The 271,733-nt window shown below is 34.6% G+C and overlaps 20 protein-coding genes, 1 long non-coding RNA gene and 1 pseudogene across 44 annotated transcripts in view; 19 read left to right on the forward strand and 3 right to left on the reverse strand.

The window, feature by feature from the left end:
- Window positions 1-830, forward strand: part of LOC129895273 (F-box/LRR-repeat protein At3g48880-like) — a 6,395-nt gene extending 5,565 nt beyond the window's left edge. For all 4 annotated transcript variants that reach the window (XM_055970960.1, XM_055970963.1, XM_055970962.1 and 1 more), the window contains exon 3: window positions 1-830. This exon is cut by the window's left edge and continues 35 nt beyond it. In XM_055970960.1, coding sequence (XP_055826935.1) covers window positions 1-521 — 521 coding nt within the window. In that variant the 3' untranslated portion in view covers window positions 522-830.
- Window positions 831-3,436: 2,606 nt separating this feature from the next.
- On the forward strand, window positions 3,437-21,597 carry LOC129895253 (F-box/LRR-repeat protein At3g48880-like). 2 transcript variants are annotated; one of them, XM_055970937.1, is made up of 5 exons: window positions 3,437-3,613; window positions 6,281-6,409; window positions 13,442-13,840; window positions 20,195-20,595; window positions 20,786-21,597. In XM_055970937.1, exons 4-5 carry the CDS (start codon window positions 20,237-20,239, stop codon window positions 21,339-21,341), a joined length of 915 nt encoding a protein of 304 aa, XP_055826912.1. In that variant the 5' UTR covers window positions 3,437-3,613; window positions 6,281-6,409; window positions 13,442-13,840; window positions 20,195-20,236; the 3' UTR covers window positions 21,342-21,597. The 2 variants fall into 2 exon arrangements, with proteins under 2 accessions (XP_055826912.1, XP_055826911.1); XM_055970936.1 differs by lacking the exon at window positions 13,442-13,840.
- Window positions 14,866-15,435, forward strand: LOC129894581 (uncharacterized). Its single transcript, XM_055970278.1, has one exon. It carries the CDS (start codon window positions 14,866-14,868, stop codon window positions 15,433-15,435), a length of 570 nt encoding a protein of 189 aa, XP_055826253.1.
- A 738-nt stretch (window positions 21,598-22,335) lies between the features above and the next one.
- Window positions 22,336-37,652, forward strand: LOC129895324 (F-box/LRR-repeat protein At3g48880-like). Of its 2 annotated transcripts, XM_055971027.1 has the most exons (4): window positions 22,336-22,463; window positions 29,497-29,895; window positions 36,250-36,650; window positions 36,841-37,652. In XM_055971027.1, exons 3-4 carry the CDS (start codon window positions 36,292-36,294, stop codon window positions 37,394-37,396), a joined length of 915 nt encoding a protein of 304 aa, XP_055827002.1. In that variant the 5' UTR covers window positions 22,336-22,463; window positions 29,497-29,895; window positions 36,250-36,291; the 3' UTR covers window positions 37,397-37,652. The 2 variants fall into 2 exon arrangements, with proteins under 2 accessions (XP_055827002.1, XP_055827001.1); XM_055971026.1 differs by lacking the exon at window positions 29,497-29,895.
- Window positions 30,921-31,490, forward strand: LOC129894582 (uncharacterized). The gene has a single exon (XM_055970279.1). It carries the CDS (start codon window positions 30,921-30,923, stop codon window positions 31,488-31,490), a length of 570 nt encoding a protein of 189 aa, XP_055826254.1.
- A 738-nt stretch (window positions 37,653-38,390) lies between the features above and the next one.
- On the forward strand, window positions 38,391-53,661 carry LOC129895189 (F-box/LRR-repeat protein At3g48880-like). Of its 2 annotated transcripts, XM_055970868.1 has the most exons (4): window positions 38,391-38,518; window positions 45,552-45,950; window positions 52,206-52,606; window positions 52,797-53,661. In XM_055970868.1, exons 3-4 carry the CDS (start codon window positions 52,248-52,250, stop codon window positions 53,350-53,352), a joined length of 915 nt encoding a protein of 304 aa, XP_055826843.1. In that variant the 5' UTR covers window positions 38,391-38,518; window positions 45,552-45,950; window positions 52,206-52,247; the 3' UTR covers window positions 53,353-53,661. The 2 variants fall into 2 exon arrangements, with proteins under 2 accessions (XP_055826843.1, XP_055826842.1); XM_055970867.1 differs by lacking the exon at window positions 45,552-45,950.
- On the forward strand, window positions 46,976-47,545 carry LOC129894583 (uncharacterized). The gene has a single exon (XM_055970280.1). The coding sequence runs from the start codon at window positions 46,976-46,978 to the stop codon at window positions 47,543-47,545; it is 570 nt and encodes a 189-aa protein (XP_055826255.1).
- Window positions 53,662-54,346: 685 nt separating the features above from the next.
- Window positions 54,347-67,959, forward strand: LOC129896555 (uncharacterized). 4 transcript variants are annotated; one of them, XR_008767992.1, is made up of 5 exons: window positions 54,347-54,474; window positions 62,631-62,682; window positions 62,763-62,987; window positions 63,469-63,869; window positions 67,687-67,959. It is a non-coding gene; the product is annotated as an uncharacterized LOC129896555 (long non-coding RNA). The 4 variants fall into 4 exon arrangements; XR_008767994.1 differs by having other exon boundaries at window positions 67,693-67,959; XR_008767995.1 differs by having other exon boundaries at window positions 67,699-67,959.
- A 3,193-nt stretch (window positions 67,960-71,152) lies between these two features.
- On the forward strand, window positions 71,153-101,849 carry LOC129895309 (F-box/LRR-repeat protein At3g48880-like). Of its 11 annotated transcripts, XR_008767755.1 has the most exons (8): window positions 71,158-71,433; window positions 84,421-84,805; window positions 84,998-85,532; window positions 97,874-97,960; window positions 98,234-98,300; window positions 99,168-99,295; window positions 101,017-101,070; window positions 101,152-101,330. XR_008767755.1 is itself a non-coding variant. In XM_055971008.1 (2 exons), exons 1-2 carry the CDS (start codon window positions 84,447-84,449, stop codon window positions 85,551-85,553), a joined length of 915 nt encoding a protein of 304 aa, XP_055826983.1. In that variant the 5' UTR covers window positions 84,434-84,446; the 3' UTR covers window positions 85,554-85,680. The 11 variants fall into 11 exon arrangements, 1 of the variants encoding a protein (XP_055826983.1); XR_008767757.1 differs by lacking the exons at window positions 101,017-101,070; window positions 101,152-101,330 and adding an exon at window positions 75,832-75,971 and having other exon boundaries at window positions 71,156-71,433; window positions 99,168-99,927; XR_008767758.1 differs by lacking the exons at window positions 101,017-101,070; window positions 101,152-101,330 and adding an exon at window positions 75,837-75,971 and having other exon boundaries at window positions 71,156-71,433; window positions 99,168-99,927.
- Window positions 82,219-83,455, forward strand: LOC129895312 (heat shock cognate 70 kDa protein 2-like; annotated as a pseudogene).
- Window positions 99,882-102,256, forward strand: LOC129894584 (F-box/LRR-repeat protein At3g48880-like). The gene is made up of 4 exons (XM_055970281.1): window positions 99,882-99,903; window positions 101,017-101,070; window positions 101,277-101,331; window positions 101,713-102,256. Exons 1-4 carry the CDS (start codon window positions 99,882-99,884, stop codon window positions 102,254-102,256), a joined length of 675 nt encoding a protein of 224 aa, XP_055826256.1.
- On the forward strand, window positions 102,206-103,703 carry LOC129895310 (F-box/LRR-repeat protein At3g48880-like). The gene is made up of 2 exons (XM_055971009.1): window positions 102,206-102,704; window positions 102,897-103,703. Exons 1-2 carry the CDS (start codon window positions 102,346-102,348, stop codon window positions 103,366-103,368), a joined length of 831 nt encoding a protein of 276 aa, XP_055826984.1. The 5' UTR covers window positions 102,206-102,345; the 3' UTR covers window positions 103,369-103,703.
- A 15,254-nt stretch (window positions 103,704-118,957) lies between these two features.
- Window positions 118,958-121,834, forward strand: LOC129895052 (membrane steroid-binding protein 2-like). Its single transcript, XM_055970684.1, has 2 exons — window positions 118,958-119,429; window positions 121,108-121,834. The coding sequence occupies exons 1-2, from the start codon at window positions 119,119-119,121 to the stop codon at window positions 121,550-121,552; spliced, it is 756 nt and encodes a 251-aa protein (XP_055826659.1). The 5' UTR covers window positions 118,958-119,118; the 3' UTR covers window positions 121,553-121,834.
- Window positions 121,835-140,874: 19,040 nt separating this feature from the next.
- On the forward strand, window positions 140,875-148,333 carry LOC129895340 (methyl-CpG-binding domain-containing protein 13). Its single transcript, XM_055971051.1, has 6 exons — window positions 140,875-141,569; window positions 145,076-145,207; window positions 145,344-145,439; window positions 145,606-145,752; window positions 146,476-146,617; window positions 146,940-148,333. The coding sequence occupies exons 1-6, from the start codon at window positions 141,483-141,485 to the stop codon at window positions 148,127-148,129; spliced, it is 1,794 nt and encodes a 597-aa protein (XP_055827026.1). The 5' UTR covers window positions 140,875-141,482; the 3' UTR covers window positions 148,130-148,333.
- A 922-nt stretch (window positions 148,334-149,255) lies between these two features.
- LOC129896242 (protein phosphatase inhibitor 2) lies at window positions 149,256-155,538 on the forward strand. 2 transcript variants are annotated; one of them, XM_055972099.1, is made up of 5 exons: window positions 149,256-149,410; window positions 150,191-150,245; window positions 150,692-150,807; window positions 154,164-154,337; window positions 155,006-155,538. In XM_055972099.1, exons 2-5 carry the CDS (start codon window positions 150,241-150,243, stop codon window positions 155,227-155,229), a joined length of 519 nt encoding a protein of 172 aa, XP_055828074.1. In that variant the 5' UTR covers window positions 149,256-149,410; window positions 150,191-150,240; the 3' UTR covers window positions 155,230-155,538. The 2 variants fall into 2 exon arrangements, with proteins under 2 accessions (XP_055828074.1, XP_055828075.1); XM_055972100.1 differs by lacking the exon at window positions 149,256-149,410 and adding an exon at window positions 149,489-149,597.
- A 1,234-nt stretch (window positions 155,539-156,772) lies between these two features.
- On the forward strand, window positions 156,773-157,525 carry LOC129895260 (uncharacterized). Its single transcript, XM_055970942.1, has one exon. The coding sequence runs from the start codon at window positions 156,844-156,846 to the stop codon at window positions 157,444-157,446; it is 603 nt and encodes a 200-aa protein (XP_055826917.1). The 5' UTR covers window positions 156,773-156,843; the 3' UTR covers window positions 157,447-157,525.
- A 29,734-nt stretch (window positions 157,526-187,259) lies between these two features.
- LOC129895987 (uncharacterized) lies at window positions 187,260-191,484 on the reverse strand. Its single transcript, XM_055971792.1, has 3 exons — window positions 191,055-191,484; window positions 188,752-188,834; window positions 187,260-187,504 (listed from the first exon to the last, which is right to left on the reverse strand). Exons 1-3 carry the CDS (start codon window positions 191,290-191,292, stop codon window positions 187,433-187,435), a joined length of 393 nt encoding a protein of 130 aa, XP_055827767.1. The 5' UTR covers window positions 191,293-191,484; the 3' UTR covers window positions 187,260-187,432.
- Window positions 191,485-202,184: 10,700 nt separating this feature from the next.
- LOC129894585 (uncharacterized) lies at window positions 202,185-203,731 on the forward strand. Its single transcript, XM_055970282.1, has 3 exons — window positions 202,185-202,298; window positions 203,189-203,401; window positions 203,489-203,731. Exons 1-3 carry the CDS (start codon window positions 202,185-202,187, stop codon window positions 203,729-203,731), a joined length of 570 nt encoding a protein of 189 aa, XP_055826257.1.
- Window positions 203,732-211,252: 7,521 nt separating this feature from the next.
- On the forward strand, window positions 211,253-216,269 carry LOC129896295 (uncharacterized). Its single transcript, XM_055972154.1, has 2 exons — window positions 211,253-215,834; window positions 216,044-216,269. Exon 1 carries the CDS (start codon window positions 211,372-211,374, stop codon window positions 212,761-212,763), a length of 1,392 nt encoding a protein of 463 aa, XP_055828129.1. The 5' UTR covers window positions 211,253-211,371; the 3' UTR covers window positions 212,764-215,834; window positions 216,044-216,269.
- A 7,972-nt stretch (window positions 216,270-224,241) lies between these two features.
- On the forward strand, window positions 224,242-226,147 carry LOC129894325 (heat stress transcription factor B-2b). 4 transcript variants are annotated; one of them, XM_055969963.1, is made up of 3 exons: window positions 224,242-224,574; window positions 224,667-224,934; window positions 225,097-226,147. In XM_055969963.1, exons 2-3 carry the CDS (start codon window positions 224,683-224,685, stop codon window positions 225,826-225,828), a joined length of 984 nt encoding a protein of 327 aa, XP_055825938.1. In that variant the 5' UTR covers window positions 224,242-224,574; window positions 224,667-224,682; the 3' UTR covers window positions 225,829-226,147. The 4 variants fall into 4 exon arrangements, with proteins under 4 accessions (XP_055825938.1, XP_055825935.1, XP_055825937.1 ...); XM_055969962.1 differs by having other exon boundaries at window positions 224,244-224,574; window positions 224,648-224,934; XM_055969961.1 differs by having other exon boundaries at window positions 224,244-224,574; window positions 224,659-224,934.
- A 2,618-nt stretch (window positions 226,148-228,765) lies between these two features.
- LOC129893870 (probable methyltransferase At1g29790) lies at window positions 228,766-230,151 on the reverse strand. Its single transcript, XM_055969291.1, has one exon. The coding sequence runs from the start codon at window positions 230,149-230,151 to the stop codon at window positions 228,766-228,768; it is 1,386 nt and encodes a 461-aa protein (XP_055825266.1).
- A 6,465-nt stretch (window positions 230,152-236,616) lies between these two features.
- LOC129896943 (leucine-rich repeat receptor protein kinase EMS1) lies at window positions 236,617-240,935 on the reverse strand. The gene has a single exon (XM_055972944.1). It carries the CDS (start codon window positions 240,596-240,598, stop codon window positions 236,771-236,773), a length of 3,828 nt encoding a protein of 1,275 aa, XP_055828919.1. The 5' UTR covers window positions 240,599-240,935; the 3' UTR covers window positions 236,617-236,770.
- Between the last annotated feature and the right edge of the window lie 30,798 nt (window positions 240,936-271,733).

Raw genomic sequence — 271,733 nt, forward strand, 5'->3', positions numbered from 1 at the left:
GGAACAGAATAAAAAAGACAGGAATATGCAGGGCTATTCATATGTGGGAAGATCTTGAATCACTGACGATGCCTAGTATAGCAAATCCTCCGTATGTCATGGAGGAAATTGCAAGGAGTTGCAAAAATTTCGCTGAGCTCAAGATTATGGGGCCCTGTGATATGCTCTTTGCATCTACACTGGTTTCATTTCTTCCAAACTTGAAAGTGTTGAGTGTGAGGTGCACAGTGTTATCTAAAAGTGCCTTGTTTATTATCTTGGATGGGTTAAAAAAGTTGGAAGTGCTCAACATATCTCATTGCGTAATTACTGAAGACCCTCCACCTGCACCAAAGAAAATTCTGGCCAAGCTTGATGAATCAATTATCAAAAAAGCGTCTAGGTTACACAAATTCCTAACCTGCATGAGTGACTCGTGCATCATGTGTCAGCGCACTCGAAATGATGAAGGGCTGATGAGGTGGTATAAGTATGAAGAAGACCTCTGGAAAGTGGACGAGGTGAGATCTCTTGCAATTTGACAACTTTAAGAATGTATTGCTTCATGAGTTAAAGGTCCAGTAAAATATGTAAACTTGTGTATATGAAACACAATAAAACCTTGTCATTTTGAATGGACGCCAATCAGCATCCAGTTTGCTAGCAGCACGTATTATCCTTTTGGTGGTAAAAGGGAGAGTAGCTTTGTAGCATAGGGAGACATATAAACAGTACTTCCATGTAGCGTAATGCTACTTCTGTGTTGTAATTTTATAAGTTTTAAGTCTTTCTCTTTGACAGTCTTGTATCCATTTACATATGTATTGCCAAGCGTTGTAAGCTCTCCTCTATCACTGTTTTGCGAGTTTCATATCTAATTATTGGGTATTTATAGAACACCTCTCAATTACCATAAACACATAATTAGAGGAATATGACATGCTATGTGAACATCACGGTTCTAAAGTTCCTCTGTAGAGTTTTAAGGGCAGTACACACATAGAAATTTTTTCGAGTGAATAGTTTAAAACTCTCTTATACTATTATTGTTTTGTGAGTTTCATATCTAAATCATGAGATATCCACAGAATCTCATGAACTACTATGAACTCTTTGTTAGGTAGATTCATTTTCAAGACTTCTTTCATATCCTACTCATCTCTCAAAAAGGTATTCTAAATATTTTGCCATATATTCAATCGGAGAGTTTTTAATGTAAAGAAGTTATAGTCCAAGAGGTCACAAGATCATTAATAATTTAAGTATGAAACTCATAAAATAATAATACTTTAGAATTTTTTTAAAACATATTTAGTAACCGATGATAATATAGTGTTGAAGTTCACTAAAGGAGCAAAACATTTTAGGTACATCTAAAAAAATACAAACGACATATTCAACTTATTTTATCTTATCATTTTTAGGGTTTCGTAAAAAATAAGTTCAAAACCTATGATGTAAAATCTTAATTGATTGACCTATTGAAGCTGCAAATTACACAAATTAATAAAAAAAAATCAATTTTTAAAATCTTTATTTGAAAATCAATGTTTGATCATGACACAATTTCAGGTTATATTTGGGATTGGGAGGATAATGCATAAGTACCCCCTGAACTATTACTGAAATTTCAACGACACACCTTAACTTAACTAGGGTCCTATTACCCCCGAATTCTTTTTTTTTCCCCGTATGTTCATGCACCTTTTGTGGTGATGTGACACCTTCAACTAAGTAAGTTGATTGTGTTTGTACACACGCATCGCCATATCAGCATATATATATATATTTTAACTTTTTTAAAATTTATTTTTTAAAAAATAATTTTTTATTTTAAAAAATTTTTAAATTCTTTTTAAATCTTTTTATTTTCTTTATCTTGTATTTAAATTAAGTTAATACACATTATTTTTAAAAAAAAAAGAAATTTCCATATATTTAAACTTTTTTAAAATTTTTTTAACCTTCATTCATTGTCTTTTCTCTTTTATTTTTCTATTGATTTTATTTAGTCTTTTTATTTTTTTGTCTTTCCATTTGATTTAATTTCAAATTTAATGTCAAATACCTTGTATTTAATTAAGTTAATTTCGAATGAATATCAAAATAAGTGAAAAAAATCAAATCAAACAAAAAAATTAAAACTTTAAAATGAAAGAATACTTTTTAATTATTTCTTAAAAAGTGAGGAAGAAATTAAAATAAATATTTTACGTAGAAAGAAATAAAAAATAATTATATATATATAAGTTTTAATATCAATAATTATGTGTACTAACTAATTATAAAGTTACCAACTAAAAAATGACATATATCCAATTATTTCACCCATCACTTGCCTTCAAAAGAGTGTGCATTCAATGTGCCATGTCAGCATTTATTGTGTATTTATTCCATTTTTAAATAGTTTAGAAGGTAATAAGACTTTAGTTAAGTTAAGGTGTGACGCTGAAATTTCGGTCATACTTCAGAGATACCGAAATTTGAAAAACATCTCAAAACTTTTTTTTTTTTTACCTTTTTTCCATGAGAAAATAGCCAAATACTCCCCCTCCAATTAACGTATTATCAGATTTCCAACTACATACTTAGAGCCCATTTAGATTGGCTTATAAATTGCTTATAAACTCTTTTCAGCTTTTTTGAATGTTTGACTGGTCAACTTAAAGTCATTTTGTGCTTAAAATAAGTCTCAATAAATAATTGAGTTTGTTTAGATAGATTTATTTTAAGCAGCTTATAAACTGAAAACGGCTTATAAGTCAAAAATAAATAAATTGGGCTGCACCTACTTTTTTCTTAAAAAAAAACTTACAAGCAACTTTCAACTTATAAGTTATTTAAAATAAGTTCATCCAAACATGCTATTATACTTTAGGGGTCCTATTAACTACTTTAAAATGAATAAATAATATTCTAAAACTAAATACCCACGTTCTTAACATGCAGTGAATTCACATACACGACCAATTGTCAGGTACATGTCATAATTTTTATCTTTTGTATTTACTTTTATTTTTCTTTAATCTGTATTTTATTTTATTTCTTTTCTTTGTCTTCTAAATTTCTTTTAGTTAGTTTAAAAAAATCGACACACTTCTATATTTAGTTTTTAAAATATTAATTTCTTCCTTACTAAAATGATTTATAACTATATAAATATTTATAATTTATTTTAAATCATAAATTTTAAAATCTCTCTCCTTCTTAAATTTTTCCGTGCCAATGTAAATTATATTTTTATATAAATAAGACACAGAAAGTAGGATATTTAAACATACCTCAGTCCTCACAACACAATACAATAGTTTAATAATCATATAAACAATAGTTTAATAATCATATAAACAAGGTATAAAAAAATACTCAAATAATTAGTACTAATATTTTAGTGTACGTTAATTTTCAAATTTATTCTATTGTGGGAGGAAGCTATTGTGGTCTCCTCCTCTTCATCTTCTCCAAGTACAACTATGGCCGTAGAGCTATGGGAAACACTGAAAGATTCCATCACAGGTCACGCTTTCTACTATGTTGTCTCGGAAGAGATGCCACCCACAGTTGAGCAGTATGTTGGGTTTGATTCTAAGAAGTTGGCAATCAAGGGTCAGATCTATCATATTTCTCAGAAAAGGTAATTTTCATAGTGTTCTAAGCTATTATGTCTTCTGGGTAGGTTTTCTTTCGCCAGAATCTTCATTTTTTCATCTTTTTTTCGTACTTTCTATGTTAAGCTTTGAATTTGAATTTTTACATTTTTGTCGTGGAAAGTTCTAAGCTTTATGCGAAAGTTGGCCACTTTTGGTAGAGGAAAAAAAAGGGAAAAGAGAGTTACTGATCGTAGAATATTTAATTTTCTGCTAAATCAGTCATACTATATCCATGTGTGGAGATTTTATCACAGCCAACTCAATTTACAGCTTTTGACTTGTACTAACTATTACCTAGTCGATTGTATCTATAACCATTTAATAACAGCAAGGCACAACAGCTAGCAAGCCTTGCTGGTATAATGAACTTCCAATCATTCAGCCAGAAATATATTTACATTCTAAGTAATTAACTTGAAGTTATTATAGGTGAGAAACTAATAGTTGTTATTGAAGACTAGGAAACACCCTGTTAAACATTCAAAAGACCAAGGACCATCAAAGCATAATATTGTCAAAAAATCTCTGGGCAATTTAATTTTTTTTTCCTAGAGGTGGTCTAAGTCAAGAGGGAAGAGAAGAATGAAGGTTGGAGATTAGGATTAGAAACACGTGAGAAGCATATGGATTTTAGTCTCTGTTAAAACTTTCACTATACTAAGTGTTATGATTGCAAGTGCACCACTTTTTCAAAGAATAGGGACTATTAGTGTTCCATGCGAAAGAAATAGGATCAGTTTGAGCCTAAGAGCCTGTTTGGATTGGCTTTTGTCTTATGACATATAAGCCAAAAGCCATAAGTTAGAAATTCTAACTTATGACTAGCGCCTTACTTTTGTTATTTTGACTTAAAAACACGTGCTTATAAGCACTTTTTCATTTTATCCAAACACTACAAAATTGCTTAAAAGTTGTTTTGGCTTAAAAACACCTAAAATAAGTCAATCCAAACGGGCTCTAAGTCCAAATAATAGTGGTCTGTTGTGAGCCTTTTCTCCTTTCCAATACGTTAGGACATTTTTGACACTTTTTTCGCATAGAGTATGACTTTAAAAACTCTCATGTAGCTCATTTATCATCTTCTCTAAAGAAGAAGAAGAAGAAATCCCATTTTTCACACAAGAATTGGATATTTCATTATCAAATTTAAATGCTCATAAGAACTCTTGGATACCATTTGGGAGATTCTTTGTTCTGTTTTCTCTTTTCCTTTTATTAATGCAAATAGTACAACTGCTTGTAGACACATCATTAGATTTGTGTGAATTTCATTTGGATTACTTGAATCTTGATGTAAACATCAAACTAGAGGGTTTGAAATGTTCCAAAATAATGCGATAGACATATTTCAAACGGCTAAATCTCTTTCTGATTATGAATGCATGTTCATTAAAATTATTTTTATCACAAGTTCGATATAGCTGAATGATTTCCATTTATATCAATTTTACTGGGAACTACAAGGTAAATGGCTTGAACATGCAAGGTAAATGGCTTGAATTCAAAATAAAAAATCTATAGATTCTTGTTCTTTTTTAAATAACAAGTACTACATAATCTTTCAATGTTACTTTAGTGTTTTATCATAAATAACAGTAAGAGTCTCTTGTTTTTGAATTCATAGACTTGCGGGCCCAACGACTAAAACATTATCAAATGTTTACCACTTTACTGATTAGACTCTTATTACAGATTGTATAATCTGAGAATTATGAGAGTGATTAGTTTAAGGAATATGACAGTCAAGTAATTTAGAGAATCTACGTCTCTTAAGTCTTTCAAAGAAGAGGGCGTCGATCATTACTAAAATCCTCTCTGAAATTAGAGAAATATTAAATATAATTCTAAATTGGATAGAATTTACAAGCCAATTTTAACTTTGATTTTTAGAAAGAAGATTATAGTAAGTAATCAATTTGCATAAGCTTCCATTCAAGTAATGGAAATGCACTAAACGAGGTGAATCGGAGAAAATGTCGGACCTCACAGAGTGTACTAGCTCCACATGAATGCTCTTTTTGACTGTCACTCTCCATATCACCTGGTCTACAGTTCAGAGGTTAACCACAATACCCCATAATTTAAATGTTAAGTTGATAAAATGTGAATAGTTTAGGGAGTTTAGAGGTATTATCTCAAAAGAAAATCTCACTTAGATGTTTTTTTGTCATTTATCAAAAAAAAAAAAAAACAGGTAGGATTATCTCCTAAGCAAAAAAGGAAAAAATGTTAAAGACTGGTGACCATAATCAAGTTACAGGTGTGAAAATCTCCCGATCCATCTCCTTTGTTAAAAAAAAAGAAGAAGTTACAGGCGTGAAAGATATGATGACACTTCCATTTGGCAGTGGAGAGTTGTTGGTAGTCTTTATTACTATTACAGTTTAACAGCCAACACCTGCCAATGCGTGGGTGGGTGGGTGGGTGTTATGGTCATTTCCTCATATCAGAATCTCACTCCTCATCAAAGCTACACTATCATCCCACAATTTTCACCCAATTTTTTTACACACTGAAGTGAACCAACAATCTAAAGGCATATCCTAAATCTCTCTGTGTCTTTTTTTCTTCTTACATTCTTTAAGGTTGTTTTCAGATTAATTTTTGACTCATGTTGGATCTTGATTCCAAAATTGTTGTTGTTGTTACAGGAATTCGGTGTACACCTTGTGGAACCCTCTTTTCCTTTTTCTGGCTATTTGATTTTTGCCCATACAGATCTGAATTGAAGGTTGCCTGAGTTGTATATCTTGGTTTCCTGCATTTCAACTATTAATGTGGTATGATAAAATGCGTATTTTCTTGTTATTAACGTTTAAATCTTTGTCGAGGTTGGATTTGATTTGCTGAATTTTCATTTTTTTAACATAACGATTCAATTGGAGTTCTCCTATCAAGAACGTAGTCTCTTTTGATGTTTTTACTGCATTCTCATCGTTATCCAAAAAATTTATAACATCATTTTTTGACCTGCATAGGTTAAATGCAAATGGTGCTTTGGTTATTCTGTCTTTTCTTTTCTCAAAAAGAAAGTTAGATTTTGGGGCATCTAACCTCTATGCTCCATAGAGAGGGTCTTATGATTTTCAAAAACATTTTCAGACTTTCCTTCCAGGCACTCTTCTCTAGACAACTCTTAGAAGTCTTTTCTGGGCTTCTAAAATCCTCTGCGGTGGTTTTTCACCATCGGATATTCCTCCTAAACTTTCTATTTTCTAAATCTTCCTTTTTCTTTCTGTTTCCATTATGGAAAATCACCTATTTTTCAGAATGGAAACCAAGTCTTTTGACATCACAGCCTCTTTCTCAGACACAAGGATATGGTTCGACTGAGTGGAGAGCACAAAACTCTCAATGAGAAGAATGACAGTTAGTGGGGAAGCTCTTTTATGGCTGTGCTGAAGCTTCTGGAAACAAGGGGAAGAGCTTTAAATCTTGGAGATGTAAGGACATGTCAACACACATTTATTGCAATCAAAAGTTCAATAGATTTGGTTGATTCATCTCAATAATAGTTGTTAAGGGTCAGAGCAGAACAGTTATTATACTACCAGAAAATAAAATTAATGAGAGATGGGAAAGAGTGGTGCACAAAATTGAAGAGTTCATTAATAGACTATCAAGTACACAAGGCACATTTTTTTACACAAGGGGGGAAATAATTGAGGGGAGGGCAAACTACAAAGAAGCTATTACAAGAATCAAATGGGAGCAGAGAAAGAATGCAGAAAGAAACGAGCCCATAAATGCAGCAAAGACTGCTAGCTTGAAGGACAATTCTCTGCTTCGAAGGTGTCTGATAGGATGATTTACTGGTGGTGAAGAAGCCCCAACATGAAATGATGTTAGAAGATGGGCAATCGAAACCTGGAAAGGAGTCCCCAATATTCAGGTCTACGACATGAACATATTCAATTTTCTCTTTGAGTTCCCATCTAGAAAAGCAGCAGAACACATTCTGAAGGGTGAATGGAAGATACAAGGCCAAAAACCTAGAGATTGATTGGTGGAGCTCGATGAAAACAACATTTCCAAACACAACGAGATTCGACTGGTTCTGGATTAGGGTCCTAGGCCTTCCTCTGCAATTGTGGAACTCTGAAACTATGAGAAAAATAGGAGATAGGTGTGGGGGATGGCTGGAGAATGAAGAAGAGACAGAACTCAAAAATCACCTAAGATGGGCTAGAATCTTAGTTATAAGGTCTAGGGAAAAAACCCTGCCGCCATAGATCCTTAATGTTTATATCACTCCATTTAAACTTCTTGTTAAATAGTATTAAAAGTTTGAACCCTAGAGTGGAATGGTTAGAAAGGAATCGTACATTTGAGATTAAGTCATAGTTATTGTTGTACCCTTACTAGTATTGTTTATATATCTTTGACAAGTTTTCGGAATTCATTCAACGAATGGTAGTCAAACTTTGACATGGTGTTTTTTCCTTTCACCTAATTTTATAACTACTGCAACTACTTCAGTATCTTTTAACTACTCTTTGCTAAAATACACCAATCAAGTTAGCTAATTTATTTTCATCACCATTCACGTAAAATAGAAGGGATGGAGTATTAAGTTTTTTTTGCATTCCCTTCTATTTGATTCCTGGAAACTATATGCATCTTTTTCAGCAGACACTTCTCCCATTCCCCAGTTCTCTTTGTTTTTGTCTTGTTCTTCATAATATATAGCAAGTCTTCAGCTTTTTCATCCTAATGCAAAGGACACTGAGTTTTCCTCTTTAGGGAATTTTATGTGAGAATCAATGTTCCGTCCTCCTTTTGGTATCATTTTGCTTTCGGTAGTGGCTATGGCAGCAAGAACTTAGTTCTCTGTTGTTTTCTATGACCAACTTAAGTTCCAGGTCAGATTTACCTAATTTCTTCACTTTTGGGAATCCCAGTAGTCCTCAGACATATTTGTACATTCTTCTATGCTTCTTCGAATTGCAAGGCTTAACTTTTCTGCTTCATGGTCTGAGTATATTAACAAGAATACAAAATGGCAATCAACAACATTAATTTGGCGTCAGGAATTCAAATATTCTTCATGGATCTAGAGAAGTAATAACCTTTCTTGTTTCTACAGGAGTTTAGGAGATTGAAGTTTTTGTGATGGAGGAAGGAAATTTTCCTGTAAGGAGATGGGAGGACCTTGATAATGATATCTTGTTGAAGATACTCGAGTCTTTTGACCTTTTTGAGCTATCTGCTGGACTTGCTCATATTTGTAGTGTGTGGCGATTGGCTTGTTGTGATCAACTTCTCTGGAAGACGCTGGACTTTTCGGTACTATTTTCCAGAGAAGTTGATCACAATAAGCCAATCGCCACACACTACAAATATGAGCAGGTCCAGCAGATAGCTCAAAAAGGTCAAAAGACTGGAGTATCTTCAACAAGATATCATTATCAAGGTCCTCCCATCTCCTTACAGGAAAATTTCCTTCCTCCATCACAAAAACTTCAATCTCCTAAACTCCTGTAGAAACAAGAAAGGTTATTACTTCTCTAGATCCATGAAGAATATTTGAATACCTGACCTCAAATTAATGTTGCTGATTGCCATTTTGTATTCTTGCGAATATACTCAGACCATGAAAAAGAAAAGTTAAGCCCTGCAATATGTAGAAGAATGTACAAATACGTCTGAGGAGTACTGGGATTCCCAAAAGTGAAGAAACTAGGAAAATCTGACTTGGAACTTAAGTTGGTCATAGAAAACGGCAGAGAAGTAAGTTCTTGCTGCCATAACTGTCGGTAATCACATTTTGGATAAAAATAGTCATTACCAAAAGCAAACTGATACAAAAAGGAGGATATTACATTGATTTGCACATAAAATTCCCTAAAGAGGAAAATTCAATATCCTTAGCATTAGGATGGAAAAGCTGAAGACTTGTTATATGTTTTTAAGAACTAGACAAGTACAAATTAAACTGGGGAATGGGACAAGTATCTGCTGAAAAAGATGCATATAGTTTCTAGGAATCAAATAAAAAGGAACGCAAAAACTTAATACTCCATCCCTTCTATTTTACGTGAATGAGAATGAAAATAAATTAGCTAACTTGATTGGTGTATTTTAGCAAACGGTAGTTTTTTGTAGTAGTATTTGAAAAGTTAGGTGAAAGGGAAAAGCACCATGTCAAAGTTTGACTACCTTTCGTTGAACGAATTCTTAAAACTTGTCAAAGATATGTAAACAATACTAGTAAAGGTATAACAATAACTATGCCTTAATCTCAAATGTACTGTATCTTAGTAATCGTTCCACTCTTCCTGGGTTCAACTTTTCAATACTACTTTACAACAGCTACGCTTCAAACCTAAACTAGTTGAGGTCGGCTATAGGAACACTTAATATCCATACCGCTCCATTTGGATCAGTTTCATTCCAATACTAAGATAATTATTAAGGATTCTCTATTACTAAAGGTTTTCTACTGAAGTACAAATCAATTATGAACTTAAAGGACTCCGAGAAAACATCATACTTCATATAAGTGTAGCAACATAAAATAAACCTTAATCCTAACCATTGGAATTACTGTGAAACATTTGCTTCATTTATATTTTGTTTTTTGCTGATTCAACAAGAATCTCAAGAACTCGTAAGTCCTTTGGACAACTTTGTCCATGTGATTGAATTTTTTACCTCGTCCATTTTAAAACATTCAAACATCATAGTGTCACACCGGTGCATTTGAACTTCTAACGTAGACATTTCCAAACTATAATTTAGGGCCGTCTTTCCTTTTATCTTCTACATGTGCTATTTGTACCTTATCATAATCATCACTTATTTTGTCTAGTTTTGTATGACCACACACCATCATGCCATTCTCATTTGTGCAACACTCATTTTTTTAATATTTCGAACCTCAGATACCCAACATTCACACCACACACCATCATTGGTCTCAAAACTGTCTTATAAAACCTATCTTTCACTCTGGTATGTATCTCCTTATCGCATGCCACTCCTCCATTTCAACTATAGGGCTTAAACTTATGTATTACATCTTCATCTATTGACTATCGCAAAGTTGTAAATTGAATGATATTATTTTATAATAGTATAGATTATAGTTTGCTTATCGCAAAGTTTTATGGAATCAAACCAAACAATAGTACAATGCACCCATGCTCTTAAAATCCAGGATACACCTCTGGTAACCTGGAAGCCAAAGCCAACCCACACCTCTGAGGTGTGTGGGGGAGGGCGGAGGGGGAAGGTCCACATCTACTAAAGCCATATCTCATTAAAGGTAAGATAATGAATATTCTACCTTATACAGTGTATCCCTCCAACCCAATATCCATACATTTTTCAATTGCCTTCCAAATAAGGTGAGGGAATTTAATTATGAGATTTTTTTTGACTGTTCTCTTAACTTTCTTTACATTTGTAAGCTCAAATGTACTTGTCGTTTGCATCTTCTGGATGCTTTTAATGAAACTTTTTACTTCGTCAAAATAAAAAATAAAAAAACTTTCCCATCAATCTCTCATACTACTAATCATGTATCTAGAGTTTATAGGTTAGATGTCCCGAAACCCAATTTTCTCTTGGTAAAAAAGAAGACAGAATAATCAAAGCACCATTTGCATTTAACATACGTTTGTAAAAAAAGCTGTAACGATTTTCCAAAAGAAGCTATGTTCTCGATTGGAGTACAATGAGAAATGAATCATCACGATAACAAAATGATAAATCACAAGTAAATTAAAACCTAGCTCGACAAAGATTTAAACTTTAAGAACAAAAAATATGCATATGATCATACCACACTAATAACTGAAATGCTGAAAACCAACAACAACAACATACCCAGTGAAATCCCACAAGTGGGGTCTAGAGAGGGTAAAGTATACGCAGATCTTACCATTACCTCATGGAGGTAGAGAGGCTGTTTTCGAAAGACCCTCGGCTTAAAAGTACCTATCCCAAGAAAGAGAGAGCAACAATATATATACCATATTGGCTAAAACAAGAAGCGCTACAAATTCTACAAGACAAGAACAATACTAATAGCAAGAAAATGGTAGTCAGATGGCAGTAACAACACAACTAACTGGCACGCCTAGGCCTAAGACTATCACAGGGCAATCCACAATCTACCCCTGCTAGCCTTCTACCCTAATACGCGACCTCCACTCCTTTCTATGTAAGGTCATGTCCTCGGTGAAATAATGAAAACCAAGAAACAAAGTTTAGAAAAGCATGAATTCAGACCAGTATGGACAAAACTCAACTATTTCTGCAGTTAAACTCCTTCATGTGCCAAAAAAGGGGGAAAGTTTTCCACAAGGTGTACACCGAATTCTATTAACACACCACAACAACTTTCGGGAAAATTCAGCGTACATCTTGTGGAAAATTTATCCCCTTTTTTGGCACATGAAGGAGTTTAACTGCAGAAATAGTTGAGTTTTCCCCATACAAATTTGAGTTTATGCTTGTCTGGATTTTGTTTCTTGGTTTTCAACATTTCAATTATTAGTGGGTATGATCAAATGCATCTTTTTTTGTTCTTAAAGTTTAAATCTTTGTCGAGATAGGTTTTAATTTACGTGTGATTTATCATTTTGTTATCGTGACGATTCATTTCTCGTTGTACTCCAATCGAGAATGTAGCTTATTTTGGAAAATCGTTACAGCTTTGTTTTACAAACGTACATTAAATGCAAATGATGCTTTGGTTATTCCATCTTTTCTTTTTACAAAGAGAAATTTGAGTTTCGGGTTATCTAACCTATAAATTCTAGATACATAATTAGTAGTTTGAGAGACTGATAGGAAAGATTTTCTTGTTTTTATTTTGACGAAGTGAAAAATTTCATTGAAAGCATCCAGATGATGCAAAAGAGAAGTACATTTGAGCTTACAAATTTATGAAAAGAAAGTTTGGAGAACCGCCTAACAAAATCTCATGATTAAATTTCCTTAGTTTATTTGGAAGACAATTGAAAAATGTATGAATATTGGGTTATACACTTATACTGTATAAGGTAGGATATTCATGATCTTACCTTTAATGAGAAATCACTGGCAAAGTTGAGTAAGAGATGTCTTTAGCAGACATGGACCCTCCCCCGCACACACACAGAAAGAAAGAGAGGTGTGGGGTCGGCATTGTCTTCTAGGATATCAGAGGTGTATCCTGGTCTTTAAGAGGATGGGTGCATTGTAGTATTGTTTGGTTTTATTCCATAAAATTTTACGATTAGCACACTATAATCTATACTATTATAAAATAATATCATTTTATAACTTTTATTAATAAGTCTCATATCTTGCCATAAACCATAAAAAACCACCAAGCTCTCGTCTTCCATGGCCATGTGATAGAAACAGATTCATGGCGCGAAGGGTAGTGGGTGGCTATCATACCCTTTGTACAACTTAGGGCGAATCACACCCTAAAAGCTAGCTATTGAAGTAGGAGAGCCCAAGGTTATAGAAGCCTTTAGGTGTGGGACTCAAACCCCGTGCATATTTTTGTGCTTTTAAGTGGTAAGCTTTAATCTAAAATTACTTGTGTTTTTCAGCTTTTGTTGGGAGAGGATTGACGATCCATCAGGTTCTTAGCTTTCAATTTACAATTTAGTTATATACAACTCCTGCTACTAACTATCATTGGTTCTGTTGTTGAGGACTTGTTATCAACACTTTATTTCTCCCAATTTATATGACACTTTATTTCGGGACATTACAAAATATTTGATACCATTTCTCTTATTAATTCCTTAGCGCAAGGATATCCTAAAATTATGTTGATCGTTAATTTACAACAACACTTCTTTATCCAGGTATGAGATCATCAATGGTGTGATAGTCTGATAGAAGAAGACGCAACACATAAGTTAAAGCCCTATAGTTGAAATGTGGGAGTGGTATGCGATAAGGAGATACATACCAGAGGAAAGATAGGTTTTATAAGACGTACAATTGTGAGATCAATGATGGCGAATGTTGGGCATCCGAGGTCCGACATATCAAAAAATGAGTGTTGTAAAAATGTGAATGGTATGATGGTGTGTGGTCATACAAAACTAGCCAAAATAAGTGATGATTATGACAAGGGACAAATAGCACATGTAGAAGATAAAAGGAAAGAGGCCTTGCATTATAGTTTTGAAATGTCTATGTTAGAAGTTCAACTGCACCGGTGTGACAAGATGATGGTTGAAAGTTTTGAAATGGATAAGGTAAACAATTCAATCACATGGACAAAGTTGTCTTAAAGGACTTACAAGCTCTTGAGATTCTTGTTGAATTAGCAAAAAACAAAATATGAATCAAGCACAATGGTTAGGATTAAGCTTTATTTTATGTGGCTGCACTTATTTTAAGTATGTTGTTTGCCAAGAGTTCTTTTAGTTCATTACTAATCTATATTTCGGTAGAAAATATAAGGAAACCTTTAGTAATAGAGAATCCTTAATAATTATCATAGTATTGGAATGAAACTGCTCCAAATAGAGCAGAATAGATACTGAGTGTTCCTATAGCCGACCTTAACTAGGTTAGGTATGAAGCATAGCTGTTGTAAAGTACAACTCCACCTAAATACAAACAAGTCGGGGTCGGCTATATAGATCCTTAACGTCCATTTAAGCTGCTGTAAAGTAGTATTGAAAATTTGAACCCGGGTAGAGTGGAATAGTTACAAAGGAACCGTACATTTGAGATTAAGGCATAGTTATTATTGTTGCTCTCTCTTTCTTGGGATAGTTACAAAGTTGTCTCATAGGACTTACAATTTCTCGATATTCTTGTGAAATTAGCATAAAACAAAATATTAATGAAGCACAAGATCCATAGTAATTTCAATGGCTATGATTAAGGTTTATTTTTTGTTTTTACATTTATATTAAGTATGATGTTTTTGTTAGAAAATGAGATTTTCTAGATAGTTTTTTAGTCTAATAGTGTCCTCTATTAAATATTATGTTTGGTTTGTAAAGGAAAGGTAATCCTTGTTTTATGGAATTTGTTTTGTAAGTGCTTGACTAGGTACTCTACTTACTTTTTTTTTCAAAAGGCTTATATAGCTATGTGTCTAAGCCTTATGTAATATGCCATTTTGAATGAAAATGTAAAAACCTTATTTCTCTTATAAGTTTAAGAGTCTAACAGTGGTATCAAGAGCCCTTCTTCTTGAGGGATTTGTGAAGGCAAGAAACTAAGGTTTTTTCCAGTTCTTCTAGGGTGATAGCTGAGCAGCAGTAACATGGCATCCAACAACTTCTTGGGTGCAGGCCATCCTATGTTTACAGGAGAAAATTATCACATATGGGTGATAAAGATGAAGGCTTATCTCAAAGATCTTAGTCTATGGGAAACAATAGAAAGTGAAGATGATCCTCCTCCACTTGGACCAAATCCAACAGTTGCACAAATGAAGATTTATGAAGATTCAAAGTCAAGGAAACCAAAGGCTCTCACATGTCTTCATTCAGCACTTTCAGATGTGATTTTCACAAGAATAATGACTTGTGAAACACCTAAAGAAGCATGGGAGAAGCTAAAAGAGGAGTTCGATGGAAGTGATAGAGTGAAGGCTGTCAAACTCTTAACTCTCAAAAGAGAATTTGAGATGTTAAGGATGAAAGAAGGAGATACTGTGAAAGAGTATTCTGCCAAACTTATGGAAATTGTAAACCAAATAAGGTTGTTTGGTGAAACCTTTCCAGATTCAAAAGTGGTGGAGAAGATGATGATAAGCTTACCAGGAAGGTTCGAGTCCAAGATTTCAGCAATAGAGGAATCTTGTGATTTGAAGACTTTATTAGTTGCATAACTGATCAGCAAGTTACAAGCCCAAGAGCAAAGATCAAGTATAAGAGATGGAGAAGTAGCAGAAGTGGCATTTCAGGTACAACATAAAGGCAAGCAGCCTATGAAGGATGGATGGAGATAAAGTAGCAAAGGGAAAACCATGGAAGGAATCTTCAAAGAAAGGGAAGTTTCCACCTTGCAGCCACTGTAAAAGAACCAATCATCAAGAAAAAGACTGTTGGTTCAAAGGAAAGCCATCCATTCAATGTAGATTCTGTAAAAAGATGGGTCATATTGAGAAAAATTGCAGGGCCAAGCAGAATCAACCACAACAACATCATGTGCAGCAGGCAAATTTTGTTGAAGAGTCGGAAAAGGAAGAAGAAAGCTTGTTTATGGCTTCTCACGAAGAAAACACAAGCAAAAAATCCTCATGGTTCATAGACAGTGGATGTACGAGTCATATGTCGCACAATGAGCTCTTGTTTCACACACTTGACAAGTCGTTCAAAGCTAAAGTTAGGATGGGAAATGGTGAAACAGTCGATGCACATGGAAAGGGTTCAGTTGCCTTTCAAACTATACAAGGTACAGAGTTTATACATGATGTGTTGTATGTTCCTTGTTTAGCATATAACTTGTTAAGTGCGGCTCAAATGATGTCGAAAGGTTGTTCCTTAATTTTTAAGGGCAAACATTGTTTGGTTTTTGACTCAAAAGATAATTTGATTGTTAAAGTACAAATGGTGGATAAATCTTTTCCTTTAGTTGGGAAGTTTGATAATGCAAATTTTGCAAGTATGGATGAGTCATGGTTGTGGCACAAAAGATATGGGCATTTTAACTATGCTACTTTAAAGTCTATGTATGAGAAAGGCTTGACTAAAGAGTTACCTGAGATCTCACTATCTAAAGAAGTTTGTGAGGCATGTCAGATGGGTAAGGTACATAGGAAATCATTTCCTAAAAGTGCTACCTGGAGGGCAACTGAAAAATTTGAATTAGTTCACACTGATGTGTGTGGACCTATGCAGACATCATCTTTAGGACAAAATAAATATTTTGTTCTCTTTATTGATGACTTAACAAGGATTACTTGGGTGTAATTTTTGAGTAACAACTCCCAAGTATTTTCAATTTTTAAGAAATTTAAAGCTTTTGTTGAAAGACAAAGTGGTTGTAAGCTGAAGTCTTTGAGATCGGACAATGGTGGTGAATACACTTCAAATGAGTTCAATAATTATTGTGAAGATATGGGGATTGATCACAAGTTGACAGTAAGTTATTCACCCGAACAAAATGGAGTCTCGGAGAGGAAGAACAGGACTGCTGTTGAAATGGCTAGATGTTTGTTGCTTGAAAAGAAACTACAGCAAAGGTTTTGGGCAGAAGCTGTTTATACTTCAGTATATCTATTAAATAGGCTGCCAACTAAAGCTGTGGATAAAAAAACTCCTATTGAGGCTTGGAGTGGAACAAAACCATCTGCCAAGCACTTAAAAGTCTTTGGTTCGATTTGCTATTCTCATGTTCCTTCAGTCAAAAGAAGCAAACTTGAACCAAAAGGTGAATTGGGGATCTTTATTGGTTATTCATCGCAAGCCAAAGGTTATAGAGTTTTCAGCTTGCAAACAAAAAGTATTTCCATCATAAGAGATGTTGTAGTAGATGAGCATGCTTATTGGAACTGGGATAAGGAGCAAATTGAGAAAGATAATGCAGATTTTCAGAACTTGCGTCCGCTGCCTGAAATCCAATCATTTGGCTCTAAAAATTTGGAAAAAGATGAAGAATCAGATGGGGAATCCTCACTTGATTCGCCCATTTTGAAAACAAAGTCCCTTTCTGAGATATATGAAAGATGTAATGTTGCAATCTCAGAACCAAATAGCTATCAAGAAGCATCAAGACATGAAGTTTGGATTGAAGCTATGAAGGAGGAGATTGGTATGATAGAGAAGAATGATACTTGGAAGCTGGTTGATAAACCCAAAGACAGAAATGTAATAGGGGTGAAATGGGTTTATCGAACCAAACTTAATCCAGATGGTTCAGTTTATAAATACAAGGCAAGGCTTATTGTGAAAGGTTATGCGCAAGTTGCAGGTTTGGATTATGGAGACACATTTGCACCAGTTGCACGACATGATACAATAAGACTTCTATTTGCTTTGGCAGCTCAATCAAATTGGAAGTTGTATCATTTGGATGTGAAGTCAGCATTCTTAAATGGACAGCTGCAGGAGGAGATTTATATCGACCAACCAGAAGGATTTCAAGTTGCAGGAATGGAGGATAAAATCTACAAGCTACATAAGGCATTGTATGGATTAAAGCAAGCTCCTCGAGCCTGGTACAGTAAGATTGATTCTCATCTTATTTATTGTGGCTTCAAGAGAAGTGAAAATGAAGCCACTTTATATGTGAAGAAGGCTAAAGGAGGAGATGTGCTTTTGGTGTCACTCTATGTTGATGATCTTCTGTTAACAGGAAGCAATGAAGCTATGGTGAATCAATTCAAGCAAGAAATGGAGACCAAGTTTGAAATGTCAGATTTGGGTGAAATGAATTACTTTCTGGGAATGGAGATTCATCAAGCTACAGATGGAATCTTCATTTCACAAAGAAAATATGCATGGGATATTCTTAAAAGATTCAAGATGGAGAGATGCAAGCATGTATCGACCCCACTAGTGCACAATGCAAAGATTTCGAAATTTGAAGGAGGTGATAGGGCTGATCCTACAGTTTATAGAAGTCTAATAGGTAGTTTGTTGTATTTTGACAGCAGCAAGACCTGATCTCATGTTTGCAGCAAGTCTTTTGTCGAGATTTATGCATACTCCAAGTCAAGTTCATCTTGGTGTCGCTAAGCGAACGTTGAGGTATATCAAGGGAACTGTTGATTTTGGTATTTGGTTTAAAAAGGAAGAGCAAGGGAAATTGATGGGTTATTCAGATAGTGATTGGGCAGGAAGCATTGATGATATGAAAAGCACTTCTGGATATGCTTTTACACTTGGTTCAGGCATGTTCTCATGGAATTTAAAGAAGCAAGATGTGGTAGCTCAATCTTCTGCAGAAGTTGAATACATCGCCGTTGCTGGTGCAACTAATCAAGCTCTATGATTAAGAAAGATTCTATGTGATCTGGAGCAAAATGACATTGAAGCTACTGTCATTAAGGTTGACAACAAGTCAGCAATATCTATGGCCAAAAATCCAGTGCAACATGGTCGTAGCAAGCATATAAATGTGAAGTTTCACGCTATCAGGCAAGTAGAGAAGGATGACGAAGTTAAACTTGTTCATTGCAGCTCAGATCAGCAGATTGCAGACATCATGACCAAGACTCTTCCTAAGGGAAAATTTGAAGTTCTAAGGGCTAAGCTAGGAGTATCCAAGAAAAATCTCAAGGAGGAGTGTTAGAAAATGAGATTTTCTAGATAGTTTTTTAGTCTAATAGTGTCCTCTATTAAATATTATGTTTGGTTTGTAAAGGAAAGGTAATCCTTGTTTTATGGAATTTGTTTTGTAAGTGCTTGACTAGGTACTCTACTTACTTTTTTTTTTTCAAAAGGCTTATATAGCTATGTGTCTAAGCCTTATGTAATATGCCATTTTGAATGAAAAGAAGTTCTGTAAAAACCTTATTTCTCTTATAAGTTTAAGAGTCTAACAGTTTTCCAGGAGTCTTTTTAGTTCATTACTGATTTGTATTTCGGTAGAAAATATAGAAAACCTTTAGTAATAGAGAATCCTTAATAAGTATCTGATTATTGGAATGAAACTGCTCCAAATGGAGCGGAATGTATATTGATTGTTTATATAGCCGACCTCAACTAGTTTAGGCATGAAGCATAGCTGTTGTAAAGTACAGTCCAGCTCAACCCCAAACAAGTCGGGGCCGGCTATATAGATCCTTAATGTCCATATCACTCCATATAAGCTGTTGTAAAGTAGTATTGAAAATTTGAACCAGGGTAGAGGGGAATTGTTACATAGGAACCATACATTTGAGATTAAGGCATACTTATTGTTGTACCTTACTAGTATTGTTTATATATCTTTGACAAGTTTTAGGAATTCATTTAACGAATGGTAGTCAAACTTTTGGCATGGTGTTTTTTCCTTTCACCTAACTTTTTTACTACTACTACTACTTTTGTATCGTTTAACTACTCTTTTCTAAATTCACAAATCATGCTAACTAAGTTATTTCGTTCCCATTCACGTAAAATAGAAGGGATTGAGTATTAAGTTTTTGCATTCCCTTCTATTTGATTCCTGGAAACCAGATGCATCTTTTTCAGCAGACACTTGTCACATTCCCCAGTTCTCTTTGTTCTTGTCTTGTGTTCTTCAAAATATATAACGTCTTCAGCTTTTCCATCCTAATGCTAAGTACACTGAATTTTCCTCTTTAGGGAATTTTATGTGCAAATCAATGTTCCATCCTCCTTTTGTATCATTTTGCTTTCGGTAATTACTATTTCTCTCCAAAATGATGCAAGAACTTAGTTCTCTGTCGTTTTCTATGACCAACTTAAGTTCTAGGTCAGATTTTCCTAGTTTTTTCACTTTTGGAAATCCCAATACTCCTCGGACATATTTGTACATTCTTCTATGCTTCTTCATATTGCAGTGCTTAACTTTTCTGCTTCATGGTCTGAGTATATTCACAAGAATACAAAATGACAGTCAGCAATATTAATTTGACGTCAAGAATTCAAATATTCTTTATGGATCTAGAGAAGTAATAACCTTTCTTGTTTCTACAGGACCTTTTATGCCCAAACACTTGAGAGATTGAAGCTTTTGTGATGGAAGAGGGAGATTCTTCTGTAAGGAGATGGGAGGACCTTGATATTGATATCTTGGTGAAGATACTCCAGTCTTTTGACCTTTTTGAGTTGACTGCTGGACTTGCTCATGTTTGTAGTTCATGGCGATTGGCTTGTTCTGATCAACTTCTCTGGATGACACTGGACTTGTCGGTATTAAAATCAAATTTCATCAAAATCCCGTTAGAGCCGTACGTATATGTGGATTGTCAGTCTGATAAAACATTGACCAGCCTCCTGAAGATTTGTTTGAACCTCAGTAGTGGAAACATACGAACATTAATCTTCCATTATAATTTGTATGTCAGCGACGATCAGTTGACTTATACTGCCGAGAGGTATTCCCCCAATAAACCTTCATCTTTCTATAGTACTTCTACTTGAATCAAGAAACCGACAACAAGCATCATTCGAGTTCAGGCATCTGACATCTCAGATACCCTATGATTTTCCATTATTCTAATTCAGGTGAAGCAAAGTTTACCGTGAGAATGAAGAAGACAGCTAATTTAATCTCTTCTTTTTCAGGTGTCCACATCTAAAACGTCTTGTTATGCCTGCTTGGAACAGAATAAAAAAGACAGGAATATGCAGGGCTATTCATATGTGGGAAGATCTTGAATCACTGACGATGCCTAGTATAGCAAATCCTCCGTATGTCATGGAGGAAATTGCAAGGAGTTGCAAAAATTTCGCTGAGCTCAAGATTATGGGGCCCTGTGATATGCTCTTTGCATCTACACTGGTTTCATTTCTTCCAAACTTGAAAGTGTTGAGTGTGAGGTGCACAGTGTTATCTAAAAGTGCCTTGTTTATTATCTTGGATGGGTTAAAAAAGTTGGAAGTGCTCAACATATCTCATTGCGTAATTACTGAAGACCCTCCACCTGCACCAAAGAAAATTCTGGCCAAGCTTGATGAATCAATTATCAAAAAAGCGTCTAGGTTACACAAATTCCTAACCTGCATGAGTGACTCGTGCATCATGTGTCAGCGCACTCGAAATGATGAAGGGCTGATGAGGTGGTATAAGTATGAAGAAGACCTCTGGAAAGTGGACGAGGTGAGATCTCTTGCAATTTGACAACTTTAAGAATGTATTGCTTCATGAGTTAAAGGTCCAGTAAAATATGTAAACTTGTGTATATGAAACACAATAAAACCTTGTCATTTTGAATGGACGCCAATCAGCATCCAGTTTGCTAGCAGCACGTATTATCCTTTTGGTGGTAAAAGGGAGAGTAGCTTTGTAGCATAGGGAGACATATAAACAGTACTTCCATGTAGCGTAATGCTACTTCTGTGTTGTAATTTTATAAGTTTTAAGTCTTTCTCTTTGACAGTCTTGTATCCATTTACATATGTAATGCCAAGCGTTGTAAGCTCTCCTCTATCACTGTTTTGCGAGTTTCATATCTAATTATTGGGTATTTATAGAACACCTCTCAATTACCATAAACACATAATTAGAGGAATATGACATGCTATGTGAACATCACGGTTCTAAAGTTCCTCTGTAGAGTTTTAAGGGCAGTACACACATAGAAATTTTTTCGAGTGAATAGTTTAAAACTCTCTTATACTATTATTGTTTTGTGAGTTTCATATCTAAATCATGAGATATCCACAGAATCTCATGAACTACTATGAACTCTGTGTTAGGTAGATTCATTTTCAAGACTTCTTTCATATCCTACTCATCTCTCAAAAAGGTATTCTAAATATTTTGCCATATATTCAATCGGAGAGTTTTTAATGTAAAGAAGTTATAGTCCAAGAGGTCACAAGATCATTAATAATTTAAGTATGATACTCATAAAATAATAATACTTTAGAATTTTTTTAAAACATATTTAGTAACCGATGATAATATAGTGTTGAAGTTCACTAAAGGAGCTACACTATCATCCCACAATTTTCACCCAATTTTTTTACACACTGAAGTGAACCAACAATCTAAAGGCATATCCTAAATCTCTCTGTGTCTTTTTTTCTTCTTACATTCTTTAAGGTTGTTTTCAGATTAATTTTTGACTCATGTTGGATCTTGATTCCAAAATTGTTGTTGTTGTTACAGGAATTCGGTGTACACCTTGTGGAACCCTCTTTTCCTTTTTCTGGCTATTTGATTTTTGCCCATACAGATCTGAATTGAAGGTTGCCTGAGTTGTATATCTTGGTTTCCTGCATTTCAACTATTAATGTGGTATGATAAAATGCATATTTTCTTGTTATTAGCGTTTAAATCTTTGTCGAGGTTGGATTTGATTTGCTGAATTTTCATTTTTTTTACATAACGATTCAATTGGAGTTCTCCTATCAAGAACGTAGTCTCTTTTGATGTTTTTACTGCATTCTCATCGTTATCCAAAAAATTTATAACATCATTTTTTGACCTGCATAGGTTAAATGCAAATGGTGCTTTGGTTATTCTGTCTTTTCTTTTCTCAAAAAGAAAGTTAGATTTTGGGGCATCTAACCTCTATGCTCCATAGAGAGGGTCTTATGATTTTCAAAAACATTTTCAGACTTTCCTTCCAGGCACTCTTCTCTAGACAACTCTTAGAAGTCTTTTCTGGGCTTCTAAAATCCTCTGCGGTGGTTTTTCACCATCGGATATTCCTCCTAAACTTTCTATTTTCTAAATCTTCCTTTTTCTTTCTGTTTCCATTATGGAAAATCACCTATTTTTCAGAATGGAAACCAAGTCTTTTGACATCACAGCCTCTTTCTCAGACACAAGGATATGGTTCGACTGAGTGGAGAGCACAAAACTCTCAATGAGAAGAATGACAGTTAGTGGGGAAGCTCTTTTATGGCTGTGCTGAAGCTTCTGGAAACAAGGGGAAGAGCTTTAAATCTTGGAGATGTAAGGACATGTCAACACACATTTATTGCAATCAAAAGTTCAATAGATTTGGTTGATTCATCTCAATAATAGTTGTTAAGGGTCAGAGCAGAACAGTTATTATACTACCAGAAAATAAAATTAATGAGAGATGGGAAAGAGTGGTGCACAAAATTGAAGAGTTCATTAATAGACTATCAAGTACACAAGGCACATTTTTTTACACAAGGGGGGAAATAATTGAGGGGAGGGCAAACTACAAAGAAGCTATTACAAGAATCAAATGGGAGCAGAGAAAGAATGCAGAAAGAAACGAGCCCATAAATGCAGCAAAAACTGCTAGCTTGAAGGACAATTCTCTGCTTCGAAGGTGTCTGATAGGATGATTTACTGGTGGTGAAGAAGCCCCAACATGAAATGATGTTAGAAGATGGGCAATCGAAACCTGGAAAGGAGTCCCCAATATTCAGGTCTACGACATGAACATATTCAATTTTCTCTTTGAGTTCCCATCTAGAAAAGCAGCAGAACACATTCTGAAGGGTGAATGGAAGATACAAGGCCCAAAACCTAGAGATTGATTGGTGGAGCTCGATGAAAACAACATTTCCAAACACAACGAGATTCGACTGGTTCTGGATTAGGGTCCTAGGCCTTCCTCTGCAATTGTGGAACTCTGAAACTATGAGAAAAATAGGAGATAGGTGTGGGGGATGGCTGGAGAATGAAGAAGAGACAGAACTCAAAAATCACCTAAGATGGGCTAGAATCTTAGTTATAAGGTCTAGGGAAAAAACCCTGCCGCCATAGATCCTTAATGTTTATATCACTCCATTTAAACTTCTTGTTAAATAGTATTAAAAGTTTGAACCCTAGAGTGGAATGGTTAGAAAGGAATCGTACATTTGAGATTAAGTCATAGTTATTGTTGTACCCTTACTAGTATTGTTTATATATCTTTGACAAGTTTTCGGAATTCATTCAACGAATGGTAGTCAAACTTTGACATGGTGTTTTTTCCTTTCACCTAATTTTATAACTACTGCAACTACTTCAGTATCTTTTAACTACTCTTTGCTAAAATACACCAATCAAGTTAGCTAATTTATTTTCATCACCATTCACGTAAAATAGAAGGGATGGAGTATTAAGTTTTTTTTGCATTCCCTTCTATTTGATTCCTGGAAACTATATGCATCTTTTTCAGCAGACACTTCTCCCATTCCCCAGTTCTCTTTGTTTTTGTCTTGTTCTTCATAATATATAGCAAGTCTTCAGCTTTTTCATCCTAATGCAAAGGACACTGAGTTTTCCTCTTTAGGGAATTTTATGTGAGAATCAATGTTCCGTCCTCCTTTTGGTATCATTTTGCTTTCGGTAGTGGCTATGGCAGCAAGAACTTAGTTCTCTGTTGTTTTCTATGACCAACTTAAGTTCCAGGTCAGATTTACCTAATTTCTTCACTTTTGGGAATCCCAGTAGTCCTCAGACATATTTGTACATTCTTCTATGCTTCTTCGAATTGCAAGGCTTAACTTTTCTGCTTCATGGTCTGAGTATATTAACAAGAATACAAAATGGCAATCAACAACATTAATTTGGCGTCAGGAATTCAAATATTCTTCATGGATCTAGAGAAGTAATAACCTTTCTTGTTTCTACAGGAGTTTAGGAGATTGAAGTTTTTGTGATGGAGGAAGGAAATTTTCCTGTAAGGAGATGGGAGGACCTTGATAATGATATCTTGTTGAAGATACTCGAGTCTTTTGACCTTTTTGAGCTATCTGCTGGACTTGCTCATATTTGTAGTGTGTGGCGATTGGCTTGTTGTGATCAACTTCTCTGGAAGACGCTGGACTTTTCGGTACTATTTTCCAGAGAAGTTGATCACAATAAGCCAATCGCCACACACTACAAATATGAGCAGGTCCAGCAGATAGCTCAAAAAGGTCAAAAGACTGGAGTATCTTCAACAAGATATCATTATCAAGGTCCTCCCATCTCCTTACAGGAAAATTTCCTTCCTCCATCACAAAAACTTCAATCTCCTAAACTCCTGTAGAAACAAGAAAGGTTATTACTTCTCTAGATCCATGAAGAATATTTGAATACCTGACCTCAAATTAATGTTGCTGATTGCCATTTTGTATTCTTGCGAATATACTCAGACCATGAAAAAGAAAAGTTAAGCCCTGCAATATGTAGAAGAATGTACAAATACGTCTGAGGAGTACTGGGATTCCCAAAAGTGAAGAAACTAGGAAAATCTGACTTGGAACTTAAGTTGGTCATAGAAAACGGCAGAGAAGTAAGTTCTTGCTGCCATAACTGTCGGTAATCACATTTTGGATAAAAATAGTCATTACCAAAAGCAAACTGATACAAAAAGGAGGATATTACATTGATTTGCACATAAAATTCCCTAAAGAGGAAAATTCAATATCCTTAGCATTAGGATGGAAAAGCTGAAGACTTGTTATATGTTTTTAAGAACTAGACAAGTACAAATTAAACTGGGGAATGGGACAAGTATCTGCTGAAAAAGATGCATATAGTTTCTAGGAATCAAATAAAAAGGAACGCAAAAACTTAATACTCCATCCCTTCTATTTTACGTGAATGAGAATGAAAATAAATTAGCTAACTTGATTGGTGTATTTTAGCAAACGGTAGTTTTTTGTAGTAGTATTTGAAAAGTTAGGTGAAAGGGAAAAGCACCATGTCAAAGTTTGACTACCTTTCGTTGAACGAATTCTTAAAACTTGTCAAAGATATGTAAACAATACTAGTAAAGGTATAACAATAACTATGCCTTAATCTCAAATGTACTGTATCTTAGTAATCGTTCCACTCTTCCTGGGTTCAACTTTTCAATACTACTTTACAACAGCTACGCTTCAAACCTAAACTAGTTGAGGTCGGCTATAGGAACACTTAATATCCATACCGCTCCATTTGGATCAGTTTCATTCCAATACTAAGATAATTATTAAGGATTCTCTATTACTAAAGGTTTTCTACTGAAGTACAAATCAATTATGAACTTAAAGGACTCCGAGAAAACATCATACTTCATATAAGTGTAGCAACATAAAATAAACCTTAATCCTAACCATTGGAATTACTGTGAAACATTTGCTTCATTTATATTTTGTTTTTTGCTGATTCAACAAGAATCTCAAGAACTCGTAAGTCCTTTGGACAACTTTGTCCATGTGATTGAATTTTTTACCTCGTCCATTTTAAAACATTCAAACATCATAGTGTCACACCGGTGCATTTGAACTTCTAACGTAGACATTTCCAAACTATAATTTAGGGCCGTCTTTCCTTTTATCTTCTACATGTGCTATTTGTACCTTATCATAATCATCACTTATTTTGTCTAGTTTTGTATGACCACACACCATCATGCCATTCTCATTTGTGCAACACTCATTTTTTTAATATTTCGAACCTCAGATACCCAACATTCACACCACACACCATCATTGGTCTCAAAACTGTCTTATAAAACCTATCTTTCACTCTGGTATGTATCTCCTTATCGCATGCCACTCCTCCATTTCAACTATAGGGCTTAAACTTATGTATTACATCTTCATCTATTGACTATCGCAAAGTTGTAAATTGAATGATATTATTTTATAATAGTATAGATTATAGTTTGCTTATCGCAAAGTTTTATGGAATCAAACCAAACAATAGTACAATGCACCCATGCTCTTAAAATCCAGGATACACCTCTGGTAACCTGGAAGCCAAAGCCAACCCACACCTCTGAGGTGTGTGGGGGAGGGCGGAGGGGGAAGGTCCACATCTACTAAAGCCATATCTCATTAAAGGTAAGATAATGAATATTCTACCTTATACAGTGTATCCCTCCAACCCAATATCCATACATTTTTCAATTGCCTTCCAAATAAGGTGAGGGAATTTAATTATGAGATTTTTTTTGACTGTTCTCTTAACTTTCTTTACATTTGTAAGCTCAAATGTACTTGTCGTTTGCATCTTCTGGATGCTTTTAATGAAACTTTTTACTTCGTCAAAATAAAAAATAAAAAAACTTTCCCATCAATCTCTCATACTACTAATCATGTATCTAGAGTTTATAGGTTAGATGTCCCGAAACCCAATTTTCTCTTGGTAAAAAAGAAGACAGAATAATCAAAGCACCATTTGCATTTAACATACGTTTGTAAAAAAAGCTGTAACGATTTTCCAAAAGAAGCTATGTTCTCGATTGGAGTACAATGAGAAATGAATCATCACGATAACAAAATGATAAATCACAAGTAAATTAAAACCTAGCTCGACAAAGATTTAAACTTTAAGAACAAAAAATATGCATATGATCATACCACACTAATAACTGAAATGCTGAAAACCAACAACAACAACATACCCAGTGAAATCCCACAAGTGGGGTCTAGAGAGGGTAAAGTATACGCAGATCTTACCATTACCTCATGGAGGTAGAGAGGCTGTTTTCGAAAGACCCTCGGCTTAAAAGTACCTATCCCAAGAAAGAGAGAGCAACAATATATATACCATATTGGCTAAAACAAGAAGCGCTACAAATTCTACAAGACAAGAACAATACTAATAGCAAGAAAATGGTAGTCAGATGGCAGTAACAACACAACTAACTGGCACGCCTAGGCCTAAGACTATCACAGGGCAATCCACAATCTACCCCTGCTAGCCTTCTACCCTAATACGCGACCTCCACTCCTTTCTATGTAAGGTCATGTCCTCGGTGAAATAATGAAAACCAAGAAACAAAGTTTAGAAAAGCATGAATTCAGACCAGTATGGACAAAACTCAACTATTTCTGCAGTTAAACTCCTTCATGTGCCAAAAAAGGGGGAAAGTTTTCCACAAGGTGTACACCGAATTCTATTAACACACCACAACAACTTTCGGGAAAATTCAGCGTACATCTTGTGGAAAATTTATCCCCTTTTTTGGCACATGAAGGAGTTTAACTGCAGAAATAGTTGAGTTTTCCCCATACAAATTTGAGTTTATGCTTGTCTGGATTTTGTTTCTTGGTTTTCAACATTTCAATTATTAGTGGGTATGATCAAATGCATCTTTTTTTGTTCTTAAAGTTTAAATCTTTGTCGAGATAGGTTTTAATTTACGTGTGATTTATCATTTTGTTATCGTGACGATTCATTTCTCGTTGTACTCCAATCGAGAATGTAGCTTATTTTGGAAAATCGTTACAGCTTTGTTTTACAAACGTACATTAAATGCAAATGATGCTTTGGTTATTCCATCTTTTCTTTTTACAAAGAGAAATTTGAGTTTCGGGTTATCTAACCTATAAATTCTAGATACATAATTAGTAGTTTGAGAGACTGATAGGAAAGATTTTCTTGTTTTTATTTTGACGAAGTGAAAAATTTCATTGAAAGCATCCAGATGATGCAAAAGAGAAGTACATTTGAGCTTACAAATTTATGAAAAGAAAGTTTGGAGAACCGCCTAACAAAATCTCATGATTAAATTTCCTTAGTTTATTTGGAAGACAATTGAAAAATGTATGAATATTGGGTTATACACTTATACTGTATAAGGTAGGATATTCATGATCTTACCTTTAATGAGAAATCACTGGCAAAGTTGAGTAAGAGATGTCTTTAGCAGACATGGACCCTCCCCCGCACACACACAGAAAGAAAGAGAGGTGTGGGGTCGGCATTGTCTTCTAGGATATCAGAGGTGTATCCTGGTCTTTAAGAGGATGGGTGCATTGTAGTATTGTTTGGTTTTATTCCATAAAATTTTACGATTAGCACACTATAATCTATACTATTATAAAATAATATCATTTTATAACTTTTATTAATAAGTCTCATATCTTGCCATAAACCATAAAAAACCACCAAGCTCTCGTCTTCCATGGCCATGCGATAGAAACAGATTCATGGCGCGAAGGGTAGTGGGTGGCTATCATACCCTTTGTACAACTTAGGGCGAATCACACCCTAAAAGCTAGCTATTGAAGTAGGAGAGCCCAAGGTTATAGAAGCCTTTAGGTGTGGGACTCAAACCCCGTGCATATTTTTGTGCTTTTAAGTGGTAAGCTTTAATCTAAAATTACTTGTGTTTTTCAGCTTTTGTTGGGAGAGGATTGACGATCCATCAGGTTCTTAGCTTTCAATTTACAATTTAGTTATATACAACTCCTGCTACTAACTATCATTGGTTCTGTTGTTGAGGACTTGTTATCAACACTTTATTTCTCCCAATTTATATGACACTTTATTTCGGGACATTACAAAATATTTGATACCATTTCTCTTATTAATTCCTTAGCGCAAGGATATCCTAAAAATTATGTTGATCGTTAATTTACAACAACACTTCTTTATCCAGGTATGAGATCATCAATGGTGTGATAGTCTGATAGAAGAAGACGCAACACATAAGTTAAAGCCCTATAGTTGAAATGTGGGAGTGGTATGCGATAAGGAGATACATACCAGAGGAAAGATAGGTTTTATAAGACGTACAATTGTGAGATCAATGATGGCGAATGTTGGGCATCCGAGGTCCGACATATCAAAAAATGAGTGTTGTAAAAATGTGAATGGTATGATGGTGTGTGGTCATACAAAACTAGCCAAAATAAGTGATGATTATGACAAGGGACAAATAGCACATGTAGAAGATAAAAGGAAAGAGGCCTTGCATTATAGTTTTGAAATGTCTATGTTAGAAGTTCAACTGCACCGGTGTGACAAGATGATGGTTGAAAGTTTTGAAATGGATAAGGTAAACAATTCAATCACATGGACAAAGTTGTCTCAAAGGACTTACAAGCTCTTGAGATTCTTGTTGAATTAGCAAAAAACAAAATATGAATCAAGCACAATGGTTAGGATTAAGCTTTATTTTATGTGGCTGCACTTATTTTAAGTATGTTGTTTGCCAAGAGTTCTTTTAGTTCATTACTAATCTATATTTCGGTAGAAAATATAAGGAAACCTTTAGTAATAGAGAATCCTTAATAATTATCATAGTATTGGAATGAAACTGCTCCAAATAGAGCAGAATAGATACTGAGTGTTCCTATAGCCGACCTTAACTAGGTTAGGTATGAAGCATAGCTGTTGTAAAGTACAACTCCACCTAAATACAAACAAGTCGGGGTCGGCTATATAGATCCTTAACGTCCATTTAAGCTGCTGTAAAGTAGTATTGAAAATTTGAACCCGGGTAGAGTGGAATAGTTACAAAGGAACCGTACATTTGAGATTAAGGCATAGTTATTATTGTTGCTCTCTCTTTCTTGGGATAGTTACAAAGTTGTCTCATAGGACTTACAATTTCTCGATATTCTTGTGAAATTAGCATAAAACAAAATATTAATGAAGCACAAGATCCATAGTAATTTCAATGGCTATGATTAAGGTTTATTTTTTGTTTTTACATTTATATTAAGTATGATGTTTTTGTTAGAAAATGAGATTTTCTAGATAGTTTTTTAGTCTAATAGTGTCCTCTATTAAATATTATGTTTGGTTTGTAAAGGAAAGGTAATCCTTGTTTTATGGAATTTGTTTTGTAAGTGCTTGACTAGGTACTCTACTTACTTTTTTTTTCAAAAGGCTTATATAGCTATGTGTCTAAGCCTTATGTAATATGCCATTTTGAATGAAAATGTAAAAACCTTATTTCTCTTATAAGTTTAAGAGTCTAACAGTGGTATCAAGAGCCCTTCTTCTTGAGGGATTTGTGAAGGCAAGAAACTAAGGTTTTTTCCAGTTCTTCTAGGGTGATAGCTGAGCAGCAGTAACATGGCATCCAACAACTTCTTGGGTGCAGGCCATCCTATGTTTACAGGAGAAAATTATCACATATGGGTGATAAAGATGAAGGCTTATCTCAAAGATCTTAGTCTATGGGAAACAATAGAAAGTGAAGATGATCCTCCTCCACTTGGACCAAATCCAACAGTTGCACAAATGAAGATTTATGAAGATTCAAAGTCAAGGAAACCAAAGGCTCTCACATGTCTTCATTCAGCACTTTCAGATGTGATTTTCACAAGAATAATGACTTGTGAAACACCTAAAGAAGCATGGGAGAAGCTAAAAGAGGAGTTCGATGGAAGTGATAGAGTGAAGGCTGTCAAACTCTTAACTCTCAAAAGAGAATTTGAGATGTTAAGGATGAAAGAAGGAGATACTGTGAAAGAGTATTCTGCCAAACTTATGGAAATTGTAAACCAAATAAGGTTGTTTGGTGAAACCTTTCCAGATTCAAAAGTGGTGGAGAAGATGATGATAAGCTTACCAGGAAGGTTCGAGTCCAAGATTTCAGCAATAGAGGAATCTTGTGATTTGAAGACTTTATTAGTTGCATAACTGATCAGCAAGTTACAAGCCCAAGAGCAAAGATCAAGTATAAGAGATGGAGAAGTAGCAGAAGTGGCATTTCAGGTACAACATAAAGGCAAGCAGCCTATGAAGGATGGATGGAGATAAAGTAGCAAAGGGAAAACCATGGAAGGAATCTTCAAAGAAAGGGAAGTTTCCACCTTGCAGCCACTGTAAAAGAACCAATCATCAAGAAAAAGACTGTTGGTTCAAAGGAAAGCCATCCATTCAATGTAGATTCTGTAAAAAGATGGGTCATATTGAGAAAAATTGCAGGGCCAAGCAGAATCAACCACAACAACATCATGTGCAGCAGGCAAATTTTGTTGAAGAGTCGGAAAAGGAAGAAGAAAGCTTGTTTATGGCTTCTCACGAAGAAAACACAAGCAAAAAATCCTCATGGTTCATAGACAGTGGATGTACGAGTCATATGTCGCACAATGAGCTCTTGTTTCACACACTTGACAAGTCGTTCAAAGCTAAAGTTAGGATGGGAAATGGTGAAACAGTCGATGCACATGGAAAGGGTTCAGTTGCCTTTCAAACTATACAAGGTACAGAGTTTATACATGATGTGTTGTATGTTCCTTGTTTAGCATATAACTTGTTAAGTGCGGCTCAAATGATGTCGAAAGGTTGTTCCTTAATTTTTAAGGGCAAACATTGTTTGGTTTTTGACTCAAAAGATAATTTGATTGTTAAAGTACAAATGGTGGATAAATCTTTTCCTTTAGTTGGGAAGTTTGATAATGCAAATTTTGCAAGTATGGATGAGTCATGGTTGTGGCACAAAAGATATGGGCATTTTAACTATGCTACTTTAAAGTCTATGTATGAGAAAGGCTTGACTAAAGAGTTACCTGAGATCTCACTATCTAAAGAAGTTTGTGAGGCATGTCAGATGGGTAAGGTACATAGGAAATCATTTCCTAAAAGTGCTACCTGGAGGGCAACTGAAAAATTTGAATTAGTTCACACTGATGTGTGTGGACCTATGCAGACATCATCTTTAGGACAAAATAAATATTTTGTTCTCTTTATTGATGACTTAACAAGGATTACTTGGGTGTAATTTTTGAGTAACAACTCCCAAGTATTTTCAATTTTTAAGAAATTTAAAGCTTTTGTTGAAAGACAAAGTGGTTGTAAGCTGAAGTCTTTGAGATCGGACAATGGTGGTGAATACACTTCAAATGAGTTCAATAATTATTGTGAAGATATGGGGATTGATCACAAGTTGACAGTAAGTTATTCACCCGAACAAAATGGAGTCTCGGAGAGGAAGAACAGGACTGCTGTTGAAATGGCTAGATGTTTGTTGCTTGAAAAGAAACTACAGCAAAGGTTTTGGGCAGAAGCTGTTTATACTTCAGTATATCTATTAAATAGGCTGCCAACTAAAGCTGTGGATAAAAAAACTCCTATTGAGGCTTGGAGTGGAACAAAACCATCTGCCAAGCACTTAAAAGTCTTTGGTTCGATTTGCTATTCTCATGTTCCTTCAGTCAAAAGAAGCAAACTTGAACCAAAAGGTGAATTGGGGATCTTTATTGGTTATTCATCGCAAGCCAAAGGTTATAGAGTTTTCAGCTTGCAAACAAAAAGTATTTCCATCATAAGAGATGTTGTAGTAGATGAGCATGCTTATTGGAACTGGGATAAGGAGCAAATTGAGAAAGATAATGCAGATTTTCAGAACTTGCGTCCGCTGCCTGAAATCCAATCATTTGGCTCTAAAAATTTGGAAAAAGATGAAGAATCAGATGGGGAATCCTCACTTGATTCGCCCATTTTGAAAACAAAGTCCCTTTCTGAGATATATGAAAGATGTAATGTTGCAATCTCAGAACCAAATAGCTATCAAGAAGCATCAAGACATGAAGTTTGGATTGAAGCTATGAAGGAGGAGATTGGTATGATAGAGAAGAATGATACTTGGAAGCTGGTTGATAAACCCAAAGACAGAAATGTAATAGGGGTGAAATGGGTTTATCGAACCAAACTTAATCCAGATGGTTCAGTTTATAAATACAAGGCAAGGCTTATTGTGAAAGGTTATGCGCAAGTTGCAGGTTTGGATTATGGAGACACATTTGCACCAGTTGCACGACATGATACAATAAGACTTCTATTTGCTTTGGCAGCTCAATCAAATTGGAAGTTGTATCATTTGGATGTGAAGTCAGCATTCTTAAATGGACAGCTGCAGGAGGAGATTTATATCGACCAACCAGAAGGATTTCAAGTTGCAGGAATGGAGGATAAAATCTACAAGCTACATAAGGCATTGTATGGATTAAAGCAAGCTCCTCGAGCCTGGTACAGTAAGATTGATTCTCATCTTATTTATTGTGGCTTCAAGAGAAGTGAAAATGAAGCCACTTTATATGTGAAGAAGGCTAAAGGAGGAGATGTGCTTTTGGTGTCACTCTATGTTGATGATCTTCTGTTAACAGGAAGCAATGAAGCTATGGTGAATCAATTCAAGCAAGAAATGGAGACCAAGTTTGAAATGTCAGATTTGGGTGAAATGAATTACTTTCTGGGAATGGAGATTCATCAAGCTACAGATGGAATCTTCATTTCACAAAGAAAATATGCATGGGATATTCTTAAAAGATTCAAGATGGAGAGATGCAAGCATGTATCGACCCCACTAGTGCACAATGCAAAGATTTCGAAATTTGAAGGAGGTGATAGGGCTGATCCTACAGTTTATAGAAGTCTAATAGGTAGTTTGTTGTATTTTGACAGCAGCAAGACCTGATCTCATGTTTGCAGCAAGTCTTTTGTCGAGATTTATGCATACTCCAAGTCAAGTTCATCTTGGTGTCGCTAAGCGAACGTTGAGGTATATCAAGGGAACTGTTGATTTTGGTATTTGGTTTAAAAAGGAAGAGCAAGGGAAATTGATGGGTTATTCAGATAGTGATTGGGCAGGAAGCATTGATGATATGAAAAGCACTTCTGGATATGCTTTTACACTTGGTTCAGGCATGTTCTCATGGAATTTAAAGAAGCAAGATGTGGTAGCTCAATCTTCTGCAGAAGTTGAATACATCGCCGTTGCTGGTGCAACTAATCAAGCTCTATGATTAAGAAAGATTCTATGTGATCTGGAGCAAAATGACATTGAAGCTACTGTCATTAAGGTTGACAACAAGTCAGCAATATCTATGGCCAAAAATCCAGTGCAACATGGTCGTAGCAAGCATATAAATGTGAAGTTTCACGCTATCAGGCAAGTAGAGAAGGATGACGAAGTTAAACTTGTTCATTGCAGCTCAGATCAGCAGATTGCAGACATCATGACCAAGACTCTTCCTAAGGGAAAATTTGAAGTTCTAAGGGCTAAGCTAGGAGTATCCAAGAAAAATCTCAAGGAGGAGTGTTAGAAAATGAGATTTTCTAGATAGTTTTTTAGTCTAATAGTGTCCTCTATTAAATATTATGTTTGGTTTGTAAAGGAAAGGTAATCCTTGTTTTATGGAATTTGTTTTGTAAGTGCTTGACTAGGTACTCTACTTACTTTTTTTTTTTCAAAAGGCTTATATAGCTATGTGTCTAAGCCTTATGTAATATGCCATTTTGAATGAAAAGAAGTTCTGTAAAAACCTTATTTCTCTTATAAGTTTAAGAGTCTAACAGTTTTCCAGGAGTCTTTTTAGTTCATTACTGATTTGTATTTCGGTAGAAAATATAGAAAACCTTTAGTAATAGAGAATCCTTAATAAGTATCTGATTATTGGAATGAAACTGCTCCAAATGGAGCGGAATGTATATTGATTGTTTATATAGCCGACCTCAACTAGTTTAGGCATGAAGCATAGCTGTTGTAAAGTACAGTCCAGCTCAACCCCAAACAAGTCGGGGCCGGCTATATAGATCCTTAATGTCCATATCACTCCATATAAGCTGTTGTAAAGTAGTATTGAAAATTTGAACCAGGGTAGAGGGGAATTGTTACATAGGAACCATACATTTGAGATTAAGGCATACTTATTGTTGTACCTTACTAGTATTGTTTATATATCTTTGACAAGTTTTAGGAATTCATTTAACGAATGGTAGTCAAACTTTTGGCATGGTGTTTTTTCCTTTCACCTAACTTTTTTACTACTACTACTACTTTTGTATCGTTTAACTACTCTTTTCTAAATTCACAAATCATGCTAACTAAGTTATTTCGTTCCCATTCACGTAAAATAGAAGGGATTGAGTATTAAGTTTTTGCATTCCCTTCTATTTGATTCCTGGAAACCAGATGCATCTTTTTCAGCAGACACTTGTCACATTCCCCAGTTCTCTTTGTTCTTGTCTTGTGTTCTTCAAAATATATAACGTCTTCAGCTTTTCCATCCTAATGCTAAGTACACTGAATTTTCCTCTTTAGGGAATTTTATGTGCAAATCAATGTTCCATCCTCCTTTTGTATCATTTTGCTTTCGGTAATTACTATTTCTCTCCAAAATGATGCAAGAACTTAGTTCTCTGTCGTTTTCTATGACCAACTTAAGTTCTAGGTCAGATTTTCCTAGTTTTTTCACTTTTGGAAATCCCAATACTCCTCGGACATATTTGTACATTCTTCTATGCTTCTTCATATTGCAGTGCTTAACTTTTCTGCTTCATGGTCTGAGTATATTCACAAGAATACAAAATGACAGTCAGCAATATTAATTTGACGTCAAGAATTCAAATATTCTTTATGGATCTAGAGAAGTAATAACCTTTCTTGTTTCTACAGGACCTTTTATGCCCAAACACTTGAGAGATTGAAGCTTTTGTGATGGAAGAGGGAGATTCTTCTGTAAGGAGATGGGAGGACCTTGATATTGATATCTTGGTGAAGATACTCCAGTCTTTTGACCTTTTTGAGTTGACTGCTGGACTTGCTCATGTTTGTAGTTCATGGCGATTGGCTTGTTCTGATCAACTTCTCTGGATGACACTGGACTTGTCGGTATTAAAATCAAATTTCATCAAAATCCCGTTAGAGCCGTACGTATATGTGGATTGTCAGTCTGATAAAACATTGACCAGCCTCCTGAAGATTTGTTTGAACCTCAGTAGTGGAAACATACGAACATTAATCTTCCATTATAATTTGTATGTCAGCGACGATCAGTTGACTTATACTGCCGAGAGGTATTCCCCCAATAAACCTTCATCTTTCTATAGTACTTCTACTTGAATCAAGAAACCGACAACAAGCATCATTCGAGTTCAGGCATCTGACATCTCAGATACCCTATGATTTTCCATTATTCTAATTCAGGTGAAGCAAAGTTTACCGTGAGAATGAAGAAGACAGCTAATTTAATCTCTTCTTTTTCAGGTGTCCACATCTAAAACGTCTTGTTATGCCTGCTTGGAACAGAATAAAAAAGACAGGAATATGCAGGGCTATTCATATGTGGGAAGATCTTGAATCACTGACGATGCCTAGTATAGCAAATCCTCCGTATGTCATGGAGGAAATTGCAAGGAGTTGCAAAAATTTCGCTGAGCTCAAGATTATGGGGCCCTGTGATATGCTCTTTGCATCTACACTGGTTTCATTTCTTCCAAACTTGAAAGTGTTGAGTGTGAGGTGCACAGTGTTATCTAAAAGTGCCTTGTTTATTATCTTGGATGGGTTAAAAAAGTTGGAAGTGCTCAACATATCTCATTGCGTAATTACTGAAGACCCTCCACCTGCACCAAAGAAAATTCTGGCCAAGCTTGATGAATCAATTATCAAAAAAGCGTCTAGGTTACACAAATTCCTAACCTGCATGAGTGACTCGTGCATCATGTGTCAGCGCACTCGAAATGATGAAGGGCTGATGAGGTGGTATAAGTATGAAGAAGACCTCTGGAAAGTGGACGAGGTGAGATCTCTTGCAATTTGACAACTTTAAGAATGTATTGCTTCATGAGTTAAAGGTCCAGTAAAATATGTAAACTTGTGTATATGAAACACAATAAAACCTTGTCATTTTGAATGGACGCCAATCAGCATCCAGTTTGCTAGCAGCACGTATTATCCTTTTGGTGGTAAAAGGGAGAGTAGCTTTGTAGCATAGGGAGACATATAAACAGTACTTCCATGTAGCGTAATGCTACTTCTGTGTTGTAATTTTATAAGTTTTAAGTCTTTCTCTTTGACAGTCTTGTATCCATTTACATATGTAATGCCAAGCGTTGTAAGCTCTCCTCTATCACTGTTTTGCGAGTTTCATATCTAATTATTGGGTATTTATAGAACACCTCTCAATTACCATAAACACATAATTAGAGGAATATGACATGCTATGTGAACATCACGGTTCTAAAGTTCCTCTGTAGAGTTTTAAGGGCAGTACACACATAGAAATTTTTTCGAGTGAATAGTTTAAAACTCTCTTATACTATTATTGTTTTGTGAGTTTCATATCTAAATCATGAGATATCCACAGAATCTCATGAACTACTATGAACTCTGTGTTAGGTAGATTCATTTTCAAGACTTCTTTCATATCCTACTCATCTCTCAAAAAGGTATTCTAAATATTTTGCCATATATTCAATCGGAGAGTTTTTAATGTAAAGAAGTTATAGTCCAAGAGGTCACAAGATCATTAATAATTTAAGTATGATACTCATAAAATAATAATACTTTAGAATTTTTTTAAAACATATTTAGTAACCGATGATAATATAGTGTTGAAGTTCACTAAAGGAGCTACACTATCATCCCACAATTTTCACCCAATTTTTTTACACACTGAAGTGAACCAACAATCTAAAGGCATATCCTAAATCTCTCTGTGTCTTTTTTTCTTCTTACATTCTTTAAGGTTGTTTTCAGATTAATTTTTGACTCATGTTGGATCTTGATTCCAAAATTGTTGTTGTTGTTACAGGAATTCGGTGTACACCTTGTGGAACCCTCTTTTCCTTTTTCTGGCTATTTGATTTTTGCCCATACAGATCTGAATTGAAGGTTGCCTGAGTTGTATATCTTGGTTTCCTGCATTTCAACTATTAATGTGGTATGATAAAATGCATATTTTCTTGTTATTAGCGTTTAAATCTTTGTCGAGGTTGGATTTGATTTGCTGAATTTTCATTTTTTTTACATAACGATTCAATTGGAGTTCTCCTATCAAGAACGTAGTCTCTTTTGATGTTTTTACTGCATTCTCATCGTTATCCAAAAAATTTATAACATCATTTTTTGACCTGCATAGGTTAAATGCAAATGGTGCTTTGGTTATTCTGTCTTTTCTTTTCTCAAAAAGAAAGTTAGATTTTGGGGCATCTAACCTCTATGCTCCATAGAGAGGGTCTTATGATTTTCAAAAACATTTTCAGACTTTCCTTCCAGGCACTCTTCTCTAGACAACTCTTAGAAGTCTTTTCTGGGCTTCTAAAATCCTCTGCGGTGGTTTTTCACCATCGGATATTCCTCCTAAACTTTCTATTTTCTAAATCTTCCTTTTTCTTTCTGTTTCCATTATGGAAAATCACCTATTTTTCAGAATGGAAACCAAGTCTTTTGACATCACAGCCTCTTTCTCAGACACAAGGATATGGTTCGACTGAGTGGAGAGCACAAAACTCTCAATGAGAAGAATGACAGTTAGTGGGGAAGCTCTTTTATGGCTGTGCTGAAGCTTCTGGAAACAAGGGGAAGAGCTTTAAATCTTGGAGATGTAAGGACATGTCAACACACATTTATTGCAATCAAAAGTTCAATAGATTTGGTTGATTCATCTCAATAATAGTTGTTAAGGGTCAGAGCAGAACAGTTATTATACTACCAGAAAATAAAATTAATGAGAGATGGGAAAGAGTGGTGCACAAAATTGAAGAGTTCATTAATAGACTATCAAGTACACAAGGCACATTTTTTTACACAAGGGGGGAAATAATTGAGGGGAGGGCAAACTACAAAGAAGCTATTACAAGAATCAAATGGGAGCAGAGAAAGAATGCAGAAAGAAACGAGCCCATAAATGCAGCAAAAACTGCTAGCTTGAAGGACAATTCTCTGCTTCGAAGGTGTCTGATAGGATGATTTACTGGTGGTGAAGAAGCCCCAACATGAAATGATGTTAGAAGATGGGCAATCGAAACCTGGAAAGGAGTCCCCAATATTCAGGTCTACGACATGAACATATTCAATTTTCTCTTTGAGTTCCCATCTAGAAAAGCAGCAGAACACATTCTGAAGGGTGAATGGAAGATACAAGGCCCAAAACCTAGAGATTGATTGGTGGAGCTCGATGAAAACAACATTTCCAAACACAACGAGATTCGACTGGTTCTGGATTAGGGTCCTAGGCCTTCCTCTGCAATTGTGGAACTCTGAAACTATGAGAAAAATAGGAGATAGGTGTGGGGGATGGCTGGAGAATGAAGAAGAGACAGAACTCAAAAATCACCTAAGATGGGCTAGAATCTTAGTTATAAGGTCTAGGGAAAAAACCCTGCCGCCATAGATCCTTAATGTTTATATCACTCCATTTAAACTTCTTGTTAAATAGTATTAAAAGTTTGAACCCTAGAGTGGAATGGTTAGAAAGGAATCGTACATTTGAGATTAAGTCATAGTTATTGTTGTACCCTTACTAGTATTGTTTATATATCTTTGACAAGTTTTCGGAATTCATTCAACGAATGGTAGTCAAACTTTGACATGGTGTTTTTTCCTTTCACCTAATTTTATAACTACTGCAACTACTTCAGTATCTTTTAACTACTCTTTGCTAAAATACACCAATCAAGTTAGCTAATTTATTTTCATCACCATTCACGTAAAATAGAAGGGATGGAGTATTAAGTTTTTTTTGCATTCCCTTCTATTTGATTCCTGGAAACTATATGCATCTTTTTCAGCAGACACTTCTCCCATTCCCCAGTTCTCTTTGTTTTTGTCTTGTTCTTCATAATATATAGCAAGTCTTCAGCTTTTTCATCCTAATGCAAAGGACACTGAGTTTTCCTCTTTAGGGAATTTTATGTGAGAATCAATGTTCCGTCCTCCTTTTGGTATCATTTTGCTTTCGGTAGTGGCTATGGCAGCAAGAACTTAGTTCTCTGTTGTTTTCTATGACCAACTTAAGTTCCAGGTCAGATTTACCTAATTTCTTCACTTTTGGGAATCCCAGTAGTCCTCAGACATATTTGTACATTCTTCTATGCTTCTTCGAATTGCAAGGCTTAACTTTTCTGCTTCATGGTCTGAGTATATTAACAAGAATACAAAATGGCAATCAACAACATTAATTTGGCGTCAGGAATTCAAATATTCTTCATGGATCTAGAGAAGTAATAACCTTTCTTGTTTCTACAGGAGTTTAGGAGATTGAAGTTTTTGTGATGGAGGAAGGAAATTTTCCTGTAAGGAGATGGGAGGACCTTGATAATGATATCTTGTTGAAGATACTCGAGTCTTTTGACCTTTTTGAGCTATCTGCTGGACTTGCTCATATTTGTAGTGTGTGGCGATTGGCTTGTTGTGATCAACTTCTCTGGAAGACGCTGGACTTTTCGGTACTATTTTCCAGAGAAGTTGATCACAATAAGCCAATCGCCACACACTACAAATATGAGCAGGTCCAGCAGATAGCTCAAAAAGGTCAAAAGACTGGAGTATCTTCAACAAGATATCATTATCAAGGTCCTCCCATCTCCTTACAGGAAAATTTCCTTCCTCCATCACAAAAACTTCAATCTCCTAAACTCCTGTAGAAACAAGAAAGGTTATTACTTCTCTAGATCCATGAAGAATATTTGAATACCTGACCTCAAATTAATGTTGCTGATTGCCATTTTGTATTCTTGCGAATATACTCAGACCATGAAAAAGAAAAGTTAAGCCCTGCAATATGTAGAAGAATGTACAAATACGTCTGAGGAGTACTGGGATTCCCAAAAGTGAAGAAACTAGGAAAATCTGACTTGGAACTTAAGTTGGTCATAGAAAACGGCAGAGAAGTAAGTTCTTGCTGCCATAACTGTCGGTAATCACATTTTGGATAAAAATAGTCATTACCAAAAGCAAACTGATACAAAAAGGAGGATATTACATTGATTTGCACATAAAATTCCCTAAAGAGGAAAATTCAATATCCTTAGCATTAGGATGGAAAAGCTGAAGACTTGTTATATGTTTTTAAGAACTAGACAAGTACAAATTAAACTGGGGAATGGGACAAGTATCTGCTGAAAAAGATGCATATAGTTTCTAGGAATCAAATAAAAAGGAACGCAAAAACTTAATACTCCATCCCTTCTATTTTACGTGAATGAGAATGAAAATAAATTAGCTAACTTGATTGGTGTATTTTAGCAAACGGTAGTTTTTTGTAGTAGTATTTGAAAAGTTAGGTGAAAGGGAAAAGCACCATGTCAAAGTTTGACTACCTTTCGTTGAACGAATTCTTAAAACTTGTCAAAGATATGTAAACAATACTAGTAAAGGTATAACAATAACTATGCCTTAATCTCAAATGTACTGTATCTTAGTAATCGTTCCACTCTTCCTGGGTTCAACTTTTCAATACTACTTTACAACAGCTACGCTTCAAACCTAAACTAGTTGAGGTCGGCTATAGGAACACTTAATATCCATACCGCTCCATTTGGATCAGTTTCATTCCAATACTAAGATAATTATTAAGGATTCTCTATTACTAAAGGTTTTCTACTGAAGTACAAATCAATTATGAACTTAAAGGACTCCGAGAAAACATCATACTTCATATAAGTGTAGCAACATAAAATAAACCTTAATCCTAACCATTGGAATTACTGTGAAACATTTGCTTCATTTATATTTTGTTTTTTGCTGATTCAACAAGAATCTCAAGAACTCGTAAGTCCTTTGGACAACTTTGTCCATGTGATTGAATTTTTTACCTCGTCCATTTTAAAACATTCAAACATCATAGTGTCACACCGGTGCATTTGAACTTCTAACGTAGACATTTCCAAACTATAATTTAGGGCCGTCTTTCCTTTTATCTTCTACATGTGCTATTTGTACCTTATCATAATCATCACTTATTTTGTCTAGTTTTGTATGACCACACACCATCATGCCATTCTCATTTGTGCAACACTCATTTTTTTAATATTTCGAACCTCAGATACCCAACATTCACACCACACACCATCATTGGTCTCAAAACTGTCTTATAAAACCTATCTTTCACTCTGGTATGTATCTCCTTATCGCATGCCACTCCTCCATTTCAACTATAGGGCTTAAACTTATGTATTACATCTTCATCTATTGACTATCGCAAAGTTGTAAATTGAATGATATTATTTTATAATAGTATAGATTATAGTTTGCTTATCGCAAAGTTTTATGGAATCAAACCAAACAATAGTACAATGCACCCATGCTCTTAAAATCCAGGATACACCTCTGGTAACCTGGAAGCCAAAGCCAACCCACACCTCTGAGGTGTGTGGGGGAGGGCGGAGGGGGAAGGTCCACATCTACTAAAGCCATATCTCATTAAAGGTAAGATAATGAATATTCTACCTTATACAGTGTATCCCTCCAACCCAATATCCATACATTTTTCAATTGCCTTCCAAATAAGGTGAGGGAATTTAATTATGAGATTTTTTTTGACTGTTCTCTTAACTTTCTTTACATTTGTAAGCTCAAATGTACTTGTCGTTTGCATCTTCTGGATGCTTTTAATGAAACTTTTTACTTCGTCAAAATAAAAAATAAAAAAACTTTCCCATCAATCTCTCATACTACTAATCATGTATCTAGAGTTTATAGGTTAGATGTCCCGAAACCCAATTTTCTCTTGGTAAAAAAGAAGACAGAATAATCAAAGCACCATTTGCATTTAACATACGTTTGTAAAAAAAGCTGTAACGATTTTCCAAAAGAAGCTATGTTCTCGATTGGAGTACAATGAGAAATGAATCATCACGATAACAAAATGATAAATCACAAGTAAATTAAAACCTAGCTCGACAAAGATTTAAACTTTAAGAACAAAAAATATGCATATGATCATACCACACTAATAACTGAAATGCTGAAAACCAACAACAACAACATACCCAGTGAAATCCCACAAGTGGGGTCTAGAGAGGGTAAAGTATACGCAGATCTTACCATTACCTCATGGAGGTAGAGAGGCTGTTTTCGAAAGACCCTCGGCTTAAAAGTACCTATCCCAAGAAAGAGAGAGCAACAATATATATACCATATTGGCTAAAACAAGAAGCGCTACAAATTCTACAAGACAAGAACAATACTAATAGCAAGAAAATGGTAGTCAGATGGCAGTAACAACACAACTAACTGGCACGCCTAGGCCTAAGACTATCACAGGGCAATCCACAATCTACCCCTGCTAGCCTTCTACCCTAATACGCGACCTCCACTCCTTTCTATGTAAGGTCATGTCCTCGGTGAAATAATGAAAACCAAGAAACAAAGTTTAGAAAAGCATGAATTCAGACCAGTATGGACAAAACTCAACTATTTCTGCAGTTAAACTCCTTCATGTGCCAAAAAAGGGGGAAAGTTTTCCACAAGGTGTACACCGAATTCTATTAACACACCACAACAACTTTCGGGAAAATTCAGCGTACATCTTGTGGAAAATTTATCCCCTTTTTTGGCACATGAAGGAGTTTAACTGCAGAAATAGTTGAGTTTTCCCCATACAAATTTGAGTTTATGCTTGTCTGGATTTTGTTTCTTGGTTTTCAACATTTCAATTATTAGTGGGTATGATCAAATGCATCTTTTTTTGTTCTTAAAGTTTAAATCTTTGTCGAGATAGGTTTTAATTTACGTGTGATTTATCATTTTGTTATCGTGACGATTCATTTCTCGTTGTACTCCAATCGAGAATGTAGCTTATTTTGGAAAATCGTTACAGCTTTGTTTTACAAACGTACATTAAATGCAAATGATGCTTTGGTTATTCCATCTTTTCTTTTTACAAAGAGAAATTTGAGTTTCGGGTTATCTAACCTATAAATTCTAGATACATAATTAGTAGTTTGAGAGACTGATAGGAAAGATTTTCTTGTTTTTATTTTGACGAAGTGAAAAATTTCATTGAAAGCATCCAGATGATGCAAAAGAGAAGTACATTTGAGCTTACAAATTTATGAAAAGAAAGTTTGGAGAACCGCCTAACAAAATCTCATGATTAAATTTCCTTAGTTTATTTGGAAGACAATTGAAAAATGTATGAATATTGGGTTATACACTTATACTGTATAAGGTAGGATATTCATGATCTTACCTTTAATGAGAAATCACTGGCAAAGTTGAGTAAGAGATGTCTTTAGCAGACATGGACCCTCCCCCGCACACACACAGAAAGAAAGAGAGGTGTGGGGTCGGCATTGTCTTCTAGGATATCAGAGGTGTATCCTGGTCTTTAAGAGGATGGGTGCATTGTAGTATTGTTTGGTTTTATTCCATAAAATTTTACGATTAGCACACTATAATCTATACTATTATAAAATAATATCATTTTATAACTTTTATTAATAAGTCTCATATCTTGCCATAAACCATAAAAAACCACCAAGCTCTCGTCTTCCATGGCCATGCGATAGAAACAGATTCATGGCGCGAAGGGTAGTGGGTGGCTATCATACCCTTTGTACAACTTAGGGCGAATCACACCCTAAAAGCTAGCTATTGAAGTAGGAGAGCCCAAGGTTATAGAAGCCTTTAGGTGTGGGACTCAAACCCCGTGCATATTTTTGTGCTTTTAAGTGGTAAGCTTTAATCTAAAATTACTTGTGTTTTTCAGCTTTTGTTGGGAGAGGATTGACGATCCATCAGGTTCTTAGCTTTCAATTTACAATTTAGTTATATACAACTCCTGCTACTAACTATCATTGGTTCTGTTGTTGAGGACTTGTTATCAACACTTTATTTCTCCCAATTTATATGACACTTTATTTCGGGACATTACAAAATATTTGATACCATTTCTCTTATTAATTCCTTAGCGCAAGGATATCCTAAAAATTATGTTGATCGTTAATTTACAACAACACTTCTTTATCCAGGTATGAGATCATCAATGGTGTGATAGTCTGATAGAAGAAGACGCAACACATAAGTTAAAGCCCTATAGTTGAAATGTGGGAGTGGTATGCGATAAGGAGATACATACCAGAGGAAAGATAGGTTTTATAAGACGTACAATTGTGAGATCAATGATGGCGAATGTTGGGCATCCGAGGTCCGACATATCAAAAAATGAGTGTTGTAAAAATGTGAATGGTATGATGGTGTGTGGTCATACAAAACTAGCCAAAATAAGTGATGATTATGACAAGGGACAAATAGCACATGTAGAAGATAAAAGGAAAGAGGCCTTGCATTATAGTTTTGAAATGTCTATGTTAGAAGTTCAACTGCACCGGTGTGACAAGATGATGGTTGAAAGTTTTGAAATGGATAAGGTAAACAATTCAATCACATGGACAAAGTTGTCTCAAAGGACTTACAAGCTCTTGAGATTCTTGTTGAATTAGCAAAAAACAAAATATGAATCAAGCACAATGGTTAGGATTAAGCTTTATTTTATGTGGCTGCACTTATTTTAAGTATGTTGTTTGCCAAGAGTTCTTTTAGTTCATTACTAATCTATATTTCGGTAGAAAATATAAGGAAACCTTTAGTAATAGAGAATCCTTAATAATTATCATAGTATTGGAATGAAACTGCTCCAAATAGAGCAGAATAGATACTGAGTGTTCCTATAGCCGACCTTAACTAGGTTAGGTATGAAGCATAGCTGTTGTAAAGTACAACTCCACCTAAATACAAACAAGTCGGGGTCGGCTATATAGATCCTTAACGTCCATTTAAGCTGCTGTAAAGTAGTATTGAAAATTTGAACCCGGGTAGAGTGGAATAGTTACAAAGGAACCGTACATTTGAGATTAAGGCATAGTTATTATTGTTGCTCTCTCTTTCTTGGGATAGTTACAAAGTTGTCTCATAGGACTTACAATTTCTCGATATTCTTGTGAAATTAGCATAAAACAAAATATTAATGAAGCACAAGATCCATAGTAATTTCAATGGCTATGATTAAGGTTTATTTTTTGTTTTTACATTTATATTAAGTATGATGTTTTTGTTAGAAAATGAGATTTTCTAGATAGTTTTTTAGTCTAATAGTGTCCTCTATTAAATATTATGTTTGGTTTGTAAAGGAAAGGTAATCCTTGTTTTATGGAATTTGTTTTGTAAGTGCTTGACTAGGTACTCTACTTACTTTTTTTTTCAAAAGGCTTATATAGCTATGTGTCTAAGCCTTATGTAATATGCCATTTTGAATGAAAATGTAAAAACCTTATTTCTCTTATAAGTTTAAGAGTCTAACAGTGGTATCAAGAGCCCTTCTTCTTGAGGGATTTGTGAAGGCAAGAAACTAAGGTTTTTTCCAGTTCTTCTAGGGTGATAGCTGAGCAGCAGTAACATGGCATCCAACAACTTCTTGGGTGCAGGCCATCCTATGTTTACAGGAGAAAATTATCACATATGGGTGATAAAGATGAAGGCTTATCTCAAAGATCTTAGTCTATGGGAAACAATAGAAAGTGAAGATGATCCTCCTCCACTTGGACCAAATCCAACAGTTGCACAAATGAAGATTTATGAAGATTCAAAGTCAAGGAAACCAAAGGCTCTCACATGTCTTCATTCAGCACTTTCAGATGTGATTTTCACAAGAATAATGACTTGTGAAACACCTAAAGAAGCATGGGAGAAGCTAAAAGAGGAGTTCGATGGAAGTGATAGAGTGAAGGCTGTCAAACTCTTAACTCTCAAAAGAGAATTTGAGATGTTAAGGATGAAAGAAGGAGATACTGTGAAAGAGTATTCTGCCAAACTTATGGAAATTGTAAACCAAATAAGGTTGTTTGGTGAAACCTTTCCAGATTCAAAAGTGGTGGAGAAGATGATGATAAGCTTACCAGGAAGGTTCGAGTCCAAGATTTCAGCAATAGAGGAATCTTGTGATTTGAAGACTTTATTAGTTGCATAACTGATCAGCAAGTTACAAGCCCAAGAGCAAAGATCAAGTATAAGAGATGGAGAAGTAGCAGAAGTGGCATTTCAGGTACAACATAAAGGCAAGCAGCCTATGAAGGATGGATGGAGATAAAGTAGCAAAGGGAAAACCATGGAAGGAATCTTCAAAGAAAGGGAAGTTTCCACCTTGCAGCCACTGTAAAAGAACCAATCATCAAGAAAAAGACTGTTGGTTCAAAGGAAAGCCATCCATTCAATGTAGATTCTGTAAAAAGATGGGTCATATTGAGAAAAATTGCAGGGCCAAGCAGAATCAACCACAACAACATCATGTGCAGCAGGCAAATTTTGTTGAAGAGTCGGAAAAGGAAGAAGAAAGCTTGTTTATGGCTTCTCACGAAGAAAACACAAGCAAAAAATCCTCATGGTTCATAGACAGTGGATGTACGAGTCATATGTCGCACAATGAGCTCTTGTTTCACACACTTGACAAGTCGTTCAAAGCTAAAGTTAGGATGGGAAATGGTGAAACAGTCGATGCACATGGAAAGGGTTCAGTTGCCTTTCAAACTATACAAGGTACAGAGTTTATACATGATGTGTTGTATGTTCCTTGTTTAGCATATAACTTGTTAAGTGCGGCTCAAATGATGTCGAAAGGTTGTTCCTTAATTTTTAAGGGCAAACATTGTTTGGTTTTTGACTCAAAAGATAATTTGATTGTTAAAGTACAAATGGTGGATAAATCTTTTCCTTTAGTTGGGAAGTTTGATAATGCAAATTTTGCAAGTATGGATGAGTCATGGTTGTGGCACAAAAGATATGGGCATTTTAACTATGCTACTTTAAAGTCTATGTATGAGAAAGGCTTGACTAAAGAGTTACCTGAGATCTCACTATCTAAAGAAGTTTGTGAGGCATGTCAGATGGGTAAGGTACATAGGAAATCATTTCCTAAAAGTGCTACCTGGAGGGCAACTGAAAAATTTGAATTAGTTCACACTGATGTGTGTGGACCTATGCAGACATCATCTTTAGGACAAAATAAATATTTTGTTCTCTTTATTGATGACTTAACAAGGATTACTTGGGTGTAATTTTTGAGTAACAACTCCCAAGTATTTTCAATTTTTAAGAAATTTAAAGCTTTTGTTGAAAGACAAAGTGGTTGTAAGCTGAAGTCTTTGAGATCGGACAATGGTGGTGAATACACTTCAAATGAGTTCAATAATTATTGTGAAGATATGGGGATTGATCACAAGTTGACAGTAAGTTATTCACCCGAACAAAATGGAGTCTCGGAGAGGAAGAACAGGACTGCTGTTGAAATGGCTAGATGTTTGTTGCTTGAAAAGAAACTACAGCAAAGGTTTTGGGCAGAAGCTGTTTATACTTCAGTATATCTATTAAATAGGCTGCCAACTAAAGCTGTGGATAAAAAAACTCCTATTGAGGCTTGGAGTGGAACAAAACCATCTGCCAAGCACTTAAAAGTCTTTGGTTCGATTTGCTATTCTCATGTTCCTTCAGTCAAAAGAAGCAAACTTGAACCAAAAGGTGAATTGGGGATCTTTATTGGTTATTCATCGCAAGCCAAAGGTTATAGAGTTTTCAGCTTGCAAACAAAAAGTATTTCCATCATAAGAGATGTTGTAGTAGATGAGCATGCTTATTGGAACTGGGATAAGGAGCAAATTGAGAAAGATAATGCAGATTTTCAGAACTTGCGTCCGCTGCCTGAAATCCAATCATTTGGCTCTAAAAATTTGGAAAAAGATGAAGAATCAGATGGGGAATCCTCACTTGATTCGCCCATTTTGAAAACAAAGTCCCTTTCTGAGATATATGAAAGATGTAATGTTGCAATCTCAGAACCAAATAGCTATCAAGAAGCATCAAGACATGAAGTTTGGATTGAAGCTATGAAGGAGGAGATTGGTATGATAGAGAAGAATGATACTTGGAAGCTGGTTGATAAACCCAAAGACAGAAATGTAATAGGGGTGAAATGGGTTTATCGAACCAAACTTAATCCAGATGGTTCAGTTTATAAATACAAGGCAAGGCTTATTGTGAAAGGTTATGCGCAAGTTGCAGGTTTGGATTATGGAGACACATTTGCACCAGTTGCACGACATGATACAATAAGACTTCTATTTGCTTTGGCAGCTCAATCAAATTGGAAGTTGTATCATTTGGATGTGAAGTCAGCATTCTTAAATGGACAGCTGCAGGAGGAGATTTATATCGACCAACCAGAAGGATTTCAAGTTGCAGGAATGGAGGATAAAATCTACAAGCTACATAAGGCATTGTATGGATTAAAGCAAGCTCCTCGAGCCTGGTACAGTAAGATTGATTCTCATCTTATTTATTGTGGCTTCAAGAGAAGTGAAAATGAAGCCACTTTATATGTGAAGAAGGCTAAAGGAGGAGATGTGCTTTTGGTGTCACTCTATGTTGATGATCTTCTGTTAACAGGAAGCAATGAAGCTATGGTGAATCAATTCAAGCAAGAAATGGAGACCAAGTTTGAAATGTCAGATTTGGGTGAAATGAATTACTTTCTGGGAATGGAGATTCATCAAGCTACAGATGGAATCTTCATTTCACAAAGAAAATATGCATGGGATATTCTTAAAAGATTCAAGATGGAGAGATGCAAGCATGTATCGACCCCACTAGTGCACAATGCAAAGATTTCGAAATTTGAAGGAGGTGATAGGGCTGATCCTACAGTTTATAGAAGTCTAATAGGTAGTTTGTTGTATTTTGACAGCAGCAAGACCTGATCTCATGTTTGCAGCAAGTCTTTTGTCGAGATTTATGCATACTCCAAGTCAAGTTCATCTTGGTGTCGCTAAGCGAACGTTGAGGTATATCAAGGGAACTGTTGATTTTGGTATTTGGTTTAAAAAGGAAGAGCAAGGGAAATTGATGGGTTATTCAGATAGTGATTGGGCAGGAAGCATTGATGATATGAAAAGCACTTCTGGATATGCTTTTACACTTGGTTCAGGCATGTTCTCATGGAATTTAAAGAAGCAAGATGTGGTAGCTCAATCTTCTGCAGAAGTTGAATACATCGCCGTTGCTGGTGCAACTAATCAAGCTCTATGATTAAGAAAGATTCTATGTGATCTGGAGCAAAATGACATTGAAGCTACTGTCATTAAGGTTGACAACAAGTCAGCAATATCTATGGCCAAAAATCCAGTGCAACATGGTCGTAGCAAGCATATAAATGTGAAGTTTCACGCTATCAGGCAAGTAGAGAAGGATGACGAAGTTAAACTTGTTCATTGCAGCTCAGATCAGCAGATTGCAGACATCATGACCAAGACTCTTCCTAAGGGAAAATTTGAAGTTCTAAGGGCTAAGCTGGGAGTATCCAAGAAAAATCTCAAGGAGGAGTGTTAGAAAATGAGATTTTCTAGATAGTTTTTTAGTCTAATAGTGTCCTCTATTAAATATTATGTTTGGTTTGTAAAGGAAAGGTAATCCTTGTTTTATGGAATTTGTTTTGTAAGTGCTTGACTAGGTACTCTACTTACTTTTTTTTTTTCAAAAGGCTTATATAGCTATGTGTCTAAGCCTTATGTAATATGCCATTTTGAATGAAAAGAAGTTCTGTAAAAACCTTATTTCTCTTATAAGTTTAAGAGTCTAACAGTTTTCCAGGAGTCTTTTTAGTTCATTACTGATTTGTATTTCGGTAGAAAATATAGAAAACCTTTAGTAATAGAGAATCCTTAATAAGTATCTGATTATTGGAATGAAACTGCTCCAAATGGAGCGGAATGTATATTGATTGTTTATATAGCCGACCTCAACTAGTTTAGGCATGAAGCATAGCTGTTGTAAAGTACAGTCCAGCTCAACCCCAAACAAGTCGGGGCCGGCTATATAGATCCTTAATGTCCATATCACTCCATATAAGCTGTTGTAAAGTAGTATATCTTTGACAAGTTTTAGGAATTCATTTAACGAATGGTAGTCAAACTTTTGGCATGGTGTTTTTTCCTTTCACCTAACTTTTTTACTACTACTACTACTTTTGTATCGTTTAACTACTCTTTTCTAAATTCACAAATCATGCTAACTAAGTTATTTCGTTCCCATTCACGTAAAATAGAAGGGATTGAGTATTAAGTTTTTGCATTCCCTTCTATTTGATTCCTGGAAACCAGATGCATCTTTTTCAGCAGACACTTGTCACATTCCCCAGTTCTCTTTGTTCTTGTCTTGTGTTCTTCAAAATATATAACGTCTTCAGCTTTTCCATCCTAATGCTAAGTACACTGAATTTTCCTCTTTAGGGAATTTTATGTGCAAATCAATGTTCCATCCTCCTTTTGTATCATTTTGCTTTCGGTAATTACTATTTCTCTCCAAAATGATGCAAGAACTTAGTTCTCTGTCGTTTTCTATGACCAACTTAAGTTCTAGGTCAGATTTTCCTAGTTTTTTCACTTTTGGAAATCCCAATACTCCTCGGACATATTTGTACATTCTTCTATGCTTCTTCATATTGCAGTGCTTAACTTTTCTGCTTCATGGTCTGAGTATATTCACAAGAATACAAAATGACAGTCAGCAATATTAATTTGACGTCAAGAATTCAAATATTCTTTATGGATCTAGAGAAGTAATAACCTTTCTTGTTTCTACAGGACCTTTTATGCCCAAACACTTGAGAGATTGAAGCTTTTGTGATGGAAGAGGGAGATTCTTCTGTAAGGAGATGGGAGGACCTTGATATTGATATCTTGGTGAAGATACTCCAGTCTTTTGACCTTTTTGAGTTGACTGCTGGACTTGCTCATGTTTGTAGTTCATGGCGATTGGCTTGTTCTGATCAACTTCTCTGGATGACACTGGACTTGTCGGTATTAAAATCAAATTTCATCAAAATCCCGTTAGAGCCGTACGTATATGTGGATTGTCAGTCTGATAAAACATTGACCAGCCTCCTGAAGATTTGTTTGAACCTCAGTAGTGGAAACATACGAACATTAATCTTCCATTATAATTTGTATGTCAGCGACGATCAGTTGACTTATACTGCCGAGAGGTATTCCCCCAATAAACCTTCATCTTTCTATAGTACTTCTACTTGAATCAAGAAACCGACAACAAGCATCATTCGAGTTCAGGCATCTGACATCTCAGATACCCTATGATTTTCCATTATTCTAATTCAGGTGAAGCAAAGTTTACCGTGAGAATGAAGAAGACAGCTAATTTAATCTCTTCTTTTTCAGGTGTCCACATCTAAAACGTCTTGTTATGCCTGCTTGGAACAGAATAAAAAAGACAGGAATATGCAGGGCTATTCATATGTGGGAAGATCTTGAATCACTGACGATGCCTAGTATAGCAAATCCTCCGTATGTCATGGAGGAAATTGCAAGGAGTTGCAAAAATTTCGCTGAGCTCAAGATTATGGGGCCCTGTGATATGCTCTTTGCATCTACACTGGTTTCATTTCTTCCAAACTTGAAAGTGTTGAGTGTGAGGTGCACAGTGTTATCTAAAAGTGCCTTGTTTATTATCTTGGATGGGTTAAAAAAGTTGGAAGTGCTCAACATATCTCATTGCGTAATTACTGAAGACCCTCCACCTGCACCAAAGAAAATTCTGGCCAAGCTTGATGAATCAATTATCAAAAAAGCGTCTAGGTTACACAAATTCCTAACCTGCATGAGTGACTCGTGCATCATGTGTCAGCGCACTCGAAATGATGAAGGGCTGATGAGGTGGTATAAGTATGAAGAAGACCTCTGGAAAGTGGACGAGGTGAGATCTCTTGCAATTTGACAACTTTAAGAATGTATTGCTTCATGAGTTAAAGGTCCAGTAAAATATGTAAACTTGTGTATATGAAACACAATAAAACCTTGTCATTTTGAATGGACGCCAATCAGCATCCAGTTTGCTAGCAGCACGTATTATCCTTTTGGTGGTAAAAGGGAGAGTAGCTTTGTAGCATAGGGAGACATATAAACAGTACTTCCATGTAGCGTAATGCTACTTCTGTGTTGTAATTTTATAAGTTTTAAGTCTTTCTCTTTGACAGTCTTGTATCCATTTACATATGTATTGCCAAGCGTTGTAAGCTCTCCTCTATCACTGTTTTGCGAGTTTCATATCTAATTATTGGGTATTTATAGAACACCTCTCAATTACCATAAACACATAATTAGAGGAATATGACATGCTATGTGAACATCACGGTTCTAAAGTTCCTCTGTAGAGTTTTAAGGGCAGTACACACATAGAAATTTTTTCGAGTGAATAGTTTAAAACTCTCTTATACTATTATTGTTTTGTGAGTTTCATATCTAAATCATGAGATATCCACAGAATCTCATGAACTACTATGAACTCTGTGTTAGGTAGATTCATTTTCAAGACTTCTTTCATATCCTACTCATCTCTCAAAAAGGTATTCTAAATATTTTGCCATATATTCAATCGGAGAGTTTTTAATGTAAAGAAGTTATAGTCCAAGAGGTCACAAGATCATTAATAATTTAAGTATGATACTCATAAAATAATAATACTTTAGAATTTTTTTAAAACATATTTAGTAACCGATGATAATATAGTGTTGAAGTTCACTAAAGGAGCTACACTATCATCCCACAATTTTCACCCAATTTTTTTACACACTGAAGTGAACCAACAATCTAAAGGCATATCCTAAATCTCTCTGTGTCTTTTTTTCTTCTTACATTCTTTAAGGTTGTTTTCAGATTAATTTTTGACTCATGTTGGATCTTGATTCCAAAATTGTTGTTGTTGTTACAGGAATTCGGTGTACACCTTGTGGAACCCTCTTTTCCTTTTTCTGGCTATTTGATTTTTGCCCATACAGATCTGAATTGAAGGTTGCCTGAGTTGTATATCTTGGTTTCCTGCATTTCAACTATTAATGTGGTATGATAAAATGCATATTTTCTTGTTATTAGCGTTTAAATCTTTGTCGAGGTTGGATTTGATTTGCTGAATTTTCATTTTTTTTACATAACGATTCAATTGGAGTTCTCCTATCAAGAACGTAGTCTCTTTTGATGTTTTTACTGCATTCTCATCGTTATCCAAAAAATTTATAACATCATTTTTTGACCTGCATAGGTTAAATGCAAATGGTGCTTTGGTTATTCTGTCTTTTCTTTTCTCAAAAAGAAAGTTAGATTTTGGGGCATCTAACCTCTATGCTCCATAGAGAGGGTCTTATGATTTTCAAAAACATTTTCAGACTTTCCTTCCAGGCACTCTTCTCTAGACAACTCTTAGAAGTCTTTTCTGGGCTTCTAAAATCCTCTGCGGTGGTTTTTCACCATCGGATATTCCTCCTAAACTTTCTATTTTCTAAATCTTCCTTTTTCTTTCTGTTTCCATTATGGAAAATCACCTATTTTTCAGAATGGAAACCAAGTCTTTTGACATCACAGCCTCTTTCTCAGACACAAGGATATGGTTCGACTGAGTGGAGAGCACAAAACTCTCAATGAGAAGAATGACAGTTAGTGGGGAAGCTCTTTTATGGCTGTGCTGAAGCTTCTGGAAACAAGGGGAAGAGCTTTAAATCTTGGAGATGTAAGGACATGTCAACACACATTTATTGCAATCAAAAGTTCAATAGATTTGGTTGATTCATCTCAATAATAGTTGTTAAGGGTCAGAGCAGAACAGTTATTATACTACCAGAAAATAAAATTAATGAGAGATGGGAAAGAGTGGTGCACAAAATTGAAGAGTTCATTAATAGACTATCAAGTACACAAGGCACATTTTTTTACACAAGGGGGGAAATAATTGAGGGGAGGGCAAACTACAAAGAAGCTATTACAAGAATCAAATGGGAGCAGAGAAAGAATGCAGAAAGAAACGAGCCCATAAATGCAGCAAAAACTGCTAGCTTGAAGGACAATTCTCTGCTTCGAAGGTGTCTGATAGGATGATTTACTGGTGGTGAAGAAGCCCCAACATGAAATGATGTTAGAAGATGGGCAATCGAAACCTGGAAAGGAGTCCCCAATATTCAGGTCTACGACATGAACATATTCAATTTTCTCTTTGAGTTCCCATCTAGAAAAGCAGTAGAACACATTCTGAAGGGTGAATGGAAGATACAAGGCCCAAAACCTAGAGATTGATTGGTGGAGCTCGATGAAAACAACATTTCCAAACACAACGAGATTCGACTGGTTCTGGATTAGGGTCCTAGGCCTTCCTCTGCAATTGTGGAACTCTGAAACTATGAGAAAAATAGGAGATAGGTGTGGGGGATGGCTGGAGAATGAAGAAGAGACAGAACTCAAAAATCACCTAAGATGGGCTAGAATCTTAGTTATAAGGTCTAGGGAAAAAACCCTGCCGCCATAGATCCTTAATGTTTATATCACTCCATTTAAACTTCTTGTTAAATAGTATTAAAAGTTTGAACCCTAGAGTGGAATGGTTAGAAAGGAATCGTACATTTGAGATTAAGTCATAGTTATTGTTGTACCCTTACTAGTATTGTTTATATATCTTTGACAAGTTTTCGGAATTCATTCAACGAATGGTAGTCAAACTTTGACATGGTGTTTTTTCCTTTCACCTAATTTTATAACTACTGCAACTACTTCAGTATCTTTTAACTACTCTTTGCTAAAATACACCAATCAAGTTAGCTAATTTATTTTCATCACCATTCACGTAAAATAGAAGGGATGGAGTATTAAGTTTTTTTTGCATTCCCTTCTATTTGATTCCTGGAAACTATATGCATCTTTTTCAGCAGACACTTCTCCCATTCCCCAGTTCTCTTTGTTTTTGTCTTGTTCTTCATAATATATAGCAAGTCTTCAGCTTTTTCATCCTAATGCAAAGGACACTGAGTTTTCCTCTTTAGGGAATTTTATGTGAGAATCAATGTTCCGTCCTCCTTTTGGTATCATTTTGCTTTCGGTAGTGGCTATGGCAGCAAGAACTTAGTTCTCTGTTGTTTTCTATGACCAACTTAAGTTCCAGGTCAGATTTACCTAATTTCTTCACTTTTGGGAATCCCAGTAGTCCTCAGACATATTTGTACATTCTTCTATGCTTCTTCGAATTGCAAGGCTTAACTTTTCTGCTTCATGGTCTGAGTATATTAACAAGAATACAAAATGGCAATCAACAACATTAATTTGGCGTCAGGAATTCAAATATTCTTCATGGATCTAGAGAAGTAATAACCTTTCTTGTTTCTACAGGAGTTTAGGAGATTGAAGTTTTTGTGATGGAGGAAGGAAATTTTCCTGTAAGGAGATGGGAGGACCTTGATAATGATATCTTGTTGAAGATACTCGAGTCTTTTGACCTTTTTGAGCTATCTGCTGGACTTGCTCATATTTGTAGTGTGTGGCGATTGGCTTGTTGTGATCAACTTCTCTGGAAGACGCTGGACTTTTCGGTACTATTTTCCAGAGAAGTTGATCACAATAAGCCAATCGCCACACACTACAAATATGAGCAGGTCCAGCAGATAGCTCAAAAAGGTCAAAAGACTGGAGTATCTTCAACAAGATATCATTATCAAGGTCCTCCCATCTCCTTACAGGAAAATTTCCTTCCTCCATCACAAAAACTTCAATCTCCTAAACTCCTGTAGAAACAAGAAAGGTTATTACTTCTCTAGATCCATGAAGAATATTTGAATACCTGACCTCAAATTAATGTTGCTGATTGCCATTTTGTATTCTTGCGAATATACTCAGACCATGAAAAAGAAAAGTTAAGCCCTGCAATATGTAGAAGAATGTACAAATACGTCTGAGGAGTACTGGGATTCCCAAAAGTGAAGAAACTAGGAAAATCTGACTTGGAACTTAAGTTGGTCATAGAAAACGGCAGAGAAGTAAGTTCTTGCTGCCATAACTGTCGGTAATCACATTTTGGATAAAAATAGTCATTACCAAAAGCAAACTGATACAAAAAGGAGGATATTACATTGATTTGCACATAAAATTCCCTAAAGAGGAAAATTCAATATCCTTAGCATTAGGATGGAAAAGCTGAAGACTTGTTATATGTTTTTAAGAACTAGACAAGTACAAATTAAACTGGGGAATGGGACAAGTATCTGCTGAAAAAGATGCATATAGTTTCTAGGAATCAAATAAAAAGGAACGCAAAAACTTAATACTCCATCCCTTCTATTTTACGTGAATGAGAATGAAAATAAATTAGCTAACTTGATTGGTGTATTTTAGCAAACGGTAGTTTTTTGTAGTAGTATTTGAAAAGTTAGGTGAAAGGGAAAAGCACCATGTCAAAGTTTGACTACCTTTCGTTGAACGAATTCTTAAAACTTGTCAAAGATATGTAAACAATACTAGTAAAGGTATAACAATAACTATGCCTTAATCTCAAATGTACTGTATCTTAGTAATCGTTCCACTCTTCCTGGGTTCAACTTTTCAATACTACTTTACAACAGCTACGCTTCAAACCTAAACTAGTTGAGGTCGGCTATAGGAACACTTAATATCCATACCGCTCCATTTGGATCAGTTTCATTCCAATACTAAGATAATTATTAAGGATTCTCTATTACTAAAGGTTTTCTACTGAAGTACAAATCAATTATGAACTTAAAGGACTCCGAGAAAACATCATACTTCATATAAGTGTAGCAACATAAAATAAACCTTAATCCTAACCATTGGAATTACTGTGAAACATTTGCTTCATTTATATTTTGTTTTTTGCTGATTCAACAAGAATCTCAAGAACTCGTAAGTCCTTTGGACAACTTTGTCCATGTGATTGAATTTTTTACCTCGTCTATTTTAAAACATTCAAACATCATAGTGTCACACCGGTGCATTTGAACTTCTAACGTAGACATTTCCAAACTATAATTTAGGGCCGTCTTTCCTTTTATCTTCTACATGTGCTATTTGTACCTTATCATAATCATCACTTATTTTGTCTAGTTTTGTATGACCACACACCATCATGCCATTCTCATTTGTGCAACACTCATTTTTTTAATATTTCGAACCTCAGATACCCAACATTCACACCACACACCATCATTGGTCTCAAAACTGTCTTATAAAACCTATCTTTCACTCTGGTATGTATCTCCTTATCGCATGCCACTCCTCCATTTCAACTATAGGGCTTAAACTTATGTATTACATCTTCATCTATTGACTATCGCAAAGTTGTAAATTGAATGATATTATTTTATAATAGTATAGATTATAGTTTGCTTATCGCAAAGTTTTATGGAATCAAACCAAACAATAGTACAATGCACCCATGCTCTTAAAATCCAGGATACACCTCTGGTAACCTGGAAGCCAAAGCCAACCCACACCTCTGAGGTGTGTGGGGGAGGGCGGAGGGGGAAGGTCCACATCTACTAAAGCCATATCTCATTAAAGGTAAGATAATGAATATTCTACCTTATACAGTGTATCCCTCCAACCCAATATCCATACATTTTTCAATTGCCTTCCAAATAAGGTGAGGGAATTTAATTATGAGATTTTTTTTGACTGTTCTCTTAACTTTCTTTACATTTGTAAGCTCAAATGTACTTGTCGTTTGCATCTTCTGGATGCTTTTAATGAAACTTTTTACTTCGTCAAAATAAAAAATAAAAAAACTTTCCCATCAATCTCTCATACTACTAATCATGTATCTAGAGTTTATAGGTTAGATGTCCCGAAACCCAATTTTCTCTTGGTAAAAAAGAAGACAGAATAATCAAAGCACCATTTGCATTTAACATACGTTTGTAAAAAAAGCTGTAACGATTTTCCAAAAGAAGCTATGTTCTCGATTGGAGTACAATGAGAAATGAATCATCACGATAACAAAATGATAAATCACAAGTAAATTAAAACCTAGCTCGACAAAGATTTAAACTTTAAGAACAAAAAATATGCATATGATCATACCACACTAATAACTGAAATGCTGAAAACCAACAACAACAACATACCCAGTGAAATCCCACAAGTGGGGTCTAGAGAGGGTAAAGTATACGCAGATCTTACCATTACCTCATGGAGGTAGAGAGGCTGTTTTCGAAAGACCCTCGGCTTAAAAGTACCTATCCCAAGAAAGAGAGAGCAACAATATATATACCATATTGGCTAAAACAAGAAGCGCTACAAATTCTACAAGACAAGAACAATACTAATAGCAAGAAAATGGTAGTCAGATGGCAGTAACAACACAACTAACTGGCACGCCTAGGCCTAAGACTATCACAGGGCAATCCACAATCTACCCCTGCTAGCCTTCTACCCTAATACGCGACCTCCACTCCTTTCTATGTAAGGTCATGTCCTCGGTGAAATAATGAAAACCAAGAAACAAAGTTTAGAAAAGCATGAATTCAGACCAGTATGGACAAAACTCAACTATTTCTGCAGTTAAACTCCTTCATGTGCCAAAAAAGGGGGAAAGTTTTCCACAAGGTGTACACCGAATTCTATTAACACACCACAACAACTTTCGGGAAAATTCAGCGTACATCTTGTGGAAAATTTATCCCCTTTTTTGGCACATGAAGGAGTTTAACTGCAGAAATAGTTGAGTTTTCCCCATACAAATTTGAGTTTATGCTTGTCTGGATTTTGTTTCTTGGTTTTCAACATTTCAATTATTAGTGGGTATGATCAAATGCATCTTTTTTTGTTCTTAAAGTTTAAATCTTTGTCGAGATAGGTTTTAATTTACGTGTGATTTATCATTTTGTTATCGTGACGATTCATTTCTCGTTGTACTCCAATCGAGAATGTAGCTTATTTTGGAAAATCGTTACAGCTTTGTTTTACAAACGTACATTAAATGCAAATGATGCTTTGGTTATTCCATCTTTTCTTTTTACAAAGAGAAATTTGAGTTTCGGGTTATCTAACCTATAAATTCTAGATACATAATTAGTAGTTTGAGAGACTGATAGGAAAGATTTTCTTGTTTTTATTTTGACGAAGTGAAAAATTTCATTGAAAGCATCCAGATGATGCAAAAGAGAAGTACATTTGAGCTTACAAATTTATGAAAAGAAAGTTTGGAGAACCGCCTAACAAAATCTCATGATTAAATTTCCTTAGTTTATTTGGAAGACAATTGAAAAATGTATGAATATTGGGTTATACACTTATACTGTATAAGGTAGGATATTCATGATCTTACCTTTAATGAGAAATCACTGGCAAAGTTGAGTAAGAGATGTCTTTAGCAGACATGGACCCTCCCCCGCACACACACAGAAAGAAAGAGAGGTGTGGGGTCGGCATTGTCTTCTAGGATATCAGAGGTGTATCCTGGTCTTTAAGAGGATGGGTGCATTGTAGTATTGTTTGGTTTTATTCCATAAAATTTTACGATTAGCACACTATAATCTATACTATTATAAAATAATATCATTTTATAACTTTTATTAATAAGTCTCATATCTTGCCATAAACCATAAAAAACCACCAAGCTCTCGTCTTCCATGGCCATGCGATAGAAACAGATTCATGGCGCGAAGGGTAGTGGGTGGCTATCATACCCTTTGTACAACTTAGGGCGAATCACACCCTAAAAGCTAGCTATTGAAGTAGGAGAGCCCAAGGTTATAGAAGCCTTTAGGTGTGGGACTCAAACCCCGTGCATATTTTTGTGCTTTTAAGTGGTAAGCTTTAATCTAAAATTACTTGTGTTTTTCAGCTTTTGTTGGGAGAGGATTGACGATCCATCAGGTTCTTAGCTTTCAATTTACAATTTAGTTATATACAACTCCTGCTACTAACTATCATTGGTTCTGTTGTTGAGGACTTGTTATCAACACTTTATTTCTCCCAATTTATATGACACTTTATTTCGGGACATTACAAAATATTTGATACCATTTCTCTTATTAATTCCTTAGCGCAAGGATATCCTAAAATTATGTTGATCGTTAATTTACAACAACACTTCTTTATCCAGGTATGAGATCATCAATGGTGTGATAGTCTGATAGAAGAAGACGCAACACATAAGTTAAAGCCCTATAGTTGAAATGTGGGAGTGGTATGCGATAAGGAGATACATACCAGAGGAAAGATAGGTTTTATAAGACGTACAATTGTGAGATCAATGATGGCGAATGTTGGGCATCCGAGGTCCGACATATCAAAAAATGAGTGTTGTAAAAATGTGAATGGTATGATGGTGTGTGGTCATACAAAACTAGCCAAAATAAGTGATGATTATGACAAGGGACAAATAGCACATGTAGAAGATAAAAGGAAAGAGGCCTTGCATTATAGTTTTGAAATGTCTATGTTAGAAGTTCAACTGCACCGGTGTGACAAGATGATGGTTGAAAGTTTTGAAATGGATAAGGTAAACAATTCAATCACATGGACAAAGTTGTCTCAAAGGACTTACAAGCTCTTGAGATTCTTGTTGAATTAGCAAAAAACAAAATATGAATCAAGCACAATGGTTAGGATTAAGCTTTATTTTATGTGGCTGCACTTATTTTAAGTATGTTGTTTGCCAAGAGTTCTTTTAGTTCATTACTAATCTATATTTCGGTAGAAAATATAAGGAAACCTTTAGTAATAGAGAATCCTTAATAATTATCATAGTATTGGAATGAAACTGCTCCAAATAGAGCAGAATAGATACTGAGTGTTCCTATAGCCGACCTTAACTAGGTTAGGTATGAAGCATAGCTGTTGTAAAGTACAACTCCACCTAAATACAAACAAGTCGGGGTCGGCTATATAGATCCTTAACGTCCATTTAAGCTGCTGTAAAGTAGTATTGAAAATTTGAACCCGGGTAGAGTGGAATAGTTACAAAGGAACCGTACATTTGAGATTAAGGCATAGTTATTATTGTACCCTTACTAGTATTGTTAATAAATCTTTCACAAATTTTAGGAATTCATTTAACGAATAGTAGTCAAACTTTGACGTGTTGTTTTTTCCTTTTACCTAACTTTTTACATACTACTACTTTAGTATCTCTTAACTACTCTTTGCTAAAATACACCAATCAAGTTGGCTAAAAATTTTCAATCCCATATTTGTACATTCTTCGATGTTTCTTTGTATTGCAAGACTATAACTTTTTTGCTTCATGGTCTGAGTATTTTCAAAAGAATACAAAATGGTAATCAGCAACATTAATTTGATGTCAGGAAAATATTCTTCATGGATCTAGAGAAGTAATAACCTTTCTTATTTCTACAGGAGTTTAGGAGATTGTAGTTTTTGTGATGGAGGAAGGAGATTCTCCTGTAAGATGCTCAAATATGTAATTGCATAATAACTGAAGACACTCCACTCGCACCAATGAAAATTATGACAAAGCTTAATTGAATCAATTCTCGAAAAAGCGTCTAGGTTACACAAATTCCTAATCTGCATGAATGACTCATGCATCACGTGTCAGCGCACCTCTGGAAAGTGGATGAGGTGAGATCTCTTGCAACTTGAAAACTTTAATAATGTTTCGCTTCATGAGTTGAAGGTCCAGTAAAATGTGTATACTTGTGTGTGTGAAACACAATAGAACCTTGTAATGCTACTTCTGTGTTGCAAGTCTATTCTCTTTGACAGGGTGGTTTTCATGTTCTGCGTGTTTCTATGGTCTTATGCTTTTTGTTTCTGCATTTTTGTAGCACACTGTAGATTCTTTATCCATTTACATATGTATTGGCAAGCATTGAAATCTTACAACATGTTCGACCAAGCTTTTGGGTGACCAAAAGTGCTTATTTCTCAACAAAAAAGGGGGAGGTGTTCGGAAAAACTTGAGAGAAAATAAGTATCTTTGGGGAGTAGCAAAGTTGTTCTTCATAAGCTGAAAAAAGTAATTTTTACTCGAAAACACATTCTTTTCCTATGACAGCTAATTAAATGAATATGACAGCTAATTAAATCTCCTCTTTTTCAGGTGTCCACGGCTTAAGCACCTTGTTATGCCTGCTTGGGAAAAACTAAAAAAGCCAGCAATATGCAGGGCTATTCGTACATGGGAAGATCTTGAATCACTGATGATGCCTAGTATAGAAACATCTGCATATGTCATCAAGAAAATTGCAAGATTATGGGGCACTGTGATATTCTTTTTGCATCTACACTGGTATCATTTCTTCCTAACTTGAAAGTGGTGAGTGTGAGGTGCACAATGTTATCTAAAAGTGCCTTGTTTACATTCTTGGACGGGTTAAAAAATTTGGAAGTGCTCAACATATCTCATTGTGACCTAGACGCTTTTTCGAGAATTGATTCATCAAGCTTGGCCAGAATTTTCTTTGGTGCAAGTATGAAGAAGACCTCTGGAAAGTGGATGAGGTGAGATCTCTTGCAATTTGACAGCTTTAACTGAATGTATTGCTTTATGAGTTAAAGGTCATTAAAATGTGTAAACTTGTGTATATGAAACATATTCCCTTTATTTCAATTTATTTGGCCTATCAAAAAGAATGACTCTTTCCTTTTTAAGCAACTACTCTCTCTGGTCCCTTTTACTTGTCAAATTTGACAAATCAAGAAAGTACAATCTTTTTTACCTATTATACCCTCAATTTATTGAGAGAGTTAATATCTTTGGTATCAAAATGTTTTGAAATTTGGAATCAATAATTGATTTCTTAATAGGTGTGTCAAGTCAAAAATTGACAAGTAAAAGGGAACGGAGGGAGTATCCAATTTCAACTAGTTAAGACAACAAAATTAAAAGGCATCTTAATATATTTGACATATTTTTAATTTAAGATCACAAGATTTAAATTAATTTTAAATTAAAATAGGCCAACAAATTGAAAAGAAGGGAGCAATAAGAACCTTGTCATTTTGAATGGACGCGAATCAGCGTCCAGTTTGTAATTTTTCAAGTTTCAAGTCTATTCTCTTTGACAGACTTGTATCCATTTACATATGTATTGCCAACCATAGTAAGCTCGCTTTTCTTTCACTGTTTTATGAATTTCATATCTAAATTATTTGGTATTGACAGAATACCCCTTAATTACCATAAAGTCACAATAAAATATTCGCCCGAGGAATATGACGTAATTACCATAAAGTTGTAATCGAATATTGGCCGGAGGAATATGACATGTTTCGTGAACATCACGGTTCAAAAGCTTCTCCAAAGAATTTCATGTCACGATCTAAAAATTGAGGTCATGATGGCACACATCCCAAATCTCATCTCGATGTGTAAGTCGGAAAGTACAACCATATGAGACTCCTGAAGGGAAGTCAGACCATAAATAAACGCAAAATAAAGGACAACAACGAGATTCTCCCAAAACCTGGTATCATAAGCTTAAGAACATCTAAATACAAATATGAGTTTGAATACACAGTTTAAGTCTCCGAATATAGAAAAGACTGTAAATGAAAGATGGACTAGCGGCGATCTGGATTCTAAGATTTCACCACTGATTCGATGATGATGTATCTGCGAGAATCAACTACCGCGCTGGACACTCTGCCTAGTATCTGCATCAAAAGGGACACAGAAGCAGGGGTGAGTACAATCCACATGTACTCAGTAGGTTTAACCAGCTGAGTATAGAGAATTAATCAAAAACTATGAACTAAACATTTTCACCTGCACGCAGAAAAGTTCCACTCCAGCTACGCTGCTGTCAATTTATGTAGAACGGCGCAAATATGGTAAACACATAAATACAGTTCAATATCACAATTAAACGCATAAAAGCATTCGGGGTTCGAAAAGAAATAATCCGGATATGCTACTACACTGAATTCGACATTTCGGACTCAATGGAATCGTCAGATTTCCAAAAAGAGGTTGTTTTGACCAAAATACCCTCACAGACCCTTTATTGGCCTAAAACTCAACTTTTGGCCTAAAAACTCAAAACGGCGATTAAGATCCTGAAGCTCTAAGTCAATGTTCAACTAGACCTAACTCGACGTTTCGGACGCAACGAAATAGACGAAATTCTCATCCGACGCTCGGATCTCAAAACGTTGACCGAAGTCAAACCAACTCATTTAAAAGCTCTCCTTTCAACTTAAGACCTCAAATTCACATATCAACCCCAAATCTGTTTCCGACAACTCTTCTAGACCAATTTTCATATTTCGGAGCTGATGGAACTGACGGAATTCCGTTTCCAGACCCATAGCTTCGTTTGGTACTGAAAACCATTTTTTTAACATCTTAACTCTACAAAACTCAAGAATTTGCCCACTTCACCAACTATTAAGACTTTGACACATTTAACCACACAAACTGAACGAATAACACTCAGGGGCACTAACGATAGAGGTAAAATGGTAATTTTGCTAAAATTTTCGAAAATGGCCCTCAGGGTCATTACATTTCAAGTGGCAGTACACGAGTGAAAATTTTGCTGAGTGAATAGTTTAGAACTCTTTCAAACTTTTACTATTTTGTGAGTTTCATACCTAAATTATTAGATATTCACAAAAATTGTTAAATTATTAGATATCTCCCTTGCATCTCTCAACAAAGTATTCCAAATATTTTGTTACATATTCAATTGAGGAGTTTTCAATCTAAAAGAAGTTACAGTACAAGAGGTAATAGGAACACTCAATAATTTATTTATGAAACTCGCAAAATGATTATAGTTTAGAATATGTTTTTGTAACAAATTCAGTCTATTGACAATGATATAGTGTTGAAGTGCACTAAAGATGCAAGCATTTTAGGTACATCTAAAAAAACTACAGACGATATATTCAATTTATTTTGTCTTATTATTTTTTGGGTATTGTAAAGAATTAATTCAGAAATATCTGATGTAAAACCTTAATTAATTGACCTGTTGAAGCTGCAAATTACACGAATTAGTCACAATAATTATTTTTTAAAAACTTTATTTGAAAATGGGCATTTGACAATGATACAATTTCATTTTCAAGCTATATTTGGGAATTGAAAAACACCTCAAAACTTGTTTTCACTTTTTCCATCTCACGTTTTGATTGTTACATTTATTTATTTATTTTCAAATTTGCCCTAAATTTTTTTTTATTATAAAACGACCTCATGTTTTCCTTAACGGTTTGTTATGATCATGGATTAATCTTAGAGCAAGAGTTTTAAGCGCGATAAGTGATCACTTTTCAAGGAATTTAAAACAGAAAAATTACATGATCCAGTGAATATTAATACATATTTAAATTAAATAATTATAATTTACCGTTTTAAAATTATATGGATACACTTATAATATAAGTAGCAAAATCAATTAATATTTCATAATAACTATTTATTTTAATTTTATATATTTGTAATCAACTATTAAAACAAAAAATTAATCCTACACGCCTAATAATTATGGATCCCTTTTCTACGCGCTTATTCCTTCTTCTGCAATTGTGCAGTTTAAGAGCCCGTTTGGATGAATTTAAAAAAATAACTTTTATATATGAAGTGTTTTTAAAACTTTGAAGTGCTAAAAGTTATTTTTATAAATAAGCAGTTGAGTGTTTGGATAAAAGTGCTTATGCCGAAGAAATGAGGAAAATGATGTGAATTTTAGGGTTAAAAAGAACAAAAAGGGTAGTTTGGAATTTAGTTAAAATATAAGGGATATAAATATAATTTTCATGGTCAAAGAAAATGGTTTTAAGCACTTAAAAAAAAGTCAGATATCCTAACTTTTCATTTTTGGTTTAAGAACTTTATGGTTTAAAGTTAGCATTAGACAAACACCACAATAAGCTAAAAAAGACTTATAAGTTGATTTGACCAACTTATAAGTCCATCCAAACGGGTTCTAAAGCTGTCCTATATTTTTCCCCTATCTTTTTCTCCGACAATCTTTTCTCTTCTTCCCTTTTCGGTATTGCCGACGGCGATCCTTTTTCTCGTCGAATCTCCGACCTATCCACCTTCCCTCTCCTTTTTTATCATTTATATCCCAGAAAAAAATTGAAAAAAGAGAAAAAGAAAATCTACCAGAAAAAGATCAAAATTTCTAGGGTTTCAGTATCTTCTACTTGTATCAATTTCAAGTTTGATAGAAGTCGATTTTTTTATTTATAATATGAGATTTTGTATCTGCGAATAAAACGAGTAGAGGGAAGTTAGAAAAAATCACAAAAAAAGGAAAATTATTGTTATATTTTTTGGGTTTTGTGTTGAATTCTGATGGCGCAGGTTCAGTTGCAGCCACAGGGTGCGAATGTTGGTGGTGTGAACCAGTTCAGGCTTCTTGTTCCATTGGAGAATGAATCGACAAAATCCGCAAAGAGGAAAGAAATTCAAATCCTTTACACATGTAAAATATATACATACATTCAGGTACTTTTAGATAGAAAGTGTAGCTATTATTACTAAATATGATACTTGTAGCTATTCAATTCCAATAACTCTTTAAATGTAGCTATTTATGTAAGTTCCTTATTTAAAAAAAGTGCAGAATTTCATCTATCCCCACAGGGTATGGATAAAGTCATAATTTTTTAAAAATTGTGTACTCAATGATATGAGTTACATACGTAATAATTTGTTCAATTTTTATAAATTAGTGCGATACACACATGCAAAATATGTATACTAAATTATAGTGTGTGTGTGTATTGTATTGTATTGTATTGTATTGATGAATACATTATTTTCATAAATTGTATGGCTTCCCATCATTACATACGTCGCACATTATCAATTTGAAGAATATACCTACGAGAAAATTAAGGTTAGAGATACAATTTCTACAAAAAGGTAGGCTGAAAAATAAAAGGGAAAACTACACAAAATAGATCAAGGGAGTAAACTATTTACTTAAATTGGACCTACCCCAACTTATTTATCCTAATTGGACCAAAGGCCTAAAGTAATTACAACACTGCCCTGTCCCTTCTTTGCTCATGGTTGTTTTCGTGTGACCTTCATGATACTGTTAGAGTATATATATATACTCTAATTGTATCAAGAAATAATTGAGCAGTGTTTTTACTGCAGTGTTTTTTCTTTATGATATTATCAGAGTATATACACACTCATATATATATTCTGATGGTATCAAGACGTAATTGGACAGTGTATTCAGTGATTAGTTGTTGTTTGCTCCTTGATAACAACACTATATATATATATATAAAGGTATCAAGGACAGTTTAACATTTTCACTGCAGTGTTATTCAGATCTTGATACCTTCATGTAGGGGTGGCAAAATCAAATCTAACCCAATCCACCCCGTTTAAATTTGGGTTGGTTATTGACCCGCCCATGCATTAGCTTAACACATTTCAACCCATAAAAAATTAATTTGATATATAACCCGAATTGACTCATGAAAATTTTATTAAAATATTTTTAATTTTTTTTTTCAATTTGATATGTTATATATAGCCATAGTAAAAAAAATTTATTAGGTACTAAAAAATAATTAAGTTTAGTAAAAATTGGGTTGGGTTAGGTCTTGACCCTTTAATAACCCATTACCCAACCCATTTTGACCCAATCTATTTTGACCCAAATTAATTTGGGTTGAGTTTGGTCTTGACCCAATTATTATTTTAACCCATTATGACCCGTCCAAACTGACCCAACCCGCTCAATTGCCACCCCTACCTTCATGATACTTTCAGAATATATATATATATATATATATATATATATATATATATATATATATATACTATGATAGTATCAATAAATAATTAAGCAGTATTTTTTCCTTCATGATACTATCAAAGTATATATATACTCTAATGGTATCAAGACACGAGCGAACTCCTTTTCGGGGCATGAAAGTAATGGAGTATCCTATGGTAAATAATTTTCCTTTTTTGGGTATAACAATAACTATCCCAAAATAAAATATAATTATTAGATAATATAAATAAAGATAAAATGAGAAAAAAAAACGCAATTACAACAAATTCCTGCTACACAAAATGGTTTGTCATTAATACAACTGTAATTAACAGCACAATACAATAAGATTTGAGTAACAATAGAAACATTGTATTTAAACTAAAATGATAATACAATATAATAAAATTTGAGTGAAAATAAATATGATATTTAAATTAATATCATAAAATTTGAGTACCAATCAAAATAAGTATGATACTTAAGGTCCCATTTGGACTTTTGAGATGAAATCATAATATAAATTATATGAGATAAAATTGAAGTTTTGTTTGAATATGCAATTTGAATTTTTAAGTTGTATTTTTTGCTCATAAACATAAAACCTCATAAATTGTGAAAACTATCAAATTGCCTTAACTTTTAGTACAATCTTACTAAATAAACAAAAATTCATAACAAAAATATAATACGCTATCACAAAACTATTCTTAAAAAAATATAATATTTATTGATCAAATTTTAGTTTAATATAAAAATATAATTAAACTTGAGTTCTTGTGTACTGCTCTATATAACCAATAACATTAGTAGCTATATCATCATGATCATATTTCGTAAATATTTTATCAATAATGTCTCACAAAATATGAAATTCCAAAATAAATTTTTCGAAGAATTTAAGATTTGATCTCATAACTTTATGTTTGTTTGGAAAGTCACCTGATAACTGTAATTGGTAAAATTACTAAGGTAGTGATTAGTAACCTAGTAATTACACAACCTAATAATTACGATGACCTATTTGTTTGTCATAGTGTAATTACAATGTTATTAAAATTGTACTGTTTTGTTGCAAAAGTGTAATTACCTGGTTATATTAAATTTTAAAAATAAAAGTTAATCATCTAAACTTAAAATTTATATTAGACAAATAAGGACCTTTATAAATGATATTAAATTAAATATTAATTAATAAACATATGCTCTTAACTAATATTATAAAAAATAATTTATTTATATTTTTTAAAATTAGTATATTTCAATTAATTTAATCAAAAAAATTAATAGTATAAGATTTTTATGAATATCATGAAATGTATGTTTGACAAAAATGTTAATATTATAAATATAATGTCAAAAAATTATTAAAACATTCGACAAAAAATAATCTATTAAGTTTAACTAAAAAAATAAATGATTTGCAATGTGAAATATCAAATCAATACTATTAAAAAAATTAAATTGAAAATATGACATAAATTCTAAATTCAAAACAAAAAATTTAACATAATACTCTTTTAACAAATTTTAACACAATATACATAAATATGATTTTAAAAATTAAAATACTAACAAAATTATGCAAATAAAAAAATAGAATAATAAATAAATAAAATAATATAAAAAATTACATAGAATCACGTGAAAAAGTAAAAGTTGAGATGATAAGGAAATGAAATATAAATTGTAAAAAAATAAAAAATATATATTTTTAGAAACTATTAGAATAATAAAATATTTTATAAAAAATAATAGAAATAAAAAATAAATTAAAATGAAAAATATAAATATAAATAAAAGAAAATTTTGAAAAAGTTTCTGTAATTACATGGTATAATTACACCAATTTCTTACCCTAAATTAAATAATGTAATTAATTTTTTTAATTACACCAATTCCTCTCTTACCAAATAATTAATTGATATATCAAACATGCCAAAAAATATAATTACGGTCAATTACACCAAATTACGCCAAATATGATTGCAACTCGTAATTTCAAAATCAGGATATTATAATATTTTAGTGTGGATTAATTTTCAATTACATTCAATTGTTGGGACTTGGGAGAGAGCTATTGTGGTCTTCTCCACTTCCATCTTCTCCAAGTAAGTAGAGCTATGGGAAACACTGAAATTACTTTCTACTATGTTGTCTGGGAGATTTCTGGTTCACTCAGTCATGGTCACCATCAGAGATTTCGAGGAAGAGATGCCACCCACAGTTCAACTTGGAGAGATTTCGGAAGAGGAATTGATGGGTCTGATTCAAAGAAGATGGCAATCAACGGTCAGATCTATCAGGTAATTATTATTTTTTTGTTTTACAAGTGTTGTAAGCTATTATGTTTTCTGGGTAGTTTTTCTTTCGCCAGAGTCTTCAGTTTTTTCATCTTTTTTACTTTCAATGTGAAGCTTTAACTTTGAATTTTAGAATTATTAGTTTTTTTTTTGTGGAAAGTTTGGGAACTTTTGATAGAAAAAAAGAGAGTTACTGATTTTAGAATACTTAATTTTCTACCAAATTAGTCATCCTATATCCATGCGTGGGGATTTTATTGAATCTCTACCCATTTAACAACAGCCAGTCACAACAGCTAGCAAGCCATGCTGGTATAATGAACTTCCAATCAGTCAGCCAGAAACATATTTACATAGGTAATTAACTTGAAGTGCTTATAGGTGAGAAACTAATATTTGTTATTGAAGACTAGGAAGACCCTGTTAAACACCTAAAAGTCCAAGGGATGTCAAAACATAATCCTGTCAAAAAATCTCTAGGCAATTTAAGCAAATTTTCCTTCGTAAGATTATTATTTTTTGAACCGGTTAACATCTATTATAAACAAGAAATACACCAATAGTGTATTTCATTAGTAATTACAACAGTAGTATAAATGAAACAAAACCTACTACCTAACCCCTCATAAACTGTCTGAAACATGGGTAATGTCCTCTATCTCCTTAGGAAATTCATGGATGCACCAAAAATAGAAAATCTGGAAAGGGATGCTCTTATCTTCAAAACACCTCTGATTTCTCTCCTTCCATGTTGTCCACCAGATGGACAATCTAGTACTTCTTGGCATAGACCACCTGATACCCCTCAATTTGATGAAGATCTGCCAAAGTTGTTCCGTCACTTAACAATGTAAGAAAAGATGGTTTATTGTCTCTGCTTCAGTTTCACAAAAAAAACACCTAGAACATAACTGACTGCCCCTTTTCATTAGATTAGCCTGAGTTAGAACAGCTTGCCTAGCCACTAACCAGGTGAACCATGCCACCTTTTGAGGTATCTTGACTTTCCAGATCATCTTCCGAAGCCATGATTCAGATACTGGTACTGAATTGTCAACATATTTGTAGGCTGATTTCACAATAAATTTCCCTTTCTTGTCCTTCAACCAAAGAAGACTGTCCTCATTTATAGAGAAGTTCTTGGCTTGTTCAATGATGTTATAGAATTCTGTAATCTGTCTACCTCCCAGTCATTAAGAAGTCTTCTGAAAGTAAGATTCCAACCTTGATTGTTCCAAGCTTCTAAAACTGTTGCCAACCTCTGTTGGTTCAGGTTGTAGATGTCAGGGAACAACAACTTCAAAGTGAGTTGACCAACCCACACATCATTCCAAGAAGATGTCTTACCTCCATTACTTACTTTGATTTTGGAATTACCCCAAAGGTTGGGCCACTGGTTTATATCTCCATAATCCCATCCCATAGGGATTCTTCACTTTCTTGGTAATCCATTGTTCATCCATTCCATTTATAGACACAATTTGTTTTTTGATAAGGTAAATGTATTTCATTCATAAACATGACCGAGCTGGCCATATACAAGGGAAATATCAAAAGGTAAAAAATCTACAAAATTTGATTCTCTACAAAATCCACCCATTCTTTTATACAAAAAGGAACTTTATGAGTGCACCAAAAGGAAATAAGTGAGCGGAGGCTATTCCTCACCTGGGAAAAACTCGACTCTACCCTCTCAAAAGCTCTCCAATTTCTCTCTTTCCAAATAACCCACATCAATGCAAGAGGGACCGAATTCCATGCCCTACGTCTTCTCCTCCTCTAACAAAACATCAAATCTTTCAAAATTTTTGGCATTGCCCGAGAAGTTCTGAACCATCGAAGCATGTCCCACCATAATCTCATGGTAAAGGCACAATGAATGAGAAGATGATCCACTTCTTAACCTACCTCCTTGTACATGTAACACTAGCTGACACATACAACCTTCCGCTTCTTATAATATTTCACTGTCAAATCCACTCCTCTAGCAGCTAGCCAAGAGAAAAAGACACTCCTCGGCACCTGTAGTATCCATATTGCAACACATGGAAACACATCCTCCTCTCTGATGAGAAGTTTCTCATTTGTTTTAGATGAAGTAAGAATATTATTAACAAGAGCATTACCTAGCCCATATACAAAATGTATACCAAAAAGTAGAAAATCTTATAAAAATACACGATTTTCTACGAAAGCCACCCAATCATCTATACAAAAAGTAACTTCATGTGTGCACAAAAAAGAAATAAGGGAAAAAAGGCTATTTCTCAAAAGTTCTTCTAAACACCCTTACAACCCATAGTAATTTTTTGTTGGTGGAGCAAACAAACCAAGTTTTGAAATTCTCTAACTTTCCAGTCTTGTAAATTTCTTCTAAACCTCAAATCCCAAAGCACTTCTCTCCCTTGTAAATTCCATAATTGTATAATCGATATCCTTTTTTGGCAAGAAATTTTATACATGTTAGGGAAAGAGAGAGAGACTCAAAGTATTGTTTCCACACCACCTATGATCCCCAAAACTCACCCCACTCCCTTCCCCACTGAAAAAGAAGTATTCTCATTGAACTCCTCCCACCCCTTTGAAATATTCCTCCATAGACCAAACCATAGGGGAGCGCTGCAATTTTTGTCCTCTAACACCCCTCCATAACCCCGTACTTCCTTGCGATCACCCCTCTCCAGAAAACATTAACCTCTACCCCAAATCTCCATAACCACTTTCATAAAAGTGCCTTATTAGAGACCCTAAGATCTTTTATTCCAAGGCCACCCAACATTTTGGTGTGGTAACAAGCTTCCAGTTTACCAAATGAAACTTCTTTTCCCCTCTTGGGTCATTCCATACAAAATCTCTCTGCACTTTTTCCAACTTCTCTATTAGTGACACTAACACTTGTAGCAAGGACAAGAAGTATGTTGGAATGCTTGACAACATGCTCTTAATTAACAATTCCTTTCCCCCTTTGGATAAGTACCTCTTCTCCTAGCCTGCAAGCCTTTCTTCTACCCTTTCTATCACCGGATTCCCTACTGCGCTCTTTATTAGATGCTCCGACTGGAAGCCCCAATATGTATTTGGTACAACCCAACCTTGAAATTCAAAACATGCGCTAAGCCTCAACATTCTCCACCTTGCCAATTGGTATGATCTCACATTTTTTAAGATTGATTTTTAGTTTTGACACCACCTTGAACCATGCAACACCTGACTCAAATAGGATCTGGGCTCCGTCAGCATCATAAAACACTAGTGTCATTGCAAACAAAAGATGGGACACCCTCACTGCACTATGGCCACCAGTCGCCGCAACAAAACCCCTCAAATATCCCTCTGTCACAACTCTATCCATCATTTTACTTAAAGCTTCCATAACTAAAATGAACAACACAAGAGATAAAGGGTCTCCCTGTCTCACTCCTCTCGAGCTGCCGAAAAAACCATGCAGGTTTCCTTTCACCTAAATAGAGAGATTTTATAGAGAAAACTCCATGATTCCCCAAAACCTACCACAGAGCATCAGGTTTATCCACCGAATTGTCTTGCCTATGAAGGTGGGTTATCAACCTATAGAGCTCAGTCACCTCCCAATTATAGAAATTCCTTCTAAATCTTAAGTCCCAAAGAACCTCTCTACCATTTGTCTCCCTAATTTGCTGGACCTTTAATTTTCCTTGACATGACATTCTATAAAAATTAAAAAAATCATCTTTTAGTAAGTTCCTTGGCCAGTCTTTCCTCGAGCTTTTAGACCCAGGCCTCCAACTTAACCACTTCCTCAGTCTATGCCGTGAAGGGTTCCTTCAATGTCAGTGATCTTCTTCGAGCTTGGATTCTCTTTGGACACTGACATCTAGGGCTTCTGCTTGCTCGACCCGCTTCTTTTTGAGTTCGGCCATCTCTGAACTTGAACAACCAACCTCTAAACTGTAGGCATCTTTCTTTTGTTCCACCTTAACAAGTTTGCTTTGTATGGCCTTAACTTCAGAGAGTAAGTTCTAAGGCCTCCACTTATACAAGCTTGGCAGCCCATGTCAACAATTTCTCCTTTAGCTTTTCATGATCTCGAGTTAGCTCAAAATAGTTCTTGTAACATCCTTCAAATCCGTTTTTGAGATCAAAACATTACCTTGATAAGAAAACTCAAATGTTAGTGTACGATAAAAGTGAAGGAATGAGATGAATGAAAAACAGTTGGGAAATGTATTTACTTGTGTGCAAGCTTGAGCAACTACATTGAACAAGCATGTAGGGGAAACCTCGTCCATCTTTCCTTTGATATTTTTTCAGTAATAAGAGGTTATAAATAATTGGCCACCGCGATCGGTTTTAAAAGAATCTGAGCCTTTTCATAAATCGACAAGAGGTGACAACTTGTTTTTTGTTTGGATGTCGCATCAGTGCAGGGAAGGTTTTTGCTAGCCTGACTTTAGAAATGGAGGGCTTGGAAGTTCAATAAGGTTTCACGGTCGGAGGTGGGACTCGAGCTGCTGTAACAAAAATGGATGAGTTCAGTTTTTGAGGAGCAGCGCAAGACGATGGTGAGGCATTTATCTCATTTGCTCCAAATTTAGCATCAGTTGGAGCAAAAGGTGTCCGAAAATGATATTCAACCAGTTCAATATTATTTGTTTCCTTAAACAAACAACCAACTACTCCTAGTATTGTGACTCGAGTGACCAATGACCTTGAAGAGGCAAATTGTCAGCACCCGATTTTTTCACTATCGATGTCCACCCGCGTGAATTTTTGGGTTCCCTCCTCTAAGGTAGAAAGGAGCGATTCTTTACCATGATTAAGAGTGAGGCATTATTGGTTTTGCTTTTCTTTTGCGGTGGATAGTCGGAGGCCACCGCAGGCTCCTCGACTATGGTAGCCAATTTTTAAAAAGTCGCTTGTGTCCGAGAATCTGTTGAACTTGCTAACGGACTTTTGCTAGGGTAATAGATTCCCTTTTGGTGTGCATTTCGGAAGAACCCCTCGGAAGACCGGTATTGATAGGCTAATGTTAAAAAAGAGAGATGAATGAGCTTTCTAGGTACCTCAAAAATTATCATAAGTTACCATGATTTTTGGCTCTCCAGCCCTTTGTGGCGTAAATGGACTTCTCTGTTCGCTCGTCGGATCAAGAAACATCTAAAATACTCTGAACCCATTCCTTGATCAGGATGTCCTTTGATGACAGACAAGTATGTTCTAATTATTAACTTCCAAACAAAGTCAAAACAAGTTGCCAGGAATTGGAAAAAGGGAAATCATTCTAGGTAATGGGGACTTACCGGAGTTATTCCACGATTCTGGAATTTTGGAACTATATCTTCTCTCGTGACGATCACAAACCTTTCCATCTAGCCTCAGTCAAAATTGTCGTATATACTAGAAAGGATGGCGTTCTTCTCCTGATGGGTAAAATTTATGATCCTCCCTTGAAAGAAGCAAAAGGAGTGTAAGATCAGGTGATTGATTGAGAAAGACTTGCCGACTTTAGTGGACAACTACCGAAGACAAGCCATGACCCTCCAAATGGACAGACCGATCTAAGCTAAACATACCTGATAGATCTAGCCAAATAGGATGATGACTTCATCAATTGCCAGATCTTGGAACCAAGCATGAATTAGTAAGTGTAAATGTAAGAAAATCCCGGTTTGGTGAAGTTCACACATTCAATCACACTGAGGGTGGATACTCGGACTTTGCCATTTGTAGTCCGTCTGGATGGTGGGGAGGTTGGTTTCAGAGATTGAAGAAGCATATTCACGAGTCAGTTTGCCCCGATGACTAGTTTGTAGGGTGAAATTGCTCAAGCGTTGAAATCATTTAGAAAGTTTAATGCCTTCAGAACTACTAGATCGATAGTCGATTTCGAGACCTCGAGTTTTACACCTTTGTTTTTCTTTGGGTCACTGTCGGAGAGAAGGTTTGAAGACAATCGTTGGAAGTTCGAAGATGAAGACAAGATGAGTAATTGATGAAGAAGAGGATCTGGAGAAATTTTGAAAATTTGAAGACATGAAGCAAAGGAGGAATTCTAAGAAGATAGAGAAATCCCTGGAATCAAAAAGATCGAAAAGATAGTGCAAGTGCGATATTTATAGACATTTGAGGAAGGGTTCTATCATTACCTCGATCGACACGTCGCTTCCGAACCAATGTTTAGTCGACGTGTGACAATAACATTAAGTGTGAAAACATTTCCTCTTCCCGAAAACAATTTGGCAAAGTATCCGGAAGGGTAAGGGGGACTATATGTATGGGGGAAAATCACCATGAACATTTGGCTGCGCCGGATGAAGGCTTGTGCTATTAGAACAATACTGAAAGATGAGCTGAATGAAGTCTTCGAAGGTAAGCCATCTTCGAAGGATCACCGGCAGGAGCAATCAAAATTATTGCATATTCGGTACCGACCACTTCCATCATAACATCATGCCAATCAGAGTTTCTGTTAATAAGGGTAGGAACTTGTGGCCCAAAATCATGTTAGAAAAAAGAAGAGACAACCACGTTAGCTAGTCCATACAGAATCCTGCTAATTACGACAGGATTACAACTGGTGCACGTGACAGTATAATGCCCAAATGGAGCGTTGCTATTGGACGTGTACTTTGAGGCCAAGCAGAGCAATTTCATTGGTTGATATACTCTACTCGTTGCCTATAAATAGCTGAACTATTCACTTGTAAATGGGTTGAAATTCTTCTAGTACAAGACATTATATTGATATTTTCTCAACTCTAGCTTTCTTTCACCATTTTCTCGTTTATGGCAAACTCAAAGAAAACATTCTAACTGGAACCTCTGATTCCAGAATCAACACTCAAAGCTGCCACCAGAACTACAGTTAAAGCAACAATATTTTGATTTACTGATTTGTTCGCTTATTTAATTATATTGTCGTTCTTTATAAGCTTGCCAAACTATATATTTACTCTATTTTGCAAGTCAATCAATCTGCGTGACCTTAACCTCGTAACAAATTCAACTGTTTTTCGAGTAAACAAAAGCGTGTACATTTTTGCCAATAACCTAAATAATGAAGTGAAGTGTGATTATGAAAATGTATACTAAGAATTATTTTCTCTCTCTTCAAAATTCCAATAAGAATTAAGGAAAAAAATAATCTATAACATTAGTTCACCTTCTTAAAAAGAAATTTTAATAAAATAATTTTCTATATATGAAGAAAAATAAACTCTTTTCAGTTGTCAAAAACATGTAGAAAAGATTGTACTTATAACTATTCTTAGAATAAGCTAAAAGAAGTTAGAACTGTTGACCGGAATCAAGTTACAATAGATGTAGATATGATGGCACTTACATTTTGATTCTCTCAATCAGATTACAATTTGACAGCCAGGCACATGCCAATGTATGGGGGTATTATCGTCATTTTCCTCGTATCCAAATCTCACCCACCATCACAGCTACACTATATCATCCCACATTTTTCACCCATTTTTTTTACACACTCTGAAGTGAACCAACTATCCAACCTTTGTATGCCAATCGCAACAGTTTACCTATGTTCTAAAGGCATGTTCAAAATCTCTCTTTTTTTCCCCATTATTTAAGGTTTTTTTATGGTTTAATTGTTTATTCGATTTGAATTTTGATTCCAAAAGTTGTTGTGGGTATTAAAAGAATTCGGTGTACACCTTGTGGAACGAACATTCCCCTCCTCCCTTTTTCTTGCACTTGATGGAATTTAACTGCAAAAACAATTGAGTTTTGCCCATACAGGTTTGAGTTTATGCTTCTCTGAATTTTGTTTCTTGGTTTTCAGCATTTCAATTATTAGTGAGGTATAATCAAATGACCATTTTTTGTTCTTAAAGTTTAAATTTTCGTGGAGATTGGTTTTAATTTACTTGTGATTTATCATTTTGTTATCTTGATGATTCATTTCCCGTTGTACTCTAATTGAGAATGTAGCTTCTTTTGGAAAATTATGACAGCTTTTTTTGCCTGCGTATGTTAAATGCAAATGGCGCTTTGTTTATTCCGTCTTTTTTTTACAAAGAGAAAATTAGGTTTTGGGGATTTGACCTATAAACTCTAGATACATGATTAGTAGTTTGAGAGATTGATGGAAAAGTTTTTTTATTGTTATTTTGACGAAGTAAAAAGTTTCATCGAAAGCATCTAGAAGATGAAAAAGAGAAGTACATTTGAGCTTACAAATTTATGAAAAGAAAGTTAGGAGAACAGCCCATCTCATAATTAAATTTCCTCACTTTATTTGGAAGGCAATTGAAAAATGTATGGCTATTGGGTTGGAGGATATATTGTATAAGGTAGGATATTTATGATCTTACCTTTAATGAGAAATAGCAGACATCGCTGGCAAAGTTGAGTAAGAGATGGATTTAGTAGACATGGACCTTCCCCTTCCCCTGAACATAGACAAAAAGAGTGAGAGAGAGAGGTGTGGGGTCAGCGTTGGCTTCCAGGTTATCAAAGGTGTATCCTGGATTTTAAGAGGATGGGTGCACTATACTATCGTTTGGTTTGATTACATAAATTTTGCGATAAACTAACTATAATCCATACTATAATAAAATATTAACATTCAATTTACAACTGTCTTTAATAAGTCTCATGCCTTGCAATGAACCATAACAAACCACCAAGCTCTCGTCCTCCACGGCCGTGCGATAGAAACTAGTCCTGGGCGAACAATGCAATACCTGCATCACCATTCATGGCACGTTGAGTACGAAGGGTAGTGGATGGCTGTCATACCCTTTGTATAACTCAGGGAGAATCACACCTCAAAAGCTAGCTATTGAAGTGGGGGAGTCCAAGGTTATATAAGCTCCACATCAACACATTTTTGTACCGATGTGGGACTCAAGTCGCATGCATATTGTTGTGCTTTTAGGTGCTAAGTTTTAATCTAAAATTACTTCTGTCGTTCAGGTTTTGTTGGAATAGGATTGACGATCCATCAGTTTTACTTGCTAGTTTAGCTTTCAATTTAGAATTTAGTCATATACAGACCCTACTACTAACTGTCATTGGCTATGTTGTTGAAGACTTGTTATCAACCCTCTATTTCTCCCAATTTATATGACACTATATTTCGGGACATTACAAAATATTTGATACCATTTCTCTTATTAATTCCTTATTGTGAGGATAAACTAGTATTACGTTAATCATTAATTTACAACAACACTTCTTTATTCAGGTGTGAGATCATCAAAGTGAGTTCACATAGATCATTCATATGTAGGCTCTCTATCCACGTCAGTGATATGATAGTTTGTTAGACGAACACGCAACACCCTATAATTGAATTGGAAGAGTAGTATGCGATAAAGAGGTACACACCTACATGAAAGATACGTTTTTAAGACAGTTGTGAGAACAATGATGGTGTGGTGTGAATGTTGGGTATCTGAGATCCGACATATCGAAAAAATGAGTGTTGTAAAAATGTGAATGGTATGATGGTGGGTGGTCATACAAAACTAGACAAAGTGTTGATTATGACAAGATACAAAAAGCACATGTAGAAGATAAAAGGAAAGAAGGCCCTGAATTATAGTTTGGAAATGTCTACATTAGAAGTTCAAATGCACCGGTGTGACACTTTGATGGTTGAATGTTAATGGACGAGGTAAACAATTCAATCACATAGACAAAGTTGTCTCAAAGGACTTACAAGTTCTTGAGATTCTTGTTGAATTAGCAAAAAACAAAATACAAATGAAGCACAAGATCCATAGTAATTTCAATGGTTAGGATTAAGGTTTATTTTATGTTGCTACACTTTTATTAAGTATGTTGTTTGCTAGGAGTCCGTTTAGTTCATTACTAATATGAATAACCTTTAGTAATAGAAACTCCTTAATAATTATCTTAGTATTGCTAATGAAACTGCTCCAAATGGAGCTGAATGGATATTGAGTGTTCCTAAAGCCAACATCAACTAGTTTAGGTTTGAAGCATAGCTGTTGTAAAGTACAACTCCACCTCAATCCCAAACAAGTCGGGGTTGGCTATCCATATCGCTCCATTTAATCTTATTGTTAAGTAGTATTGAGAATTTGAACCCAGGTAGGGTGGAATGGTTACAAAGGAAGCACACATTTGTGATTAAGGCATAGTTACTCTTGTACCCTTACTAGTATTGTTTATGTATCTTTGACAAGTTTTAGGAATTCATTCAACGAATGGTAGTCAAACTTTGACATGGTGTTTTTTCCTTTCACCTAACTTTATAGCTACTACTACTTTAGTATCTTTTAACTACTCTGCGCTAAAATACACAAATCAAGTTAGCTAATTTATTTTCATTCCCATTCACGTAAAATAGAAGGGATGGTGTATTAATTTTTTGCATTCCCTTCTATTTAATTCCTGGAAGCTATATGCATCTTTTTTAGCAGACATTTGTCCATTCCCCATTTCTCTTTGTACTTGTCTTGTTCTTTAAAATATATAACAAGTCTCCAGCTTTTCCATCCTAATGCTAAGGACACTGAAGTTTCCTCTTTAGGGAATTTTATGTGTAAATTGTGAGAAATATAGGAGAAAAATATTATTGAATTGTCTCTACATATTACACAGCGACCCTATTCATATTTATTATTACGGGTTCAAGCCTTGGAAACAACTTCTGGCAGAAATGCAAGGTAAGGCTGCGTACAGTAGACCCTTGTGATCGGACCCTTCTCCAGACCCTGCGCATAGCGGGAGCTTTAGTGCATCGAGCTGTTAATAATACTATTCATATTCCTATTTTTATTCCTATTCCTATTCCTATTCTAAGTAGGATTGTATATACATATTCCTATTCTAACACTCCCCTTCAAGCTAGTGTATACAAGTCATATGTACCTAGCTTGTTACAAATGTAATTAATACAAGGACCCTTTCATCCACTGCGCAGACCACAATTGAGATTGATTCTCTCTATGAGGGTATTGATTTCTATTCCAACATTACCCGTGCTCGATTTGAAGAGCTTAACATGGATCTGTTCAGGAAGTGTATGGAACTAGTTGAGAAGTGTTTGAGAGATGCTAAGATAGACAAGAACTCTATCAATGATGTTGTACTTGTTGGTGGCTCCACCAGGATTCCCAAGGTTCAGCAGCTCCTGCAAGACTTTTAGCTCTGCAAGAGCATTAACCCTGATGAAGCTGCTGCTTATGGAGTTGCTGTACAAGCTGCAATTTTGAGTGGTGAAGGTAGTGAGAAGGTGAAAGACCTGTTGCTGTTGGATGTCACACCTCTCTCCCTTGGACTTGAAACTGCTAGTGGTGTCTTGACTGTGTTGATTCCCAGATTCACCACTATCTCAACCAAGAAAGAGCAGGTCTTCTCAACCTACTCAGACAATCAACTTGGTGTGTTGATCCAAGTCTATGAAGTTGAGAGAACTAGGACCAGGGATAATAACTTGATTGGCAAATTTGAGCTCTCTGGTATTCCTCCTGCTCCCAAGGGAGTTATGCAGATCACAGTGTGTTTTGACATTGATGCCTATAGTATCTTGAATGTTTTTGCTGAGGACAAGACTATCGGACAAAAGAACAAGATCACCATCACCAACGACAGGGCAGACTCTCCAAGGAGGAGATTGAGAAGATTGTTTCGGATCATAGAATGACTTACACAATCGACATACAAGGCTACCAGACTCCTCCTGAGAAACAAACCTAGGTGGTTGCTCCATCTAGGTTTTTTTCACAATGCAGCGATCGCCGAAAAGTGCTCAAAATCTGGTATAAAATATACGGTTCGTTTGAATCAATAGATGAGTAGATCTTAAACAAGAAAGTCACCTTAAAACTGGCCGGAACATGCTCATGCGTTGGACTATTATATTTAATGGCTGAAAGTAGTCACAATCTGAGAAATAAAATTATATGGGTACGGTTAGAATGAAGGCATGGCCCTACTGAGAAAGAGAATGATATCAATAGGGTCGGAATGATAGCATGACTCTATTGGAAAATTATCTAGGTAAGGTCGGAATGATGGTACGACCCTATACAAATAAGAAAGTAGTCACCGGAAAGATGGCACAATGCTACGCAAATCGGATATGAAAAAGTAGTCACTGGTAAGATGGCACGGTGCTACACAAATCGGATATGAGAAAATAGTCACCAGAATGATGCATGGTGCTACACAAATAGATATGAGAAAATAGTATGAAAAAATGCACGGTACTACACAAATTAAATATGAAAAAGTAGTCACGGAAAGATGCATAGTGCTACGCAAATTAAATATGAGAAAATAGTCACCGAAAAGATATACGGTGACCCAGACTTTTGCTAACATAATCATTGGCCAGAAGGGCGACATATATGAGTAATAGCTGCCCGTCGGCAGCAGAAGCTCTTTGATTCTCTACCAAGATCGTAGAGGCTCTGATACCATATGAGAAATATAGGAGAAAAATATTATTGAATTGTGTCTCTACATTATTACACAGAGATCTTATTTATAGACACTACAATACAGTCCTTTACCAACTAGGATACTATTTCTATTCCTATTCCTATTCACATTCTAAGTAGAATTGTATATACCTATTCCTATTCCTATTCATATTCCTATTCACATTCTAAGTAGAATTGTATATACCTATTCCTATTCTAATACAAATCAATATTACGTTCTCCTTTTTATATCATTTTACTTTTGGTAATGACTATTTTTATAAAAAATGTGATACTTCCGATAGATATGGAAGCAAGATCTTAGTTCTTTGTCATTTTTTTATGACCAACTTAAGTTCCAGATTTTCCTAGTTTCTACTTTCTTCACTTTTGGGAATCCCAGTACTCCTCAGATGTATTTGTACATTCTTGTATGCTTCTTCGTATTGCAGGGTTTGACTTTTCTGCTTGTGGTCTGAGTATATTCACAAGAATACAAAATGGCAATCAGCAATATTAATTTGACGTCCGGAATTCAAATATTCTTCATGGATCTGGAGAAGTAATATCTTTCTTGTTTCTACAGGAGTTTAGGAGATTGAAGTTGTTTTGATGGAGGAAGGAGATTCTCTTGTAAGGAGATGGGAGGACCTTGATACTGATCTCTTGTTGAAGATACTCCAGTTTTTTGACCTTTTTGAGTTGTCTGCTGGAGTTGCACATGTTTGTAGTACATGGAGATTGGCTTGTTGCGATCAACTTCTCTGGAAGACGCTGGACTTGTCGGTACTAAAATCAAATTTCATCAAAATCCCGTTAGTGCCGTACGTATATGTTGACTCAGAGTCTGATAAAACATTGACCCGCCTCCTAAAGATTTGCTTGAATCTCAGTCGTGGCAACATACTAACATTGATCTTCCATTACAATTTGTACGTCTGCAACGACCAGTTGACTTATACTGCTGAGAGGTATTCCCCTAATAAACACTCATCTTTCTATAGTACTATAACTTAAATCAAGAAACCGACAGCAAGCATCATTCCAGAGTTCAGGCATCTGACATGTCAGATGCCCTATGATTTTCCATTATTCTAATTCAGGTGAAGCAAAGTTTACTGTGAGAATGAAGAAGACAGCTAAATAAATCTCCTCTTTCTCAGGTGTCCACGTCTTAAGCGTCTTGTTATGCCTGCTTGGAACAGAATACAAAAGACAGGGATATGCAGGGCTATTCGTATCTGGGAAGATCTTGAATCACTGACAATGCCTAGTATAGCAAACCCTCCATTTGTCATGGAGGAAATTGCAAGGAGTTGCAAAAATTTCGCTGAGCTCAAGATTATGGGGCCCTGTGATATGTTGTTTGCATCTGCACTGGTATCTTTTCTTCCAAACTTGAAAGTGTTGAGTGTGAGGTGCACAGTGTTATCTAAAACTGTCTTGGTTACTATCTTGGATGGGTTAAAAAAGTTGGAAGTGCTCAACATATCTCATTGCGTAATTACTGAAGATCCTCCACCTGCACCAAAGAAAATTCTGGCCAAGCTTGATGAATCAGTTCTCGAAAAAGTGTCTAGGTTACACAAATTCCTAACCTGCATGAGTGACTCATGCATCATGTGTCAGCGCACTCGAAATGATGAAGGGCTGATGAGGTGGTATAAGTATGAAGAAGACATCTGGAAAATGGATGAGGTGAGATCTCTTGCAATTTGACAACTTTAAGAATGTTGTATTGCTTCATGAGTTAAAGGTCCGGTAAAAGAAAAAATTACTTGGGTGAGTACTTTTTAATATATCAATTTTAGCGATACTTTTTATTTATTACCATCTATAGCAATACATAGCAATTTTATGATAAATCTATTATGTATTAAAAGTGAATTATGTATGCAATATAATTGTATTATAAGTGTTTTCAAATATATTGTGTTTGTTTGGTAAGAAATTGACACATTGTACTATAAGGGGTCGTTTGGTAGAGTGTGTTATCAAAAATAATGCATGCATTAATTAAGTGTATTAGTAGTACCTTGTTTCGTACATTTTTTCATGGCATGTATAACTAATGCTTGCATTACACTCTATTGTGTATTAAGGCTTGCATTACTAATACCATGGATTTCTAGGTATTAGTAATGCAAGAGGATTTAATGCTTGCATTATTATGATTAAAAACCCAATTACCTCTCAAAACCTCTTTTACATCTTTTCCGTCATAATTGTTGAGGATATTTTTGTAAATAAATATTTTTATCCAATGCATGTTAGTTTTTAATACACTAAATCAAACAGTGCATAAGAAATATTCTATGTATAACTAATGCAAGCATAACTAATACAAGCATTACTAGTATTATTTTAATACACTCTATCTATCGACCCCTAAGTGTATTAAAGTGTGTGATAAATGTATTCAATGAATAAAACTTGTATTATATGTGTTTTATTGTTCTCTGTAATATGTATTAAAATTGTATTATAAGTGTCCAAAGAAAAAAATGTTATTGCTATAGATGATAAATATTTTCTTAATATAGCATATCTATGTAAGTTTTCCCTAGTAAAATGTGTAAACTTATGTATATGACATCAATTAAAGAACTGAGTAATAAAATGGAAGAAAATTCTTATTTGATCTCGTGGAAAAGGAATGAAAATTGCTTGATGAATGTACCTTGAGCAATTGTCAGATCGTCGAGAACATTAGAGTGTAATATTGTATTTAAACAAAAGATTAGATGGGGTACAACTAAGGGATTCAAATAAATATAGGATTGACTCATCTAGCCAACGTCCCTAACCCTACACATGTCTCTGTTGTTATTGGTGTGGAGATCGTGGACTCTTTATGGGATTAGGTATAATCCCTCGAAACTCAGGGTATCGTCATTATGAATGCTTCCTTCCCTTCATACCCTGCCAAACAAATCATCTTGATGCATACTATACCGGAGGCGGAAGGACATATCCGGTGAAAAGCTTCATAGCATTTGTTGGGACTCGAACGGAAAGTGTGTGAACACTAAGGCAAGCTTTACCCATCCACCATGTGTTTAGCTAGCTAGTCTTTTCCCTTGACATTTGTTCACCAATACTAAAAAATGAAATAATCCCAATAGCATTCATATGTAATTTAGCAAAATAATATGGGACGGGGATAGGGGTGGCTTAGGTGGGATGGTGAATGGATAGGGGTTGGGTGTTGGGTGGGTAAGGAGGGGACATTGAACTTGGAGTGTCACTTATAAAACTTGTTTTCCTTGCTTCCGTTAGGGAAGTTATCAAACATGGAAAAATTGGAAACATTTTCTGAAAAATAATTTCCTCCATACCAAATACACTCTTTAGTGTCACGCCCCGAAATCCACATGATCGGCACTCGATGCTCTACCTGACCTGAACGAACCAACCCATACAAGAAAGCTCATCTATATGCTCAATAGATACATGCAAAAGCCTTTAGAAATTTAAAAACATCGCCATTTGAACAGTTTAAAACCAAAGCATGAATAAAAAGTTATCAGTTTCAAAAAAAAAAGAAAAGAAGCATGAATACACTTCTTAAACCAACAACTGTTTCATTTAAACGAAAATCCATTAGGCGGAGAGTTTCATTCATGTATGCCAAATGAGTAACCATAGAAATACAACCCCAAAATAATAACTACTTTGTCTATGGAATTTCTATGACATGGAATGAAATAGTCAACAGAGGCATGTCCTGGTGACTCAAAAGAATAGTATAATAGTTCTCCACCAGTGCAAATGCGGAGCCTTACCAAAAGTACCTGAAGGAGGTGTGGAGTTTTCCTATCCACAAGGCCATGCTGCATAGTTCCAGTTCCTCAAAACAGAAATGGAAATTTGGCCAACGGGCCTAAGCTCCACTTGCCCAATATATATAGTAAGTCGTTTCCCGGAGAAGTGAGACAAGAGTCAAAAGAGAATATGATACATGCATAAAATTGATATAAAAAGGAACATTATATCAATTAATGATTGATTCGAAGAGATAATACAATAAGTAAAACATGTTCCCAACCAATCTTTAAGCACCTAGCCTTATGAAATCAAGAAAATTTATTTATTTACCGGGAGTGCCACTCTATCATAGACAATTGGAAAGCAACTAGGTTATGTGTTTATTATCATATACCCTACTTGCTCAGGTCGTCTCATCTTGGTGCTGCACGAATCTACTCAGACATGCTAACGAGGTAGCGCAATAATACCCTTTCATGGGGCGCACTCTGTCATAGTTCCAAACCTAGGGTTGGTTCTAACGCCTACACTGGCACGTGTAGTTTCATGATGTAATAAGTAAAATATCCAAGGTCAATCTTGGTGATCTCGAGTAATTCCCATAGTTAAAAGTTTGCTATTACAATATATTTTTTTTCAAAATCATTTACACCCCCAACTTTGCTTTAAAAATCAAACTATTCCCTCAACTTTGAACGATAGACATTCTCCCCAAATATCAATTGATATTTTGAAATGTCTATTTTACCGTTACATTATCAACCTTTATCATTTTTTTACTTCTTTAAAATCATAATATATTTTCTTAAAATCTGTGTAACAAATTACCTATAGAAAATAAATTTTATTTTCAAGATAAAAAAGAGTGAGAAGTACTAATTGATTATACAAGTTAATGATGTTTTATTATAAATTAACGAGCAGAATAAGAAATATATTAATGATAATTAAAACTTTAATATCTAGTGAAAATAACAGAGAGTCGTAACCTTATAAAAATATTTCAACATAGGTAATATAAAAAAATAATTAATAAAAATAGAGATACATTCTCTAGGTGAGGAATTGGGGAATCTACCCACCATCCATCTAGGAATGCCACTGGGAGCAAAATTACAATCAACTGAAATATGAAATAGTGTAATTGAAAGGTGTGAAAAAAAATTGGCAAGATGGAAGACTCAGTATCTCTCTAGGGGAGGCAAACTAACTCTCATCAACTCTGTCCTTGATTCACTCCCAACCTATATGATTGTTTTCCCCATTCTAGCATAGGTTATTAAGAGATTGGACAAGGTGAGGAGGAAGTTTCTCTGACAAGAAAACAATGAAAGGAAGGATTATAATGTGGTCATATGGGAAGAAGTGATAACTAAGAAAAGACAAAGGGGATTAGGAATCAAGAACTTGAAATTCCAAAGCAGGGCTCTTAGAATGAAGTGGTTATGGAAGTATAGCAATGAGAACAGACTCTATGGAGGAATGTTATTAATGCTAAGTATGATGAGGAAGACCATTGGATGACCAAAGAAATAATGAAACCCTATGGAGTTAGTTTATGGAGGTCTATTAGAACACTATGGAATGAATTCAAAACCAACATTAAGATTAAAGTGGTAAACGGGGCTGAAACTGATTTTTGGAAAGATGAATGGCATGAGGCAGGAAGACTGAAACATCTGTTCCCATATATTTATGCATTAGTTTCTCATCGACCAAAGACAATTGTAGAATTCTGGACACCCCATGGATGGAGCTTCAACTTTAGAAGGCATTTAAATGATTGGGAAATCCAAAGAATTACAGATTTCTTCAATACCATCGAACAGTTCAATGGACTAGAGATAGGTCAAGATACCTTATGGTGGAAAGGTAATAGGAAGGGTCAGTTCAAAGTAAGTAATGCTTATAGGTGGATGAATCAAACACCTCAGTGCATAAACAACTGGCCATGGAGAGGCATCTAGAAAAACAAAATTCCACACAAAGTGGCCTGCTTTATCTGGTTGCTAGCCAAGGAAGCAGTTTTCACCCAAGATAATTTGATGAGGAGAGGGATACCACTTTGTCCTAGGTGTTCTTTTGTGGGGAAAATGCTGAGACAGTTAACCATCTATTTCTTCATTGCAAAGTCATTGGACAACTATTGAGGATTTTCTTAAAGGCAGAATACATAAATATGACCCTTAACTTGGCTTCAGCTGACAACTATGACCTCTAACTTTACTAGTGCACAAGTAGGCACTTTAACTATCCAAAACTTGAACAAATAGACACATTCGTCTTATATGACATCCTACATGGCAATTGTGTCCTACGTGTATTGTGCCACGTAGGACACGTGTGTCTACTTGGTGCACACCAAAAGTTGGAGTTCATAAATGTGAAATGAGGCCAAGTTAAAAGGGCATATTTATGTATTATGTCTTTCTTAAATTTCAAAGGCATCTCATGGACTATGTGTAAAAAGATTACTGAACCAATCCAAAGCTGGGAAGAAGCTGGTGTGTAGGCAAAAAATATAGATAGATGGAGAATTGTCCATGCTTGTATCCGGAGGACAATTTGTGAAGGGAAGGAATGCTAGATGTTTTGGTAGCAGTGGCAGAGCCACCTTGTGCCGAGGGGGTTCATCCGAATCCTCTTTCGGCGAAAAATTATACTATTTATACATGGTTAAAATAATTTTTTAAGTATATAAAGTAGATGTCGAACCCCTTCGACTAACTCGTGTGTCTACTTATTCAAATTTTGAACCCTCTTATTTAAAATCCTGGCTCCGCCACTGTTTGGTAGCATAGAAAACAGTATGCAAAAGATTAAGCTAAACTGTTTTTTGTTACTATGTTTTTGGTGTAATCAAATATATTCCAATGACACTATCTCCATAATTGATGTTCTTGATTCAATTTAGGTAGGAGTTAGCAAGATTTTGCAGTAAATTTTGTAAATATGGTTTTCAGTACATAGGTACTGTTTGTGAAATATACTAAGTTACCAGTTCCAAAAAAAATAGAGATACATTTTATAATGATTAAATTCCTAAAAGATTACCTATTTATATTCTAAATAAATTTTATATTATAATTTTGAAAATATTTGTTTAATGACAATCAAAATTTATTTATCTATATAGAAAAATAAAATAAGAGAGAGTAAATACACATAAACTCATGCACACATAAATATTTAATGCATGTAATATTAAAACAACAATTATAAAAAAAAAAGCGTGAAATTTCGTAAAAAGACTTTCTTACTTATAATAATAATGAATTTAAATAGAAGTCTATAATAAGGTATAAAATTATTTAAACTATCGGTAAAATACCAAGGCTAAAAAGAAATATATTAGAAATATATAATATAAAAAGGTATTAAATAGATGAATAATTGAAAATGTTGAGGGAAATAGACATTGCATAGGATAAAGAGGGAAGAATGTCTATTGTTCAAAATTGAGCGAAAGTTTGATTTTAAAGCAAAGTTGAGGGGTGTAAATGATTTTCATCCATTAAAAAGAGCATCAAGTAGATGCACAATTACAGGGGCATAATTACAAATTTACAAAAATAAAAGAGAATTTTAAGCCCCTATACATTGCTCCCTCTAAAACTAGAGTGCTAATGAAATCCAGAAACTGTTCAGTATTAGATACTAGGACTATATTGTCCAGCAAAAAAGGTTGACTAGGCACTTGGCTTTAAGAGCATGAGTGGGAATTGAGGAACCATCAAAACGTCTTCTATTCCTCTCGGTCCAGATACACCAAATTATTATAGCAGGAATCAAATTCCAGATCTTTCTGACGGTCTTATCAACGTTCTGTAGACTCCAAGAAATCTGAGCATCTCTTAATCTTTGTGGCATCACCCAACTTAAATTTTTTTTAAAAAACACAGGAACATATTTCAAAGATCATATGCTACTGAGCATACTTGTGTATAACATTCTTTCACTGTGAATATACCTTTGCTTCCCCACCTTAGCCTATCTAGTTTACTTTCATCCAAACTGTGAGCTTCTACCTTTGCTGACATTTCCATCAAACTCCCAAGTTCCTAGTCCTGCAAAAGCCTTTTGAAATGCACATCCCACGTGTTGTTGGTCCTGTTTGAGCAATTGAGGAGTCCTTATCCATAGCAATATTGAAGATATTGGGATATTCTCCTGTGAGAGTTGTATTGTTGAGCCATATATCCTTCTAAAACTTGATATAGATACCATGAAGTGAATTCCATGAGAATTTAGAGACTATATTTCCAAGGCCCAGCTCCATAAGGCAGATTTACGGCGTTAGAACTCCAGTTGTCCTTCCTACTATGTTTAGCAATGATCACATCCTTCATGAGGCTACCATCACTAGAGCCAAATCTCTAAAGCCATTTCATAACTAAGGATTTTTTATGAATTGCCAGTTCTTTAACCCCAAGGCCCCTATTGCATTTTGGAATCAAAACTTTGTCCCATTTTATCAGATGGAACTTGTGAGTGCTGCTATTGCCTTCCCATAGGAAATTTCTCCTGATACTGTCTAGCACCTTCTTTGGGATGGGAATCAGGGACATAAAATAGGTTGGTATACTATCTAGAATGCTACTGATAAGTGTGAGTCTTCCACCCAAAGAGAGATATTGAAGTTTCCAAGTAGATAATCTTTTCTCAAATTTCTCCATCACCCCATTCCAAATATCACAACACTTTAATTTGGCACCCAAGGGAATGCCTAAATAAGTGCTAGGAAGTGAACCAATGTTGCACCACAGGATTTCTTCAAGCTCCTCTGTGTTATTGACATCATTAACTGGATAAATAATATTTTTCAACATGTTGATGTGTAAACCTGATGAAGTTTCAAAAAGCATCAGTATAAAATTTGGGTAGAGGACTTGGGACTTCTTTGCATCACCAAAAAAAAAAAAGAGTGTCATCAGCATATAGTAAGTGAGAAATGGTCAAAGTGTTTCCTGAGTTTGAACCCACGCTATACCCATGTATCCGTTGCGACTGTCTAGCCTTTTCCAACATCTTGCTTAGTCCTTCCATAGCCAAGATGAACAAAAATAGGGAGAGAGGCTCTCCTTGTCTGATTCCTTTCTGTGGAGATAAAACGCCCACTGGCCCTCTGTTTATCAAGATTGAATATTTGGCTGTGGAGATAAAATATCTGATCCATTTAAGCCATTTGGCGCCAAAGCCCATTTTCTTCAAAATAGAGATCAGTTAAGATCGATTTAACTTGTCAAAAGCCTTTTCTTAATCAAGCTTGCACATGATTCCAGGGACTCCTGATTTAATCCTCCAATCCATGACATCATTAGCAATTAAGGATGCATCAGTATCTGTCATCCCTTGATAAATGCATTTGGTGACTGGAAACCAATTTCTCAATTACCTTCTTCAACCTTTCTGCTAAAAGTTTATTTTATTGACACTGCCAATGTGACTTATACGTGTAAATCCTCTCATTTCCATAGCCCCAATCTTCTTAGGGATCAAGGAGGTGAAAGTAGCATTACAAGATCTCACCATATAGCAGTGTTAGTGGAAGTGATTGATTGCCCCCAAAATATCTGGTTTTATGAACTCCCACCACTTCGTGAAGAAATCCATTGTGGTGGGGAAGGGAGCTAAAGAGATTTTTTGGGAGGAATTAGGGGAAGGTTTGGGGAGAAGGGATATTATAAGATTCCCGGAGAAGAAAAGGGGTAGTCAGCTGATTTCTAGTGCCATGGAAGAGCTCTCGACATTTATTGATAACCATTTTCTTATTGATTTACCTTTGACATAAGCTAATTTCACTTGGTCTAGATTGGATGATTCATCTTCCAAATCTAGATTAGACAAATTCTTAGTGTCTACTTCTTGAGAGGAGTTAAACGCTTCTTTCATTGTCATTATCCCTAAATGGGAGGGGACTGGGAGTATTGGGGATTATAGACCTATTAGTCTAGTGGGAAGCATCTACAAGATTTTATCTAAGGTGCTTCCTAACAGACTTGAGAAAGTTTTGAATGAGACGATTTCATCACAAAATGCTTTTGTGGAGGTAGATAAATTTCAGATGCAGCTTTGGTGGCAAATTGAGTGAAAGATTCGAGAATAAAGCATGGTTTATTGGGAGTGTTGCACAAACTCGAACTTGAAAAGGCTTATGACCATGTTAACCTAAAGTTCCTTGACTTCATCACGATGAAGATGGATTTTTGAGAAATATGGAGAAAGTGGATCGACTTTTGCATATCCTATGTGCGTTACTCAATTTTGTTGACTTGGTTTCAGTGGTGTCGGGACTTGGAATTAATCTCAAAAAAATAGAGTTCGCTCGCTCAAGTTTTGCATTGTCGGGTATAGGCTCTCCCTACTATTTATTTGGGATTACCTTTGGGAGCCTCAAATTAGGACCTTTCTTATGGAATCTGGTGCTTTAGAGTGTCATGAAGAGGCTTGCAGGTTGGCAGGAAAAAATATTTCTCCAAAGGCGGGATACACACTTTATCGAGCACCCCCACTAATTTTATGTTTTTGTTTCATGTACCTATCAGTGTTATGGAAAAATTGGCAAGGCTTCAAAAGAACTTCCTTTGGGATTTAGCGCACGGAGCAAGGAAGTATCTTGGTCCATTGGGAGACAGTGACAACTCCTAAAAGTTGGGGTTGCCTGGGGGTTAAAGATTTGAAGGTCTTCAACAAAGCTTTGTTGGGGAAATGGTTGTGGAGATTCGGCATGGAGGTTTAATCGTTATGGAGAGAGGTGATAGTAGATAAATATGGGGTAATGAAAGTGGGTTGGAGAACTAATGATATCACGTTGCCTTTCGGGTGTGGTGTGAGGAGGAATATCCTGAAGGGTGTTGGGTAGATATTTATGATAATCTCTCTTTCAGGTTAGGGGATGGGAGTAGAGTTGTTTTTAGGGAGATTTATGGAGTGGAGGTACTTTGTTAAAAGATAAGTTTCCAAGCATTTATATGTTATCTTGTCAAAAGAGGCGGTAGTCCAACATATTGAAGGGACACAAAGTGAAGGTACGTTTTGGGATTTGAAGTAGTCCAACCTTTGTATGCCATTAACAAAGTAGTCCAACCTTCTGTATGCCATTCACAATAGCTTACCTATGTTCTAAAGGCATGTCCTAAATCTCTCTCTCTTTCTTTAAGGGTTTTTTCCGATTTAATTTTTTATTTGAGTTGGATCTTGATTAGAAAAGTTGTTGTGGATACTAAAAGAATTCAGTTTACAATTGTGGAACTTCCCCCCCCCCCCCCCCCCTTTTTGTCACTTGATGGGATTACGCAGAAATAATTGAGTTTTACCCATACATGTTTGTATTTATGCATGTCTGAATTTTGTTTCTTGGTTTTCAACATTTCAATTATTAGTTTGGTATGATCAAATGCAGATTTTTTTGTTCTTAAAGTTTAAATCTTTGTTGAGATTGGTTTTAATTTACTTGTGATTTATCATTTTGTTATCGTGACAATTCATTTCTCGTTGTACTCGAAACGAGTCTTTTGAAAAATTATTACAGCTTTTAACATCTTTTTTTAACCTGCATATGTTAAATGCAAATGGTGCTTTGTTTATTCCGCCTTTTCTTTTTACAAAGAGAAAATTGTGTTTGGGGGCATCTAACCTACAAACACTAGCGACATGATTAGTAGTTTGAGAGATTGATCAGAAAGATTTTTTAATATTTATTTTGATGAAGTAAAAAGTTTCACTCAAAGCATCCAGGAGATGTAAAAGAGTAGTACATTTGAGCTTACAAATTTATGAAAAGGAAGTTAGGAGCACAGACTAACAAAATTTCATAATTAAATTTCCTCACTTTATTTAGAAGGCAATTGAAAAATATATGGATATTGGGTTGGAGGGATATATTGTATAAGGTAAGATATTCATGATCTTACCTTTAATGAGAAATCATAGACATCAGTGTTGTCAAAGGCGCGCTTAAGCCCTGAAGCGAGTCTCAAAACGTGTTGAGCGCTTCGCCTCGCTTTATGTGCGCTTCAGTGTAATCATCAAGGTTCTAAGGGTAACTTTTCCTTGCCAATGAGCCTCTTTTGAAGAAGTGACACTAAACAATTGATATTTCACTTTATCATACTTTTCAAGAAGTGACACTAAACAATTGATATTTCACTTTATCATACTTTTTTTTCAATTTCTTAGTCATATATTTGTCATTCATGTTTATAATGATTGGTGTTGGACTAAACATATATATTTGTATCTATTTCTCCCTTTGCACCTTTTTTCATTAAAGGCCACACTTTATTTGTGCTCTGCTCTTAAAGCCCCAATCGACCTTAGAGATTTTTTGCGCTTTTCGCCTTTGATAACACTGATAGACATCAGTGGCAAAGTTGAGTAAGAGATAGCTTTAGTAGAGGTGGACCTTCCCCTTCCCCCCGTACACACACAGAAAAGGAGGGGGGGGGAGGGGGGATTCCATAAAATTTTGCGATAAGCAAACTATAATCTATACTATTATAAAATAATATCATTCAATTTATAACAATTATTAATAAGTCTCATACCTTGCAATGAACCATAACAAACCACCAAGCTCTCGTCCTCCACGGCCATGTGGGCGAACACGGCAATACCTGCATCACCATTCATGGCACATGAGTACGAAGGATAGTGGATGGGTACCATACCCTTTGTATAATTCAAAGAGAATCACACTCCAAAAGCTAGCTATTGAATTGGGAGAGCCCAAGGTTATGTAAGCCCTACATCAACACATTTCAGTACCGATGTGGGACTCAAGTCCCATGCCTATTTTTGTGCTTTTAGGTGCTATTTTTAATCTAAAATTACTTGTGTTTTTCAGCTTCTGTTGTAAAGGGTAAATCTGTAAATGAACTTTTCGTGTGCTATGTGTATCCACTTTTTGCTTCTTCATTGTTTACATCGATAGTCTCTAGAATCTACCATATGCTCCAGATCTATTCTATCACTCGATCTTTGCTCTTCGCTCCTCTTTGCCAGATACTCATAATCGTTTGTAATCTCTGCTTCGCCTTAAATTTGTCTTCAGTATTGCTGTATTCTTTGGTTGCAGTAAGTTTTTCTTCCCCATTTTTTTCTCCTAATGCGTCCAACTCTTGAAAAAGGACCTATAATGGTAGCTATTTTTATTCTTCTTTGGATTCTTAGGTTTGCGTATCATCAACTGTAAGGGTAATTTGCTCATGCATGTTTGAAAATAGAAATAAAATGTATATAGCTTGAAAGTGTTGATCAAGCTTTGGCTTGATTTTTTTGCCGCTGCTCATTTGTTCTGGATTTCCCATTTTCCCCCAGCCCCAACTCTGTAAGTTTCTCTAAGTACTGTACTTACTATTACAACTGATCATTACTGAACTTAGCTTAAGATTCTGGCTTAACAAATCAATTTGGTTAATCAAATAACATTTAGCTGTTTCGTGTGCAATTTTAGATATTCAAACACAATTTTGGCAAGAAAACAAATTACACTATTATCTCTGATCTTTGCCCTTTTTGGGAGTTTTTATAGTGATATGTTCTTTTCTTTTTATCTTCATAGCTTTTTCTATTGCTAATTTTAAGTTTAGCTTCATGTTGTTGCTCCTGCTGGTAAAACCCAATATTCCCATTAATTTTTGCATCAAACATTGTGTCTGGCGCCAGGTGTCACACTCAGTAAGAGATATAGTTCCTTTATATGTTTCCAAATCCCTCACGGCTTTGGTTGTACTTCTACTTGGATTGAGCAGTGAATGCTACATTTACGTCTCGACAAAAATTCAAATTGGTTCAATAAAATTTGCCAAAGATTATACCTTAAATGTGAGAATGATATTGGTATTCACTCCATTCTATAGAAGAAGTCAATACTCATCAATTGAGGGTCATGATAATAAATCCTATATAAATTGGAGGCTCAAATCCTCAATTTTTGTGTAAGTTTCTCAATTCATTCTTCGCTGCTTCATTGTTGAATCCATGTGTTGTTGAATGCTCTATTCTTCACTCTCTCCTCTTCTGCTTGTAGATTGTGCAGTTGTATACACATTTGCCTACTAAGTTAGTATTTGAAAGCTAAAGCTAATTAGCATTCCTCAATTGTTGCATGTAAGCAAATTTTGTGTTCGTACAAACTTTTGCCATTTATATACATAAGTAGTAATTAAAGATTATGATATTTTAACCTATACTTTGAACTCGGGATTTTTAGAATTCAAAAGAAATTTTAAAATTAGGTTTTAAGAATTCAGTTGATCTCGAAAATGCAGATAGATTTATTTGGGGTTCGAGGGGAATAACGGGTGAAGACTACAACAAAGTTGCTTGACAGAGCTATGGGTGGTTCATATAGAGAGGTAATGATCTTGAATTTTCACTTCCTGAAACAACTAGAACAATTTTATCACTGCTACCATTTTTAGAATCGATAGTCATGAATTTGATGGATGCTTCTACAAAGGATCTTCTCTTTGTTGACTACTGTAAGATTACAATTGTTTTGAACAATAGGTGGTGATCAAATTTCCACTTCTTCGTTTGTACAATCATTTAAATAACTGCGACATCGAGCTCCATTCTCTTGACTGTCTTATTTTATATATCTTGATGGTTTTCTTTGGTTTCTGCAGGTTTAATGCCTTTTGAAGAGGAACAACTGTCGTTGGGTTGTTGGTGCCATTTACTCTTCCTCTTAAGGTGTTCACCCAGTTCCATTCAATGGGCTCATTGTGGAATAGTCTAAATGAGTTGTTGTGAGATTAAGCTTCCTCTTTTGTTTCTCTTTATCTATGGCTATGGTTTTTTTATGTCCTATTTTTTGGTGCATGTTCGCTCTTTTTTTCTTCTTCTATAACTGCACTTATGATTTTTTATTTTCTGTTCGGAGTTTATAATTATACGATGATCTGGTTGTGGTATGAACATGTATGTCCCTTCTACATTTTTTTTTAAAGAGCTAATGGTTGACTCTGCCATTAATAAACTTAAGCTCTTTCTTAGCTGGGAGAGGAAAGTAAAATAAGTTTATGTTGAAAAGAGTTGTTTTATTGTTGTTGAATGGCGAGAGTAATTTTACTAAGTAATTGATTTATCCTTCAACTTATAGCCAAATACAGAAATTTGTTTCCACCTGTTTAATGTTCAAGTTATCGTGTTTCTACTTTAAGTTACATTTTGTACATGAAGCACACAGTAACACTTTTCGGGTTGTTTCGTCCCTCAGTTTATATTCTTGCAGCAGGCATCTTATGGTTGTTACTTTATGTACTTGTAATCTTACAACAGATACTTAGTTGGGGTTCATTACTGCAACATAATAATATTAATTCTTACTTCTTAACCTCTTTATAGGTCGCGGGTCTTCAATTTTGAGTTCATTTGAGACATACATAGGGCGTTCTTTTGAAATTTAGGTGTCATAATCCCTCAATGTCTTCTCAAATGTGTCTTTGCGTTTTTGTGATGTTTGGAATTTAAGTGTAAGAATGGTTTAAGGAAAGATGGATTTCTATAAAAGGAGGAAATAGAATCGCTGCTAATGGTTAATTCTTTGAGTCTTTTCAGAAGGACACGTGCGCTATGAGTAATTTGAGCAAACCACGTGTGCTGCACAAATTCAGCTATAGTAGTGAGCTATGTTGCTAGGACTCTTCAAAAATGTAAAGGGGTGCGTGTTGGATTCTCCAAAAGTAGTGAGTACTTCTTTTTTTATTCTTTTTTGGCTGAGAATAGTAGTAGTACTTCAGTCTCTATGCTTTGCTTTCTTTTGTTCTTCAATCTTTCAGAAATTATTTGTTGATTGGTCAGTGGTTCTTTGTGTTTCGTGTAACCTTTTAATTCTCAAAGGTAAGGAGGAAGTTACAATGCGCTCCACCATATTAGCCTATAACAGTTGTTTGACGACACGAAGCATTAGTAATGAATTAGTGGTGATTGAATTGATTAACAAGGACAAAAAAAACTACTGCAAATGTATAGGTTTCATATATTTTTTGTTCTCTCTACCAACATGTCACTGACGGTACATCCCGTTGTATTCCATTGACCTACTGTTTTAAATTAATATGTGCCTTATTTCAGTTCTGAGTAAGCAAGTTATTAGACCATTGAGTTGGTTAGTTGTTGGTCTAGATATCTATGTTAATTTCCAATTCACTAAAAATACCCAGAGGTTTTTGGTAGTTGATGGTACTAATTTATCTATTCAAAAGCACCAAATCCTTTAGTTATTTTTTATCAACTTCAACTTGGTATCTGCTGTCTAATTATATACCAAATATGTTTTCTGCAACTTCGTCAGGTACAATATTACTTTTTGTTGATATTAACTCGTGGAATGAACTAATCGCTTCGATGTTGCTAAATCTAAATAGGAAATAATATTTTGCAACTATTATCTTGCTTTGGTGATGGTGCGAGACAACCTGAGAAAGTTATGCTTTTCCTGTCCCATTATTCGAATGATCAAAAGTGTCCAAAACAGTGATAACAACAGAACCGTCTCTGGCAGCAACAGAAAGTTGTTTATATGGCTCTTAAATTACCAAAGGAGCTTGACACAGTCAAAATGTGTATTAGATAACTTATCTTTGATCTATTGTAAAACAGATGTTATGTCTTGGAAGATAAGACAGCATGTAATGATTGCAGTAACAAATACATGAGATGAAATCAACCGAAGAAGTTTTCTGTGCATACTTCTACAAAATGTTTTAATACTGATAAGATGTTTGTCATTAGTAACAGACCATTCCCATCTAGTTTGAGATTAAGGCATAGTTATTGTTGTACCCTTACTAGTATTGTTTATATATCTTTGACAAGTTTTAGGAATTCATTTAACGAATGGTAGTCAAACATTGACATGGTGTTTTTTTTCCTTTCACGTAACCTTATAACTATTACTACTTTAGTATCTTTTAACTACTCTTTGCTAAAATACACCAATCAAGTTAGATAATTTATTTTCATTCCCATTCACGTAAAATAAAAGGAATGAGTATTAAGTTCTTGCATTCCCTTCTATTTGATTCCTGGAAACTATATGCATCTTTTTCAGCAGGCACTTGTCCCATTCCCCAGTTCTCTGTGTACTTGTCTTCTTCTTCAAAATATATAACAAGTCTTCAGCTTTTCCATCCTAATGCTAAGGACACTGAATTTTCCTCTTTAGGGAATCTTATGTGCAAATCAGTGTTACATCCTCCTTTTTGTATCATTTTGCTTTTGGTAATGACTATTTTTATCCAAATTGTGATACTTCCGACAGCTATGGCAGGAAGAACTTAGTTCTCTGACGTTTTCTATGACCAACTTAAGTTCCAAGTTAGATTTTCCTAGTTTCTTCACTTTTGGGGGTCCCAGTACTCCTCAAACGTATTTGTACACTCTTCTGTGTTTCTTTGTATTGCAGGGCTTAACTTTTCTGCCTCATGGTCTGAGTATATTCACAAGAATCCAAATGGCAGTGAGCAACATTAATTTGACGTTAGGAATTCAAATATTCTTCATGGATCTAGAGAACTGATAACCTTTCTTGTTTCTACAGGAGTTTAGGAGATTAAAGTTTTTGTGACGAAGGAGATGGGAGGACCTTGATAATGATATCTTGATGAAGATACTCCACTCTTCTGACCTTTTTGAATTGTCTGCTCGACTTGCTCATGTTTGTAGTGCGTGGCGATTGGCTTGTTCTCATCAACTTCTCTGGAAGACGCTGGACTTGTCGGTACTAAAATCAAACTTCATCAAAAATATATTCACTTGTTTCCCAAGTAATTTTACACACTATTTGAAAATCAGCTTTTGGCCATGAAAATTTCAAATCCAACTTGAAGCTATATTTCAAATTTGAAACAACTTATAACCTGTTTTCCAACTCATGTTTCACTTGTGATGCTGTATCTCAAATTTGAGAAGCATATTCAAGCATGAATAATATTCCAAATATTCTTTGCAAAAAGTATAACTAAACACGACTCCATCTTCAACTTCCAACTCCATAAATTCCAAATAAAATGAATGTATGGCCAAACTCCTACTAATTCAGGAGAAGCAAAAATTACTGTGAAAATGAATATGACAGCTAATTAAATTTCCTCTTTTTCAGGTGTCCACTGCTTAAACGCCTTGTTATGCCTGCTTGGGATAAACTAGAAAAGCCAACTATACGCAGTGCTATTGGTATATGGAAAGATCTTGAATCACTGACAATGCCTAGTATAGAAAAACCTGCAGATGTCATCAAGAAAATTGCAAGGAATTGCAAAAAGTTTTCTGAGCTCAAGATTATGGGGCCCTGTGAAATGCTGTTTGCATCTACACTGGTATCATTTCTTCCAAACTTGGAAGTGTTGAGTGTGAGGTGCACGGTGTTGTGTAAACCTGCTCTGGTTATTATCTTGGAGGGGTTAAAAAAGTTGAAAGTGCTCAACATATCTCATTGCATAATTACTGAAGACCCTCCACCCACACCAATGAAAATTCTGACCAAGCTTGATAAATCAATTCTCGAAGAAGCGTCTAGGTTACACAAATTCCTAACCTTCATGAATGACTCATACATCACATGGCAGCGCACTCGAAATGATGAAGGGCTGATGAGGTGGTATAACTGTATAAGTATGAAGAATTCTGGAAAATGGATGAGGTGAGAGGTGGACTGTCAGTCTGATAAAACATTGAAGATCTTGTTTCTACAGGAGCTTTTATGCCCCACACTTAGGAGATTAATGATCTTGTGATGGAAGAAGGAGATTCTTCTGTAAGGAGATGGGAGGACCTTTATATTGATATCTTGGTGAAGATACTCCAGTCTTTTGACCTTTTTGAGTTGACTGCTGGACTTGCTCATGTTTGTAGTGTGTGGCGATTGGCTTGTTCTGATCAATTTCTCTGGATGACGCTGGACTTGTCGATATTAAAATCAAATTTCATCAAAATCTCGTTAGAGCCGTACGTATATGTGGACTGTCAGTCTGATAAAACATTGACCAGCCTCCTGAAGATTTGTTTGAACCTCAGTTGTGGAAACATACTAACATTAATCTTCCATTACAATTTGTATGTCAGCGATGATCAGTTGACTTATACTGCCGAGAGGTATTCCCCCAACAAACCTTCATCTTTCTGTAGTACTATAACTTATATCAAGCAACCGACAGCAAGCATCATTCCAGAGTTCAGGCATCTGACATCTCAGATGCCCTATGATTTTCCATTATTCTAATTCAGGTGAAGCAAAGTTTACTGTGAAAACGAAGAAGACAGCTAATTAAATCTCCTCTTTTTCAGGCGTCCATGTCTAAAACGTCTTGTTATGCCTTCATGGAACAGAATAAAGAAGATAGGAATATGCAGGGCTATTCGTATGTGGGAATATCTTGAATCACTGACAATGCCTAGTATAGCAAATCCTTCGTATGTCCTGGAGGAAATTGGAAGGAGTTACAAAAATTTCGCTGAGCTCAAGATTATGTGGCGCTGTGATATGCTCTTTGCATCTACACTGGTATCATTTCTTCCAAACTTGGAAGTGTTGAGTGTGAGGTGTGCGATGTTATCTAAAAGTGCCTTGTTTACTATCTTGGACGAGCTTGATGAATCAATTCTCGAAAAAGCATCTAGGTCACACAAATTCCTAACCTGCATGAGTGATTCATGCATCATGTGTCAGCGCACTCGAAATGATGAAGGGCTGATGAGGTGGTACAAGTATGAAGAAGACCTCTGGAAAGTGGATGAGGTGAGATCTCTTGCAATTTGACAACTTTAAGAATGTATTGCTTCATGAGTTAATGATCCAGTAAAATGTGTAAACTTGTGTATATGAAACATAATAAAACCTTGTCATTTTGAATGGACGCCAATCAGTGTCCAGTTTGCTAGCAGCAAGTATTATCCTTTTGAGTTGTTAACCTTTGGTGGCAAAAGGAAGAGTAGCTTTGTAGCATAGACATACATAAACCGTACTTCCATGTAGCGTAATGCTACTTCATTGTTGTAATTTTTGTAAGTTTTATGTCTGTTCTCTTTGACAGACTTGTATATATTTACATATGTATTGCCAAACATAGTAAGCTCACTCTTTTGTCACTATTTTGCGAATTTCATATCTAAATTATTGGATATTTACATAAACACCCTTTAATTACCATAAACTCATGGTAAAATATTCCCCGGATGAATATGACATACTATGTAAAAATCACGGTTCAAAAGCTCCTCCAAAGAGTTTCAAGTGGCAGTACTCGCGTGGAAATTTTGTTGAGTGAATAGTTTTAAATTCTCCCAAATTATTATTGTTTTGTGAGTTTCATACATAAACTAATAGATATTTATAGAATCTCTGAACTATCATGAACTCATTGTGTTCGGTGGATTCATTTTTAGACTTCTCTCATCTCTTATGTGTCTTTTCACAAGGTATTTCAAATCTTTTACCATATAATCAATCGAGGATTTTCTTAAATCTAAAGGAAGTTATAGTCCAAGAGGTAACAGGAGTGCTCAATCATTTAAGTATAAAAATTAAAAAAAAATAGGGTAAAATTTGAAAATAAATAAATAAATGCAATAATAAAATTCATATCTCACGGACTAATCATAAAGCAAGAGTTTCAAGCACGACAAGTGATCACTTTTCAAGGAATTTTAAAAAGTGTAGAATTTCATATATTGTTTGGTGTTAGCTTAACATACTTAAACTGGTTTTCAGTTTAATCATGTTAAGTGTTACATTATCGAGTACATTATTCTGCTATATGTAGCCATCAAAGGATCTAAACTGCATATAACTTTTCCAGAATGGATAATGATAATGTATTATAACCTGAGAAAGTTAGTAATTTAATCATGACATTTGAATTAGTGAAACATTTTTTGTTTATGATACTATGTGACTATTCATTATGAGATATTACTTTTTTAGAGCAGATTTGATTGTATGTTTCAAGTTAAAGTAATCAAATTTGGTGGTTTTGTTAGTTTTTAGAAATTGGTGTATAATTCATATTTCATGAAGAAAAAGTACATTCAAACAATCAACAATTCTTTGAGAAATTTACAACCAAACACAACTTCAACATCAAATTTTTTAAATAAAGTGAAAAATATTTGATTTCTATGGTTAAATGCCTATTGGATATTCATCAGGCTCATGCTCATGCTCAAATTTATCACACTGAGAGTGTTCACCTTTGGTAAATTTGGGCATGAGCCTGATGAATAATAAAAGTCTCGAATTTGAACTTTGGATATGGAGAATATCCTACTGAGAGTGTTCACCTCCGAATAGACTACACAATGCATGATCCGAATTTAGTCGGGGCTTCAATGTGGACTCTCAAAATTGAGTAAGAGAACAAAAAAAAAAGAAAGAGGGTTTCTCCTTGGTCCTTCTCAAGCAATTTTTACACCACTTTCTTCCTTCTCGTAGTTCTCCTGTTCTTCTTAAGTTGTTCCTGATACTCAAATCGCTTCTTCCGGTCTTTCTTCTTAATAATGGCTCATGCCCAAATTTAGCATAATCAGTGTTAATTAATTTGCATTTTTAAAATACTGAGAACAGAAAATTTGAAAAATGCATAGTATTTTCTTAAGAAAATTATTTCCCTCGAGAATTCGAGGTTAATAGAATGTGTCAATACTTAAAATTACATTGTCAGCGAATCACTCAACGATATTAAAGAACATGATAATTTATTCATGGAAAAGAAGAAGACTTTGAAGTTCAGAAATTCATAAGAAAAATATCTAAGGAATCAAACGAATTTATAACCTTGAAAGTACTGTTTCTGAAAGTTTGCAACCTTTCATAACAATCACTTAAAGGAAAATGGGCTGAAATTTTAAATAAAATCCAAAAAAAAATAAATCAAATCGGGTCGCGCGAAGATCCAATTTGGGTTGGATATTTGGCCAATTTAATCAATAATTAAATAATTAAATGATTAAAGAATTTTTTTGTCCAAATATAATCTTTGAATCGATCATTTTTCAAAGCCAAAACTTAACGGGCAACGATGATATGAGGAGGTCCCCTTTTTCAACTTTTTTAATTACAAGTAAAATTATTTCATTGTTTAGACACTTGAACTTCTTTTTCCATTATAAACAAAGAAAAAATGTCTTTCGCCAAAATACGTGTTCCCATTTCCCATTTACTCTATACTAGACCTAACAATAAGCACAATAGTTAGGCTTTCAGTCATAACCAATATCTTGGTGAAGCACTCTAATAGAGGTATGGATCTCAATACTTCTGAGAAGGAGATGGGGTATATTACTCTCACCTAGAACTCTAGCATTGTCTACAGACCAATTGTTCGAGATAAAAAAAATTAAAGAAAAAAAAAAACTTAGCTTCATGGTACAAGATTCTGGAAAAAATTAAGTGACGGGTGATAAAAAAAAACTCAATTAAAAAAAGTGACATTAACTTGATTAAATGTGATTAAATGGAATATGTACCTGATTAGAGTGATTAAATTTTTTGGGCGTGTATTAGCATTTTTAAATTTTAAAAAATATTTCCTCTTATTTTAAATTTTAAAAATTTTCTCCTTTTTTTATCATCTTTCAATTTTACTTCCTTTTTCTTTATTTTCAGATTTCTCTCTCCCTCCCTCCCTTCATCTTCTTCTTCTTTCTTTCTCCCTTCCTCTATCTTTTTTTTTTAATCATCGTCATTATTGTCACCGTCTTCGTTCCTGCAATCGTTCATTCTTTTTATTGCGTTATTCTTTTTTTTTTTTACGAACCATTTTTTTTTTTATTTTGAGAATTTTTTAAAAAATAAAAAAATATTTAAGTCATTGCAAGAAATTCTGCAGAAAATCAAGCAACTATGATAGTTGTTGCAATAATTATTGCAGTTGCTACAACAACTTTAACATTTGCCAGAATTGTTGCAACAACTTCACTAATTGTTTGAGTTGTTGCAACAATTGTTGAATTATTATAACAATTTCTGCATAGTTATTGTAGCAACTTTGACAATTATTTAATTTTTTGACAGAAAATGAGGTGGAGGAGAAATTGGTGAAGGAGATAGTAATTGTGGGAGAGGAGAAGGCCGGTGATGTTGATAGTGACGGTGGAAGAAGAGGTGATGGCTATTGTGGCAATAGGGAAGAAGGAGGAGCAAGACGAAGAGGTGGTGGTAGCGTTAGAAGAGGAGAAAAATATGGTGGTGGTAGTAATGGTGGAGAAGGTGGTGGTGACGGCGGTGAGACAACGGTAGAAGGGATAGAAATATCAGTGACCGCAGAATGGGAGGGAGAGGGGATGTGGTGGGTATGAAAAAATAGGGTCTTTGTATAAATAATAAAATTTGAGAGTTTTAAAATTAGTATCATTAATACTAATCTTAAAATTGTCACATCTGCTCAATGATTAAGACTTAGTCGATTTTTCTTAATTTTAAAATTTTTTTGTCACGTTTAATCACTTTCCAAGATTCTGAGTTTGGCTACTAAATCCTAACATTCACCACATAATTCTCCATATATTTCACATACGGAGTGTCACCCAAAAGATATCCAATTAGATATGTACTTCAATAATCCTTTTGTTCACGTATATCTTCTTTTTCAACTTGAGCAACAATTGTATCACCACACATAGCATGAGGGACATAGGTGAGAGGCTTACCCATTTGAGAGTTGCAATTGCGGTGAAGGGATTTCTCTTCCAATGATTAATTATTCTTGTTAGACGATACTTCTTCCAGTGTAGGATACAACAATAATCGATGTAGGACGAACAGAGGTATATCTTTCAGAGAATTGGAGAAGATGAGTGATACAGAAATCCTCAATCCTTCACACAATTTGTTTTGTCAGCTGGATATGGAATGGCCAAAGTTGTGTGTGAGAGTGGTAAGGATAACATGGGCCTTATAGTGATGAGTAGTTCGGTAACTGCCGAACGAATGGTTGTGTCTATCACGCAGGTACGATGTGTGGACGAAGTTGATCTCCTGCAGGTCATGGCTGTTAGACATAAATAAGTCTCTTAGTATGTGTATACACTTTATTTACTATTGTGTGAGCTCATGACGATGCATTTAGAGCAGGGGCAAAGTCGCAGTGTCTCGAGAGTGGCTAGGCGAACATCCTTTATTCGAAAATTATACCAAATAAATAGGTAAAAAATTATCTTTATAGATTATATTTACCAGTTTGAATACTCTAGGCAGCGGTCAAATCTTTGCTCTTAATGCTCCGCAAAGCAGTTGTCCAGGTTTGATGAGAAAAGTGATTAAAGGTGAAAACAGAGTTCAAAAGCTAAGAAAAAGTAACACGAATTTTCATTATTGAGTAAAGATAACACTTTTAAAATTAACGTTAATGACATTAATTTTAAAATCTTTAAATTTTATTATTTATACTAAGGTCCTCCCCCTTCCCACCCCTTCTATACCGCCACTGCCATCCCCAGCCCTTCTGCCATTACCGTCATTTCCACCCTTTTTACCATCGTCGTCACCATCTTCTCCTTCGCTACTATCACCACCTCCTTCTCTTCCTCTTCCACTATCATCACTATCTTATTTTTCTCCTCCTCCTCTACCACCATCGACGCCACCATCTTTTCATCCTCCGTCGCCACCACCGCTGTAATAATCATCACCTCCTACTTCATCATCACTGCCACAATAATCATCACTTCCTCACTCACCATCGCCATCAACACCACCATCTTCTTCTCATTTTCTATCAAAAAAAAAACAACTGTCGAAGTTATTACAGCAACTATGAATAAGGTGTTGTAACAATTTCAACAGTTGTTGTAGCAACTCAAACAATTATTGAAAGGTAATGAAAAAGGGAAAAGTTTCAAAGAGAGAGAAAGAAAAAAAAAGTAAGATTGAAAGATAATGAAAAAAGGGAAAGTTTCAAAATTTGAACTAGGAGGAAACACTTTTTAAAATTTCAAATTTCTAATATACATTTGAAAGTTTTTAATTACTCTAATCAGATCCACTTTTCATTTAATTACATTTGACCATGTCAATATCACTAATTTTAAATTTGGGACTTAAAAAATACCTTCTACTCATTTCTCTCGGGTTTGATTCCAGTGGCCTACTTTTTAATTTCTGCAAGAATATCCCCGTTTTTTCCTTCAATTTGTCTTTAAGAGCCCGTTTGGATTGGCTTTAAGTTGGTCAAAACTGTTGGGGGGAGGAAGCACCACAACTAAAGTTTGATATGATGAAAATATTGAAAATAAATTGGACACGAGAATTTTACGTGGAAACCCTCTAAATGATAGAAGGGAAAAACCACGGGGTAGAAGGATCTCACTATTTAATATGGAGTACACAACTCTCAATTACAAGGAGAAAACAACAATTAACATTTCTCTCTTGTAAAAGGAACAACTACTAAAGAGGACACTCAAGACTACAATATTTATCTTGGTGTATAACTCTCTTTGTATTCTTACTCTCTCTTTCTGGGATGGGATAAATGAGGGCAAGAGGTCTTCTATTTATAGGAAACTAAAAACGCGTAAAATCCGCATATTGAACCTCCCTTTTTGACTACGCGTTCAAAACGCGTTTTGTTCCTTTTTTGACTACGCGTTCAAAACGCGTTTTGTTCCTTTTTTGACTACGCGTTCAAAACGCGTTTTGACTATCTTGCATTCTCCCACTTGAAGATTTAATTGAGAATTAATTAAGTCTTCACACCATCCTTTCTACCCAATTACTGCAATGTTACGTTTCTGCTAGGCCAATAGAAGATCGACACCATATGAACTTGTTACTGTTGATCGACTTCGTAAACATATCTGCCAGGTTGTCATTGGTGTGAATTTTCTGAATATCCACACTGCCTACTTCCACCTTCTCACGAACAAAGTGATACTGAACTCGTATGTGCTTTGTCCTTGAATGAAATGCCGGATTCTTTGCAAGATGCAAAGCGCTCTGACTGTCACAAAACAAAGCAATCTTCTCTTGTTTGTGCCCGAGCTCCTCCAGTAACATCTGCATCCATATTGCTTATTTGCTAGCTTGTGTAGCTGCTACATATTCTGCTTCCGTCGTAGATGTAGCCACGATAGATTGCAGTTTTGAAACCCAGCTTACAGCTCCTCCAGCAAGAGTAAACACATAACCTGTGGTGGACTTGCTTTTATCAAGATCACCTGCATAATCTGAATCAACATAACCTTTAACAGTAAAGTCTGATCCTCCATAACACATTGTAACATCTGAGGTACCCTTGATGTATCTCAGGATCCTCTTAACAGTATTCCAATGCTCTCTACCAGGATTAGCCATGTATCGACTAACCACTCCCGCTGCTTGTGCAATGTCAGGTCTTGTACATACCATAGCGAACATTAAACTTCCCACTGCTGATGCATACGGTACTCGAGACATCTCCATCCTCTCTGCTTCATTGCTAGGACACATACTTGAGGATAACTTGAAATTAATAGGAAGTGGGGTAGAAATTGACTTACAGTCTTGCATCTTGAAGCGTCTCAAGATTTTCTTCAAGTAGTTCTTTTGAGAAAGCCAAATCTTCCTATTATTTCTGTCTCGGTGAATTTGCATCCCTAGAATCTTGTTTGCTGGTCCCAAGTCCTTCATTTCAAACTCCCTAGCAAATTGTGCCTTTAAATTTGTGAGACGATCTTTGTTGGGGCCTGCTACCAACATGTCGTCAACATACAACAGCAAAATAACAAAATCTTCATCACCAAATCTCTTGTAATAAACACAAGGATCTGAACTATGTCTGTTGTATCCAAGGCTTATAATGAAGGAATCAAATCTCTTATACCAACATCTCGGCGCCTGTTTGAGACCGTATAGAGATTTGTTCAACCTGCAAACCAAGTTCTCTTTTCCCTGTTCTTCAAAACCTTCTGGTTGGAGCATATAAATTTCTTCTTCAAGTTCTCCATGAAGAAATGCAGTTTTGACATCTAACTGCTCCAAGTACAAGTCAAATGTAGCACACATCGCCAGGACCACTCGAATTGTTGTGAGTCGAACCACTGGAGAAAATATCTCATTGAAGTCTATACCTTCTTTCTGAGCGAATCCTTTCACCACCAATCTTGCACGATACTTCTCCACTTGATCATTACCATTGCGTTTGATCTTGTAGACCCATTTATTTCCAATGGCCTTCCTTCCTTGTGGTAATTGAACAAGATCCCATGTTTTATTTTTATGAAGAGCTTCAATTTCTTCTTGCATTGCTGCCATCCACAAAGATGATTCTTGGCCTTTCATAGCTTCTTGAAAGGTTGAAGGCTCTCCATCTTCTGTTAATAGACAGTATGCAATATTACTCTCCATAGAATAATCTGAGTGCCAAGCTGGTTCTCTTCTCTCCCTAGTTGACCGTCGAACTTCTGGAGTTTCGATCTCAGCTTGCTCTTGTTCTTCGTGCTCTGGTGCTGCTTCAGAAGAAACTGGAACTTCTTCTATTTCTTCAACTTCAATTGTAGTAGTCTCTGATTTTTCTTTTGAAGTGCTACCTTCTTTTGCTTGTATCTTGTTTTCAACAAATACAACATCCCTGCTGATTACCACCTTGCGGGCTGTGGGATCCCACAAGCGATACCCCTTGACTCCATCAGCATACCCTAAGAAAATGCATTCCCTGGATTTTGGATCCAACTTCAATTTTTCTTGGGTGTTGTACATAACATAAGCAGGACATCCGAATATATGTAAGCGAGAATAATCAGCTGGTTTTCCTGTCCACATCTCCATTGGCGTTTTCAGATCAATTGCGGTTGATGGTGACCGATTGATCACATAACAGGCGGTTTTGACTGCTTCTGCCCAGAATGGTTTTTCCAACCCTGTAGTTGCCAACATAGCTCTTGTCCGTTCCAACAAGGTTCTGTTCATTCGCTCTGCTACTCCATTTTGTTGTGGAGTATATGCCACCGTGAACTGCCGTTTAATACCTTCTTGTTTACAGAAGTTATTAAATTCATCACCAGTGTATTCTCCTCCATTATCTGTCCTCAAACACTTGATCTTTTTCTCAGATTCAAGTTCCACCCGCGCTTTGAACTCTTTGAAAACTGGAAAAACATCTGCCTTCCTCTTGATTGGATACACCCAACTTCTCCTGGAGTAATTATCGATGAATGACACGAAATATTTCGCTCCTCCTAGAGACTCCACCGGTGCTTGCCAGACATCAGAGTGAACCAGATCTAGTATTTCCTTGTTTTTAGCAGAGGAACTGCTAAACTTCAGTCTATTTTGCTTACTGGTAACACAATGCTCACAAAAGGGTAGTAAAACCTTTTTGAGCCCTGGAAGAAGTTTTTGCTCAGCAAGAATCTTCAAACCTCATTCCGACATATGGCCAAGTTTACGATGTCATATCATCGTTGATTCTTCAAATGAACTTGCTGACACGGTTGATGCTTCTCCTTCTTGGTGTGTTTCATCTTTAAGCACATATAGATTTGCAACAAGTTTTTCTGCTTTCATCACTACAAGCGCTCCTTTGGATTTTCTCATGACTCCACCATGAGTCTTATATGAACATCCATTATCATCTAGTTGTCCTAAAGACAATAGATTCTTCTTCAAGTCTTTTACATGTCGTACCTCCTGGATGGTGCGAACCGTGCCATCATACATCTTTATTTTGATGGACCCAATACCAATAACATCCAAAGCATGATCGTTTCCCATGAACACAGACCCTCCTGAGATAGGATTATATTGATGGAACCATTCTCTCCTGGAAGTCATGTGCCATGTTGCTCCTGTGTCCATGATCCAGACATCAGTGAAACGTTTTCTGCCTTTATTATTTGATATTGCCTCACTACATAAAATATCGCCATCATCTGAGGTACATGCAACATTCCCTTGAGCATTTGATGGCTCAGGGTTTTCACTCTTCTTCTTGAACCGACAATCTTTTTTGAAGTGGCCTTTCTTGCCACAATTGTAGCACTTGATATTCTTCTTACTTCTTGATTGAGATCTGCCATGATTGTGACTCCCACTGGGGCCACGTTCCGTTGGTCTTCCTCTCACCATCATCAAAGCTTCAGCTTGCTGCGAACTTGCTTGTCTGTCTTCCTTATTTTTGCGCCTATTTTCTTCTTCCAAGACAGCGGCTGCAATTTCATCGAAAACTAGACTGTCTATATTGTTCGTCAGGCAGACTTTGAAGTAGAAGCTCCGCACGTTCAGTCCCCTCTATTTTGCAACCCATTGTTGTAAGTTGCGAAAACAGAGTATTCAAAGTATTGATGTGTTCAGTAACTGACATGGATTCTGCCATTCGAAGAGTATACAATCTTCTTTTTAAGAAGATTTTATTATGCAAAGACTTGGCCTCATACAACCCCGTAAGAGTATCCCATATTTCCTTCGCCGTCCGCTTTTCCGCTACACTAGACAATACTTGATCAGCTAGTGCCAAATGTAGATCAGCAACTGCGTTGCTGTCTATGTCGTTCCACTTGTTGTCATCAACAAAGTCTGTGGGCCTGCCTTCAATTGCAGCTAAGCAATTGTCTTTTCTCAGTATCGCTTTTATTTTCATTTTCCACAATGAGAAATTAGTCCCATTGAATTTTTCAACATCAAACTTTGTTGTACTCGACATTGTTATTTGTTTCACACCCTTCTAGATCGTTTCTGAATATTTTTGCGAACAATCGTGACAAACTGTACCGTCATCGAAATTTACTATTCACGTGAATAGTACTGTTCACCAAATTTACTATTCACAAATAGTACTTTCGCATAAAACAGACAGAATAACCGAGGGCTCTGATACCACTGTTGGGGGGAGGAAGCACCACAACTAAATAATACTGTTCACGTGAATAGTACTGTTTGTCACGATTGTTCGCAAAAATATTCAGATACCACTGTTGGGGGGAGAAAGCACCACAACTAAAGTTTTATATGATGAAAATATTGAAAATAAATTGGACACGAGAATTTTACGTGGAAACCCTCTAAATGATAGAAGGGAAAAACCACGGGGTAGAAGGATCTCACTATTTAATATAGAGTACACAGCTCTCAATTACAAGGAGAAAACAACAATTAACATTTCTCTCTTGTAAAAGGAACAACTACTAAAGAGGACACTCAAGACTACAATATTTATCTTGGTGTATAACTCTCTTTGTATTCTTACTCTCTCTTTCTGGGATGGGATAAATGAGGGCAAGAGGTCTTCTATTTATAGGAAACTAGAAACGCGTAAAATTCGCGTATTGAACCTCCCTTTTTGACTACGCGTTCAAAACGCGTTTTGTTCCTTTTTTGATTACGCGTTCAAAACGCGTTTTGTTCCTTTTTTGACTACGCGTTCAAAACGCGTTTTGACTATCTTGCAAAAACCAACTTAAAGCCTCTTTTCAGCTTTTGGACGTGTTTGTCTAATGCTAACTTTAAGCCAGAAAGTTCTTAAAGTCAGTCAAAAATGAAAAGTTAGGATTCCTAACTTTTTTTTTGTTAAGTGCTTAAAGTCATTTTCTTTGACCATGAAAATTACTTTTATATCCCTTATATTTTAATTAAATTCCCAAACTACCATTTTTATTCTTTTAACCCAAAAATTCACATAATTTTCCTCATTTAAGCACTTTTATCCAAACACTCAACTGCTTATTTATAAAAATAACTTTCAGCACTTTAAACTTCTAAAAGCACTTCATACATAAAAGTTACTTTTTTTAAGCCCATCCAAACGGGCTCTAACTCTTTTTTCCCTCATTTAATTTTGTAAATAAGCGAATCTTATTATTTTTTCTATTGGTTTCAAAAAATTTAGTGTCATGTTTGATGTTTAATAGCGCTTAATGGTATGCATTTTTATAACTGGAGTATTGCTGCTGGTTGGTTTAATACTGTTTAATTTATCTTTATATATATTCTTCAAGTTTATTTTTTATTGAATAAAAGAGGTCATTTTTTAAAAATCGATCTTCGAAAATTGTTATTTTGAATGTATATATAAATATGAACATCCTTTCCGAAACCTACACCACTGATTAAGAATGGGATGAAAATGATTTGCTATTGATGTGGTATTGTATGTTATATGGGGCGGAGTGTTGGCCAGTTAAGGTCTTTCACATTCAAAAGATGAAAGTTGCCGAGATTAGAATGTTGAGATGAATGTATGGGCATACCAGGAGCGACAAGATTAGAAACGAGGCTATTCGGGACAAGGTAGAAGTGGCCTCGGTGGAAGACAAGATGTGGGAAATGCAACTGAGATGGTTTGGGCATGTGAAGAGGAAAGACACAGATGCCCCAGTGCGGAGGTGTGAGAGGTTGGCCATGGATGGTTTCAGAAGAGGTAGGGGTAGGCCGAAGAAATATTGGGGAGATGTGATTAGACAGGATATGGCGCAACTAAAGCTTACCGAAGACATGACCTTAGATAGGAGAGTGTGGAGGACCCACATTAGGGTAGAAGGCTAGTACATAGTCTCGTTATTCTCTCTTATTAGTAGGCGCATTAGCGCACTATAATTTCTTGTGCTCTGATTTCTGTTATTATCTATTACTTTCTGTAATTTGATTACTCTATTTTATCTGTGTCGCTCTCGTTATTTGCTTTCCCATATCGCTTTGAACTTCTTAGCCTTATCTAACCTCTTTTTATGCTTTTATTGAGCCGATGGTCTTTCGGAAATAACCGTCCTACCTTGGTAGGAGTAAGGTCTGCGTACACTTTACCCTCCCCAAATCTCACGTTGTGGGATTTCACTGAATTGTTGTTGTTGTGGTATTGTAGTGTTTATACTTGGTAACTATGAAATGTTCTATATACTACAAGTCTGGTAATATAGATCACTAATTATATTTGTCAAGTAAAATAAAGGTTCGGGGATTAGAGAGCTAAGTTGATGAACGAGTGTGATTGGGATGGTATAGAAATTTTATGTTTGACTTAAATTCTGACCGAGCTTGATGAATCAATTCTCAAAAAAGCGTCTAGGTTACGCGAATTCTTAACCTGCATAGTGACTCATGCATCACGTGTCAGCACACTCGAAATGATGAAGGGTTCATGAGGTGGTATAAGTATGAAGACCTCTGGAAAGTGGATGAGGTGAAATCTCTTGCAATTTGTTAACTTTAAGAATGTTTTGCTTCATGAGTTGAAGGTGCAGTAAAATGTGTAAAACTTGTGTGTATGAAACACAGTAAAACCTCGTACTGCTATTTCCGTGTTGTGTCTATTCTCTTTGACAGTGTGGTTGTCATGTTCTTCGTGTTTCTATGATCTTATGCTTTTTGTTTTTGCGTTTTCGTAGCACACACTAGATTCTTTATCCATTTACATATGTATTGGCAAGAATATTGTAATTTTAAGCTTTTAGTAGATGAATAGTGCTTATTTTTCAACCAAAAAAAAGGTGAGGTGTTCGGCACAGTATTTTAGTAGAAAAGTTTTTCTTCAGAAGCTGAAAAAAGTAATTTTTTCTAGAAGATGCTCTTTGAAGAAAATATACTTACAAGCATTTCTTAAAAGTTTGATCAAATGCTAACTGCTGTTCAAAAGTGCTTTTTAAAATTAATATAGTCAAACATAAATTGTTACTCATCAAAAATATTTTATTGAAAAACAATTAAAAGAAGATGAAAAATGATCAAACTTGTTATTGTTCTTCTACATTGTCTTGTGAATTTTATATCTAAACTCTTTGGAGGAATGTTATGTCGAAAAATGGACAAAGTGTAAAATTAATTTCATCTTTATAAGAAAAAATCAATTTTAGTAAAAGAGGAGTCGCCACTTAATTTTTTAAAGAAATTAAGAAAACTTAATTTAAAAGACTCTAACAGATTTAAGTCTTAAAAATTTAGAGAAAAAGGTACGCGGTTCATATTACTATTTTAAGAAGGTTTTAGCACTTAAAATAGCCGTTAACATGCGGTTATCCAACGATTTAAAATTTATTTGACTAACTTTGGGAAATATTAATTTAAAAGGAAACGGAAGACTTTGGAATTATTTTTTAGAAAAAATGATTAAACTTAAACATTGAAAATAATATAGATGTATATAAAAAAAAGTAAAAGTTTATCAAATAACTAAGGAAAGGTAGAAAATCATTTAAAGAGTAAAATTAACATGAATTGGTTTATCTTTAGGGGAATCTAATTAGGTTAAAATAAATTAAAATTAATATCTAAGAAAACATAACTGACATAAGTAACTAAATTATTACAATCTGAATCAATATAAATATAATAAATAATACATGAACAACAATAAGAAGAACAACAATAAATAATAAGAACAACAATAATAATAATAACAACAACAATAAGAAGAACAACAATAATTAGAATAACAAGAATAATAACAAGAACAACAACAACAATAAGAAGAACAACAATAATGAGAACAACGATAATAATAACAACAACAACAACAACAATAATAATAATAATAATAATAATAATAATAATAATAATAATAATAATAATAATAATAATAGTAATCAACAACAACAATAATAAGAAGAACAACAACAACAACAACAACAACAATAATAATAATAATAATAATAATAATAGTGTCAAACTACTTGGAAAAATAATGAATAAAACTAAGTGCTTTCATGAAATAATCCTAACATATTCTAGCTAATTAATCATAACACATGCTAACTATAACAAATTTATATCATTAATCTAATTATTCTTATATACATACTAACTAAAAAAATAAGACTACGAATCAACTAAATATAAAACATGAAATAATTAAATAGAATAAAGCTGAGAAATATTTTACCTCTTTCCGGGCAACAAGACTGAAGACGATGAGCGGAAGACAACTTCACCACCACCCAAGAGTTTGATGAAACTCCAATCTCTTTTCGGGCAACAAGAATGAAGACGATGAGCGGAAGACAACTTCACCACCACCCAAGAGCTTGATGAAACTCCAATCTACAAAAAAAAAAAAAGATTAAAAATTTAGACTCGAACCTTCGTGGGTTCGACGTTATAAGAACACTGTTCTTAGCCTAAATTTTGACTTCAATCTCCTATTTTTCTTGAAGAAAAATATAGATTAAAAGCTAGAAATTTTCATAACTTTTAAGCTGGGGACAAGAGTCCAAAATCCTAGCCAAGTTAAGAAAATTTCTAACTTTGGGGCGGCTAAAAAAAACCTCCCCCTTCTCCCTTCTTAATAAGAATATAAGTCTTTATATAGGCTTCAAAAACTACAAATTTCCTTCTAATTTTCGATGTGGGAGTTTGAGTGTTTTTTTTTTTAGAAAAAAACGAAATTTTTTTAAAATACAAACTATAATTAAACTAACCTAAATATCATTCTATTTAGTTAAAAATAAAATTTATTTAAAGATACTTCAAAATTTTAAAGAAACTTGATAGCTAATTTGCGTTGTGGAAAGTCAAAATTGGTGTCAACAAGGAATACGATATGTTATGTGAATATTATACTTCAAAAGCTCCTTAAAGAGTTTCAAGTGACAGTATATGTGAATTTATTTATTTTTTACTTTAGAATGAATTAGGTTAAAATCTTCCACAAATTATTATCATTTCGCTAGTTTCATACCTAAATGATAAAATGTTCTCTAAACACCTTGAACTACCGTGGACTAATTATGTCAAGTGAACTTATTTTTTTTTTAATCTCACACACTATTCTCATCAAGTTATCCCAATATTTTTTCATACATTCAACTAGGGAATTTTCAATATAAAGAAAATTATAGTTCAGGAGGTAACAAAAATACTTAATATTTTAAATATGAAACTGAAAAATGTTAGTAATAGTTTACGTTTTTTTTTTAACATATTGAGTCTATTTACTACGATATAGTGTTGAAGCTCAATAAAAGTGCAACATTTAAATATATTTCAAATTCTATCTTATTTTATCTTAGAGTATCGTAATGTGTAAATTCAAAAACCTCTACTGTAAAACCTAAATTAATTAACTTACTGAAGTTGTAAATTACACGAAAACTAATCGTTAGGCAATTATTTTTCGTAAACAATTTTTTTTCAATTTTCATGCCACAATGACGACAGAGGATATATTGGTTGTCAACAAAGTTTGATATGAATTAAATGACGTTCTATATCAAACCATTTAGGTTTATAGGATATTATAACACAAAAATATAAATTTAAGTTTCGCGAATTATTTGTTATTTTGATATTTTTGATCATTTAATTTTTTATTTAATGTAAAAGGATAAAAATAAAGGATAAATAATTGAAATAGGGCTCTAATATAAGTATCAAACACCAAATGACTAATTAAAAAATAAATAAAAATGGGTCAAACGAAAGGGCAAAATGTCCAAAATGAACGGCTCAACTGGTCCGCACAGCACAAGAAAATTATGACTAAAAAAAGCAAACAAACAAACAGACAGTCCTTACTCACCCAATTCACAAATCAAGAAACCTCTTTGTTTATCTCGCCCAACAGTAGAAGCAGAGATTCACAAATTTCTTCTTCTTTCTTCTTCACCAATTATGGCTGTAGAACTATGGGAAACATTGAAAGATTCTATTACAGCATACACAGGTCTTGCTCCGACAACTTTTTTTACACTGATTGCATTAGCACTTGCTTTCTACTATGTTGTATCGGAGTTGTTTGGTTCACCTGATCATCGTCATCAACAGAGGCCAAGAGATTTCGAGGAACAGATGCAGCCTCTGCCACCACCAGTTCAACTTGGAGAGATTTCGGAGCAGGAGTTGAAGCAGTATGATGGGTCTGATTCAAAAAAGCCTTTGTTGATGGCTATCAAGGGTCAGATCTATGATGTTTCGCAGAGCAGGTAATTTTCTTGGTTTATAAGTGTTTTAAAGCTGTTTTGTGTTCTGGGTAAGTGTTTGTTCGGCGGAATTTTTAATTTTCATCTTTTTTTTAAAACTTTTTATGTGAAGCTTTGACTTTGAATTTTGGTATTGTTAGGTATTAGTTGTGGATTGTTTCAGTTCTTGTTTTGTTCGTTTTGGTGTTTTACCTTCGGGATTGCGGAAAGTTTTAAGCTTTATGTAAAAGTTGGGCTACTTTTGGTAGAGAAAAAGAGTTAGTGATGTAGAATCGATCTTCCTTTTCGTTTCCTTGAACTGTTTTATGCCTTTTTATTTGTGGGGATAAAAAATTAACTTTGCTGAAGTTTTCAGACTCTGAAATTTGCTATTTACACGAGTATTGGATTCGGCATGGGAATTGGCCAACAACAACAACATACTCGGTATAATCCCATAAGTGGGGTCTGAGGAGAACTCATAAAGATAGAGAGGCAAAGGCATGGGCGTTGGTTGAATACTGGAAATATTGACTTAGTGTGTAGGAGTGACTATCAGTAACACTCAATGGTATGCCATAGTTTCAGTGAAATGGAAGAAAATCATGGAAGATCAGGGTTCAAATTCAATTCTAGGTGATTTCTTTCCATATGCCTAGGCCTTGGTGGGCAAGTTATATGGTAGCGGTGCTAGTGAGAGGTAGTAGTTATCTGATGGAATAGTAGGTGAGGATGAGCTGGCCCTGACACCATTCTTATTGGAAAAAAAAAACATCAATGTGTTTTCTCTTTAGTGTATAGGTGCGACAATTGGAATAATATTCTAGTTAAAGAGTTCTTTTTGCAAGGATTATCCAACGGCTGTTTAAGTGTATAGGTCTGCCAGCCAGGTATTCATTAGGATCGAGGACTTAAAGCAGTCTTGACTTGTCCGTGACTTTTTCTTGGAGCACTCCGACTTTTATGTGATTCTCTCTAGAGTGACTTATATTTCCCAATTTTAATTCAAGCAGGTAGAGAAATCATAATCATCCTTTGGATTGCGATCAAGCAGGCTTTTTTATGAATGAGTTTCTGTTTAGGATTTATGGGACTTTGTTATGTCTGGTGAACTTGGTTTGTCTCCGTGAAGCATTTCATCCAATCTCCAGTTTGGACTATATATTTTCACTTAGAAATGTTGATTTCGCTACTTCAATAAATCTTGGATTTGGTAATCTTAATTCAATAACTTGTCGTTCTATCAAAAAAAAATAATAACTAGTCCTTGTTTCAGCACAAAGATGATATGTTTTAAGAATTTAATGTCAAATGGTTTTCATATATGATCCTGTCAGTCTGAATATACATTAAATTGGTCCAGGATTATGTTCTTGGTGGATCAAATACCCCGAATTGAGTTTGAATGAATTCCTATCCCTTATTGTATTCCTAAATATCTTGATCCTGGCCTTGATGAGTAGATTTATCTGGTACTTTTATTGATGGGAGATAGTAGGTGCCCTGTAGAACGTTGAGGCACGTACAAGTTGGCCCGTACATCACCGGCATTTAAAAAAAGCATCTTCATCAACTTTACCTATAAAAAAAATGGTCTTATCGGTTTTAACTGCTAAGGGTCTATTATTGTTTCAGTAGCTCACTTAAATGCTATGATCTTGCACCGTATATTCGTGTATAAATCTGTTTACTTTTTCTGCAGAATGTTCTATGGACCTGGAGGACCTTATGCATTATTTGCTGGAAAGGATGCTAGTAGAGCTCTCGCCAAGATGTCCTTTGAGGAAAAAGATCTCACTGGTGATATCTCTGGCCTTAGTCCATTTGAGCTTGAGGCCTTGCAAGATTGGGAGTATAAATTCATGAGCAAGTATGTCAAGGTTGGGACCATCAAGCAGACAGTGCCAGTAAGTGATGGTGCAGTTAATGGTGAATCTGTTGAATCAACCGATCCTGAAGCTAAGTCAGCAGAAGCTGTTGCGTCAGAGAGCCCTAAGCCATCAGAAGATGGTCCATCTGGAAGTGTTGTTGCTGAAACTGAAGCTGTTGCGTCAGAGAGCCCTAAGCCATCAGAAGATGGTCCATCTGGAAGTGTTGTTGCTGAAACTGTGGACAAGTCTGACGTTGACGTTGACAAGAAGGACTAATTGACATACCATTTTCATCTACAAGCTCAGCACTACGGGGAACGGTTCTATTGGAGATACAAAAACATGGCTTTGTGAAGATATGTGTATTATCTCGTGTCAGATGAATGTTGATTCTAGCATATAAACTCCTTAGGTATTCGAGTTACTCTTTCTGTTTGGTGTATGAATAATGAACAAGCCTTTTAGTCCCTGCAATTGTAGGTATTGATAGAGCACATACTTGATAACCTATCAGTAAAGTTTACCTATATGTCTGCAAGTGGTTGTTATTCTCCCTCATCTCAAGTGCATCTATTCTTGTGGTAGCCACAGCTAAAACCCTCTCACCCTTCCCCTTTCTTGTCTTTTTGAAGCATTCTCCTCATTTGGCTGTAGGAAGAAAGGACATTTGGTGGAAGTATAGGTAGCAACTATCAAGAATAAAAATTTCACATCTCCAAGTACAATTGGAGACCTTACACATCATAATATAACCTCCAATGTGGTTGTTAGCCTTTCTACCTTCGTAAGATGAGAGTAAGAGTGTAAGACTTTGTACAAGAGTATGATGTTGTTAGCAGCTTTTACCCTTTACCTGGTATGCCTGTGAGGAGTACAACATATTCCCTATGTCCCGCGAAAGTGATAGGGCGGTTAGTTTCTGTTCACCTGTGCTAGGACCACATCTTTGAGCTTCCTATGTAATAACTCCAAGACCATATTCTTGTTTTAACTCTCTCGCTCTTCGAATAGCCCATGTGGTCTAGCTGTCAATAAAGTGAGGAAAAATCATGAAAGATTGGGTCCAAATTCTAACAAAGACAAAATACAGAAGGTGGTGGTTTATTCCAATCTGCCTAAACCTTGGTGACAGAGTTACTCAATAGTCAATACTTGTGTTGGTAGGATGTAGCATGTACTCAATGAAATAGTCGACATATGATCAAGTTGTGCAGCACTAGTACAAGAAAAGATAAGACAGGAAAGAATAAGTACTTGGTCAATCTGAAGTCTAAATCAAGTTTCATTTGATTGATACACTACGTTGTCTGTATCTACCTCTGTGAACGTGGCCTGATCTTTTATAAATAGACTTGAATCACCTTCTTACAAATACATACAAAACAGCCTGAATAGGCCTGTCTCCTCCTCTTATATATCTTCATTCATAAAAAAAACATTTCTGTTTTACTTAAATCATGAAACCTCCCACTTCATCACTTCTACTCCTGGTCTTGATTTTGGTTCTAGTAGCATTCCGTTGCGCCGATTGCAGACATTTAAGTGCAGCTTATCAGTCTGAAAAGCTAAGAGGCAGCAAGAATTTTGTTTCAGTTCATGCTGGTGAAGCGACAGACCATGTTGTTCCTGGAGGACCAAATCCTCTTCACAACTGAACATATATACTTATATTTCGTTTTACGATACAGAGAATATTACTGTTCTGTTTGCATTGAAGTGGTATACTTGCCCAATTATCATGTATGTACAGCTTGATAAATGGAATTGATCTTTTCTTCTCTTTATCAGCCAACTTTTATTAGGATGTTTCTTGACAATTATGCAGTTCACTTGCCAAACTATAGTTATTTGTGCTGTTTATCCATAATGCTGCAGAACACCAAAAACTCAAAAGTAATGTTGCTTGAAAATAGATAACAGGGGTTGGACTATTTTGCTTCTTCATACATACTACATAGCTGTAATGATCCTTAATTATGTATGGAAAACTGATACTTTTATTACTTCATATATACCGCCTAATCGAAATAGTTCTTGAAAAAAGTGATCATTTTAGTCCTAAACCTAAATTAAGGTTACGGTGCAAGTAAAAATTAGTAAAGTTTAACCAGCAACTCATGTAAGGAAATAAAAAACTACCCTTTCCCTGCCCAATACATTGATCATTTCGACTATGTGATTTATATAAAAGACTAAAATAGTCCAACCCCCATACGTTAAAGGATCATTTTCTCACGGAAGAGTTCCTATACTTGTTGCAGATTAGATTAATCATAGCTTGTTTGCTAGCTATAATAACTTACTAGAACTTGTAGTCTAGGAATCTTGGGGTATAGGATAAAGGTGAGTCATTGTGGCAGTTGAAGGATTTTGTAATATTTTTTAGCCATAAAGTTTTAATTCAACAATTGATTATGGAGTTATGTAATTAAGCATTATAATTATGATCCCCCAGTCATTATCCATGCCATTGTCACAGTCATAGCATAGGAATAGTACAGATGAATGAGGACACAACACACAAGCAAGCCTAGCTAGTGCCAAATGCCAATAAATGGTCGGAAAATGTATACTAATATTTGATTTAAAAAATAAAGAGATAAATAAGATGTTTACACTTTATAATATATGTTATGGAGTTGAATCATAAAATCAATCACTAATACTTTTCATAATTAAAATTGATCGTTTATTTCACACCCCCGTAGACTTTTTCCGAACTCTGCATAAACATAAGCTATTTCGCCCACGGCACTCCCTTTTTATACTCGTAAGAGATCAAAAAATTGTTAAGTAAAGCGAAAACATATGGACAACATCAGTGAAAGCATCAAGCTAGAGTTAATTATATATAAGGTCAAAATATTGATACAACATCAGACTTGTGGCCACGTTGATTAATGACGTTGTACTGTCATTACCTATTTTTTAACATTAAATTATTGAGCAGCCTGCACAAGATGCCACATTATCAGCTTGGCGTTTCTAATTAAGAGTTGACAACCATTATGTATTTGATTTAATAATCAATTTTTAATAATATATATTCAATTCTTTGAAAGTCTTAAATCACAAATAAGAACAAGCTAGAATTTCAAGTTATTTTTTCCATGTCTATTATATTTATATATTATGTATACGCTGCATCATGTATGGCAATTGGCAAAGAAGAGAAGACCTTTTTATTTTCTTTTATATAATAATAAAAATATTTTGAGCTTAGACTTATGATGTTTATCTCGTTCCTAGTTGTTTGACATATGAACTCATATATTCCTAGTTATTCCTTCGATTTGGTACGTCCGTCATGTAATAAATTTTATATTAATAATGTTATTTAATATGTTATAGCACGTTACTTATCATTTATTATGGCCTTATAGGTAACTAATTAACGCTTATTAGATGAATTCATCTATAATATATCTTCTAATTGATTTAATCCTATAAATAGTCTATGTACGATCAAAACTAATATGAGCATATTTAATCATTTAATTAATGGGGTTGTTGAGCACCAAACCAAGTGATTGGACATATTTCTGCTGGCTATGTAAAAGGTCAACTCTAATTACTTGCAAAATGCTGTGTTTGACTTTAAGCATAGCTAAACCATTTTCTTGAAATTCTAAGATTTCTTATAATCTTTTTTTTTTCTGACTAAACTTTATCATTCCCTATATATATATACATATTCAACATTAACAATCCAAGTTCCATCATTTAGAGAAATCCACTTTTTGAATCTATTTCAATAAATGGGGATCCAATCATACAATTTGTTATTGTTCATCACTTTGACAATAATTCTTTTGGGAAATGTCCAAATATGCAGCTGCAAGGAAACAGATTATGATGAAAATGAAGAAAGAATAAGAGTGAAGTTCTATTCAACTTTTTTCAGGTACTTTAAAACAATTCCTCACTATGCAAAAGGGCAAAAATTACACAAAGTGTCAAGAAGATTAGTCCCTAGTGGACCAAACCCTCTTCACAATTGATCTTGATCCAATTAGTTCCAGGTGATCAATATTTCATTAATATTTCAACTATTGAAGTTCGAACAAACTCTAAATAAAGAGTCAAATTAATGGAACATGTCTAGCTAGTCTATCCAGACACCACCGTTATCAAGCAAATATTGTTGTCGTGAGTATTTGTTTATTTTGTACTTAAGAAATCAAGGATTCTTGCTGAAGGAAATTGGTAGTATTAGATAGACTAGAGATGCATACAGTTTTTCAGTTACCTTGTTAATGTATATACTCATGATATTAAAATTTTCAAAAGTAGAATAAGTTGTATGAACTAGATTTTTCGTTTATGTAAAATGTATTTGTAAGACCTTAGATTTCCTTTTTGACCTACCATTTAATAATGAAATATATAGCCAGTTTTGATTACTGTGGTCATAATACAAAGAGGAAACGATATCCTACGGCCTGCTACAATATTAATAAAAATGAGAAAACATTTATTTTCTTAAATTTTAGTCCACTAAAACGTTAGATGAAATTATAGTGAAAAGTTATGTAAGTCAACTAATTTATGGTCAAAATATACACAACAAATAATAATCCGCTTTAAAAAAAGGCCACCAAACTATATGAAACCCCAAAAAATACCAACAACAATCTCGTGATGCTTTTAATCCCCAAGTAAATATAAAGAAAAATTATCTAAAACAACTTATTATCCTCCATAATTATTCTTTATAGGGATACTTTTGAATAATTATAAAATATAATTATATTTATATTTCGTAGTAAATGTATATTTGATACACGTATATCTAAGTTGTAGCACAACTTTTGTATGTGCGTGCATATTGTTTATATACAATCTATCAATGTATATACATTGAAACTGTATGCGCGTTAACATAGTGTATTGTCACGGATTTAGACTTCAACTAAAACCTCCGTGCGGCACTTGACAACTTACTCACGAATCTTTCACGATCTTGCAAGCTCAAGTAAGCCTTTAAGACTAGATCGCTAAGGGAACGCTAGATTGTAAGAAAGACAAGGGAGGTTTTATGAAGAAGGCTTTGTATTACTTGGAAGAATGCTTGATTTCTGGATGGTTTGCTACAAATGAATGCCCCCTCTATTTATACTACTCCTAAGGGGCTCAAGTGTAAATAAAACTTGCTATACAAGTTCTTCCATATTTACAAAGAAGTCTCTGCTTTAGAATTCTCTACACACTCTAGAGAATTCCAAGTCTTTCAAGACTTCTCTACAAGTTTCTACAAGATTATAGAGTCTTCCACTAACCTCTTCAAGACTTTAGGTTTTTCTCCCTTCTTCATGATCAAGGGCCGTAACATTCTCCCCCACCTGATGTGGCGACGACTGCGGCGCACTGCTGCTGCAAGAACCCCTAAATTTTGTCTTTAAACTGCCACAGGTCTTCATATCTCTCCCAGGTGGCCTCCTCCGGAGATTGTCCCTTCCAGTGGACTAAGAACATAGTAGTGGCCTGTTGTCCCTATTTTCGCCTGGCTTGGTAGTCCATGATGGCCTCTATTTCTCGATCATGGGAGGCGGTAACAGTGAGTGGCGCCCGACTTGATTCTCCTCGACTAGGATCATCTTTGTCCTCATAGAACAGCTTGAGGACACTGGCATGGAAGAAAGGATGAAACTTAAGATGTGGTGATAGCTCCAAACTATATGAGATCTTGCCAACCTTGGCAACGATCCTGAACGGTCCCTCATACTTTCGCACCAAGTTTTGATTCATGCCTCGCAATGCTTTAAATTGCCTTGAGTTGAACTTGACCAAGACCATGTCTCCAACTTTGTAATTCATGGGACGATGCTTGCGGTTGGCAAACTTCTTCATCTTCTTTGCTGACTTGTCCAAATAAGACTTGGCAGTCTCGAGCTGCTCTTCAAAGCCCTTGGCTATGTGATAAGCCCCTAAACTCTTGCCCTCGAATGCGGACGATAGTGAATGTGGAGTTTGTGGTTGTTGGCCTGTGGCTAGCTCAAACGGTTTCCTCCTTGTGGCTTCATTCCGCTGCAGGTTGTATGAGAATTGGACTACGTCTAGTAGCCTCTCCCAATCTTTCTGATGGGAGCTCACAAAGTTCCTCAAGTAGCACTCTAGCAAGGCATTGACTCGCTCCGTCTGGCCGTTTGTCTGCGGGTGGAAACTAGTGGAGAAATGCAATTTCGTGCCAAGAATCTCAAAAAATTCTCTCCAAAAGTTCCCGGTGAAGTATGGGTCTCTGTCGCTAATGATGTGCCTTGGCAATCCCCAATACTTCACCACATTTTTGAAAAATAGTTTGGCCGCCTCCTTAGTAGTGCAACTTGCCGCGGCGGGCATGAAGCTAGCATACTTGAAAAACCTGTCCACCACGACCATAATCGTCTCGTACCTATCAAACTTCGGAAGACAAGTGATGAAGTCCATGGTCACGCTCTCCCATAGATACTCCACTACGGGCAGCGACTCCAAGAGCCCTCCTGGTTGGCGCTGCTCCACCTTGTCTTGCTGGCACACAAGATAAGTCTGCACATAGCACTCAATATCATCCCGCATACGTGACCAGTAGTAGATTGCCTCAATCAAAGCCCTTATGCGACGCTGCCTTGGATGCTCGGCCCAAAGTGTGTCATGGCTTTCCTTCGTGATCCGCCGCCTGATGGTTCTGACTTTTGGCACATAGATCCTCCTCCCGACGGTAAGCAAGAGTTCGTCTTCTATCTAGAAGCGCCTTGTGTTGCCCTGAACGGCTAACTCCATAAGCCTTTTTGCCTCAGAATCGTGCTGCAGACCATCTTTGATTGCATCTTGGATGTCACAATGTGTTGTAGTGATGACAGCTAGCTCGAACTTCCTGCTCAGGGCATCAGCCACAACATTGCCTTTGCCTGGCTTATATTCTGGCTCATAGTCGAACTTCGCTAAAAAGTCCTGCCACCTAGCTTGCTTCAGCATGAGATTCTTTTATGATTGGAAGTAGCTAGTGGCCACATTATCGGTCTTGACCATGAACTTGGAGCCAAGTAGGTAGTGTCTCCACGTGCGTAGGCAATGGATGATGGTCGTCATCTCCTTCTCCTGCACGGTGTACCATTGTTCTATTTCGTTCAGCTTGCGACTCTCGAAGGCAATAGGGTGCGTCTTTTGCATCAATACTCCTCCAATGGCATAGTCAGAGGCATCCGTATGCACTTCGAATGTCTTGGAGAATTCAAGCAACGCTAGGATCGGCTCTTCTGTCACGACAGCCTTGAGGTCTTCGAAGGCCTTCCTGTACTCCTCGCTCTAAACCCACAGTTTATTCTTCTTTAGTAGCTCGGTAAGTGGAGCGGCTTTGGCGGAGTAGGCATTTATGAACCTACGGTAATAGTTAGCAAGTCTAAGAAAAGATCTAAGTTTGGTTACCTTTATGGGTGTCTCCCACTCCTTGATGGCCTGAACTTTTGCCTCATTCATCCGTAGTTCTCTCTGGCTGATAACATGTCTCAAGAGGTGCACTTCATGTTGGGAAAACTCATACTTCTCCCGCTTGATGAAGAGCTCATTCTCGTGCAAGACTTGGAATACTTTCTTTAGATGCTTCACGTTCTCCTCCAAGGTATTGCTATAAATGACTATGTCATCCAAGTAGACTACCACGAACTGATCTAAGTAGGGGTGGAAGATCTTGTTCATTAATATGCAAAAGGTGGCGGGTGCGTTAGTTAAGTCGAAGGGCATCTCCAACCACTCGTAAGCTCTGTACCTTATTACACACGCTGTCTTCGGTTCATCTCCCTCCGCTATGCGTACCTGGTAGTAGCCTTTCCTTAGATCCACATTGGTGAAGTACTTGGCTTGTCCAAGTCTATCAAATAAGTCGGCAATGAGCGGGATGGGATATTTGTTCTTCACGGTCACCTAGTTGAGCGCCCGATAGTCTATGCATAGGCACAACGAGCCATCTTTCTTCTTTTGAAATAATATCGGTGCGTCATATAGTGCCTTGGATGGACGGATATGACCAGCCTCGAGGAGCTCCTTCAACTGCTTCCTCATCTCCTTTAACTTAGGTAGAGCAATGCGGTATGACGGGTATGCGGGCGATCTTGCTTCTGGCTCTAGCTCAATCCTGTGGTCTACCTCACACCTCGGAGGTAGGTGTCTCGGCAACTCTTCGGGCATCACATCCTTGTTTTCTTCAAGAACCTTCTCTATGCAAGGTAGCAATGCCTCTTTAGCATCATTGTCCTCATCCAAGCTCGCAATAGTTGCTACAAATGTCGGCTCCCCCTTCTTTAGGCCTTTTACAAGCTACATGGCCGACAGGTGGGCTTATCCTTCCTTCTTCGGTATCTTGACTAGAGGTACCATGCAGGGTCCCTCTCGCTCCATCACCAAGAGTTGTTAGAGATAGGGATCGATCATTATATGGTACTGTTGGAAGAATTCTTGTCCAAGTATTATATGAAAGATATCTAAGAGGGAGACAGTGAAGCTGGTCTCACTTTGCCACTTGCCAAACGTGATGTCCACTCCATGAGCAACTCCACACACGGGAGTCAGTGGGGCATTGACAGTCTTTAGACGGGTGTTGCTTAGCCCATAACTGTTATACCCCATACCTTTGTACTTTAGAATGTCTTCTTAAGCTTCTTAAAGGTTGCCCTATGACCCAGATTATCTATAATATTATCAAATAACTCTAAGGAAGGGAGAACGTGATGCCCCATAAGAGTGGTTGGAAATAGGGCTATAAGGATTTGAAATAAGTTGGGGGATAAAATAACAAGTCGTGGGACTCGACTTACTTGTGTAAGCTACCAACATGGACATATTACATACTTAAGCTACTGGAGTACATGTTGATCTTCCGTGGCAAGGATTGCATAGGCTCCTAAAGTAAGACGAGATTACAAACTCACGAAAGAGACGGAAGGAGGCGTAGCACCTACTCGGAAGCAAGCAGGTGATGCACCTACTTGGACTAAGTCTACTTGGACCAAGTAGGTGACATACCTACTTGAGGTGGGTCTCACGCTGCCATGTGGCAACATGTGATTGGTCGCATGAGGTGATGTGGCTGCCTAAGGTTGTGACACATGTCACCCTTAGGGGATGACATGTGTCACTCTCCAAAAAGGGATATATACATGTTATAATGACTATTAAGTCATTTTCATCCAAAAATCAGCACAACAAAAAAGAGCAAAACGTGAGAAAAATAGAGAAGGCAGCCACAGATTTTTGCCAATTTGAGGTAAGCCTCTGACTTTCGTTCCGTGAATTAATTATCTAGGGTATACCATGATGAAATTAAGGTGTTATTAATGTAAAATTTTGGTTTGGATCAGAACTAAAGGGATAACAAACATCCACAAATAGTCCGCTAAAGTTTTAGCACGTTAAGGAACTTCCGAAGCTAGATTTGGCAAGTTTTGGATAAGGTAAGGTCTTCCCTTTCAAAGTGGAGTTAATAATGTTGTTATGGAGTGTATTAGATATGTTACGTGAAGTTTTAAGTAGGAAAAATGTATAAGTATGCTTGGCGTTAGAAACAAACTAAATTAAAGTCGTTCTAGCCGAGTTAAAGTTATTAGTGTTGTATAGTGTTGTTGTGATTGTGGCGTTGTCTTTGGAGATAGTTTTATGGCGTGTTGCAGGGATGGAACGTGGGTAAAAAGAGGTGTTGTTACTTCTGGTTGAATCCACCTAACCCTCCATTCCGCGTGGTTAAAGATTTTACGAATTAACGATTGAAAACCTTGTTTTTGTATCGTAGTTTTAAGCGAGTCATTTGGAGTTTGTATTGCGAAATATTGAAGTGTTTTACTTGTATACGAGCTGCTGATTGTTGTTGTTGGTTGGATGTAGTGGTTGAGGATGTAATTGGAAATTCGAATAGGGCAAGTTATAGGGGAAGTGCTGCCCGATTTCCGTTAACTTCTTAGCCGATTAATAAACTACTTGAGAAAGGCACCTAGGGAAATAATTCCTATGGACGCTTAGTGATGGTTTGAGAAGATGGAAAGTTGAAGGTTATTAATGTTAGTATTACCTTTGTGTTAAATAGGTTTAGAAGGCAACAAAGCAAGAGTGGTTACGATTACTCGATAAAAGGTATGTAAATCCTATCTTTCTTTCCTTTGGCATGTCTTAGATATAAGTAACAAATGACAACTATGGGGTAATTCTATTCATGAGCTTCGAGCACGACTCCTGATTCTTATTCACCCCTTAAATTGGAACTCTTGGAATAATTGAGCTACCGTTCTCAAGTCTTCAATATGATGGAAAGTAATAAGTATGTAAAGCTATCTTTCTTTTCTCTTGACATGTCTTATCCATAAGTGGTTAGTGTATGAACTGTGGGGATAATTTCATTCATAAAACCCCGAGTATGGTTCGTAAGTCTTATTCACTTCTTGATGTTAAAACTCCTGTGATAGTGAGTTATTGTCTTGTAAGCCTTCTACGTGATAAAAAGTAGTACACATGAAGCCTATCCCTCCCTTCTCTTGAAATGGCTTAATGTAAATGAAATGATGTATGATATGAGTTAGAGATGGTTCCATTTATGGGTTTCGAGTATAACTCATGACTTGTACTCACTCTTGAGTGGTGTCTTAAAGTAGTTGAACTACGACCCTCGAGCCTTCTACGCACTGAATAATGATTGGATGTGTAAGCTCATATACCTAGAGGCTCTTAGACATACTTTATGATAATATGTTGAGAGATGTTTGATATGTTGTCAAGTTTTACATGCAAGTATATGCATATTTTGCTATGTAGGGATTGGGCCATACTTTCCTCGGCATATTACATTATATATAGATCGGGTCGTATATTCCTCGACATCACTATATGATATACGGATCAGGCTGTCGTACCTCGGCATTATTATACAATATACGGATCGGGCCGTCGTTCCTCGACATTATTACATGATATGTGGATCGGGCCGTCGTTCCTCGACATATACTTGCTATATACATGGATCGAGCTGTATGTTCCACAGCGCTAATGATATACATATGCCTATCAGGATAGATGATGTATTTATAACATCGAGTCCCCTAGCAGGCCGGGTAGAGGGTTGATGAGAGTATACACGACTTCAATTTATAAGATGCAGGTACTATAGTTTTGTGAATGTTATGTTTGTCCCCTACATCCCTATGTTAGTTGTGCCCTCCTTATGATGTTTTATACTTTACATACTCAGTACATATGTCATACTGACCCCCTCTTTCCTGGGGGGCTGCATTTCATTCCCGCAGGTATAGACGCACATTTCGGGGATCCGCTAGCTTAAGATTCCACTCAGCAAGTTGGGAAGAAGCTCCATCAAATCAAAACCGAGTTTTTGGTACCAAACCTTCTATGTATATATTTGTTTATTCAGGGGTACGGCGGGTTGTGTATGTATGTATGTTCGATTATGTTCATATGATTTATGTTTTGGGACATTCCCTTTGCCATGATAGCCTCGTTGGCTTATGTGTTATGCTGCTTAAAAGATAAGTCGTGGTCTCTCAGGAGACAGGCTTACTTACGGTTCACAAGTGTATACGCAAGTGTCCAGCTTGGGCACCCAGTCATGTCCTACGGGGTTGGGTCGTGAGAATAACTTAGCCCAAACCTTGTTGCTGCCATCTTGGTCATGATGTTGGTTTCTGCTCCAGAGTCCACCATAGCATGAGCTGGCCGTCCATTGATGGATATGTCCACATATTGTGCAGAGTAATCTCCCACCTTCTCAACTTGCTTCGTGATGGCTCCACATAGCCCGATCATGCCTAGCTGGGTTGTGCCCGAACTTTGCCCTTAGTCCACTTCCTTGTCCTTTTGCTCCCGTAGTATGGCACCAAGGTTCTCTATCTCCGTTCACCTAGCATAACCGTGAGGAACTCCACATATATAGTAGCCACTGCCCTTCGTGGTCTACTCCTTCTTTTTGGCATAGCCCTGTCGTCCGAACCTCCTGCGAATTATTGGCATAATGGCTCTTGAGGGGAGAGTGTTGCTTCTTACCCTTATTATGATCTCCCTCACTTTTGGCATGGCTAATCCTTGTTTCTTTGCCCTTGCTTTTGTCATGCCTAAAGGTCATCAGGGCTTCATCTTGGGTGATGGCCTTATCGATGGTGCTGACTTGGCGACGCTCCAACTCTGTCTTAGCCCAACTTTGCAGCCTATCCATGAAGTGGAAGAGCATGTCTTCATCCGTGAGGTTAGGGATTTTGAGAGTAAGGGTAGTGAACTCATTTACATAGGCCCGTATGCTACCTGTTTGCTTCAATTCCCAAAACTTGCGTTTGGCCTCATAGATGACGTTGTTGGGAAATAAGGCCTTCTTAAACTCGTCCCGAAATTGCTCCTAGGTGTTGATGGTGTATAGAACCTTCCCAATTATGGACTTTTTGCGCTTCCACCACAACATGGCCATCTCCGAAAGGTATAGCACGACTATGTTTCTCCTTGCATCGTCGTTCTTCACTTTGTTACACTTGAAGTAATTCTCCAAGTGCCAAAGGAGGTTCTCCATTTCTTGTGCATCACTGGCACCTTTGAACATAGGTGGCTTGGGAGCCTCAATCTTAGACTCCCCATTAGCGCTGCACGTCATGCATATCCCAGCTTCCACGTCTCTCTTGAGTGTTGCCATCTCGGCCTTCATAGTTTCTATCAATCTTAACGCGTCCATGAGCCGAAACTCCAAGGAAGTGATCGCCTCTTTCATCTCGTACTCGGCCGCCTTGCGCACATCCAACTCCTTCCGGATTTTGTTTTTCTCCTCAAGGGTGAATTCCTCTAGAGACTTGAACTTGCCGTCGAACTTGTTCAAGTGCTTGCCCAAAATCTCTACGGCCTGCCGAGCAGCATCCACCCTTGTGATCTACTCCATGCCGGGCATGACGTCTACGGGCTCCTAACCTTGCTCATTGTCACACACCTCCGTGGTCGAGGGTGAGTAGGATGTTAGGGCCCGCTTGGTGTAGGCTCAAGCGGCACCTTCTCATTTCTCTTAGAGTTCTTCTTTCCCTTGCGGTGCTTCCTTCCAACATCTTGCTTGACGTTGGTAGCGGTAGTGGCGTTGATGTCTCCCTCACTTGCCATATCCCTTAGTAGAACCTTGTTCTGATAACACGTTGTCATAGACTTAGACTTCAACTAAGACCTTTGTGCGGCACTTAACAACTTACTCACGAATCTTTCAAGATCTTGCAAGCTCAAGTAAGCCTTTAAGACTAGATCGTTAAGGGAATGCTAGATTGTAAGAAAGACAAGAGAAATTTTATGAAGAAAGCTTTGTATTACTTGGAAGAATGCTTGATTTCTGGATGGTTTGCTACAAATGAATGCCCCTCTATTTATACTACTCCTAAGGGGCTCAAGTGTAAATAAAAATTGCTATACAAGTCTGTCATGACCCAATTCCTTAGGTCATGATGTCACCTACTACAACCCTCCAGTAAGTAAGCCAACCCGTCAACTCGGAACTTCGAGTAATGGGTTTGAGGGAAGAAACTAAACAAGAGTGATGAATTATAAAGATAGGCAGAAAGAATAAGCGGAAGTAAACCAAAATATGATATAAATAACTAAAGATCCCTCCCAAAACCTGGAAGTCACAAGTACAGAGCGGCTACAAAATAAAAGACGAGTACAAGTTCCGAAAGTGGACCGAAAATATATATAACAACTGACTAGTCTCAAAAGGCAAAAGACAGGCCATCCATACTGAAGGAGACATGAATGATCCAAAAACGCCAAGTGCTCATCCTAGTCTCCGAAGCTGACTGCAACAGGCTCGATCTATTCACGACAGTAGCTGGTGCTTGGTCCTGCATCATGAAAGTAGATGCAGAGTGTAGTATGAGTACCAAGACAACAGGTACCTAGTAGGAATCATAGGCCGACTGAGCAGAAAAGGTAAAAACAATATGAAAAAGAGAAATAGCTTAAATAGGAGTCAACATAAGCATCAAAAGAAGGAAAGAGTACTACCTATGAGAACTACAACTAACTATACCCAACTGGTCCCCCATAAGCCCAGCCGAGACACTCGTGTGTAAGTTAAATAAAAACTCAGACGAACCCCCATAAGCCCGCCGAGTACACAAAATAACTACAACTACCAAGGCTAGGTACCAAGAATATGCAATGTTAGGAGCCGAAGTACTATATTATTTTCAAACCTAGAGTCTCCAAGAGTCAATCGATCTAGTGGTGACTTAGGGGTCGAGGCTGGGACTGGGACCCAGATACTCACCCAAATGTTCAAAGTGGCCAAGGCTAGGACTAGGTACCCGGATGCTTGCCATAATACATAAGTGCAGTCGAGGTTGGTATTGGGTATCCAGATGCTCGCTGTAATACATTGGTATGATCAAGGCCGAGACTAGGTACCTGGATGCTCGTCATACTAGCAAGCCGGTAGAGGCCGGGGCTGAGTACCCGGATGCTCCCCAATAGTTTAGAACGGAGGCCGGGACTTGATATCCGGATGCTCATTGATAATTTATCCCATGATGCCAAACATTCTACTTCCCAACTAGAATACAACAGCACCAAAAATCTTTTCCCAAATGAGTCAACCGATATGCCGCCAAAACTTGAAATGGAGCCAAAGTCAATGATCACGAAATCTAGTGTGGCCGACGCATCACGAAAGTCATGATTATATCGATTTATAGATGAGGATATTTTTAAGAGCAAGGGTAACACCTAACTAGGGTCAAACTACCAGACACTAGCCCGCTACACTATTATACAAGGATCTAAGTCCACCGGAGCAATGCCGGGACATCTAAAGAAAGTTTACATCCTATACTAAGGCCAACATAACCCACAGTATCAACAACATGCTCATTCAACTCTACTTATAATACTAACAAATAACGATAAGATACACATGCTTCTAAATATCCGAAAAACCCGATAACAAGCCTAAAGCATGATTTCTAACACCTAAAATATACAATCAAACTATCCAACCCAAATTCCAACTATTTTAACATTCTTTCACACATTCCAACTCAATCTAAAGAAAGGTAAATCGTAGCCTACCTAAGCTAAACATGCGAGCTCCAAATCACTGTACCAGAGTTTTTCCCTTACGAACTACCTCAGAATGCTGTCACGCTGTCAAAAATAGAACCACGACGTTAATACAGTCATTTAGACACTAATTTCATAATTTTTGGAGACGGACCAAGTTTGGGTCTAAAATAGGAATTATGGGACACGCATACGAAATTCCAGATTTGACCCCCCAAAATAGATTCCAAACATCACCCCGAGCTCAAAAATCAGATTTATAATATAATTCGGGGTGGGAAATTATGCAGGATGAGCATGCAACCAAAACTCATAAATTCTGACTAAAGGACCAAAAATGGCAGCATCAAAATCAGCAATTTTTTTTTAAAAAACACTCTTTCAACCCCAAAAAATTATACTATGACAATCCTTGAGAAAAATCCCACAATTTAGCCTCAATAATCACTCAAAATGGAGTTATATTGACCAAGATATACTTTTCCAAAATTCCATAAAATTTCATTCCAAAAATGACTAAATCAGTAACTAAAAATGCATTTTTACCTCAAACGAAGCTTCCCCTCGTGTTTATGAGATCACCACGAGATTTCTCACAAAATTTTCTTGAATTTAGACCCTTGAATCACCAAAATCGGAATTATATAAGTCAAAAAATAATTACTCAAAGTTCTTCAAAAACTCAATCCGAAAATGGACACAGCTGCAAATAAAATTATGATTTTTACCTGAATCGAATGCTCCAAATCAGTTTTCAATCTCTCCAATGCGTTCTCCACGAAAAATCTGACAAGTTTGCCTTTTGAACTACCCAATTTGGAGCCCTAATGCTCAAGTTATGGGATTTTAAAGTTGGAGAAAAACCCAAAAAACAAAAGGGGCTGCTGCTGCTGCATTTTTTTTTCTTTTCAGATTTTGAATTTTCCAAAATCTCCGATGGGGTGCTCGAAATTCGTTCGGAATTCGATAAAAATAAACCAAATATGCTACCATACTAAATTCGACGTTCTGGACTCAATGGCGCATTCAAAATTCTCATACGAGATTATTTTAATAAAAAGTGGATCTCATACCCAAGAGTCACTTTAAGCCACATTCTACAACGGGCTTCGATACTAGTCCGGAAGCCTCGGAAAGCGAACGAAGGATCGTTCTAGACCAAAATCGACATTCTGGAACTAAACACGTTGACAAAATTTTCATTCGAGCGCATTTTTCAAGAATGTTGACCAAAGTCAATCATAGGCTAACTTTCAAAGTCAAAACCATCAAATGGCCCCAAACTCGTATCGATTTTCTCGATAGTCATTTCAACAATGCTACTAGCCTAATTTGGTCATTCCGGAGCTGATGGAATCATCAGAATTTGAATTTGAGATCTCGTTGATCCAAAACTCAAAAAATCGCAACTAAACCAACTTAGGCCTTCAAAATATCAAAGCGGACTCGGGACCTCTAAAAATTCAACCAACACTTCTTCTACACCAAAAGCCATCTCCCGAATCCAATTGAGTCGTCATAATTCCATTCTGAGCATCAAAACTCCAAAAGTTGACCAAAGTCAAACCTTGGCTTAAAGTTCCTCAAATTCTCAACTCAAGGCCTCAAATCATCGTTACAACTCCAAAACTGATTCCGTAAAGTCTCCTAAGCCGATTTTGATATTTCGGAGCTGTTGGAATTGACGGAATTCTGTTCTGAGACCCGTAACTCCGATTGATCCCAAATACCACTTTTTAATATTTAAAGCTTATAAAACTCAAAATTTCCAAGGACTTAACTTTTCATAGGATTCTCTAAAAATCAACACCCGATAACAATTAGAAATGACTCTGGGCATCTAAAGGGAGGGGTAAAATGGTCATTTTATAAAAATTCCAAAAATGACCTTCAGGGTCATTACAACCTTCCATATTTACAAAGAAGTCCCTGCTCTAGAATTCTCTACACACTCTAGAGAATTTCAAGTCTTTCAAGACTTCTCTACAAGTTTCTACAAGAATCTAGAGTCTTCCACTAACCTCTCCAAGACTCTAGGTTCTTCACCCTTCTTCATGATCAAGTGACGGATCGTAACAATATGCACTATATTTGAAAGAAAAATGTTGTTACATTTGGGTTATACAAACACTGTAGCAATTATACAAACGTTGTAGCGATTATAAAAACGCTATACTCATGAATTATTTATATACCGAAATATACAAACACTGCGAATTATATAGCGAATTATACAAATACTATACAAAAACTGCGAATTGTATAGCGAATTATACAAACGCTATTGTATAGCATATAATACAAACGCAGTACACAAATTGTATAGCGAAATATACAAACGCTATTGTATAGCATATTATACAAATGCAGTGCATGAATTGTATAGCAAAATATACAAACGAATTATAGCAAATCTCAGCAAAATATACCCACGAATAGTAATAAAATAAAACTATACCCATATAAAATAATAAACTAGTAATGTTTGTCATCTCGCGTAATTTTCTCAAAAATTAATTCTATAAAAATGGCCCAAAAAAGAAGCAAGAATGTCCAATTTTGGACCTCAACTATTTGATATTGCTTAATTTTTTTTTTCATCTTTATGAACTTATGTTTTAGATCATTTTGATTTATTGGTGAAGAAATATTTGGGGTAAGGAAAGAAAGATAGTGGTGGAATTATTAGGCATACTAACTATGGATAAACACCACTACGGATTGAGATGTAATGGTGAAACTGTTTCACTCTTAATTAGATATTTTGAATTTGAGTTTTGGATATGGAGAAAATTCTATTGGGAACGCTACCCCCGAATGAATCTTACAGCACGCCATTCGAATTTAATCGAGGCTCTAATATAGACTCCAAACAGTAAGTGAAAAATCAAACTATGGATAAAGGATGATTTTGGAGAAGTGTAAGTGCAAGTTAACGTGGCTTAAAAAATAGTGCACGATTAAATGGTCCAGATCGAGATACTATTATTTTTAAGGTTTAGTTTTTTTAATTTGTATTTATATGTAACTTTCAATATGTAATCATTTTAATATTTGATACTCCTAATTGTATCACATAAAACTAAAATGTGTGGATTTTGTAATCCAAACCTTTGTTCTTTTCCATCTCTCCCTTTTTTTTTTTTGGGTAAAGACAAGCCGGACACCAGTAAGAAGTAAAGATTATGAGTGTGTTTAGTGCAATTAATTTTTTTTTTATGTTTGATTGGTTAAAATATTTTAGAAAATATATATTTTTTAAAAAATAAGCTCCTTAAAAATGAAGAAAATGACTTCTCTAATGAAAGTAGAAAAAATAAGTTCCATAAATGACATTTTAAATTCATTGTCTACTCCTACCTATCCACCCGACATCCTCAATTCCCACCCCCACTCTCTACCCCATCCGGGCCACAATGTTTTATTAGAATATATATAAATGTTCTTGAAATAATAATATTTTTTGACTTATTAAATATTAAGAATGAAGTAAAAACTACACTTATTTTTCAACAAAATATTTTCTAAAGAAAAAGTGATTTTTTTGACGAAATTAGAACCATACAACTAATTCGTTAAATGAATAAATTGGGTCCTCACGAAATTAGTCTTTTCTTTGTCCTTTCATTTGTGGCTTAATAGTTTGTTTGGATTGATTTTTTTTTAATAAATTAAAAAAAAAATAGGTGCAGATCAATTTTTTTTTGACACCTATTTTTTTTTGACTTATAAGCTGTTTTCAACTTATAAACTGCTTAAAATAAGTTCATCAATATAAACACAACTATTTATTGAGCTTAGTTTAAGCACAAAATAACTTTAAGTTGGTCAGCCAAACATTTAAAAAAAGCTGAAAACAGCTTATAAGCCAATCCAAACGGCCTCTAAGTATCAAACAAATACACACGTTTTTCTTTGTGGTATTTTCTTTTGTGGGGTTAAATATCAAAAGAAATACATTGTGAAGGGTTCGTTGAAGCGTGAACAAGTTATATGTGTTAAAATTATTAATAATAAAAATATTAATACTAAAATTAGTTAATGAATATATTTTTTGTTAATAAATATTTGAATCATTGGATTAAGAATGAGATATGTAAAATATAATATAACAAAAGTTTAAATTAGATAAATCATAATATATTTTTTATTTTTTCAATTTTATTCTAGATATTTTTAAATGACTTTGCGAAAAGAGTTATGGAAAAGGAGAAATATACCATTTTAATAATTAAATTAATTCTGGATTATTAATCTCATAACTAGTATTTCACATAATATATAAAATAGATATAATATCACAATTATGATATAAATAAAATTGAAATTTCTAATTCTGAAATTAAAAAAAATCCTACCAAACATAAAATAAACTAATCTAAATTTTAACTCTCAAATTATTTATATTTTTTTCCGTCTCAAGTGATGTGATATTATTTGAACAGCACGAAATTAAAAGAAAAACTTTTCAAATTTTAAATTTTTATGTGACCTCATTAAAAAATGTGTCTTGTAAATTAAAACGCCAAGTTATAACTAAAATCAAACTAGCCCCTGCAGTTGTACATCCGATTAGTATGAGTCTTCTGAAGTGTGAATTTTCCAACCGACCGTCCACTGACTCCGACAGCTGCGTTAATGGAGCTGAGATAAGGCTAAACAAGAAAAGGAAAAAAAAAATATTGAAGTGTGTAAGGACAATGAAAACACACCTAACAGTAACTTCTAGAGTTTTTCTTTTTCTTCTTTTCGGATTAAAGAATCATCATAAAGATGTTTTGGTTTGCCTCAAATTGCAAGTTTTGAAACTGAGGAAGAGTTTGGCAGACACGTGGTATTTGTCCGATTCTCTAACCCCCACCCCATCCACCCCATGATGTCCCCATTTGCCCTACTCAGCACTTTTTTTACTCTGTTGGAGTCAAAGAAAAGAGAAGACAACACAACATAGTGGTGGACTGGTGTCCTCCCCTTAAGCATACACACACATTTTCACACTTCGCAAAAGGGGTAGGACAGTTCTTGGCAAGATTTTATCTTTATTTGGTTTTTCTTGTTTTGGGGGTTCTTAAAGATTTCATCTTTATTTGGTTTTCTTGTTTTTTGGGGGGTTCTTAGAGATTGATTTGAATTTGCGGGGTTAGTAGATAATTTAGGTGAGATGGGGAAGAAAAGGGCTTTGCCCAATTGGCTTCCTGCTGGATGGAAGGTAGAGGTTAGAGCACGCAAGAAAGGAAAGAAAGAAAAGGTGCTTTCTTGCTCATTCCTCTTTCTTAATCTTACATTTTCCCTTTGTTTTTGATGTATTTTGCTTTTGGGATGATAAAGATTGATTCTTTGTTCTATTTATTTCTGATCTTCCAACTGCAAATGTAATTTCAGTCATCCTTGGCTTAATCTGTACTAATATTATACAAAACCACAACTTTGCTTCCCCCAACTCTTTCCTGGTTGTATAACTAAGGGTTACTACTTTGTTTCTTCTGCTTGTTGCATAAATTAGCAAGCTTGATGCCATGCTTCATCTGTATAGACAAACAAGGCAAAGTAATTGAACTTTGTAAGGGACACTTTGTTGAGCTGCATGCAAGCTGATCCGGACATCACTGTTAAAAAAAATAAAATGGGGGCAAGTATTGGGAGTTAGTATTCTTAAACAAGGTTCAACTGAAGAGATGCTAGTTTGCTTATGGCTGAAGTTGGTAAAGAATTCAACATGCACTTGTTTGTTGAACCTTGTGATGCCTGGACAATATAATTATATGAATGTCCTAGTTCTAGTGATTGGTTGAACTTTAGTGCTAGCTTTTTATGCATCATTTTTAATATCCGACCAGTAAATTTTCTCTGGCTTAAGCAATAACAACCATGCCTCAGTTCCAAGCTAGTTAGGGTCGGTTATTTGAATCTTCACTGTCTATTTAAAGTCATCTCAGGCTGTCTCTGGCTTTTGAATTTCTTTAAATCCATATTTACTTTTGAGGGGAGTGGGTTGGTGGTCTTGTGGAGTTGTAGTAGTGTGATATGTTAGCCATTGCATGTCAAGTTTAGTGAGGCACCATTTTGACTTGGTCCTCAACTTTTATCTCCTCTATAGTAAAGATTAAATTCCCATGGTTAGATTACATAATGGATGGGATAGCTTAGTTTTATGTGTCTTGTCCTTGGAATGATGCTAGGTTCTCACATCTGATGCTTTTGATTTTCTATGTTCACAAGCCGTGTGTCTTGTCCTTGGAATGATGCTAGGTTCTCACATCTGATGTTTTTGCTTTCTCTGTATTCACCTGTCGCATGTCTTGTCCTTCGAATGATGCTAGGTTCTCACATTTGTTTTCTCTATGTTCATAAGCCGCGTGTCTTGTCCTTGGTATGATGCTAGGTTCTCACATTTGTTTTCTCTATGTTCATAAGCCGCGTGTCTTGTCCTTGGCATGATGCTAGTTCTCACGTCTGATGCTTCTGTTTTCTCTCTCTTTCTTTCTTTTCCTTATTCGCTGTCTCTGAATCTTTTGACGTTTATTTAAACCACCTAAAATTGATCATATACTGGAACCTTTTTAAGCAACTAGACCAGATACGTTACCCTGCTATTTAAATGGGATGATACAAGAACCCCTTAATATTTATCTGAATTTTCACATCCAACTTTGTCGGGGACCTATGACCCTCCTACATTTGTCCAAAATGGAATTGTTACCACCCTAAGTGAAGATGTGGAAAAAAAAGCTTATTTGCCCACATTAAGGCACATCGTGTGAGAGCAGAAAAAAGGACAAAAAATGTGACTTCCTCTTCAAACTTTTGCTGAGGAAGACATTAAAGGAGCAAAAGTCCAACTTTCTCTTCAAACTTCTCTTAAATCCATATTTATTTTTGACACAAAAGCCTCCAGCCTTGTCAACTACAAGTGCCCGAGAACCTAGATCACCTATGTAGCCTCCTCTTGACTACTGGAAAACTGTAACCATCCTGTGAAAGTTTTCTTTTTCTTCAATGGTGTCTTACATCACATTTGAATCTTGTCCTCTTACCTAAACTATCCCACATGCTAGATTTTTCTGCCCTTTCAACAATTGAACGTAGAAAACTGAAGCATGGCCATTGATATGATTCTCGGTCTCCAAACTTCGCCACAAGTTCAAGAATCTCTCTCCCATGATCTTTGCCACAAAGATGCTGCTGCCAATATTAATGACTTACCATTTCTGTTAATTTTCATTGTTGCTACTTTTGCCCTCTCTTCCGAGAGGAGAGTGTTAGAACTTTTATGGAGTTGCACCTATATTGTATTAAGAATAATTGTATGTTGTCTGCTATATAAAAAGGCTGATTCAAATTAAAAGTGATCTCCTAAGGTTTAAAAGTACTCTCCTAAGGTTGAAGATTTGATATGATAGTTCTTGGGTAAAGACGATGGTCTTCCTCTCTAAAAGCTTGGGCCCAACAGAGAGATTGAGGAGAGAGAATGGTTGATAAATGGCTAAAAGTAGGAAAAAATATTTGGAAAGAGAAATGACTATGAATCTGAGGTGGATGGTGTGTCAATTATGCCCAATTGGCTTAAATCTTGTTTTGGCCTCGAAGGGTGGTAATAATTTCACTTAGGATAAGGATAGGGGGATCATGAGATTCCTAAAAGCTTAGGTGTGTAGTTAGAAAAAAGGGGACAACTTGGAGGGGTATTTATGTTTATCCCCTAAAAAGGATATTTGCTATTAAAAAAAATTGTTGCAAATATAGTATTTATGTTCTTTTTTCCCAAAGCCAGTCTGCTAGCATCTTATAATTGAATTTCAGCCCTCAATTGTTTGTATATCTTAAACCTTAACTCTATAATCCTTAAATTTTCTTTTACCATTCACCACATTGGTATTATGGTGCACATCTTCAAGTTGTATTTAATCTGAGCTTTGGTCTCTTACATTGATGCGTGTTTATGTTGATTGATTCTGGTGACCTGCTATTTCCTTTTTGGAAGATAAAGTGCCTATTGTGCTTTTGGTGTTTTAAGAGTATGGAGATGCCAGTGAACTTGACATTCCATTTTGTTTAAAATAAGGAGAAAATTTAAGATTCTTTGAATGGTGTGTGGCAGAGAGTCAGCTCAGCTTCCGAGTCTGCCATCTTATAACACATATTGTAGAGAAATCCTAAAAGATTCTACATCTTCAAATATTTTTCCCTTATCTCATGTCACTCTAATTTTGTCCTTATGAGGACCATTTTATCTATGCCAAAATGGACAAACTACATACTGCAATCTGTGCTATAAATAGCAAATACCAAGTTCGGAAATTTTGCTTGAATGTGATGCCATTGTAAATTATCTTTTCTAGAAAAAAGTGAAAGGAAAGAATGAATTATGTTTATATATTAAGAAGCTGTGTAGTCCTATAACATTTCTATCCGTCATATCCATGCCAACCTAGTTCTCACACCACCACTTGCAGTTATCCTCCTTGTGCTATGTCTTCTTCCTAATGCGCCATTATGAAGCAGCACACATTTATCGCTTGATAGTCCTGTGAGTGCTTTGTTGATTTTAACTTCTGAAAGGGGGATGTATGGTTTGCTAATGGTAGTTCCTGAAATTTGGTGTCTTAAAAGTATCTGCTCTCACCTTGATTCCATGCACATTTTTAAGAATAGAAAACTGAAGAATAATATTGTTATTCCTCTCCTTCTTGCTGGTTCTTAACCACTAAACTGCACTTCTGTATTTCTGACTCTTATCTGTTGTGTTTATTGTAGTGGTATATTGATCCCTCAAAAGGACTCAAATTCTGCTCCAAGGCAGACGTTCTTCACTATCTTAGCAGTGTTGACAGTAATTTTTCTAAGAGTTCTAATACGAAGGAAATGGAGAAGAAAGGCACCGAAAAGGTCTCATTGGTTAATTTGTATTTTCTACCAATGTAGTGCAGCCTTCTTTTCCCCCTTTTGTGTGGGGAACCTCCTTTATGTGAAGTTCTCTCCTTTTGTATTGGCCCTTACAGTTTCTTTGTTTTCAACGATATAGTGTTTTACTGAGAAGACTGCATCAGAAGGGTTGCCACCAGGATGGATTAAGGAAATGAAGGTCAGGAGAAAGGGGCGCAAAATCAGGAAAGATCCGGTACTAATTCCCTATTATTTGTTATTTTAATGCCTACCAGCTTAGCAATTACTGGAAATGCAAATCCTTAACCTCTATTTTAAGTTCAAACTTACTCCTTGGTTTCTCTTTCAGTTGCATTCTACTGGAAATATGTACTTATGTGATTACTTAATTGCCTTTGCAGTATTATATTGATCCTGTCAGCGGACAGACTTTCCGCTCTATGAAGCAAGTTTCTCTGTTCCTTGAAACTAGAGAGCCGGGAAGGTTTGAATCCACGCCCAATGATCGATGTCCTGATGCATTAAAACTGGAAGAACCTTCTTCTTCTGTAAGTGAATGTTTTTTGCATGCTTACTCTCATTTACGGGTATTATCCTTTACTTTGATAGTTAAAATCCATATGTTTTCATAAGCTAGTTAGAATCCAAGACGTCCTGTTAACAATGATTATGGAGGTCATTAGTTAGTAAAGAAATATGGTATCAAAGAAAATTAAATTATATGATGAAATTACACCTCAAATTACTGGAATTTAGATACCTCTGTTAGTGGAAGTGGTGGTATTCATATTTTTTCACCAACTTGGCATAAAAAGAGTATGTCCTGTTCATACCATACAAGGCTTATTTAAACATCTGTAAACAAACTGTTTACATCCAACTCAAGGAAACTTTGTGAGGTTCTGGATATTAGCTGATCCAACTTTGAGGGGAAACCTCCAAAAAAAGAGTCATTTCTTTCCATTGTCTTTTTGTCATGCTAAATGTCTGTTGGTGATTCCAGATCTGTTGCATCGTCTGGTCTCCTTTTCCTTTATAAAACTAGTGGAGATCAGACTCTTAATAGAGTACATTCTTCATCAGATAATTAAACTTCATGACCTCCCTTTATTATAATCATTTGAAACTGTTCATTTGTAATCCCATTGCACACAGGGCACACTCCACTCATAAAACTAATAAGGAAGAATTCAAACCACTTAGTCATGCTTCAAATCTCCATGGTAATTCTTGATGAGCTAATATTTTTGTTTGTTTCTGGTATTCGCTAGTTTCCTGCCGAAGCTGACAAGCAGATATCACTAGACAGTGATGCATCCGGCAAGGAAGCTAATTTGAATCAGAAGCCGAAGTTGGGTGCTGAACATATGGCGCATTCCAGTTGCATAGAAGGCGGTATGTCATCCTTCGAAGGTATTTGGAGACTCCTAATGTTTCTGTTTCATATGGAGTATTTAATGTTGTATTTATGCTCTTAAGTCATCTATTTATTGTAAGCTTCCTTCCATTCCTCCGGTACAAATTTCCTTGTGAATTCAAGAATTAATTTATTGCTGAAATTCTTGGGGAAAATGCTTTTAATATGTTGGAATTAAAATTCTTTTGATGCTGCAGCCTCTGGATGGGTCAAAGAGATATCATTTCATGTCATGAAAATTCAAATACAGCCACTAGATATCAAATGTTTTGAAGTAGTTTATTAAAACGCCTAATTTGGAAGTGAGAAATATTGCAGGTTTTGGAGATGCTGTAGCAGAGAACGCAGCAGAGGAGAATGTTGGTAAAGTTGTTTCAGATCCTGCAAGTGGAGAACATCAAGAACAGGAAGATGATGGTGAAGTTGTCTCGGATACTGCAAGTGGAGAACCTCAAGAAAAGGAGGATGATGGTAAAGTTATTTCAGATCCTGCTAGTGGAGAACATCAAGAAAAGGAGCATGATGGCAAAGTTGTCTTGGATACTGCAAGTGGAGGACATTACAAAAAGGAAGATGATGGTAAAGTTGTTTCAGAACGTGTAAGTGGAGAAAGTCAAGAAAAGGCATCACGAGATGGAGTGGAAAAGCATGACCAGAAAACAATTCAGCAGAAAAGAAAAAAGGGTATGAACTTGCCTCGCAGAGCATCAAAACGGCTTGCTGGTATTAAAGCTGATACATCTCTTAAGCTCCAAACAAATAATCAAGCCCATCCAACTTCAGTAAGACAGGAGGAGGGGACACAAGCTGCCACCTCTGATAACCCTTTGAATTTTATTAATACCAGTAAGCATGTTGCAACTGCAGTAACTGCTATTACCATCAGCCAGAAGGTAGAAACTGGGTGTATGACCATTAAAAAGCAACAGAGTCTTGTTACTTCACCACAAATGGAGCGAGAGAAGCCCTCTGCAGCTGAACCTGGAAAAACTGTCCTCACTACCTGTGAAGGCGATAAGAAAGGTGAAATAGTTCTTGAGTCGTCTTTAAGTGATCTTTGGACGGACCCCTGCATAGAATTTGCAATAAAAACTCTAACCGGCACAATTCCAGTCATAAATGAAAAGAAAGTGGATGATATCCCAGGTTCTAGTTCGAGCAGGCCTGCTGTTAATACTCCTCCCTCTGTGGGCTTACCTTCTGACGAGATATGGGCAGATCCTTGCTTCATGTTTGCAGTCAAGACTCTTACTGGTGAAATACCAATAGGAGATGACTTGTGTTCTCAGAAGATAGTCCAGCAGCAATGCACTTCATCACAGTTCCAAGGAAATAATGGCATAGTATTACCAAACATCAGATTTGAAGAGTTTGGCCAGGCTAATCTTTCGCGCTACGCAGCACCAGAAATGTCTTCGTACAAGCAACAGCCTGCAGTAGCCCCTAATGCATACCAGAATCGTTGGTTCGCAAAATTTGGTTCTCATCGGCCTTCACCACTTTGTTGAGAAGCATCATGGTAGATTGTAACCTAGCTTAGGAAGTTCAACCTAGCTTGCAGTAATATCATTATTATAGCTAAAGTGCCTAAGTTAGCATCAGGCTCAAATTTTCAAGGTACTAAAAACTATGATGTAAAAGCATTAACCACAAACTGCCTGTTCCATGTAATTGTTATTGTAAAATTTTATGTTATGCAGCTTTTCATTTTACTGCATAGACCAAAGAAGAAGAAAAAGAGCATGGATAAAAGGTACATACTCACAGAATTCAAAGTATCCCTGTAAAACATTTTAATTGGTATAATATAACAATCTGCTCATACCCATAGAATTCGAAATACGAACAAAAAATAATTAAATTGATATATCACGAAAAATATCGAAACTATTGTAATGATATTACTGCATCCCTCTAACTAAATTAAAGTAAAATAAATTAGGAACATACCTCATTCTATGTTCATAGTGCAATTACAAAATGAATCCCTTACCATATGATGAAGCTTCAAACACTCACTAGAAGAGATTAAAATATAACGCGGAGTTTGAAGATTAGAGTTACATCTACAAGAGATGAGAGGTTTTTTATTTTTTCAAGTATCAAATACCTCTACTAAGAAAAAAATCTCACAGAGTTGTTTCATAGTATGGTTTTCACAAAGGATATTATCTATGAATGGGAGTGTTTTATGAAATATTATACGAATGTTCACTAATCTTCTCCGTGATGTACAGTTAATACTCCACTACTCCACACACCATTATAGATATAACTCTCATACTCTTTAACCTCCCCATGATCTTCATGATTAATGCTATATTATAACAACAGTTTGTATACGGTATATCTCTGTGAACACTATTACAGATAACATAAGACCTCATATTGAATAACAATTGGAACACTTTCTGAAAAAAATGAGAAAATCTCTACAGTGATCTCTCCTCTTGTCTCTCTTTATTTGCTTTGTTTTTAGGTTGATTTTGTAACATTTTTTAAAAAAAATAAAGAATTGTATATTCTAAACATTTTTTCAGCTTTGTGCCTTTTTAGCTACTATTTCAAAATTTAATGAATTTTGTGTTAAAAAAAGATAGTTAGGTGTGTAAAACAGCAATAGTTACGTGATAGAAAATATCCTTGTGCTGATTTATTTCGGCCCATTAACTTCATATAGTAACATTTTGAAGTTCCTTTTGTTCGTCGACGTTCATTATACACTTGGCCTGAGCATCTATTTCCGGCGATCTCCTTCCCATCCCTTTCTCCGCGAAATCGAGTTCTAGGTTTTTTCTCTTTCTCTCTCTACCTATACAATCTCTCATATGCGCTCTTTAATAGGAAAAAACCTAATCCAGACGACTTCGGTTGTAATTTTTTGTGGATGCTCTGCCACATGAAGAAATTCATATCTACGTTTTTTTCAAAACAAAAAAAATTACGAGTTAATCTGCCTTCTTATTTGCTAACCAGGTGATATTGGCTCCCAAAATCATGATTGTTATTCTGCTTTTTAGGATACTGTTAATTGTTTTTAGGAGAAAATTTTCTCATTTACTGAAATCCTCCCAATTAATCAAACAAGTGAATGGTCGATTTTAGGTTATAATTATCTAATATCAATATCCAGGTTCTATCAGAAACAACCTTCTGTGTGTGTACACTCTACCTTCCCTAGGTTCTACTTGTGTTGTTGTTGTTGATTGTCTCATATTAATAAGCATATTGATTTATTATAATCTATGTGGTCTCCGGGCGCTTATCATCCCTATACCTTCCAAATGAAAAACAATTACTAAATAGTATAATGTAATCTATTAAAAACTAAGCAATTTGCTAACCAAATAATGTGTGGAGGAGTGAGTGAGAGGGGAGGGGGATTTAAGTGTAAAGGGATTGTAAATGTTGGCTGGTAAGTAGAACATTCTCATTGGTCTGTTGGAACCTGCAACTTATTATTTGGTCCATTCATGATATTATCTTAAATGAACCCTTGTTTTTTTTTTTTTTTATCAAAGGAAGATTTGACAAATGTTCTTTTTTTTTTTTTACTTTTGTTGGTTCAGGATAACCAGTTAGACTGCAACTGCTCGAAGGATTGATTCACATTGAGAAAATGAAGTAATGTCTTTTCCTCTTCTGCAAATTCTGTTTACATCTTGCGCTCACTTAAACTCAGATTCAGTTTCTAAATGAATGTCACATAGACAAGATTGAGAAAAGAAATACTGTATGCACATATTAATTTATTGTAAGTAGACTGAATGTGTTGTTTGGGACCCAAAACCTTTTCATGCTTTCTCTTGTATATGTGCTCCATAACATGTTTAATACCTTGAGTTAAGCTTTACTTTATCACAAAACAAAAAAACAGTTACCTTGACTATATTATTGCAAGCTTAGTTATTTTTGGGGTGCTTAGTGGTGCTAATGTTGTGTTCTGATCATGATTTTATTGTTGTTTTATCTGTTCTTCTGAGAAAACTGGACCTATTTTGGTCTGCCCGTGGTATGAGTATTGTTAGCAATGCAAATTTAATTGCTTCAAACATTTTCTGTTGGTGTAGAAGGGGACATGTAAAGTGGGATGAGGCAAATTTGGGAGAAATTGAGGCAAATAAACCGGTGAGGCAGAAAATTACTGAACCAAAGACACCATATCACTGCATGATTGATGATGATGGTATGTTCTTGAAATTGACTCTTCTTTTTCTGTCCGTTTGTCTCAGATCTAATTTTTTTTGTCTCATGCAAGCTTCACACATTGATCAAATAATGTGTTGGTGAGCCCTGAGCTGTCATTTTCTGCCTCTCACATGCCAGTCAGTCTCTCTTTAAAGAATTTGATGCTTGGTAGGCTTATAGATGGATGAAACATGATTAATGTAATACCCTGATTTTATACACTTGCTAGTCTTCTTTTTCTTCTTTTTTCTATTTTTCTTACCCTGATGATTTGTGCACTTGCTCCTTTTTTTAATAACCGAGAAATCCTCCAAGGGCTATTGGCACACGGTTCAGTAGATAATTTTCCCAACTATGTACTCTTCTCTACTAAAATACTAGGCTTTGTATGCGGCGGGTTTCAAACCCATGACGAGCGCCTAACACATCACACATCTTGCTCTTGCCACTAGATCAAAGCCCAACAACAACTACATAACCAGTATAATTCCACAAGTGGGGGCTGGGGAGGGTAGGATGTACATAGACCTTACCTCTACCTTTGTGGGGCACTAGACCAAAACCCCTGGGGGATGCTTTATGCACTTACTGATTCTTTTCTTCCCTTTTTTGATTAGCTTCCATGAGAGTGATGATTTGGGTGGAAATGTTTTAAGAAGTCAACTTTCTTCATCAATTTTTTATTGAGAATTAAACTTATTTGGATCATTTGGCAGTATTTTTGTAAACATCCTAAAAGTTTCTTCACATGGTGCTTATACCAATTTAATGTCTTTTTTAATGCTACTGGTGCATCTTATATTTCTGTTTAATTTGCTTTTTATTGTTATTTATCTCAGGGTAATTGATTATTTTTCTCAAAGTTCAAATGTCAAAGTTGATGTATATTCTTCGCAAAATCTCGACACCTTTGAAGTTTCTCATATGGTGCCAAACCTTCTATAATCTTTTAGTGGTGGAATATAAGAGTTAATACCCTTATGTTTGGGTATTTGAATCCTTAGGGTATGCTTCTAATAATGGTATTGAATGCTTATTATATTATTATGTACGAGAAAATTGGATTATCCAAAAGCTCTAAGAATTTCTTGAAATTGATCTTCCAATTGAGATTTCCGCGACTTTATCAAACACAAACATTCTGGTATTTTTTACTTTATTAGAGTCTAATTCTCTTTAGTTTCATACAGTTTCTATCCTGCAACTAAGAGAATTACTGGGCACTAGTAGGGTAATTGCGTGATTTTATTTCTCTGTACTCCTCTGTAGTTCCATTTCTTTTTCATTTACAAGTGTCTCATTTGGTATGAGTTGGTAAGACATGATGTAGTCACTCTATGTAATTGAATTTATTAAGCAGATAGGGTTTTCTCTTTTTCTTTGACCAGCTATGGTTAATGGGTCCATTTTCTAAGAAAGAATACGAAATTGAATTTCTTGTGCCAAAACATGGATAAATGAGTCACTATCCCAACTAGTTTAGTATTGAGGTGTAATTGTTCGGTATATCTTCATTTTGGAAGTTTTAAGGTTATGGATCTTGTTCTACATAGTTGTCTTTTGAATGGAATTTCTGTCCTTTTCATAAGATGTTAGATTTGGTCTTACCATGCTCATGGTGTAAGACTTTAGGATTATAGAGTTAGGGCCATTAGTGTGAGTAGATTCCCGACAATGTATGTCTCATGTGCTGTAGTATCTTTAAAAAATTCAATATTTTTAACTTTCAAACTTTTGAAAATATTAAAAATTAATTGTAAAAAATACTTTGGTCAAGCACCCACGGGTGTAGCCTAGTGGTCAATGAAGTGGGCTGAGAACGATGAGGTCTCAGGTTCAAATCTCCACAAAGACAAAAGCACTAAGCAATTTCTTTTCATTTGTCTTAGCATTGATGGACAGAGTTATCTGTTACATGTTGCTGGTGTGAGGTAACACGCATCTCGTGGAATTGTCGAGGTTCGCAAAAGCTGGTCTGGACACCACAATTTTCTTAAAAGATACTTTGGTCAAGTGGTAAGAGGCTAAGAGCGCAACATATAATGTGTAGGTTCAGTGCACGTCACAGGTTTGGACACTGCCATAGTCAAACGCCTAGTATTTAAGTGGAGAAAGGTAGTTGGGGCAGACCCATTACCCACCGTGTTTCAAACTGTGCACCACCGACCCTTGCCGATTTCTCGATTATCAAGAAAAGTAGAAAACTACTTTACAAAATAGGCTTACTAGTTCGAGATCCCTGAACTTGACACCTTTTACTCTCTGTACACCTAAACTATTTTTGTTCATATACTTAGCTATTTGGTAGCCTTCAGCCCCTTGGACGACCTCAGCCCAAAGTGCCCAAAGTGGTGTACGCACTCACTGCCATGTGGATATTTATGTCCATGTGATATTTTTAAATATTAAATATATGTTTTTACCTTTTAAATTCATTAATATTTTTAGATCATTTTCGGGAAAAATTTATCAGAAAAAATGTTTGGAACTCTATTTTTAAAATATTTCTATTTGGATACACATGATGGAGTTTCACCTATTTCTTTTTACAAATTTAGCCTCCAAAATAAAGTACACAGTTGAAACAAATCGTCATTACATCCGAAGATGAAATAAAAAAATACAGAGTTGAAAATTTATTGTTTTGGCTAAAACAATTTTATGTGGTTAAATATAATAGTATTTCAGTCAAGTTTTTTTTACAGATTTGGAGCGGAAAAGAAGAAATTCACACTAAGTTGGAATAAATAACCTTCGTGTACCTAAAGAAGAAATATAAAGTTGGGTTAAAATATGTGTGGTATATTAAGAAGTAAGAAGAAATACACAATTTGGAACAAATAAACTATATTATATGATTATGTAGCAATTAACAGTTGAAAAAAGCTGATTTTTCAATTTTTCTTCACTCTCACATGCCTAAAAGGGGGAGTATCCATGTTCTTTGCCATGTCAACATTCTGGAGGTGAAGGCTATCAAATTGTCACGTTCGGGGGTATATCATTATGTTTTCTATATGTCTAGTCCTGTGTCCACTGCATGAGTATGGATTCAAGGCGGGTTATGTTGTGTTTTAGTAGGTTTGTAGTGTATCTTGAAGGATCCACCATATGAAGTTCCTCTGCTGGTGTGATACTTGCTCATCATGGTTATATTGAAAGAAAACGTAAAGATTCCACGTAAAGTAGCTAATAGATAAAGCTCTATGGTCCTGCTTTTTGATGGACTAGTCATTCATTTGTATTTAGAGAGGAATGCTTATATTGGTCTCTGAATGATAGCTTATATCGCCTAAACCTATGCAAGTTCATATCTTCCTCCTCTCACCTTTTCTGATTTTGTTGATGTGGTAGGATCTTTATCTCCTATACGGGGTAATTTTGAGGAAGGCAATGGTGATGCAGTACATGCAGAAGCCATACGCAGTGCATTGAATGAGATGGCTTCTTCCAGTAAGAATAAATCCCGACGGTCTGGCTGGACGTCATCTGAGGATGAAGCCGGTGTCATGGACCAAGATGATGCAGGTTTAGTTTGATCTTCAAGAGTTTAAAACCCAAACATACATTGGTTCATGTTTCTAATTCTTGTTGAATTTCTGATGGAGTTCTTCAGGACTAGTAGTTTCACATTTGTTGAGTCTGTCATAGGTATATATGCGTCTTGACATTCTTTTTCTATGTTTTTCCATCAACAATCTTCACTGCTCAGACAGTACATGATCATATTGATAATCAAGGAAGGGAAAATAAACTTTATGCTATTATATTGTGTATTCAGTTTCTGTTCACCTCCTTTTTATTTGCCTAGTTATTTCGGTTATCAAGTGCTTGCTACCTTCTTTTGGATCAGTATGAGTTTTTCTTCATTCCACCCTTCTAACATTTTTTTCCCTTTGAGTTTTCAATTCTTTAATTTGAAGACTTGGGTTGACTTGGGTGAGAGAGAGGCTAGGGGAGGGGTTCATTGACCTCTGAGTTGGCTGGACGTTGCAGCCAAAGGAAATTGTCTCATCCAGTAATCTGCGGATTGCTTTAAGAGAACTTTCTAATTCTGCCCCCCTTCTTTGTGTTGGGTTCCTTTTTACTTTTCTCGAGTGTATTTTGTTAAGTTCCGTTGCTCTATTCAGTGATTTGTCTATTGAATGCAAAATCAAGTATAGTCGGGCATTTGATATTTTTCTGCAATGTAACAGATTCTGGTTCAAGGAAGGGAAAGAGCTTCAAGGAGCACAGGCGAGCACACTATGATGAGTATCGGAGAGTCAAAGAACTCCGTCGGAAGGGCTCCTCTCTTGAAGAAACATCAGACGATGAGGATCTTGTGGAAAAGGATGGGAGGTCTGATTCATCATCATCATTGACTAGTGCTGTTAAGGACATAGAGATTGAGGAAGGCAGCATGGACACTTCTAAATAGTACTCTTTCCCAGCCCTTGTAGCTCAGATCAACCAGATGAGCATTGCTGATTTGATTTTATTTCCATACTCCCTTTGTTTATATCCGTCTAACTTCTGCTTGTAAGTTGTGTATTAAGGTTTTTATCAACCTTCAGGATGATAAAAGTTCTGGCATATCGAATGGCACATATTCAGTTAGATTTCTGTCGGACATTGGCTTTAGATAATGGAGTATTCTGAAACCCAATTTTTTGTACACTACATCTTGTCGTTTGTCCTTATGTCTGTGATGTTTAATTGCTAGTTTAACTTCAGTTTTCTGTGATAAGGTTGTGAAAGACGAAAATTGTGGGCTGATAAGGTGACTAAGGAGTAAGGTCCATATTACACGTGTTTAAAGTTTTTGTACATTCATTCAGAAAAGACGTTTAATAGTATTATTGTCTGAATTAACTGTTATCTATTGGTAAAAATATTTCATTCAACTACTAGTTCAATAATTGGAGTAATAAGGGTAAATTTAAAAGAGAGAGCGAAGCAAAACGTTTGTTAGAACGAATAATTATCACTGGATATAGTAGTTAGTAGACGTAGTAGGTTATTACTGAAATCTTCTTTAAGCTAACTCACATGTTTATTAAAGAAATTCTAGAATAATTATTACTGTTAAGATATTTATCCCTCCTTTTAATAATGCAAAGATCAAACTAGTGTTTGTTTGGTACCAAGGAAAATGTTTTCTGAAAATGTTTTTTAATTGTTGGTCAAAATGTTTTTGAATTTTTTTTTTGTTGGATAAATATATTCCTTAAAAATGAAGAAAATAACTTCTATAACAAAAATAAAAAAAATAAGTTTTATAGATGATATTCCATTTTCAATTCATTATCTCCTTTCCATTTCTCGGTGGATAATCCACCCAACGCCTCAACCCTCACTCCTTTATGTAACTTCTCCCTTCTATTGTTTTTTTTATTTATTTTCTCCCTTTCTTTTTCGATTTGTATCTATTTATTGTTGCTTTCATTGGATTATGGCATACGTATAGTTAAAGAAATAAGGATAATTTCATAAATCTCCCCTTATATTTCTTTATAACACTCACTTCTTCTAAGGTTCACAATATTACGCCTATTTTTTTATTTTAATTTTTTTTATAAGCATTCTTTAAACCTATTTAAAATAAATATCCTTCTTTATATTAATTTCTTCATATTAATACATATTATTAAAAAATAACTTATTTAATAAAACTTTAAAACTAATCAATATGAAGAAATGTGTATCTTTGTTTGGTAAAAAAAACACTTTTATCTATACATGGCATATAATAGTATTAACTTATTTGTGTTGATTTATTTTTAAAGTATTTATTAAATAAATCATTTTTAATAATATGAAGAAATTAATATAAAGAGGACAATTTTTTTACATATTTTATCTGGAAAATTTATTTCTATCTAATACCTGAATTAAAATACACAAAAAAAAAAATTAAAATAGGATTGAATTCTTTTTTTTTCTGTGGAGACGTTAGCCACAACTTAGAAGTGAAACAGACAATGCGTTAAGAGTTAGATTTTTTTCTTTATTGAATTGCAGAGAGAGAGAGAGACGAGAGATTTGGCGTCCAATGGCCGAATCGAACCCAACAGAATCAGCTCTACTAGCTTCCAAAATCTGCAATCAGATAAGCTCTGTCTTCTCCACAAAAGCCCCAACAGCATTAGACGTGCTGGTGCAAGAAATCGCAGATGCTGCTAACCGCAACGGCCGGGTATTCCTATACGGCGTAGGCCGTGAAGGATTGATGCTGAAAGCCCTATCCATGAGGCTTTTCCATCTAGGTTTATCAGCTCACTGCATCTTCGACATGAACACTCCTCCAATTGGGCATTCCGATCTCCTAATCACCTCCGCTGGTCCAGGTGGTTTCTCCACCGTTGATGCGATCTCCGGAGTGGCCAAATCCAACGGCGCTCGTGTGCTGTTGCTGACAGCTCAGCCCGATTCGGGATCTTCGGTGAAGTACGCGAGTGTTGTTGCTTATATTCCGGCTCAGACGATGGCGGATGATAACGCCGCTGACGGAGAGAAGGAGCGACCGTTGCTTCCGATGGGGAGCTTATACGAAGGAGCGATGTTTGTGCTGTTTGAGATGGTTGTTTTCAAATTGGGTGAAATTTTGAAACAGAGTGCTGAAGCAGTGAGAGCACGCCATACCAATCTGGAGTAAGCAGAAGTCATATATGTACCTCCAGTATAATGTCTTGTAAATCTCATCTCTCTGTTTCATGCTTAATGTGAATTGTTTGATCAAAATCATTCTTAAACTATAGTCTAAATTTAAATTACATCTTTAAAATATTATTTTTAATAAAAAATATGCTTAAAATATTTAAAAGTTAATAACTTTAATCCTTTTGCTAGAATTTGTTAAAAAATTAATAGATTCCACAAAAATTAAGTTACTTTTTCATATTTATTATTTTGAGATACGCAAAAATAATATCGTGAACTTTTTGTGCAATTGAGTTTAGGATTATGCAAAATCTTTTAATTTAAAAAAAAATCATTTATTTTTAATGTGATTTAATATTTAAAAAATTATCAATTGAAATATTTTTTTTTTCAACTAAATCTGCTAGAAGCGGTGTTTTTAAGAGACTTCTACTTCTAATAGTGGAGAATAAAACTCAAATGAAAGACATAATTAGAATTTTGATTAAAAACTCGAATGCGAGGCGTAATCAGAATTTTAATCACCTCATCAGATTGCACCAAAAACAATTATTGATGTAACTACAATTTATCTTTGAAGAAGGTGATGATAATTAAACTCCAACTTCTTTTCGTTGGCAAAAGAGAAGAAGAGCAAATCATATATCCTCACACCTTCCTAATATTTTTTGTTTCAACAAGCAATGGTGTCCAATGGATCATCATTTGTCCGATCGATGGACCAACATATCCTACCAATAGATCTTCATTCATCCTATCGATGGACACACATTTATATCCTATCAATAGATCTTATTCGCCCTATCGATTGACAGACAGTTATTTTGTCAAAATATCCTACAGATGGATCACTTTCATTTGTTCTACCAATGGACATGCATCATATCCTGTCGATGGATCACCTTCATTCATTCTATCGATGGACATGCAACATCATCCTACCAATGGATCATTATTCGTCATATCGATGGACCAACATATCCTACCAATAGATCTTCATTCGTCCTATGGATGGATACACATTTATATTCCACCAATGGATCTTCATTTATCCTAACTGGGACAGAATTTTTGAGGAAGATATCAAAAATTTCATCAAGAATTGTCAGAAGTTCGAAGTCAACTTCAAATGATCTTCAACACTGCTAGAATGGAGCAAACATAGATTCAAAATGCGATCCACCATAAACTTCCATCAAAGACATGAGTCCCAATGAACACAAATTGTTCAAGAGAAAAAATGAAGGAACATGTGAAAGCATCAAGAAGATGACATTATCATACTTATTGTCGAGAGGGCTATTTCACTACATAGGATTGCCGAGAGGGGCATTTCATTTTCATTGCATTACCAAGAGGGTCATGCATCATTCAAATCTAAGAGGATGACATTGCATATTATTGCCAAGAGGGTCATTCATATTATATTATCGAAAGTGGTAATATTATTGCCAAGAGGTTCATTTCATTTCATTGCATTACCAAGAGGGTCATGCATCATTCAAATCATCTAAGAGGATGACATTTGCATATTTATTTGTCAAGAGAGCCGTTTCATTTTCATTGCATTACCAAAAGGGTCATGCATCATTCGAACCATCCAAGAGGATGACATTATCATACTTATTGCCAAGAGGGCCATTATCATATCATTGTTGAGAGAGTCATCATCATATCATTGCTGAGAAGGTCATCATCATCATTATATTATTGTCAAGAGGGCCGTTCATATTATATTATCGAAAGTGGTAATATCATTGCTAAGAGGGTCATTCATATTATATTACCGGAATTGGTAATATTATTGCCGAGAGGGCCATTATCATTATCATATCATTGCCGAGAAGATCATCATCATATTATTGTCAAGAGGGCCATTTTATTACATTGTATTGCCGAGAGGGCCATTTTATTACATTACATTGCCGAGAGGGCCATTTCATTATATTGCATTGCCAAAATGATCGTGCATCATTCAAATCATCCAAGAGGATGACATTTGTATATTTATTTACCAAGAGGGTCATTTAATCACATTAGAGTCGTGGATCATTCAAAACATCCAAAAGGATAACATTTGCATAATTATTTGCTGAGAGGGCCATTGTATATCGATCTCATCGAAGAGAAACACCAGCACTTTCAAGAGCTATAAACACCTGAAGGGTATACGTACGACGCATCAAATATCAGAGAAGATTTGAAGTGTAACTTGTCATGGATCATTATCTTACTAATGAAGCAATATATATCATACCGATAGATCACATTCATTCGTCCTATTGATAGACATGCAACATCATCCTACCAATAGATCATCATTCGTCCTATCGATGGACCAATATTTTCTACCAATAGATCTTTATTCGTCCTATCGATGGACACGCATTTATATCCTACCTATAGATCTTATTCGTCCTACCGATTGAAAGATAGTTATTTTGCCGAAATATCCTATCGATGGATCACCTTCATTCGTCCTACCAATGGACATGCATCATGTCCTGTCGATGAATCACCTTCGTTCATCCTATCGATGGACATGCAACATCATCCTACCAATGGATCATCATTTGTCCTATCGATGGACCAACATATCTTACCAATGAATATTCATTCGTCCTATGGATGGTCACGTATTTATTTTCTACTAATGAATCTTCATTCGTCCTACCGATGGACATACAATTATCTTGTCGAGTATCCTATTAATAGAGCAGTATTATCCTATAGATGAAGCATCTTTATTCGTCCTACCGATGGACATACACTTATTTTGCCAAGTATCTTATCAATGGATCATTATCTTACCGATAGATCAACATTTATATCTTACCAATGGATTTTCATTCATCGTATCGATGGACATACAGTTATCTTGTCGAGTATCCTATTAATGGAGCAACATTATCCTACAGATGGAGCATCTTTATTCGTCCTACCGATAAACATGCTTTTATTTTGCCAAGTATCCTATCAATGGATCATCATCATATCGATAGAGCAACATTATCCTACCAATGGATCCATAGAGATTTTCAACATGCAAAGAAAATGAAAGAAAGTGCGAACGATATCAAAGATGATGCAACACAATGTGGAACCTTTTCTTAACAGCGAACTGGGACACAGTCCGAAGAGGAATATCAAATTCATAGAACACGAGCTGAGGAATGACTTCTACCACAGTAAATCATATTTCTATCGAAAGATGTGTGGTTATTTTGGGGTCTAGCCATAATTCTAAAATCCATACCAACCTCTTTTCAAAAATATAAGATATAGTCGGTCAAAATTAGATTTATCAATTTTCTTTGTCCAGGATCTTTTTTATCGATTCTATCCAAAGAAAGGGACAGATGTTGACACCCAATTTTGATCCTCCACAACGCAAATTAGTTATCCAGCTTCTTTAAATTTTGAACATTTCTAAAATAATTAGCTTTTATAAAAACAAAGATATTTTCATGTTATTCTTAACTATTTTTATCATTTTATAAATTTTAATATAATATACATATTTCTATATAACTATATCTTTGTTTACTATTTATGTGGTTATTCAAAAATTATCTCAAAAGATTTTATTTTTTACTAAATACAATGTTAGTTAGGTTAGTTTAATTATAATTTATATTTTTAAAATTTTTAGTTTTTTCTAAAAAAAAACCTTCTCTCACATTGAAAATTGATGAAGAATTTGAGTTTTTGGAGCCTATATAAAGGTTCATATTCTCATTAAGAAGAAAAAAGAAGTAAGAGGTTTTTTAGCTACCCCAAAGTTAAAAATTTTTCTTAACTTGGCTAGGATTTTGGACTCTTGTCCCCAGCCTAAAAGTTGTAAAAAAATTTAGTTTTCAATCTCTATTTTTCTTCAAGAAAAATAAGAGATTGAAGTCGAAATTTAGGCTAAGAATAATGTTCTTATAACATCGAACACACGAAGGTTCGAGTCTAAATTTTTAATTTTTTTTTTTGTGTATTGAAATTCCATCAAGCTCTTAGGTGGTGGTGAAGTTGCCTTCCACTCGTCGTCTTCAGTCTCGCTGCCCGAAAAGAGGTAAAAATAATTCTCAGCTGTATTTTAATTAATTATTTCATATTTTATATTTAGTTGATTCGTAGTCTTGTTATTTTTTAGTTAGCATGTATTATGAATAATTAGATTAATGATAAAAATTTCTTATAGTTAGCATGTGTTAGGATTAATTAGCTATCATTTGTTAGGATTATTTCATGAAAGCTCTTAGTTTTGTTCATTATTTTTCAAGTAATTTTCTTTGTCAATATAGATTTTCATATTTTTAATTTTTTCTTTTAACATGATTTAGAAAATTTGAGCTAGTATAGCTTATATATTAAATCTATATTTCTTCGTGAAAGCTCTTAGTTTTTCTTTATGGCCTAATTGATTTAATTCTTTCTTTAAAATTTGAGCTAGTATAGCTTATATATTAAATATGTGTTCTTTAGTTACTTGAATATATTTCTTTTTTCCTTTTATTTGTCTACATATATGCATGTTGGTAGTCACTTCTAGGATGCTCATCAATTTGATAACTTAAAATATCATGATATATTCCTTGATTTAGCTTAAAATGAGTAAATGTTTATGTAATTTTATTTTGGTGCATGTGATATCAATTCAAGTCCATCTTTGGACTCCATCATTGCATATCATTGAGTTTTGAATCTCTCATTATCTTGCTCGAATTGCTGAAAAGTTTATACATGAAAATGAAACTAATATACTTGGTTTGAATATTGATATTAGGTTGTATACACGAAATAAAGGTGGAAAACAGTGTCTTATACACTAATATACAATATCTATACAATCCGATAGGTAAGAAAACAATGATGTATACACTGATATACAGTGTATATATATAGTCTGATATACAGTGATATACATCAGATACATAATACAAACCGGTGGTATATTGTGTGTATACAATTTGATATATAAAAATAATTTTATATACACTGTATACAATATATATACAGTCTGATATACAGTGTATATATAACTGCGATATACAGTGAAATTGTGCTTAAGGCCCAAAACGCAAATAGCCCAACAGTTTAGTCCAGACGTACAGAAACTAAGTGTCGAGTCATATTTTCATTTGTTATTTATTGTTTATTTATATTGATTCGAGTTGTAATAATTTATTTACTTATGTTACTTATGTTTGCTTAGTTATTAATTTTAATTTTTTTAACTTAATTAGATTCCCCTAAAGATAAACCAATTCATGTTAATTTACTTTTTAAATAATTTTCTACATTTACTTAGTCATTTGATAAACTTTTACTTTTTTTTATACACATGTATATTATTTTTTCAATGTTTAAGTTTGATCATTTTTTCTAAAAAAATAATAATTTTAAAGTCTTCGTTTCCTTTTAAATTAATATTTTCAAAAGTTAGTCAAATAATTTTTCAAATAATAACGTCGTTCCTTGTGAAACTTTGTAATCCTTGTTAAAGTGGAAATAATAATCTCATACCTTTTTATCTGAATTTTTAAGATTTAAATCTGTCAGGGTATTTTAAATTAAGTTTTCTTAATTTCTTTAAAAAATCAAGTGGCGACTCTTCTTTTCTAAAATTGATTTTTTCTGTAAAAAGTTGAAATTAATTTTAAACTGTCTTTTTCCAATATAACCTTAATAATTTCTCTTGCTATTGGTTTGCTATGTTAAAAATTAATAAATATTATATATTTTTTAAAAATAAGTTATTTATTGTCAATATATCCTTTAATCAAAAGTTTGGATCACAAAATTTTACAAGGTCCAAATGTTTGATCACGTGAGAAGTTATTTCCATGGGAATGCATATGCAACACTCATGAATATAAAAGTGTGTACTGGATGTTACCATACCAAGCAGCGGCGTAATTGAAGTCCCCAATCGTGAATATAAAAGTGTGTACTGGATGTTACCATACCAAGTGACGTTGTAATTGAAGTCCCCATCACTGTCAGACGATGGAGGGGAAAAAGTGGAGTTGGCTGCCATAAAGGGTGGGTCTGCAAAGTAACTGGATGGGATCATATTGAAAAAATGTGGAGTATATTTGATTGAGAGTGAAGGATGAAGTTGTCAATTTATATTTTTATTCATGTATAACTTATTTCATCTTCTACCCCGCATAAAATAATACATAGATTGACTCATAACTTATACATATATTAGTTATGTGGTTTTCTAATTTTCTAACCAAACATAGTATTATGTGTGTTGAATTTTATATCTTATATAAAAATGCTACCAAGCATGGTAAAACTTATGCAATATTTTATAGATGAATAACTCAACTCTTATTCGGTAACCAAACGGCCCCTACGAGTCCCATGGGCGTTGATCGTCCCAACACAAAAACGGGACAAGAAGAAACCTCAAGTCTAATAAATTAGGACATGATTATTTGGGAAGTAGGGAATAGGATAAACGAGGAAAATTTGAACAATAAGGATAATGTAGAGGGCCCTTTTGGGGTGACTCAGTGATTTTGGCTTGAAAATTTTATGTTGGAGGTCTCAAATTCAAAAAAATTTATCAGCAAAAGTAATGAATTTTTACCGTATGCGCATCCAAATAAAAAAGAAAAATGTAGAAGAAAGCTAACTTGATTTTTTGAAAAATACTTTCTAAATAATTGAACATTTTATGCTTGAATACAAACAGGGACGTACCTACATGGGTGTCAGGGGGTTCACCCGAACCCCCTCGATAAAAAAATTACATTGTATATATAAGGTAGATTTTTTTATATTTTTGTATATAAATTAATTTTGAATCACCTAAATCAAAAATGAGAGATAACTCAAAGGTACTAGACTGTGCAACATGGGCCGTGAATACTATCCCTAATTTGCAAGTTCAATTCTTGGGTGCGACATGTATATATTTATTTTTTTGAATTTCATGAGCGAATATTCTGAATCTACCATTGAATACAAACCAAATTTTAATTAATTTGTCTTTCGTGCTCCGAATCAAGCCAAACGACTCTTGATATTTTTGAAAGAATCAATATGACGTATGTCCAAAAATAAGTAAAATATGAATTGATTAGTATAATATATAGATAGTAAAATATGAATTGATGAGTGTAGTATATGGATTTGATTATATATATATATATATATATATATATATATATATATATATATATATATATATAGAGAGAGAGAGAGAGAGCACATTTAATCAGCATGTTATTACTACTTTCTTTGTCAAATAAAATTATCTAATGTTGTAAGTCAGTTTAACATGAGGATGTAAGAACTTTATACGCTATACACTATAAATTCACAAAAAACTTATAGCCATTTGTAAACATTAAAATTATTTGATTTAAATTCGTACATTAATTTGGTACTATATTAAATTCAAAAAAATAGTCCAAACAATGTGGCAATTCAAGTCAAAAAAATAAGTCACTAAAATCATATCACGTATTGAAATTATGTGGCAATCTAAGTCAAATTAAATAAGTCACTAAAATTTTGCCACGTGTCAAAGTTATGTGGCAATCCAAGTCAAATTAAATAAGCCATTAGAATCATGTCATGTGCCAAAGTTAATTGACAATTCAAGTCAAATTAAATAAGTCACTAAAATTATGCAACATGTCAAAGTTATATGACAATTTAAGTCAAATTAAATGAGTCACTAAAATAATGTCACGCGTATATGTGACATGTTCTGACCAATCAAATTAAAGTTCTTCACTAAAGAAATCTGATTAATCAGTTCAAACCGACCAATCAAATCACACAGGCATGTCACTCCCTATAACTATAAATAGGGGTCCTCATTATTCTCAAAAGGAAGGGGAGTTTTGAAGAACAAGAAGAGAGCTTGTAAATCAAAGATCGCAAATTCTCTACAAACTACAAAGTTTAAGTAATAAAATTCAAGTTCAAGTTCAAAATTAAGAACGAAGGAAACTATCAAGACGGTCAAGATCAAGTACTTGTTCATATTTATTATTCGTCATAACCATACAAGTGTTCATGACGAATAATTTAAATATAAGTTTGGAGATGAAGATTCAAGATCAAGTTATTCAAGCCATTGACTCTAAATCAAATTCAAGTTCAACATATTCCATATTATTTGAAGAATCAAGAATTATCATAGAGATTGTAACACGCACTATATTATCAAGTATTACACTTTGTTACTCCGATTTTTTGATCTTGATTATTTATTTTTCTTGACTCAAAAATTTATTGTTTAGAAATTTGGCACGCCCAGTGGGATCATCTCTACCTCTCATCTATTTACATCGATCATCAAATTTCAAGAATACTTAAATGACATCTAATGAGTTTGACTCCAAGACTATTGTTGCTAAGGCTACTGATTCCAAGTTTTCTTCTGAGGTGGAAAACATACTAGATGCTACTATGAGATGTTTGGGATCCATCACTAGGATTAGGGCAAACTTGCTAGGACAAAAAGCACTTTAAGTATCGTCCGTATTCGTTCATATTTTTTATCTTCCATCTTCAAAGGGTGCAAGATTTTTTCCGAATGAATTAAAAGAAGGAGAGAATATAGCTGATGTTGTTGAAAAGACGTTGGCTCGACTTAGTCTTTTATACATATGGAATTACACTATTTAAGATGAAGATGATGTCTTGATCACTAGATCTTCCCCAGTCACTCCACGTAACTTGTTCCAAAAAAATTTCAGTTCGAGGAAATATCCGTGCTTTACTCAATGACCCATAACAGCCATCCAAGCGATGATGACTAACGCCTCAACTGTTGAAGAACAACTGGCGGGTTTGACAAAGGCAATTAAAGGTCTCACAAAAAGATGTGCAAGATTAGGATAGTCGAATTGTCAAGTTGTCGAACAGAGTTGAAAATGTTATGGAGGGGGACTAAAGTCATGCATCTGAAAAATATCCCATGGTACAAGAAAAGGGAGATTCAATTACAAAGAAAATATATGTGGGTGATGAACTACAAGTATCCGCTGAAGGAGGAATTTCCATTTATCAATTGAAGGACTTCATTATAGGAACTATCAACAACAAGTATGACGTGTCTTCGAAGTCATCATTTACGTATGCAAAGCCATACACTTCAAGAATTGATATTTTGAAGATGTTTGCAGGTTATCAACCTCCAGAATTTCAATAATTTGACGAAAAGGTAAATCCAAAGCAACACATCACCCATTTTGTTGAAACTTGCAATAATGTTGGAACATATGGAGATTATCTGGTTAAACAATTTGTGCTCTCCTTACAAGAAAATGCCTTTGACTGGTATACGAATCTCGAGGTTGGCTCTATTAATAGTTGGGAACAACTTGAGCATGAATTTTTGAATTGTTTCTAAGGCACAAGGCGTACTGCGAGCATGGTTGAACTCACATATACTTGTCAATGAGAAGATGAACATGTCATCGAGTTCATCAACCCGTGGAGAAATGCAAGCCTTTATTGTAAGGATAGGTTTAATGAAGCTTCCAGAATAGTAATATGTATTTAAGGAATGCGTTGGGGACTTTGTTATATCCTACAGAGTATTAAATCTAAATCATTTGAGAAACTACCCACACTTTCTTATGATATGGAGTTGAGCATGTCCGCAAGCAGAATTGAAGCACCACATATTTATGAGCCTCACAAAGGAAAAGATAAAATGAGGTAAGGCAATGAGGAAAATTGGCACCCAAGTTTGAAAATAAGGAGTCAATGAATGTTAATGTCGTACCTTTGAAAGTGTCTACAAATTTAAGCAAGAATCAAAGGGTGAAGACCACGACTTTTCAGAATAACGCTAGTAGAAAGCTGACTTTTAGGAAATGCAGGCAAAAGAGTATCCATTCTTGGACTCAAATGTTCCAACAATTTTTGAAGAGCTTCTAACATTAAAACTCTTTGAACTACCTAAAATGAAGCATCCAGATGACGTTGGGAGAAGTAATGATCCAAATTACTACAAATATCATCATTTGATAGGCCATCCTATTGAAAAGTGTTTTCTCTTTAAGGAAAAGATCATGGACTTGATCTGTGTAGAAAAGATATTTCTTAAAGATGAGATGGAGAGTTCAAATCATGTCTCTTTCACTTTTGGTTTACTCGATCCCATAGTTCTTTACAACTTTGTCGAAGTACATGATTGTGGTGATGTCCTAGACACATCACCACCAAAAATGATTAAATTTTCTAACTTCAACCGATATATGCTAACACATCATTGTTCGTTCCTTTGATGAATAAAGTAATAGGGGAAGATAAACCTTTAGAGGAAAATCAATCTTGTGGTGCTTATACTGATGATGAAGGATGGATTTTGGTGACACGATGAAGACATTATAAAACAAGCTTGCAAGGAGAGCCAAGTAAGCAAGTGACAAGAGAAAAGATGAATAAACTACATAAAACTCAAAGGGTAAAGAAGAATGTGAAGAAGTTAAGAGTTGGGGGAATTACTATCCAAAGCAACATTCTCCGATGACATTAAAAGAATTCTTGCCAAGTTGGTTCCATGAAAAGATTTCTCATTGTGACACCAAGGCCTCGTGTTGTAACATCAATAAAGAAGAGACAACGGAAGAAGACTTATTGCCATCATTACTTCCATCACATAAAGGCCCTATCAAGTCTCACTCTGAAGAAGTGGACACTTGTGATGCAAAGTTTACATTCACTAATGATGATTTTTTGTTGGGTGAAGTGTTGCATAATTGTCCTTTATATATGGTAGGTTTTGTACGTGGACATAAGGTAAATAGGATCATGGTGGAAGATAGATCTGGGGTCAATATTCTCCCTATTTGCATTGTAAAAGAACTTGAAATCCTGATAAATGAACTATCAGAAAGTCGTCTAATGATTCAGAAATTTAACCAAGAGGGGCAGAGAGCCATTGGCGCTATCAAATTAGATATAACGATGGGAGATATGCGTTTAAGTGCATGGATGCATGTTATTGAGTGAATGTAAACTTTGCATGTTTTAGATGGTACCACTTTGTTCTCATGTATCCAAGGCCTTCACCCAACAAAAAAATCATGGCCTAAATTCTACTCAAAAGATGATGATAGAGAGAGGGTATGTTGTCAAGCAATCGCGCGAAGGCTTAGGTTACAAACAACCATCACCAGTTTGAATCTCTATAAAAAGGATTAGCATCAACTACATTACCCCTATGGAAGAACCTATGATGTTCAACAAGAAACCTTTTGTGTTTGAACTACTTAGTGGTATGACTCCTAATGTTTCTACATTTGATCAGCTTATCGAATCAACTCTAAAAACATCAGTGTTTGATTGGTTGGGACCAATGAAGAAGAAATACAAGCATTGAGGAAATTATAGAATAATGAAAGAACGGGTACATGCTCAAGAGCATAATTCACCCAAGAATTGCCCTAGTTTGATTCCTTCTAGAATGAGGCGAGAAACAAAACTTATAATTTCATGTGAAGATGTCCTGAGAGCAAGAACTTATAACATAGTTCACACTAGGGAGCGAGATGAAGATGAAAAAAGTATGAGATCATCAAATCACATCACAATTTGTGATGAGGAAAGTACTTCACTATATGTTATAATTGAGGATGGGTTTGTTGATATTCATGCATGCCATCACATATATTTTAATAATGGTGATCCTCAAGAAGATGAGGATGCTAAAGATGCGCCACCTGAACTCGAGGAAGGGGTAAAGAACATTGGTGATACATTGAAGGAAGTAAATCTTGGGGTTGATGATGATATAAAGCCTACATATGTAAGTGTTTCACTGAATGACGATGAAAAGAAGTAATATATTGAGCTGCTTATGGAGTTTAGGGATGTATTTGCTTGGAGTTACAAAGAGATGGCAGGATTAAACCCTAGAGTTGTAGTCCATCATCTTGTTGTGAAATGAGGTACTCGTCTTGTTAAACAAGTTCAACGTTGCTTTGGACCTGAATTGGTTCCTTTGATCAAAATTAAAGTTAACAAGCTCATTGAAGTAGGTTTTATTCGTGAAGCCAAATATCTTACATGAATTTCAAGCATTGTACCTGTAAGAAAGAAGAATGGCCAAATTCGAGTTTGTGTTGACTTTAGAGATCTTAATAATGCATACCCTAAGGATGAATTTCCTCTTCTAATCCCTGAGCTTATGATTGATGCCACGACTGGATACGAGATAATGTCTTTCATGGATAGTTCATCTGGATACAATCAAATTTGTATGGCACTAAGGGATGAAGAACGTACTGTATTCCGCACTCTTATAGGCATAGATTGCTACAAAGTAATGCCTTTTGGTTTAAAAATGTTGGGCTACTTATCAACGAGACATGTAGAATATTTTTGATGACATGCTTCATAAAAATATTGAGTGTTATGTTGATGACTTAGTGGTGAAATCAAGGAAGAGTGATGACCACTTACAAGATTTAAGAATGGTATTCGAACAACTTCGAAGATACCAACTTAAAATGAACCCTTTAAAATGTGCCTTTGGAGTTACTTCAAAAGTTTATTGGTTTTATTATTCGACTTCTAGGGATTTGGTTTTACTTCAAATGTCCTCTCTTAAAGCCGAGGGTCTTTCGGAAACAGCCGCCCTACCTTTCAAGGTGGAGGTTAGGTCTGCGTACACTCTACCCTCCCCAGACCCCACATATGGGATTATACTGGGTTTATTGTTGTTGTTGTAGGGATCGATATTGACCAAGACAAGATAGATGTTATTTTGAAGATGCCTGAGCTAAAAAATATTCATGAGTTAAAAAGCTTACAGGGAAAATTAGCATACCTTAGGAGGTATATCTCAAATCTGGCTGAGAGATGTTAACCATTCAGTCGCCTTATGAAGAAAAATGTTCTTTTTTGAATGGGACCAAGCTTGTACCAATGCTTTTGAGAACATTAAGTCTTATATGATGAAGTCTCCAGTACTTGTCGCTTCTATACCTGGAAAACCACTGATTTTATACATTGCATCATAAGAAAGATCAGTAGGAGCACTTTTGGCACAAGAAAATAATTAAGGGAAAGAAAATGCCATGTATTACTTGAGTAGGATGATGACATAAAACGAGATCAAGTATTCACCTATTGAGAAGTTATGTCTGGCACTCGTATTCTCGATTTAGAAGATAAAACATTACTTCCAAGCTCATGTTGTACGACTTGCCTCTAAAGCGAATCCTATTAAATTTGGCATGTCCAAGCCTGTCTTAAGTGATCGACTAGCAAGGTGGTACCTCTAATTTCAATAATTTGAAATTATGTATATATCTCAAAAGATAGTAAACGGACAAGTGCTAGCAGATTTTTTGACCAATCATCCAATTCTGAATAATTAGGAGTTATCTGATGAATTACCTAATGAAGACGCAATGCTAATGAAAATTCATCCACCTTAGAAGATGTATTTTGATGGTGCTAGACATCGTGAAGGAGTCAGTGTTGAAGTGATGTTTGTCACTTCCCATGAAGAAGTTGTATCGTACTCCTTCACTCTAACACAACACTGCTCCAATAATATTGTCGAATATCAAGCACTCTTACTTGGGCTTTAAACGGTTGTTGATATGAAACAATTGCAACTACAAGTTTTTGGGGATTCCAAGTTGGTAATCAATAAAGTTTTGGGTAATTATGAAGTAAAAAAGCCTAAGTTACTCCTATACTGCAGTTATGCTCAAAAGATGGTAGGTTGGCTTGGAGAGGTGACTATTCAATATGTCTCTAGAAAGAAAATAAGAAGGTTGATGCGTTGGCAGCTTTAGCTTCTGTATTCGTATCGCCTGATCAAATGCAAGTTGTGGTTTTTCAGAGATGAATAACTCCGCCTCAAGATGAGTATGAAGAAGAATTTTGAAAAGTTAACGCCACTTCGGAGGTTGAAATTGAAGATTGGCGACAACCAATAATTGAGTATTTGTGTTATGGAATATTTCCAGAAAATCTTTGAAGAATGACATAAATTCGATGATGAGCCCCTCATTTTCTTTATTACAAAAATATACTTTATAGGCGATCATTCGATGGAGTTCTCTTACGATGTTTGGGGGTAGATGAATCTACTCAAGCTTGCAAGAATCACATTCTGGAGTATGTGGAGTGCATCAATCTGGGCTAAAACTTCATTTTCACATAAAAGGGATGGGATATTATTGGTAAAACATGGTGAAAGATTGTCTGGATTACGTCCAAAGATGTAAAACTTGTCAATTTCATGCTAATTTTATATATCAACTCCCAGAAGTATTGCGCTCAACTATTGCCTCATGGCCATTTGAAGCTTGGAGTTTGGATGTTTTTGGACCATTGCTTAAGTCCTCTGGTGGATATTTGTACATCCTGACTGCAACTGTCTACTTCTCAAAATAGGCAGAAGTTGTTTATCTTAGAGAAGTGAAGAAAGAGAATGTCGCTAACTTCGTTTGAGTCAATATTGTCTTCCGTTTTGGTATTCCTCGATACATATTGACAGATAACGATAAGTCATTTGATAACAAGTTAATGACGAAGATATATGATATTTTTGGCTTCAAGAAATGCAATTCCTTTATGTATTATGCTACTGCTAATTGTCTCGCTGAAGCATTTAACAAGACACTCTACAACTTGTTGAAGAAAGTTGTTTCCAACTCTAAGAGATATTGCCATGAAAGAATTGAAAAAGCTCTTTGGGCATATAGGACTATGTATCGCACGTCAATACAAGCGACTCGCTATTTTGTTGTTTATGGAGTTGAAGCAGTCCTTCCAGTTGAGCATCAAATCCCATCATTGCGCCTTGCCATTCAAGAAAGACTCACTGATGAAGAAAATGCTCGGTTACGCCTTGAAAAATTGGAGGCTCTTCATGAAAAAAGACTGGAGGCTTAACAAAGTATGGAATGTTATCAAGCTCGTCTAGCGCGATCTTTTAATAAGAAGGTTCATCTTAGATGCTTCTAAATAGGTGATCAAGTTCTTATTGTAAGAAGGCCCATTATTACTTCTCGTCAGTCTGAAAGCAAGTTCTTAGTCAAATGGAATGGACCATATATGGTACAAGAATTATACTCAAGTGGCACTTACAAATTGGTTGACTCGGAAGGATTGTGCGTTGGCCCCATTAATGGAAAGTTCGTAAAGAGATACTATCCTTAAAAAAAAGAAACACGCTCCTTAAGGTACGAGAATAAACTGCATGTTACTCCTATCCTGCAAGAGTATAAACTGTGCATGGCACCCAAAAAAACAAATAATGTCCGCTAGGTTGACAATCTCAAAAGAGGCGGCCTAGGCAAAAGTTAGGACAAATTTTTTTTATAAATTAAAAATAAAAATTGACTCCTTCAAAACTATGTTATGACTTGATCCTCTTCACCAAGGTACATAGGCGTTTGGAATTATATTCTGAGTTTAATCGCATGAGTATCCAAAAAACACATAGTCTAACTTGACTCTATTCACCGAGGTCCGTGGTACTTAGAGTTACATCCTAAGTTTTGTCTCATAAGTTCAAAATAAATGGGGGCATGCTATTATTTGAGCATCATAATATTCTTATAGATTGTCATATATAACGTGTGGATTAGAGAGGGCCAATCAAGATAGAATTTGAATTGACTTCAAAGAAATATTCGTACAAATCCGTAAACCTATTAGCTGTGATTATTGTACATGTTGTAGTTCTATGAATCTTCTTTCTAATGGATCAAAAAATATTATCATTTTGACCGCTCTACATTGAGATATGAGTATATTTAATAAGATCATGTGAATATGAATATGTCATCTTTTCTGCATGTGAAATTCATTTTTGAAGTTTGTTTAGAACGATCATAAAGGAATTGAGCAATAAATTTTTGATATATTTTAGATTAAAAAGTTTGATTTCTGATAAATTAAGTCTCTCATGGCTTTGGTGCTCTCATATAATAATATATCTCTCGTACTATCGAAACACACAAGGTGATAAATAATGATGTTTAGGGGAAAGTCCAAGCTTAATGCGAATGCATCAACATGAGTAAATAACACTTGAAGTTGAAACGTAAAAGAAATACTTAAAGAAATGTGAAATATAATGCAATCAAAAAGGTTTCTAAAAGAGTGACAACTAATCAATCAGAATGCTAAAAAAAAGCAAAAAAAAATAGTTCATAATAAGCTAGTCTAAACGTAGCTTATAATTAGCTAAGTCTTGAAGAGAAATCTCTAAAACCCTTTTCTTCTCTTCCACATCATGCGAGGCAGTCGCGGTCTCTAAGAAAACATCAGCACATTTATTGTACTCTTGTTAAGCTGCAAAGACTTTAGGTTCGACATCTTCGACTTCTTTCTTGTCAGCATTTCGAATGGCTTTTAACACCTTCACCCTTTTCCTTGCCTCCTTAAGGGATTGACAAATGTCAAACAATTATTTAAATTTCTCATTCTTTTCATTCAATACAAGATCAAGGTATTTAAAAAAGGGTAGCCCAGTGCACTAAAGCTTCCTCTATGTGTAGGGTCCGAAGAAGGGCCCCCGAATACAAGGGTTTATTGTATGCAGCCTTACCTTGCATTTCTACCAAATGTTGTTTTCAAGGCTTGAACCTATGACCTCCTGGTCACATTGCTATTTCTTGGCTTTTAAATATAACATAGATTCTTTAATTTTTAGGGCCTTATCAACAAGGGATGATCATGCTTGGTCATAGCAGGTGGCAAGTTCAAAGAGAGACTCCAATAAGTTCTTCAAAGGATAAATATCCACCCTCATTCCATCTATATCATTAAGAATTACTTGGACCTCATCCCTAAGAGAAGAAACACATTTTGCAGTGAGATCGACAAGTTCAAAATGAATCTTATTCCAAGCTCCCTCGACAAAATTCATTCAAAGTTTTGAGATGACCTACTTTCCATAAAAAATAGATATGGACGTTGCCGATTTATTGTGGGTAGGAGATTCTACATTTGATGTAGTACTTTCATGAGGGATAGAAGTAGCCTCTCACTTTGATTTGGGTGTCAAAATTGATTCCTTGAAATTGGCCCCTCAACAGATTCATTACTATCTTACGACTTGCTTTGGTAAGAAGTCTCCAATATGCTAACATTGTATCATAGTTAGTGGAGTCATGTGGTATCATGGAATGAAAAAAAATCATTACCTCTTTAATAGCTGTCAAAGTCTTTGAAGAACTAACGTTGTTGTCGAAAATCTCTATCGAATGCGAATTAGTATTATTTGTATGTCAGAAGGTAGTTTCAATTGCTTCCAACAACGATCATTAAGGGTGCTACTACTTTCATCTTAGGATGGCCTCTTGTGAGAGGTCCGTTAAATTTGAGTTGAATACTTTTCTTTTTGAACTTCTTCATCGGAAGGTCCCTTGATCTTGTCTGAAATAACAACTTTAGACTTCAAAGTAGAAGGTTGGTTCACAATTAAGACCTCATCATGATTTGGAAGAGTATCGATATTCGGACCAACAACATTCACCAAGGACTATATATAATTTTTAAGAAAATTCCCATGCACTTTTACCCACCAAGACTTGTAATTGAGCGTTTGGACCCACTAGGAGAAAATGTTGCTCTTGCCCTCAATTTTGCCAATACACAAATCCGAGCAAGCCTTGATCCTTCTGCTAATGAAGCCTCACGAAAATCACAATCTAATCGACCAAGAGCATCATGAAAAAAGCCAAATTGAAGACTGAATCTGTTGGGACTATAAGGCTCCACAATAACGATATTCTTGTACCTTAAAATAAGATAGTTCGAGCAAAGACTCATAAAAAAAATTGATTGAAAATCTTTTTCAGTGCCGTCATCACAGTAGTGGTGAAAAAGTAACGAAACATAGGGAATAAGGAATATTTCATTTATCAACTCATTCGGTGATTAAAGTGCAACGAAATGCCTTAAAGTTGAATATGGTTCGCAAAGCATCTGGCTTACCGGTAATCTCCCATTCCCAATATAGTTAGGTCGCAGTCCTATCAGGGGGCCGTATAGTGGTGAAAATTAGGTAGGACTTTTGATCAATGTTGCATCCCAGGCAATGGTTCCCCCTCCATGTATACGCTTTCTTGCATTCTTTTTTTCAAAATACCTAGTAGCATCTTCGCTAGAAAAGGAAGTCATAAGAGGATCAACTGGTCCACCTGCTAATGGGTAATGAGTCTTGAAGTAATAGGCCAACAAACCATACACAAATGAATTGGGAAACAAGTTTGGACGAGATCAAGTCGTGAGCATCTTGAAATTGTGTTAAGACCTTTATAAATGTTGGCTAATACTGGAACTACAAGGCTAACTCTTCGTCCATATGTTAAATGACAGGTAATTCAGAAGACGCCCGAAAGAATAAAGCCATACTCCTTCGTAGGAAGCAATTATATGCACAACTAGCAAAATAAAAAAGCAGCTAAGTATGTTTTATTTTTTTGTGACTCTTAACTTCTAACTTGTGAAACAAAGCTTTTTCAGTAGGAGACTAATTAACAGACTCACCAATTACATCAATTGGATTATGCGATGACTTGAGACGGGTGTACTTCTTTTCTTTTCTTGGCAGGAATTGTCCATATTTTGTATCTTTCTTACACTAAAGCTCTACCCATCTTTCCACAAAAAATTCGGGTCATGATTATTCTCTACTCGAATCTGATGAAAGGCATCAAATAAATGCTTACAAGAGTAAACGAGAAATCTTTTTCCTTATCAAATGTGCCTAAAAGTTCTGCAACATTTGGTATGACTTCCTTGTAAAGACTTCCTGTTATGGGTAGATCTCCAATCACATTTAAATCCCAAAGTGATATAGATAGTTCTCCAACTGAGATAAGCAGTGTATTTATAACAGGACACCAAGCTTCGCAGAAGGCTTGCAAGATATTAGTGTTATGAGTAAACCATACACAACATCATATATTTTTGCATCCTTCAAAGTCTGGCGATTCCTACTAAGGATATCCTCAGCCCACTTTCAATAGCCTGGAATATAGTGAAACTCTCCATCAAGTGTGAAAGTGTCATCCCATCGATTCTCTCCATTTATGATTCATCACTCCAAATATGGTAAAGAAGTTGTAATATTTTTGGTGCGATGGTTAAGAGTGAAAAGTACCCACGTCTTGGGAGGACGACTGTTATATTCAAAAGTCCAATTATCTAAACCAGGAAGTTCCCCCAAAGATGGCCACGGAGCAACATATGAGCCATCTAATGGTGTACCGACAAGCAATTTGGTCTCCACCTCACTGTGCTTATGATTCGATATTACAAGATATCGCGATTCGAAAGAAGAGGATGTTAAATCTCTAAAGTAAACCATGATTCAAACGGCAAGAAAAAGTGTTTTATTAGCACTTAAACTAGTAATTCAATAATCATGGTTATGAATCTCAATAATGAATGTTTGTATTCTTTGAGCTCAAAGTATGCCTAGTATAGACGGTTTAAAGTTTTTATCGATCAGATAAAGTCTTTGCTTTAGATGATATAGAGTCTTTAGCTCAAATGATGTCATGATTAGGTTTAAATCATGTAAGGTATTCTCCTTAAACTCTGTAAAGTCTTTAGCTCGAACGACGTGATACCGTCAACTCATATCATGTAAAGTCTTTGCCTTGAACGATGTAAAGTCGTTGGCTTGGACTATGTGGTACCTTTTACGTAGACGGTGTAAAGTTTTTACCACAAATCATGTAAAGTCTTTGCGTTAGACGGTGTAAAGACCTTGTGTGATGACTCTCCATATCATCAAGCCACATAAGCGCCACGTAAGTGCCACATGTCACAAAGTTGCCCATGTGGAAGCCTTACATAGGAAAAATGTTAGTCCATAGTGGAAAGTTCTATAGACATGTGGAGAATTTTCTTGGAAGACTTTAGAATTCCATGGATTTGCATGGAAAGTCCTTAGAATTTTTTAGTTGTGTAGAGAAATCTAGAAGAGGGATTAGTTTGTAAATATGAAAAGACTTGTGTAGTAATTTTTATTTACACTTAAGCCTCTAAGAAGTAGTATAAGTAGAGGAGGCATTCATTTGTAGTAAATCATCAAAAAATCAAGCATTCTTCCAAGTAATATAAAGCTTTCTTCATAAAAGCTCTCTTGGCTTTCTTACAATCTAGCGTTCCCTAAGCGATCTAGTCTTAAAGGCTTACTTGAGCTTGCAAAACTGTGAAAGATTTGTGAGTAAGTTATCAAGTATCGCACGGAGGTCTTAGTTTGAAGTGTAAGTCTGTGATAACGTGGTATCAGAGTAAGGTTCTACTAAGGGATATGGCAAGTGAGGGAGACATCAACGCCACTATCGCCACCAACGTCAAGCAAGATGTTGGAAAGAAGCACCGCAAAGGAAAGAAAAACTCTAAGAGAAATGAGGAGGTGCCGCTTGAGCCTACACCAAGTGAGGCCCTAACATCCTACTCACCCTAGGCCACTGAGGTGAGTGATGATGAGCAAGACGAGGAGCCCGTGGACGTCATGCCCGGCATGGAGTGGATCGGAAGGGTGAATGCTGCCCGACAGGCCGTAGAGATATTGGAAAAGCGCTTGAACAAGTTTGACGGCAAGTTCATGTCTCTAGAGGAGTTCACCCTTGAGGAGAATGACAAAATTCGGAAGGAGTTGGAGGTGGTCAAGGTGGACGAGTACGAGATGAAGGAGACGATTACTTTCTTGGAGTGTCAGCTCATAGACGTGCTGAGCACGATAGAGACCATGAAGGCCGAGATGGAAATACTCAAGGAAGATGTGGAAGCGGGAAGATGCGTAACGTCCAGCGCGGACAGAAAGGCCAAGATTGAGGCTCCTAATCCACCTATGTTCAAAGGTACCCGTGATGCACAAGAGGTGGAGAACTTCCTTTAGCACTTGGAGAATTACTTCAAGTGTAACAAAGTGAAGAATAACGAGACGAGGATCAACACAGCCGTGTTATATCTCTTGGAGATGGCCATGTTGTGGTGGAAGCGCAAGGAATTTAAGATCAGGAAGGGTCTATGCACAATCAACACCTGGGAGTAGTTTCGGGACGAGTTTAAGAAGGGCCTTTTCCCCAACAATGTCATTTATGAGGCCAAACGCAAGTTTCGGGAATTGAAGCGAACGGGTAGCATACGGGCCTATGTGAATGAGTTCACTACTCTCACGCTTCAAATTCCCAACCTCATGGATGACGATATGTTGTTCCACTTCATGGATGGGCTATAAAATTGGGCCAAAAAGGAGTTGGAACGCCGACAAGTCAGTACTATCGATGAAGCCATCACACAAACCAAAGCTTTGACAGACGTCAGGCATAATAAGCATGACTGAGGAAGAGAAGACGAGACGATAGGTAGTCATGACCAAAGTAGACATCACATTGGGCAAGTGGAGAGGTAAGACCAACTTTACCGTCGCTCCCTTAGATATCTTTGGTATCATCCTTGGGCGGGAGTTCTTCCAGCGATGCCATATGGTGATCGACCCCTACCTCCAACAACTTGTGGTTATGGAGCAAGAGGAATCGTGTATGGTACCCCTAGTCAAGGTGCCGAAGATGGAAAGACCAACCCAAATTTTAGCCATGCAGCTTGAGAAGGGCCTAGAGGAAGACGTACCGATGTTCATAGACACCATTGCGAGTTTGAGCGAAGACAATAGTGTTGGAGAGGCATTGCCACCTTGCATGAAGAAGGGCGTGATGCCGAAGAAGTTAAGACACTTCCCTCTAAGGTGCAAAGAAGGACGGAGGCCAGTGTTGACTAAATCAGGCAAAAATCGAGACAACAGGCCACTGCCATGTTCCTCGGGGAGAGACAATTTCTAAAGGAGGCCACATAGGAACGGTATGAAGACTTGTGGCAGCTTAAAGACAAAATTTGGGAGCTTTTGTAGCAGCAGTGCGCCGAGGTCGTCGAAACATCAGGTGGGGAAGAGTGTGATGGCCCGCCACATCATCACACCACATAAGCACCACGTAAGTGCCACATGTCACAAAGTTGCCCATGTGGAAGCCTTACATAGGAAAAATGTTAGTCCATAGTGGAAAGTTCTATAGACATGTGGAGAATTTTCTTGGAAGACTTTAGAATTCCATGGATTTGCATGGAAAGTCCTTAGAATTTTTTAGTTGTGTAGAGAAATCTAGAAGAGGGATTAGTTTGTAAATATGAAAAGACTTGTGTAGTAATTTTTATTTACACTTAAGCCTCTAAGGAGTAGTATAAGTAGAGGAGGCATTCATTTGTAGCAAATCATCAAAAAATCAAGCATTCTTCCAAGTAATATAAAGCTTTCTTCATAAAAGCTCTCTTGGCTTTCTTACAATCTAGCGTTCCCTAAGCGATCTAGTCTTAAAGGCTTACTTGAGCTTGCAAGACTGTGAAAGATTCGTGAGTAAGTTGTCAAGTGCCGCACGGAGGTCTTAGTTTGAAGTCTAAGTCCGTGACACTTGACTCTAAATCAAATTCAAGTTCAACATATTCCATATTATTTGAAGAATCATAGGATTATCATAGATATTGTGACACCACTATATTTTGAAATCAAATATTACATTTTGTTACTCAGATTTTCCGGTCTTGATTATTTATTTATTTTCGGCTTGAAAAATTGTTGTTTACACCATTAATTTAGTAACATAACTGGAAATACAAAAGCTGAACATAATTTCTTAATTTTAATCTTTTAATATCATTTCTTAAGCAAGACTAGACAAAACACATAAGTTGATAAGAGTATAAGGATCTGATGCTTCTCCTAATCACATTTTAATTAGCCGCTAATTACGTTACAAAGATAAATGTAAGGCATATATATCGTATATTAATATTTATCCTCTAACTATGGTTTGGTGATATGTTATTTCACTTTAAATTATAGCTCTTAAAATTTAAATTATTTAATTTAATATAAATACCGACGATATATATAAGTATTTTTAATTAATTATTTGGTTCTTAGCATGAGCATCCTCCTACTACCAGCCGCTACTTAGTTACGCTTCAAGCATGACATTAAGCAAGTTCCCCCTTTTATATATATATATATATATATATATATATATGGAAGTAAGGGACCTCTTTATTTTTGTTGCCGCATTCATGTCGACACGAGATGAGTGTTGGTGCAGATGTGGGTGCAGGATATGTGTGGGATTTGATCAACTCACGTCAGCTACTAATTTGACCAAGAGTCCATGGACAAATTTGGGGGGAAATTGAGATTTTGATAAAAGATAAAAATAGATTTAAGGCATGAGGAATGACATATTTTCAGTAATTTAATCCTTTTGTCTCTTTTTTAGCTTTTCTTCTTGGTCAATATTCATTGCTTCATGTTTCAAGCAAAACACAGAGATGCTAAATATTCAAGCGGTTGTATTTCGACTTTTGGTAGACAGTAGCAATGATCTATAAGGAGAGTTGGTGGAAGGTCTTGAATGACTTTCTTTTTTTTTTCTGAGGGAAAAAATATATTTATCTTTATAACTATATTTTTATAATATTGAATATCTTTAGCCGAATTTCCTCACTCGTATCTCTACTCGAATTCGTATTCTCAAATCTTAAAATTTAGATTTTACTGAATCCGACTCTCGAATTCATAGCCGTCTTGGATACCCGAATCCGAACAAACTTAGGGAATAGCATAAGACCAGACTCAAACTCCGTTGTGGCGGCTCTGTTACTTTTTCACGTAAATTATCCTTTTTTTTAGTTTCATATCTAAACTATTGGGAGCATGAGTTCCATAGCTAAACATCACTTATTAAGAAAACTATTGGGAGCATGAGTTCCATAGCTAAACATCACTTATTAAGAAACACACATCTCTCTTTTATTCCACTCTCACCACGATGTGTATGCTACACTTTCTCTTTCATTTTAGAAAAAATTGACACATCACACTTCACATAAACAAAACATTCCACATTGACAATAAATAAATAAATTATTAGAATTAGTTAAAATTAAAAATTAAAGTATTACTATCCTCCATCCTCCAAAAAAAATTATAAAATAAAATATAAAATATTTTTATCACCCCACTCCACCACTTTTTCTCAACATACTCCCCCCCCCCCCCTAATTTTTTGTTCTCAACATGTGGAGTGTCATGTTTCAAGATTTTTTTAAAAAATATTGAGGTGTGTTTTTCAAACTAATAAGTGATAGTTTAGATATGAAAGTCAACCTTCAAATAGTTTAGCTATGAAAGTCAAAAAAATAGAATAATTTAAATGTGTTTTTGATACTCAATCTCTTTTACTATTAATCTTTATCAGTTAGAGGTAAAATCATGTATATAATCACTTTCTTTGGATATTATTTATATAATTATACTATGTATGTTTTTGTTATTATATCAATTTGATTTTAATTGTTATCCAAAATCTCAAAAGTGAAAGTAGAAAAGTAAAACCAAGTAAAGCAATGGCATCACATGCTTGGTGTTCTTTGACCCTAAGAATATCTAAATGAGAATATCTCATTTTAGGCAACAGGCGGCAGTCCTATACTATAAATGCACACTCACGTCATAATTATGGGTTAGCAAGATTGATGTGCTTCGTCGACTAAAAGATTCCTCCTTACATTTAATAATCACTGCATTATTATGTTTCCACAAAATATCTCCAATCGCGTCATGACTCAGAAAGATATTAAATGAATATCTAGTCTAATTCAATTACCTTAAAAGTTAATTTAAATGTGAGGATCGCACAAATCATATAAAAAGATCAAATTTTCTCTCCTTCCGCACGTTCAAACATGCCAACTGAAGTGTGAACAATATAAATTAGGTCTCGATATGGGTGAAAAAAAGAATTGGAATTATTCCGCCTCTGATATAATGTAAAAAAATAAAAAATTGGAGCTAACTTAATCATAAAAACTAGCTTAAAAAGTGAAGATTGATCAAATCATATAAAGAAATCAAATCCCCCGTCCTTTAGCCGACTCAACACTTACCATGTCATTATTGTTGTCACTCACTATCAGCAACTATTAATAATCACTACCACCATTTTCACTAACGACTATCACCCTGATCAATTGCTACAATCATCGTGAACACCACTAATTACTATTTACAATTATCATTATTATCATAATTGACAAACTCTAGTAGCATCACTACATAGTTATTATCATTCACTACTATTATCATTTATCAGTTTTCACCACCACCTATCACTATCAACTACCTTCGTTAACCACTAATTTCCTACAACATAACCACTACCATTAGTTAATTCCACCATCAACTACCACCCCCGGTCGCACATACAATTATCATCCTTAGTCATCACCAAATCAATGCATTAAATTATTTTTAACATTCAATTCATCCTAATGTATGATATTTTTTAAATTTTGAGATTCAAATAAATTTTTTCTTTGATCATAATTTTAATTTTTATATATCTTTTAAAATAATTTAAACTATCAATCATTGTAATCTATAGTATTTTTAAATGATTTTAAATATATAAATTTTATTTTAAAAAAATAATGTGAATTTACGGTCAAAATTAAATTATTTAACTCAAAATTAAATTGTGTCACATAAATTGAGACAAGTAACATTTTTGTATATATACCAATGTTAGATAAATCTATATTTTATATATATTTAAATGTTGATAAAAAAATAATTTAATATTTGGATCTTAATAATGTTCATATTCAGTCGCCTTAATATTTAATCAAATAAATGATGTCTTGTAAATTCCATCCGGCACAAAATAAATGAGGTCTTAGCCAAACCATTTGGAAAGAGTGTTGCTTTAGAAACTAAGAAGTTAATTACTCCCTTTTTACTTGGATCATATATTAAAAAGGAGAAGATTTATTTTAATTGTTCGTTTTAGTAAATTACAAGAATTTTATTAATTTTTTTAATACTATTTTTAGTATTAAATAACTTTATAAAATAACAGTAATTAAATTTAGAGTTTCAAAGCATTAATACTAATAAAAATAGTTTTTAATAAATATATTTCTAATTAATTTTTTTAAAAAAGAAATGTATGAAGTCAATATAAAATGGAGGGAGTATTGTTTTTTAAATCTTCCCATACTTCAATCGATGATACAGTAAAACCTCGATAAAAAAATATTCGATAAAAGTAATAATCTCGTTAAATGAATATTTTTCTCCGGTCCCGACTTGGGTCAGTTATATTAAAGTAATTTTCTCGCTAAATGCATTGGATGATAATTAAAAATAAAGTATTAAAGGCTCAGAAAAAATATAAAGTAATAATTATTAGAATACATCAAAAATTTATATATATATATATATATATATATATATATATATATATATATATATATATATATATATATATATATATATATATATATATATATATATATATATATATATATATAATCATTCAATAATACTAGACTAATAACTATTTCTTTTTAAAATATGATTCTATAGTTGATTGTTTTTTCTTCCCACCAAAACCAAAATTAATCTCATCCTTAACTATTTTTCATCTCATTTGACAAATACTCTGCCGACCTTTTGAGAGTGTGCAATATTGTTGATTGACTAATAGTCAAATCAAACTTTTGTTTCACCCATGCTTGCAAATCTTTTTGGCTAATAGTTGAATTCTCTTTCTCATGTTCACGTATTGCGTTTCTTATTTTATTGGTTAAAGATGATTTTTGTACACCTTTCAAATTATGAGAAGACATTATACTTGGATTATGATTTTTAAACATCTAGCTTTTTTCTTTTATAGTTAACATATCTCTTCATATTCTAAATGCATGAATACAATTAGAAACATTAAACTTCACTATATTCGTTTAACTTTCTTAGATTTAAATAATAAATATGCAAAGACTACACTTTTTAGTTTTCTAAATTTAAACTTTTGAAATTCTTAATTCAATTTTTTTTCTTTCTTATGGCACATACTGCAAAATACTCTCTAAAATAATAAATATTTATTTATCAATAAATAGATATTTTATGTATTTATCGATAAATTAATAATCTCGATAAATAAATATTTTTTTAATCTGAAGCATATGCATTTATAGAGGTTTTAATGTATACTATAAAATTGGAGGAGATATTAATAGTACAGTAGTAAGGAGATGAACATCATAATGTAGTCGTCAAGTAACCTTTATCATTAATTATATTAAATGATTTTTAATGGGCTGATAAAAAACTTTAAATAGGAGTTACACTTAATTTGGATTTGGAGAGAGTATATATATATTTCCTTTGTTTACTTTTATTTGTCACATGTAGCTTCTCGAGAATCAAATTGTATGAGTTTTGATCAATATTTTAAAATATTTTTTATCATATTAATATGAAAATGATTACAATTTATAGTTTTTTTTCATATACTTTTAAATATTTAAATATAAAATTTAAAATATTAAATTAATCTAATTCAATTTGGCTTAAAAAATTAATCTAATCTACTCTGGTGAAGCAAAATGCAACAAGTAAAAGTGAACGGAGGAAGTAGATTCTACCACTATTACTTCACGAAGTACGAAGTGATCAGATCATCTTAATTAATCTTTTTTGTTTATTTTACTTGTCATGTTTTCTGATATTTTTTTCATAAGAGATCTTTATTTATATACATAATTTTTTTAAAAGAAAAAGTCATTTTCTTCTATTCAAATTATAAAAGGGCGAAAAATATCATTTCCTCATGTTTTTCTCTGCACATTTATTAAAAAATATTAATTTTAAAAAATTTGATATGAATTGTAGTGAGATGATTGGGGTTCTCTAGCTGAAAATGAAAATATATCCTATTGAAAGCAATTCTTCCAAAATGGATCATGTAATGCGTAATTTGAATTTAATGGGATTCTACAATACAAATATCGAACGATAAGTGAAAATAAAATAAAAACTAAATTATCTAACTTACTCTTGCTCTCATTTTAATATTATTATCTTTTTATATATTAATAATTCTTCATATTTATTACGCAAAAATAAAAATAAATAATTAATTATAATTTTTAATATGATATTATTTTAAACCAATTATATTCAATAAACACCTCAATTACAATGAACCGGAGGGAGCAAAAGAAAGGGAGTAAAATTAATGAATGAAAGATAAAGATCAACACGTATCTTCTATTCACCAATAAGGGTTGTGGTGGAGTAGTAAGTACTATTTTATCCTTAACTATAGATTTCGAGTTTGAATTTTTTTGGGTACGGAGTTGCCTTTGTTCGGAAATATTTTATCATTAATGTGGGATTTTTAGATGCGAATCCAAATTTAATCTGTAACGACCTGTTTCTGTCGTTACGGGTGAGCCAATAGAGAAGGAATTCGGGCCAGAAAAACTTGGGTAGTGACTCGAAAAAATTGAGCCTAGTCCAAACTTGGACGAATTCTAATCAAGAAAAGTTTAGGGTGATCCGGATATGGATGGGGAGTTGAACCTAAAATTTGAATGATTTAATTGATAGCCAAGATGATAGGAGCCTGTATGGATTTTACGGAATCGCAATCGTGTGAGTAAAATTTTCAGAATCGATCTTGATGTGAAAGGTATATTTTAAGGCGTCTTGGAAAGAGGGTGTCTTGTAAAAGGTGAGGCTTGAAGACCCTTTACGACCTCTCTGTCTCCTCCTATCCCACTAGGGCGGGACCGCCAGAGCGGGATGGTTCCGTTGTGGCGGGACAGAAGGTGACTTCGGGTGGATAAGGCTAAGCGGAGCGAAAAGGATTTTCCATGAAAATGATTTTATTTATCCCCACTTTGTTCTTAAGAGACCAAAAGCGACCTAGGGCGAATTCTTGTTGGTTTCCACCATAATTTATGCCAAAGGTAAGTAATTACTCCCTAAACTTGTAATTTGATTCCTAGAACACATAATCTATGGTGGGTGATTATTAGGGGAGGATTTTAGCCTGAAACTAATGGTGGAAAATAACCATAAATGGGGGTTAGGATCATGGTTTTGTCCTAGGAGGGAAATTATGTTATAATTCATATACATTAGGCCTTTGCATTGATCATTTGTATGTTATTACTGTTTTTAGACCAAGAACAAGCTGAACAAAATCAGATAGGAAAAGCTCCTGCACTTTAGAGTTGTCAAACTTGGTTTTGAGGTAGGTGATGGTTTGTCTTCCTATATGTGATTGTACTTACTAAATTACTCCATTATATGCATATGTGTATATGAGTAGGGAAGAATGAAATGATATGTATCTATGTGTGTGCGCGCACTTGTTCTGTGATGTATTTTGTTTGTTCATTTCTCAACGTTGACTAGCCGCATGATTCTATCAGTACACTGTTGTTTTTGTGTACTGATACTACACTTGCTCTGTCTTTGTTGAGTACAAGGCATATTCAACCGACTGCGGAGAGACCTCGCATAGAAGACCTTTAGTTGTCAGAGTCTAAGAGTGAGCCATTCCTTCAGGCTGTCGTGGACTCTTCCTACTCTAGTCCATCTTTCAGGACTTGATTTTAAACACTGTTTATTTTATGACTTGTTGGGATTGCATTCATTTTCCTAGACTTGATAATTTGCTAGAGTTTTGGTACATTCACTTTTAGTTTCTAGAAGTTAAATTTCGCATGTTTTGAGTTGATGACTAGATATTTTTGAGTTTATGAGAACTCAGTATTAATTATAAATCTGCTTCCGCATCTTTAAACTGTTTATTTTTTCGTGACAGTTGTTAGTTTAAGCTATAGTAATGGTTCTCCTATTGGAGGGTTAGTGTGGGAGTCAATCACGATAAATCAAGATCGTGATATAATCGAACTAATATATACACTGAACATCGAATGAGAAAATACAAAACACCTTCTATTCACAGCATACATTAAAAAAAAAAAAAAAGAGGATAAATATTTGAACTTAAAAAACTAAACTTAAGAGATAAATAAAAATAGTTGCGCAGTGCCCAAGCCAGAGAAATATCACACTCGTGGTATGGGATATTTTGTATACCGAGCAATCTTTTTTAATCGTGAGGAACATTAGGGTGACCATCAGTATCCTTATCTCCCCTTCCATGCTTATATCGTGGGACCACCTGCAACCACATACTAAAATTAACATCTAATGACTTATCCGAATAGTACATGTATAGTGGAATTAATAATATTCATTGGTGGATATATATGCTGTGATATGGAACTAGATCAATTAATAAAGACACTCCATAGGACATGTTTATTAATTAAATGACTCCCTTTATTCCATATTAATTGAATTTTTAAGATAGTGCATATATATTAAGAAAAATATTCAAAAACAAAATTTGAATCATATTTTCTTCTATTACCCATTTGTTTAATTAGCATCATAAAGATGATTAAATGTGAAATCATAAATACAAGTAGTTCTTTATTGGAGTATAACTTTGTAAGTAGTGTAGTTTATTCCTAGGAAATTACAGAACTTCATTAATGAAAAGGATAAACATGGAAAAAGTTTCAAACATTTCTCTTGAATTTTGAACAATTCAATTATTTTAAACAATAAAAAAGTTTTAGAAATTCAGTTAATATGGAATAGTGGGAGTATGTGAGAAAGGTTGACATTAATGTATGATATGAAAAAATAAAGAAAAAATGTATTCAAAATATTCTTAAATTCGGCGTGAATTATTAGTTTTATTATGGAACTATTGACAACATTAAAAACACATCTTTACTTAACTAGCTGAACTTTTAACAAACACCCCAATCTTGCGACATGAGTGAAATACACCTCTAAGTTCTCGTCAAATTTAGGATAGTTTTCAACACTTTTCTAGTCTTTTTATTAAAAGTCTCGTGCTCCTACAAGAATTTGAGACCACTTGCTATGTCATGTAGAAGATCGGGGTGCATCTAAGTTTATTTACAGAAAGAATCAAATGTGAAAGAATTTTTCGAATTGTATATTTAATGATGTACTGATACTAATAATCAAAATTTAATTCAATGAATAGATTAAAATATTTAGAATAAATAGATATAGAGTGAGTAGCGGGAATCAAACCTGCATCGTTATCTTGGAAGGCTAAGGGTTGGTTTCATTGGGCTCCTTTAAGGAGATGAGTCAATTTATAGATCTAAGATGTGAACAAAATTCGAAAAAAAAATAAAATTCTACCCATAACATCTATGTGAGCTTTTGATCTTAATTTTGAATACAAATAAAACGAATCGCTTTGTAGATAGTCAAGTAGAGAAGATGCTTTTAAGACTATTAATAATTTAAGAATAAAACTAATTATTCATATCAAAATTAGAAGTGTTTTCGATACTTCTTTCAAAAATAAATAAAACAAACCTGATCTTGTGAGGAAATGCTGGATGGCATTCTTCTAGTTTTCTTCTCAACATCTATTCTGCTTCCGCTGCTCATGTTGATATCTTAGTTTTTTTTTTTTTTACAACATTTATACAAAAAAAAAAATTAGTTCAAAGGGAACACTTTGAATATATATGTCACCTACACATGTAACACTCGTACCCAAATGTAACGAACTATATATATGTACGATTTGCGAAAGGAAACGATAATATATACTCCCTTCGTTTTCGTTTACTTGTCAAATTTTGACTTGACACACCTATTAAAAAATCAATGATTGATATAGTGAGTTTACCATTTTAACTTTATTAATCACTAAAGCCATAATCCAAATTCTAAAACATTTTGGTACTCTAAGTCTATAAATGGATTGATCATTTAAGATTTCAAGAAATTCTACATATTCCAAAGATGTTAACTCTCTCAATAAATTGAGGGTATAATAGGTAAAAAAAAAGATTGTAATTTCTTGATTTGTCAAATTTGACAAGTAAAAAAAAAATCAAATTAGAAAATTTTTGACAAGTAAAAAAGAATAGAGGGAGTATATATATATATATAAACTACTTTTATAGCCCATGACAACCAACAAAAATATCTTAGTTTGTAAATACTATACTATGTTTGTTTTAATTTTTTTTGTCTGATTTTAATTTGACACAAAGTTTTAAAAACTAAAGATGAATTTTGAATCTTACGTTCTTAAACTAAAGATATGTGGAATCCACTAAGGTGTTATTTAATTTTGTTGTCTTAAACATGCCATTGAAAAATTGAAATCAAAGAATTGCAAAAAAGGAAGAGTCATTCTTTAATATTCCCTCCGTCCAACAATACTTATCCATTATTTGACTTTGTACAATTTTTGAGAAACTATAAATAGAAGGATAATTTTACCATATCACTATTTGAATATAATGTCTCGAAAAATGTAATAGAGAAATGACTAATAATTAATGATAAGGGTTATATTAGGAACTAAGTTAGAATGAGAAAAAGCCCAAAATAGTCCCTTATCTTTGGGTTAAGACTCAAAGTCATCTGATATTTGCAGTATTAGTGCACGTTTGGTCCTCCCTCAAACTTTTTGCCTATTTTTAAAATTAATTATGTATGGAATGTTCAATCGTCTTTTTATATATATTTAATAGTAATAATAACTCCATGTGAGAGAAGGTGAGAAGAAGAACACTTTATTCTATTCAGAATGAATATTATTGCAGCTAAACTAAGAAAACCTTGACATATTATGACGCTGCAAGAAAAAAAAACTTATACTATTGCACATGAAATCGACGTGATGAACCTCTCGATTATAGCTGTAATAATTTTTCTATTAAACAGAACAAGGTATTTTTCTTCTCACCTTCTCTCACATGGAATTATTATTTCTACTAAATATATGAAAAGACTATTGAATATTTCATACATGAAATTGTGGACAAAATCAATGTTAAAAAACAGGCAAAAGTTTGGGGGATCAAAAGTGTACCAATATTGCAAACACGGGGGGACTATTAGTGCTCTATTTGAAAACTCAAGGATGACTTTGAGTCTTGACCCACAGATAAGAGACTATTTTGGGCTTTTACTCAAGTTAAAATTATTTTTTGATTTCATAAATTGAACAGGTATTGTTAGATATTTATTTTTAGTATAACGAACAAGTAAAGATGAACGGAAGGAATAACAAACTAAAATAGGAAGTTGGACAAATAATTAAGGCGGTGGGAATACAATTTTATTTGTTTGGTTCAATTTCTCATGATCATTTTAGGTTGCACAGAAGTAACCATTTTTTTTTTACGATGCAAGAAACCCAGCTAATTGATTTGTTTGCACTTTATCTTTTTTGAATCTTCTAAAAATACCACAAATATAAATCATGTGTAGACCCATTTCTGGATATCTAGTCATGAATTTGATAGAATTCAGTATTTTAAAATCGAATTCTATGCATACATATATGTTAAAATAATTATAAATAGATGGATCTCGTTTTGATATACATTTGAAAATCAACTCGCTTACTTCATTTAGAACCCATTGCAAACATTTATATTCCAGATCCGCCCCCTACATGTTCTCATTTGCTCCGTGTGCACACATTATTTTTCATAACATGTAGCGCATGCAACAAACTTATTATATAATGTTGTTACCATATATATGGGTGCTATCTAAATAGCCCCCAACTAACAAGAACGTTACAATCTATATTACAAAATAAAATTAGCGATATAGATTTTTATTGTTGAGTGACAAGAAGTTGTGTGTACCTGAAGTAGAAAATCTGCGTCGTCTTTCTTTAGGAGTATCAAGTGTTGAATCTGTACTATCGGGCAAATGGCGGTCAAGCGGAAGAGTTGGGGCGGCGTTAGTATTCTCCAGCAAGGCTCGAACAAAGGAAGCCTCAAGGGAGTTGAGGAAATGAGCATGTCTTTCATTAGTCCAATACAAACTGCTAATTGACAACTCGTATTTTCCTTTAAAATCCTTCTTATTGTTCGGATCCATATATATAAACCGATCGATCTATAATTGCTCGCCCTGCGAAGCTCCTACCGGTACTGGTCGGAAACATAAAATTCCGGCCGGTGTGCTGCCGGAAGACCAGGTGGTTGGTCTGTTTTCGCTTCTTTTGCTCTCTCTATACGTTTCAATGCCAATTAGGATATTTAGGGTTTTTTATGTGATTATCTTCACAATGGTACTGAGGTGTGGGGCTATATATCTTTTTCAAACATTTCGCCCACTATTATACTCTGTTTGGATTTGGATGGTCGTTTTCCATGATTTCATAATGTACGGTATGATATGATACTGTATTGTATAGTATAATATTATGTTTGGATAGATTGTATGATTTGCTATTATTTAGTGATAATTTTGTTGTTTGGTTTGACTATATGGAACTGTATCATAACTGATAAATTTATGAAAATCCCCTTAATTATTGTAAATATTATTAATAATTGAAGAGAAAATACAATTTGAAATTCCTAGAAACTTCAATTGAAGAGATAACAAGCACAATTGAAGAGAGAATTTCAATTTGAAATCCCTAGAAGCTTCAAAAATTATTGCGGAGGAGAATGAGTAATGTAGTAGATATATATTAGGATAACATTTAATAAAGAATAAAGGATAAATTATAATTATTTAAAATTAAATATGGGTATAATTGGAAAAAAAAAAGAAGGAAACAATGGGATACCACCAAATTGGTGGTTTTAAAAAGTGAGGGTTTTCATGGTTACAAAATTATGAAACCAAATCATACCAACCATGTAATTAAAGAAACAATCAAAACAAGCATAGTTCGCTTACTAACCATATTATACCATACCACAGAAAATCACCGTCCAAACAAGTTGCGACTTATTTCGTCCTGATACAAATTATAGAGGAATTAATAATGCAGTTATCATATATATATTAATTAGATACAGAGCACGTACTAGTATTTTTTTTATTTTAATTTATGTAACATAAATTGAATTTGGAATTAACTAAATTTTTTATATGTTTTAGTTGAATATTTTAAATTGTTAATTATTATTATATACCATAGTATTTTTAAAGTAATTTTCATATAATATTTGTTACTCATTTTATCCCAATTTTTGTGATACATATGAATTTCAAAAGCCAACCAAATTTTTTATAATTTTTTTAATACATATTTTAGGTTGTTAATTATTGTCTCTTACAATATTTTTAACGTAATTTCACATAATCTATGTTGCAGTATTTGTCCCAATTTATATGGTACAAATGAAATTTCTAGAATCAAATAAATTTTTTATAAAGTGTTTATATTTAAGTATTGTTAATTTTTGTGATTTATAGTACTTTTTATGCATTGTTACTTTCTTTATGAGAAATTTATGTGGTATAGGTGAAGTTTTGAAAATCAGTCAAATTTTTCATATGTTTATATATATTTTAAATTATTTATTATTGTAATTTATAGAATTTTTATATTATTTTTAAATATATAATAGACAAACAAAATAAGATAGATGAATAAATATCAAAAATACCCTTGCCTGAGAAGTTGGCATGTCGTCCAACACCTGTTTAATTCCCTAGCGGCTTATATATATACTAGATATAGGAGCTCGTGCCAGTACGTGCTAATACATGTTATTTTTTATATTTTAATTTATGTAATACAGATGAAATTTGAAAAGTCAACCAAAATTTTTAATTATTTTTTTAAAATATTTTAAGTTGTCAATTTCTTTTATGATTTTTAAATATTTTTAATTGTTAATTATTGTGATTTAAAGTATATTTTATGTAATTTTAAAATAATATATGTTCTTTCATCTGTTCTAATTTATGTGATATCGATAGAGAGTCAACCATAGTTTTTATATGTTTTTAATTTTTTTTTAAGTTGTTAATTTTTGTGATTATAGAAATTTCAGTGTAATCTTCAAATATATAATGTATTTTGAAATTTGAAGAGTTGTCTGCTTGTAGTATCTTATTAGATAGTGAAATATTCTATATTTTCAATTATTGTGATTTGTAGTACATTTTAAAATAATTTTCAAATATATAACAAAAAGATTAAATTGGTAATTATTGTGATTTATAGTACTATTAACGTAATTTATAAATATATAGCGAATTAAAAAATAAAATAAAATAAAAAAATACAAACAAAAAAAATTAAACTTTTAGGAGTGGTCCCCTTTAGAAGCATACAGCTCAAGCAGGCACGTCGACCATGAGCCGTTTGCTTCAAACCTCTTCTATAGAGTAGTAAATATAGTAGAATATAAAGATTAAGTTAGTAGATGTATTGTAATTTAGGGACTATTTATTACTTTTTATTTTAATTTATTTGTCTAGTTTTGTCTTGACACAAAATTTAAGAAATTAAAAAAAAAATTGAATCTTGTGATCTTAAACTAAAGATATGTTAAATGTACCAAAAAATCTCTTAATCTTGTGGTCGATCTTTAATAGAAAATTATAATTAAAGAATTGTAAAATAAATAAAGAGACTTTATTTTCTGAAAGGACTTAAAGGGAAAATAGGACAAACGGATTGAAGCAGAGGGGGTAATGGTTATTTAATATTGGTGTAATCAAAATTATTTTTTGTATCTCAATTTAGGTGGTGTATTTTGACTGATGGAATTTAAGGGAGAAAAAGTTTTTTGAAACTAATACTCTAAAACAAGTCATAAATATTTATCATTTGTGAGCCAATAAATTAAATCATTTTATTAGTGAGAAATTTGAAATTAAATTATTTATAAATATAAAAATATATATCATTTTTTAAAAAAATTAAATTAAAAAAAAATGTATTACATAAATTGAGACAGACAATTTATATTGCCTGAAGAGTTATTTTTGTCATTTGATAGTTCTAATCCATATATATTGCTAATGCTCGTATATATTCTTATTTCACATTTTATATATCTCGCATAGAATAATTTATAGGCACTCGTATAACTTTTGTATATATAATTACTGCAGTATTAGTTACTCCCTCTGTTTTCATATTATTTGTTTACATTATTAAAAATATTTATTTTAAATTACTTGTTAATTTATAAAATCACGATAGAATTAATTTTTTTAAAAAATGCTTTACCCTTAATTTTTTTTTTGAAAATGTAAATATTATAAAGTTTCAAAAAAATTCTTCTATTACTAATCTTTTTATGTACATATCTAGTCAAAGGAGTGTATTAATTGTCTAAATAAAGCACATAAATAGAATTTGCTAAATAGAGTTAATTGGTAAATTAATATAAATATCCTTCTTATTTATGTTTTTTTAAAGATAAAAGAGGCGCATAGAGGAAAAAGTGGACAAATAATATAAGAGGTACGAAGTATGTAAGTGAAAGAAAGTGCTCACGATAACCCCTTCTTAGCTTCTTCTTTTTGGAAAAGTGTGTGAATATTGCATTGATGATATATGGAATAGACAAAGGGTGCCTAAATATTTGTAGCAAAATTGGAATATTGCATGAGCTAAATTAGTTATACATGTTGCATTCCATCTCTTGTAGACATGCAATCTTTTCTGTATCAAATTAATTCCAATCTGTTGCTTGCTCACGAGTCACGACAATATATGAATGGATATTTTAAAATTCATAAGATGTATTAATTAATTTTTCAAAATTACCTTTCTCTGTTAAGAATTTTCAATTATCTCTAGTTTAGGATAAATTAGGAAAGAAGCAAAAAGATAATATTGACAAATAATCCTTTGATTAATTTCATTAACAATCTTTGTGTCACATCTCAAAAAATCATTTATTTTGAACACGAAAGAGTACATTATTAGGTATGTGTTTACATTTATTCCTTGAATATAAATTATATATACCAATAGTGTAGCGAGTTTTACATAATCAACATATTTACCTGATAAATGACTTAATTGTGTAAACAGTTTTATACTCTTAATTAAGATGCATAAAACTCAATTCTAATGGACATTATAAATAGTTGTATCTTGACCTCTTTGTTAACACTTGATAGTAAATAAAAGTAAATATAAATTTGTAAAGGACCTAATACTTTTGTTGGGGAAAACAATCTATACATTTCTCAACAAAATATCTACTTACTCATACTTTTCGACTTTTTCTTTATTATTATACCCAAGTCAAAGATATACTGAAAGTACGTTAGATATTATTTTTTCCAGATTCCTCGACATCAAGTTAAGGTAGCACTGTTAGAATGAGGTTAAAGTTATTGTTTTGTCCCAAAATTAAGATATAGTTTTTTTTAAATGAGAAAGAGAATCCGTAGTCGTTACTTTTTGAGTGCATCCCGAATAACTCTACTTTAATGTATAGTTCATAGCTCATACAGAAGATAACAACCACACTAGGTGAATTCCATGTGACAAGCTCGCCGCAAAGCATGCAAGTAATTAGTCTCATTCAGAAAGATCTCCTACTCAACCAACTTAATCATCATTTGCGGGTGAATTAAATTTGGATAAAGTTACTACCTTAGTAATCTCAATTTACAAGTATTTTAGAAACCATGAAGAGCGTGAAGCACATTCTATGTAGTGGTGAGAGTGTAACAAAACAACTCAATGAATTCAAAATATCTTTTATTTTTTTTCTCATTCAATAACTGATATCTATATTAAAATTTGATTATATTTAAATTGTATGTTATTGCAGATCCATTTTGAATCCATCGCTCTCAACATGATTTTTTTTTTCTATCTAAAATTTTAACCATCTCACCATAGATATAATCTATATGGGAGAATTCAAAATATCGGTGGAATAAGACATGTTAGATATTTTGTTATAAGAGGGGTATTATCAAATCGCACGAATAATACTTTCAGCGTCAAAAGTGCATAAAAGAAAATATCTACCCCTTTTATTATCTTGGTGATGACGATAGATCGACCCAAGGTGGGGCATAGTGTTATCAAGTCCTACTTCTTTGATTTTTTTGTTTGTCATTATCAACAACATGATGCGTTTCACTTCACATGAAATACCGCGGATTTGAAATTTATAGAAAAAATTTATAATAATTTCAAGTTAACGTAATAATTGAGTTTACTGTTAGAAATTTAAAAATATTTAATAAAATTCTCAATATATATTTTATCAGGTGAACTCATAACTTTAAGGCTAGATTTATTTTTGCTTGTATCCAAAACACAAATAAAAAAAAATTTATTTATTCGGGAAAGAAAGAATATTGTTGGAGAAACTAGACTTGCACTATTAAAGATTCTTTATATTACTCCATTTATTCTATATTAATTGAATTTGTGAGATAATGTATATATATTAAGAAAAATATTTAAGGACATAATTTGAATCATACTTTTTATTATTATCTTTTGTAAAATCATAAATATAATTTTGCAAGTAGTATAATTTATCTCCTAGAAAATATAAAACTTCAATAAATGAAAGGGCAAATATGAAAAAAGTTTCAAACATTCATCTTGAACTTTGAACAATTCAATTATTTTGAACAATAAAAAATTCCTCAAAAATTCAATTAATATGAAATAGAGGGAGTATATTTTAATTATTCTTAGTTATATGATAGTTCATAAATGTGAGCCAAATTATAGTGTAAATGTATAATCAATGAATATTATGGAGGGTCTATAGATCATTAAATTTTGAGATAAATGTCAAAAACATGTTTGAACTATTCTTTTTTTTTTCATACCTAAACTATTTAGAGTGTGAGTTTCATACATAAACTATTATTTATTAGTTTGACTTTTTTTTTCATACCTAAACTATTTAGAGCGTGAGTTTCATACATAAACTATTATTTATTAGTTTGAGAAACACACATTTCTCTTTTATTTCATTCTCATCATGGTGTGTGTACTACACTCTCTCTTTCATTTAAAAAAATTGTCACATCACCATTCCATCTCAACAAAAATTAAATAAATTATTAAAATTAAAAATTAATTATTACTATCTCCCGTCCAAAACAAATTATAAAATAAAATATAAAATATTTTTCTTACCTCACTCACAACTTTCTCTCACCATACCCCCTCCCCTACCCCCAATTTTTTATTTTTATTTTTATTTATTAAATTTTTTTATAAGAGTTTTTAAAAAATTTCCCTTCAAATAATAATTTAGATATTTTTATTTTGAAAAACAAAATTCTATCCCCAGCTGACTTAGCCCTCAGCTTTCAAATTTTTTTCTCATTTTGTGTTAGATATATACATATGATTTTAGGAAAGTATTTTTTATTTGCCACAAGACTTTTCTTAAAATAATTTTTTTTCTGTTTATTTGGTACGCAAGTAGAAAAAAATATTTTTCTAAAAATATATGTACATATCTATCACAAAATGAGAAATATATATAAAAAGTAAGAACGGAGGGTTTTTTTTTTTTTTTTTTTTTTTTTTTGATATGACTTCGTGTTATATTCAATCTAGTTGACTTGTTGGATTAGTCAATCATACTAAATTGTAATGATCTCAAAGCTACAATCTAAAAAGAAAAAATATATTTAAAAATTGAGGTATGCAATTCATGATAGATCAATATGACTTCATATTATATATTCAATCTAGTTGACATATTGAAGTAATCACAAAACATACTACATCCTCATTATTTTAAAGTTACAAATAAAGAAGTTGATAGGCAACTAGACCCTGATGAGGACTTTGAACTCTTCTTAATCGTTAATTGTTCTACCCCATTTTAACTTGCATAAAATAGTGTACAACATGTTGATGATTTCTAGATTATTTATCTTAACAAGTCGTCATCTAATTATTTTTTAAGGTAAATTAGGATATTTAAATTATTAACTAAAGTAAAACTAAATTAACTCCAAATAAAAGTCTACTAATTTATATGATTCTAGGTAAGGGTTCTAATTATTTTAAAGGGAAGGAGTTAAACCTCCTTTAAGATTCGTTAAAAAATGATTACCAACCAAACTTAGATTAATAAAATTAAGGCTTTGATAAGAAAATATAGTATTGAAAATACTTCATTATATATTGAAATAAAAGAGGAGCTAAATTGCATTGCTAAATTTGAGGGATGATTATGCACCATCTATACAAGATCGTTAAAACAATATTTTTTTTACTTCTATAAACATATCTTCATATCACATGAGCTTCAACTTTAACAAATTGAGTTTTCAAAAATCAATATTTAAAAGGATAACTCTAATTTGAGACCAAAAGGGCAAAGATCAGTCCAAACCATTCCGATTTAAGAAAAACCATTTTTCTTTGCAAGAAATATGCTCAAATCCTTGTTAAATCATAAACATATTGTTAAGGCTAAAAAAAATTTGAACACTTTTCAAAGCAAGTTGCTTAATAAAAGATTTAAAAGGTTTTTCTTCCTAATTAGATAAATTATTTGCTTCGTACATGAGAGGGCCAATTGGTTTCAAAAGAAAATTTAAAAACTTATTAAGTAACAAATATTTAGCGATTCTAAAAACTCTTTTGGACTTATCAAAATAATATCCCAATCACCCCATCTAAAAGTTTAAATATTCTAAGGCGGCAATCTAAAAACAAATCATATAAACAGTTGCACATTAGGAAGATAAATATCAAGCATATGACAAGTAATACACAGAAGACATTCTCATCTCTTCTCCTTTTTTTAATTCCTGTTTGGTCATCTTGAAGAGAGGGAGAAGAGCGAATGAAGAAGCGGGTGTAAGACTCTAGATACTCTCTTTGTTTTCTGTTTGGATAACTGGAGAGAGAGCGAAAGAGGTGAATGGAGATACACATTTGGAATCTAGTAGCAACATCAAGTCTCAAAGCGGACTGCTTGGCAGTGTCTTTAATTTTTAACTAATATTAATAGTTTATTTAATTTTTGTCAAGGTGAAATATTTTATCCATGTGACAGTTTTTTCAAAAACTAGAGAGAGTAGAGAGAGTATTACACACACCACTCTAAATTTTTTTGACACTTATCTCCTAAATTTTAAGTATTAAGTAATAGTAATAAACTGAAATAACAATACATATTGTATTATTCAAAACACATCATAGCACAGTTCACTCAACAATTATGTTTGTGCTCTAAAGAGTTATTGTTAACTAAAATCCTAATAATTAATATAAATTCACTTTTTATTTTATTTGTAGAAATTTGATGATCTATAAAAAAAATTTAATGAGTTATCGACTCATGTATATTAAAACTGTAACTGTCAAATGATAATATATTGATAATGAGATATCATTATATTTTATAATCAAATAAAGGTGAAAGAATAAGGTCAATTTACATCACTCTTTTTCATGAAAGATTCGATTAGCTGTGTATATAACGTTGATATTTTAAAAATACATGCAATGACTTAAATTATATTTTGTCGTTAATTTAAGATATATGTAGTTATCACCCATGATGATTTATAAGATGTAGGTGGTTCTTTGTTATTTTGAGATAGTAAGTTTTGAGAATTTAACAAACTTGGAACTTATTAAGGGACCTGATTCCAGGAGATACTAAGAGTTTTGTTACATGAAAATGACAACTATTAAAAGTACTATGCAGCCAATGCCACTATTGCAGTGGTTGGTGCATGTTTATTTGTAGAGTAACAAACTCTTAGCCAGTGACATTATGTAACATCCCCGCAGTCCTTAACCTAAACTAACTCCGAAATGATCTGAAAATCTCATCAGACATGGACCACGAAACCCATAACGGGCAGTGTTCATCTTCATGACCCCTAGAGGAGGGGCGTATACAGGCCTAGTTGGGGAGAAGTTCACCTACATCCAATTACAGCTATGAGCAAAAGTCGCAAGGCTACCAGAATTTCAGAGCCAAGGGTTCTCAATCTCAAGGGAGTGTGGCTCAAAGTTGGAAGGGAAAGTCGCCTTGCATCAAGTGCGGTAAGCTCCATTTGGGAGAATATAGAGATGGCGCCAATAGGTGCTAAAAATGTGGCAAGATGGGCCATTTTCAGAGAGAATGTCCGATGTGAGGCGACAAAGCCCAATCTTCTACGGAGGCACCTTAGTACGAGGTAATTAGAGAGGTGCCACTTCGAGTATGGGTGGAGGTTCAAACCGTCAGTATGCTATAGCTAGTCGCTAGGATCAAGAGAACTCGCCAAATAGTGTCACTGGTATGCTTCGAGTGTTTACTTTCGATATTTATGCTTTGCTTGATCCGGGTATCACATTGTCTTTTGTAACCCCTTATGTGGCTAACAAGTTTGAGATTCTTCCTGAGTGTCTTCTTGAGCCTTTCAGTGTTTCTACTCCTATTGGTGAGTCTATTCTAGCTGAGAGGGTCTATAGAGATTGTCTTGTGTCCGTCTACTATAGAGATACCATGGCTGACTTATTTGAGTTAGACATGGTTGATTTTGATGTAATTCTAGCCATGGACTGACTATATGCTTGTTATGCCTCGGTTGATCGTAGAACTCAAGTTTTCAAATTCCAGTTTTTGAATGAGCCTATCATAGAGTTAAAGGGTAGTCTAGTAGTGCCTAGGGGTAAATTCATTTCATATCTTAGGGCGAGAAAGTTAATCTCCATGGGTTATATTTGCCACATTATGCGAGTTAGAGATGATAGTGTGGAGACTCCATCCCTTGAGTCAGTTCCAGTAGTCAATGAGTTTCTCAAGGTCTTCCCTGATGATCTGCCCAGAATCCCTCCTAAAAGAGAGATCAACTTTGGGATTGATGTTCTTCTTAATACGCAAACTATCTCTATTCCTCCATATAGAATGGCTTCCGCTGTGTTGAAAGAATTGAAAGAGTAGTTGAAAGATCTCTTAGATAAGGGATTCATTAGGCCGAGTGTCTCACCTTGGGGCACTCTTGTCCTATTCGTGCGAAAGAAAGATGAAACGTTGAGAATCTGCATTGACTATCGTCAGTTGAACAAAGTCACTATTAAAAACAAGTATCCTCTTCCCAGAATAGATGACCTGTTTGACCAGCTTTAGGGTGCTACTTGTTTCTTAAAGATAGACCTCAGATCTGGCTATCATCAGTTGAAGGTGAGGGAGTGTGACATTCCCAAGATAGCTTTTCGAACTCGATATGGTCACTTCAATTTTTTTGTTATGCCATTTGGTTTGGCTAACGCTTCTGTAGTATTTATGAATTTGATGAATTGAGCGTTCAAATAGTATTTGGACATGCTTGTGATTGTGTTCATCGATGACATATTGATCTACTCCACAAGTGAGGAGGAGCATGACAATCATATCAGGATTGTTCTTTAGACTCTCAAGGATAGGAAACTTTATGCCAAGTTTTCGAAATGTGAGTTCTGGCTTGCTTCTGTGGCACTTTTAAGCTATATTATATCTGGTGAAGGTATTCAAGTTGATTCACAGAAGATTAAGACGGTGAAGAACTAGACAAGGCCCACATCCCCGACTAACATAAGGAGTTTCTTAGGTTTGGCTGGCTACTATCACAGATTTACTGAGGGGTTTTCATCTATATCATCTCTATTGACTAAGATGACTCAGAAGAAGGCTAAATTTCAATGGTCCGATGCTTTTGAGAAAAGTTTTCAACAGTTGAAAATAAGTTTAACTACTGCTCCAGTTTTGTCCTTACATGAGGGAACAAAAGGTTTTGTTATCTATTGCAATGTGTACAGAGTTGGATTGGGTTGTGTGTTAATGTAAAAGGTCAAGGTTATTGCATATGCTTCCGGGCAGCTTAAGATTCATGAGAGAAACTACCCAACTCACGACCTCGAGTTGGCAGCCGTAGTTTTCGCTCTCAAGATTTGGTGTCACTACCTCAATGGTGTGCATGTTGACGTATTTACCGATCACAAGAGCTTGCAGTATATGTTTAGCCATAAATAGTTGAACGTGAGGTAGGGGAGATGGCTTGAGTTGATCATGGATTACGACATGAGTGTCCTCTACCACCCAGATAAAGCTAATATGGTTGTTGATGCTCGTAGCAGGTTATATATGGGGAGAATAACCCATGTGGAAGAAAGGAAGATACAGTTGGCTAAAAAGGTGCATAGACTTGCACTTTTGAGAGTCTAGCTTAATGACTCTAGTGAGGGTGGAGCTATTGTTCAGAATAGGGCTAAATCATCTCTAGTTGTTGAGTTGGAGGAAAAAGAAGACTAAGATCCCATATTATTGTAGTTGAAAGATAATGTTCATAAACAAAAAGTAATGGCTTTTGTCAAAGGGGGAGATAGAGTGTTGAGGTACCAAGGCAGATTGTGTGTTCCAAATATTGATGGCATTCGAGAGAGGAACATGATAGAGGCTTATAGCTCAAGGTATTTTATCCATCCAGGTTCTACAAATATGTACCACAACTTGAGGGAGGTGTATTAGTGGAATAGAATAAAGAGAGAGATAGCAGAGTTTGTGTTCAAGTGCCCGAACTGCCAACAAGTCAAAGTTGAGCATCAAAGGCTTTGTGGTATAGCTCAGAACATTGAGATTCCAGAATGGAAGTGGGAGATGATCAACATGAACTTCATCACAAGATTACTGCAATCTCGTAGACAACATGATTCGATGTAGGTGATTATGGATAGGATGACCAAATCATCTCACTTTTTATCCGTTAAGACTATAAATTTAGCAGAGGATTATACGAGGTTATATATTCGAGAGATAGTCAGATTGCATGGAGTTCCCTTGTCCATCATCTCAGACAGAGGTACTCAATTCATTGCCCAATTTTGGAAGTCGTTCTAGAAGGGTTTGGGTTCGAAGGTAAATCTTAGTAGCACTTTTCATCCGCAGACATATGGGCAGCAGAGAGCACCATTCAGACCCTTGAGGATACGTTGAGAGCATATATTATCGACTTTAAGTGTAGTTGGAATGACCATTTACTGTTTATTGAGTTTTCTTACAATAACAACTTTCGTTCGAGTATTCAGATGGCTTCGTATGAGGCTCTTTATGGAAGGAGATGTAGGTCGGCGATCGGTTGGTTCGAGGTTGGTAAAGCTGAATTGATTGTGCCAGACTTGGTTCATCAATCTATGGAAAAGGTCAAGATCATCCAGCAAAGGGTTAAGACTGCTAAAAGTCTATATAAATCTTATGCTGTTATTAAAAAGAGAGACTTGGAATTTGAGGTGAATGACTGGGTATATCTAAAAGTTTCATCCATAAAGGGAGTTATGAGGTTTGTCAATAAAGGAAAGTTGAGTCCGCGATATATTGGTCCTTATCAGATTGTGAAGAGAGTGGGTAATATAGCCTATGAGTTAGAGCTACTGCTAGAGTTAGATGTTGTCCACCCTGTGTTCCATATCTCCATACTTAAGAAGTGTTTGGGAGATCGTTCACTCATTTTGCCAACTAAAAGCATTGGGGTGAAAGAGAGTTTGAGTTATGAGGAGATTCCAATTCAGATTCTTGATCGGCAGGTTCGCAAGTTGAGAACCAAGGAGGTAGCTTCAGTCAAAGTTCTATGACGAAAATAATTTGTTGAAGAAGCTACTTTGGAAGATGAAGAGGATATGAAGGCTAAATACCCTCATCTATTCGTGTCTTCTTATGATGATATTGATGGTAAGGTTCCTTTTTTCTGTCTTTGAGTTGATGTCCATTCCGAGTTTGAGTATTGAATGTGTATTCTTGAGTCCGAATAATGATTGATTGAATGTTTGAGTATCTGAGTTCTTGATTTGCATTCATGCCTTGAGTGAGTTTTTAGATTAGCCATCATTCGAGGATGAATGATCCTAAGGGGGAGATGTTGTAATACCCCCAAAGTCATTAGCCTAAACTAACTCCGAAATGATTTGAAAATCTCACTAGGCAAGAACTACAAAACCCATAATGGGTCGTATTCATCTTCATAACCCATAGAGGAGGGGCGTATACAGGCCTGAAAGTTGGGGAAAAGTTCACGAGAGGAACCATAGCTTGTGGTGAGCACCACGGACCGTAGTCCCTTCCATGGAGCTAATCGCTAAAACTCCTAAAGGCTAAAGACAACCACGAGTGAAGCTCATAAACCGTAGTTGCCTTCACGGCCCCGTGGTGGGGTTTATGAAGCCAAACCCCTTTAGTAAAACAAAGTCCAGAACCATGAGCTTCACCACGGACCGTGGTGAGGTTCACGGACCGTGGTGGATGTCTGTGAAGGTGCCCGAGTCAGTTTTTAATGAAGGGCATTTTAGTCTTTTTCCATCTTTTCCCAACTTATCCCTACATATTTAGGGATCAAAAATCAATCCCTTAACTTACCCAATAGGTTATTTTTCTCTCATTCACACTTAGAACTTTTAAGAAAAGTAATTGGAGAGAAGAAAGAAAGCTAGTTTTCAAGCGAGGTCTTTGAGTTTTGATCGTTTCTTCGATTAACAAGTATGTAAGGCTAATCATAACGTTGGACTGAGTTCAGACACATGTCCTACATATTTCTTTCATCAAAATTGAGAATTTAGTTTGAATTCTAATCCCGTTTGATTGAGTTTCTTGTGTTATTATGTAATTCTTTATTGAGTCTACCTACATATATAAATATACTATGTTGATTCCTATGATTTGAATTCTTGATTAACTGTTCATGATTTCATTCTCATGAACCTCTGTTAAGTTGATGATTTTTGCGGTATATGCATTTATTTAAGATGAGGAGAGTGATGTTCTTGCATTTAACATATTATGAATTTTAAACTGAGTCTATAGACATAACTTATTGAGGTCCGAAGAAGCATGAGCATTGAGTCTAAATGAGTCGAGCATTGAGTCACATGATTGGTTTAAGATAAAGCCTTGAGGAGTTATGAATGAGTCAAATACATGTTTTATACATAAGAGTTTGATGATTGAGATAAGTTGAGGTTGATAAGAGTCCAATGAGACTAAATGAGTTGATTTGAACCTATGAGCACATTGAGTCTTTGGGAGTCGTATTGAGCACTGATTTGGGTAAGAGTAAATAATAACTCAAACCCTATAAACTACGTAGCCAGCATTGGATATAGGCCATGCCTCTCAAGTCCCAAAATGATGGACTTTGATTGATTGTGGATCCATTAAGTTTGATCGTCCTTTACCCTGGCAAGGCATTGGACGGCTGCGGCAATGACAATGCGAAGCGTTGTATCATCACTAGCTCATAAGTGATGGTTGTCAGTTAGAGAAACTCCCTTTAAAATGATTGGTTTGATTTGGTTGTGTTGCATATTTTAGAGTCTTCTTTCAAAGCTCATTTACTATACACTTGCACACTGTATTTAAGTTACATTTGAGTTGATTTCCTTGAGTTGAGTGTGGTGACTTGAGTCTGTTGAGTTGATTTCCTTGATGTTGAGTTGTTGACCTATGTTTTCTTCGACTATTTTACATACTCGTACATTCCATGTACTGATGTCATTTGGCCTGCATCATTTTATAATGCAGATACATTTGCTAGAGATCACAACAGGCGCTTTGTTGAGTATCTATTCTCCTTTCCAAATAGTGGTGAGACCTCCTTGCTTTTGAAGGAATCATGTTTACTTCAGTTATTTCTTTGAGTACTTTCTTTTGAGGTAGCCATAGATTTATCTCGGCACCTTCCTGAAAGTTGACAGAGGCTTCCTACACATAGATCGAGTTAATTGGAGTGGGGACCTTTGTTAGTCAGTCTGTTTTGAAAACTACTATATTGAGATTTGAGTTGAATTTAAGATTGCTTGTTTAAATTATTCTTTTATTGAATACTTATTTGATAGCCCACTTGATTATTTTAAGTCTTCCGTTGATGAGTGTTTAACTGAATGATCAGACCAAGTAGTTCGCTTAGGGCCAGCAATGGTCCCCGAGTGTCAATCACGCCTAGGGTACCCTCTCGGGGCATGACATATTGCTTCATGGATTTGTGTTTATCCTATCTAAGTCTTTTCTCCAATGACACACCTAGATTTTGCATTCCTGAATTTCACAAAATCAAAAGTCATTCTTTCAAGAAATATTCACTTGAACAATAACATGAGACCTGATAGAATTATCTTCGTTCTTAGTTGTTTTTAGATTTTATATTTCTGTGTTTATCTTCTGTAGATCTGTTCCTGAGTTATAAAGGAACTAGATCATTCTTGATTATTTTCTGAGTTGTAGCTAGAGTTAGCTATGTTGAGTTCTTGAATTCTAAATCGACTAGTGTTGGTTGATTTAGTGGGCAACAAAGTTGTTGGTTAGATTTTGTGTAACAAAGTTGTTACAGAAATGGGGAAGGGATTAATTCCTAGATTGCAAGAGTTTGTATAAATCTTTGCTCCTTGATGATAATGGAGCTAGGTTGAAATCATGTGAGATAGGTCATGGTTTTTTCCTCTCTTGGGCAAGGAAGTTTTCACGTAAACTCTTTGTGTTCTTCATTTTAAGTTTTTTTACTTTTTATATTGTTCTTGCTGAGTCAAGGGACCTAATATTTTAATGTGTGGTGGATAAATATAAGTTTTCAATTGGTATCAAAGCCTGAATTCTCTATACGGTTAACACCGAGAGAGGAATTGTTGAGAAAAAATGGTTGCTCCACCTAATTTGGAAGAAGGACAATCAACCACTAGGTCAACTCGTTTTAATGGTCAGTTTTATGGTAAGTGAAAAACTCGCATGCATGATTTTTTCATGTCTGTAGATAGTGAACTCTGGGATATTATCCTAGATGGCCCTCATGATCCAGTAAATGAGGTTAAACAAAGAAATCACTCATTTTGTTCTTAAAACTCGAAAGGAGTACAATGAAACTGATCGATAGGAAGAAGATAGAAAAAAACTACAAGGCAAAAAAAACTATTGATCTGTGGTATAGGACCAGATGAGTATAATAGAATTTCTGCTTGTGAAAGAAATTTAGGACTACCTAAGAACTTCTCATGAAGAAACCACTCAAGTAAAGGAGTCTAAAGTGGATATGTTGACCATTCAATATGAAAATTTCTCAATGAAGGAAGGTGAAACCATTCAAGAAATGCATATCAGGTTCACTTCCATCACTAATGAGTTTTGTTGCTTGGGAGAATCCATTCATCCAAGCAAGCAAGTCGGGAAGATACTCTGAATTCTTTCCAAGTTTTGGGAGAGTAAAATAGATGTTATTATTGAAGCAAGGCACCTGAAAATCCTTACAATGGATAAGCTTATTGGAAATCTTTAAACCCATGATCTAAACAAGAAATAAGATCACTCCAAGGAGGAAGTAAGAAAGGAAAAATCTCTGGCTCTTAAAGTTTCTCCAAATGATATTTGTGAATAAGATAAGGACATGACTTGTTTAACTCGAAGATTTCAAAGATTATATGAAAGAATGGTGGATATATGAAAAAGGAAAACTCGAACAGTTTATCAAATAAAATAGAATTGTTCCATAAATATGGAAAATCAGGGCACTTCATCAGAGATTGCCCTTTGCACAAGTTGGAGTACAAAGACTATGTCAAATCTGAAGGCGAAAAAAATAAGCAAAGTGTAACATCTTTAAATTGATCTAAGAATTTCACCAGAAAAGGACCATGAGACTCACCACGGTCCGTATTCAGCTTCATGGTCTATGGAAAGGTCCCGTGAAGTAATAGGAACTAGGGGAGAAGTCCACAAGAAGGATCACGACTCATGGTGAGCACCACAGACTATAGTCACTTTCATGGAGTTGATCCCCCAGCATGATTCAACCTCAGGACCACGACCATCACTATAGACCATAGAGAACTTCACGGGCCGTGGTGACCCCCCTTCTAGGAGCCCAACTCAATTTAATGATGGGCATTTCAGTCTTTTTTCTCCTTTTTTCAACAAAACCTTGCATGTTTAGGGACCAAAAATCAATCCCTTATCATATATTATAGGGTTTTTCCTCCTATTCACACTTAGATCTTTTGGGAGAAACAATTGGAGAAAATAAAGAGGGTCAGGGTTCAAGGTTTTCAAGCAATTTCTTCGAGTTTCGATCATTTCTTTGATTTTTAGATATGTAAGGCTTATCCGAACAATGGACCAAGTTCATCCACGTGCCCTACATCTTTATTGAGCCGAGATTGAGTCTAGAGTTGAGTTTGAGTCCTTATGTACATCGAGTTCATGAGTTAATTCTTCTTCTATTGAGTTATGTATGATTATGCATTGAGGTTATCATTGTTTACTACCTCTCCATTGATTGTAATTGTTTTCTTGACTACTTTCCTATGAAACTTAATTTATTTGATGATCATGACTTTGATATGTATATTTTTTGAGTAAAAATAATGGCTTTCATGCATTGATAAGTATATATATATATATGAGTATGGGGGGTTAAGTGTGGTTGATTGAGATTGAGACAGAGTTTTGACAAAAGGCGAATGTTTTTTTTTAAAACATGTTTTATTGAAAGAATTTAATTAGGCATGAGCATTGATTGTAAATGAGTTTGAAAGCATGTTCTTAAATGATAAAGGTAATGATTGAGATGAGATTGAGATTGATGAGAGTCCAATGAGACTAGACTAGATGAATTAAATGAATTGATTTGATTGAGTATATGAGTATATTGAGTCTTATGGGAGTAGTATTGAGCATCACTTTTGGTAAAAGTAAATAATAATTCAAATCCCATAAACTACGTAGCTAGCGTAGGAAAGAGGCTATGCCTATCTAGTCTTAAAACGATGGACTTGATTAATTGTGGATCCAATGAGGTTGATCGTCCCTTACTCTGGCAAGGTATTGGACGATTGCGACAATGACAGTGCAAAGCGTTGTATTATCACTAGCTCATAAGTGATACTTGTCGGTTAGATAAACTCCTTAAAATGAATGGTTTGATTTGGTTGAGTTACATATCATTGAGTCTACTTTCAAAGCATGGTTTACTATAAATTTGCATATTATCTTGAGTTAATTTGAGTTACCTTTGAGTTGAGTCCCTTGAGTTAAGTCTTTCGAATTGAGTTACTTGGTGCTGAGTTTGTTGAATCGTGTTTTCTTCAGCTATTTTACATACTTGTACATTTCATATACTGATGCCACTTAGCCTGTATCATTTTATGGTACAGATATAGGTGCTAGAGATCATCAACAGGCGCTCCGTTGAAAATCTATTTCCTTTTCTAATAATGGTGAGACCTCTTTGCTTCTGGAGGAATCCTATTTATTTCATGCACTGTTTGATTAGTTTCATTAAGGTAGTTGTGAGATTGTCTCGATACCTTCTTGACAGTTGATAGAGGCTTCTTAGACATAGATTAAGAAGATTGGAGTTGAGGTCTCTTTGAGTCTGTTTGTTTTGAAAAACTATTATTTCTGAGACTAAGCTGACACTTAAAATTGTTTATTCAAATTATTCCTTTATTGAGTATTGAGTTGTTAGCCCACCTAAGTGTCTCTTTTGAATTATTTTAAGTCTTCCGCTGATGTGATTGAATGAGTGGTCGGACCAAGTGGTTCGCTTGGGTCCAGAAATGATCTCCGAGTGCCGGTCACACCTAGAGTATCCTTTCAGGGTGTGACACGAAGGGATCGGGTCTCAGACAAGAAAGAAAGAAAAAAAGTTGTCGACTATGCAGTGAAGAAGGCTCTTGCTATCTGAAAAAATTCCTCAAGTGATTTAGAGGAATATGAACATCCAGAGGATACTTCCATGCTACTTGTTAAAGATGATGAATATGTCTTTGGCACTATGTTTGCCTTAATGGCAAATTTTGAAGATGATGAAACTGATGAAGAGGTAATCCTTTCTGATTTTAAAAAAAATCTGCATGTTTACTCTAGTAAAAAATTGAGAACTGTAGCTGCTGTGTTGATTGACTCAATCAGTGAGTTCAACACTGAAAAAGAGTTTTTGAACAACAACTTAAATATTTTTCGAGATGAATAAAATCAAGACTTATATCTTATTTTCTCATTAATTTTATTTTGAATCGTTGATGTTAGAGTTCTTTTTAGAAGAGTATAATTTGAAGAAAAAAATAGCGAGGAGCGAGAAACAACTGACAAAATAGGTTAAAGATTTAATTTCACAGAGACATGAGTTTCGTTAATATAAGCCTAAGTTATTTGTATAAAAAATAAACAGTGACCAAACCTGATAAGTTTTTGAATAATTAAAGGACTAAAATCGATAAATGTATAATTAAGGGACTAAAAATAATAATTATATAATTAAGAGACCAAACTTAATAATATTTTAAATAGTTAAAGAATTAAAATTCGATAAAAATATAGTTAAAAAATTATTTTAGACCTACTCTTCTCCTCGATATATTTTATAGTCATGCATCAAATTATATGTATGTTTTGATAATTAGACACGAGATTGTACGTGTTGGAAGTAGGGGTGCTCACGGTTCGGTTTGGATCGGTTTTTATTTAAAAAATAACCAAACCAATTGAGTCGGTTTTTCAAATTGTCAAATCAAACCAAACCAAACTATATCGGTTTTTACTATTCGGTTTTTGTCGGTTTTTATCGTTTTTTTCGGTTTTTGTCGGTTTTTTAATATACTTGTAGTCACTATTTGAATAAACAGAAAATAAATTTCAAAAGTATTTTCTTATTATAAATTTCATTGTAGCCAGTAGCTACTAGCCAAGATTGACGCATACATGTTTAATAATAGAGAATGACTCACCTAAAGTTTTACTATTTGTAATTGTGAGTAGCTTTTCTGCGTATGAAGTCCACATTTTATTTATTTTTACTTTATTTAGTATAATTCAAAAGAATGGCCCAAGATCAAAAATATAAAAACTCAATATAAATTATATTTTTTCATAAAAAAATTTAAATACACACATATATATACAAATTTAATTTTTAAAATATGTATATATAAAGTCGGTTTGGTTCGGTTTTTTCGGTTTTTTTTAGACTTGAAACCAAAATCAAACCAAATATAGTCGGTTTTTAAATTTAAAAACCAAACCAAATCAAACCAAATAAATGTAGGGTTTTTTTTCCGGTTTGATTTGATTATCGATTTGGTTTGATTTTTTGACTTTTCGTGTTCAGCCCTAGTTGGAAGAGTGGATCCAAAAGACAATGCCCAAATGACTCACCTTGTCGACCCGAACGGAATATCTCTGCTCCTTTGAGATCTCTCATCAGCTTGCATTTCAAGATCGTTTTTGGCAACTCTCAAAAATGCCCAATTCATCTTCTTTATTGCTACTTTTATCTGGCAATCTCTTTCTCCAAGCTGCTCTTGCTCTCTCCCTCACTCTCCTTCTTCACTTCATCAAGATCCCTGCATTTCTCCTCTCCGGCCTCTTCACTTATGTCCACCCAGATGATGTTACTCCCAACAATGCATCTTCAAATGGGATTCGGGCAGCAATTCGTAGGCCAGGTACTAATGATTCTGAGCTCAAACCCAGAAAGAAATCCAAGGAAAGATTTGAGTTTGATGAAAATAAAGCTCAGATCTTTAGGCTAAAGCTTAGTGATGGTCACCTTCAGACAAGGATTTATTTCGAGGATTTTTGTCGTGTTTTCAATTCCATCCTTGTTTCTCTTTCTTGTTTGTTGCTTCATCGATTCTTGCCGAAATCTGAAGAGTCTGGGGTGTTAAAGAACGGTTCTTTTATTCCGATTTTGTTTGGATTTTTGGGTGTTGGTAGAATTTTCGTTTTGATTTTTAGGATTTCCTTTGAAAGATCTGCATCTAAGCTATCTGAGAAGCATTTGAGTGTTCTTTTGGGTTTTCTTGGTTTTATTGTGTCGCTTGCTATTGTACATGGGGCAGTTCCTAAATGGGTTTTTGATGTTCACTTTGAAGCAATACATGGGTTTGAAAAGTTGTTTATTGCAATTTTCATGGGCTGCATTTCATGTTTTTTGTATATGCCAGCTGTGAGAATTGCTCATGCTTTTTGGCTTGGAACTGATCAGCTTCGCTGTAATTTGCCTATTATATCTTGTGGATGGTTTGCGCGATTGGTTCTTCATGCTAATTATTTGATCATGGGTTTGACCTCAATGCTTTGGGTAAAACCGTTTGCTGACTTACTACTTATTGACTTACTACTTATTGATCAAAATAAGGGGTCTTATCAAAATGCAAGAATTGAACATGTTACAGAGTTGGTTGGAAATGTGGGTATGCATAAGTCGGAATTCAGTAGCTTTAGGCTCTGGTGTTTGTTGATTTCGGGCCTATTGCAGATTGTATCTTTGCGTTCAAACGTGCAGATGTACTTAAACGAAGCAGTATTGTGTTGGTACCAGAGACTACACGCTAGCAAAGTTCCTGACTTAGCTTATAGTAGGGCTAAGGTGTTCCTGCACAATCACTTTGTATGCCTTGTGGTTCTCCAATTTTTCTTGCCTGCATCAATGGTACTTCTCTTCCTTGGCTTGTCTCAACTTGGTGACGATTTGCTTACAAATTACGAAGGGGTTTGTAGCTTATTGCCTTGTTCTTTGCTAGACAAAGAGGTGGCTTTGTTTATGGCCTGGTGGGTTCTCTTTGTTTGGACAATATATACTTCAGTCACTCTTGCTCTATTTAGACAGGGAATCTTGTTCGTTTATTGATCTGTTTTGACGCGACTCACATTAGGCAGATGAGGTCTCTGATTTTATGAGCTTTTCCACAATTGTGCCACAATGTAACAATACAACCCTTCAACTGTTTTTTGTTTCCCTCAAAATATATCCTTCCACTAAGAGTTTCAATTTTGTGATAGACTTCTGAAATTTTTATAGAATGTTTTGTGATAGACTTCGAATTTTTTATAGAATATTATATTATTTTCTTCTCTCTTTTTTTGCCTTATGATGTCTGAAAAGAGCACATTATGTAATTTTTATGCTAGACAGCTTAATTAGTATTTGAAGTGCTTTATTTTTTATGACAAATTAATAGATTGTATGCCATGTTCCTAGCTCAAGGCTCTAGAACTCTCATTTATGCATTCTTTATTATCTTGTTATAAAAAAAAACTCAAGGCTCAAGAACTCACTAGCTAAGGATGAAACAAAATGGTCAAATTTAAGAATTCTGTGGTAACAGTTTGAACTATGGCATGATATTTCACTTAGAATTTGTGACTTTGCCTTGACATATTCATGCTTTATGTACATGTACTTTTAGTTCTGTGTCAATCAACAAGAATGTCCTGCATGATCAAAGGCGTTAATGATAATTTATATTTTGCAGAGCATGATTCATTTGTATATTGTAGAATATGAAAAGCAGGCTTGTTCCGTGTGTATAGGTTCCATTGGTCATTTCATGCAAATATGCAGAACAGTTAGTGTGGCACCATGGCCTGGGTAATTTGGTAGTAAATTATTACCTTTCTAGTCAATGTTGCTTTGTGAATTCCAGACAGATTTTTCTGGAGCAGGAAAAGAATTATTTGAATCTGGCTTTGCCTTGTGGGATAGTGACTGTATGGTTATGCGGAACTAAATTATTAAATATTGAACATTTACGTTGCTTTGTTAAACTTCAGATGAAGTTGCTCCCATCACTGAAGTAATCTTCTGACTCACATTGCATATGACTCCTGTAAAGGCAAAGCTAACACTTAAGAATCTAATTCAATTAAAAGATGCACAGTGGTACCAATTTCAAAATTAGTAAAAATGAAATAGTTCATTACTTCATTTGGATGTGTTTTGTTATGGTTGCGAAGTTAACACTATTTCATAATCTTGATATTAGACAGTTGGATCTCTTTCGCAGATGATTGTAGCTCTGAAAAATTCAATTGAAGGTACTATTGCTATCTGTTAGAAGTAGAATTTGTTTCAAGAAGTTTGTGCGAAGTGGCAGTTTGGGTATGGTTTTATGTTGAGTTATTCAAGTATGTTGTGTGCAACATTATAGGAGACAAGGATTAAAAAAAAATATTGCTTCTTGATTTTAAAAAGCAGATATTGCTTAACGGTAGTTTTTACTGGCGCTGAAAGAACAAAGATAAGGAGATGGCAAGTCTTTGTCCTGTTATCAGTTTATTTTTAGAAGACCAACTTAATCATGTAGTAGGAAATCATCAATTTCAGCTTACCCACCTTATTCTCGTAGCTTTAAATGAAACTGTGACCACACTACCAAAAACAAATAGCTATGCCTCAGACTCAAAAGTTGGGGTCGGCTATATGAATCCTCACCGTTCCAGATCAACTCATGTCATCAAAACTGTGACCACACTATATTTCTTGAATTTTAGATAGTGTTGGTGAGCTGTTCATAGTTTGTATGTTATCAGCAGTAGTGTTTTGCTGGCTATGCCAGATTCTCACGTTAGTGTAGATATTGATCCTCCTTCACTTGCTATGAGATCTATCCTTGTCTCGACACATTAAAATCATGTTTAAGAAAAGAATTCTGATTTCATTCCTATGGTGCAATCTATATAATCTTAATTGTCTAGTTTGTGTTATTGCTGGCAGACAAATTCACTAGATTATCTGTCCCCATTTATTTGCCTTAGGAAACTCTGGATATCAGAGGATAGATAAAATAGGAGCTTCATATACATTACTGATGAAACAGAAATATGAACAAATACACATAATTTTAACAGAGTGGATGTATTGATGCCAGGAAGTTGCAGGCTTTCTATGTTCAGAAAAGCGTTTTCCTAATATTTTAAAATGTGTTGTGGTCATTCCTTGTTTTCTTTTCCCCTTTACCCTTTAGTGCAATGGGAATGCTAGCTTACTCAATTTTAATGACATCCTATTAGTCTCTTTTCCTTTTAATTTTTGATTTTAGTTGCTTGTGATGTGTTAGTCATGCCATGTGTCGACCTCCAAATGCACCAGTCCTTTGTGAAAGATAGGATACAGAGGAAGAAAAGATCTATATACCTATTAGTTGATAATATGCATTAAACAGTTTAGAGTTTTTACAGTAGGTCCAATGCTTTCTAGGAGTTATTTAACCTTGAAGATATTTATACATTTAGAAAATACAGAAAACTTCTAATACTTTTTATTTGTATCTGCATAGTTTTGCATGAGATGGATAAATAGGAGTAACTTGGTCAATCTTGATTCATTTAGCTCAACCCAACTTGTTTGGGAGAAAAGCATAGTAGTTGTAATTTCTGAAAAGTCCAATGAAACGGGTTAAGCTCGCTCTTGAGGTTAGAATCTGTTCATTCAGTTGCTAGTTTGGTATTAGTATAAGTTCATTCATCCGATATCATCCAGACAATATGTGATCCTACCTTCACTGGTGGAGAATAAGAGAACATTACACAATTTTGAACCTCAAAGGTACTTTTGTAATCTATTAGAAATAGAGTTTGCTTGCAGGAAGGGGGGTCTGAGTATGATTATATGTTGGCTTTTGGTAATTCAAGTATGGTCTGTGCAACATTGTAGTAGACAAGTGATACAGTCATATTAATGTTTCTTTATTCATTAGAATTTCATAATTATTAAAAAACTATTAGGTATTTGCTTAAAGCTAGTTATTACTGGCGCTCGCAAGATGTTATTTTGGTGCAGCTCAAGAACAAGGATAAGAATTGGAAAGTCTCGTATCTGTTATCCATCCATCAAATTCTAAAGGCTACGTCAGTTTATGACAAATGAAGTTTTGCAATGTTCAATATTTGGGCTAGAGGCAATGTAGCAGGAAATTTAAGGTTCAGCTTGCTCATATTACTTGATTCTACTAACTTTATATGAAGCTGTGATCAAACTATATTTCTTTTAACTTAAGAAACTTCTGCTGCTGTCCATATATTTTTGTTTGTCAAACACCTACAAACTCATGTTACATATTCCATTGTGACCACACTTCTTGAACTTTAGATGATTTCTTCTGCTGACCATATATTTTATTTGTCAACAGTTCATGTGTTTTGCTGGCTGGTTATGCAAGAACAAAATTTGATACAGTAGATATCCATCCTGCTTCAGTTGCTATTAGATCAAAAATTGTCTTGACATATTTAATTTTTGTCAGAGACGCGCAAAAATTCAAGTGAGACACCATGTCGATTTCTGTTACTATCTATTGTCTCTTGTACTTCGATTATCACACTATTTTGGTGCAGTTACTGTTTCTTTTTTCAGAATGCTTTGTCATGCTTTCTACGTTATTTTGTCATGATTCATTCACTTCAGTTATTTCTTTGTTGATCTGCTTTTTATGTTTTTCCTTGAGCCAAAGATCTATCAGAAATAACCTCGTTACCTCCTAAGGTAGGGGTAAGGTTTGCGTACAATATGCCTTCCTCAGACCCCACTTGTGGGATTATACCGAATATGTTGTTATCGTTGTTGTACGTGCAATTAATAGTTGCTAGTGGTGCAACTTATATATGGCTAGTTGCTAGTAAATTCATATAGTTAATGCCATCTTGTTTGGAATTAAAGCTTAGTTGATTGTTGTTTCATATAAGTTGGTAACTTGGAGGGAGATGGCACATGATGCGTAGGCACCAACTTTCACTTAGACACCTCAACTAAGCTTTGTTCATTTTGGACACCTTATGTTAGGCCCAAATGTGTCATTTTGACACTTTTTGTTGATTTGGCACATGGTGTGTATTGCACGGACATCTGAGCACGTGAAAAGGTTTTTTTGTATAATATACTTTTTTCCCTTCGTCCTCTTCTTCACTTTTTCTTTCTTCCATCAACTACACCTTCCACCACCACACATCCACCATTTATCGTCATCTACCCCTCTTTATTACCACCGGAATCATCCATCTCCTTCATTTACTTTTTTCTCCACCAAGAACCACCAAATTTCCACTCTTCTAATTCATCTGTAACAATAATTCAAAAAAATTAAATCTGAATCTAAAATAATTTTCAATGAAACCTCATTTTCATATACCCACAACTTGAAAATTCTTATTGAATAAAAGCTATGTAATTAATTTTATTAAGTAAGGATCAGGAGAGTGTGAAGTTGACTGAAAAAAAAGTTGGAAGATTGTAAATGAGTTGTGCTTTGAATCTGCGAAGAAAGGAGCATTTTTGTTAAGATCCGGAGAATTCTCATCTTCAAGAAGACGTTTCTATGCCTGTTTTTCGTCTTTGCCCTTGAATCTTTTCAAAAGTAAAGTTTCTCAAAAAAAATCCCCAAAAAATGTTGAAAAAAATATTGAGTGCTAAATTTTGTTTGGAATGAACAATAATAGTATTCGTATTGCAATGCTTGATTTAAACATTGTTCCATCACTTTGGATTGAAGTATTTGAGATAGAAATTAGAAGACTCCATTAAAGCTCATTTGAAGCTTCTTGCAAAATAAGCCCAGAAATGGTTTTAATAAAATATTTTTTACTTTTCTTTTTATTAAAAAATCGTTATTTAAAAATTATTTGAACACAAATGACAAATGTCATCATTTCATTTGACATTTTACACGTCATTTCGCGAGTGTAAAACACACACACGTTTTATTTTGCTGACTATGAAAAAGTGTCAAAATGACACATTTGGACCTGACATAAGGTGTCTAAAATAAACAAAACTTAGTTGAGGTATCTAATTGAAAGTTGGTGCCAATTTTAGGGGGCCACCGATGGATTCTGCCAAAATATTACAAATCCAATTTGGATAAGCTTAGAGATATTTGGATACATTGTGTAGATCATGGATGGCTGTGAATTACAACATAAACTCTAAGAGGTCCCATGAAGGGTCAATTAATGTGTGGCTAGGAAACATTTTCTTCTTTCTATATTTGTATGTGTCATCCTATTCTCTTCCAGATAATATGAAAACCCTCCCTTCACAATAGGAGAGGGTAAAAGAACATAACAAAAGTTGAAAAAAAATAATCTTACCAAATAAGCAAGTTATAGTTCATAAACAAGATATTAAAATATCTTAAGACATTACATTGATAAATCACATATCTGATATCTGCATATTTCTTTTATAAATATATATTTGCGATTACAGATTTTCAAATACACAAAATTTTATAATGATCAATTAATCGACAACAATAATAGCTAGTTATTCTTTAATATAATTATTTTATATAATAGAACAATTTTTTCACCCCTGACATGAGTCTACTTTTACAAATTTTAAAATGACAAGTCTTTTCCTTATAAAATATTAACTTATGCATCAAATTTTGCACTAAAAAAAATCACACTTTGAAATTTTAAATCCTTTTTCTTGGAGAATTAGTAATTTTGAAATTATTATGGTAAATTGCATATCGAAACATCTACTTAGAGTTTTAGCCTTTTAGGTAATACGGGTGGAACTCTGGATCAGTCACTCCAATACAATATTTTGTAGTTTCACTTACAATATTTGAAATTTTACTGAGCCGGGGTCTCCAGGAAACAGCCGTCCTACCTTAGTAGGAGTAAGGTCTGCGTACATTCTACCCTCCCCAGACCACATGTTGTGGGATTTCACTGGGTTGTTGTTGTTACTTACAATATTTGAAATTCATTAACAGTGACTATTTTAATTATGGGACCTGAGAAATGACTATTTATGATTTTTATTGCTATAATTAGGGTCGAACAAAATCAAATTGAAAATTGCATCAAGAGTCACGAACGCTACAGGTGTGGGAGCGATCCTGGTCAGGGAAGGCTAAGACAGATAACTGGTAAGTAAAGCTATGGACCGGGTTCTCACTCTAAGCCAGTACCAGTAATTTGAAAAAACGATAGACATCTAGCGCATTCACTCATTTTTTCTTTCTGATAGGCCAACTCAAAAAGGGAAATGCAAGGGGCGTTAGCGGTCTTTTTTGCCTCGCCTGCTACTGGGAAGAGAGAGCCGCTGTCATTCTTCGCTTCGTTCGAGAATCAACTGCACATGAATAGGCTCTTCCTTAGGCCTTCAAGGAGGAAGCGGCTTTTTTCCAAAATTCCGGGGAAAATGAAATGAAATTCTTTTCGTAAGGCAAGAAAGTCGCCTAAGGAAAGTAGAAGTCTATGCACACTAACCGAATTTTTGGGGAAGGATGGTGGTGCAAATTGGCCTTTTCCCGAAGTGGTGAATTGGCCAGGAGGAATAAAGCTTATTTCAAGTACTAATAAAAGCATTCATTACAAACTCTTGTGCTCACTTATCCCAAGTATAGGATGTTTTCCCTGAGCCTGTCTGTGTTGAATACGCTTTTTCCGTGTAGAATAGAGATTCTCTCTAAGATTGAACAGCGCATCAGCAACATCAACGATTACAGTGTTAACGGCGCATGTGCGACTGCTACTGAGGCTGATATGCGACATCCCTAACTAGAGGAAGAGATGGGATCGAGCCCACACTCGGTTCAAGGCTTTAAAGAATGAATACCTGAGTGAATGGGAATCCGATAGTTCTACCAGCCTGGGAGGAGGAGTCAGAGGAAATAAAGTAAAGCTTTCGGTCAAGCGGGTTCAACTCGTTGCCGAAGTCCTTCCTCTCCCACAACCAACCATACCTTCTTTTCGGTGGCCTATTCCTTTTGTGCGGACGATACCGGGGAGAGAGGGGAATGCGTCGAGGCGGCGAGCAAGACAACTACATTTTGGCTTTTCCCTCCATGAGATGAGCCCAGTGCATTGGACCGATGGATAAGAGAACTGAGCAAATCGAGAAAAAAAAATTCGACTAGTAATTTTGTTTGACTTGGTTTGATACAAAAGAAAAAAACTTGATTAGTGGTTTGGTTTACTTGGTTTGGTATTGAAGAAGAAAATTCAATTATATTGAATTGTTTTGATTTTAATTTTAAAAAGTCAATCCGAGACCAAATCAACCCGACTTCAGATATATAATTTTTAAAAATTATTTTATACATAAAATATTTACTTTGATACAATTTATAAATATTTCTTATATTTTTCAATTTTTTTTTTAATCTTTTAACAATATTATTTCAAGTTTGATTTAGAATTTTCAATAGTCTATAAAGTTTATATTCAATGAATATTATAAATTCTAATAAAAACTCAAATCAATACTAAGTATGACAATAATTAATGTTAAATATTTGTTCTTTAGTTATATATTAGTTTAGATAATTAAATACATAACCTAACTCTAGTTTTCTCTAATGTTTAGTCATATAATTAATACTTATTAAACTTATTTTAGCATGATTTAATACTTTAAAATTATAATCATTTTCATTTTGACATATCTATTTGCAATATTTCCTTTCTGCGATTACATTATTATTTTTGTTGAATATTTTGGTGTTATCACTCATATTGTATTTGTGTTACTTTCTTAAGAAACACCTTAGATAATTATATTTGGATAGGATTAAAGAAATATTTGAAACACAAGTTAATTATATGTTTCTATGAACACTTTATCGGAAAAAATTGAAAATCTGAGAAATCGAAAAAATTCCAAAAAATCCGAGGTCGAAAAACTCAAATTTTATTATTTTGGTTTGATTTATAGATTTAAAAACTCAACACAAATAATTTAGTTTGATATTTAAAAAATCTGAACAAATCCAATCCATGTACACTCCTACATACAATAACTTGTTTGATCAAATTTATAAAAGTAACTTATCTAAAAATTACTTTTAAAAAGGTATTTTTGTTGAAAAACAGTTTAGGCTTAATTAATCAAATTTAAAATTATTTTTAAATAACAATTAGTGTTTCACTAAATATTTAAAAAGTGCTTTTAAGTCTGTTTGACCAAACTTATAAAATTAACTTATTTTAAAAAAGAGATTTTTTAAAAAATACTTTTGGTGAAAAGTTATTTGTATTTAAATAATTAATTTTAAAAAATACTTTGGAACAACAAAAGCTTTTAAAAAATGCTTCAAGTGTTGAAGTATTTTTGAAAATTCAAAAACATTTATTTTCTTACAAAAATTTGGCCAAACAATTGGCCATTCCCCGGACCCTGCACATAGCGAGAGTTTTAGTGCACCGAACTGCCCTTTTTTAATATTTTTTAAAAATAAATATATATTTTTTTAAAAATAATTATTTTTAACTTTCCAAACTTGCCCATCATAATATAAATTGGCGAAGTGCATAAGTATCCATTTTTGAGGTTGTTTAATTTTTTTAACGTAACAAGCTTAGTTAACATATTTTAAAATATATCTGAATTTTTAATTTAACATAACGAAAACATATATTAAAATATTTGCATCATATATGTTTAATACAGATGTGCCATGAGCACTAAAGAAAGTTGCTCAAACATTTTCAACATTCGGGCCAAAGATAACTTTGAAAAATACCTTGGGTTTCCGATCTTCCACTCTAAACCTGTCCACAGTGACTTCCAATCTATCATCGATAACATGCAAGCCAAGTGCAATGGCTGAAAAACTAAATTCCTCAACATGGCAGATAGAAGTGTTCTAGCCAAAGCATTCCTTCCAAGCATCCCATCCCATGTGATGTAGTACATCACCCTCCCCTCTAAAACTGCCAAGATCATTGACAGAATCCGAAGAAATTTCATATGGGGAACTACTTATGAAAGAAAGAGAATGCACCTTGTTGGATGGAACACTGTTAACAAGCCAAAACATCAGGGTGGACTGGACCTTCAAAAATGTGACACTAAAAACAAAGCCCTTCATGCAGGACTAGCTTGGAGAATGTTCCACAATCGTCAAGCACTTTGGACTAGAGTCCTTTACCATAAATATTGCCATAACAAGATTCCCCAACCAAATAAATCCATTATCTCTAGAACCTGACAAAGCATCAGGAAAAGCTGGGACAACTGTTCAAAAGGCTCTAGATGAATTATTAATAACAGGGAAAGGATAAATTTTTTTACTGATAAATGGATCCCAAGTCATAAAACCATTAGAAGCCACATTCATGGACCTCTTAAAGCCTATGAACAAAATCTTAAAGTCAATTCCTTGGTGGCAAATGGATCATGGAGCTTGAGAACCCTCTCTTTCACATTTCCTGCAAATCTTAGAAGGAAGATAACTTACGGTTTCCTCCCTACTCCTAATTCCTTGGGAGACAAATTGATCTGGGACCTAACAAAAGATAGTGCCTTTACTATTAGGAGTGCCTATAGACTCATTGATGAAGAGAGTAGTGAGCAGCCTAACAACATCGGCAAGACATGGATTTGGAGGATCCAAGCCCCAAATAAGATTAAAACCTTTATGTGGCTCCTTTTCCATGGAAGGTCCTACTAGCCACTACATGCACACCATTGGCCTGAATGTCAACCCAATTTGAAGGTTCTGGGAAAGAGACAATGAAACCATAAATCACATCTTCTTCCACTACACCAAATCAACTACCCTCTGGATGACTGATTGATAAAGAGCTCTCCATAGTCAGCATGGATACCCCCACAAATCACAATAATCCACTCCAACTGGCTTGCTATCTGGACTCACATCAAGCAAAAACCCTTTAATAAATGGCTCTCATGGGGAATGTTCTTACCTTTCTGCCTCTAGGGAATCTAGCTTAACAGGAATGATAACCTTTTCAACCACATGAAAAGCCTTGTAAATGTCGACTTCATCATAACTAGGGTACTGAATACCACTTCCTCACACAAAAAAGTAGTGCTCAGAAGAAACAAAAAATTACCATTCAGATTAGTTGGAAACCTCCACCCGAAGGAACCTTCAAACTCAATACTAATGGAGCAGTCCCAAACCAACTAGGGATAGGAGGGATAGGTTTGGGGGGGGGGGGGGGGGGGTAATTAGAAACCACAACAAGGAATAGATAATTGGATACATGAAGACATGTGCTCATACCAATGTTGCACAAGCAGAACTGATAGCCATCCTATTTGGGCTGAGAATTTCCTTCTTCAGAAAAATCAAATCACTGGAGATCAATACAGACTCATATGAAGCAATATCAATGATTACTAATAATTAATAATATCATCTCTGAATGCACGTACTTAATGAAGAAATTGCAGATCATAGCTATTAAACAAGTATTTAGGAAAGAAAATGGAGTACAGACTGTTTGGCGAAACAAGGAGCCAGATGCCCATTTTTGGAAGACATAAGACTATTAGAAGTTCCACCAACATTTACCGTAGACGTTTTTGAAGCAAATATTGTAGGAACTAGTTTCACTAGAAAAATTTTCCCCTATTATATTGACAATATTGCCCAGCATAAAGCCCAAAATTATGTACCGATTAACACCGAAAACAGCTTGCCTTAATTTTAATTAAGTAATATATCTATCCTATTATTAAAAAAAAAAAAAAAAAAAAAAAAAACAGATGTAGAGGCATAAGAAACAAAAAAGTAAAGGGAATATGACTTAAATTGAAGCGACCAAAATAGGGGCGCCCGATAAGTTGCAAGTTGATCGGGCCAAAATAGTCCAAATTCCCAGTATTTCGTCCTATTTTGCGTACCAAAAATAGTATAGGACCACACTTCAGACACATATATAGCTGGCAAACACACCTTCCACCATTCAAACTTAGTCATGTGAGCTACCATATCTTACTTCAGGGAAAGAAAGTTACCCCTCCAACATTTGATCTGCCATGATAGTCATTGAAATCGAAACAGTAAAATTCTTCAGATATACTCACATTAGTTTTAATTTCTTAATTTAATTAACTATGTTCCAATTTTGATAACACTAATTGACCTATAAATTTGATAAATCATTTCGCATCAACCCGTTGAGTCAAAGTCAATATAGTTTACATGTGCACAAGTTAGAATACTTTCTCCATATCCATTTCATATTACTTCATCCAATTAACCTGAATTGCTGTGGAAAAAATAGTTACGTTACCTTCCCTGCATCCCAATTGCTGTGGGAGCAAAAAATAAAAAAATCATCATGTTTAAAAGAAAAAAGGATAAATATATCTCTAAACTATATCTAAATATATATCCCTGACACTCATGTCTTTACCATCTAAGTTTTGAAGTGTATATATATCCTTTAGACTAAGGAAGAGCTACGTGTCTTGATCTTGTTGACATACCCAAAATTTATTTAATTTTTATTCACGATTTAAATCCACCCGAATAATTAAAAACCCATCCAAATATTTAAATAAATTAACGCAAATACATTTCATCTGTGCGTGCGTAAAGCCTCTCATCAGGTGGCACGTATAAGAAGCTTCTCGAAAGGCAATTAAGTATGGTTACCACTTTATTTCTATTTTTAATTCTATTCTGAGAAGCTATCCGTAACGTAGCTTTTGCTTCTTACTTTCTCTCGCTTTTTTCTTTTTATAATTATATAATAAAATATTTTCCCCTTATCTCCATTTCTTCCTTTTTGAATTTTCCAATCCTTCCCATCTTTCCTAGGTCCTACGCACCACACCCTCTATGTGTCGCCGGAACCTTCTAAAATCACCGAAAATTCTGACGGTCGTCTTTCTTGGAACTCTGCAGTTTTGGCTCCAGATCTGCGAGAAGAGCATCATCGATCTTCTAGTCAAGTACGTACTTTTGGTTGCTTTGATATATTATATTAGCTAGCTGGGAAATGGTTTCTGAGTTGAATATATATAGGACTTAATTAGTGATTCAGGTAAGACGAAGATGATATGACAACACAGCCAATAGACCGGAACAGTGGAGAGCCGACGGCCGGTGAAATGTCGAGGTCCGTGCCGACACCGTTTTTAACAAAAACCTACCAGCTCGTCGAGGATCAATCCATTAACGACGTGATCTCTTGGAATGAAGACGGATCTACTTTCATCGTCTGGAATCCGACGGAGTTTGCTAGAGATTTGCTTCCTAAATATTTTAAACATAATAACTTCTCTAGCTTTGTTAGGCAGCTCAACACCTATGTAAGTTCGCCTCTTATCTGAAATCATTTGTTTTGACATGAGAGAGAGATAGAAAATCATTATTTATAGTCATGGTTAAACATTTGATTTGACTTGAGAGAGACATAGAAAATCATTACTTGTAGTCTCTGGTTAAAATTAAGCTTTTCTTCGGTTTTTCAGGGATTTCGGAAAGTCGTACCTGATCGATGGGAATTCGCAAACGACTGCTTCCGGAGAGGTGAAAAAAGTCTCTTAATTGATATCCACCGTCGAAAGGTCGTGATGCCGATTGCAACTCCTTGCGCAGCGGTGTCGATTGTGGCTTCTCCGGCTCCGGCTCCGTCTCCGCCTCCGCCTGCTCAATCACCGGTGACTGTATCAACGTCGGATTCCTGTGAAGAGCAAGTTGTGTCGTCGAACTCATCTGCAGGAAGCACAGCGGAGCTTCTGGGAGAAAACGAACGGTTAAGGTTGGAAAATTTACAGCTCAACAAAGAGTTGAGCCAAATGAAGAAGCTCTGCGGCAATATATACGGTATGATGTCGAATTACGCACAAAGTTCCAACAGCGGTAATCAATCGTCGGAGAGTAGTTCGCCGGCGTTGAAACAACTTGATCTGTTACGGACGGAACGGTCCGTAGATGAATCACAACAGGTGAAGGCCGTAGGGAATGACGAGAGCCGGGCCGAACCGGAGGAGGTACAGGCGAGATTATTCGGTTTCTCGATAGGCGTGAAGCGTGTTAGGGAAGGCGAAGAAGCAGTGGCGGAGCATGCTCGGGATTTACGGCTGCAGCAACCTGGAACAGATGTTAAACCAGAACCGTCTGATCTGGAAAGTAACGGTGATAATGAAGAGACATCGTGGCTGATACATTGCGGTGGACGAAATCAAAGGGCTTGTAACTGATGGAGTAGTGTAATTAACCTTAGATTAGAGATTAGCTTTATCCAAAACGGAGATTATATTAGAGATTAGCTGATCAAAATCGAAAGAGCCAGATCAAGCAGGTGTTAATTACAGGTACACGTGATGCCATGTGAGGAGTCTTCAAGAAGCTTCTTTGATCCTCTTTGATTAATTCCCTTTGTTTGTTATACTTGCTATTTTTGTAGCCGTAAAAAATGAATGGTTTTCCACTGGTCTCTTATCAAAGAGCTGTCGGTGGACAACTTTTTTAGAATTTTTTGGGAAAATAGTGCAAAGGAAAGTAAGTTTATCTCCTTGATCCTTTTGTATTTTTTGGTCAAAATACTTATTAATGATGCTACCCTAAAAGGAATTATTTATGTCAGCAATTGAATTCCAACCAGAAGGGAATTCATTAGTTAGTTATTTAATTGTAACACAAAATTGGGAAGTTAACACATTTGAGTCAGGCGGATAAATTTTCTTATGTTTTTCACTCACGATATTTTAAATGTCTAAGCATCATTTAGATTTTTAATTATCTTTTAAAATTAACTATAACTAGTACTATGTTTTCTCAAATATCATCAATTCCTATTAAAGAAGAAAGGAAAAAATGCGTAGTTGTTATAAATTCGCTGAATGGTGAATGTCCCTTTCATGACGTTTTGGTAAATGAATGAAATACATTCGAGTCTTGTAAGTTGAAAGAAGACTTTTTGTAATTTATACTACTCTATTATGAAAGACATACTGCATCGTACTTGAAGATTGTAATGATCCATTTTGATTGTTATGGGTAGATAAATGTCGAAAGAATTGGGTCAATTTTTTTTTTTTAACAGTGAATTTAGGCTAGGTCAATTTCAGATGAAATTTGACTGAGATGAGATATAAGGTGATCCAAAAATGGAGTAGGGTTGATTTCTAGGGATGTATTGATTTTTCTAATAGCGAAGACATTAAAGATTTCATAGGGCTTTACAAAATTGAATTTGAGTGAGTAGAACTCTCAGAATTTAACTTGGCGTGAAATGATTGGTTTGAAATGTCAAGAATTGAAGGTATGTTGTAAAATAGGGCCTTCTGCAGTACCGTTGAAAGCCACCATAGAGGGCTGGTATTGCTATAACTTAATGCACTCGAGCAGGCGCTACAACGGGGCACATCAGGTACTGTAACAGGATTTTAGGCGTTACTGCTATAGCGGGTTGGACAGCTATAGCGGAGTAAGTCGGAATTTAGTGCAGAAAAATCTCAAAACTAATCATTATCTGGCCATCTTGTTTTGGGGAATTGCATGGGCGACTTAAGAGTTTTTTCACCGGTTTTTCATCGTGTTCTTCGATTAAGATAAGTTAATTACTTCACGACTTGTAAATTTGATTCTTAAGTAATTTTAGAATCCATGAGAGTAACCTTGGGAAGGGTTTTAGCTTGAAATTGATGGTGGGAAGCTCTAGTTTGGATGGAATAATCATAAATTGACTTGGGCCACTATTGACTGATTAGTGTATTTTATTATTGTTTTAGACCAATAACAATCAAGGATTCGTATCAAGGGAATACATGTCTATTATTGTCACGATCCTAACTAGGCCCTAGACGTGACATGACGATTAGAATCTTGAAGGACCCTTAGAATATCATATATGTCACGACCCAAGCTAGGCCCTACGTGTGATACGACGATTAAAATTTCGAGAAACTCCAACCAAGCCTCTTAGCATACATCGCATACATAAGGTAAGTAAAGACATGATATAAAGCGGAAGATAAGTCTCAAACTAGCATCTCAAATAAAGAGAAAAACTCAAAGCAATATGACAACATAGACTCTGTGAACATCTAACATGCCTCTACTAGTCTGAATGGGGACTTAAGAGAAGCTCCTAGCTCACCCAAAATATAAAAGATAGAAGTCATAAAGAACAATGAAAGTATAATGTCTCGTCCTCGAATCATGTGGACTCACCAACACTAGGAGGATAGTACTCGAACTCTAACCATGAGTAGGAGGAGAGTGATCGTCGGACCCTGCATTATGATCCAATGTAGGCAAAAAATATGCATTGGTACATGGAAATGCATTAAGTATGTGAGAAGCATGCATGAACAATGATAGTAAGAAATAACCATTATGAACATGAGATGCATGACCAATATCTTAAAAAACATGAGTAAAACTTGAAAACATTTGAATATCGTAATCACGATCATGTGGTCAATGCATCATAAACATCATGAGAACTTATATCATTTCATATACATTTGTGGGATAGGACCTTAACCGACATATAAGACCATGCGAGCTATAACATGTAATCCAATGTAACTCCCACATCGAGAAGAGAGGTTACTTATTAAGGTAGACTCGGTGAAAGCCTCTTTAACTTTTAGTTATTTGTGGATCCACTAGTTAGACCATAAAATCCAGAGAGGATAGAGTACGCATATTTACCTCTGTCTTGTGAGATAGAGTAGTTGTTATAAAAACTTTCTCCAACAAATATTTTTTCTAATTGCTACATCAGTATATTTTTCATTTTCCATTATCCATTGCTACAATGCTACCCAATAATGGTGGTTGAATTAGTGTACCAGATGATATTTCATAATAAATTGAGCTTGTTGCATTAAATTTGCCTAATGCATTATACATTTTCTATATGATTTACGAACTATTACACAAAGATGGTAATTTTCAAGGGAGTCACAATTCATAAGTCTAAAACATTTTATTCTAGACTTCGGAGTTGAACATATGTGAATTATACATTTTCCCAGCATGTAGACCAAAGTGTTTAATTTGAACATAAACGAAGCATTACTTTCTCACCAAATAGACAATATGTAACTTTGACAACAATGTTTGTGTAACAAAAAAGAACAAGCACATAAAAGAAGGATGTAAAAGCTTATAATTTACTATAATCATCAAGATCGTTGAGGTTTCTCCAACAATGCAGAAAGATAAAGTTCATCCTTGGACTTGGGAGAAATAGCCCACTTGTGTTTTTTGTATCTGAATTGCAAGAACATGTACATGAAGTCATCGATATCCCTCCTATTACAGAAGAACCGATCGATCCACAACAATCCTCCTGGTCTTAAAACGCGATCCCAATCAAAAAGGATGAAATCTAATAGCTGCAGTTCGATCCAACCATCTATAAGTCCTATGGTATGGATCAAGTCCATCGTGTTGTCAAAAAAAGGAAGTCGTTGGTTCAATGTCACATAAATTGGCACCAGACCCCTAAGTGCTATCGTCTCACTGAATGGAGCGTCGAGATTCATGGCAGTTGAGATGATTGTCACATTCTGTTGTCTCATTCTTGCAGCAAAAGTCCCTGTTCCAATGCCATAATCAAGACCAATTCTGATCTCCCCTGCCTTGATTGCCAAAACATCTTTGATCAAGAAATCCACAGGAACAGAGGAGTTTGTTATCCACTTAACCTTTTCCTTTTCCATTTCAAAGCCTTGTTTCGGGTTCTTATTACTCGATAAGCACTCGAAATTCCTGCATTTGTAATTGCTCCAACGAACATTTCTACCATCCGGAATTGTCCAAAGGGACTTGTCAATCGGATAAGGCTTCCGATAGAGCTTAGACGCCCTAGCCAAACATCTCCTCCTAGGCAAAGGATCACAACCATTTAACATTAACTTCTGAGCCAAATTCCAATCATCTTTACAATATGAGCCAATTTCATAATCCATATACTCTTCCAACTCTTTCTTCATCAAAACACACGCGTGCCCTATCGTGTTATAAATCATCGGTGTCCCATACACATTAACATTTCCATTTCTATTCACCTTTGGAGTTATATACTTCCGAATCTCCTCAATCACAAAGGTATTAATCAAGGGGTCTTCTTTAACACTTGCAATTCCTTCAACTCTTGGCAACCTAATTTGCCTAAGGGCAATTTGCGCGGAAGACAGAGGCCTAATCACCTCTTCTTCTAAAAATCTCTTGTACTCCAATCTCGAAATGTTGCTTCTAAACAACTCCTCAACTTTAGTTTTTTCCATCTGCTTTATGATCAACTCTAGCTTGTCTTGCAGAATTTCCATCTTATTAAGAACTTCATCAACTCGAGCAGCCAACGATTTAATGTCAAAACCATCGTAAGAGCCATAAAAATAGCGACATATATCTTCATTATGCATGAAAAATCCAACAGAATAGAAGCTAAATAAAGTCGAAAGGCTTACAAATATAACAAGGCCCCCTAGCACAAGTTGGAACGAACTTATAATCCTTACTAATCTACATTTTCGAAAATTTAAATTATAAGGCTTATTCCCCATCCTCAATGACTAACAATTAACTAACAACAATCTGATGAAACCAAAAACACAGCAATTTACCATAAAACAATTTAAAATGAGATGGTATATATCATTCAAAGAAATTCCTATAAAGAATAGCATCCATACAAGAAAATCAAGATGCTATTCGAATACAGTATATCACTACTACAATTTTATTTTATTTTTGAAATTAGCTACAAACTTCGTTGTCAATTGTTCATTTTTTTAGGAGAAAGGGATTATGAAAATATATAATGTGATAGAACCCAACAAGTTGTTCAATATTTTTTGGGTTAATCCGTTAAAATGAAGTTAATTAAGAGCTGGAAAATCTTGAACTTGAAGCATACTAGCTGTGCCATGAGCGTATTGAAGGAAGAGTAATTCTCGTGAAGCAACTGCATGTTGTGGAAGTAGAGAGTGATGAAATCACAATTGTTATATCTAAATGCAACTAATAAATAGTAAATGAGACAATAATAAAAAGAACATCCGAAATTTACGAGGTTTGGCAAAATCTTAATTTCTTTTGTCTAATCCTCGGATACAACCAACTAATATTTATTTCACTCCAAAAGAATACAAGTGAAATACTACGAGAGACAAAAAGATTAAATGCCTTAAAAGATGAGAAGACAAGTGAGAGATATGTTTTAAATTAATCAAGAACTACCTATTTATAGGAATGAATTCTTGTTCTTGATGTTATCCATGACATCACTATTTGTAAAAATGTTAAGGTTTAACTTATGAAACTATTTAATAGTTTACCAAACTTTTATCTACAAAATTACTACCTGACTTTTATACCAATAAAAAAACTATCTTCCTACCAAATATTCAATTAATTCATCTTGAATTTTGTCAAATTTAACACTGCATACAAAAAGCTCGAAAATCTAGCATCCAATTTGATACTTCATAAATAAAGGGGCGGAATACATTGATAGTCCCTTAAACTTTTCACCAATTAATTAACTTAGATACTTAAACTGTAATATATTCAAATTGAGCCCTATTAATTTACTAATAAATTTAAGAAGTTGTCAATGTATTTGGCCTAAATACAATCTCAAATAAACGATTAAAGTTACATGTGTCTGGGCAACAACAATAACAACCCAGTGAAATATCACAACGTGGGTATGAAGAGGATAAAATGTACGCAGACCTTACTCCTACCAAGGTAGAACGGCTGTTTCCAAGAGACCCTCGGCTCAAAAGAAACATAACAAGAGGTCAGATAAGGCTAAGAAGTTCAAAGCGTTATTGAAAAGCAAATAACGGATAACGCAAATAACGAAAGCGATACAGATAAAATAGAATAATCAAATTACAGAAAGTAATAGAAAGATAATAACAGAAGTCAGAGCACAAGAAATTATAGTGCGCTAATGCGCCTACTAATACGGAAGAATAACGAGACTATGTACTAGCCTTCTCCTAATATGGGTCCTTCACACCCTCTTATCTAAGGTCATGTCCTCGGTAAGCTGTAACTGCGTCATGTCCTGTCTAATCACATCTCCCCAATATTTCTTCGGCCTACCCCTACCTCTTTTGAAACCATCCATGGCCAACCTCTCGCACCTCCACACTAGGGCATCTGTGTCTCTCCTCTTCACATGCCCAAACCATCTCAGTCGCATTTTTTGCGTCTTGTCTTCCACCGAGGCCACTCCTACCTTGTCCCGAATAGCCTCATTTCTAATCATGTCGCTCCTGGTATGCCCACACATCCATCTCAACATTCTCATCTCGGCTACTTTCATCTTTTGAACGTGAGAGACCTTAACTGGCCAACACTCCGCCTCATATAACATAGCCGGTCTAACCACCACTTTGTAGAACTTGCCCTTAAATTGTGGTGGCACCTTCTTGTCGCATAGCACACCGAAAGCGAACCTCCATTTCATCCACCTTGCCCCAATACGATATGTGACATCATCGTCAATCTCCCTGCTGCCTTGCATGATAGACCCAAGGTAATTGAAACTACTTTTCTTTTGGATAACCTGGTCACCAAGCCTAACTTTCGCGCCAACCTCCTAAGGTGTCTCACTGAACTTGCGCTCTAAGTACTCTGTCTTGGTCCTACTCAGCTTAAACCCTTTTGATTCCAAGGTATGTCTCCAATCCTCCAGCTTAGCGTTAACTCTGCTACGAGTCTCGTCGATCAGGACTACGTCGTCCCCAAAAAGCATACACCATGGCACCTCACTTTGAATTTGTCGCGTTAATCCATCCATCACCAAGGCTACATGTGTCTTGACATGTATCTTGGCATATACACAAAATGATATTTATTTCATATCTCCAATGAATATAATATATATCATAAGAGCGTTGACAATTGGAAAGCCGGGGTAATCTTTGGTCATTGAATATTTGGAAGCTACGGAAGAATTAAACATTAGAGAATGAGTGGAAGTGGAAATAATCTTTTTCATTTGAGGCATTATCATTGTGTTTTCATCATAACGTTTGATTAATTCTCTTATTTAATACTCCGTTTTATATATTAATAATGCACACTTATTAAGGAAAAAAGTTTAGGTCATAAATTGAATATTATTTTTTATTTTTATCCTTTTAGTAATTATCAAACTATTCATAAAAATAGAAATAATTCAAAATAAAATCATAAATATAAGCAATTAACTCTTTTGAACTTATCACCTAAAATTTATAAATGAAGGACAAGAATAAAAAAAATCAAAATTTTGAACAATTCAATTATTTTAAACTATAAAAAAGCTTCAAAAATTCAGTTAATATGGAGAAGGAGCAAGAGACTAAAGTGAGGAGTTATTAGTTTGTTTTTTGTTTTCTATTGCTTATTAGTTAATCTTCTTGTTCTTTTCTTTTTACAAATCTATTTTTATTAAATATTCATCACGCTAGAGCTGCTGCGGGTATAGGGGCATTTTGAGAAATTAAGAATTATTTCCTTTAAGTAATAAGTTTTATATATATATATAAAAAAAACTTACTTTAGATTAAAAAATTTATTTTATTCAATACCACTTAAAATTTAAAATGTTAAATGGGGGCAGAGGAGGGGAAATGGCCGGACAGAGGATTACAAAGTAGAAATTTAAATTCTCACCAATAAGATAAAAGTTGAATTAGTAATATTCTCCAACGTGTATGTTTATTAAAGTTTCAACAAACTTTAAATGTATGGACAAGCATAGGTTTTGGAGCTTTGTTAGTGCATTTTGTTAAACAAATATACGAGGTCCATCTTGTATAATTAGAGGGGAATACCTCCAAATTAAAACAAAAGCACCTATAACTAATTCGCATTCTTGAAGATGGCTCAAAGGTGATTACATAATTTATTTTGTTAGAAATGCGTATTAGCCGGTATGTCATAACTCATAAGGAATTATTTTTTTTCAATTTAGAGTGAGAGAGAAAAGTCATCAACATGATGACAAGCTTCTTCAAAGAGCCTTCATGGATTATTTCCAAGCCCAAAGAATTAACATTAGCATATGGGCTTGTATATGACTCATTAGTTCAACCCATGAGAACAAGCTTCTTCATTCAAATCACAGCCTAGACAAGTTTTTAATCTATTTCCTTTCTCTTTTTTCCTCAAAATTATAATCAAGTTAAACAATATTTTTATTTTTAACTCAAAACTCAGTTATCTAATTGTTTCTTCGTTTTTTCCTACAGAAACTTGAGATGAATGATTATAGCTTGGATTAGAGCTACGTATCGATCGGTTCGATTAGGTTTTGAAGTTTAGCGGTTCGATTTATCGGTTATTGATTTGTAAACATGCTAAACAGTTTTAGAATCATTAAGCTATTGGCTTATCGGTTATTGATTGTTATCAGTTCAGTTATGAATTTAACGGCTAAGATTTAACACAAAAAAAAACATTGAAGATCATTTAGAAACACAGTGACAAACCAAATAAACCATGCACATGAGTTGACATACTGCATTTGGCTCAAAAGCAAACACTGACAATTTTAGAACAATCGAGAGTTTGAAACAATCAGAATTAGAAGTATGACACTAAACCCTAACTCAAGGACTTTATATATTGAATGGTATAATTATAATTAATTAATTTACTATCGAGTTATCGGTTAAAACGTTAAGAAAAAATCTTAAGCCGTTAAGAATCGATAACTCGATAAAAAAATTAAAATCGTTACCGAAACCTCTAAATCAATAACTCATTTTCAATAAACCAATAACTTTTTTTCGATTCAAATTATCAGTTTCGATTCGATTTTGAACAACTTAGTCTCGACAAAGCAATAAGGTCTTTTAGATCATGGGAGGAAGTAGCTAGTCATTTCCACACACTATCCAAGATGTTAACTCCCCATTGCACCTAAATAAATAGTAGACACGCAAAAAAATAAGACGCGAAACTTAGAGAATCGTAGTCTTCTAAGACTTTCTATTTTTTTTAGTCCATTTTAAAAAGAATGACCTTTTTCATTTTTAGCAATTTTTAATTTCAATTTTTCACATGATATATTTAAGACTACAAAATTAAACGACGTTTTGGTACATTTGACAAATCTTTAATTACCAAATAAATTAAAGTCTTCTTTACTTTTTTAAACTCTGTGTCAAGTTAAAACATGTCACTCAATTTAAAACAATGAAAATATGAGTTTTTAGATATAAAGATTATTACTCCTATGTAGTGACGCATCCAGAATTTTCATTCAAGGGGTTAGGAAAAATGAAAGTATAAACATGTGAATAAGCCAACAAAAAACAATTCTAAGGGAGACAGTAATATATAGTTCATAGGTACAAAAAGTTTGATTTTTGAGATTAAAAATCCCTAATTTACTATTCCAACATTTTTAAAAAAAAAATAATCATAATTGGGCAGTGGTCATGGCTGTTTTAGAAATTAAATGAAAAAATAAACAAAAGTTAAATGTTGAAAATAAATGAAAAACTAAAATAATGTAGTTGGAGGGACTTGAACCTTGAACATAAGAGTGCAACAAAAGGGCCTTAACTATTGAGCTATATTTTGTTTATTGTTCAAGGGGTTACGAAAATACAGAAAATATATACTATATTTACAGTGTTATTTTTTTGCCGAGAGGGTTCGAACCCCCTTCCGCTCCATAGATCTGCCCCTGCTCCTACGTCTCAAATTATCAATTGTATTTTTCTTTATTTGCCCCTTAAAAAAACATTAAATAGAAAGAGTTTTTGATTGTTTTACATAAATTTCATTTATGTCTTAAGAATAATCTTTCTTGATTAAATGTTTACTTTTTTAAAGTATCGGTAATCATCGAATTATTATTACTAAGGATAAGAATGAAAAATAATAATAATAATTAATTTTATTTTAAAATTTTAAAATAATTATTTTTTAAAAATAAATTTGAAATGAAAGAATGGGACTAAATGCATGGTTTAAGCGTAAAGCAGTCAACAGCTATAAATAGGACACAGCTTATGTACAGAGTGATAGACACACTCACATCCAACAATATTATTAACTCTGCTTTATCACTTTCTTTGACCTATATTTTTTTATTAACTTTTAGTAATATGCACATGTACAATAAATATAATCGTGGCCTTTTAATGAGTTAATAAGGTGAATTTAATTATAAATTCATAGTCGAAGAATAAGTCACATTCTTCAAAGTATAGTTTGGTTTAATTTTAAGAAATCAATATGGTGAAATTAACAGTAATAACCTTACTCATCTACCAAATAACTCCCAAACTTTAAATTTACTGATACAAAATATTGACTCTATAAGGAGAATGTTGATTATTTCACGTCTCATTTTTTGTTCTCTCGTGAAAGGAATAATGTATAGTGTAGAGTTGGAGCAAGTAATAAGAAATTAAACGTCAAAATAATAGTAAGTAAGGGATGACTTCCCCGTAGAAAATAATTTTATCATACCAAGTTAAAAAATTTCAATGTTAATTTCAATGTTAATTTCAATGTTAATTTCAAACCACAAAATTTCAATGTTAATTTGTTTTTTATTTTTATTAAATGCACCTAGGGAATTAATGCAGACGTGAAAGTTGGTTTTTAGCAATGAAGGAATAGTACCTTTTGTTGACTAAAAAACAGTTGATGAGATGATACTCAAAATCACCTCTATGATATTAGTGCTATTAAATAATCGCCGTTTCTTTTCAATGTTTTCGACTTTCTGTCACACGTAACAATCATGATTATCCCTCTAAGCACATGTACCATGAATAGGTCATACACCTCATAAGACAAAAATAAAACCATGATTATATAGAGCTAATCCAAATTAAGATTATTGCATGCAAAAGGAAAAGTCTGTCATTACCATCCCGAATGTGAATTTCACAAGTGGAGTCCGGAGAGGAAGGTGTGTACACAACCATACTTATCCCCTATGTTGTGGAGGTAAAAAAAATGTTTTTGAAAAACCTTCGACTCAAATAAACGACAATCATGTATCATAGATTTTAAATTGATATATTCTGAAATAGGGAAATGGCCATAATGATTAAAGACTTATGTTACATAATTACTAATGATTATTAACATATGCTTAATAACAATGACAGGATTAAAAATATAACTAGACAGATGAGATAACAGAGTGATGATTTATTCCTCATTGATTCCTTTCAAGAACTTGAAGACATGGAGCATCGAGGGGCGGTTAGCTGGATTGTCAGAGAGGCATATTGCAGCAATCTGTAATGTCTGAAGCATCATCTGCTTTGAATCAGCATCAAGTATTGTTGGATCAAGAACATCAGCTGAATGACCTTTCTTGATCTTCTGGAGTACCCAACCAACCAAGTTTCCACCTTCGACATCTTTGAAATCAGGACCTGTTGGCTCTTTCCCTGTCAGCAATTCAAGAAGGATCACACCGAAAGAATAAACATCCCCTTTTGTCGTAGACCGCCATGTCTGCCCATACTCGGGAGGAATGTAACCAAATGTACCAGCAATATCAGTGCTTACATGCGTCTCATAGGCGCTGATCAACCTTGCCAATCCAAAGTCTGCAACTTTTGCCTCAAAGTCTTCGTTGAGCAAGATGTTACTTGGCTTAATGTCCCTGTGAATAATGTGGGGTGTGAATCCATGATGAAGAAAAGCCAAACCACGAGCAGCACCAACTGCAATCTTAAGTCGTTTTCTCCAATCAAGCACGTCAAGTGTTCCAGTACGGTTTCTCAGCCAATGGTCCAAGCTCCCGTTAACCATATACTCATAAACAAGCACTTTGTCCTCACCATAAGAACAGTACCCAAGCAATGGAACGAGATTCCGATGTTTCACTTTGCCTAGAGTTTCCATTTCAGCTAAAAATTCACGGTGACCCTGAGTTTTTGCTTGGTTTAGCTTCTTAACAGCAACTGTCTTAGCATTGGGTAAAGTGGCCTTATAGACGGTTCCAAACCCTCCATCACCAACAATTTTAGTCTTGCAAAAGTTGTTGGTGGCTTCAAGAAGATCAACCAAGGTCAGCTTGAGAAGAGGCTGCTCGAACATTGCCACGTTGATGCTAAGAGGCTCTTTCGACTTGCTGCTACCTAAGAAATAAAGGTGCTGATCATCACTGTCCAGTTTGCTATCCTCAGCTTCCTCGGGATCACTCTTTCTGCTGCTTCTATTAACCCATATCCTTATCACAATGACTATAGTAAGAGTGATCAATATAGTCCCAGCCACCACTGATAAGATTCCCCAGACATTAAACAACAATGATCTTTTAACAAAACTCATGGCAGGGCATTTTAGAGCCAAAGTTCCCCCACAGAGATCTTTGTTCCCAGCCACTGAAACTTTTGAAAGATTCCGGCAAATTCCATTTCTTGGTATAGCTCCCTTCAGTTTGTTATCCGTAAGATTTAGTATATCCAAATTGGGAAGAGCACATATTGTCTCGGGAATTTGACCAAAAAGACTGTTGCCTGAGACATCCAAATACTCAAGTTGCACAAGATTTCCTAGCTCAACTGGAATGTCACCGGTTAAACTGTTTGCATGGAGATCAAGAAATGTCAAGTACGACAAGTTGCTCAGAGATGGTGGCAAGACTCCAGTAAAGGAGTTAGTACCCAAATTAATATTCTCAAGTCTCCATGTTGCAGAGTTTGAGAATAGCTTATCTAGATTGCCCGAAAGCCTGTTCTGCTGAACATAAAGGCCAACAAGATTTACCATCCTTGAAAGAGACGGAGGAAGTTCACCATCAAGTATATTAGAGCTCAAGTCTAAGTGGGTGAGCCCTTTTAAGTTCCCAAAACTTGAGGGTATTGGACCTGAAAGCATGTTGCCTGTCATGTTCAGCTTCACCAAACTACTTAGGTGGCCAATGCTTCGAGGGATTGATCCTGTAAGCTGGTTATTCCCCAAATAAAATCCTTGCAGCTTAAGTGAGTTGCCAAAATCCTTTGGAATGGTGCCTGTTAACAAATTCCCAGTTAAATCTAACGTAGTGAGGTTCACCAGGCGGGCAAGTGATCGTGGTATCTCCCCAGATAGCATGTTATTGCTGAGCAAAAGATCCACTATAACAACACAACTCCCTAGCTCTTCAGGTATTGAGCCAGACAATTTGTTGTGAGACAGATCATAGACACCATGATGCTGCACAAAACTTGAATCAGGGATATTAACTTGCCGATAATACTTGGAAGTCTTAGAAGGAATAGCACCACTAAGATCATTGTGAGAAAGGACTAGGCACTGTAACTGAGGCAGATGCACAATTGTCTCCGGAATCAACCCATGTAGCCTGTTATTCCCAAGATCCAATGTTGTAAGAGAGATACACTCACCCAATTCATCAGGAATGTACCCTTCAAGAAGATTGGAATTCAAGTTCAACACTGAAAGAAAGGTTAAATTACCAATCTCCTTAGGAATGACACCACTTATCTGATTGTTACTAAGAACTAGACTCTGCAATGACACAGCATTGCCAATCTCAATCGGTAAAGTACCCCATAACCGGTTATTTGCAGCAGAAAACGCCAATATATAAGCAGAATTCCAGAGACTCACCGGAATTGGACCTGTAAAATTGTTGGAATCCAAATCAAGAACCACCAAAGGAAGCTGTGATAGATACTCTGGAATCACCCCAGTAATACTATTATCCATTAATACCAACTGAGTCAGATTACCACACCTGACAAATGTATCTTCAATGCTGCCTGTGAGAAAGTTGTTTCCAAGCTCAATATCTGCGAGTGCCACGGCATTGCAGAGCTCCTTAGGTATTGGACCAGTCAGTAAGTTATTGCTCAAACTAATATGATTCAACATAGAACAATTCCCAATCTCAGCTGGAATTTCCCCAGAAAACCGGTTACTCGAAAGCAACAATGAATCCATTTGAGTCCATCTTCCAAGCCAAGAAGGCAATGCACCAGAAAGCTGATTGTTTTCTACAGAAAAAGATAGTGTAGACAACTCTGCAAGTTCTTCAGGCAAAGACCCAGAGAGTGAGTTAAAAGAAAGCATTACAAATGTCAACTTTCTACACTTTCCAAGCTCAGGAGGTACTGAACCATTGATCTCAGAGTAAGCTAGGTTCAGTATAGTCAAATTCTCAAGACTGCCTATCGCTTTTGGGATTGAACACTTCAATGGGTTATAAGAAAGGTCAAGTCTTTTCAAAGATTTCAACTTTGAGATGGATTCTGGCAATGGACCTTCAAGTAAACATGAAGGAGCCAAGAAAATCTGTAGTCTTGAAAGTTCACCCATTTCTGGTGGCAAATGGCCAGAAAATCGGTTTTGCCCAATGTAAAGATCAGTAAGGCTTCTCAATTTCCCCATTTCAGATGGAATAGTACCAGAAAGGGTGTTATTAGAAACATCAAAAGAAGTTAAAGATTGAAGCTTTGTGAAGATTGTTGCAGATAAAGAACCAGAAAGAAGGTTGTTTCCAAGTGCCAAGACTTGTAGCTTAGTCAGCTTACCAAGTTGGGCTGGAATTTTCCCGGTCAGTGCATTGCCGGAAAGGTCAAGTAACTTTAACTCCGTCAACCGTCCGAACTCCGGCGGGATTTCTCCGGTGAGACAGTTAGAACCAAGTTTAAGTGTTTCCAACAGAGAGAGTTCACTGAGATGGATTGGTAACTCACCAGACAACTGGTTATTACCCAAATCCAAGACTTTTAAACTCTTCAATGAAGCAATGTGGGGTGAAATGGGTCCTTTGAGTGGCAGAGAAGAAAGAATAAGGGAAACAACTTGACCATTTTTGCAGAAAACACCACCCCATTTGCAATGTGAAGTTGTGAGGGTCCACGTAGACAGAAGATGAGGATTTTCAAGAAAACTCCTGAAAGAAAACAGTATTTGTCTTTCTGGGTCCTCCTCCGTTCTTTGTAAAACAGCATTGGAAAAACAGAAACAGAGAAGAAATACAACAATGGCAGTAGTACAAGAAAACCCAAGGGCCATCACAAAAAATGGACAGTAGAGAAATGAAATGAACAAGTGTGGTAGATATGAGAAAGTTGTGTAGACTATGATGATAATATTAGTCTATTCAATAGGGGCTCTGAATTGGATGTTGAAAGTTAAGAGGTGTTGGGAACATGAAGAGAGGAGAGAAAAACAGAGGATTCAATTCCATGGTGGAATACCAAATTCTTGAAGAAGAAATAAATATATTTTTTTTGTAATCCCCAGAAATTACTATATTCTTGGTGTAATGTGACTGTGAGAAACAAGAAAATGCAAGTACAGATTTTAAGGAAAAGAACAGTCTTCAAAGGGTCTTGAGTTGGCCCACAGTTGTATTTTAGGATTTAAAAATTGATTAGTAATGACAAAAAATAAATGGATATTATCTAAAAGCAAACTTATTCAAATATTATTTATTATTTAAATAGATACATTAAACAAATTAAAATAAAAAAAAATTAGTATAAGTGGGGGGTCCTTGGCCCCCCTACATATACGAAACCACGGGGGAACTATTTCACTCCCAACAAAAGAATACGTAAAGATTGTTGCTTTTGGAAATTGTCACTCATTAAAACTCTGTTTTTTATGAGACCTATTTAAAGATCCCCAGCTTGGGAGTAGATACACATGTGTTATCCCTAAAACACCCCTAATTGGAAAAAAGAAAAACAAGAAGACCCCTTTTCTTTTCTTTTAACATTTTTGAATTCAATTCAATTGTACTCTCCTACGTTATTTTGATGTTTGATACATTTGAATCTACTCCATTTGCTAGTAATAATTGAAGTTACTGCTAGGGGTAGTTAAGCTACTTTGGTAATATTTGTAGACTAGCTAAAGTCCCATTTAAAGAGTCATTTAATCATAATGAAATTAAGAATAAAGAGAATCTTATTTGTTTAGATTTGTCACTTTACTATCAAAAATGAAAAAGAAAAACGACAATATCATATTTTATATAATTCACTAAATTTAATTTAAAGATATAATATGTAAGTAGTTTTATTCCTACATTATAATGCATTTGTATATATATATATATAACATAGAAGCTAATAAATTTTCCGTTTTGTCATCTTATTCCAATGAATTTTAGTAATAGTATTATTTGTTGAAGGTTGGAAAATGTAGGGATATAGTGGTCATTGCACAATGGCTTATAAAAATGACATGTACTAATAATATATGAAGGAAAAGGAAGTTAATGATGGCAGGAGGCGTCAGAGGGGAAGAGGCTTAACACTGTCTCTTCTGTGGAAACAAACAAATTACGTACCATAGAGAAATACTCCATAGTTTTTATTTATTTATCAAATATTTTTTAATTTAATTTTTTTTTAATTTATTAAATTTAACAAATTAAAAAAAAAATAATCTATTATACCCTCAATTTATTAATATTATTTTTTTATAAACATGTCAAGTTAAAATTTGATAAATAAAAAAAGGAATGAGAATATCACTCAAAGCCACTATTTTTTAAGCACTTCAACTCCCATTCAGTTTCTATTAAATATTTTGGGTTCAAATTTTAAATTTTCTCGTGATTTTGTTTATTTATTAAATGATTAAGTTAAATTTAATAAATAAATTATTTTTTTAATTATACGTATTTAATTCAATGAATCATCTAGTTCAATATTTTCTACTTTGAAATTAATGTGTATAGTTAAAAAATATATATATTTTTTATATAATTAATTTATCTATTTAATAAATAAAAATATATAATTTCATTTCTTTTTCTCCAAAATCTAAATTAAAAATACCTAATAAAAATACTTTATTGAAACTAAAAAGTTCAATTAAAACAATACTTATTTCAAATATATCTAAATAGACTTTATCATCCAACCATAACCCTGTTGGTGGAGGCAATATATGCCACTAGGGCATACCTAACGTTTGGCCACTCACGTAATAAAACAAGTTATTCGTTTTTTTCAAATTTGTCATTCAAATTATAACTCAAATTTAGCATTGATTCAGCAATACATTAAATTAATAATGACTTAAAAGGAGATAGTAACAAACTATTATTTTATATAATTTTTTTTATATTCTACAAACAATCTTTTTTCGACAGGCTGATATTATAATGGAGTTGGTTGTAGATATTAATTAAAATTAATAAATAATGGATATTTTTATTAAATAAAAGAACTTGGAGTAATATTTTAAAAAAAATAAAATTTCCAAATACTAGAATTTTAGCCCAAAATATAAGCTAATGTTAGGCCATAAATTTTCAAATATTTTTGGCAAATCATTTTTTGGTGAAGTTTCATCATCTTTTGGCCATATATTTTGGGAGAAATATTTGATTTTAAAAAAATAATAATATGATTTATACTCATAAGTTATAAAATTATTAAATTATCCATAAGCTTGTATTATCATTTTATAATGAACATGTTCTGTTAAAAGCTAACTTTATAACATAATTGATGACAATCAACAACAATAAAAATAACAATATAGACAAAAGTAGTACAATAATTGCATATTCAAACTTTTCACTGATTCAGAATAAATTATATTCTTTTTAATGGAGTTGGTGGTAGATAAATATTAATTAAGATTAATAAATAATGAATGTTTTTATAAAATATAAAAGTTTTGGGTAATTTTTAAATTTTTAAAAAATTTTAAATACTAAAATTTAGCTCAAATTCTAATTTTTTCTAGAATTTGAAAACTTCAAATATTTACCAAATAATAATAAATTATATGGCTAAATACTAATTTCCAAAAAAAAATCTAAGTTTTCCTCCCATATATTTGTGGCGAAACGATTAAATCAAAGGAGGGGTAGGAGGGTAAATATTGAACAGAGGGAAACAGTAGATATGATGGAGATGGAAAGTGATGATGACAAAACTTGCTTAACCACGTCAAAATCTGCATTAAAAAAAAAAGTTACTGTATGTGAGACTTGTACGTTTAGATATGAAAAAAAGAAGGATAAACATACATTTTGCAATATATAAATGCCAAAAATAGAAGGTAGAGAAAGGATTCTGATATAACTTTTGCTGCGATCTTCACACACAAATTAAAGCTGGCTGCCTTCCTTTCTTTTCTCACTCTTACGTTTCAATGATCTATTCATCAACGTTAACAAATAAATTTTAAAAATCTTCCTTCCTCTTTTAATATAATATTAAGTCAAATAATATCAAATAAATTAAGACGAAAGAAGCATAAAATAGTGTAGATTCCGTGGATATAAGAGCGTACAACTTTCAATGTAAATTTGATACCTTTTCAGTGAGGGCGCAGAGATTCTTCTCACTTTGGTATTGGGTTTTGGCTCATCTCTGATTGATGGATGCAACTTCTTTTTTTAGGATTTACTATACGCTTTTGAGGATAACAACTATTCATTACACTTGCTAATATTTCACAAAGAGTATTAATTTGATTTGATTTATACGTATAAGATAATTTAAGTTTTTTTTATAATCTTCCATTTAAACAGAGAAAAATATTGTAAAAGACAAGTAGCCACGATCATTCAATTTGGCTACATTTGATAGTAAGTTGTATTACTGGAATTATACTTCGGGCGAATGATCAAATTTGCTTCAGAACAATGCGAAATTATCTACGTTTACCCCCATGTTCTAATAATTAGTCTCATTTTGTTGGTAATTAGTTATATTGAGATTAATTACCTCATGATAAAAATGCCCAGTTGTCACCGAATTGGCCTCACTGATACTGTGTTGGAGATTTTAGGAGAAACTCGCTAATCACACCAACAATCCAATCATACTTACTAATTCTGAAATACTTACCTTTTATATCACTAATTATTAATTTTATATACGATTTCAAGTTACATACATCCAGATGCATGTTTTTTGCTACAAGATACACTGAAATAGAGAGAGGCGAGAGAGAATAGGAGGGAGGCAAGTGAGATTGGTTTATGTATCCCAGATACATGAGAATCACACCATATGATTCGCATGTAGATAGGATACTAGATACGCGAGCGAGATGAAAGGGAGGCAAGCGAGATTTGTTTAATTATGTATCTCAGATATATGCGAATCTACTTGGATACAGTGTATCTATAATAAATTACATCTAATTTTGATCTCATGTATCTGGACACACCAAAATTTGATAAGATTATACTAAACTAGCTTGTATCTAAATAATTAGCTCCCAAACTAGTGAAATTTCTATAATTTACCCAAGATTTTATTTGTTACTAACATCATAAGATTATTAGTCTGTTTGCTTATTTTTGGAAATTATTTCATTATAAGTATTTTTTAAAAGGGAAAAGACTCAAATATGCTATCAAACTTTGAGAAAAAGTTTATTTATGTCCCGTTAAAAGTTTAGCTCATTTATGCCATTGCCGTTTGAGAAAAAACTCATCTATGTCATTATCTTTTAACTCCGATTTTGCAAAATCACCTAAACAACTTTTTACACTTTTCTATTAGAGTTTTGAATCAAATGTATTTTTTTTCCTTCTTCTTCTTCAAGAACATGAAGAACGTCAAAAATTCAAATTTTCAACTTCTTAAATTTTTTAAGAAATCACCTCAAATTTCAATAGTAGCATCCCTCTGAGTTGGATATCAAAACTCAATATCTTTTAAACTTGAATTCAACCTAATCCAAAAGACACACTTAAAATTTTTTCAAGGTTTCAAAACTCTAACCTCCTTTAATGGTGAAATTTTTGCCACAATTTCAAATTACTTGAAATTGTGAACGTACACCCAAAAAACACTATTTTAAAGTTCACTATGTCTCTGTTCAAAATTTCAAGTGATTTGGAGTTGTGAAGAAAATACTACCATTAAAAAAGGTTAAAATTTTAAAACTTTAAAGAAATTTTAAGTGAATCTTGTTGGGTTAAATTGAATTCGAGCTTAAAAGATATTGAGTTTTGATATTTAGCTCGGAGGGATGCTACTATTGAAATTTGATGTGATTTCTTGAAAAATTGAAGAAGTTGAAAATTTGAATTTTTGGTGTTCTTCGTGTTCTTGAAGAAGAAGAAGGAAAAAAATACATTTGATTCAAAATCGAATAAAAAGTGTTAAAAGTTGTTTAGGTGGTTTTGCGAAATCAAAGTTAAAAGATAATGGCATAGATGAGTCTTTTCTCAAACGACAATGATATAGATGAGTCAAACTTTTAATGAATGACATAAATAAATCTTTTCTCAAAATTCGATGACATATTTGAATCTTTTTTCCTTTACAAAAACATATATTGTTGGAGAGAATAATTTTTATTTGAAGAATCGATTTGAAAACTATATTTATAATATTATAGCAATAATTTGTGCAAAGTTCCAAAATTGTTTATGAGGACATTTATTTTAGCAATTTTTGAAAAATAACTTTTGTCCCAACTTATTTAATGATTCCTTATTATTAACTATAGTCATTTTTCGATATTTATAGATTTTAATTTTTTAATTTAATTATATTATTATCTATTATTTTTTACTTCAATTATAATATTACTTTGTTGTATATATTGTTCGTGTTTTATTTTTTTAGAATGCTTGGTCAATATATTATCTTAAGTATTTTTATTGTAGCTTTTTATGTATTATTTTTTTTTATTTTGAACTGCTTTGTTATGTCTTTTTCTTGAGTTGATGGTTTATTAGGAACAATTTTTCTACCTTTCAAAATAAGATAATATTTACGTACACACTATTCTGTTCGTACTTCACTTATGAAATTACGCTAAATAGAATTATCAAAATTGGTCTGGCAAGCTCCACCAAACCCAAACCTCGAGGGCCACGGAGTTTGAGTAGAATTGTCAATGTACTTCCCAAAGCATTTAAAAGATGATTAGTCAAAATATCTTTCTATTTGTTACTCCTCAAGGGTTGGTTATGACAAGATAAGTAAAAGTAGACGGAAAAAATACTTTTTATGAAATATGTTAAATCAAAAATGAACAAAAAAAATAGACAAAAATCATACTAATAGTAATGTAATATAATGAGTTAGTCTAAAAGAGTGATTCACAAATACTTAAGAAGTTTGGGATAAGTGCAATTATAGAAACTCTGATAGAATAGATGAAAATAAAAAGTTAGCAATCTTTTTATTTTCTTCATAAAAAGACGCTCACGCTCAAATTCAAAAATTGATATGCATACTGTACATTCACCATTTGTGGCTCTAATTAAGACATCCATATTATGAATTTTCTGGTCTGTATAATCAATACTTCTTTTATTTGTTCTTATTAATTTCTACATTCAATAACTAGATAATTAACATTAAAGTTACTCGTATTTGACTCACTTTTTCATTTCATGTGTTAATTGCCATATATCAAGTATTAAAGCCAAAACATAAACATTTATTAGACTTCAAAAGCTAGCTATAGGGAACTTTGACGGGGGGAAGGGTCACTAAAATTTCAGCAGTTTTGCCTCTCTGTAGTTCTTTACGATATTGTGGAACTTTGAATAGAAAGATTAAGAACATAAATCTAAGGAAAAGGAGGACATTTTATTGTGAATGTCCATACAATTATTACTATCACTATTTCTTAAAAGTATCTTACAAATAGATTTTGTCATCTCGAAATGGAGATTCAAAGGAGCAACCTATTTTCTTTCTATCGAGTTTTCATTTTTTTCTTTTTTGTTAGATATAATGGTGTTTCTAGTTGGTGGTTATGGTGTTTTCTTGGTGGTGGTGTGTCGAAGGACGTGCGAAAATGAGGAAATAATTTTTTGAAGTAGTGTATATCCCTTGGTATATTCACTGAAAATTATGTTTGATATATACAATATACAACATGTGATATACATTATCATAGCGACATTTTTTCAAATCGATTTCAGCTCTGAATTTTGACTTCAAACAAATCCAAATTTTGTTTATAGCCTAGTTCAGGTGTTTCTAATGAATTCCAACTACATCAACTCAAAGAAATAGATAAAGGCATTTTTTGATGGAAATGAATGATTAATTTTAAACCGAAAATGTATTAGAATTGAGCTTTTGGACGACCTGTTAATTTTTTATATTCTAACCCTAGATATGTCTTCTGTAAGACGCGCCTCTCATAATAAGCATTATTTGGACGTTGAAAACTCTTATGTTTGGATAGGGATTAGGATTCCCAGAGAAAGGTTGTTGGTAGGTGTGTGTATCGATCGATTCGGTTCGATTTTATGTATTCAGTTATCGATTTTTTATTTTTAAATATACTAAATCAATAAGATATTTTTTAATCGATTTTTGATTTAATCAATAAGAAAATGCTCATAAAATAAATATATGACTTCTCCAACAATTTGACGCAAAAGGACAATAATGTAATTTTACAGAATACTTATAAAATAGAAACAATAGTAACTAACATGAAAAAAATTATTCAAGTGCAACACAAATAAAAGAGTTTGTTTCTTGTGAACTCAAAATCATTGTGAAATGTGAATTGAAGGCTAAAGAACAACGACAGTAACCAATAAGATAGTGATATTAATATTTACCTCATATTTATATAGGAATAAAATAGTAAATTAGTATAGTCTACATAGGTTATCGATTTATCAATAATCCAATAATAAAAAATCAAACCGAATCAATAATCCAATATTTTTTTTTTATAAAACTATTAAAAATATGTTAACCAATAACAATAAATCAAATAACATTTTTTCTATTCTGTTTATTGATCGATTAGATTTTTGTACACGCCTAATTGCTGGCAAGCAAGATTTGTCTGATGCGGAGAACTCTTATCTCCAAACTTATCTCTCCGGAGCTAAACGGATCTGCAACTCAGCAGTGCTCAGTCCGAGCATGGACCTGAGTTAAACCCGATAATTTCTGATATGTTTATACATCTAGACTGAATTTTGATCCATACACAAAATACATGTTTTATATTATCTCATATATCCTAATTTTAGTCCAATGAATCAAACATTTTTTTTTAAAAAAAAAGAAAAAAATTCAGTTACCTATATAATTTACATTGCAAAAATATAGCCCACGTTACAAATCTTTAGCCCAAAACACAAACTGAGATACAATAATATACATTCAATATACAATAATATATAAAACTTTCATATTTGTTTTTTACAAAAATATTTAAAAACTTTATATGTAATATTATACATCAATACATAATATTATGCGAAATTATAAAAGGTATATATACGTCTATATACAATACTATACAATTTTATATTCTATATAGAACAAAATTTATCTAGCTTTGCTAGTTGATTTCTCTTAAGAGGCGAGATGAAATCTTCTGCAAATTAGTGATAACATATCATTCCTAATAGGTGAGACATCATTAGTCACAATAAACATTAATTGGAAAATATTTTGAAAATAGTTGACACTTTGCTTTTGAAGTTTCTTTGCAGTAATTGTGTCTGTATTTGAGATTTTTTGGAGTTATGGATTAGATTTTGAGACGATTCTATTATGTTGGATTCGTCTATCTTGATCTATCATTTGGCTCTGAGTTCGGATTTTCGAAGCTCGAGAGGGGGCCATGGCAGCCCTCTAGGGTCCTTAATTAACCTTCTCCTTTGGGCCAATTTAGATAAATATTGAAATTAAGGGTGATAATTTTAGTCCGTTTAAGTAAAAAATGAATCCATTTATCTTATATTTACATAAATGGATTATTCATATTTTTTTAAATGGATAAATATGGATTGTCCAATTTCAAAAGCTCATACAAATATGGACAAAATAGGTAAAATATGAATATCCATATAGATCCTTAGATCACCCACTTATAATAAAAATTTCTAATTGCACTAAATTTTTTTAAAAAATAAAATTGGGCTGGGTGGGGGTGGGGTGGGAATTTTTTTTGAAATTTTAAAGAATTTTTTTTTTTTTTGGGGGGGGGGGGGGTAAGTGGGAGGGGGCCAATTTTTTTTAAAAAATTGGGGGTTGGGGTAGGGTGATGGAGGGGGGGGGGGGATTTTAATTTTTTATTTTTATTTTTTTAAAAAAAAATTGGGGTGAGGTGAGGGTAGGTGGTCCAGTAGGGTGGAGAGAGGATCAAAAAAAATATTTTTTTTGTTAAAATTATTTTAATTTTAAAAAAAAATTATGGTGGGGTGGTAGGGGGTTCGAGTGGGGGTGGGTGGGAGGGAGAGTTGGGGTGGGCAAAGTTTTTTTAAAAACAATTGGGGTGAAGGAGATAGGAGGGTGGGTGAAAAATTTGGTTGGTTGGTGGGTGGGTGAGAGAGGGGGTCGGGGTTACAGGGTAGAAAAATTAAATTTATTTTTGTATGAAAAGTTAATTGTTTAAAAAATAATAATTTAAGGGTGGGTTGGGGGTTGTAGGAGTTAGAGCAATAACAATTTTGCTTTGATTTAATGTTTTTTTTAAAATTTAAGAGATTAAAATGGGTTAGATGATTTTTACCAAAATCATATTTGACCAAATTCATATTTACCTATATTTTATATGGGTGGATTGTAATCCAATTTATTTTGACACAATCCATATTTAATCCATCCAAATCCAATCTAATCAAATCATTTGTGACCCCTAATTGAAATCCTTATTTAAATTATGTAAACTATATATATATATATATCCATTTAATAATAGCATCATTATTTAATTTTTGTCATTGTAATCCTGATATTACTTACTTTCCAATCAAACAACAATGTAGGCCACAGCCTTAACGCAACAACAAGGATTATGAAAACGACGACAGTACACATCTACCAATACTATACTAGTTAAGTCTACATACTTTGCACGTGTATATAATTTATTATTAATTATTGACTATGTATAATTTAAATTAATTAAAAAATAAAAATAAAAATAAAAAGAATAATGATAATGAAGGCAAGAAAATTATTTAAATCAAAAGCAAAATAAGAAGACATCTAGTCTCCTTGTTTGAATAATCAACAAATCGAATTGGGATTTCAAACTTTAAACACAGTTTACAAAAGAGTTGGACTCGCAGAAATTCAATTTTTAAAAACTTTTTTAGACCCGAAACAAAAAAATAAAACTGCTAAACTAATTCCTATCAAATTTAGTATTGTACTTAAGAATCCATTATTTTTCTCCTTTTGCTTTACCACACACTTTAGAACTTTTTTTTTCACATTAGTTTTTCATACCAACATTAATTCTCCATATATTTTTTTTTATCATATATTTAGAAAATAGTAAATGATAGTTTTATTTATTATAGAGACTTTTAATGAAGAGTAAAAAGTTTAATCAACTTTTCTGAGTATTACAAGAATTCTAAACGTAGGGGAATTCCAAACTTACCAAACTAAAATTAAATTTCGTGTATATATATATTATGTCAAACAAAAAAAAACACCAATTGAAATACTTTAAACTTTCGTACTTCTCTTTCTTGTACTGGAGGGGATCCCAACCCAACCTCCTTATACCCACCCTTACGTGACCAAATATATCCATATTAAGTTGGCCAATTATTTTAGGAATTATATTCTATTTAATATTTAATATTATTAAAATAATAATATAATAATTGAAGGAAAATAGTGAATGGTGAAAAGATGATTTTGTCTAAAACAAAGTTTTTAATGAAGGACAAAAAGTTCAATCAACATTTCAAAGGTCTTCTTGCTATATATATATATATATATATATATATATATAACATGTCAAACACACACACATTTTCTAATATTCTAGATGTGATAGAAGCTATATTTCTCTATACTATTAAAATAAAGGAACTAATGATCAAACTTAAATATATGTCTAAAATTATAATTAAATTTAAAATCTATCATATTTTTAGGAGTTTTTTTCACGTAAAATTTCATATATATTTACAAACATTAATTTTCGTTCCAATGTGTTTTAGGAGTCTTTTCATATATTTAAATATATAATATTATAAAGATAAATTAAATAATAATTTGAGGAAAAAGTGAAAAGATGATTTTCTCTAAAGAAAAAACTTTTAATGAATGACAAAAAGTTTAAACAAGATTATTAAGGTGCGTTGCATGTGTAGTTCAAGATATATATTTGTAAGCCAAGTTAATTTTATCTATGAAATGACAACCTATTTAATTTATAATTGTTCTTATTAGTGATTTTACTATAAAAGAAAGAGAGAAAATTGTGAAAGAAACTGAAATTCATTAATATTATATTTAACTCGCATCTTTAGTAAGAAGGCTGAATTATAATTTCATAAAATTTTGTATTCAACTTCAGAAATTAAAACACGATAAAAATAAGAAATATATATCATCATCATTGAATGAAAAAAAAAATGAGAATGGTTTTTGTTTGGCTAACTGATTTCGTATCTTATATTTATAAGTGATAGAAAGAAGATGAAAAGGTTGAAATGAATGAATAAATAAAGTAGGAAGCTAAAATAAATCCTACAAGGGTGAGGGCATTCATGTCACGCCCCGGGAGGGTACCCTACGCGTGGGCGGCACTCGAAGGCCATTTTCGACCTCCGAGCGAACCACCTGGTCCAGTCACACCTTCATTCAATCGTATTCTCTTAGCGGAAAACTCAAATAATGAAATACTGATCATATATATATGGGGGCCGAAGGTCAAACATTTACAACTCAACAAGACAATAAAATAAGACTCCTCAAAATAACAGTTCGACCTCCCCACACTCCAGTCTATGAAGCCTCTATCAAAGCCTCAGAGGTGCCCATGACAAGTCCATGGCTACCAACAATCAAAATAAGAGAAACGACAACAGGCTATACAAGAAAGCTCAACATCCCCCGGAAACTAGGAGGACTCACCAACTAGCTGGGAGTGTATGTGGATCTTCAACGGAGCGCCGGTTGATGATCTCTAGTACCTGTCTCTGCATCATGAAACGATGCAGGCCAAATGGCGTCAGTACATGGAATGTACGAGTATGTAAAATGGCCGAATACAACGAACATCAAGGAAGAATCAAATCAACTCGGAAGCTCAACTCAAGAGGAATACCAACTCAATCAAATGTCCTAAGTCTAAATAATAATATGATTTAGACGGGACCAATCACATACAATTAAACTCAATCTGACTCAGAGTACTATTAAGACCTATTTGGGAGTTTCTCTTATCCGACAACCATCACTTATGAGCCAGTGAAAGTACAACAAAACGACGTTGTTGCCGCGCCCGTTCATACTTTGCCAGGGTATGAACGAATCAAACACTCATGGATCCAATCCAACCAAGTCCTATAATGTCAGGACAAATCTCTTGGGGAAGCATCCGACTTAACGGTTCAATCCCCCCTACGTTTGGCAACACAGGTATTGGGTTCGAGTATGGACTATACTCTTGCCCAATTCGGTGCTCGATACTCCTCCCAAGACTCAATGCTCATAAGACTCCATCCAGTCAACTCAATCAACCCATATCAACAAGTCTCATTACAACCTTGTCATCTCATCAACTCTATCACAATCAAATCTCTCTCAATCATACTATCCGATCAATCTCAATCATATCATTCAAAAGAAATTTAAATGCACATGTATAGCAACATATGGATATAATCAATCATTTCTTTCATTCATTTGAGAAATCTTTGAGGTTTATCACAATTTCAAGACTTTAAATTGACATTTCATATTGAGCAACATTTTTAAGAAAATAACATCCTTTATCATAATCTACATAGTTAAGAAGATAAATAAAACATATTTCACAACTCATTTCTTCATCAACTCATACTCACATAAGGGCTCATTTTTGGAACCTCTTAGCTCAACAACATTGACACATATAGAATCAAATAAATAGAAAACAAAACTCATTCAACCATAACCCATACCAAGGAACTCCATTTCTATGAACATTTAACCTCAAGCAAGAATAGGGCACATGGGTGGACTCGACCCATGTTTTGGATAGCCTTACATACCTTAGTGAAGACTTGAAGAGAACCTTGTGGTTGGGTCTTCAATGGGGAACTCAAACCTTGAAGCTCTTGGAATTCTTCTTGTTAAAAATGGAGAAGAAGAAGAAGAAGAAGAAGAAGAAGAAGAGAGAGAGATAGGTTTCTGGGGCTTTTTTCTAGAGAGAAAGTGGGGGCTGAAAAATGTGTTCCCAAATGACCAAGGGGAATACATATATAACTTGGGTAAGTTCCCAAATTACCCCTCCTCAAAAGGTCTGAAAATAGGCAAAAATGCACCTGGCGCGATAGTGGCGCGTCGCGCCATTGCAGCGCCAGGCTGATTACGCCTAAAACCTGCACACCTCATAGTGGCGCGCCGCGCCAAGGACCAAACTACTGAGGCATGTTTCTGGTGCGATAGTGGCGCGTCGCGCCCTTATAACGCCAAGGCCAAATTTTTTGGGTTCTGGAAATTTGTCCTGAAAAACCCTGCACAACTTTTAGTGGCGCGCCGCGCCAGAGCCCAAACTACTGAGGCATGTTTCTGGCGCGATAGTGGCGCGTCGCGCCACTGCGGCGCCAAGCCCAGTTTTCCAGCAATTGCAACTCAGGCTTGAAAATCTCTGCTGTGCTAGTTCATCGTAGGATCGTCATACCTTTCGACTCCGAACTCCAAAAGTTTCATTCTTGGTGGCGTTGGAAAGAAGACTCAACGACCTTTGATTTGATGGGTCATGGACTACCCAGATTGTCGTCTTTCAAAAGATAGGGTCGTTAGAAGTCGACCCCTTATGCGAACTCCCACCAGAACTTAGCCATGACGAATCTTTTGGATTTAATTTGATCCTAGGGGTCCTTCATGACCCCACCTCATCTCTAACGCTGCTCAAATTCTCAAAGACTCATTTCGACTCATGCATACGCTCCTCAATGCTCGAGTTCGGCCCTACCCGTATATAAGAAGGGTTTGAATTTTAGGGGAATTTTTTTTAGGGGTGTTACAATTCAAGTCTTCTCTTTTAATGTCCATAATTAAATTTTTTTTACTGTCTATTTTTTAATTATTTGCTGGTCATTCAAGTCCCATAATAGCTTATTAGCCATACATACAATCCACGTCTAATACACATTAAAGCATAATTAAGTAATAATAATTTTACTTTTACTATTTAATTAATTATATATGTATAATATTTTAATTTAGTATAAGGATAAAATAGTAATTCAACTTTTCACATTGGAGCTTCCCTGGCAATACCAATATTGAAAATCACTTGGTCTTAAAAAATCTTAATCTAATTAAACTCCTAAATTTAGTAATATATTAGAAAATCATATATCTTTAACATAGAATTATACATTTGAAAGAATTATTTACTTATTGAATGTTATAATTGCGAGCAACATTGCATAGTTTTTTTTAAACGGACCTTACCCAAGGATCTCACCCCTCGTGGCGGTCAGGGGTTGAGCCGAATACCCTCAAGCCTTAACATAATATAAACAACAAAAGGTACAAGGAGGGGGACATAGACCTTACCTCCAATCCTATGGTGGTACATGAGTCGACTAACCTACTATGATTTGCCAACTCATCTCCCAATACAATACAATGGTCCTTAGGTAACTATGCACCTATGAGAGGACTCCTCTCCATACAAAGTATCTACAAAAGTGTTAAATAAGGGAGACTCTCTCCTTTACAATATAATCGTAGCTAAGATTCTTCAAAAGGTTATAACTATCAAGTAGGGACAACCAGTGTGAAGAGAAACATAGAACCAAAATAGAAAAGTAGCAAATGAGAGCTCATGGTGGTTTCTTGATCCTCTTGAGTCGTCTTCATCTTAAATTAGCCATTCTAACTTTGTCTAATTCAAGATTGGCTCTTGTTTCTTTGGGAAGTTCTTGCTTGGTAAAGTAAATTTCTGGATTAGAGTATTTGTGACTGTGTTTGGACAATGTATCAGTTGTATAGTTAGCTTCTCTATAGATGTGATTGCACTTGAAGTTCTGGAACTGGTGAGTGATGCTTTACAACTTGTACATGTGTTCCTTAATAAACCAAAGGGCCTTGGCTTGCTGTTTGATCCATCTAATGAGCATCTCAGAGTCAACCTCTAGGATTACATTGGTATATCCTAGTTGAAGACACCAAGACAAGCCAAAGATAACAACCATTATCTCTGATTTCTTGTTGGTGCCTTTCCCAAAAAGGGTTGATTATGAAAAAATAAGATCACCTTGACAGTTTCTGAGAAGTCCTCCCCCTCCAATTCTTCCTGGATTATCAAGTGCACTACCATCAGTGTTAAGTTTCACCATGTCTTTAGATGGTTTCCTCCAATACACTATAGTAACTTTGATCTTATGAGAGCATTTGTCAATCAGAAGGACCAGTTCCTTCCAACATGTTGACCACTTAATGTAAGGGACAACAGTTTTCAGCAGGTTGGAGATGTCTTTGGCTATAGAGAATTTCACTCTTGCAAGGTTTGATTGTTTTCCACCATATTTGGAAGCACATCTATTCTTCCACAAGTTCCAACATATGAAGATAGGTGTGGACTGAAGAATAAGTTTCTACACATCATTTTTATATTTAGTAGACCACCATCTCATTACCAAGTATCATAGAGATGTGTATACTTTGTTAATACCTAAAAGGTCAGTAAACACACTCTAGATATATCTGGCAAAGTGTCCATTAGCAAAAATATGATCAATAGTGTCTTGGCCAGGTTTGTAGCAGTAGTAACATTGAGTTGGAGACTGTCCAAAACTGATGAGCTTTTCATTTGTTGGTAGCTTGCCTCTAAGAGCTCTCCATAATAGAAAAGAACATTTAAAAAGAATCAGGCTATGCCAAGTCTGATTATTGATTTGAGTCTTATTTTATTTTTCCTGATGAGCTCTCGTGCAGAGGAACAGGTGAATTCCCTATTGTTATTAGGCTTCCAGGAAGGTTGATCAAACTTGTGAGGATGATAGTTGATGTAAGTTCCCAGAATAGTTGGGATAAGCTAAGGAGGAGCTTCATGAATGATCAAGTCGGCATTCCATTGGCCATTGATCAGGAAAGAAGATACTTTAGTGTTATTCAGTCTGCTACTCACAGATCTGAAATTTTCTAAGGGACCAACACCCAACCAATTATCCCACCAAAACAGACATGAACCAGACTGAATTTGCCATAGGATATGAGGTTGAATTTTGTGTTTGTTCTTCATTAGGTGCTTCCAGTTCAATGATTGTCCAGTATGACATTTTTTGGTGATAGGATCAGACCTTTGACAATACTTGGCTTTGAGGAATTCACCCCATAAGATGTTCTTAGTTTTGAAGATCCACCATTGTTTGTATTGGAAAGACTTAGCCACATCTGAGATTTGTCTCACACCAATACCTCCTTCATCATAAGGATAACTTAGATTATTCCAAGAGGACCAATGGTGTTTCTTCTTGTCATTTTTCCATCCCTAGAAGAAATTTGCTGTGATGCTCTGAATTTGTTTGATGGTAGTTGCAGGTGGAGATCTAGCTGAAAGCAAATGAATAGGGAGGGCTTGAATGACATGTTGAATCAATGTAACTCTTCCTTCATAACTCAAAATTTTGGCTTGCCAACCAGTTATCCTGGCTAGAACTTTAGCAATAAGATCAGAGTAGTAGATGATTTTTTGTCTACCTATATAGAGAGGGCATCCTAGGTAAATAATTGGGCTGCTCTTTTGTTTGAAACTTGTGGCCTTCTTGATTCTTGTCACAGTAGAATGAAAAGCATTAGCAGGTACCATGAAGTGGATCTTGTCCCTGTTGATCAGCTGGCCTGAAATATTCTCATAGATGTGTAAAGTCTCCATGATGAGCTTCAATATATGAATTCTCCCAAATGAAAAGATGATTACGTCATCTACAAAACTGAGATGATTAATCTAGGGGTCCCTATTTTCCATAAAGAAACCATGGTATTGAGGATGCTGGTGGAGATTGTTCATGATCCTAGAGAGAACTTTAACGCCAAGAATAAACAAAGCAAGGGAAAGATGATCCCCTTATTTAAGACCTCTTGTGGAATGGAAAAAGCCATGTCTTGATCCATTAACAATGACAGAGTACCAATTGTCAGACATGATTCTCCATACCATGTCCATAAAAACTTTCTCAAAATCCATTCTTCTCAATACTAGACAAATATAGGACCAAGATATCCTATCATAGGCCTTGGCCATGTCAAGTTTAATCACAACATTACCCCCCATATTTGGCTTCTTGATTTGGTGTATAATCTCTTGAGCTAACATGATATTTTCTGAAATGCTCCTATTCTTGACAAAACCTGATTGGTTAAGGGATATGGGATTGGGTAGAATAGGTGCTAGTCTGAGATAAAGGAGTTTGAAAATGATCTTATTGGTGAAGTTGCTAAGGCTAATAGGTCTAAACTCTGAAATTTTGTTAGGATAGTTTACTTTTGGGAGTAGAACCAAACAAGTATAAGTATAGTATTTGGGCATGGTTTGTCCAGAAAATAAGGACAAGACCACTTTAAAAAGGTCATATTTTATAATGTCCCAGCATGCTTGGAAAATTTTTCCATTCATCCCATCAGGGCCAGCAACAGAGTTAGGATTCATTGAAAAAAACAACATTCCTCAACTCCTTCATAGTAGGCATAGCTTATAGTTCTCTATTGTGTTTTTCAGTGACCATTCTGGGTATACATTGAAGTGCATGTTCCTGAATATATTTTTCTTCCATAGTGAACATTTGTTGGTAGTGTTCACATGTAGCCTTGGCTATATCTTCTTCACCTAGCAACCAAGTACCTTCCTCATTCTGAATTTGATAGATGTAAATCCTTTTTTCTTCTTCCTCTGATCAGAGCATGGAAGTACTTGTAGTTCATATCACCCTTCTTAAACCAATGCAATTGAGTTTTCTTCTTGAGCATGGATTCTTCTATTTTAAAGTATTTAATATACTCTGCATTAATGGCATGTAACTTGGTCTTATTCTCACCAAAAGTTAAGGTAATCAGCTCATCTTCAGCTTTTCTAGATTTGTCTTCATATTCTTTGACTTTGGCATATATATCCCCAAACTACATTCTGGACCAACTACTAAGAGTAGCTGCTAACCTTTTTATTTTTTGATGAAAGATCCACATTGGAGTGCCATCAATAAACCTGTTCCAACAGTTGATAAAAATATCCATAAAAGATGATTGTTCTGTCCAACAGTTAAGGAACTTAAAATATTTGGTGGGATTGTGCTGATGCTCCACCATTTCTAAGAGTAATGGACGGTGGTCTGAGCCCACATAAGGTAGATATGTTATAGAGGTCTGAGGCATAGCTTCTAACCATTTATCATTGATCATTCCTTTATCCAATATCTTCCAAATTTTGAAGAAAACATCCCTCTGGTTAAACCAAGTATATTTTTGGCCACAGAAATCAAGGTCTTTTAGACCATATGCTTCAATAATGCTGATAAAGTCCAGGCTCTTTCTCATATCATAGCTAACCCCTCCAAGCTTTTCTTCAAGGTCAGTGATGATATTGAAATCTCCTAAAGTACACCAAGGGGAAGAAGTAGTAGACTGCTGTAGAAGACTATCCTAGAGAGGTCTTCTAAGCTGATCTTTACATTTTGCATACACAAAGGTAATAATGAATATTGTGGAAACCATGACATGATTAATCTCACATGTAATTAGCTGCTCATCATTCTCTAAGATCTTACAGTCCATATCCTTGTTCCAAAAGATTCAAATTTTACCATTAGGATTATGAGTTGCATAGTCCATGCCAAGCTGGTGTTTAAAGTTTTAGAGTTGAGAATTTTTAGAGAAAGGTTCCAAAATGGATATAAGGGAAAATTTATGAATATTTTTGAGGTTTTTGATTCTTTTCATTGCTCCTTGGGTATTGATACCTCTCACATTCCAGCTGAGAGTACTAATCATTGGAAGTTCTTGGAGGTGTAGAGCCTTGTGTTTGGTTTGCCTGTAAGGACAGTATTAATGGAGCTGCTTGGTTTAGGATTGAACCTGGTCCTATGTATACCTCTAGGAGATAGTCCTGAGAATTAGATACCTATTAGATCTCTACTTCATAGACATTGTTATTGGAGGGACTGAAGGCTCTAATTAACTGCTCATTTATTGCATCATCTTCTTCTTGGCCTTTTAATATTTGGTTATCATCATCCTTTTTATTTTCAGAATCACATACAACGTACTCATCAATATCAAGAGAGACATCTATGTTGGTGTTGGAGGTACTGTTGGGATAGTCTGTAAGTTCTTCAGTAGTGTGGCCAGCTGATTGTCTGTGATTTGTGGTATTGTGATGATCTTGAAGGGGAGTGATATCCATGATCAGTTGATTCTCAACATATTTTTTCTCCTCAATCTTCTTTCTGATTGCAGCTCTCCTTTTCTTGTCAAATTATTCTTTTTTGTAGTAGAACCTTTGCCCCTGGTACTTGCAATAGATCTTAAATCTTTTGCCATATTATAGTCAAAACCTTCAGAATTTGTATGTTTCTTAGTCTGATCTTTGAAATTGGCATGACCATCAGTATGTTCATTAGGACCTGTTTGAGAAGACTTTGTCACATTTTCTTCTTAAACTTCAGGATTTAATATATCATTCTGATTTTTGTATTCAGTGGTAACAGGGGCTCTAAGGTCACATCTAGGGTCAGTGCTTTGGTTCTCATGCAAAACATGAGACAAATACCCACCCCTTTTGGATCCCTCATCCTGTAGGTTAGTGATTTTCTCCTTTATTCTTTCATCCATACCTCCATCAACTTTAAAATCAGTATCATTATAAATATATTGGAGGGGGGGTTGGAGGTATTGGGAGTATTGAGTCAATACCTGAGTTCCTTGCTATTTTTCTCATATGAGAATTACCTTTTAGAGCAATACCTGTGCAGTCAATATGGGGGGTTGGATCTTTGGGAGCACTGAGTCAATACCTTGTCCTTGAGCTTTGGTGTTCTCCCACACTTTTGGTGAACTCATTTGTATAGAGTTCCTTTTGTTGATTTGTTCTTCAACACCTTTATTAGTGGTTTGATCTTGTGTAATAAGATCAACATAATTATTAGAAGTAATTATGGGATGAGAAAGTGTACATGTCACCGTGTTTTTTTGCTGAGGTTGATCAATTTTCCTGTTAGTCTGGTGAAGTAGGCCTAGTCACCTTGTTTTGTTGGTAATTGTTGTGTCCCTTGGATTGTTTCTTCTTATGAATTTGCCATAACTCTTCAGTTGTATTGTCATCAGTGATCTATGGTTGTGCAGGGTCATCAGTTGCAAAAGTATTATACCTCTTCTGCACAGCAGAAGTCTGAGGCTCTTCTTGGTGTTTTCCATGCTTGTCCTCATTACTTTTGTTCTTTTTAGAATCTTATATTTCCTTTCTTCTCTTTTGTTCCTCATCCCCTTTCTTGACATTACAAACATGCATCATATGCCCCTGATGCCTACAATAAATATAGTACTCAGGAACATTCTCATATTGAATTGCTTGTCATCTCCCTATGGTAGTATCTTCTTTGTCATATCCCATCCACACATGAGGTGGACTTTCCTTAGTGATATTCACCTGTACCCTTACCTTTGATATACTTTCTCTAGTCTTTTGAATAGAGGCTGCATCCAGGTGTAGTACTTTTCCAATAAGAGCTAGAAGAGTAGTCACAAATTTCTTATTGTAGCAGTGCCAAGGTAACTCTAGAAGGGATACCCAATTTGGTACAATTGGTGTTTCTTCTTCAGGTCTGAAAGTGGGTGTCCATGTCTGTATCCTCATGAGTTTGCCTTCAATGATCATTCTCTGTTTAGTCTACACTGTTGTATAGTCCATTTCATTGTCCAAATCAATATAGACATGTCTAGCATTGAAGTGTGCAATCTTGACCCCTACTGAAAGTTGAGTCTGCAGTATGAAGCTCCTTCTTATCAACTCTACTTTAGGAATGGTGTTACTAAATTTGCCAATTAGATTAAACTTGCATCTTGCGGCCAATTTGATCATAAAGTCCTCTTTGTTGAAGATAACTGTTGGCAGGCCCTGTTTGGTAGTGAAAATAGGTGTGGATAATTCAATAGGGACTTCATTCCTAGCTTGATTGAGTCTAAGTTTGGTTGCAAAAGGTTTGGATGACAGTGTAAGGTGTTAGTTGAGAAACCTGGTCCTTCTTGTTAGGGAATTGGTTTTTTGGGGTATTTTGGTTGTAATATCACTCGTTTGAGGTTACTTGAAGACTATGTTATTCTTTTGGTTATTAGAATTAGGTTTGTCGAAATTGCTAGAAATTTTAGGATAGTTTTTATGGGATGGAGTTGGATTTTGAAACTTTTGCTGCTGAGATTATTGAAGCTCAACACAGTTAGGCAGTCTGGTGATTGATATCAGGTTGTTATCAACCTTGATTGGATCTGTTTCCTTACCACTTTTCCTGGCTCTCTGCATGTAAGAATGATGTGTATTTTCCTCAATTATCTGCTGGCCTTGTTCCACTACATTCTCATCCTGGTATTGTGCTAATATAGGCTTCATTGTAGGCACAATATTGACAGAAGTATTTGGATTATTGGTGTTGAACATCTCAAAATTATTAGACACTTTCCTCTAATTGCTATCAGTAATATAAGGTTTTTGTACATGTTATCGGTTCACATTGAGGCCCTTATACAATTGTGCAGGTTGTTGTTTTGTCTTGGTGCTTGTTTGCACATTTTCATGATGGTTAGCTACCAGATCCACATGATCAACAAGAGCCTGTACTTTCTCATTTTTTTGAACATATCATGTAGAACCTCTGAAGACTTACTGTTACATTGCTGGTCAGTGTGAGGACTAATAATTTCTTTTGATCCATGCTCATACTCCTTAATACAATGAAATACGTGTATTCCATTCCTTTAATGGTGTAATTGATCGTGGGAATTCAAAACATCCAAAACTTGGTTCTTCATAACAGTGTGCTCCACAGTTTTACAACCTGCAAAGTTTAATTCGCTATTAGAACAGCCTGGAGTTGATTCGAAGTGGCACTTTGTGTCTGGGGGATGAGCATCATCCTGAGGAATAATTTGGCATTGATTTTGGTCAATTTTCTTCGCCAGAGCTTCTGCGCCACCACTGTTTTCTTTACCTGTGTTGATTTCTCTAATGGAAATTCTTCCCTCAGCTGCGTGTTGATATTTTGAACAAACCCCAATAATTGTAAAGTATTGAATCTCACCAGAAGTCCTTCGAATTTGAGATCGCGACTCCGGTGATTTTGAAATCGCGTGGTCACTACTGTCATTTGGAGCGTTGTATTCTTGCGATTTTTGGACTGTATGTAGTTCCTGAGCTGAGGAATCATCTCCTTCATTCCCCTTAATGTGAATCAATTCATATTTTTGCAGAGATACAATTCTTCGAGCTTGTTACAGCTCCTCAACAGTGACATGAACAGTGATCGCCTCTGATTTTTGGAGATTTGAGATGCTATAGTTGGAGTTTTGGGATGTGATAACTTGGGTTGTGTTCATCTCGGCTAGATCTGCAATTCTATTTTTTGAATAAAATTTTTTGACATCGGGAGGCGGTTCCCCCCCCCCCCATGAGTTCGTTGGAGTCACATTGCATAGTTAATTAATACCTTGTGCTTTGTGTCATTATGTGTTTCAAAAAAAGAATATATTTAATTGAAAAGTTGAAGAAAAACCTCTAATAATCGCTTTAAAAGTAGTCTCTCGTTATTAATCGTTAACCTAAGGCCCAACAAACAAAATCATCTCTGATCTCTATCATTCAATTATTGATTTCAATTGTTGATTCCATTGATGTTTTCGAGCATGAAAAACTACATAAAAAAATAGTTAGAATACTCATCTTAATCAGTTAGAATACTCATCTTAATCTTCTTCTAAGCCACCACAAGGGGATTTAGAAGAAACAAAACCTAGATAATAATTTTTTTTAAAAAGCACCAAACAATAATGTTGAGCACAAAGAATTATCATCCAGTTTATATAGACGCCAAAATTCAGAGGTTGTATTTAATTAGAACTCTATTTAATTTTCTTCTACCAAAATAAATTATGTTAAACAAAAAAAACACCAACTGAAATACTTTAAATTTTCATACTTCTCTTTCTTGTACTGGAGGGGATCCCAACCCAACCTCCTTAAACCCTTACGTAAGCAAACCTATCCATATTAAGTTGAATTATATTTTATTTAATATTTAATATTATTAAAATAATAATATAATAATTGAAGAAAAATAATGAATGATGAAAAGACGATTTTGTCTAAAATGAAGTTTTTAATGAAGGGCAAAAATTGAATCAATATTTTAAGGGTGTTCGTGTTGTTAATATAGTATAGATAGAAATAGATAGATAGATAGAAATAGATAGATAGATAGATAGATAGATAGCAAATTTAGTGTATGTGCTTTGCACGTGTGTATAACGCTAATTTATAAAAATATATATAAATTGAACAAATTATTACGTGTGTAACTCATATCATTGAGTACATAATTTTGAAAAAATCATAACTTTATCCTTACCCGGTGAAGGTAGAGAAGTTGTTTCGGTTAGACTCTCCACTCAAGTATAACATATCAAAAATAATAAGAAAATATTGGTGTAATAAACCACAAATACAATAAATTACAGTTGAAAATAAAATAACAAAATGAATAAAAAATTTATTCAGGCTGAGGTGCGGATATCTCGCTCTCTTTAAGGAGATTCAAGCCACTTCGGCATAATCTACACCGATCCAGCAATATATCTCTTGACTTGTCCCCTTCGGGATAAAATAGCCCAACAATGTCGTGTGACTCAAACAACACCGGATTAGTTGAAGAGTCCAAAGCTCCACAAAAGGAACACCTTCCTTCAACATATAAATATTCTCTTTTGTATAGTGAATATAGTTGAAGATTTAGAATATTTTCTTGTCTCAACTCTCTTTCACTACTACACACTACAATATTTTTCCACACTTAACATATTTCATCTCATCTTATTTTTTATCCATTTTACATAAGGAAGAACCACCATTATTTTTAGGTGAAGAATTCTTCCATGTAATCAATGGGTAGAATGAGGGGTAGTAAAGTGGGTAGATTAATGTGATCGATGTTACATAAGTTACAAGAAACTAATGGTCATATGAGTTACAAAAAAATAATGACCATAAGAGTTACAAGAACTAATGGTCATATAAGTTACAATTGAACCAATAGTCATCTTCTACCACAATTTATACCAACTAACATATGCACTTAATATTTTATTTTTAATAATAAAATGCATATACACCAACAGAAAGGGAAATAAATAGTAAAGAAATCTCATAGAAAATAATCAAGAAACAACAACAACAATCAAACAGTACGACACCCAAAGCAATGAAGCATACACCGTACAACAACTTCAAACATGAAAGTTTTGGTTAAATCAAAGAATTAAAATTCTAAAATTGATAATTGAATTGAATATCGAATTTTCTTAAAAAATGTCAAAATCAAATCAAATTAATTTTATTCGGATTAGTTTGATTTTCAATTCTTCGATTTTTATGTCCCCCTTATTACAAGATCTCATTCCTCACCTCCCAATGACCCCAGAACCCAATAATTGACCATCCTATATGTGACTCCTTTCACCCATTCTATTTTCATAGTGTGTTTTATAGGCATAATATATAAACATGTCATTTAACTTGATTTTATCTAACATTTATACCTCCAATTTTGGATGTAAACAAATAGACACTTAAACTTATATAAAATTAAATAAATAAATACACGTGTTACCAAAATAAATTCATATAAATAAATTTTTATGCAAAATCAAAAGCGAATCATACCATATTTTGTAGTAACTGAAAACATGACAATAATATTTCAAATCACAAGCAAAATCAAAATTCAATCTTTAGAATGAATATATATAGATTGTATTCCTTGTTAGAATTTATTAAAAAATAGAATACCTCTTAATGGTGGTGATTTACCATAATTTGGAATTTGGAATGGACAAAAATGGTTAATTTGAAAGTTTGTAGTTATTATCTTGCCAAAAATAGGAATCATAGTAGTGTTAGGAATAAGATCGACTCCTATATGATATAGTTAGGACTTCTAATATTGTTTACTTTGTTAAAAATAATGGCACCAAGTGTTAGGATTCTACTGTTGTTTACTTTATCAAAATAATTAATTTTAAATTATTAAGGATAAAATATATTTATCGACACCAAATACACCCTAATTATCATGATTAGTGTTTAACTAAAATAAAAGTTGAGAATCAATTAATAAAAGTGCAAATCAAGTTATGTGATCTATTCAATACTTAATATTTTTCTCTTACCATATTTTTTTATATATTTTATCGTAATCATATATTTTAGAATTCCTTAATTACTAATTCTTCTAATACTACTGACCATATATTTTCTTCTTACCATATATATTAGGACTCCTTAATTTTAAATATTGTTAAAATAAAAATTTTAAAAAATAGGAAAAGACGATATTATCTAAAAAATAGTCTTTTAATGAAGTACAAAAAGTCAATCAATATTTTAAGGATCTTCATGCTTTTAGTATAGTATAGATTAAAAGCACGAATGTCCTTAATAATGTTGTTTGAACTTTTTACCCTTCATTAAAAGGTTTTGCTTTAGACAAAATCGTCTTTTCACCATTTTTTTCAAATTATTATTTAATTATTTTTATTATATTAAATACTCCTAAAATAAATGGGAAGCAAAATTAAGTAGTCTTCTTTTACTAGACTCCTAAAATATATGAAAAGAATATGACTTCAAATTCAATTAAGTTTTATGCATTAAATTCTTCCATATTTAAACTATATAAATTGTTCATTTAAGATTCAAGTTTTTGAGATAAATTTATATTCTTAAAAATTATAAAAATAATATAAATCACGATAGTTAATATCTTTTTTATCGGTGAATTATACAATCATAATCTATCGGGAAGAATAAGAACTTCTAAAGTCAAAACCAAAAGGAGTTCTAAGTGCACACTTTATTTATAGTTTTCTACTTATTCTCTTTCAATTAATTTCATTTGAAAAAAAAATTAATATATGAATATTTAAGCTATGTATTCTATAAGGACGAATAAGGACTTCTAAACCTAAAAGGAAATCTAGGATGCACGAAGTTTCAACTTTGATTTTTCATTGTTACTTTTCTTTTTAAAATATGCTATATAGTTCGAATAAAGAAGGATTTAAAAACATAAAATTTACTTGATTTAGAATTTTTAAATATTAAAAATTAATCAAATAATTATTTCTATATATTAGGTAAATAATTAAATGATCCCATTTTCATCATTTAACAAAATATTTTATTTTTTTCGTTAATTGTTGTTTCTCAATACTCTATTTTTTAATGTATTTTATGCTAATTAATTCATTGACGCGACATACATATGCAATATACATATACTAAATTACACAAGCACACAAATTTGCCATTAAAATGAATATATAATATTGCATCTATTGTAACTTTATTTGCAATATTATATACTTTATTCTTTTTTTTATGCAATCTTTTATATTGACATGACACACGTGCAATGCACGTACACTAAATTAGCATCACATAATTTTGTGGTGAGACGTCATTAACAATTTTGCAATTATATAACTAATCAAGAAGATGCCCCAAGGAAGTTGGTGCGACATATAAGCCAATTCAGACTCTGTGTTCTGCTATGTCGGGTGGCATCCCAAAAGTGTTATGTTTTCTTTTTAAAAAGATGTGGAAGCAAGAATATTAAAATAATCGTGTGGTTGTGTTGAAGCAACATGTGGTATTCCATGAAAGAGACTATCGATTGCCCCTCTAATATTTTATTAATCAAATTCATAGCTATTGTATCTTGGGTTTTGATGACTTAACAAACTATTATACAATGAATGATGCAAAGAGGGACATGAGAGATAAGAGGTGCATACTGATAGGGGGAATACGCAAGCAGTGATAATAATCAAAAAGGGGGAACAAACTTGATATAATTTGTCATCATTAAAAAAAAGGAAAAATATTATATTTGTGTTTTGATGATTTAACAAACTATGAGACTTGGTAGAGAGACCTAGTCCCATGAGTAACGTCGACCCAAGACAGGAAAGTGGAAATTAGTTGTAAAGCTGCAGAGGTAAGTGGGCACAACAGCAGAGGTGCACATTCGTGTTTGATGATTGAACACATTATGAGACTTGGTAGAGGGATCTGGTCCCATGAGTAACGTATATTCGAAACAAAAAGGGAACTACAGTTGTAAAGCTGCAGTGGGTGTGGACACCACAGCAGAGGGGTAGAAAGGTCAACTGCCTTGACCAATGGCGTCGCTTCCATGATTTTTTGTCTCTCTTATGAAGAGAACATTGTGACAAAAAATATAAGTTTTTGCACATCAAGAATATACAAGTAAAACCCCAGTATTCTCTCAAGAAAGAACAACTTCCTCAATGCTGCAAGGGACCTGATCGAGCTACTTTTGAAGAATAGTTTTTAGGTCATTGCTTTATTGTAATGTTGAGTCTAGTGTGCTAAATATTGTAAGATCAATTCCTAATCTATAAATGAATATTGATCATCTTTTCTTGTATCAGTTTTGCATCGAGTTCATAGCTAGAGTTAGCTTTGAAAGGTGTGTTTGAAGTCTATGTCAACTAGAGGTAGTTAATATAGTGGGCAATAGATTTATTGCTTAGTTTCTGAGTCATGATTAGAGTTAGCTTGATCGGAGTGTTCAAACTCTACGTCAGCTAGAGTTAGTTGGGGTAGTGGGCAATAGTTGTATTGCTTAGGCTCAAAGTCTTGTAATAAAGGTATTGCAAGTCAAGGGGTGAAGAGGGTTAGTATCTAATTACAATAGGTTGTAATAGACTACTTTGCTATTGCATCTTAGTAAAATTGATTGTGAAATCCTATTGGATAGGTCATGGTTTTTCCTCTCTTTAGCATGGAGCCTTTCCACGTAAACATTATGTACCATTTTACCTTTTGCACCTAACTTGAGCATTCTGTTAAATGATTATGTCGAGGGACCTGGTCCCCTAACTCGTGTGGTTGACTCATATATTTCATCAATTGGTATCAGAGTAGGTTCTTTCTAAAAGGTTAACACCTAGAAAAGATTAATTCTCATGGCTACTCCACCAAATCGTGAATAAGATATCGATATGGAATACATCACAAAAAGGTCTCAAATAATGATAATAAAGAATGATAAATTTTGAAGAAGAGGGAGCTCAAGCAAGAATGCAAGGGGAAATGATACTTGCTACAAGTGTGAGAAATCTGGACATTTCATTAAGGAATATCCACTCCACAAGCAGGATTACAAGGACTACATCAAAAAAATCTAAAAAATGCCTATAAAAGGAACCATGTTCTTGAAAAGAACAAGAAGAAATAGGTTGAGAATACTTCATTGCTGGTTGTTGAAGAAGAGTCTTCAACTTTTGAATTATCGTTTGCTCTCATGGCTACCTCAGATATTGAAGATGAAGAAGAGAAAAACTTTCTTGATGTTAAGAAAAATCTCAAATATTATTCTATGAAGGAGTTGCGAGCCTTAGCTAGTGTTTTAATTGATGCTTACTATGAACTCATTGAAGAAAAAAAATTCTTAACTGATGTTCTTGCTGAGTTTGAAGTTGAAAAACCTTCTTTAACAAATAAAATCTTTGAGTTTGATGGAAAAATTTTGTCCTTGATTGCTGAAAGTGAGAGTTTGAATGAAAAACTGAAAGATTACTCTCACAATGGTTCAAAGGGGAAGGGAGAAGGTGGTAGGTTGCAATTTGAACTTGAAGAAAAACTAAATCAGTCCAAACAAAATCTTACTGCTTCTATTGAAAGAAACATGGAACTAGAGAGGGACCTGGTCAAGATAAAAGTTGATCTTGAAAAGTCAGTTTGTTGTATAGCCTCAACACATCTAGCCAATATGAGATCCAACACCAGAGAAGGTCTCAATTGTCGAAAGATCGGTGCACCCTATAATCCTCATAGAAAGTATGTGTCAAATCTTGATAATTGGTTGTATACTCATTATCACGATCCAACCCCATAATCCGTGACTAGGGTCCGACCTAGACACCCATACACATACCTATCCCATAGTCCATGACTAGGGCCCGACCTAGACACCCATATACATACCTATCAAATATAGTCAAGCTGAACTACGAACAATATGATAACTTACATAAGAACTTTCCATGGTTCATAACATCTTCATATAAATACATTCTTATCATTGTCTCATGTGGATTCACCACTAATCATATCGTGAAAGGACACGTAAATCAACAAGACTGCCATTACATATCAATATCCACAACACATTATTTAGACACAACTGAACAAACTCGTACACAATCCACACATATGTCTACAGACCTCTAAGAGTATCAACAGTATCATATGGCGGGATAGAGCCCCCACCGTACCCCTGAATAAACAAATATATACATCAAAATGATCGGTACCAAAATTTTAGGCTCCGATACAATAGAGCACTCCAAAATAGCTGATTGGAAATCCTAAGCTGGCGGATTTCCGAAATGAGTATTTGTACTTGCTAGCATGAAATACAGCCCCTCAAAGAGAGGGGGTAAGTACAAAATACGTACTGAGTATATAAAGCATAAAATACCATAAAGGAGATCACATCTGAAATAAAGATTCAGGAGACAAGTATGATAATTAATAAATCACTATGCCTATGTCTTATGAAATGAAGTCATGCATATTATCCTCATATATCGTACCCGGCCTATTATGGGACTCGATGTCATAATTATATCATTATATTATATATATATATATATATATACCGTACCCGACCCTCTAGCAAGGAACTCAGTGAATAGAGTAGTGTACACTTTACCATACCTGGCCCATTATGGGACTTAGTGTCATAACCATACCATCATAACATCGTATCATCATATATCATTTCCGGCCCTTTAGTAAGGGATTTGGTGAATAATATAGTAAAATTGTGTATGACAATATATTTGGCCCAAAACTCGGTGAATAATAAAAAAATAATATGCACGAATGGAATATCATGAGCAACCATGTACAACTAGATCATCATCTGAGACTCAATAGAATAAGTGGAATAACTAACACTCGAATACCCAAAGTATAAAATTTTATTGGCCAAGATAGTGTAGTCCGTGACAAGTCCGCGTCGCGGACATGGCCATGAGGAATAATCCAAACAAAATCAAAAATTTAAGCATGAGGTAGTATGGTCTCCGACAAGTACGCGTCGTGGATCTATGACATGTAGTGGCCAAACTTGAAATCTGAATTTAATCTGCGAGGTAGTGTGGTCCGCGACAAATCCGCGTCACGGACCTGGGATAAATACAACAACAACAACAACAACCCAGTGCAATCCCACATCGTAGGGTCTGGGGAGGGTAAAGTGTACGCAGACCTGACTCCTACCAATGTAGGACGACTGTTTCCGAAAGACCCTCGGCTCATTAGAAGCATAAAAAAAAAGGTCAGACAAGAGTATTAAAAGTAGATAAATAGATAACGAAATAATCAAAGCACAAAAAGCAGTAGGTATTATTAGATAGTAACATAAATACCATAAATCAAAGTACAAGGAATCATAGTGCATTAATACGCCTACGGCTAAGGGGGAGAAATGCCACTATGTGCTAGCCTTCTACCCTAATGTGTGTCCTCCATACCCCCCTATCTAAGGTCATGTCCTCGGTAAGTCGTAAATGCGTCATGTTCTGTCTGATCACCTCTCCCCAGTATTTCTTCGGCCTACCCCTACCTCTTCTGAAACCATCCATGGCCAACCTCTCACATCTCCGCACTGGTGCATCTGGGACTCTCCTTTTCACATGCCCAAACCATCTCAGTCGCGTCTCCCGCATCTTGTCTTCCACCGAGGCCACTCCTACCTTGTCTCGAATAACCTCATTTCTAATTCTGTCGCTCCTAGTATGCCCACACATCCATCTCAACAATCTCATCTCGGCAACTTTCATCTTTTGCACGTGGGAGACCTTAACTGGCCAACACTCTGCCCCGTATAACATAGCTGGTCTAACCACTATTTTGTAAAACTTGCCCTTAAGTTGTGGTGGCACCTTTTTGTCACACAACACATCGG

The sequence above is a fragment of the Solanum dulcamara genome, chromosome 7 (assembly GCF_947179165.1).
Source record: "Solanum dulcamara chromosome 7, daSolDulc1.2, whole genome shotgun sequence".
In the NCBI taxonomy this organism is placed as follows: domain Eukaryota; kingdom Viridiplantae; phylum Streptophyta; class Magnoliopsida; order Solanales; family Solanaceae; genus Solanum; species Solanum dulcamara.

Excerpts from the sequence above, each read along its gene's own strand:
- LOC129895052 (XM_055970684.1), top strand. The coding sequence starts at position 119,119 with ATGGCTGTAGAACTATGGGAAACATTGAAAGATTCTATTACAGCATAC. Across the intron at positions 119,430-121,107 it reads TATGATGTTTCGCAGAGCAG|AATGTTCTATGGACCTGGAG; the intron begins GTAATTTTCTTG and ends CTTTTTCTGCAG.
- LOC129895253 (XM_055970937.1), top strand. The coding sequence starts at position 20,237 with ATGGAAGAGGGAGATTCTTCTGTAAGGAGATGGGAGGACCTTGATATT. Across the intron at positions 20,596-20,785 it reads TTGACTTATACTGCCGAGAG|GTGTCCACATCTAAAACGTC; the intron begins GTATTCCCCCAA and ends CTTCTTTTTCAG.
- LOC129895340 (XM_055971051.1), top strand. The coding sequence starts at position 141,483 with ATGGGGAAGAAAAGGGCTTTGCCCAATTGGCTTCCTGCTGGATGGAAG. Across the intron at positions 145,208-145,343 it reads AGAAGAAAGGCACCGAAAAG|TGTTTTACTGAGAAGACTGC; the intron begins GTCTCATTGGTT and ends TCAACGATATAG. Across the intron at positions 146,618-146,939 it reads CGGTATGTCATCCTTCGAAG|GTTTTGGAGATGCTGTAGCA; the intron begins GTATTTGGAGAC and ends GAAATATTGCAG.
- LOC129893870 (XM_055969291.1), bottom strand. The coding sequence starts at position 230,151 with ATGGGGAATAAGCCTTATAATTTAAATTTTCGAAAATGTAGATTAGTA.
- LOC129894584 (XM_055970281.1), top strand. The coding sequence starts at position 99,882 with ATGTTTTCTGCAACTTCGTCAG. Across the intron at positions 99,904-101,016 it reads GTTTTCTGCAACTTCGTCAG|GGCTTAACTTTTCTGCCTCA; the intron begins GTACAATATTAC and ends TTTGTATTGCAG. Across the intron at positions 101,332-101,712 it reads GGAAGACGCTGGACTTGTCG|GTGTCCACTGCTTAAACGCC; the intron begins GTACTAAAATCA and ends CCTCTTTTTCAG.
- LOC129896242 (XM_055972099.1), top strand. Across the intron at positions 150,808-154,163 it reads CTGCATGATTGATGATGATG|GATCTTTATCTCCTATACGG; the intron begins GTATGTTCTTGA and ends TTGATGTGGTAG. Across the intron at positions 154,338-155,005 it reads CATGGACCAAGATGATGCAG|ATTCTGGTTCAAGGAAGGGA; the intron begins GTTTAGTTTGAT and ends GCAATGTAACAG.
- LOC129895310 (XM_055971009.1), top strand. The coding sequence starts at position 102,346 with ATGGAAGAAGGAGATTCTTCTGTAAGGAGATGGGAGGACCTTTATATT. Across the intron at positions 102,705-102,896 it reads TTGACTTATACTGCCGAGAG|GCGTCCATGTCTAAAACGTC; the intron begins GTATTCCCCCAA and ends CCTCTTTTTCAG.
- LOC129896943 (XM_055972944.1), bottom strand. The coding sequence starts at position 240,598 with ATGGCCCTTGGGTTTTCTTGTACTACTGCCATTGTTGTATTTCTTCTC.
- LOC129894582 (XM_055970279.1), top strand. The coding sequence starts at position 30,921 with ATGGCATCCAACAACTTCTTGGGTGCAGGCCATCCTATGTTTACAGGA.
- LOC129895260 (XM_055970942.1), top strand. The coding sequence starts at position 156,844 with ATGGCCGAATCGAACCCAACAGAATCAGCTCTACTAGCTTCCAAAATC.
- LOC129894583 (XM_055970280.1), top strand. The coding sequence starts at position 46,976 with ATGGCATCCAACAACTTCTTGGGTGCAGGCCATCCTATGTTTACAGGA.
- LOC129895309 (XM_055971008.1), top strand. The coding sequence starts at position 84,447 with ATGGAGGAAGGAGATTCTCTTGTAAGGAGATGGGAGGACCTTGATACT. Across the intron at positions 84,806-84,997 it reads TTGACTTATACTGCTGAGAG|GTGTCCACGTCTTAAGCGTC; the intron begins GTATTCCCCTAA and ends CCTCTTTCTCAG.
- LOC129895324 (XM_055971027.1), top strand. The coding sequence starts at position 36,292 with ATGGAAGAGGGAGATTCTTCTGTAAGGAGATGGGAGGACCTTGATATT. Across the intron at positions 36,651-36,840 it reads TTGACTTATACTGCCGAGAG|GTGTCCACATCTAAAACGTC; the intron begins GTATTCCCCCAA and ends CTTCTTTTTCAG.
- LOC129894585 (XM_055970282.1), top strand. The coding sequence starts at position 202,185 with ATGAGTGTCCTCTACCACCCAGATAAAGCTAATATGGTTGTTGATGCT. Across the intron at positions 202,299-203,188 it reads AGATACAGTTGGCTAAAAAG|ATGGCTTCGTATGAGGCTCT; the intron begins GTGCATAGACTT and ends TCGAGTATTCAG. Across the intron at positions 203,402-203,488 it reads AATTTGAGGTGAATGACTGG|ATTGTGAAGAGAGTGGGTAA; the intron begins GTATATCTAAAA and ends GGTCCTTATCAG.
- LOC129895189 (XM_055970868.1), top strand. The coding sequence starts at position 52,248 with ATGGAAGAGGGAGATTCTTCTGTAAGGAGATGGGAGGACCTTGATATT. Across the intron at positions 52,607-52,796 it reads TTGACTTATACTGCCGAGAG|GTGTCCACATCTAAAACGTC; the intron begins GTATTCCCCCAA and ends CTTCTTTTTCAG.
- LOC129896295 (XM_055972154.1), top strand. The coding sequence starts at position 211,372 with ATGCCCAATTCATCTTCTTTATTGCTACTTTTATCTGGCAATCTCTTT.
- LOC129894325 (XM_055969963.1), top strand. The coding sequence starts at position 224,683 with ATGACAACACAGCCAATAGACCGGAACAGTGGAGAGCCGACGGCCGGT. Across the intron at positions 224,935-225,096 it reads TTAGGCAGCTCAACACCTAT|GGATTTCGGAAAGTCGTACC; the intron begins GTAAGTTCGCCT and ends TCGGTTTTTCAG.
- LOC129895987 (XM_055971792.1), bottom strand. The coding sequence starts at position 191,292 with ATGGATCCGAACAATAAGAAGGATTTTAAAGGAAAATACGAGTTGTCA. Across the intron at positions 188,835-191,054 it reads ACGCAGATTTTCTACTTCAG|ATATCAACATGAGCAGCGGA; the intron begins GTACACACAACT and ends AAAAAAACTAAG. Across the intron at positions 187,505-188,751 it reads GCATTTCCTCACAAGATCAG|GTGGTCCCACGATATAAGCA; the intron begins GTTTGTTTTATT and ends ATGTGGTTGCAG.
- LOC129894581 (XM_055970278.1), top strand. The coding sequence starts at position 14,866 with ATGGCATCCAACAACTTCTTGGGTGCAGGCCATCCTATGTTTACAGGA.